Source organism: Sphaeramia orbicularis, chromosome 14, assembly GCF_902148855.1.
Source record: "Sphaeramia orbicularis chromosome 14, fSphaOr1.1, whole genome shotgun sequence".
NCBI lineage: Eukaryota > Metazoa > Chordata > Actinopteri > Kurtiformes > Apogonidae > Sphaeramia > Sphaeramia orbicularis.
This window is the reverse complement of record NC_043970.1, coordinates 37347348-37594984: the sequence shown is the minus strand read 5'-3', so window position 1 is coordinate 37594984 and position 247637 is coordinate 37347348. Positions and strand designations below refer to the sequence as shown.

The 247637-nt window shown below is 37.2% G+C and overlaps 1 protein-coding gene across 4 annotated transcripts; it reads right to left on the bottom strand.

Moving 5' to 3' along the window:
* Positions 1 to 33262: 33262 nt before the first annotated feature.
* Positions 33263 to 194671, bottom strand: robo3 (roundabout, axon guidance receptor, homolog 3 (Drosophila)). Of its 4 annotated transcripts, none has more exons than XM_030154745.1 (28): positions 194081 to 194671; positions 172916 to 173242; positions 132018 to 132175; positions 130506 to 130626; positions 127455 to 127593; positions 123829 to 123956; positions 119288 to 119299; positions 100874 to 100998; positions 95218 to 95389; positions 87323 to 87528; positions 76137 to 76218; positions 72147 to 72315; positions 70247 to 70413; positions 70031 to 70152; positions 68842 to 69058; positions 68182 to 68306; positions 66089 to 66272; positions 62336 to 62584; positions 59071 to 59110; positions 58721 to 58860; positions 56759 to 57040; positions 53560 to 53707; positions 50988 to 51200; positions 46058 to 46257; positions 45810 to 45914; positions 42971 to 43138; positions 41527 to 41669; positions 33263 to 34164 (listed from the first exon to the last, which is right to left on the bottom strand). In XM_030154745.1, the coding sequence occupies exons 1-28, from the start codon at positions 194145 to 194147 to the stop codon at positions 34153 to 34155; spliced, it is 4221 nt and encodes a 1406-aa protein (XP_030010605.1). In that variant the 5' UTR covers positions 194148 to 194671; the 3' UTR covers positions 33263 to 34152. The 4 variants fall into 4 exon arrangements, with proteins under 4 accessions (XP_030010605.1, XP_030010606.1, XP_030010607.1 ...); XM_030154746.1 differs by having other exon boundaries at positions 46058 to 46254; XM_030154747.1 differs by lacking the exon at positions 119288 to 119299.
* Positions 194672 to 247637: the final 52966 nt, after the last annotated feature.

The window sequence follows — 247637 nt, the reverse complement described above, 5'->3', positions numbered from 1 at the left end:
TAAATCAACTTAAATGTGTACAGCATCAAGCCTTCACACCAGTAAAAAAAAAAAAAAAAATCAACAAAAACATTGTTTTTGTTATGTTATTTGTTTATTGTTTGATGAAGATTTGATGATGATGCTAAATATCCAACTTCATATGAGCTATCTACATTCCCTTTTTTGCATCTGTGGTTGCAGACTAATAACTACTGCAGTGTAAGAGGAGGAAGTAAAGTGAGGAAGTATATGTCCAGATGCAGGCCTTCCCCCTGTGGCCCGTGGGCAGGAATGGAATCGACCCCTGCTGTTCTTAATGGCTGTGCGGGGCAGGAAGGTAACGCTTAGAACTCATCTGTTTGAGTTGATTAACCAAGGTAAACAATGCCGTTTCACCTGATAATGGCTTCTAATTACAAACCTGTAGGAGAGAATAATTAGGGGCTGAATCTGTTTGTGTTTATACAGAGACAGGAAAAGTGTAATTCTAGCCGCGTGTAAACAATGTGAGAATCTTGTAGCTCATAAAGAAGATGTACGATTGGATGTGTTGGTTTGTTCTTCCCTTTTTAAAGCTGCTTTGATATTCAAGCAGATCCTTGTCAGAGTTGTATTGATATTAGGAAGTAAAACACGCTGAAGGCCTCAATGGTTTTCTGTTCATATTAAGATATTTTCATTTTTGTAGATATAATCGGTCTTGTATTTAGCTGCAGGGGTCAAATAAGAGCACTGTCTTGTTTCTTTCATTTATAAACTGCACAGAGGCAACTGTAAATCATGTGTGGAGTATTTAAAGGGGTTCTGTGTAGTATTAATATCCTAAACTCTCATTTACAGTGGGAACTCTGACACCAGAACACACTTAGGACCAAAACCACCAATGAATCAATGCTTTGTATCCACACTCACTCACTGAATAAAGTATGAAGCTCATTATATGCACACATCTGTATTATCATCAAGTTTTCATCTTCAAAATAACACTGTCTTGTGATCTTCATGTGCTGCATCAGCTAATAGTTTACATCACAGGTGTCAAACATGCGGCCCGGGGACCAAATCCGGCCCGCCAAAGGGTCCAGTCCAGCCCTTGGGATGAATTTGTGAAATACAAAAATTTCACTGACGATATTAACAATCCTTTTAGTTCAGGTTCCGCATTCAAACTAATTCAATCTCAGGTGGGCAGGATTTAGTAAAATACTATCATAATTACATAAAAATAATGACAACTCCAAATGTTTCTCTTTCATTCATTCATTCATTATCTGAACCCACTTTATCCTCACTAGGGTCACGGGGGTCGCTTGGAGCCTATCCCAGCTACTTACAGGTGAAGGCGGGGTACACCCTGGACATTTCGCCAGTTCATCGCAGGGCTGTTTCTCTTTGTAAATGTAAATATTTTCACATATTTACATTTAAACAAAGTATAATTTTGCAAAAAATGTGAATAACCTGAAATGTCTTAAAAGAAGTAAGTGCAATTTTAACAATATTCTGCCTGTTACTAAATTTTTTGTGTGTTTGTAGATCCACTGTGATCTGTAAGTAATAATGTACATGTGTAAATGATAAACATAAATATATAATATTAGAATATTGTTAAAATTACACTTATTTTTTCAGTTTGTTCATGTTATTCACATCTTTTGAAAGGATAGTTTGTATATGTAAACCTTTTCATAATGTCAATTTAGTTTTTTCACTCTAAAACATAGAGAAAAGTTTGGAGTTGACATTATTTATATATTATTATGTTATTATTTTACTGGTCTGGCCCACTGCAGATCTAATTTAGCTGACTGTGGCCCCTGAACTAAAATGAGTTTGACACCCCTGGTTTGCATTATAGCTCTGTTAGCTTAGCTCTGTTTTTAGGCAGAAAACAGCCACAGCAGGTAAATGCATGTCTTCCTTGACTTTTCCTAGTTGTGGGGGCAGCAGCCACCAGCTCTTCTGGGGGGATCCCAAGGTGTTCCCAGGCCAGCCGAGAGATATAATCCCTCCAGTGTGTCATGGGTCGGCCCTGAGGACTCCTCCCAGACAAGGTTATCATCGTTAACTAAAACTAACAAAATCACGAAAACTAGAATTGAAAAAACATTTTCGTTAACTGAAATAAATAAAAACTATAATTAAATTGAAAAAAACATAACTAACTGAAACTGTATTGTGTGCTTACAAAACTAACTAAAACGTATAAAAATTATGGATAAAATTCCCTTAGTTTTCATCTTTGTCAATGTCGGATTGATACGAAATCGATTTATTTCGTTCTAGCAATTTTAGCTAGCAGCACCATACGGAACTTCACAGTCACTTGTGGTTTAGAGTCGTCTTCTGGTCCCCACTCTACCTGAAAACATGGAGACTAAAGTAGGGAGAAAGCAGCAGAGTCCTGTCTGGGATTTATTTGAATACGACGGAGAAGAAGAGAAAAGATACGACAAAGGTAAAACTAATACTAAAACTAAACTAAAACTAAGCATTTACAAAAAAATGAAAACTACTAAAAACTAGCAAACCTGCTCCAAAAAACGAATTAAAACTAACTGAATTAGAGAAAAAAAAAAGTCAAAACTAAATAAAACTAAACTATAATAAAAAATCCAACACTATTATAACCTTGCTCCAGGATGGACATGCCTGAAACACCTCCCCAGGGACGCATCCCGGAGGCATCCTCACTAGAAACCCAAAGCACCTCAGCTGGCTCCTCTTGACATAGAGGAGCAGCAGCTCTAGTCCCGAGTTCCTCCTGGATGTCTGAGCTCCTCACCATATCTCTAAGGCTGAGCCCGGCCAACCTGACAAGGAAACTCATTTCAGCCGCTTGTACTCGCGACCTCATTCTTTCGGTCATTACTCAGAGCAACACAGTAAAACCACAAATCACCTCCATTTTCTGTCCAGTTTGTGTTGTCAGTAGCTGCACTAAAAATCCCATATGATCTCATGAAATTGCATTGTCTATCACACCAGTTCTTATGGCATTTGGCGTGCTATACATATACATTTTCATCCTTTTCGTGTGTTATTCAACGCATTTGATTGCTTGTCAATGTACGCCAAAATCTCCAGTTTACATATCCGTAACCGCTAACCCTATCCCTAACCCTAACCCCTACCCGCTAATCGCACGGTATTTGACCCGGCGTGAACATACATGGGAAAGGCTTATAATGCATACAGATAACACACAAATTAAAAGTGTTATCTGTACGCAATTTATGATATCACGTTGAAAAATCCAAAAAGGGCCACAACTGTCCGTTTAGTCCACAGGTGTCAAACATGTGGCCCAGGGGCCAAAACCGGCCCGCCAAAGGTTCCAATCTGGCCCGCAGGATGAATTTGCAAAGTGCAAGTTAGGGCATTGAACTCGAAAATAATACCATAAAAATATGTAAATAATGACAACAGCATTTTTTTCTCTTTGATTTAGAGCAAAAAACATTAAATTATGAAAATGTTTACATGAACAAACTATCCTTTAACGATAAAATGTGAATAACCTAAAATATCTCAAGTAAATTAAGTGCAATTTTAACAATATCCTGCCTGTTACTGAATGTTTTATGCCTTTGTAAAATCGGATCTGTAATGCATATTGTACTGATATTTCTTAAATTTAATTTTTTTCAGGTTATTCACATCCTTTTTGTTTGGATAGTTTGTAAATGTAAATATTGGCAGAATTGAATGTTATTTTTTGCGCTAAAACACTGTGGAGTTCTCATTATTTATTGGCTATCACGCTATTATTGGACAGGTCCGGCCCACTTCAGATTAAATTGGGCTCAATGTGGCCCCAGAAGAAAATGAGTTTGACACCCCTGGTTTAGTTTGAACTGCAGATCAACAAACAGCAATTTAGTAAAGATAATAACATTACTTAATAACGTTATACCTTCATAAGACTTAGAATCAAACTCATCTGTGTTGAAGAAACGCTGCCATTTCAGCATCAAACTACAGTATTATTTTCATTTAAAGGTGTGTCCAGTGGGGAAAACAACAAGCAATGCTTTGAGATTTTAATCACCGAATCTAAAATTTGTTCCTTGGTGATTCTCATCCCAGTGAATAACTGTCTTTCAGAGTGACTCACTACTCCCTCTAGTGGTCAGAAAATCCCCCAGCCCGTTGGTGGTTATAAATTCTGTTCACATCTCTACAATCCAATAAAGTGGCATATTTGGCAGAACTTCAGAGCATTTCATTTCTAAAAACTCATGATATTTTTAGGTTATTTCTTAATATTTCGAAGTAGAAATACATATAGCACTGTTAAGTAGAACTGATCCATCGGAGAGTAATAAGAGTATGAGGTACAACAGTTGTTTTGTTTTTTTTAGAGCTGGAACCGATTAATCGACTCAAAGTGATCCAAAAAAATCATGAAACCACAATTCTCCTGAATCAGAGCTTTGTTTCCTTCATTTCTCTGCTGTAAAACATTGGTTCCACTGTTGTGGAACCATGGATGCTTACTGTAACACACAAAGAAGCTTCAGTTCAGGAAAACTGCAACAGAATATTTCCCTTCAATCAATTCAAGTCGATTAATCAAATTGTGAGTTTTTGCATTCGCTTCAAGCACCTAATCGATTGATTGGTTGCAGCTCTAGACTTATTTTTTTCCCCTCTTATTTTAAAAACAGCTTTGTGTCTTTGCAAAAAACAAACAAGTAAAAAAAACTATCCTCTTTTTCCTTTTCAGACACTTAACTTCTTTGTTTTTATTGCTATAAAGATAAGCTAAGGACAGTTAACCCATAAAGACCCAGTGTTACTTTGGTGGCAGTTTTCAAATTATATTTTCTCTGTTTAATCATTAAGTGATTTATCACTATTTATTATCATATTATCCTCTGTATTTATCTTTTTTTTTCAGTGTAAATTAGGTATTTTTCTAAATTTAATCAGCTGATCATGTTGATGTTCATTAAAGCTCAGAGTAAATTCAAAGGCTATTAAATCAGAAACAGAGAAAACTGAAGAAAGTGACTTTTGCAACAAATCTATCGATAACTTAGCATAAAACAAATGTCTCCATCCACTGTCATTGATCCAACTCCATGGGTTTTACTGCTGAATCAATGTTGTAGAAGATGACGGTGTTTCCACGTTAACTACGGAGTCTCTGAGCATCCAAATGGGTCATATCTGATGACCATGAAAAGATGACAAACTGCCTTTTACACCAATTTTTTACATGGATTGATAGAATTATGTCGATGAACAGGTATTAAACATTTTATACTTGTGGATGGTTTGTGACACTGGTGGCTGTTTGGCTCTATATGGGTTAACTGATAAAGAGTCAGTGCTACTTTTATGTTAGTTCCCAAATGAATTTTCTCAATCCAACCTCCCTTAAGTGATTTATCACCATTTCTTTATAATATTATCCTCTGTATTTTGTATTTTATCAGTATAAATCAGGTATTTTCCTGTATTTAATTCACTGATCATATAGATGTTCATAAAAGCTCAGATTAAAGTCAAAGGTTATTATATAGCAAAACAGAGAAAACTGATGAAAAAGTGACTTTCAGTAAAAAATATATAATTAACTGAACATAAACCAAGTGTCTCCATCCACTGTCATTGATCCAACTCCGTGGGTTTTACTGGTGAATCAATGTTGTAGAAAATGACGGCGTTTCTATGGTAACTACAGAGCCTCTGAATGTCCAAATGGGTCATATCTGATGACCATGAAAGATGACAAACTGTATTTTACACCAATTATTTACATGTATTGATAGGATTAGTCAATGAACAGGTATTAAACAGTTCATATCAGTAGATGGTTTGTGTCGCTGGTGGCTGTTTGGCTCTTTATGGGTTAAAGTCAAAAAACAGCTAAAAACATATTTCAGGATTAAACAGCCTCTTTTGCCCAGCACCAAGATTAACACAGAGTTTGAACTATTCTGAATTGTCATGTTTGCAGTCCATATGCAGAGCTGGAAGTAGTGGATTACATGTATGTGTGTTCTGAACAGCCGAAGGGATTATCCTTCGTCTGTCTCCGCCACCATATGTTTCTACATAAAGCCTCCAGCTCCACTGAAACACAAACTCACTGACAGCAGACCACACACACCAGACAGCCTCAGATAGGAAGACAGACTGAATCACTGTACTTAGGCTTCTATTAGTTCATATGGACATGTACTGTACGTGTACATCTCCACACACACGGACCTGCCCATGAGATTTGCACATCACAGACTTTGGTTGAAGCCAAAACACCAGCTTTATATAGCATGTCAGCAAACCAGTGACCCACATTAGACATGGCCTGAAACCACACACGCTCTGACTACACGCATGTACATTTACAGCAGAGTTTCTCCCGCAGTCTGTTATTTTACCAAATGCATAATAACCAGTTTATAAGCAAAATGTAGGCAGCAGGATGTATGTGTGTGTGAGTATTATTAGCTGGGGTTGTGACTTTATGATACAATCAGGACCAGACGTATTTAGACAGTGACAGATTTTGTATGTTTTGTACAGTACCACAGTGAATTAGAAACGAAACAATGAATACAGGATTGAAATGTGGAGTTTTTGCTTAAATTCAAGGGGTTTGAAATAAAGAGCATGAATTGCATTAATCATTTAGGAATTACAGCCATTTTAAAAGTACTCTTTCCATTTCCAGAGGCTCAAAAGCAGCTTCATGTCCAGATGTGTCATGTTCCCTGGTTATTCTATGACAGAAGTTCCCAAAATGGGATACTTGGAAGAAGCTCAGGGGGTACTTGCAATTTATTTTTGGTAAAATGCATTAAATAAGTCTTCATGTACCGAATACAAAAGAAATAATGAGAATTAATGCTGAAATATAAAACACAATAAATACGTTAGTTTAAACTTTGGTAACATTTTAGGAACATTTCTAATTAGTATCATTCAAAATGAGTTTGAGTAGCCAAGTAATTATTTTTTGTTGATGAAAGGTTTGTTTATTAATTAACGACCAATTCATTTATTTTTCTTATCAATGAAAGAGGGCACTTCTCAGTTTATTTTTTGCACACAAAAATTTACTTTAAAAAAATTTGTAATTTTTTATATATTAAAGTTAAATAAATGTTGTTTGTTTACAAAGTTTTGTAAACATAAACAGACACCTTTGGCACAGGAAGATTTCTTTCCTTTCTTTTGAAATTATACATGAACAGGAAGAAATTTTGCCAAATTTTTTTCAATCAAAAATACTGAAGCGAGAGTTGGGGGTACTTGGCTAAAAAAAAGTATTTATTTATTTATTTATTTATTTGGGACAGTGCATATTAATGAACATCTACAACAATTGCAGCTGTAAATATGCCAGACTGTAGCAGCAGTGCTAATTTCCATCTGTTGTCCCTAGGCAGAAAAAAATATATTTCATGGGGTTCTCCACTGTAAAAAGTTTAAGAACCACTGTTCTACAACAAATGAAACAGATAAAAGGGCTGGAGTTGATTCCAGTTGTTGAATTTGCACAGTCTTACTTTGTCCAACAAATTTGAGCTTCTGAAAATGGAGGGACTATGGTTAAAATGATTGTAACAATTAAACTGTTAATGCAATATTGAATTCAAGCTCATTGTCCACACTTCGGTTACATTTTGATTGTTTTATTTCAGATCCACTGTGGTGATGTACAGAGGAAAAATGATCACATTTGTGTCACTGTCCAAATGTTTACGGCCCTGACTGTACATGCATCATAGAATATGACCCTGGTCATGAAACCGAAGTCATTTAAGCACATTTTTACACCCAACTTATCTGTGCTAAATCATTTCGGAGGATTACTGTCTAATCTCCAGACTGTCACAGTGTTTGGTTCTGGCGGTGATGATATGATATGATGATGATGCTTTATTGATTTGTCTTGAGGTTAGATCCTCAGCAAGAGAATTTAACAGGGTTTAACCAGGAAATAAGGTAAATACAGCTCAAGTGCACTGGAAAATTAAAAATAAGAGACACTGACAACAGTAATCACAGAATTTACAAACAAATCACTTAAATAAACTGTAATTAAAGATGTGACAATGCCCTCTCCTCACATACACCCACCAATTTATAATGATGAAAATGTCATCAGTATCTGTTTTTGTCTTGTCCCACTGTCTTGTCTCGTCCTGTCTCTGTACACTATAGGCTGTATGAGCCCTCCCTCTTTGTATATGTATACAAGCAAGGAATGGATGAACATGTGAATAGGAAGTTGGAGATTGTTACTTAAACACAAGCTGTAATTAAAAATAAAGTTGTCCTCCAAAGAGGGGTGGTAGCCCTATCAGCTGGCCCGCGGGCCGAAAAAATTATATTAATATTCATCTAGTATAAAAATATAATAAATCAGGACAATGAATGTTTTTTTTAACTTTTGCTCAAAGTTTAGACCCTAATGTTAATAAAAGTACATCAAAAGTGTATTTTAGTGCAAACTTTAATGTTCAAACATGATTTTTAATCTTTGTGGGGTGAAATGTACGCTATTAAAAATCTCCGACACAAACAATTAATTTATGCATATCATCGTCAATCCAGCCGAAAAAAAACAGGCGAGGATAAAAAAATTCCAATTTCTCTTTTAGTTTGTTACAGTTTACTCAGGCATAGTAATAGATACAATATTTTGGACAATGGGAATAGATTCTGTGAGGTCTCTAAATGTCCATAGACACCAAGAACATCCATATGAACCTTATTATTGTGAAGCAATTCTTCATTTACTTTGGGTATGTCTTTTTAGGCATTTTCCCCTGAAAATATGGTCAGGGTTTAACAGGTTAAGAAAAAAAAAAAAAAAAGATGTGACAATGTAAGATGACTACTATCTGTAGGTAACCTTGTAGTTTGTACAACTCATTTGTGCAACACCGTGTCTCCTATGTATGTACAGTTGCAGAAAAAAATATTAGACCGTCAAAAGTAATCAAAAACAATGGTTATCCAATCTATTTATTTTATCGGTTTATTTAATTGAGAAAATGCACATTTATGAACGTTGTATAAAAGATACACCCATGTAAATATGCCAGAATTATTAAAAAATACCTACTTTTCATCTGCAGTCCCTAATCAAGTACTAACTCCAGTGTGTATCATGTGACTAAAACAGACATTGAATGCCTAAAAGCACTGTTTTTGTCAGTACAATGCCATAGCTTTTGATATAAGAACTGAAGTGATTTTGGTTATTATCAAGAAAACATGGAAAATGGATAGATATCAGCTCTGAAATTAAACTACTATGAGCTATTTTTGTTGTTATCATTATATATTCATCCAAACAAATGTACCTTTAGTTGTACAAGGCATTAAAATGAACAAGAAATTGAAGAAAACAAGGGGTGGTTTAATAATTTTTTCTGCGACTGTATGTATGTATGTATGCAAGTAAGACAGATTTATTATTATGACAGCTACAACATTCACCATTGTGACCTTTATTCTACAGCTGAATGGCCCTCTCTATCCAACAGGCGTGATAGGCATTGGATTTTATTTGTTTTTAAAGCCCTCAGTGGTCTTTTACCATCTTATATTAATTTTTTAGTATCTTTGAATGTAAGTCAATATCACACTCGCTCAAAGGACTGGCTCACACTGCAGGTTCCGTCTGTTTCATACTGAACTGGGAAAGTCCAGTTTTTCCTACTGTGCACCTGAAACCTAAAACTATCTGAAACTCACCACTTTGATCGTTAGGACAATTTAAATCCTTAATCACTTATTATTTTGCCTCCAGCTGATCCTGTTTTTAAGTAGATGTCTTTGTTTTTTATTTATTTATTTTATTTATTTTTTAGGGACAATGCATATTAATGAAAATCTACAACAATTGCAGCTGTAAATATGTCAGATTGTAGCAGCAGTGCTAATTTCCATCTGTAGTCCCTTGGCAGGTAACAAGAAAGACCGTTGACAAAAAGGCAAAATATTGTAAAAGGCATCATAAAAAGACAGTAAACAGAAATGCAAAACATCCTAAAAACACACAGAACATCCTAAAAACACACAGAAGTTTTTAGTTCATCTTTTCTGACTTTTACTTTTTGGTACTTCTAATAGTGTTTTAAATCCAAAATTCCATCTTATTTTACCTCCAACTGCTTTCTTTCTTTCTTTCTTTCTTTTTTTTTTTTAAGTAGAGTTCTCCGTTTTTAATTCGTTTGTCACTTATACTTTTCGGTATTTCTGGTGCGTCCATTGGATGTTTCAAATGTCTTGTCTCGGCTATATTGTAAATAAGGTTTCGTCCTAAATATATCTCAGAGTTTAAATAAAGGTTATGAAGATGATAAGTATAAACCCATTTCTAACACGATGTATGCAGCACCTCAGATGACAGTGCTGCCTTATCGACTGACAGTGCTGGTTAACTGTGGCGCTGCATGCTAAAATGGTAATTATTCAATTAACTGGAAATCAATAGCCCCCATATGGGTGATCTGTTTCAATACTGCCTTGTCAGTCATGCAGGACTAGTCGACTGGTTTCAAACACACACACGCACACACACACACAGGACCTACAAATTTGCACATTAATTGGTAAACTGAATTTCTGGTCAATTTAGCCACAGAGCAAAGAAGAAAAAGACAAGATTTAGTCGTGTGTGTCAGGTTGTGTATAGTTGACACAGTGGTGGTAGGTACTGTACTTCAACCTGACAAGCACTTATTAATGTGTAAATGTAGTGAACCTTTAAACACAAGAGTCTACAAAATTAAATACTTTTTAGCTACACAGATTGATTTATTGATCTACTGATCCTTTATTGTCATGCACACCCATGCCTCATGGGTTTAGGCATCAGAAACAACACTAATCTGGCATTAGCAGGTGTTTTTTTTTGGGATCTGACAACAAGTGGACAGCTGTAAACCAACCCTGGAACTGACAATGTATTTAGTTCTCATCACTCCATCTACTTCTCAGAACTCTACATTTCTGTGTCTTTTATAGCTTGGCCTCAAATTAAGTCCTCTGTTTTATCTCCCAATCAAACAAAATGCACAAACAAAGCTGCCTCACTGAAGCGCTGCAGAAGTCTTTCATTACTATCCATAAAAAAGAAAACAAATAACTGCAAAATGGAAGTATGCTGATTAAAACTCAAATATCCAGCCATTTCCATCAGTAATGCATTTCCTTTCATTCAAGCGGTCAAACATTAACAAAAAAAAAAAAAAAAAAAAAAAGGAAAATGAGCCCCTCAAAAACCTGTAATAGATCAGGGGTGTCAAACTCATTTTAGTTCAGGGGCCACATTAAGCCAAATTTGATCTGCAGTGGGTGGGGCCAGTGAAATAACAATATAATATATAAACAATGTCAACTCCAAATGTTCCTCTATGTTTTAGAGCAAAAAAAAAATTAAAATTATACGATGAAGATGTTTACATCTACCAACTATCCTTTAAAACAATGTGAATAACATGAACAAACTGAAATTTCTTAAGAAAACTAAGTGCAATTTAACAAATATTATGTCTCAGTTTATCATTTACACACATAAATTACAACTTATAGATCACAGTGGACCTGCAAATACACAAAACATTTAGTAACAGGCAGAATATTGGTAAAGTTGCACTTCAGACATTTCAAAATGTTCATATTTGTTCAGGTTATTTGCGTTTTTGTGAAATGATACTTTGTCTTAGTGTAAATACAGTAAAATTACATGAAAAGGTTTACATTCACAAAGAGAAAAAATTGGAGTTGTGAGTATCTATAGGTTATTATGATAGTATTTTACTGATCTGACCCACTTGAGATTTAATTGGTCTGTATGTAGAACCTGAACTAAAATGATTATTAATATCTTCAGTGTAATTTTTGCATTTCACAAATTCATCCCACGGGCCAGGTTGGACCCTTTGGCAGGCCGGATTTGGCCCCCGGGCCGCATGTTTGACACCTGTGTATTAGATGTATATACCCAAAGACCCTATAGAAGACAGTGTTACAGCATACAGTGACCCACTGCTGTAACAGTGCATGACTAATTAAGAACAAGTTACTGCTTAACTCTAACTTTTGGTTGTGTGTGTTTAATGAAAAGTTAGAGTTACTTACTGATTTACTGTAAGCTCGCTGTCATTTCTACATGGATGTATAAGATGCAGCTGTAGAAACTCAGACTCACTCAGTTTTATTGTCATTCGATCAATGGTACATGATAGGAGGAAATGTAGTTACCCAGGTCTTGGTTTTAGCATAAGAAAATAAAGAATAAAATGTAAAATAGAATATATAAACAGTAAGTAGGGTAGAATAAAACTACAATAAAAAAAATATGCAAGGAAAAAAAATTGAAAAGGATAAAAAAATGTATAATAAATTCTTAATATGTACAAAATTGACAGTATGCAGCAACAGTGGTGCATATAACGTATTTATTATTTAACTTGTTAGACATTAGCTGCATTTAGTGAAATGTAGACAGTGATAATACTATCAAAAATGTTACCAAAAAAGCTGAAGAATAACGATTTTTACTGGCCTGTCTTTGATTTCAGTATTAGTAGTTGCTTTTCCATTGGACATTTGCGCAAAACTTTACCGATATTTACTAAATGTTGAAAAAACAGAAATGTGTACTGATGGTTTTTCCCATTAAAGCACAAATGTGATGATTTGTTTATTTATTATCGTGAGATGACACGAGAAGTCATTCCATCAACATGGCAACGAACATAAATTTCGCGTTGATTTACAGATATATTCATTATTATATATTACCACTCTATCTCGTACTAAATTAATAAATAAATAATAAAAATAAATAATAATAATAATACATTAATAAATGATTCGGTTTCCTGGTGTGTCCACACATACCGCGCGATGTTTCTTTTAAAACTCTTCTTTGCTTGTTGTAGCGTCTGTCAACATCTTTTTTTTTAATTCACGTGACTCTAGTTGCAGAAAAAGGTCTTTCTATTGCAGTTTTGTGTGATATACCAATTGCGCTATGCCTGAAAAACCACCTCTTGCCAGCGCAAAAACTTAATTGAAAAACCAGAGTTTTGGCAAAATTGTCATTTTCCCATTAGGCAAATTTTTATGTGCAAGTTATATTCTTGCAATTTGAGAGTCAGTGGAAAAGCGACAAGTATTGTTCAGGTCTCCATTCCCCACAAAATCTGATATTCTATGATCTATCTGTGCTAAAAAGAAGTATATATATTTAACTAATAAAACAGGTGTAAATATGAAAAACGACTTCGATATTGACCATTGTAAGATCACTTCCACGTCAAAGGTTTTGTTCCCCTACAAGACACTAAATGATTTACTTTCTATTCAGCGACCCTCCCGCCTACATAATGGCTTCATTTTACCTTTCTATGTATGCATCACATCAGCCAAAAAGTCACAAACATCCATCTCCCCTGTCACCGGACAAATTAACATGGAAATTGGTGTGTTGCATTTTGGAACGAGGGAACGTAGGCTTTAAACGGCGCCCTCCCCTCCCCTTCCTTTCATGCTTCCTTTTCTGCCTGTGTCTCCTTTCTCCTCTCCCAGGCCATCAGCCCTCTTCCTTCAGCCCCGGTGGGCGTTTCAGCCCTGACACCGGCCTAATGAATGAGCGAGGTGATTTATAGTCGAGGGAGAGCGAAAAGAAAGGAGCGTCCGAGGGATAGTGGGAAGTTGAGGGGGTGGGGGTGGGGGTGTGAAAGGCTAAGGGGTGTCAGGTCATGTTCTAGAAGGTCAGCAATGTAAATCTTATCGTCTTATCTTCTGTCCTTTGCTCTTGTTTGTTTTTTAATTCCGCCAGCTCATTGGCGGTGTAGCTCATGAAAGCAAACTGCCTGATAATGTAAGCTGCATTATAATCTCTGTAAGGGTACATAAGGACACAAACGACTGCCCTGCAAAGAAAGAAAGTCCATAGAAAGATGGATCCAACTGCAATAAACCTGCATTTAAGGAACATTTGGAACCAAATAGGAGCCATTTATACCATTTTCAACTTTAAAATGTTCAAAAATGACCCAAGAGTATCATTAAAATGTGAAGGAATATGTTTTATGTGGATTTTACTGCACAGATCTCCACAGCAGTAGGAGGGATTTTAGTGAGTAAAATGGGAGAATTTAAGTTGTTTGACCATTTATTGTTGAGAAAAAAAGCTCTAAGTGGGATTTCACATGAGCAACTTTTGTCCATGTGAAGAAGCAATAAAAGATTTAGTGGTTCAGATTCTGGAACATCTGTGCCTTTATTTAATAGCAGTTAGCATGCTAACCAGCTAACTCTGTTCTATCCTAGTCATGCTATATCACTTTGTAGCACTAGAGGGAGTAATGAGTCACTATTTAAACCAGGGGTCTCAAACATGCAGCCCAGGGGCCAAATGCAGCCCGCCAAAGGTTCTAATCTGGCCGTGGGATGAATGTGACAAGTGCAAGAATTCCACAGTCAAGGTTATTGAACTCATTTTAGTTTAGGTTCCGCATACAGACCAATATGATCTCAAGTAACACAATAGCATAATAACCTACAAAAACTGATGACTCCATATTTTCTTCTCTTTCTGGTGTGAAAAAAAATAATATTACATTATGCCTATAAATAATGACAACTTAAAATTTTTGGTCTTTCTTTTAGTGCAAAAAATAACATTGAATTATGAAAATATTTATATCCACAAACTTCCTGTGACAATAAATTGTGAATGATCTGAACAAATATGAACAACCTGAAATGTCTGAAGAGAATTAAGCACAATTTTAACAATTTTCTGCCTGTTACTAAGTGTCCAGTGTCTTTGTAGATCCGAACCATAATGCTCATGTATAAATGATAAAATGAGGCATAATATTGTTGAAATTGCACTTATTTTGCTTAAGAAATTTTAGTTTTTTCAGGTTATTCATATCTTTTTTGTTTGGATAGTTTATAAAAGTTAAGTATTTTCATAATTTAATGGGGGGTTTTTGCACTAAAACAAAGACGAAAATTTGGAGTTGTCATTATTTATATATTATGCTATTTTCCTGGTCTGGCCCACTTGAGATCAAATTGAGCTGAATGTGGCCCATGAAAGAAAATGAGCTTGAGACTCCTGATTTAAACTAAATGGTGCAGTTTGAGTAGGTATGGTACACCTTCATGTGTCTTTGTTGTAAGAGGGGCCCAAATAACCGACCCATATAATTTCTTGGTGCCTTTTTGTTGGAAGTCAATAGGAAATGGTGCAGTATGTAGAGGGTGGAGCTAGACCGGCATCACTAAATACAGCCCATTGATTGGGTGACAGAAAAACTTCCCTCCTTGCTACTGGATGTCCTCCATTGTTGCTGTTATTTATGTCTCATTTGTTGTTGTGCAACGCTATGATGTTATGCTAGGCATTAGGGCTAAACCCTGCCTACCAAATGAGGGCTAGGGCACCAATACCAGGGGGGGGGGGGGTGAACGTGACAAATTCATGGGGCCCAGCATTTTTGGGGGGCCCATAAAATAGTGGAGGGGGGTCCAGTGGATACAGGCTACAAGTTGTGAAATTTTTGTGTAGGATCCGCTGTATAAGAGAGGCGTAGATGTCTGGAGTCGGACGTTGAAAGTACGCTAAGTTTCAGTTTTGTTTTCATGCCAGCGTAAGTGATGTTATGCAACACCCCCCTGCTACAACAGATCGACAAGATACAATTTTATGAAAGGGTCCACAACGTTTTCTTTTCATGGGGCCCACAATTGGTAGCAGTGCCCCTGAATGAGGGTATGGCTAGCAGTGCAAACACTAGCTGTTTCTCAATACGCATTCTTGTCTGTTCTTCCATTCTCATGATACGTCATCAGTCGCAGCCCAAGGACTGTTCCAAATGAAAGTTCGTATTAAACCAAGAATGCATGGAATACCCGGATGTTGTTCTTGTGTGCTAGCTTAAACCAAGGATACACTGGTTGGTGACTCATGGCAAAATATCCCAAGATGCACTTCATACTACTCTGGAATGCAACGGCGGCTTCTGTGAAAACTAAATTCGGAAGTGTTTCATTGACGACATGACTGTGACGAGATGGTGTGATACAATGTGGTAACACGCGTCAGAGGCAGAAAAGCAAGAAATACATCTTTATTATCATATGGGATTCAACAGAATTTGTTCCAGTTTTGAAAAATCTACAAAATGTATAAAAAAATAAATTAGCAACATGTAAATAGTAGTATAAATGTATTGAAATCAAACTGAGTGACTAATTGTGGTGGTTTGAGGGACATACGTTAGGGAGCTGATGCTAGAAATGCAGCAGAGGTGGAGAGGAAAGTTCACAAGTACGCAGCTGTTCCATTTACAGAGATACTTGTGTTCTTGGGAAGTCCATTCTTACCAAGACCGTACTCGCCAAGTTCGCGCCACTATACCCTGCGAACTTGGTATTGAGAAACGGCTACTCATCTGGCCAGGCCTTAACCCAGTGTTTTTCAACCGTGGAGTTGCCTGGAATTCAAATGGGGTTGCCTGAAATTTCTAGTAATTGATTAAAAAAAAAAAAAAAAAAAAAATTACTAATAAAAACATTTTTAATGATTCAATATACTGTATATTTCATCATAATTAAAACACCACAAACTTTTATAATAAAAATCCAGTTCAAATAAAATGCAGGATATAATATCTGAGAGGGCATATCTTGATTGACCTGATCATGTGACTGCGTGCATTACTATGCTTCAACCTGCCTGGACATAGTTGCAGTCAGAAAACCGGACTGAACAGAGTACAGGGTGGGGAAGCAAAATTTACAATGAACATTTAGTTGTTTTTTCTCAGCAGGCACTACGTCAATTGTTTTGAAACCAAACATATATTGATGTCATAATCAGACCTAACACTATTATCCATACCTTTTCAGAAACTTTTGCCCATATGAGTAATCAGGAAAGCAAACGTCAAAGAGTGTGTGATTTGCTGAATGCACTCGTCACACCAAAGGAGATTTCAAAAATAGTTGGAGTGTCCATAAAGACTGTTTATAATGTAAAGAAGAGAATGACTATGAGCAAAACTATTACAAGAAAGTCTGGAAGATACTATTAAAGAAGAATGGGAGAAGTTGTCACCCGAATATTTGAGGAACACTTGCGCAAGTTTCAGGAAGCATGTGAAGGCAGTTATTGAGAAAGAAGGAGGACACATAAAATAAAAACATTTTCTATTATGTAAATTTTCTTGTGGCAAATAAATTCTCATGACTTTCAATAAACTAATTGGTCATACACTGTCTTTCAATCCCTGCCTCAAAATATTGTAAATTTTGCTTCCCCGCCCTGTATATGTATGTATATAATACATTATATACCCTAAATGTTGCCTAAAATTAACTTTTATTTGCAATATAACAAATTATTACAAGATCAAAAACAAATTAATTTTTAGCAAAAGAATGTCTCCATTTTGAATGTCTGAGATGGCCAAAAATTTGCAATGTTAAAATGGGGTCACAAGCCAAAAAAGGTTGGGAACCACTGCCTTAACCATTCTAAACTGTATTGTACTGACGCCACATAGCATAAGAAGATTAGGAGTCTTTATTCGTCGGTATATTTTACATGCAGATGTGCAAAAAACATTGAAATTCACCCTCTGGATTTATCCCATCACTATCTGAAACATGCAGGAACACCACACACTGAAGACTAGGAGCAGTGGGCTGTCATATCAGGCACCCAGGAGCAAATGAGGGGTTAAGTGCCTTGCTCGAGGGTACATCAGCCAAAAATGTCTCTGTCTGTCCAGGGAATCTAACCAGCGATCCTTAGGCCACAAGCTGATCATCCAAACCTTCTAGGCTCCGGATACCCAAGGAAGTGTCCAAGTGCCAAGTTTGGCCCAGCTCTCCATTAAAGTGCACAGTGAAGGTCATGTAAAGTAATGAAAAAAGAAAATAAAGTTTTAGTGGGAGGGACTTCATGGATGGCTTATACTGAATTCTTGAGATAATTGCTGCTGCACTCCCGAAACATTTATTCTGGGTGTTTCTGATAAGCAGTTATATTCCTTTCAGAAAATAAATTGGTGTGTCTGAAGAACCATCCAAGTTCGAACTTTTGGTTGAAAATCAATTAAATGAACAGAAAAGCGATTAGATAGTCATCACTTCGAGGAATGCTTTATCCATGCGGTGAATTGCTGAATTGAACATTTGTCAGGTGTTCCTGGATGACTGAGGTGATTTACTACAGAAACTCCCAATTATTTCTTAAACCCAAACATTAAAACATTTAATTATCATTTGGCAGTAATACATCTTTTTCAATGTGCCGTTGCACCCACTGAAACATGAAGCAATTCCTCAAACAGTAAGTTATGAGATTCCACAACTTTTCTGTGATTTCTCCTGCTTTAATTACCAGAGGCAGGAGAATCAGACTTTTGTTATTTATTTAGCAAAGATTTAATATCTTATCATGCAATAAGTTTAACCCTCTGTACTGTCGTATCTAATAAATTCTGAGGTTAGACTGTTATGAGAATTTGCTAATGCACAAGAAATTTCATGACATTTTAAATGGATCTAGTGTCAAATAATAATAAAAAAAAAACCCTGATGGGACTTGTTTTTTGTGAGATGATAAAACGCGCAAGAAAAAATGTCACTCAATTAAACCGCCACGAATAACACTTCATATTAGACTTCTAAAATGAAAAATAATAATTTAAGGGAAAACAATTGCTTGGAAATTAAAGTTTGAAGTTCAGCTGCATATATACAGGGTGTCCCAAAAAATTTGACATCATTTCATCACCTAATAATTTGTTTAAAATTTGTCTGCTCTTTTTGCTCAAAAAAGTGTAATCATTTTTATTGTTCTGCTTTCAGGAATAGACATGCCGTTTACTGCAACAGAAAAGGCGTTCTGGGTTACTGAAGTATGCCCAAACTCAGTCAAATGTGAATGTGCAATGTGAATTTGTTTGAAAATTTCATAAACAAGCGCCAACAGGAAAGCAGATTTGGACATGGCATAGGAAGTTTAAAGAGGAAGGCTGTTTGTGTTGGAAAAAAGGATCTGGACGCGCACATTGAACATTTGTAATAACTTTGGAACATTATAAAATAACCAGCCCCCAGAACTTTTCATTTGAAGTTTGTAGAATAAAACATTTTAAGTCCAAAATAAATCCTATTAAGTATCATTTCTCCTGACCATGTAGTCGCTCTGATATGGACATCTCAAATTATGTACATATTTTTGGGACACCCTGTATTCATAGATGTATTTATTTAGGCATTTATTACTTTTACATGGATGTCCAGCCCAGTGTGTGTATAGTTTATTATAAAATTTAGCTGAGATAGTCTATTTCAGAGATATGTGAAGTTTTTTTAGTCTGGAAATGTTGGCCAGTTAATCCACGACTATAGAAAGACTACAGACTAAGAACTCTCCATCATTAATACAAGATCTGGACAAGAATTAATACAGTTATGGATGGAAATTAATGCTGTAACATTGCATAAGTTTATATAAGCAATGTCATTATTAATGTAGGTTGTACTCTACAATATTTACAGTCCAATGAAGTATTAGAATGGGACTTTTTTGCTACTATCTATCTATCTATCTATCTATCTATCTATCTAGAATAAAAATATAAAAGGAATACTTTTGTTTTTGCTCCCATTTTTCATGAGCTGAACTCGAAGGTCTAAGACTTTTTGTATACACACAAAAGGCCTATTTCTCTCAAATATCGTTCACAAATCTATGTTAGTGAGCACTTCTCCTTTGCCCAGATAATCCTTGTGGTGTGGCATATCAAGATGCTGATTAGACAGTATGATTATTGCACAGGTGTGCCTTAGGCTGGCCACAATAAAAGGCCACTCTATTTATTTTATTTTATCTTTATTTAACCAGAAAAACCTCACTGAGATTAAAAATCTCTTTTCCAAGAGTGTCCTGGTCAAGACGGGCAGCAGTACATTAAATAGTTAGACACAAATTTTCATACATAAAATGAAAACAAGTTTTCAGTTCATAAAAACACATAGTCAAGTCAAACCTTCCAAAGTCAACTTTGCAAAAAATGCCCACGAGATGAAGATAAAGTGTCAGGCAAAACATCTGCAGCCCGATGTCTCTCTCTCCAAGTCACACAACATCCTCTTAAAAGTATCCAACAAAACCAGATCTTTAAGTTTCAGGTCTTTTTGTAGTTCGTTCCAGGTGAATGGGGCCGCAAACCTGAAGGCCTTTTTCCCTGTTCAGTTCTAGCTTTAGGAACAGACAAAAAGAAAAGATCCTGAGAACAAAGATTCTAAGTGTCTGTGGTTCTCCGACTGATATAGGTCAGAAGGTAGGATGGGAACAGACCTAGAATAGACTTATAAATTAAAATACGCCAATGACCAAGTCTGCGAGCTGACAAAGAACTCTAAAATGACTCTAAATGTGCAGTTCTATCACAAAGGAGAAGTGGTCACTAACAAAGATTTAGACTGATTTGAACAATATACGAGAGAAATCGACCTTTTGTGAACATAGAAAAAGTCTTAGGGTGCTTTCACACTGCGTACCCGAGTCCATTTGACCCCAAAGTCCACTTAATTTACGAATACAAACAGTCTGTGCTTGAGTACCGTACCCAAGTCCAGCTGAGAAGGAAGTCCTGGGTACGGACTATGCGGACTCAAGTACAGTACGTTGCAGTGTGAAAGTGAACCGTGCCCAAGACTGGACGTGACCAAATCACCATGAGACTATAGATGGCACTCCTGTTAACTCCTGAAAAAGCCTCAGATCCGTGCGGCAAAGGCTCGCCTTATCGACAGAACCACTCTGTGATACATCTGGGACAACGAAGGCCGCTCTTCTTCACTTTGTCTCAAACAGGTTAAAAGTATTGCCACTACTGTAGACAAATGAACAGAACAGTTGATGACGTAAGCGTTTGTCTTCTGACTTCTGCGTTTGTTGGATCGTGACAGAATTCCCTCCACACCGCCACCTACTGTTTCGGCCCTGGAACACCCATTCGTACTCGGGCAGGGGTTGCAATATGTGCTTGTGAATGCAACATCTGCGGGAAGGGTGTGAACGTATCCAAGTACGGTATGGACTCAGGTATGCTGTCTGAAAACTAGGGATGGGAATCGAGAACCGGTTCTTTTTGAGAACCGGATCCCAGTAGCTCGATTCCTTGGAATCGTTTGCCTGCCTGCTTAACGATTCTGCTTATCGATTCTGCCTTCATTGTGCATGCACGATGTTGTCACACGTACGTTGCATTGTTTTGGTCAGAACGTAGCCAACATGGCGTTGAGGCAGAAACGGACTAAAAAGACGACACCAGGTCCACTTGTCAAACTGTCAGAGCTTCCATGTCTTCAAAAGACTGGAATCCCTCCATTATGTTCAAACATTTGTCCACAGCATGTGATTCATTTACAGGAATGTCACGTATTTGATTTGCTACTTAGCGGCGCTTGTGGATCTAGCGACAGAGTGAACACCAGGCCGTCATCTGGGCCCAGTTCCGGTTCCGGTATGGGCAACATACAAGTTTCCGAAGGTAGGGGAAAGGAAATGAGGTGCATAAAAACAGGAGACGGACAGAGTCGAGCTGGTTCCACGTAGTGGAAATGCAGCAATAGAGGAATTAGTAAAGTGTCTTTAGTTTCACTTTCACTGAACATGCCCCCCCCCTCCCCTCCCCTCCCAAACCGGTCCCGGCATCATCTGTTGTTATTATCTGTACATACTGTATATGTTACATTTTCTGTGCAGAGATGGAAATATAAAGACAGTTAATGCAAACACACCCGTTTGTACTCTTTTATTCCCTCACCCAATGAGAATCAGACTGATAAGCAAAATCGATAATGGAATCGGAATCGTTAAATTCTTATCGATTCCCATCCCTAGTGAAAACGCCCTTAGATCTTTTGTTTTTGCTCCCATTTTTGATGAGCTGAACTCAAAGTGTTGCGTGTTATATTTTTGTTCAGTGTATCTATCACCTTAAAAATCCACTCTTAGTCAACCTCTAAACTCTGCCTTCTTACCAGGTCTTTGCAGAACAACGCTACACCACCATCATCCACAAAACCTTTAGAGGAATTGTGTTCATCCCTCCAGCTGAGTTCACTAACTTGTAGAATCAATGACAAGGACGGTGGACAAAAGATCCATTAACACCTGGCTTTTGTCCTCAGTGGGAAAGGGTAAATCACCGTTCATTTCTGGGTCAAAGGAGTCTGCAGCAGTGACACTAGTACCTACAATTATCAGCCCTTTTCCAACACTGGTGAGAAAATAAAAGGAAACCTACTGCTGGCTCAGGAAGGCACACTTGTTAATCATCTATTTTTGTGAAATTACTCATATAAAGAACATGTATTAGCGCTCATCAAAAACATCCCAGCAGTGATGGGACGATCCACTGATTTGACCTAATTGGAAATGTCATCAAATATTATTTCAGATTAAATTAAAATGCATCTTTTCCAATGTATTTGCATGAGTAGAAAACCATTTACATATAATTATTAGAAGACAGTGTATTGCATAGCTAATTTGGCAGTTGTATTATGTTGGATGACCTTTCTGATGCAATCTTCTCCATTTATCCAGGCTTAAAATCAGCACTAGAAACCAGAACTAGAACGAGCACTAGGCCTAAAACTACAACCAGTAGCACTTTTTCAATAAATAGCTCTAAATCCAGGTTAAAAACTTTCCTCTTTTCATGTACTTATGAGTAAACTCTTCAATTTTGTCTTTTAAATGCATTTTTTAAATAACTATAATGTCTTGCTTTACTCTATTTTAATTTTAATGTTCATTTTAATGTATGATTTTAATATCCTTAATGTCTTTCTTTTATTCTGCATTTTGAAATCATGTTTGATCTCTGATGATTTTAATGTCTTTTTTCCCCTTTTTTAAAATTTTAATGTAATTTCAATGCCTTGCTTTTGCTTTTGTCGTGATTTTTTTATTCCTTTGTAAAGCACTTTGAGTTACCCTGTGCATGAATAGAGCTATACAAATAAACTTGCCTTGCCTAGAACTAGCACTAGGCCTAAAACTGGAACCAGTGCCTGGATTATTAGAAGAGGATGAATGCCTTTATTATTTAGAAATCTAATCAATATTTTAACAAATAAAGACCCAGAGGTACTTTGGTGGCAGCTCCCAAATTATTCTTTCTCTCTATTTAACCTTTCTTAATTTTTTAATCACTATTTTTTGTAATATTATCATCTATATTATCATTTTTTCAGTGTAAATGAGGCATTTTCCTAAATTTAAATCAGATGATCATGTTGTTCATTAAAGCTCAGAGTAAATTCAAGGGTTATTATATCAGAAAGAGGCAAACATTTTCAACAAATATAGAAATAACTGAATTTAAAACAAGTGTGTCCATCCACTGTCATTGATGGGTTTTACTGGTGGATCAATGTTGTACAGGATGACAGTGTTTCCACGTTCACTACAGAGCCTCTGAGCCTCCAAATGGGTCATATCTGATGACCATGAAAAGATGACAAACTGCATTTTACACCAATTATTTGCATGCATTGATAGGATTATTGAATCAGCAGGAATTAAACAGTTTACATCAGTAGATGGTTTTCGTCACCAGTGGCTGTTATGGGTTAAAAATTCATAAAAAAATTGAACTTTGACCTACTGTTCCCAAAATGTAATCAGATCTATTGTGGGTCACTGGCAATCTATACACCCAATTTGGTATGGATTCAACCAATTCTTTGCTGCTACAGTGTTAGCAAACAAAGAAACAAACAAAAGTACACTCACAGTCAATGAAAACTTTGAGACCATATTTTTCGACATAATTTTTATTTTGAAACCCTAAACTGAAATTTTTTCATATGAATCATTTGTTTAGAATTTTGGCATACAGAAACAAAAATCTAAAGTTTCAAGAATAATTTCAAAACAACAAACTTAAGAAAAGAAAATGGCACCTGCCAAACACAAAGTCACAACAGTCAATACCGGGTATGGCCTGGACGTGGTCTATCAACAGATCCTGTCGTGTTGTGTTGTGGCGTTCAACCAGGTTTCTGATTGTGCGTTGGGAACAGCCCATACATAGGCCTGGCTATATCACTGTAGCTCAAACCGGCCTCCACCGTACCCAGTGCCCGGAGACGTTGTTCACGTGATAGACATGGTATGATGCCGTTGACTGGACTAACAATGGTGGCCTTTTTTGGGCCTTTATATAGGCCTTCAAAACTAATCCTCAAATTGTGCAGATACCCACTGAGTATTGCTCAATGTGTATAGGGGTTGGACAAAATAATGGAAACACCTTAAAACATCAACAAAATATAATTTAATATGGTGTAGGTCCGCCTTTTGCGGCAATTACAGCCTCAATTCTCCGAGGTATTGATTCATATAACTTGTGAATTGTTTCCAAAGGAATTTTAAGCCATTCTTCAGTTAGAATACCCTCCAACTCTTTTAGAGACGATGGCGGTGGAAATTGACGTCTTACTTGAATCTCTAAAACTGACCATAAATGCTCAATAATGTTGAGGTCTGGGGACTGTGCCGGCCATACGAGATGCTCAACTTCATTAGAATGTTCCTCATGCCATTCTTTAACAATTCTAGCTGTATGGATTGGGGCATTATCATCTTGAGGTGAAGGTGTTTCCATTATTTTGTCCAACCCCTGTATTTGGTCCACTTTTGCAAAGAGACCAACCCATGTGCAATGAACCGTGCCAACATGACAACTCATCATTATCTCAACTACCCGAGCACTAAGTCATCAGTAAACCCATAATGAATAATTACAACCCCCCTACAAGTAGAAGTATGCAGACATTTCTACCTCAAAGTTTCTACTGACTGTCAGTATAGAAAAGCACTCAGAGAGTGCCCCCCCTCCCCACTGATCACCACCAAATTGTAATCATTTGTTCCTTGTGCCAGTATCAACATTTCCTGAATATTTCATCCAAATCTGTCCATAACTTTTTGCGTTATCTTGCTAACAGACAAACAAACAAACAAACCCCGATGAAAACATAATGTCCTTGGCGGAGGTAACAAACAAACCAAACCAAAAACAGTACCCCTTGCCTCCCCTTTGGGGGAGGGGGAGGGGGCTGTCTCATGTTCTCATGTCACCAGGACGACTGTTCCAGATTTTAACTGCATGGAACTGAAACGCAGCTTCACTGTGTTTAGTCCTGACTCTGGGCACCAGCAAAAGACCTGTCCCTGAGGTTCTCCAAGTCCTAGATGGTTCATATGGGACCACCATGTCAGATATTCCTTTATGCCTGTGGCTGTTAGGAATCTGAATTCACTTAGCTGATATCTAAACATTTTTTGTGTCCATTTTTTTAGTTTTTGTATGTGATTATTTATTTTTTAATGCTCATGGCTATTATGGGAGTTAAGTTGTGTACTGCCCTATTGGACTTTTTTTTACTTGTGTTGGGAAGGGAGTAGCTCCATTGTGTGTTGTCCTGTATTGTGTAATTTTATTGGGGTGGCATCTGGTGGTGCTGTTTCTGTGTGTGTGCTTATGTGTTTATGATCCCTGCTGCACACCGAATTTCCTTTCCTAAGGATAAATAAAGTTGACATGTACTTTGGTGTTGGACTATGGCAGGGGTCTGCAGCCTGGGGCTCCTGGGCCAAACATGGCTCTGAGGCTCTCTTTATGGCTCCCATTGTCAAAAAACATAGGGAACATTTTGAAATGAACTGAATGAGTCATTACTTTTTAACATTATTAATGGCCTAAATCTATTATAACTTTGTCCATCTGCAAAAATGCACAGGCTATACATGGAATAAAATAATTTTTTGACAGCATATAAGCCAAAATATTTTATTTTCTTGCCAAATTCAAGATACAACACAAGATAATCAATTTGCAATTATTTGGAGTTTGTTTAAAAGTCAGCCTCTAAACATGAAAGTTGAGCTTTTTCTCTATTACGCTATGTAATTATGTTTTGGAAATAGTGTCCATCATTTTTTTTAAAATCATACAAATTCTGAATATATTCTTTATCATAGTTGTATAATTTCATAAACACACCACTCATTGCTTTATTGTAATGGATATACAAAGTTAAATAGCAAACTTATCACAAATAGGCTACAAGGTTCTAATAGTTTTGGATTTTTCATTATAGTTTAGTTTTATTTAGTTTTGACTTTTTTTTTCTCTAATTCAGTTAGTTTTAATTAGTTTTTAGAGCAGGTTTGCTAGTTTTTGTTAGTTTTCATCATTTTCTAAATGCTTAGTTTTAGTTTAGTTTTTTCATATCTTTTATCTTCTTCGCCGTCATATTCAAATAAATCCCATCCAGGACTCTGCTACTTTCTCCCAACTTTAGTCTCCGTGTTTCCAGGTAGAGTGGGGAGCAGAAGACGACTGTAAACGACAAGAGACGACAAATGACAGACTGTTAACTGTCATATGATGCTGCCAGCTGAAATTGCTCGAAGGAAAAAAATTGATTTCGTGTCAAGCCGACATTGACAAAGACAAAAACAAAGGGAATTTTATCCATAATTTTTTATACGTTTTAGTTAGTTTTGTAAGCACACAATACAGTTTCAGTTAGTTATCGTTTCTTTCGTTTAATTATAGTTTTTCTTCATTTCAGTTAACGAAAATGTTTTAACAATTCTAGTTTTCGTCATTTCGTTAGCTTTCGTTAACGATAACCTTGCAGCAGAGCAGCCACCTCATGATAAAATGTAGATGGGTTTTAATATTTTTTTTCATGGCTCCCGTCAGATTTCTTTCTTCTTTTACGAGATTAAAATGGTTCTTTAGGTTGTAAAGCTCACCGACCCCTGGACTATGGAGACACTATTAAAGCTGTACTTCCTCCCATCAACACTGGTTAATATAAGACGGAATAGTCTCTAAACCTCCTTGACCTATTTGTGTATGCATCTGTATAGTAAGATGATCAAAGCCTTTCCAGGAACACATACCAACACGTCTCTGAAAAGCAATAGAAACATGGTTGTGTGAATTATAGTCTACGCATTTCAAAGAGATTGTGAAAAGCTCTCATTTTTTCTCCAAACACTTCACACCGTACATTTAATGGATGTAATCACAGTTGCATTTACCTCCGTGGATATTTTTTTTTACGTTTTTTCACTCAGCTGTCACCTCCATCTGTGGACTGCAGTGAGCCTGTGTGCAGGAGCATCTTATCAGACTCCTTTCAGCAGATCAGAGTACACTAAAAAAAAAAAAAAACATCCACCCTAGGCTACTTATGTACATGTGTGTTGGGAGCCTGTGTGTGAGTACGTTTGTGTATGCCAAGACACGGCGAGCATCTGTAGAGCACCGGAGGGTAATGCATGGCTCGTCTCAGGTGGACAGCAGGGGGGAGTGTATGTTGCGCTTCCAGACTAGAAAAACCGGGCAATTTCATGCTCCTCAGTGCGTACAGCGTTCACCCAAGTGCAATGCACTGTGAAGGTGGAGGAAGAATGAGGCATTAGGAGAATAAGAAGCAAACAGAACTCAAGCAATAGTTCTTTTTCCCCCCCTTTCAGGTCTGGGTTGAAAGAGTGACAGGGGGTTTGAAAGTTTGAAGAAGTTTAGATGCCCAACGTATTAGGCTTCGCTTCAGGAAGTTTTCCAAGCACGTATGGAGTTTTCAGCTTTTATCTTAAGGTTCACTTTGATGGCAACACCTGATTGTGTTGGATATTCTACTAAATCCAGTGGTGTAGTGGTCCCTGGAGAAATGGGTATACTCTCAATTTTCTCAATTGTCGCTTTTCCATTGGACATCTGCGCAAAACTTTACTGATATTTGCTAAATGTCGAAAAAACAGAAGTGCCTAGTGTCGGTTTTTCCATTAATTGTTTATTTATTATCGCGAGATGACACGAGAAGTCATTCCATAAACATGACGACGAACATAAATATGGTGTTGATTTACAGATATATTCATTATTATTATTATTACTATTATTATTATTATTACCCTTTATCTCGTACTAAATTAAAAAATGATTGGGTTTCCTGGTGTGTCCACACATAAAGTGACATGTTTCTTCTTCTTTGCTTGTTGTAAGGTCCATCAACATCTGGTTTTTTAATTCACCTGACTCTAGTTGTGAATAAACGTCTTACCATTGCAGTTTTGCGTGATATACCATTTGAACTACGCCCGAAAAACCACCTCTTGCAGCTCAAAAACTTTTAATCAAAAAATGAGACTTTTGGCGAAATTGTTGTTTTTTCATCATGTAAATTTTTATGCGCAAGTTATATTTGCATAATTTGAGGGTCAATGGAAAAGCGATTAGTGACATGTCAGACTACTCTATTTAGTTTACCCAAAAATCCATCAGTAGTATTTGCTCACTATTATGAAATGATCATGACTTGATCAGGAGCAGTTTGTCGGTTTTACTGGTCACTCAAGTCATTCAAGCAGCTGCATGAATGGAAATGTATTCAACATGAGGCAAACATAGGATAACGTTAGCCTTTCATAACGTTAGCCTTTCATAACGTTGGCCTACTCACACAGTTTAACTATTGGCGACCAAATCTCTTCTCTAAATGTTCAGTCGTATGATCAGTAGTTTAAAACAGTGACTCATTCTGAAACCACCTTAAAACTCATCTCAGAATTATGTATTCCGTGAAAGTAGGTTCTCTCAATATGCGTCACTCATCTGAAAGACGTTTATTCTGCCTTTCTCGTTTGCATTTCCAATAATCACACATCTTTCAACGAGACATGCAGTGACCTGTCAATCAACTGGGATGGCACTGGCACCTGAGGTGTCCAATCAGGTTCCAGAGACAGCCAGCGCTAAGCAGAGCCCTAATATTAACATTATACTCAAATGTATTTTGCATAGAAAATGCATTTATTAATTTTTAATACTGTGTGCTTAGAATATGACATAAATGATATAATAGTCAAATATCAATGTATTTGGAATAAATGTAGTTTATTTATGAGACTTTATAAAATGAGCCCAGAATGGCGGCAGAAAACTTTCCAAACATTCACACTCATAAAACTCCTCAAATTTCTCCTTTCAAAATACATTTTCCTGAAAATATAAGTAATTACCTACCCAGAAATATAAGTTTGGCGCAGATTATTCTCACTAAATTTTTTTGACCAAATGTTAACCTTCCCTTGACTTCACCCATTTATTTCCCTCTTCCACTACGAGTCCTCTGATTCAGCTTTACTTTTACACCGTAATGATTATTTATAAACCTCAAAGCATGAAAAGATTGCAGATGGCAGAATGAATCCCTACTCAGAGCTTTTACCTGAATCCCTAAAACCACTCACGGATCTGTGTCCCTTTACTCAGATCAGTTGAGTCCTACCACATTTCAGTACCAAACAGCGTCACCCACAAACCTGCCAACTTTTACAGCCTAACAATAACACATACTCTTATAGATGCTTCCAAAAGTGCCATAGTTTACAACAAGGAGTGATATCTCTTACCCAAGATCCACTAAAACAGATGAACCATTCACACACAAATCCATTTACTCACAGAATCAATTGTGTTGCAGATGCTTTTCTTCCGACATAGGTGATCCACTACACTGTGAGTCCTCTGATTCAGCTTTATCCTTTCAGGTGTGACTGGGCAGTCGTGGCTCAATCGACTCCAGTGATTCATAACCCAGATCCTATCAATGAGTGATTCAGAAAGATTAAGATTTGACATTTTTTCCAGGTCATTTTAAAATTTTAATTAACCCATAAAGAGCCAGTGGTAATTTTGTGGCAGTTCCCGAATGATTTTTTTTCTCTAGATTTAACCTTTCTTAAAAGACTTATCACCATTTATTACAATAATATCCTCTGTGTTTTGCATTTTTTCAGTGAAAATCATACATTTTCCCATATTTAAATTCACTGATCATGTAAATGTTTATTAAAGCTTGAGGGTTATTATATCAAAAACAAAAAAAAACTGTAGAAAAAATGACTTTTTCAGTAAAATCTATCATTAACTGAACATCAACCAAGTGTCTCCATCCACTGTCATTGATCCAACTCCATTGGTTTTACTGGTGAATCAATGTTTTAGAAGATGACGGTGTTTCATGTTCACTACAGAGCCTCTGAACATCCAAATGGGTCATATGTGATTGATGACCATGAAAAGATCACAAACTGTATTTTACACCAATTATATAAATGACTTGACAGGTATAATAGATCAGAACTTATTAAACATTTTATATTGGTAGATGATTTTGGTCACTGGTGGCTGTTTGGATCTTTATGAGTTAAATTTGACACTTACACACTTTGTGACTTCGGTCATCTTTATACATTGAGGTGCATGGTTTCAAGCGGTAATGCAGTTATATATATATGTCAGGGTAGAGACTGCGATCTGGTAGGATCGGCAATTCTACCAGTAGAGACTCCGATCGTAGTCTCTACCATTAGAAACTCCGATCAGAGTCTCTGACCCTAACCCTAACCCGATCGGAGTTTCTACCGGCAGGATCGGAGTTTCTACCAGTAGAAACTCTGATCGGAGTTTCTACTGGTAGAATCGCTGATCCTACCAGATCACAGTCTCTACCCTGATATATATATATATATATATATATATATATATATATATATATATATATATATATATGTTTTATGCAACACATGCCTGTAGAGGTGTGACAACTATATCCCAGGTCATTCAGAGTCATCACAACATCTGATGTTGCCTTCACGTGCCATCGGGAAGATGATCCTTTCCACTTGTGAATTTTATATTACAAGTGCTTTTGTTGTCATAGCAAAAAGACAATTTATCATGACCTGCTATTTGGGTGATACAATTTTGGACGTGTTAATTTATCTGCTACAGCATTTAATTTTTTTTGTGTAATTTTGTTTTGTGCAAATTGTGTATACTATAAATGTGCAAAATGATCAGCTAACAGCAGCAGAACATTAACCCTTTCATGCTTGAATTGTGAGAACCTTAGTCAAGATTTATTTTTTTTAAGTATTTTTGTTCCTCCTTAGCCATGAAAAAAACAATGCAATAGTTTTTTTTCTATGGAGTTACAAAAATATCCATGCATTTAATTTTTGAAGTAAAGAAACATGTGTTTAAAACCCAATATCAGGAAGTGATATGAAAACAATGAAATAAAAACATTTTTAATGCTGCTAATCTGACGTCTTCTCACATTTTAACATATTCTAATGCTAGTAATTACTCACTTCATGGAGATAACATGCAAAAAAACCCTTTTTGTCTAACAAATAACAATTGATTTACACTCAAACATGTCACTGCAGATCAGGTTTATCCAGAACAGTACAGTTACAGTAATGGTATGAATGTCAGTGTATGGAATGATGCATAAGTGTCCACTGTGTTGGTTGATATGGAACTAAAACAACAAAACCCATTCATATTCAAGAGAACGGCTGTAGAATAACTGTCCACTGTAGTGACCTATGCATGAAAGGGTTAATAAAAGCATTGTTTGTCATGAGCAGTGAATCCCTTGTTCCTCTCCACCATGTTGAAAAGTTCAAAGGTGATTTTCATCCCGGCAGTTCATGTATCAAATTTTTCCTAGTTCTTCAGTGGAAAATACAACACGAGAGACTGTTCATGTGCAATTTTTGAGTTCATAACTAGTATTTACCATAAATCCCACAGCACGTGAAGGCAGAATGAGTTCCACAAAACACACTTCTAGTGGTAAATAAGGCCGATTCTTACCTTTTCAGGTTTGGTTTGGTTTCCACAGTGACATGAACCTGGACCTGTGGTTGACCTACATGTGCAGACCTACACACCTGTACGTCAGTGTTCCCATGTGCTCATCATCAATGAAAGTAATGTTGGTTCTGTGCACCTGCATGAATCTGATTGGATGTTTAACCAATCAGCTTGAGCCAATCAGGCTGAGTCAGACAGGTAACAAACACACTACGGTTCTCTGTCTTCAGCAGTTGGGAATTAAGTGTTTCCTTCTCTTTTAATGTTTAACACTGATAAATGTTCAAGTAAAATTATGCAACTGTGGGCATTTGGAAGCAAAGATAACAGTTTGAACAAAACTAACCAATACAATGATATTTATCACAATATAAAACTATATCATAATGTTTGTCATTATTGTTTTGTATCCCCAACCCCTGTTAGAAAAGAAAGGCCTGAATTTAATGTGTCCCAATACTTTTGTCCATGTATTGTACCTGTGGTTACATCTATCAGCAGCTCAATTAACATGATACTGTATGATCTGACAGAATAACATAGAAAACACTGATGATAAAGGCAACTTCTGGGTCAGTATATAATTGAGGGACTTTTGAAGTCCATGGGATATATCTTGCATGCATTTACATTAAAAGTAAAAAAAAAAAATAATAATAATAATAATAATAATAATAATAATGTTTTTCATGTTCATTATGATCATGTCTTTAAAAATGCCATAATTAATTAATTAATTACGGAAACAGTCACATATTAATAAATGATTGATAAATAATGACTAGACATACAAAAATGTCAACTAAATAACTGTCCAAATTTAATATCAACCACCTCCTAATTAGTTAAACAATAATAAAATGAGCTAATTCAAAAGTGTTTTGATTGTTTTTTTTTGTTTGTTTGTTTTTTTTATCAAGTTGAGATAATCATGACAGATATTTCTTTTTTGGCAATATATCAAATTTTATATGGAAAATAACAAATTATATCCGTGTCCAAGAAATCACTTTCATCTAACGTACCCATTACAAAAACACCTCTGAAGGAAGGGTGTTAATTCCAAATCACATGACCTGCTCCAGATGATGTTATTTCCTCCTGAAGAAAACACTGGCAAGACTCCAAGGGATGTTCTTTCTCCTTTTTCTTAGTTATTTAATATAAAGTAATGTAGAATCAAGTAGTGTGTGAGTCAAATGTGTATTTATTGCACTTTTATCTCAACAGTGTTACTACAATATCTTTATAAATAACTTTCAATTTCAATTTTATTCAGTTGTAGATATGATATTTAGAAGAATCTTGCTGTAAAATGCCACATGGTGTTATGGTTATGTTGATTTTAGGCCTGAAAACAGCAAAAATGTCAACTATACCTGTCAACTACTGTATGTTACCCTGTAAAGGAAACTCCAAAAGTCCCTCAATTATATTTGACCCTTCACATTAACACACACACACAAAAAAAAAAAAAATTAAGCAGTCCAGGCTTCATTCAGCAAATGTATTTTATTTTACTTTTACAAAACAACAAGAGTACAAAAAGTCAGTCCACAGACACTTTTTTTGTTTGTTTTGGAAGGAGTATATGTAAATTTTCATCGCACGACTGCAGCAAATGGTCCCTCAGACGAACAAGGGCGGGGTACAGGATGGGAGCAGGGAACGGGGGTGGGGGGTTACAATCAAACTTTTATAAAGCCTGTCATGTCTGCTGGCACATCGGAACATTTCGCTGCAGAAACTGAAGGAAACATAGAAAAGTATGACATTCTTAGCGGACTACATGGGTGCAGGGAGTCCTGGTGGGGGGAGCGCTCCGGCCGAGGCGTCCTTCCAGGAGCGAGAACCTGCTCGTTTTGGCTTTTCCGACCGCCCCTCTCATCCCGACAAACACACTTTGTGCTTCATATTTTCTGTTGTTTTGCCATTACAACAAGAGTGCAACAGTAGTTAATGCTTCTCCAAAAAAGTATACATTTTGACAAAAAAAGTTGGCACATTCAAGAAGAAGACATGAGCTTTTTATAAGTAACAGACTGTTTTTTTTTGTTTTTTTTGTTTACATTTGTGATTTTTCTTTTTTAATCATCATAAATACAATATACGTCTCTTTCCCTGTATCCAGAGCCCACAAAAGAACAGTACAGACACAGGTATTTACAAATCAAGGGAGAGGAGTGAACTTGAGAGCTCATAAATAATCATAGTATAATACCTAAAACTGAGATGTGAAGTCCATTGGTGTGTCGTTCACAACAATGACACAGTGTGGAATCCCAAAACCGGAAACTAGCCTCATGTTCAGCGTGTTGCGTCCACATGCGACGATGGTGGATGATGGAGGCGTCGACGGTCCACTGGCAGAAGCACTCTGACCTTATCTCATCTCCTGAAAAGAGAAAGACGACATTTTAATTAGTGTTTTAATTCACTCGTATTAAATCTCTGAACTGCCTTTACATTATTTAATCAATGTCTCCTCTAATCCTTAGAAGAATTAGAGTGTGACTGCATTCTAATGGATTAATAGAGTGTTTAAAATGTATATTCGGTACAAATATATGTGTATATTTTTCCTGTTACTTTAACTATACTTGCACGGATCAACTGTAACACACAACAAGTGGTGCCAGGCACAATAAACCCCACCCCTCACACATATTCCACCCATTATAAGTAAATGGGAAGATTTTAAAAATTCATTAAAAAATTAAACTTTGATCTACTGTTCCCAAAATGTAATGAGATACATTTTGGGTCACTGGCAATCTATAAACCCAATTTAGTATGAATTCAACCAATAGTTTTGCTGCTACAGACATGGGAAATTTTGCCCATTATAAGTAAATGGGGGAAAAAAAGATTTTAAAAATTCATAAAAAATTTAATCTTTGACTTACTTTTCCAAAATGTAATGACATCTATTCTGGGTCACTGGCAATCTACAAACCAAATTTGGTGTGAATTCAACCAATAGTTTTGTTGCTAGAGCGTTAACAAAGAAACAAACAAACTGAACCAAACACAATACCCCTTGCCTTCCCCTTTAGGGGAGCGGGGTCATAATTTCCCCCTGGGATTAAAAAAATATTCGGACGATGATATAAAATGTTTAATAACTTCTGATCCATTAATCTTGTCAATGCATGTAAATAATTCCGGTCAAATGCAGCACATACAGAGGTTCCCGAGTTAACATGGAAACACATTCTCATGTAGTTTGACAAATGAAAAGTGACTGTAGAGGCTTGTTTTATATTCAGTTAATGATATATTTTGCTGGAAAAGACACCTTTTCTTCAGTTTTGTCCAGTTTTGATTTGATAATAACCTTTGAATTGACACTGAGCTTTTATGATCAGTGAATTAAATATAGAAAAATACCTGATTTTCAATAAAAAATGCAAAATTCAGAGGATCATATTATAAGAAATGGTGATAAATCACTTACTAAAGGTAGATAAAAATTCATTTCCAAGCCACAAAAGTAGTTCAAGGTCTTTAAGGGTTAAAGTCACTACTAAACATGTTTCTTTACTAATATGTAAATGTAATCGTTCAGTAAGTGGATACATGTTGTACACACGTCAGAGCATCCAAACATTACGTTATTATATGATCGTGGATGCCATTTCTTTAAAAATGAAGGTGACTCTTCAGTTTCAGAAGCATCATTCATCTAATCTGAATGGATCTTCATTTTCTATTTGATCTGATTAGAAATCTACTAAGACCTGTGAGAATAAAATGCTTCATGTGACAGACACTGGGTTTTAACTGTTTTATAAGGCCGTTGCTATTTTTCAACCCAATTACATTATTTCGTGCTGTTGGCTCTTATCCAACTCAAACAAATTATTGCATTATGTAACAGGGGGTGGCTGTTTTTACACAGATTAGAAAACAACAGTCACTTCCAGTTGTCAGTACTACTATTTTCTTATTTTAAGTTCTTCAGTTACTCTTATTTTTTTTTTGTTTTACTACATTTGTCTACAATTTTCCTAGAAATTATCTGCTTCAGGGATTAAATGTGCAAAATCTCATATACTTTAATAAGATAAACTGAAAAACAAATGACCAAAGTGCTGGTTATCTGATGTTTTCAATGTATGTGATAAAGTTATTGCACATACTGTATATATTGACTTATGTACATTTATACAATAGATTTATAAATCATCCAGTAGACAGGACCTGTAAAGTGACTGTATGTAATAAATCTGGTAGCTTCATTCACAGAATTTCACATTTTGACCAAAAACTATCTTGGAAACTACAGACAACCAACATTTTTGACCTCATTTTTCTTTATTAGTGACTCAAACTCTGTAAAGTTTCACTATTTTCATTCTGGAGGCATTATACTCATGGACCAGTGTTACCTCTAACTATTTTTTTAATCACTGTTCTTTATTTTGTTATGATTTTCTTGTGATGATTTATCGATATTGACAATAAAACCTTAAACTCAATATGTTTTCTGAATGAAAATCGTCCATCTTCATTTTAGATATAGTCTCTCAAACAACAAAAATGGGGAAAATATGGACAAAATGAGCACTAATGAATTAAAAATGAATAGAATAATGAACAAAATGAAGAAGAATATCAATAAAATGAACAATAATTAAGTAAATATGAATACAATTGAGCAAAATATAAAGAAAAGAGCAAATGTTAACAGAACAGTAAAAAATGAGCAAAAATAAGAAAAACCTGAACAAAAGTAACAATAAAAATTAAAAAAAGAACAAATAATTAAGAAAATGAACTAAACAAATCAAAGTGATCACAAAAATAAAAAAGAATTAAGAAAATATTAAAAAAACAAGCACCTACTCTTAAAAAATCCATCATCCATCCATCCACCCATACACCCCCTCCCTCCTCTTCTTACTGACTACTGGGGTCAAAGGTCAAAAGATAGCAGTGTGAGCCCCAGCACAGGAAGGAGAGGTAACCTAATCCAGATTTCCTGGATTCCTACACCCTTAAACTTTACTGCGAAGGAGGTCGCGCTTTCATGTCTCGCCAAGGCGTGAAAAGGCCAATAAGGGTCATTTGGGGCCAGATCCAGGGGGGGTTGAGGTGGTCCTCTCCGCTCCACGGGGAGTGACCTGAGGAGCACGAGATACAAGGAAACTCCCTGTGCCGGCGTGTTTGCACCGAGTCAAAAGAGCGATTGTACGGCCGGGTGTCACTTTTACTGGTTCCTTTGCTACATTCCCATGTCAGATGTGTTTGGGGGTCAGCGTGGACTGACCTGTGACAGGGACATCCTTTTTCTTTCCCAATAAATAAGACACTTTACGGCTACGCTTTAGGTTACAGCGTTAAACTTAACAACTGAAGACCTTAATAGAAAACATCAAAGTGGCTGCTCTATGTGTTTCCATCCAGCTGTTGGAGAATAAAGCAAAAAAGTTGGGAAAAATGGGAACGTTTTAAGCATATTAAAAAAAATGTAAATGTGAATAAGAGCAATAGGAATTGATTAAGTGAATAAATGATGAATAGAGCTGATTAAATGTGTGTCTGCGTGTGTGGACCGATAATGTTCTTAAAATTAATACATAAGAAATACAATGAAATGTGTCTCGAAAATGTAAAGAAGAAAAAACTTACAAAAAAGTGGAAATTAAAGAAAATAAATTCAATATTTTACATTTTGAGTAAAAGAAACTGTGGATCCAAAGGAGTGGAATTATGTTCAGAATGTATCTAGTCTTCATTTATTTCCCCTTCAGAAGGATTTCATTACAATCCATCTTCATTATTAACTTGAAATAAATATAATAAATAAAGATTTTGACATCCACGCTTTTAAAAAGTTGTGTCACCCAGCAGTTCAGAAACTAAACCCAACAACACTTTTTTTTGTTTTCTTTTTTTGAAAATGGACAAAATTGTGTTACATCTGTCAGTTTCTCAACCAGCAGCAGTTATTGTATGAAATGAAAATTCTAAATCCCTCTGATGGAAAGTATAATTTTGCTCCATATTACTATATATTATATTACATTGTACTCAGAAATATAGGCAGTCCAATTAAGTATTAGTATTGGACTTCTTTGCTTCTATCTATCTATCTATCTATCTATCTATCTATCTATCTATCTATCTATCTATCTATCTATCTATCTATCTATCTATCTATCTATCTATCTATCTATCTATCTATCTATCTATCTATCTATCTATCCATCCATCCATCCATCCATCCATCCATCCATCCATCCATCCATCCATCCATCCATCCATCCATCCATCCATCCATCCATCCATCCATCCATCCACTGATCTATAATATTTAATACCTGTTGATCCACTAAACCTATCAATCCATGTAAATAATTGGCATAAAATACAGTTTGTCATCTTTTCATGGTCATCAGATATGACCCATTTGGACGTATAGAGGCTCTGTTGTTACCGTGGAAACACCGTCATCTTCTACAACACTGATTCACCAGTAAAATCCATGGAGTTGGATCAACGACGGTGGATGGAGACACTTGGTTTATGTTCAGTTGATAGATTTTACTGAAAAATTCTCAGTTCTTCAGTTTTTTCTCTTATGTTATAATAACCTTTGAATTTACTCTGATTTCTCATGAATATCTACATCAACTGTAAGGAATTAAATATAGAAAATACAAGATTTACAGTAAAAAAAAAAAAAGCAAAATATAGAGGATAATATTATAATAAATGCTGATAAATCACTTAAGAAAGGTTACATAGAGAGAAAAAACAGTTTCCCACTGTGGAACCAACAGTAATCCTCATTCTGTTTGGGTTGAAGCACCTTGGTATGTGGTTTCCATTTCAGAAATATCCGAACAAGACCATTCAACTGTTCATCACTTATACCACACAAACGGAAACTGGAGGGAAAATAAAGTTAAGTGGAGGGAATTGATTTCAAGTTACATTCTGCTGCACATCTGCCAAAAGGCTTTTAGCATAAACTCAACTAGATCATGATTTGTGGCTCTACGGTTATACAGCAAATTAAATCCTAGCTATTAAATCTAGAGCTGTGCTTTGATTGGATAAGGGATCACCAATGAGTTTTCCAATCTGGATCCAATGAAAATACCACCACACTGCAAAAAGCAAAATCTTACCAAGTGTATTTTTCTCATTTCTAGTCAAAATATCTCATCACACTTAAAATAAGACATAATCACCTAAAGAGTAACTTCAGTGAGATATAAGAACCTATTTTTAGACAAATAGATCTTGAAAATGTTATTTAAAGACATCTCACCAAGATCATTTTCACTTGTTCCATTGGCAGATTTTTTTTTGCTTAATTCAAGATTTTTTCGCTTAATTCAAGCAAAAAAAAAAAAAAAAAAAATCTGCCAATGAAACAAGTGAAAATTATCTTGGTAAGATGTCTTTAAATAAGATTTTCAAGATCTACTGTCTAAAAATAAGTTCTTATATCTTACTGAAAAGTTACTCTTTAGGTGATTATGTTTTATTACCTCAGCCAAGGAACGGCGGAGGTTATGTTTTCATCGGGGTTTGTCTGTTTGTTTGTCTGTTAGCAGGATAACTTAAAAAGTTATGGACGGATTTTGATGAAATTTTCAGGAAATGTTGCTTGTGGCACAAGGATGGTGGTGATTGGGGTCAAAGGGGGGGCTGATCTGCCTTGGTGGAGGTCAGCGCTCTCCAAGTGCTTTTCTAGTTTGAAGTGTGATGAGATATTTTGACTCGAAATGACAAAAATACACTTGTTAAGATTTGGATTTTTTCCAGCGTGGGAACTGCCACAAAAGTAGGACTGGGTCTTTATGGGTTAGAACTGGACACACACTCAATCTATAAACATGTCCTGCGTTCACATAAATAACCCTCTGCCTCTGCTGACTGCCTTATTTCTATTCTTAATCGCCTCTTTTATTCAATTATAACCTGCCCATTTGTGACTCTTTCAACCCTCTGCCTGTCAGCGTGCTTCTGTCTCCTGCTGACTAACTGTATACCTGCAGTATTGTTCGGGGACGTGTCAAACAATGTTTGCGACTGTTGCCTCACTCTCATGAAATCCCGCAGAGCCTTCCGTTCAGCTGGCACAGCTTGCTCTGCCATAAAAGGCACCGGCTTGTCACCAGGGAGCCTGCGGGGGGTGCATTTAAAGAAGCGCTCGCACAGTGAACGGCGCTCTCTCAAGTGCACTCCAGACAGAGCGGTGGGCGTGCACGTTTAACTATGTTTGTTACTGCAAAAGCCTCCCCTCACTAGACCATAATAGTAGATCTGGGTGTGGGAGCGCCAGAGAATGTTGGCGTGTGCGGAGATGTTTTTTTTTTCAGGTACTCGTGCGTAGAATACTGTATGTGTTTTATGGAGCGCGAGTAATGATATGTAGATAAAATGAAGCCAAGTGAACCTTTTTACAGCGGGGTTAGTTTTTGTCCTCGTGCTTGTAAATGTCATGAAGCGTCGGTTACACTGGTGGGTGGATGGATAGAGAGGGATGGATTTACAGGCATTTTCTTTGGATTTGGTACTCATTTTGTTCATGTTTCCATACTTCCTATTTAGTTGATGTCTTTAGTTTATTTCTCATTCATTTTTTCATTATTATCATCAATACCGTCATTCATTCAGTCATTTTTCTTTAGATCTACTGTTTATTTTGTTCATGTTTTTCTTTTTTTTGCTCATTTTTTTAATTTGGTGCCAATTTTGTTCATGTTTTGTAATTTCCTATTTATTTTATTGATTAATTTGATGACTTTTGCTTTATTTCTCATTCATTTTTTCATTATTATCATCAATACCGTCATTCATTCATTCATTTTTCTTTAGATTTACTTTTTATTTAGTTCAAGTTTTCCTAATTTTTGCTCATTTGGTGCACATTTTGTTCATGGTTTCTTAATTCTCATTTATTTTATTGATTAATTTGATCTCTGGTTTATTTTTCATTCATTCTTTCATCATCCTCATCCTCCTCCTCCTCCTCATCATCATCATCATCATCATCAATACCATCATTCATTCAGTCATTTTTCTTTAGATGTACTTTTTATTTTGTTCAAGTTTTCCTTATTTTTGCTCATTTCTTTTATTTGGTGCTCATTTTGTTCATTTTTTTGACATTGTTCTGTATTTTGTCAATTGTTCTATTTATTTTTATTTGTCATCTTTGACAAATATTGTATCAATAAAATAAGACAGACTGTATCTAAAATGGACAGCTAGACAGTCAGACAGAGAATTCATCACAAGAAAATCATAATTAAATAATTAAAAAATAGTTAAAGGTAAAACTGGTCTAAAAGTAAAATGCCTTCAGAATAAAAGTAGTGAAACTTTACAAAGTTTAAGTCATTAATAAAAAAGCAATAAGTGAATAATACTGGTTGGCTGTAGTTTTTAACACAGTTTTGGGTCAAAATGTGAAATTCTGAGAATGAATCTACCAGATCCACTTCAAAATACAGTCTCACATTACAATATATTCCCTTTTTTGGTTCTTTCTAGTGGAAAATTTATAAATCTGTTGTACAAATTGTACATAATCCAATATAAACGTAAAGTACTTTATCATGTGCATTGAAAACATCAGCTAAATAACACTTTGGTCATTTGTTTTCCACTTGATCTTATTAAAACATGTAAGATTTAGTGCATTTAATTGTAGACCAGTGTTATTAAACCCAGGTGAGGTGAGTAGAAGAGCACATTTCTCTACTGAATCCTAAAACTGGACACTGTTTCCCACCTCGTTGTGTTTCCTGGCGGAGCTGAGCCCCCGGGACCCCGTGGAGCCTCTGGACGAAGAACTTCCGGTCGTCGAGCAGTTACTAGACATCTGATTCCGAGAAAGGTAGCCAGTCTTACTGCCATATGGCATTATCTCATCATCTGGAGAAACACGGACCAAGAGGACAGAAGAAGGGGTTAACAGTGGAATCAACAGGTCTGGGTTTGCTGTAATGACGATAAGTAAGAAGTACAATATTTGTCTCTGAGGCGTAGGAGTATGATCAAGCAGAAATACTCAAAGAATCTACAATTTGTCATAAGGTAAAAATACTTTTGGTCAGGTAGTAAAGTGTAGTACAGCTGTAAGACACGACAACTGATGCAGCATTAACCCTCCAGGTGAGTACATTATGCACACTTTGAAATTCATGTGACATAAGGTCATATTATTTTTCACAATTTGTATTAGGTTAAAATTCAAAAGTTGTTCATTTTTGCACGATTTTTAAAATTCTGAAACATCTACTGCAATCACCACATCATAAACTAGAGAAAATTACACATTAGCACTGTTCTCTGAAGTGAGTAAAAAATGTGCATTGACAAGTTTTAGATAATTTGACTTTACACAAAAAATAATACATATTAACCAGTGTTGCCGTTAATCATTGACATATGCCAGGCTGCAAAAATTTAAAAATAAGTAATCCCATTACTATGTAGTATATAAAAAACTGAAATGTTTTTGTCTTTTTTTTATTATGTATCAAAAAATTTTGGTTTGTTACATTACAAACACGGCATTTAAAGGGTTAAAAAAATGATAAGACAACTGCAAAAATAAAAAAAATACACAGTCCAATTTTTATGTAGTATATTGGAGAAAACAATGTTTTTTGTTTTTGTTGCATCAAAAAATATAATTTGTTTACATTACAAACATGGCACTTAAAGGGTTAAAAAATATGACACGACTGCAAAAATGAAACAAATAAGTAATCCAATTTTTTTGTAGTACATTGGACAAAAAAAACAGTTTTTTTTGGGGGGGAGGGGGGTAGTTGAAAAAATATGACAATTATTGAGTATTTGGTATTTTTGCATATGGCTCAAGTTGATGAAATACAAAACAAACAAACAAGCACAAGTTAAAAAAAGACTGTGTGTGAAAAAGACTGACATTACTACTGTGTAGATTCTGTATTTTCTGTGATTAGGCGGGGCCTCTGTGGGTGTATACCAGAGGGTTAAAGTGAGACAAAAGCTACAACAGCAAACATGAATACATTTTCAAGGTGAATTACTCAGTGTTGTTGTTGTGTTTCATTCTGTTTCTCATTCCTGCGCAGAGTGAAATACTTCATAGGTCGCACACAAACCCTCTCTGCTGAATCTCATTCCGGCCTCTAGAAACTGAATTACAACACGACGACTACACACTGCAGGAAACTTCATCTTACTGTCGGCGGGTCTTTGTCCTGAGCCTTTCCTTTGGTGGCTGCTGCTGCTGTGTTCGCTTCTCTCCAGGGACGACACGGCCCCGTTGGCCATGTTCCCGCTCTCCGCACACCCTGATGGGCCCTGCAACCGGTCCTCATCTGGGGGGGGCTCAGGGGGTGGGGGCAGGTCTAGAAGGAGGGGAGGATCTTTGATGAATCCACAAAGAAACTATAGATTTGTTATCCTAACCTATTTGTCTCTCGAAAAAGAGATTTGTGATCTCAATGCGGCTTTTTTACCTGGTTAAATAAAGGATCTATATGTGTCCCAATATTTTTGTCCATATACTTTATAAACATCAATATTTCCTTAAAGTTTAATGGGAGATTTTTCTTAAGTGAGATGTGAAGAAAGTAGATGTATTACACTGTTTCTTGGTTCATAAAATTATCTGTAAAACTGGCAAACATCATAAATAGTGTAAATAAATGGTGACACATTCGTAATAGAATATTCATTTCATCAGTTATTTCTCACCATATTTTTTCCAAAGTTACATCCCATGTGGCACAGTTCTCTCCTCACATTCACTGTATATGTTGATATTTAGTCTTTTGATTTGTGTTGAGAAACGAGAGCTACACAGGGACGGTTTTTATTTTTCAAATTTTAATGTTTTCTCCTCTGATTTAATCTCCTGCAGCTCCATATATTAAGAAAAACCAGCCTCTCATGACGCCTGGTACTGGACTGGACAGTAACAGATGGAGCTGCAGAATATTCATGTGCGCATGCTGGATTTGCATGATGTGTTTATTTCTTTTTCTTCACTGTTTTAGAATAAAGTCACATGTTTATCATTACAACCACTGATAAATATCTGTCCATCATAAAAGTGGTAAAGTTGAGGCTTTAATTCTAATAGGTCAAGGTCAAGGTCAAGGTTACTTCATTTGTACCCGTAGGTAGATTTGTTTTGCAGTCTCGGTGATTGCTTTGGTATTACAACAGTACATACGTTGAACATGTAAGACAGGTACTTGATCACGCTTACGAACAGGACAAAAAGACAAAAAGTGCTCAGTGTTCCACCATTCATCAGTATAGCAGCATGGATAAGTTAAAGAATAAAATAAGTAAATAAGATCAAATAAATAAAAACAAGATGCAATAAAACACAATAAAAACCAGAGAAGACAACAACAATCTGGGATAAAAACCAGCATAAGAACATAAAATTAAAAAATTTTAAAAATTGAAGTCACAATAATAGTAAATTGAGCAAAGAAATGGGATAAATAACTAAAATAAGTTAGTAAAGTGCAATGTCACTATTTCTTATTGAGCTCAGTGACGGCGACAGGAACAAAGCTGTTTTTATAACGCTGTGTCCTGCACCTTGGGACTAAGAACCTCCGTCCAGAGGAAAGGAGCTGAAATTCGCCTCATAAAGGATGGGAGTCATTGTTAAGAACTGATAAAGTGTTCTTGAAATGGGTATCAAACATAAAACTGATCTATTGTATTGATACACTGATTACAACAATGTTATAACATGGTATATGTTACACTTACAGTTAGGAAGCAGCTAATACCAGGCAACATATGACTATGGAATGGGGGTGAATGTTAATAAACTGTACCCCGCCCCTCCATATCACACCGTGTGTACCTGCAAATATATTGTAATTATGTATATAATATGGCGATGGCTACTGCCACAGCACTGTAGCACGGAATATGGGTTTGTCTATTGCCACAGAGCCAATCAAATGTTAGCATTTGTTCTAGAGCCAGTTATAGATACTGCTCCATGACCTCAGTTGCCCCTTGTTGCCACAGTACTGTAGTGATATATGGCATATACTTCAGTGCATTCTTTTGTGCATTTTGTTACCACAGTACTGTGGCAACTGATGGAAGAAACAACAAATTAGTGATAGAATATAGTACAGAATAGGAATTATTGTTCTAAATACTCTATATGTTGTTTTATGGTGTTCTGTGCAGTCAGTGAGGCCGGAGAAGGTGGGCGGAGCTACCTGGTAGATGCAGTAGTGTGCTGTGGGACTTCAGTTCTGTGTCAGTTCAGTGTATTGACTGCTATGGTCTGAATTCTGCACTCTGAATGTTGTCTTAGTGGCCGATTTATAACAAAGTCAGATTTACCTACTGGTGCTCTTGCCCTCCCCCTTGTTTGAAAATCTTCAGGGAAAAAAACCCAAAAAAAACAATGCTACTCCAACTGGGAATTGAACCCGAGCCTTCTGCACTGCAGTCCAATACATTACCAAATGAGCTTAATTTCCACTGTTAAGACTGACCTATTTGCCATCTGACTGCCTTGGTACTTTTCGGGATGTGGAAAGAGACATACTGATATTTTGTGCCACAGTACTGTGTCAGTAGCCACTTTGATATAATATTTACATTTAAACCTAAATGTACATAAATATTTTTTCTGATAATTTCCTGTCTTTCCTGCACTTCATTTTTGTATTTGGTGCTGTCAACTGAGAAATTTCCCCATGGTGGGATCAGTAAAGTCTATCTTATCTTATCTTATCTTATCTTATCTTATCTTATCTTATCTTATCTTATCTTATCTTATCTTATCTTATCTTATCTTATCTTATCTTATCTTATCTTATCCTTTTTGGGTTAATATATGTAGGATATATGTTTACGCATGTATATATATGAATATGTGTAGAAGTATATGTATCTATTTTCACTTGTAGATGTTTATGTTCATTTTGTTATTTTTTCTTTTTTCACAATTAAAATAAATGATCCTCCCTCATCCTTAACTTCTTTTTTTCTATATTCACATATTCTATTGTCTTTTCTAATACTCACCTCCTTGTATTTCTCGTCTGTATCCTGAACTTTTTGAGATCTTTTTCTTCACTCTGGATTTTTGGCTGGGGGGAGTGCACGTATCTGCAGGAGAACGACTATGCACTGCAGAAGAAACAAACACAATCAAACAGAGCAATTTTCAGTGTATTCTCTACTCAGCGTTTGCAGCTTATCTGGCTCGCTAATGAGTATGTTTGTGTTTGTTTTTTTTTCTGCATGAGGTAATGGCATCGGCTGTAATTTACCGGGTGTAGTGGAGCTGACGGTGTCTTCATTCAGCGCTGCCCCCTGGCCGTGGAGGCAGCGATGGGCAGGACTTTGGCACGGCAGCGTTCCAGCCTCTGATGAGCCGTGATGCTGTTGGCCGGAGAGGCAGGGGTTGGACTGGGTGAGCGATGGGCTCGGCGCCTGGGGAACTGGCACCGGACCGCAGGGTAACCGTCTGCTATGGGGAGGAAGGGCAGCGTGTTACTGAAGGGAACAAATCGCTGGAATCACAGGGATAATATATGGACAAAAGTATTGGGACATGTTGAATTCAGGTGTTTCTTTCCTAACAGGGGTCTGGCATACAAAATAATAATGACAAATGTCATAATGTAGTTTTATATTGTGAATATTATCATTGTATTACATTGGTTAGTTTTGTTTAGATTGTTAACTTTGCTTCCAAAATGCCTCAGAGATGGTTTTTATTTAATTTCTCTCAACATTGATTAGTTTTTTTTAATCCACTACTATGATTTTAAGTGTTCTACTTCTAAATTTCTAAAATATTTTTCATGCTCTGACTGTAAATAATAATTTTCTACCACAATTAACCATCTACTTTCTTCACATCTCACTTAGGAAGAAAAATCTCCCAATAAACTTTAAACAAATATTAATGTTTATATGTCAAATCAGCATGAACAGGACATCTTACAGCTATAGACATGATGTGTCCCAATATTTTTGTCCATATACTTTATTACCATCAATATTCCTTTAAAGTTTAATAGGAGACTTTTCTTCTTAAGTGAGTTGCGAAGAAAGTAGATGCTTCACACTGTAACTTTCTTGGTTCATAAAAATACTGGAGGGAACAAATTGCTGGAATCACAGGGATAATATATGGGCAAAAGTATTGGGACACATTGAATTCAGGTGTTTCTTTTCTAACAGGGGTCTGGGATACAAAACAATAATGACAAATGTTGTAACATAGTTTTATATTGTGAATTTTATCATTGGGTTACATTGGTTAGTTTTGTTTAAATTGTTATCTTTGCTTCCAAAATGCCTCAGAGATGTTTTTTATTTAATTTCTCTCAACACTCATTAGTTTTGTTTTGTTTTGTTTTTTTTAATCTATGACTATGATTTTAAATGTTCTACCTCTAAATTTCTCAACATTTTCATGCTCTAACTGTTGATAATAATTTTCTACCACAATTAACCATCTATTTTCTTCAGAAAAATCTCCAATTAAACTTAAGAAAATATTGATGTTTATATCTTAAATCAGCACGAACAGGACATCTTACAGCTGTAGACTTGATGTGTCCCAATATTTTTGTCCATATAGTTTATCCTCCTAAGACCCAGGAAATGTCAGCAAAGTCCAAGCTTTTTTTGTTTTTTATTAAATAGGTGCCTATATTGGAAACATCATGATAGAACAGTTTTTTCAGATGCAGTTTTTAAATTTTTATGGAATGTCCTTTGTGGTGGACAGTTTTCTTTACGTTTTTTTTTTTTTATATATATACAGGGTGGGGAAGCAAAATTTACAATATTTTGAGGCAGGGATTGAAAGACAGTGTATGACCAAAAGAAAGTCATGAGAATTTATTTGCCACAAGAAAATTTACATAATAGAAAATGTTTTTATTCTGTGTGTCCTCCTTCTTTCTCAATAACTGCCTTCACACGCTTCCTGAAACTTGCGCAAGTGTTCCTCAAATATTCGGGTGACAACTTCTCCCATTCTTCTTTAATAGTATCTTCCAGACTTTCTCGTAATAGTTTTGCTCATAGTCATTCTCTTCTTTCCATTATAAACAGTCTTTATGGACACTCCAACTATTTTTGAAATCTCCTTTGGTGTGACGAGTGCATTCAGCAAATCACACACTCTTTGATGTCTGCTTTCCTGATTACTCATATGGGCAAAAGTTTGTGAAAAGGTATGGATAATAGTGTTAGGTATGATTATGACATCAATATATGTTTGGTTTCAAAACAATTGACGTAGTGCCTGCTGAGAAAAAACAACTAAATGTTCATTGTAAATTTTGCTTCCCCACCCTGTGTATATATAAAGTTGAGAAACTCTTGTCCACAAATGTGGACAGAAAACCCATAGCTGGGTCTTGGGAGGTTAAAGACATCAATATTTCCTTGGGAGATTTTTCTTCCTAAATGAAATGTGAAGAAAGTAGATGGTTAGTTATGATAAAAAAATATTATTTATAGTCCGAGCACAAAAATATTTAAAAAATTTAGAGGTAGAACAGTTAAAACCATAGTCATGGGGGACAAAAATCAATGTACATACTTTAATAAGATGAATTGGCAAACAAATGACCAAAGTGCTGGTTATCTGATGTTTTTAGTGTATATGACAAAGTGTTATTGCACATATATATTAGTTTATGTACATTTATATAATTGATTTATAAATCATCCAGTAGAAAGGACCTGGAAAATGAATGCATTCTAATGTGCAGACAGTGTTTTGAAGTAGATCTAGTAGCTTCATTCTCAGAATTTCACATTTTGACCCCAGATTGTATGTTGGAAACTACAGCCAACCATCACTTTTGACTTAATTTTTCTTTATTAATGATTCAAACTTGGTAAAATTTCATTCCTTTTACTCTGAAGGCATTACATTCATAGACCTGTGTTATAATATGGAACGCTAATGGGAGTGTGTTCTTCCAGGACATAAAGGGTCACATTTTGATGTGTATGAAAGTGCAATGAATCATATGTGGTGATGATGAACACCGATGGTATGTGTGAGACTACAAAACACCACATAATGGAATACGTTTAATCATAATGGAGTTCATACCTTCAGTAAAGTTCATAGAATTGCAGCATCAATGCACAGTATAGTGAAGATGTACCGAAGACACTTTGTATGAGTTTTTCCCTTTATTTTCTATATATTACAGTATGTGGTACAAATTGAATCATAACATTTATTGAATTTATTACATATGATTATAGTTGACTTCACCTTTTACTCCTCAGGCTTGATCAATGCAAATTATGTACAAAACAAAATGAGGTCTTAAGTCTGGGCAAAGACTAGGTAAAAGCCTTAAGGAAGGGTTTTTTTTTTTTGGTGTCTATGGTATTGAAGAAATAACATTTACACAAGAAAAATAAGTGGATTAGCAGAGGTGTGATATGGTCCTTGATCTTTAATGAAGAAAAGTATACAGTCAAGACTTAGAAAGGTGTGTTTGGTTGACGTGAGTCATATGTTATAGTCGCTGCAGATTCCAGTTCAATCGAACACCTATAGCGGTTCACGTTCGCCCAAACGCCGCTAAGACTGTTTGATGTTTCCCTTTCATTTCCATCCTGTCTGTACTTCATTATTCTTAACCACTTGTAGACTATTGTTGAGAATTTACCTCAATATTATTCCACTGTTTTTGTAATGAGGCGCTGCTCAATGCTCTTTGTGAAGGTACATATGTTACCTAGTTATGTCTGATCCCTGACGTTATGGATCAGTCCTGTTTCTATAACGATTATTAACTCTTTCATGCATGTTATACAGTTATTCCAGATTCAATTAAAACCACAATATTTGCAATAATTAGTCCAAAATAAAAGTGTTAACCTTTTATTGAGCAAGTGACTATTTTTGGTTATTTTCACATACATTGCAAGTATCAGCAACAGTTGCAGACCCAGTGAGCACAGTGAATCAACAAGCTCAGGTCCAATGTGGTCTACAGGGTCTGTAAGGTCCACCTCTGCATGAACAGTGAGTGTACCTGCTTTGTTAGGTACCATGAAGTAATGGTACTAATGTAAGGAATGATGTTCAAAGGGATAATGTGGATGAGGACAGGTGTCTGGATCAGCACTTCTGTTGGTTTAGTGTTCTAAAAGTGACGTTCTAATGTTCTAAAATACATGGCCCTATCACATTACATGTTTTTTTTTCTTATATTTTTTGTATATACTTCTTGCATTTTTTTTTTTGCCACTTATGGGTAAGGAATCAAATGTGGTAACTTCCTTAATCTTGATTTTCTACATAACAATAAATGTTTTTAAAAATATTTTACAAAAGTAATTAAGTCGTGTTATCTCCGCCAATATGTGTTTTTCTTGTTTTTTTGTTTTTTTTATAAATACTTCTTGGATATATTTATTTATTTATTTGCCACTCGTGGACAAGGAACCAAATATGGTAACTTCATTGACCTTCCTTTTCTACATAACAACATTTTTGAAAAATTTCACAAAAGTAATAAAGTCTTATGTCCTCCAATAACACACTGAGATGGAAATTTTGAATTTCAGAGTATTTCTATGAGTGCCCTATAAAGGGTTAATAGGAATGTGCAGCACTGCAATACCATAATTAGCCCATGGATTATCTGATATTTAATACTACTGCTATTTTAATATATTATCCAGTCATTAATGTGGCTCCTGATGAGCCAAATCAGTCATAAATCCACTGTATTTATGAGCATGTTCATGCAAAATATGGTATTTACCATTAAATTACATTCAAACTCTCAGTATACTGTTGTGTATTTCACTCAAAATAAGAACTGAATCTAATTGGACATATGCGATTGTCTCTGTTTTTCCACACTTCATGCATGAAAGGGTTAATTTCATAATATTCTACTGATTTTTGGATCATTTTTGTTGGCTTGGATTATTGACTAGATGAACTGATCAATGGCAGCATCAGTAAAATAATCTACTTACCTGAGACTGGAAAATTTGTTTAATTACTAATATGACAATCATGCCTAATGTCACTCATTTGCATCATGGTTATTGTCGGTGCTACATTCAAATGAACAATTTCCACTTTGTTTCTTTTTTTCTGGAATTGTAGATACATTTAGGCAGTCAGGGTTCATACAGTATGTTCATTGTAGTGACTGACGTCTGAACCAGTGCTCGTCGTGTCTGCCCACATACCGCTGCTGGCCGTCTTGCTGGTTGAATCGCGGCAGGTCGTGGGGGGCTCTCGTCTCCTCGTGGGGTGACGGGGTGAGCGTGGCGGTGGACTGGTGACTGTAGGAGGTGGCAGGAGAGGAGGCGTTGTTCCTATGAGTGGGACAGGGGCCGTCCTCACATCCTTCCATCAGGTAGGTCCTCTCTGGGAGTGGGGGGCACCACTCCTCATCCGACCTATGGATGGACGATGGAGATGAATGAATGAATGAATAAAGGAATGAAGGAAGGAAGGAAGGAAGGAAGGACGGAAGGATTTTTTTATATATACAGGGTGGGGAAGCAAAATTTACAATATTTTGAGGCAGGGATTGAAAGACAGTGTATGACCAATTAGTTTATTGAAAGTCATGAGAATTTATTTGCCACAAGAAAATGTACATAATAGAAAATGTTTTTATTCTATGTGTCCTCCTTCTTTCTCAATAACTGCCTTCACACACTTCCTGAAACTTGCGCAAGTGTTCCTCAAATATTCGGGTGACAACTTCTCCCATTCTTCTTTAATAGTATCTTCCAGACTTTCTCGTAATAGTTTTCTCATAGTCATTCTCTTCTTTACATTATAAACAGTCTTTATGGACACTCCAACTATTTTTGAAATCTCCTTTGGTGTGACGAGTGCATTCAGCAAATCACACACTCTTTGACATTTGCTTTCCTGATTACTCATATGGACAAAAGTTTCTGAAAAGGTATGGATAATAGTGTTAGGTATGATTATGACATCAATATATGTTTGGTTTCAAAACAATTGACGTAGTGCCTGCTGAGAAAAAACAACTAAATGTTCATTGTAAATTTTGCTTCCCCACCCTGGATATAACCCACAACTGTATTATCGTCTATAAATATAATGTAGAAAATGTATATACATGTATGCATGTATGTAATATATACATCCACACTAAAAATGTCAATAAAACAGAAAATAAAACCATACATAAAACACTAAACTAAAAACATACATATAAAACACCATCAATAATTTAAAAGGTACTAAAATTATGCTCATCAATACTAAAAGTATACAAAAACTCACTTTTTCCAAATTTTTTTGTGATTTGATCTGATAACCTTTAAATTTACTCGGAGCTTTTATGAACGTCTACATGATCAGTAAATTAAATACAGGAAAATACCTGATTTTCACTGAAAAATCCAAAATGCAGAAGATAATGTAATAATAAATAGTGACAAATCACTTGGGAAGGACAAAAAAAATCATCTGGAAATTGTGACAAAAATAGTTGTGGGTTTTTATGGGTTAACCTGCTGCCCCGATATTGACCAGTGTCATCAGAGTTAACTCCTTACTCTTTAAATTTATTTACAATTATTAAAAAAAAACAAACCCAATTATTTGTGTTGTTGCTGTGACACAGATGCTAAATTAGGTGGAGATTGTTAATTTGAACAAAGTACATACAATAACTATCACAAATAAGTGACATTAGGCATAATAGTCATAATCATCATAATAGTAATTAAACAAATGTTCCAGTATGATGTAAGTAGATTATTTTACCGATGCTGCTATTGATCAGTCCCTCCAGTCAACAATACAAACAAAACAAAAATGATCCAAAAAAAATCAATAGAATATCATAAAATTAATAACACCGTAATTGAAACACGCCATTGAAATTCATCCATGAACCTAAGGGATCATAGACAAGCAGGTAACGTGTACATTCACAAAGCCCTTTAAAATAGTGGATTTGTGTGACCTCAGTAGCCCGACCTTCTTAACTAACCTTATTGCTCTTTTTTGCAATGTGCATAATAGAAGTAGGGTGTTTTTTTGTGTGTTTCCCCAAACCTCCACCCAGTCATCCATATACATTAATACCAGAGAACAATACAGAGTGTGCAGTGGTTTGCTTCTTTTTCCCAGCGTTGCCATGTTCTTTGATGTCCTTGCTTTTATGTAGCATAGCATATATATGAGGTTTCCAGCAGATTCTGTCATCTACGATCACACCAGGAAATGTATTTTCATGCACCCTTTCTATCCACATATTGTCTCATCTCATCACTTGTACATCCATATTTTGTTTTCTTTTTCCAAACAGCATATGATGAGGATGATGATAAGGAAACAGCTGGTGAAATACTGTTTAGGGCGGCCCGTTTGCTCACTGCTACCTTCAAGTCTCGCTAGCAGTTAGGCTACTTAAAGATTAATACTATTCTTTCAAGCTCTACTTTAGTAAAGAGGGCCTCGCCGTCGGCAAAACTGCAGGAGGCTAAGCTTCTACTTGGGTGGGATTGGTGCTTTGAGCGTGATGCTGAATAATAGTTTTGTTTTAAGATTGCACAGAGTAAGTGCTGAGGAGCAACACAGCTAATTGTGTTTTAAGGATTGGGAAAACAGTTAAATCACTAAAGCAATTGACCAAGGCCAAGGTAATTGAGTTGTTACACCCAGAGGCTTAAGAGTCACGGTGAGTTCGATATTTGATGAGACTGTTAGAGGTGATGCTTAAGTCTAAATGATGGTGTAGTGCTGTAATACTAATTTATGGAGACTCACCCGATGTCCATGTCCTCGTGTTCTGAATGCGCTTCGTCCTGATCACACTGTTCCAGCTCTCCGAGTGGAGGGGGTGGGGGTAACGCCTCCATCCATGTCAAAGATGGGGTTTTGACCGCCTTACCCATCGCCTTCTGCTTGGGCTTCCCTATAAAACAACAAATATCACCTATAAATACACTGAGCACAAATATAAATGCCTAATGTGACGCTGGTGTAGGTGTTGCGCAATATATTAAATCACAGGTGTCAAACATGCAACCTGGGGGCCAAATCTGGCCCGCCAAAGGTTCCATTCTGGCCCCCGGGATGAAAGTGCAACAATTAACCTGAACAGTAAAGGTTGTCCAAATCATTTTGATTCAGGTTCCACATACAGACCAATGTGATCTACAGTAAAAATAACAACACAATAACCCATAAATAATGACAACTACAAGTTTTCTTTGTGAAAAATTATGTGGAAAAAATTCAAGTGACAAAAATAACATTACACTGTGAAAATATTTACATTTACAAAACTATTCTTTCACGATAAAATGCAAATAAATACATAAATAAAAACAAAGATGAACAACCCGAAATGTGCAGTTTTAACAATATTCTGCCTGTTACTAAATGTTTTGTGCATTTATGGACCCACTGTGATCTGTAGTTGTGTTAATAATAATAAGAGATGTAATATTGTAGAAATTGTTCAAATTTTAGTTCCAAACTCCAAAATTTTAACAATATTCTGCCTGTTACGAAATGTTTATGTAACATTGTGTGAAATGCACATGTACAAATAACAAGTCGAGGCATAATATTGTTAAAATTGCCCTAATTTTTAAAATGAAATTTCAGTTTTTTCAGGTTATTGACATCTTTTTTGAAAAATGTAAACATTTTCATAATTTAATAGGTTTTTTTTTTTTAACTAAAACAAAAAGAAAAATTTGAAGTTGTCATTATTTATAGGTTATTAAGTTATTATTTTACTGGTCTGGCCCACTTGAGATCAAATTGGGCTAAATATGGCCCCTGAACTAAAATGAGTTTGACACCCCTGTATTAAATCATACAGTTTATTTTGTTGATCAATGTGGTACAGATCACTCTACGTTAGAACATGATAGTGGTGTCTGGCATTCAGGGACCACCAATCTCTTGTGTGTCCATTGTGGTGGAAATTCGACCGGATAAGGGAGACCAACAAAAAGAAAAAGAAAGACCAAAACCAGCAAGGGAGTGCCGCGGAAATGATGCAGAGTACATCATCACCAGAGTTTAATATGCACAGAAACAAAAAAAATCAATAGTTACATTCAATGATTAATTAGGGTTCTTTCCCAGTGAAGGCACACTTCAATTAAGGAACGAAGACTCTTCAATATTAATTAAAGCCTATGACGACACATGTTTAACAGATGGTGAAGGCCCAATGCGTCGGCCAAACCACACATACAGAACAGACCAAGCATCGTTATTGTTCAGTGGCTCCTACAAAACAGTAGTGAAGTTCAGCTGAGTATTAATAGTAGCTGTGGGATGTGCACTGAAGAACAACTGCAGTTTAGCTGTATACTGTGCATAGAACTGATGATTTTCCATTTTTCCTCTACATCAGGGGTGGGCAGTCCTGGTCCTCGAGGGCTGGTATCCTGCATGTTTTAGAGGTATCCCTCTGTTCTGTTATCTTCTCTTCTTCTCTGTTATCACACCTGTTTCACATGATAAGCCTACCACAGTGCCTACCTTGGGGTCGCCTGGAATTCAAATGGGGTCGCCTGAAATTTCTAGTAATTGATAAAAAAAACAAAAAAACAGCAACTTACTAATAAAAATATATGTTGAGTTGAGAGACACAATCCCAATACATAAAAGACATGACAAACTGTGAAGCTGAAACTGAAGCACTGTGGTACTGTTTATCTTTCAAATGTTCTTTGTGGTCGGTTTCAGATGCTGCAGCTCTTTCATAATTCATAGTTTGAGTTATTGTTTGTTCAGTATCCGTTCATAATAATATACATTATATAGCCTAAATGTCGTCTAAAATTAATGCTTATTTGCAACATAATATAGCAAACTATTACATGACCAAAAACAAATTAATTTGAGGAAAAAAATGTCTGTTTTGAATGTCTGGGGTCACCAGAAATTTGTGATGTTAAAATGGGGTCATGAGCCAAAAAAGGTTGGGAACCACTGACCAATCATCAAGCTCTGCAGAAGCCTGATAATGACCTTCAGGTGTGCTGGAAGAGGGAAACATCTAAAACATGCAGGATACCGGCCCTCGAGGACCAGGACTGCCCACCCCTGCTCTACATGATCCACTGGCTTTCCGTAGAGCGACACCGTGCCACATTGGGCGACACACTGGTGCAGTGGTTAGCACCGTTGCCTCACAGCAAGAAGGTCCTGAGTTCACTTCTGGTGTGGGTTCTCTCTGAGTACTCCATCTAAAGACATGCACTAGTAGGTTAATCGGTTAATCTAAATTGCCCATAGATGTGAGAGTGATTGGTTGTTTGTCTCTATATGTTCAGGTCGTTATTGAAAATGAGAATCAGTTCTCAACTAACTTACCTGGTTAAATAAAGAAAACCCCATCATTTTCTCATTGAGTCGACAAGGATGTCAATTGTTGCCTTTGAATGTTATTCCACATCCCTGCATGATTTCCGACGTCTGATGAAATTAGACAGTTTGAGGTGTCCTGTTATTGTCCCCAGTATAAGGAGTGGCAGCAACTGTTAGTGCTGTTTGAGCTCTGGTCTGGATCAGCACTTATGTTGTTCTAATATTCTAAAATACATGTTACTCTCACTTTACATGTGTTTTTCTTGTATTTTTTTTTATATTTACTTCCTGGATTTTTTTCATTTACAGGCAAGGAACCAAATATGGTAACTTCAATGACCTTGATTTTCTACATAATAATAAAATATTTTGAAAAATTCCACAAAAGTAATAAAATTATGTCCTCCAATAAGACACTAAGGTTGACATTTTGAATTTCAAAGTATCTCTATGAGTACCCTATAAAGGGTTAACCATGCTTTACAATTATAAGACATCATGGCTCATTCTGGGGGTCTTATGTTACACAATTACTGTACATGTGGCATTTCTATTTTTGCTCAGTGTACATGAAGCTACATTAAATTTAGATCTTAAGCAGACTTGAGATGGTCCTTGGTGCTGTCTTTACCATTGCAGCGGTCCGGTTGGGCGTACTGGGCTCCAGAGGGTCCGGGCTGGGCGATCCAGTGTCCTTCACCCTGTTGTTCTCCACCGTGAGCTGGAGCTTGAGCCTGGTTGGTGAAAGGCATGATGGAGGTGGAGGCGTAGGGGGTGGTGGAGTTGTGCTGGGCGTAGGTGAAGCTGTGCAGGTCTTCACTGGTGGCGTCGATGGTGCTGTAGATGGGACCCTCGGTTGAACCCCCCATGCTGTACTTCTCAGTTTGATTCAGGTAGTTGGAGATTCCTGCTTCTACAACAGGACAAATGACAGATATTTAACCCTTTAAACCCTTAACCTAAAACGATCCGTCTGGACTTTTTTTCTTATTTTGACTATAAAAGGGTTAGAAAATATGTTGTGAGTGAGTCCTTTTGCCTATTTTTCCAGAGCACTTAAAAGTTTCAAAATCTAGCAGTCATTTACAATTTACTAGCATTGTTATAATCCTGTTAAAATGGCTTTTTCTCCAGCTTCTAGTACAGGCGTGAGTAGAATTACTGTAATGACTCAATAAAACCTATAAAGTGCAACGTCTCAGGTTTCAGGAACCGTTGGAATTGTTCCAATTGCACAAACAGTGAAAGAATTACAGCCATCCAAACTGCATGTGCACAGGGTGTGTCTGCAGTGACGCGTCAGGTTTTAAAGAGTTAAGTAAATTGTCCAAGTTTTGCCAAATTAAAGCGAATATCTGTGTTTGTATGTAGTTCACTTTACCACAATAATGTCATAATCTCTTTGGTTGTGTTCGCTCTACAAATCCATTAGATGAGCATGTAAATGAACATGAAAACATCTCAAAATCCATTTTTACAGACTTGTCTACCCTGTGATGGCATGGGAATATGTGTATTTCTCTATATTTGTATCCTATGTAGACTTTTCAACTTTTGTTTTACAAGATACTATATAAATTAGGGTGGGAATGAAACTAATAGACTAATAATATAATACTATAAAAACTATTATTTGATTTATTATTATTATTATTATTATTATTATTATTAATAATAATAATAATAATAATAATAATAATAATAATAATAATAATAATAATAATAATAATAATAATAATAATAATAATAATAATGATGATGATGATGATGATGATAATAATAATAATAATAATAATAATAATAATAATAATAATAATAATAATGATGATGATGATGATAATAATGATAATAATACATTTTATTTGTAGGCGTCTTTCAGGACACTCAAGGTCACCGTACAAAGTTGCTAAAATAAATAAAACACAACTAAAATTACACACATTTAATAATTTTGACGACAGCAGCATCATAATACAGGGATTTTGTGATGTCTGTATAAAAATAACCCCTGAAAAGGCCAAATTTGTATGTGAAATTCTGCATTTATTCAATTCACTGTAGCGTCAGTTTCATATAAAACGATGTCAGTTCATTGAGGCTTAACATAAATACACCTTGGCTGCAACTTCAATGGCCATGTGTGCTGTTAGAAGCAGAAGTCAAATAGGCTGGGGAATCTTTTTAGAGTGCCTGAATGCTATTACAGCCTTTATTTAATCTGGGAATATATAAAAGTTAAGGTCTCATTTATAATATAACTGAGAGAACAGTGGAGTTAATGGTAGCTAAAGCAGTTCATTGTGAAAACAGTAAAAACCTAATGGCTTGTGGTGATAAAAGCAGAAACAATCAAGTTAAAAAGTCAAATAGGAACTATTATTATTTTAAAAAATGGTGAAATTAAGAATTAGAACTGATATTTGGCAAAAGTCCATCAATAATAAGTAAAAAAATCTATTCCCTTATTGATGTTTTGTCCCATTCTTTAAATAAATACAATATAAATATAACACAAAAACTCCAGTGCATATGCGTATTTACTAATAAACTCTGCTTTATGAGGTTAATGTGCTACGTTTGTGTCGTGTCGTACCGTTGTAGTATCTCTCGGCCGTGTTGTGGTTGGTGGTGCAGCAGTTGACGGCTTCTTTCCCACTGTGGACCAGGTTGGTGGTGGGCCAGGAATCGGCCAACCACGGGTAGTTTCCCATGCTGCCTCCCAACACGCCGGGCCTGCACAGACGTTTTGTCGTTAATTTTAGATGACAAAACAACCCCGACTGTGACCACCCAGATGGAAAAGCAGTTTGCGAAGATATTTTCAGACATCACACAAAACTCCATTTAGGTGAAATCATCAACGTAGTGTTAAAAAAAAAAGAACAAAAAACAAACAAAAAAAAACAGGTTATGTAACAGAATATGAATATAAGATGTAATTACCTTCCATTAAGTCCTGATCCTTCTCCATGAGGAAACCCAACTGCAGAAGAAATACAGACAAAGGGGAAAGTAGATGAGAAGAGGGTGTGTGTGTGTGTGGGGGGGGTGACTAATGCATGTTACATTTTCTTGCCCTACTTAGCTTTCATTTTCTCTTTTTGCTCAATCTAAACAGCATTATCCACCATCAGCGCTTTTGTTTTTCACAGAAATGGGTTCAGTTGTCCCTGAAAAGAGTCATCATGTTTAATGTCTTTTCATGTGCGCAATAAAGTCGTTATGAAGGCAGAAGTACGCAAGATGCAGTGAACGTTACGTAATGTATATGGTTAGAACAGAGATATAAGTAGACTCAGGGTCAAATAAATACTTCATATTCTTCTTATATTGTGATTTTATTTGTGTTATATGTAATCACAGTTTTTATAGTTTGGTTGCAAAATGTTGCCCAGAAAGTCGGAATGAAATATTTCTACCTCTTCTCATGAAATGATTGTGACAATGTGGTTTATTCTCGGTAGATACAGTGTAAATGTAATTCAGTATGTAATCATTACAACTGGTCAAAGGTGATTCAATAGGAATAAAAAAAGGAATGTGTCTGAAAACAACATCATTCCAATTTTATATAACTTTTATTTGAAGGAATTGACTCGTTTTTGTTAATCTTCATTTTGTAACAGTGTTAGTGTTAGTTTTTCGGCTTCTGTAAATCAAAGCTGATTTGTAGAGTAAGATAAAAGAATGCCTGACATCAAAATCAGCTCCGCATTGTGCACAACCACCATGAATCATTGATATTGGGAGAAAAATGAAGCTGATTCAACCAGCAACTGTGTTCCATTTAGTTAACCCTCCAGAGATCAGAGATGCACTAAAAATAAATACTGTTGAATTGGTGTTGAATTATAGCTGTGCAGATGCTGATACAATGACAAAGCTGCTTCCATATACATAAATGAATGAAGATATAACTAAATTATAATGCGACTTAAACATGCTGATAGTGCAGATCTGTAGACCAGAATATTTTCCTTAAATTATGACTGACTCCTGGACTAAAGGAACATGAATAATCCTTGACATATCTTGAATATTTGATGAACTGTTCTTCAGTGCTTATGATTTCCATAAAAACACCCAAATAGTAAAAATAAGGAGAATCTAAGCCCTTTAATGTTACATAGCATGTCTATAATGCCACAAGTTATATACACTTTATGGACAAAAGTATTTAGACATGTTAAATTCAGGTGTTTTTTTTTGTAACAGGGGTCTGGGATACAAAACAATGAAGACAAATGCCATAATATAGTTTTATATTGTGATAAATATCATTATATTGCATTGGTTAGTTTTGTTTAAATTGTTATCTTTGCTTCTAAAATGCCTCAGAGATGGTTTTTACTTAATTTCTCCCAGCATTTTATTTATTTATTTTTTTATCTATGACTATGATTTTAAATGGTCTACCTCTAAATTTCTAAAACATTTTTCATGCTCTGACTGTAAAATATAATTTTCTTCCACAACTAACCATCTACTTTCTTCACATCTCACTGAGGAAGAAAAATCTCCCATTAAACTTCAAGGAAATATTGATGTTTATATCTCTAATCAGCATGAACAGGACATCTTACAGCTGTAGCTATGATGTGTCCCAATATTTATGTCCATATAGTTTATAAACATCAATATTTCCTTATGGTTTAATGGGAGATTTTTCTTCCTCAGTGAGATGTGAAGAATGAAGATGGTTAGTTGTGGGAGACAATTATCAGACCATAAATAATATTTTAGAAAATTTAGAGGTAGAATATTGTTAGCCTCATTAGTATAATTGCTTAAGTCATATTTTTGGCCAAATTGTGATATCTGCATAAAATGAAGCAGCAGTATAAGGAGAGTAAAGGGATAAAATATGACTTTGGCAATTATGGTATGAGGCTAACGACATTTAAAATCATAGTCATATCACTGCAGGACATTTATGACAATATAAAACTATATTATGACCTTTATCATTACCCAACCCCAAAAGGTGAGGAAATGGGTATTGTTTTTGGTTCCATTTGTTTGTTTGTTTGTTTGTTAACACTTTAGCAGCAAAACTATTGGTTGAATTCATACTAAATTGGGCTTATAGATTACCAGTGACCCAGAATAGATCTCATTACATTTTGGGAAAAGTAGGTCAAAGTTTACATTTTTTATGAATTTTTCAAATCTTTTTTCTCCCATTTACTTACAATGGCTGAAATTTCACATGTCTATCAAAACATACATTTGGTTTCAATTTACTTCAAACTTGGCACATGTATAGAGGCAATTGTTATACATCACTCTGACATAAAGCTAAGTATATGGTATATAACTGAAACAACACAAAATCGTTCTTAACCCTTTCATGTATACTGGTCACTCCAGTGGACAGCTATTCTACAGCTGTTCTCTTGTATATTCATGGATTTTGTTGTTCTTTTCATTGTATTTTTGTTTTTTTTTTTTTACACATATCTTTAATAAAGTTTTAAGACACTACATATCTTTTCTGACATGAATTGGTCACATTATGTAGATCTCTCCTGAGCATAAACCCCCAGAATCACAAGCCCTCCCCATAGTTTTCACACAATTTATCAGTAAATACATGTTTCTGTGCGTCAAAAATTAAATATGTGGTGTCCAGCTGAGTGGACATTTTTGCAACTTCATGAAAAATAGGTTCATACGATTTTTTTTATTATTATTATTTTTTTTTATGTATTATTTTTTTTACATTTTTTAAAATTATTTTAATAATTTTTTTTTTTTCAGAAGAAAATTTTCAATCACATTGTTTTTTTCATGCCTAAAGAGGAATAAAAACTCTCAGGAAAAAAATTTGATTAAGGTTCTCATAATTCGTGCATGAAAGGGTTAAAGCAATCTCAATGTTTACACTTTTTTGGTTCAAAGGCTGACATCACCATACAGACATGATTATATCAGGACACGCCCAGATATGCTGACATCAGCACATGCATAGACATGATGACATCAGCTGGATCGATGCTAAAATAAGCTACAATAGGTGCGAGGGGCGGGGTTTGTTGTGCATTTGTTTATTTACCTTCCGTGTTGTCATCCATTTACACACTGAAGATTTTCTTTGCTAGTGTTAGGCTTAGTCTTAAATCACTAACTGCAAAATGAATATTGAACACTTTGGCCTGCCAGCGGTCAGCGGTACATATCCGAGGTCATAACCCCTCCTCCCCCTCACCTGCTGGCGTGTAAGCAAAGGAGGCCGTGTAGTGGCTCAGCTCTTTTCTCTTTTTGCGCCGGCAGTAGATCCAGACGCTGAATCCCATGAGGATGACCCAGCAGGCTCCGCCGATGCCCGCGATGAACGCCGGCTGCTTGACCACGTCTGTAATCTGTTCGGCCAGACTCACACTGCTCTCCTCGCCGCCGTCGCTGGTGCCGCTACCGCCTCCGTCGCCTGGCGTGGAGGGCTGTTCAGCTGGCAGTTCTGCAGGAAGGAAACAGGAGGGAAAGCAGTAGAATAAGAGGACAAATAGAGGAGATACAAGAGCAAATAGAAGCAACACATCAGAGGTGTCAAAGTCATTTTATTTCAGGGGCCACATTTAGCCCAATATGAACTCAAACGGGCCACAGCAGTAAAATAATAACAGTGGAAAAATAAAACTACATAATGAAAATGTTTACATCTGCAAACTATCCTTTAAAAATGTGAACAACCTGAAATTTGTTAAGAAAAATAAGTGTAATTTTAACAATATTATGAATCCATTTATCACTTACACATGTGCATTACAACTTACAGATCACGCTGGATCTATAAATGCACAAACATTTCATTAAAAACATAATATTACTTCTAAAACAGGGGTCTCAAACATGCAGCCTGGGGACCAAATGCGGCCCGCCAAAGGTTCCAATCCGGCCCGCGGGATGAATTTGCAAAGTGCAAAAATTCCACAGTCAAGGCTGTCAAAGTCATTTTAGTTTATTCCACATACAGACCAATATGAGTAAAATAATAGCTTAAAAACCTACAACAAATAATGACTCCATATTTTCTTCTTGGTTTGATGTGGAAAAAATAGTATTACATTATGCCTATAAATAATGACAACTTCAAAGTGCACAAAAATAACATGAAATTATGAAAATATTTACATTTACAAACTATCCTGTAACAATAAAATGTGAATAACCTGAAAAAATATGAACAACCTGAAATGTCTAAAGAAAATTGAGCACAATTTTAACAATTTTCTGCCTGTTACTAAGTGTTTAGTGTCTTTGTAGAGCTGATCCATAATGCACATGTAGAAATGATGAGCTGAGGCATATTATTGATAAACTTGCACTTATATTTCTTGAGAAATTTTAGTTTTTTCAAGTTACAGGGTGGGGAAGCAAAATTTACAATGAACATTTAGTTGTTTTTTCTCAGCAGGCACTACGTCAATTGTTTTGAAACCAAACATATATTGATGTCATAATCATACCTAACACTATTATCCATACCTTTTCACAAACTTTTGCCCATATGGGTAATCAGGAAAGCAAACGTCAAAGAGTGTGTGATTTGCTGAATGCACTCGTCACACCAAAGGAGATTTCAAAAATAGTTGGAGTGTCCATAAAGACTGTTTATAATGGAAAGAAGAGAATGACTATGAGCAAAACTATTACGAGAAAGTCTGGAAGTGGAGAAAGCAACAAAAAACGCACCAAAGCTTTTATTAAAGCTCTCAAATCCAAAATCCTAAAGGATCCAGCCAAATCCATGAGAAAAATGGCAATTGAACTTGAGGTAGACAACAACACCGTTAGAAATGCAGTAAAATATGATTTGAAGATTTAAATTCTCATGACTTTCAATAAACTAATTGGTCATACACTGTCTTTCAATCCCTGCCTCAAAATATTGTAAATTTTGCTTCCCCACCCTGTATTCACATCTTTTTTGCTTGGATGGTTTATAAAAGTAATTATTTTCATAATATAATGTTTTTTGTTTTTTTTTTTACACTTCAACAAAGACAAAAATTTGGAATTGTCATTATTTATAGGCTATACGTTATTATTTTACTGGTCCGGCCCACATGACATCAAATCAGGCTGAATGTGGCACCTGAAAGAAAATGAGCTTGAGACCCCTGCTCTAAAATGTCTTATTTCTCTAAAGACATTTAAAGTTGTTCATATTTTTTCAGGTTATTCAAATTTTTTGTGAAAGGATAGTTTGTAAATGTAAACATGTTCATGTAATTTTACTTTTTTTACACTAAAACAAAGGGAAAAATTTGGAGACGCCATTATTTATAGGTTATTATGATAGTATCTTATCAGTTCAACCTACTTGAAACCAAAATAAAGTTGAATGATTGTTAATATCTTCAGTGGAATTTCACAAATTCATCCCACAGGCTGAATTGGACCTTTTGGCGGGCCTGTTTTGGGCCATGGGCCATATGTTTGACACCCCTGCTATATATAGTGTAGTTGTTGACTCAAGGTTTGGTACTATAACACTTAAAAATATGCATTTATAAACTGAAGGTGGGATCAAAACAGTAGTTACAAGTACTAGTACAATGACAAATAAAGATAGAGGCTTTATTTATCCCTGTGGGGAAACTGATTTTCTGCATATTCATAAGGTTTTTCATCACAGTACCACACTTCAACAACAGATGCACTGTTTCATATTCACAATACTCACACAACATTTCACCAGTGGACATTTTTATACTCATTTTCATTTCCACACATCAGCCTGAGCCAGACCAGCTGGACATCCTGGATGCATTACATGTTAAATTACTTAATGGCTTGTGGAACGAATGGAAATTTGGATCTCTTTTCAATGAATAGAGGGGGGAAATATTCCCCCAGATGGCAACAATACAATTAAAGTAACAAGAGGCTGCCACTTGACCCTCACAGTGTTGTTTTGCCTTATTTATGTTTTTGCCCTGGTAGATGCCAGCTACCACATACTGGCTTTTTCTGAGCCTCTGTAGATTTGTCAAATAGATGATAAGGTAAGGTAAGGTAAGGTAAGGTAAGGTAAGGTAAGGTAAGGTAAGGTAAGGTAAGGTAAGGTAAGGTAAGGTAAGGTAAGGTAAGATAAGATAAGATAAGATAAGATAAGATAAGATAAGATAAGATAAGATAAGATAAGATAAGATAAGATAAGATAAGATAAGATAAGATAAGATAAGACAAGATAAGATAAAATAGGATACTATACGATAATATAAGACAGGATAAGATACAATTAGATACAATAAGATAAGACACTATAAGATAAGAAGATAAAATAAAATAAGATCAGATAAGATAAGATAAAATAAGATAAGGTAAGATACTATAAGATAAGATAATATCAGACAAGATAAGATAAGATACTATAAGATAAGATAAAATTAGATACAATAAAATAAGATAAGATAAAATAAGATCAGATACTATAAGATAAGGTAAGATAAAATAAGATAAGATACTATAAAATAAGGTAAGATAAGATAAAATAAAATAAGATAGTATATTATAAGACAAGATAAGATAAGATAAAAAAAGATAATGTAAGATACTATAAGATAAGATAATATAAGACAAGATAAGATACTATAAGATAAGATAAAATTAGATACAATAAGATTAGATAAGACAAGACACTATAAGATAAGACAAGATAAGATAAAATAAGATAAGGTAAAATACTATAAGATAAGATAATATAAGACAAGATAAAATAAGATAAGATACTATAAGATAAGACAAGATAAGATAATAACAACAACAAGCAAGTGCAGAGAAAAAGGCAGGTAGAAAAACCCACAAACGAGTGAAAAAAATAAAAATATAAAGGAAAAAATAACAAACTGACAATATGGTCAAACATCTACAACTTTACTCCAGAAAACAAACTTTATTATAAGCAAGTATGTGACCTTTTTGTGGGTCATTCTCTTTAGATCCGTTGTGGACTTACTGATAAGGACCGACACTGGTTGACTTCGCGTGCCGATGCCGGCGCTGGTCACCGCTGCCACCTCCACCTGGTAGAGGATGCCGGGCATGAGACCCTTCAACATGGTGGACAGTGTGTTGCCGTCCACAGTCCTGTTGATGTAGTAGCGCGTCTGGTTGTCGGTGCCGCTGCCCACGCACCAAACCTGTTCGGATACGCAGAGTTAGCATCTGGACCGCAATGCGTCTGTAAAACTCTGAGATATCTGCATGTCTGTATTTCTAAGTCGTGACTATATTTGCATTTTCACTGATGAAACAGCCGAGTTTGGGGCTGAAATATCTTATATGTTTAAAACTACATCAAAGCTGCGCCAGACATTCTCGGCTTTAAATTTACAGAAGTCGCTGAGCTTGACCAATAACCAATGCAGTCTCTTCTCCATCTGAAGTCATAAAAACACAGCCCTAAGACCTTTTTTCTCCTTTGACAAGACTCTATCTCTGTATGTGTACTGAGTGAACAGAATGTAAGGTCATCATGCTGGAGATGCAGTCTTTTTTTAGCAGTTTGCAACTTCGTTTTGTGAAAAATCCTCCAGCACTTTGGGAACTATAGCATGACTTTTCTCTGCAGCTAAAATACTACAGATCTGCTACAGTAAATCTTATTTGCATGGACATTTTGTGCATTGAATCCTTCTTGCAAATTTTGCTAAAAGGCACACTGATGCGGCGAGTTTGTTCAACATGTTTTTTTGGTTTTTTTTTCGCTTTAACCCATAAAGACCCTTTGCTACTTTTGTGGCAGTTCCGAAATGAATTTTTCTCTTAAGTGATTTATCACCATATGTCATAATATTATCCTGTATATTTTGCGTTTTTTCAGTGAAAATCAGGTATTTTCCTATATTTAATTTACTAATAATATACTTTATTTGTCATGATGAGATTACATTTGAGGGTTATTATATCAAAAACAGAGAAAACTTAAGAAAAACATGACTTTTTCAGTCAAATCTATCAATAACTGAACATAAATCAAATGTCTCCATGATCCAACTCCATGGGTTTTACTGGTGAATCAATGTTGTAGAAGATGACGGTGTTTCTACGCCCACTACAGAGCCTCTGAACGTTCAAATGTGTCATATCTGATGACCATGAAAAGATGACAAACTGCATTTTACACCAATTATTTACATGTATTAAAGGGTTCATATTTTCCTAACCCCACTTTTATTAGTCTTTGGTTCATTTATTTGTGTATTTGGACCCTAATAGTTCATAAAGTTTGAATTTGAACCCTCCAGGTGCTGCAAAGCTATCTTTAAATTCATTCCGGCAAAAATCAAGTGGATTTCTACAACCTGTTTTAATTCCTGCTGAATTTGTTACATCTATAAATAGTTACGTCACGACATTTGCACATATAAGGTCAAGATTTCTGAAGAACATTTCTCTGAGTAGCAGCAATTGTAGACCATACTGAAAATATGTCTTAACTTCGAGCTGATTACCTAAAATGTTCAGTTGTTGGCTGAACGAGACAGAGTAGCACAGCCAACAACCTGGAGAGGGTGGGGTCATGTGCATTTAAACGGCCAGCGCTCAAAACGACCTTTCTGGTGTCATTACTCAGAAATAGGGTTGAAGATGGATCTGTGGAGTTGAATTAATGAAGAATTCCAACCCAAGCATAGTATTTACAGTTTATGTAGACCACAGGGAAATGTTTTAAAATGCATAATTCCGTTTAAAAAAGCAAAATATCACTCCTTTAATAGGATTAGTGGTTCAGAAGTTATTAACCATTTTAGTTCAGTAGATAGTTTTGGTCGTAGGTGGCTGGTTAAATAGTTACGTAAAATTATCTCTAATAATTTACTTTGATATGTATAAGGCTCAAAAAACTACTTTTTGTCTGTTTATGTGAAATAGGTTCTAACATATTGATAGGAGTAGTGGTTTTTAAGTTATTAAACATTTTAGATCAGTAGATGGTTTCGGTCACCGGTGGATATTTGGGTCTTTATGGGTTAAGATGAAACATAGACGTCGCTCTCAAGTGCTTGACATTCTGTTTCTGACTTAACTCCAGTGAAGTGTCTTTACCCTGTACTCCTGGATGATGCCGTTCTGCATCTCGCTGGGTGGAGGCTCCCAGGAGACACTGATGCTGGAGCTGTTGCTCAGCTTTACCGTTGCCACTGTAACAGCTCTCGGCGGGGCACTGGGGACTTAAGGGTTGGAGAAAATATGCGTCCTTTCATCAGCATACTCATCGTGAAAACACTGAACAATAAATAACTGTGAGTAAAAATAAAACTGTAGAGAAAAAAAAAGATAAAGAGAAGCAGGGAAGGGAAGTTTTGTCAAGTGATTTAAAGAGTAATAATGTTTATTTCCAGGTAGCTGCTCAGGCGGGTCGACGGAAAGTCTCGACAGTGAGCGCTGAAGGCAAAAATGACAGCTCCCTTGTTTTTAATCTACACTTAGATCAACCAATATAAATCCGCTGACACCCTCAGGTGATGCATAATGTGAGGCTGAGTTTAATGAAAATGACGATCAATATGAATGAACCTAAATTGAGGAGGATATAAAATTAACCCCGAAATGAGATGAAGTTACTGATATTCACACGGTGTCAAACAGGCTAATGAATAGCAATTTTAAAGGCCAAAAAAAAATCAAGAAGTTCACGATTCTTTATTAAGTTTCCCAGTGTCCATACACGTCTCAGACTGAATGTCGTTTTTACACATTCATTACCTTCCTCTGGCGTCCGAACCAGTAACGTTCGACTGTCCTTGCCCTGGAATTCGTCGAAATAGGGTCGGATTTTTATTTCATACTCCGTCCCTTTGAGCAGGCTGGTGAGGACGGTGCTGCGCTCAGAGGGGGCGTTGATGTCCTGGAGGAGCCAGTTTCCCCCGCTGGGTCGGTAGAAGAGGCGATATCCCTGAACGTACTGAGACTGACGATCAACCTTGACGAATTGAGGGCAGCGTTAGGGGAGAATGGGAGAAAAAAGAAGGGAGAGAGGAGAGGGAGTTGAATTGAAAGAGGTACATTTTCCCTTTTCTTCACCCTCGCTGAACCTTCAAACGCTCCACTGGAGCCTCTGTAGAGGTGCTATCGAACTCTGAATTTTGCAGGTGTAAATGCAAAGTTGGGTTTCCACAGAAAAGATGCTCAGTCCAGGCTCGTCTTACTCTAAATCAGGGGTGTCAAACATTCGGCCCGCGGGATGAACTTGGATAGTGTAAAAATTACACTGAAGATATACCCTACCAAGAGTGTTGAGCTAGTTTTGGTTCAGGTTCCACATACAGACTATTGTGATCTCAAGTAAAATAATAACTTAATAACTTATAAATAATGACTCCAAATTTTCTTCTTGGTTTAATGTGGAAAAAATATGTTATGCCTATGAATAATGCCAGCTTAAAAATTTTCTCCTTGTTGTAGTGCAAAAACTAACAAATTATGAAAATGTTTACATTAACAAATTATCCTTTAACAATAAAATGAGAATAACCTAAAATGTCTCAAGAAAATCGAGTGCAATTTTAACAATATTCTGCTTGTTACTAAATGTTTTGTGCCTTTATAGAACTGATCCGTAATGCACACATATAAGTTGAGGCATAATATTGTTAAAATTGCACTTAATTTTCTTAAGAAACTTCAGTCTTGTCAGATAATTCTCATCTTTTTTGTTTGGATAGTTTGTAAATGTAAATATTTTCATAATTTAATGTTTTTGATTTTTTTTTCGTTTTGTTTCTTTTGCACTAAAACAAAGTGAAAAAATAGGAGTTGTCATTATTTATGAGTTGTTATGCTACTATTTTTTTGGTCCGGCCCACTTGAGATTAAACTGGGCTGAATATGGCCCCTGAACTAAAATGAATTTGACACCCCTGCTCTAAATAAAACAAAAGTTGGAGCTACTCACAGTCCAGGAAACACGAATGGATGCCGGTGATAATGTGACGGGCTCCTGGAGCTGAACCGCCACCTCCCCCAGCTCCCTCTGCACCTGCCTGTGGTCGACCCCCTGACCGGTGGGGCTCACATCTGACGGGAACACGGATATTCACTTCCCTTTAGAGAACTGCTGATGGGTATTTTATGATTCCGAACACAAATCATGTTTTATTCAGAGACTGACCTTGCGTGCGGACGGGCTCGGAGATGGGGCTGGGGTCGCTCAGGCCGTAAGCGTTGACGGCTCGGACGATGAACAGGTAGATGGTGTTCGGGAGGAGGCCCGTTATTGTGTGCGTCTCCATCTTGACCATGTCGGCTACAGTCTGCCAGGTGCTGCCGGCTGATTGGCTATTGAAGAAAAATGCAGATTGAACAAGACAAGTCAACACCGCTGTTTCGCTTTTACTTTCATTTTGCTTGACACAGCTTGCTTGCCGTTCTATCGACATTTCTTCAACATCAAAACATTCCTGTGCATGAGATGTACTTCATCTGATGTATCAGTCCACAGGGGAATTGAAAAATCAAACATATTTCTTTGTGTCACCGTGGAGAGGCAGCATATAAAAGGCTGTGTGAGTTTCATACCGCATACAAAAGTGCTTTGCAATGCTGATCTGATGTGCAGCCACACAATTAACCAACACATAAGAAGCTCCCCAGGCAAGAGCAAGTTCTATTTTTGGCTTCCTCAAATATTCTTATCTGGTAAACAATAGCAGATGCGAACAAAGTTGCCCAGTTCAGAGACATTTGTACAGGTTACAGGATCTCCTCCAAATGATACAATTTGCTATCCTGATGAATAATGTAATGAAGCTTGTACGAATACGCAGCTGCCAACAGGAAATGAGGGCATGTTCTCAGCCTTGTGGCACTCCCATAGATGCATTATCCTGCCAACCCTCAACCCCATTTTCTCTTGCTCCCTTCCCTCTTGTTTTCTCTGTGAATTTATTGTCACCTTGGCGGAGCAGCAGTCACAAAGGCCTCTCTAGCCATTTGTTTGACACTTTTAGATTTTTTTCCCAAGGGTAACATGGGGGTTTTGGGTGAAGTAGCTTCAGTACCCATCTGCACACTCAGACTAGACGAGGACGTACAAACAATGTATAAACGCAGGTCGCCTTGAGCTGCATTCAAGGTAACTTTTTTGGAATAAATGGCTCCAAAAAAGACTCCAGCTTCTCAAGTAGAATACAGATTATACCATCATACACTAAATAAACAGCAAAGCTATTACATATTGCATATGCACACAAGCCCCAACCTTTTCTCTTCCACCGTGATCCTCCAAACAAACCTTAGCACCTCAGGCAAGAAAATGTTATTGCAAACATCCCAGCGGCCCTCTCCAGCTGCTTTATAAAGAATCAGTTTGCGTTACTTGGAAACGCTCTGCTGCCGCCATGGGCCACGGTGGACGTCTGGATCTGATTAAGCTCTGCCGGTGTTCCCCTCTTTATTGAATTGGAAGGACACATTTCCCCATAACGCTGCCTATCTTCATCTGGAGGCCCGTTTCCTCTTTCCACCCATCGAGCCACCCACCCTTGCTGAACAAAATCAACTTTTCCCCTAATTAATTCAAGGCGGCCTTGCTCTCAGGTGACATTACCTGAAGGTTTCTCAGGTTCATGAGGAGAGCAAAGGGGCAAAAGAGAACAAAAGGATGAAGAATTGCTGGTAACTGAACTTTCCTGTTCGGGAGGGGTTTGGACATTTTCTTTGCCCGTTATCCATTTTATTCACTTAAATGTTCATTTACAGTCAGCACCAGTTTCTGCAAACTGTGAAAAATGGCACTTTTCAGATTTCTGTGGAGGAAGGTCTCTCTAAATGAGAAATATTCAGACAGCTTTTAGCGTTACAAAGGTTTTAAACTGTCTGGATTTCTATGAGGAATTTGGCAAATTTATTCTGAAAAATCAGGATGTGGCCTTAACTATTCAATAACGACGACATATTTCTGATGAAAATTGTCCCTGACTAGGAAATATGACTGCTCTGATAAGCAAATATAAATAGAGTGGAATTCTGTTTCAGTCTGCAGATTTTCACATGTTCCTTTTGGAGCTCACCTGAAAGCCTCGATGATGTAGGAGGTGACGGCCGCTCCTCCCTCGTGGGCGTTGGGTTGCCAGGTCAGTGTGACACTGTTCTTTGATACATCTGTGACTATGGGTTTATGTGGTGGACCTGGCAACTGAAACGGCTCCGTGGCCTGAGCTACCGATGCCTCTGCACTCTCTGGATGTTCAGGGTAAAGGGAGGACACAAAAATGAGGAAGAGAAAGTTAGAACAAGAAGTAAAAGTGGAGAGGGGGTGTTCAAGCACATTTGATTAACTGGTAAAGTCTGCTCACACAGTTTCAGAAGCTACTTTGTGTAATGCAGCCAATACCGGTGGTACATTTGCATCACAGTAGCTGCAGGCTAAACTCCTCACTTCTAACAGAGTCAAGGATTTTGCTTTTCATGGCAACTATTAGATCTCAGCGAAGAATTACGCCGCTAATAGTCAAATAACAAACTTAAGTGGCCTTAGAGCAGCTTATTAAGTCGTTACGTCTTCATTTAATGTCACTAATGAAACCTTTACAGCTTGACATATTTTATGAGGTAATGTGCGTTAATGTGTGATGGTTTGTGGAGAAAATAAAAAGGCCACAGCTTTTGATTCAATTTATTATGCTTTGAGCTACAGGGTCGTCTGACACTGCTCCGTGATTATATGTGGAGCTTGACCTCAGCATCCTACTATATAATGCACGTTCTGTGTCCGACCGTCTGATCGATGTCCCGATGTTGCAGCACAGGAGGGTATTTGTACGGGTTTTCCTCAGCCTTCACAGGCCCGATCGCCGCCAAACTCGCCAAATGAATAGAAACATTACCTGACTATCTACTAGGCACAATTTTATGTCCGTATTCAAATGTTGTGAGGTATGCTGGGCGATTTTAACAGGGTCCCAGCTCACAAAAGACCGGGTCCCTGCTAACCTCGGAACAAGTCCGAGCTCACCACAGACAGGGTCCCTGCTAACCTCGGAACAGGTCCGAGCTCACCACAGACAGGGTCCCAGCTCACCACAGACTGGGTCTCAGCTCACCTCAGACCGGGTCCCAGATCTCCTCGGACCAAGTACGAGCTCACCACACACCTTCAACTCGCCAAATGAATAGAAACATTATCTTACTGTCTACTAGGCGCAATTTCATGTCTGTATTCAAATGTTCTGAAGTATGGTGGGCAATTTTAGCCTCTCATGCTATCGTACAATGGCACCAGTGTTTTTAATCTGCATTTATGAAAAGACCTGGGGCCTCATGTATAAAGCGGGCATATGCACAAAAACCTCGCGTACGCCCCTTTCCACACTCACGTTCAGATGTATAAAGAGTGAAATGACCATGGGAATGTGCGGTCCTCCACGCCAACTCCATAGCTGGCATACGCACGTTTCTAGTGCTTTTGAACCATTGGCGACACTTAGCGGTGATACTGGGAAACTGTTAATAATGTGAAAAAGGTCATTCCTCTGATTGATGGGCACATCGGAGATACACAGATGAACAATGAACGCACTGGCATGTCATCCTACTGCCAGAGCAGCACATCCACCACCAGAACCAGACCCTGGACCAATCAATGCCCATCCTAGACATTAAGCAACAACCATATAAAGAGACAAGGACACAAAATTCACTGGTTGATAAATACATTTAATGTAGTGTTAACGTCTGTGAGAACATTTGTAAGTCGGTCCAGTCGCTCACTGACGCAGCCGATTGTTCTCACGATGTCCTCTAGTGACTCGGGTGACCCATGCTGGTCTGATTGGCATCAGCAGCTGGCTGTTGGTGGACCGGAGGATCAGCTAATGCTGGGGAGGCAACAGGAAGCCTCTGTGACAGGAGGTTGATACTGCATTTCACCATCTTCTGTCTCATTGTTGGAAAATAATAATTTGAGTTAGGGATGCAAATTATCGATCTATTAATTAATTGTTAGTTGGTTGCCATTATTGATTGATTAATGATTCATTGATAAGCGGCGATTTTCCTGAGAACCTGAATTTCTTTTTCGATACAGTCTATAAAAATTAAAGCTAAATATTGTTTATATACTTCATGAAAAAAACATGTCATATTCCTTAATGATTGATTTACTGAACCACTGGATACAGTCAGTGTTTCCTGTGGAATGCATCTGTTGATGTGGCGCTATGTAATGTTGGGTGCACATGCGTGCGTTTTGCCGGGGGACCACAGTACGGCCGGGGGATGCGTGCGTGTTGGTTGGTAACCGCGTGCGTGCGTCACTTTCCGTCCTACTTCTAATACTATGGGGGCACGGTGCAGTCCGCGCCCCCACAGAAGTGAAAGTGAAACTTTTCGCTCGTTTATCTTTTTCTCACCTCCTGAAGCTTCACAAATTCATTACATACCTGTGGCCCGAATCAGGAGCCTAGAGGATGTTTTCAACTTCTGTCTCACTGACCGTGGACTAGACCAACCTCCAGGGAAAACGCTCCGATACGACCCCACATTTGTGTGTGTATTTATTCGAGGGTGCACCACTCCCACAAACCGGCCGGTCTGTGTTTGGCTCCATCATGTCCATAAAAGCGATTCTAACTCATTAACACCATGATCTAATTCAATGACTGGCAATCCCAGCTGCAGCATTGCCGCGCAGATAAACCTGCAGCCTTTGGACAGGTGGACAAGGGCAATTAACCGGCAATTAATAATTTAATCGAGCAAATTCTTATCGACAATTAATCGTTAGTCGATTAATTGTTTACATCCCTAATTTGAGTGATTAAAATGAGTCAGAGTCTTTGTTTTTCTCTTTGATATCCTGACATGACTATGCATGAGTCTTTATCTAGTTTGGCTGTGATCAGACTGTTGTATGACCTGTAGAATGAACTAATGTGTGAGTTACACAAATACTAAATAGATATTTATCTTGGGGGTGATCCGAGTCAGCCCTGTCAGACCAGTGTCACCCACAATAGCGCTGACTCTCTGCTCAAATGGGCTGAGTTCGTCTCTTTTCTCTTTCCGCCTGTTTTGGCCTCCACTTCGCGTCCACCTTGACATCATCATCGGATCATGCAGAGCGATGAATCCCAGAGTGAATCCCACCTGCAGGCCCAGTTTATACTGATTTGCATATTTAAATGTGGGTGTGTAGAGGGAGGAGTCAGGTACTCCAACATATCTGGTCAATTCCACGCTGATTGGGATGTATAAAGGAAATGTACTTGGAATCGGGTGTACACTTAGTTTTATTCATCTCGATTTTTTTGTGCGTACAGACTTTTCTGGATTTAAGCGTACGCCAGGTTTCAGTATGAAATCCATGCAAGTCTTTATACATGAGGCCCTGATCTTCCATTTCATCACAGCTTTACAAGAAATCACATTCAATCTGCCCGGCAACAGAAATTAGAGCAGCAGGTTATAAAAGCTCTGATGAGACTTTGACACTGATTTCATTTGTGCAGTTAAATGTAATTCACAGAGAAATTTTTTTAATGTTTTTTTCTTCTTTTGTGTGTTTTTCATGTAATTAAGTGCACAGCTGGAATACATGTAGAAGTAAAGGCTTCACGTATAATATAACTGACTCAAAGAGAAACACGATAAATGTACAAAAGTGATAAATGTATTAAAAAAAAAAAAAATTCAATCAAACATTGAAGCTAATGAAACAATTTAAACAAGAACAATTACAACTCAAACACAATGGAATTAAAGATGGAAATGCCCTGAGGATTAAAATGAAGTGATTTTTTTGTAGTTGCAAAAACACAGTGACTAACACCCCACGGTAAAAGCAGTCGTAACAGACAGAAAAACGGATAATTAAATTAGCGTAAATTGAAACGGGAAAAAAAGTGCGAAAGTTAATCTCAAATATATGGTGTTATAATTAATAAAGTTGCAGAAGTGATAACAAGGTTTTTGGTTTTAGACATTTCATTTCTATGTGATGCACGTTGCAGCTTCATACATGTGTCATTTGCATATATTTAACTCATGCAGAGACAACCTACCTTTGACGGTGAGCACTCCACTCCAACTCGTCTCTCCGCTGGAGCTGGAAGCCACGCAGGTGTAAACCCCGGAGTCGGTTTCCTGGCAACAGTGAAATGCGTATCATTAGCTTTAGTGCGTGTATGTGCGATGCTGAGACAGTGGTAATATGTTAATGTACCCATTACCAGTGACTGAGACTAAATGTCATATCTCTCAAACCAGAATGTTTGTACTCAGAGTAGTGAGTGGAGGGAGATGGAGTGGGTGAAAACCCGGTGGAGCAGAGAGCTGTCATTTACACAAAGCTAACCAGGTGACTGTTTCCACCCTCACATAAAAGTACGATTGTGTTTGGAGTATCGCTTCATAGTAGCGCATAACAGCCAAAAACACAAAAAAAGAGGCTCAAAACAATAGAAAGAGCTTCCACCTTTGGTTCGTTGCATCTTTTTGAAAAATTTTTAAGCTTTTAAAAGTCATCAGACACCATATGGTGCTGCTGTCAAAAGGTGCTGGTGGTTACTCATGCATGAACACATATAATAACCTAAAGATGGAAAAATTTTGCTCCTTTGACAAGTGACTTTCAAAGCACATGGGGCTTATGGTATGTTATGCAGATGAATCTCATTTAGCAGAGCCGGGATGGAAAATGACAGACACATTTACATATCTATACAGCACTTCAATGCCAAGGATTGTACAGAAATGATTCAATATTTTAAGAAATTCACAAGTTAGCTGCCATTACTGCTGTTCACTGTAAAAATCTAAATCTTACCAAGTGTGTTTTTCTCATTTCTTGTCAAAATATCTCATCACACTTAAAATAAGACATAATCACCTAAAGAGTAACTTGTAAGTGAGATATTAGAACTTATTTTTCGACAATAGATCTTGAAAATCTTATTTCAGGACATCTTACCACGATAATTTTCACTTGTTCCACTGGCAGATTTTTTATTGCTTGAATTAAGCAAAAAAATCTTGAATTAAACAAAAAATCTGCCAATGGAACAAGTGAAAATTATCTTGGTAAGATTTCTTGAAATAGGATTTTCAAGATCTATTGTCTAAAAATAAGTTCTTATACCTCACTGAAAAGTTACTCTTTAGGTGATTATGTCTTATTTTAAGTGTGATGAGATATTTTGACTAGAAATGAGAAAAATACACTTGGAAAGATTTAGATTTTTGCAGTGCTGCTACTGCTGTGTTTGTATCATCTAAATACAAAAGCTGGATCTGCTAAGCCAGGGGTGTCAAACTCATTTTCTTCCAGGGGCCACATCAGCCTAATTTAATCTGAAGTGGGCTGGACCAGTAAAACAATAGCATGATAGCCAATAAATAATGACAACTCCAAATTATTTTAGCGCAAAAAATAACATTCATTTATGCCAATATTTACATTTACAAACTATCCAAACAAAAAGGATGTGAATAACCTGAAAAAAATGAAATTTGTTAAGAAACGTGATTACAATTTTATCACTATTCTGCCTCAACTTATCATTTCTACATATGCATTACAGATCAGATTTTACAAAGGCACAAAACATTCAGTAACAGGCAGAAAACTGTTAAAATTGCACTTAATTTACTTCAGACATTTTAGGTTATTCACATTTTATTGTTAAAGGGCAGTTTGTTAATATAAACATTTTCATAATTTAATGTTTTTTGCACTAAATCAAAGAGAAAAAAATTGGTGTTGTCATTATTTATAGGTTATTATGATATTATTTTTGAGTTTGATGCCCTAACTTACACTTTGCAAATTCATCCCGCAGGCCAGATTGGACCCTTTGGTGGGCCGGTTTTGGCCCCTAGGCCGCATGTTTGACACCTGTGTGCTAAACTATGCTAGCATAAAGCTTGGTTGCAGGGGAAAACAGTCGGTCTGGTTGAGACAAAAACAAAATCTGTCCATAAGCACCTTTTAAGTTTATTAATAAAATGAGAACTGTGACATCCTGGGGTCTAGAAAAACCACTGGAGACTCCAGGAAAACACTTCTACACTACCAGTGTCAAGTCATATAACCCTCATAAAACCAACACATTTAGCATTTTAGAACTTTAACTTATTTATGTAACAAAACAGTGAATTTTAATGGCGATATTCACTTTGAATGTGGCTGTTTATCGCTTGTAGCTTCACACATCAGTGTTAAATAAATAATTAAGCAATTCATTTAACTAAAATACAAGATTAGGACTTATCTCTTTTTCAAAGCCAAACTTTCTCTTGCAGGCTTCATTGGTAATTGCATAATATTTGCATTCTCATTAAAAACGTCTCAACATGAAACACCTCCTTCAATTAACTGCTTCGACTTTGGACATTTTGTCAATTGAAGTTATTTCTATTTTTTCTGAATAAATGATATATTCTCAGCGGAGCTATTTGAAGTCAAAACTGAAGTCAAGCTGGTGTCTTTTATGTTCCTTGTCTGATTCCTACATGGCAGAGGAGGAGAGTTAAAGGAAGGATCAAAGGGCAGAATTTTAATGACCAGCTAGAGGTCTAGAAATTTCTGAGGCGCCAGTCTTTATTCTCAACAGCTACTTAGCATTCTGGACAGGCTATGAGCAGATGTAATTAAGAGGTGTGTGATAAATGTGCCTGGGTGTGTATGTGTATGTGTGTGTGTGTGCACATGTGAACACTGGCTATTAAACTTTTGGGGAGGCAAGCCAAAAGCTAGACGGGCTGTGAAATTGCTTACAACAGTGTGAGATGTTGGGGGTCTCTACACAGGGGAATCCAGGGACGTGACAGTGAAGTAGTAACGCCGCCGCAGAGAATTTTACAGCACCGTGTCTCTCCACCTGCGTGTTTTTCTTTTTACTGTCATGCATTTATGAAGAGTAAATAAATGTCCATTTTAAAGTTTCCTCCGTTTAACAAAAAAAAGATGAACCAAGATGCAGAATACAGGTTCTAGAAGTGTGACCTTATGGATCTTTAGGTGTTTCTGTATAATTTGCATGGAAAGCATGTCTTTTCTAAGGGTAGGGGTCACATAAATAATAAAAGACACACTGGTAGAGTCCACTGCACAGTAGAATTGAACCATTTGAGTTGTTTTTGATTAGAGCTGCTCATAACTAATATCAGCCTGGGAAAATTTCAGTGAAAATGCAGATTGAGACTGATTTAGGGTAGAAACGGGGGGAAAAAGATGGTAAAACCTTTATTTAATGTTGATATTTTGACTTTAGTGACACTGAGCAGAGTGAGGTTCTGCATTTTTGTTTTTTTTTTGAATTCTCGGCTTCTGTAGGTTTGATTTTAACATTACAACCAAAGGCTGCAACTAATTATACCTCTGATAAGGGATTATTCTAGTCAATGAATCCATTACTTGTCTGATCTGTTAAAAGTCCAAATATCAGTGTTTCTAAAAAGCCCAAGAAAACATAACTTTATTGATGCCCAAGAGGAAATTCACTTTATCCATCGGCTGGAAAGAAAGAAAAAAAGAAAGAAAGAAAGAAAGAAAGACAGACAGAAAGACAGAAAGACAGACAGAAAGACAGAAAGAAAGAAAGAAAGAAAGAAAGAAAGAAAGAAAGAAAGAAAGAAAGAAAGACAGACATAAAGGCAGAAAGACAGACAGAAAGAAAGAAAGACAGAAAAACATGAAGACAGAAAGAAAGACAGAAAGAGAAAGACAGACAGACAGACAGAAAGACAGAAAGATGGAATGAAAGACAGAAAGACAGAAAGAAAGACAGACATAAACAGAAAGAAAGACAGAAAGACGGAAAGAAAGACAGACAGACAGAAAGACAGAAAGAAAGATGGAAAGAAAGAAAGACAAAGAAAGACAGAAAGAAAGAAAGGCAGACAAAGACAGAAAGAAAGAAAGAAAGAAAGAAAGAAAGAAAGAAAGAAAGAAAGAAAGAAAGAAAGAAAGAAAGAAAGAAAGAAAGAAAGAAAGAAAGAAAGACAATGTGTTGTCCGTTGAGCTCCAGAAGCAAATTTCAAATTTCAGAAGCAACTTCATTTGTGGAAGTTGAAGAAGCTGGAATCAAAACATTTTGACTTTTTTTTTTGTTAAAAATGACTTAATTCATTTAATCAATTATAAAAATAGCTGGTGACTGATTTAATAGTTGACAAATAAACAGTTAATCGAACAGTTGTGGCGACTCTATGGATAATGACGAGGTACTGTAGTTGAATTCATTCAAATATATGCAGTTGTAAGTCCACAGTTCACCCAAACACACGACATAAACCTCGCCGCTTCGTCTTAAATGTGGAAACGTTACGTATTAGAGCATTAAGAGCTAAATAAACGTCAGTAGGAAGTCTTTCCGAGTGGCACCTCAGCTCCATTTAACATCCAAATGAGGACAAAGGGACTGTTTTAAATGTTAACTGCACCTGTGAGGGATGCTGGCGCTGCAAATACTCCTGATGCGCCTCGTCTGCGCAGATGCACAGGTGTGAGAGCGAGCGATTGGCGGAATTTCAATGACTTTTTCATCTGTTTTGCTTCAAGATGTTTCTGTGGTTCTTCAATTTACATGCATACCCAACCTGCTGCAAAAAAAACAAAACGCAATCATCTTTCTCTTTCTCACTCATTCGGCGAACACAGGCGGCGTTGCTACGATTGAAAACCTTATACATTATGCAGAGGACGTCCACCGCCAAAGCGAGTAATCGTAACTAATGCCTCACTAAGCGACGGCCATTTTCCTTTGGAGCGTCTGAGGGCCGGCTCATCAGTAACACTGACAGAGGAATTACTCAACCCTAAGTGGCTTGTCAGAGCGTCCTGCAGGACACGAGGCAGGTGACTCACACGTCCCATACAACATCCCTCCTCTCTTTCTATAGGCCGTGACCTTGAGCTGAACTGTGGGCCGGCTGATGGCGCGTCTGTCTGCGGGGGTAAAAAGCGGGTCCCCAGATGGTGGCGTTTGATCGGCGGTTGGGGAATGGGCGCGCGGGGCGGGTGGGGTAAACAGCCGGGACACCTGACTATTAATCAAGGCCGGCAGCTCTGAGCGCTGCGCGAAACAGATTGCTGAAAAATGAATGAGGCGAGAGAAAGAGAGAACAGAAGGGAGGGAAGGAGCAGAGACGCGCTAGCAACTTAAAGAGACAATCTGTGAATATTTAGTCCATTCTTTCACACTTTCAATACATTTTTAACTTTTGGGGAAATTTTGGAGGAAGCATTTGTATCTAAATATCTGCCAATCATTCAGATGGATGTGAATTTTTCTATAAAAAGCTTCGGCGTGGGATTAGGTCTGTCACACCAGTTCGATCACCGATTATCTAAAACCATGTCTTATGTCCATTTCACCCTTTTTTTTTTTTCTTTTTACATTATCTTTTAGTGAAAGATTTTATTTCTTTTATGAAATTTTTCAAACTTTGTAGAAAATCAAGGTCAATGAAGTTACCATATTTGGTTCCTTACCCGTTAAGTGGCAAAAAACTAACAAAAAAAAAAGAATAATCCAAGAAGTAAATATAAAAAACACAAGAAAAACACATGAAAAAAACTATGTCTTATGTCCATTTCATTCCTTTTTTTCCTGTTACATTATCTTTTAGTGAAAGATTTTACTACTTTTCTGAAATTTAAAAAAAAAAAAAAAAAAATGTAGAAAATCAAGGTCAACGAAGTTACCACATTTGGTTCCTTACCCATTAAGTGGCACAAAAAAAAAGAAAGAATAATCCAAGAAGTAAATATAAAAAACACAAGAAAAACACATGAAAAAACCATGTCTTATGTCCATTTCGTCCCTTTTTTTCTTTTTACATTATCTTTTAGTGAAAGATTTTATTACTTTTATGAAATTTTTCAAAATTTGTAAAAAATCAAAGTCAATGAAGTTACCACATTTGGTTCCTTAACCGTTAAGTGGCAATAAATAAATAAATAAATACATAAATAAACAAATAATCCAAGAAGTAAATATAAAAAACACAACAAAAACACATGTAAGGTGAAAGGAACATGTATTTTAGAACATTACAATAACGTAAGTGCTGATACCTGTCAAATATCTGCCAGTCATTCAGCTGGATGGGAATTTTTCTTTAAAAAGCTTCGGTGAGGGATTAGGTATGTCACACCAATTCATCCATCGTTTATCTAAAACCATGTCTTATGTCCATTTCACCCCTTTTTTTCCCTTTTAAACCTTTTTGTATCAACTTTTTTTTTTTTTTTTTTTTTTTTAATTTACATATTGCAAATGTGCATCCCAGCATTCCTATTCTAGGGAGTTTAGTTCATAATTTTATATTGTAAAAATTACTTCTTTGGTATTGCTGAAGGAGGACCAGTCATCCTTATTTGTATTGTCTGAGGAGACACGAACATATCGCTGTGTTCAATTGTAATTTTCAGATGAATGGATGAGAATGGTGAATTGCTATGTGAATAATAATAATGTGAACCATGGAAAATACCAGCAAAAAGAGAATTGAAAAAAGAAAAAAAAAAAAAGCTTCGGTGTGAAGCTTTTTTCTGTCTTTAACCCTTAATTCAAAATTTCCACCTTAGTGTGTTATTGGAGGACATCACAAGATTCTATGACTTTTTTAAAAAATTATTTTTTATTGAAATTAGAACAGTGACAATATAAATACGTCACATACAATATCCAATATATGTGATGTCAGAACAAAAACACTAAAAAAAAAAAAAAAGGGGGGGGGGGGGGGGGGGTCCTGCGTACTTACTTAATATTAAAGTCATCTATAAAGAGCTGCCAAATTGAATATAATTACTTATTGACATTATCTTTAAGCTAATTTTTTTTATAACTTTTATGAAAATTTTCAGTTTTTTTATTATGCAGAAAATCTGGGTCAATGAAGTTACCATATTTAATTACTTACCTGTTAAGTGGCAAAAAAAAAAAAAAAATCCAAGAAGTAAATATAAAAAACACATGTAAGGTGAAAGGAACATGTATTTTAGAACACTGCAACATAAATGCTGTTACAGACACCTGTCAACATCCACATTATCCCTTTGAACAGGGGTTCCCAAACTTTTAAACTTGTGACCCCCAGAATAACGGTGCCAGAGATTGGCAACCCCCACTATCCCTGAAAAGACTACAACATGAAAAAAAAAACATGTATTGCATTGTGGGTACTTGACATTATACTAACTGTGTTTTGTTTTATGTGCAGGGGTTCAAGGGGGGGGTTTATGTTAATGTTTATTTAGGTGAATACGTGTGTTTAACAGCATTTATTGACCTTTTTAAGTTTATTTTTGTGAATGTGACACCATTAGTCAAACCTGTAGGCCCAACAATGACTTACCTTTTATTTGTTATACATTATACATTTATCTGACTTGTTTCTTTATATTCTATTATATCCTTCCAACAATTTTCATTTTAAGTAGAGTTGAAATTTAACAAATTTTCATCACTAATGACGGTGAAAATTCCAATGATACTTCATAGTGTGGGTTCATGGGAAGCTGACATCATCAAACTTTGTCTTTTGCAAAAGTTTTTATAAAGAGAATACAAGCAGCATTTAAAGAAGCAATATGAGCAATACAGTCGTGGAAAAAATGATTAAACCACCCCTTGTTTTTTTCAATTTCTTGTTCATTTTAATGCCTTGTACAACCAAAGGTACATTTGTTTGGACACATATAACAAAAATAGCTCATAAGAGTTTAATTTCAGAGCTGATACGTAGGCATTTTCCATGGTTTTCTTGATAATAACCAAAATCACTTCAGTTCTTACATTAATATCTATGACATTGCACTGACAAAAACAGTGCTTTTAGGCATTCCATGTTTTCTTTTCTGTCTGTTTTAGTCACATGATACACACAGGAGTTAGTACTTGATTGCATAACTATTGTTTTTGATGTCTTTTGATGGTCTAATCATTTTTTTGCAATTGTATGTGAATATTTTGTCTTTTTTTCATTATTCAATCAGTTTTTTCTTGCTCATTTAGGACATTTCTATAGTCCAACAATATGTTTTTTCTTCAAATGTTTCAGTGTTGGGGTCTTTTCTTTTGTTCTCTACTTACTTTTGTGTGTTTTTTCTGAAAGTGCAGAGGGGAAATCTGGTGAAAATGCGAACATCGTGGTTTTAGGCAACAAATTTTATCGTTCCAGCGATCTGGTATTGTGTCAGCACAGTTTTAGTCCTCGGGCTTTGTTTGTTTCCTCTGTTTACCAACTGTCCATTTTTTTTTTTTTTTTTTAAACGTAACTACACCCCACGTCAACCGTTTAGCAACAGGCCCCACCCCCCTCCTCAACCTGCCATTACCACCACACATGAACACACTTCCCGTCTGTCCGGGGCGTCTTGGCAGCGACTGGAGACAGTGGTAGTGTGTGTTTGGCACCGATCCCGGGGTAATGGCATCTCCTCATTGCCAGGGTATGAGGAACAAACAGACCATCTGTCCTCCTCCAGGCGCGCAGATGAAATCAACTTATTTATACTGATTATCTCAGGGCTAAATGTGCTTCATGATTTCATCTTTCCCCCCATCACGCAAAAAGGGAAAATGTGCTTAATGATTTGTGTTTAATGTGCCTGACGCTCACATTTGATCGAAACTTTGAAATCGCGACATAACGGAGCATGAATGACGGGATTTTGAGAGAAGTTTATACACACGAAACAACTTAGGACAATAACTGACAGTGGTGGATGTAAAAAAGACTGGCTACATGCTCATTATTACTGCTATGTACTAACATAATGAGTCAATTAATTAGTCCATTCTTGCCAATTCTGTAGGGAATTATTTGTATAACGCGCTGAGGTAAATCATAAAATCTTCTGGCAGCTGCTCTGTGACTTGATACTGATTTATTTCACATAGCTGTACGGCATCTGCATGTGTAGCTGCTGTTATTGTCAATTCTGTTACTGTTTTTTTTTCCATTAATATAAGAAAATTCAATGAATATCTTTGAATAGCTTTTAACTGTACTGACCACTAAGCATGAAAGGGTTAAGTAGTAATTATGAGCAAAGCATGAAGAAAAAACATTCTGTTTGTGTTTTGAGATGAACTGAAGCACGATTAGGGCGATGGACACTAGTTTGATATCACAAACAGACCTCAAATGAATGAAACAAGTGTTTTTTTTTTTGTACAATCTCACCTCTGAAATCCAAACGCATAAGAACCCAGTGTTTACATCTATAAAACATTGAAATCAAAGACATCGGCATCACTAAGGGCATGTGTGTTCAATGTGAAAGTGGTTTTAAAGAACTTACTAGCAAACATTTTCAATTTCTATGTCATTAATTTTGATTTTTCATTGTTTTAACGTACATATGTAGATACCTATTTATAGAGCTTTTCTTATTTTGCTTTTTCTTACATTTTGTTTATATCTACACTAGAGACACAACAATTGCAGGCAAATAATTTCTTGCATGTGTTTTTGATCAGTGTGTTCCAGTGACGGCTGCTCGTCTTTCAGAAGGAGAAGCTCATTGTCGGCTTACATAAAAAAAAAAGTCAAGTTATTTAAACATAAATTCATCCCTCCGTTCCTTTTTAAGAAAATGGTCAGTGACCTTATTGTACCAAGTAAACAAGAAAACACTGAAATTATGTTAAATTGAAACTAGGAAGTACAATGAGTGTGTTTTATTTACAGTGCAAGAAATGAGCGAGTAATTTCGTAGTGGTTTCTCTTGATTTCACAGCAGAATGCAGTCCAGTCCAGTTTCGAGGCAATGAAATAACTGTTCCACTCAGTCCCATTGAAGTTCATAGATGCTGAGCGTCTATGAGCAAATGCACTGAGCAGAGATCGTAGGAGAAAACTGCACAACGGGAATGTATGAGAAGTGAACAACATTGAGTCTGCTGATTTGTGATAAAGCTGATTCTGAACGAACTCGTCTTTGAGATGAACGTGTTCTAACATATTTGTACTCAATGAAATGTCAACTCAACCGAACATATTTGACCATTTAATTTTCGTAATTTTAGGGGAAGCCGGGCTTCCCTTGCAGTCTTTGAGAAATTGCCACTGGTGTGTTCGTATGGCCAGGGTTAAGTAGTAATTATGAGCAAAGCATGAAGAAAAAAAAAAAAGTTTTGAGATGAAGTGATGCACGTTTGGGGCGATGGACACTAGTCTGATATCACAAACAGGCCTCAAATGAAAGGAACAACTGTTTTTTTTTCCTACAATCTCACCCCTGAAGTCCAAACACATAAGAACCCAGTGTTTACGTCTGTTAAATATTAAAATCAAAGGTGTCGGCATCACTAAGGGCATGTGTGTTCCATGTGAAGAATGCGATCAAACTGAACCAAACTCTACAGAGAGCTTCAACGTGGTGTTTGACAGCTTCACACGGGCTCTAAAGCACCAGCACTTCCAAGCCTCCTCTTCTCGGCTGTCATGTCATTGGCTTTTATTCCCATATGACGTGAATGCAGTATAAGATCTGTTTTAGGCTTCTGGCTCTGGTCTGTTCCATCATCTCCTCCCTGCTCTCACTCAGCTCTTCCTCCATCTCTATCACTCTCTCATTCATCCAGTCCTCACTTACAGTGATGTATCGAGGATTTAATTACAAGTCTCTGCGATCGTTAATCATTGAGAACCCACAATCAATTAATGTGTGAGCCTCCTCGAGTCTCCCTGACGCTGCGGTGACCTCAGGTGCTGCTTCCTACCCAGGGGGGAATTCTGGGCAGAATGAATTTCATTAGCATGGAGTAAGATGCCGCTAACGACTGCTAATGGCCTGGCGTGCTCATTATCATGACGATCACGCCTCACCATTGCGGTTTTTTGCTACATTCCCCGCCTCGCCCTCTCACATAAAAGCTCATCATTTGAGTCAACCGTAAAAATGTCCTCTGTTTAAGTGCTTCATTCTCTCCCAGTAATTAAGAATGAGGTGTTTTATCATGTGGAATATGTTTATTTTGCGTGAACTGTATCACGTTTGATGTGTAAATACCGATACTTGAGTGAATTAATACATTTTAATAAATCCACCAGTTTGATGGAATGAGCAGATGGGATGAACGTGGAGGGAAAAAAAAAAAAAAAAAGGGAATTAAACCATGCCGAAGGTCAGCGGGGACGGCCGTAATTACCCAGGTGTCATTGAAAACTTTTGCATTAGTGTGAATTTTTACATACCAACAACATGGGTAGCAATGTTTTATTCAAATACCTGGAGGTTGGTGATTTGGAACGTGCCGTTTTCCATCAAACTGACTCGTCCGTCGTTTCCCAGGATCCTCTGTCCATCCTTCTCCCATTGGATGCTGGGAATGGGGTTGCCCATGATGTGACAGTGTAACTGGGCAGTGGAACCGGGCGCTAAGGTGTGATTGGCCGGGCCCTGGCGGATGATGGGTGGGACGCGGTCAGAGGGCGCTGCAGGGGAAAAAAAAAAGGTGTGATGATGATTGACATTTGGGAATTAACAACTTAACTGTCCTGACAAACACAAAAAATATAATCTCTGACTAATGACAGGATTTGTGCTGGTTTCAACAGGTTAAATGTAAGAATTTAAGACCTTTTAGGATGATTATTGGCAGTGACACACATTTTCAGTTTTTTTTTAGATTCTCCACGAGTTTCTGAGGTACACTGGAGAACAATCATAAGCATTTTATAGGGTTCCAAGTCTTTTATTAGGAAATAAATCACATTCATACAAAGATTCAATTCCTGTCACTGCTACGACTGTGATTTAGGACCTTTTTCACATAAACAGGCAAAAAGTAGTTTTCTGAGCCTTACACATACCAGATGAAATTACCAGAGATAATTTTAGATCATATGTGAGGAGTCATTGACATTGTGACACACTGATAGCAGAGATTGTGTTGCAGTTATTAGTTTCATGCTGCTTTTGTTTAATAGCTTTCCTATGCAGCAATTAAAACACATTTTCTCCCAAAACACAATTAAATGCAAGACGGAAGTTAAAGCAACCTAATACAATAACAATATCTACATGATCCAAAAGTAGACTTTACATATTTCCATAACTCCGTGTGTTTCTGGACACCTTTTGCAGACTCAAATATTTTCAGATAAACCACACGTCCCATGTAAGAGTTTAACCCTGTAAAGCCTGAACCATTAAATCACTGACAGAAAATTCCAGCTCTTTGAAACTGGAGCCTTTATTGGTCCTTCTGAACAACCTGCAATTATTTTTTTTCAAATATCAATTTCCACATATGAATTTCAAATTTGTATCATATTTGATACATCGGGCCTCAATGCTCAAATTTTATTATTTTTGAACAAACAAAAACATAATATAACACAAACATGTTTTAACAAATTGGTAATTCCTTTTCAAAATTGGTGAAGTTCTGCCTCCTTCCTCATAAATGACAATCTTGTAGCATCATTGGAAAGGCCGTTGGTGAAAAAATTCCTCCCCCTGGTGGATTATCTGTCTATTGCAAGTATCTAATTGTATACATCAGGTTTTTCAAGAAAAAAAAAATATCACACTGATCATGTAGAGGGCTTTAAAACTCATGTATCAAATATGATACATTTGTCGTTATAGGGTTAAGACCTTTATGGATGATTATGAATGCACACTTATGGCTACGTTTTGGGAGTGACACAAATTTTCTTTTTTTTTAGAGTCTTCACAAGTTTCTGAGGTACACTGGAGAACAATCATAAGCATTTTATAAGTTTCCAAATATTTTACTGGCAAATAATTCACATTCATACAAAGAATCAGTTTCTGTCACTGCTACGACTGTGATTTAGAACCTGTTCCACATAAACAGGCAAAAAGGACTTTTCTGAACCTTATACATATCCGAGTAAATTACCAGAGATCATTTTAGATCAAAACTATTTAAGTTTTTTTTGTTTGTTTTTTTATGTTGACACACTGGTAGCAGAGTTTGGGTTTCATGTTGCTTTTTTTTTGTAGTTTTCAAATGCAGCAATTAAAACACATTTTCTCCTAAAACACAAATGCAAGAACAGAAGTTAAAGCAACCTAATACAATAACAATAACTTCATGATCCAAAAGGAGACTTTACATATTTCTACAACTCCATGTATTTCAGGACACCTTTTGCAAATATTTGCAGATAAGCATAACTGGTGTAATGACAATAAAGCCTATTCTATTCTATTCTATTCTATTCTATTCTATTCTATTCTATTCTATTCTATTCTATTCTATTCTATTCTATTCTATTCTATTCACTCCACATCCCAGAATGTCAATGTTATCTTACTAAACTTAGACTAGGATATCAACTTGGCTGCTTTTGTCCAATTTGGACCTTTTCACTATCTCTAACCTTAAGTATGCTGCTCTAATACAGTGCTGACATTTCAGAGCAAATCTACAAAATCTTATCCAGTGTCTGTACACCACATCATCCATCAAAACAGTAAAAAGCTACAGGGCTTTAACTAAGTCACTCAACACTTTAGAATCCTCCTTTTCTCTGCAAAACACAGCTAAATGTAAACATCAGATCCCCTGCCAGACCACTACGCTGCCGTTTGCCGTTTCTAACAAGAAATATTTACTTTTTTTTTTTGCCACTTTTGCCTCTGCTTATAATTTCCACTACAGTCAACTGTGTCTGGTCTGTGGGTCAAAACGCTCCACGTTCGCTTGTAAAGACACACTACATCTTGCAACGTGAAATGTAGGATGTCACTGTAAGAATGTCTCAAGTCCACGTCTCTGTGGTCCTGACCCAGTTCAGCATGCAAATCGATGACATAGATTTTTCTTTTTTTTTCTTTAGAGCAGAATATGTTGATAAAGTTGCTTCCTGTCAGAGCGGTCATAGGGAAGTGTGAGTCCGTTTAGATAGATAGATAGATGGATAGATGGATAGATAGATAGATAGATAGATAGATAGATAGATAGATAGATAGATAGATAGATAGATAGATAGATAGATAGATAGATAGATAGATAGATAGATAGATAGATAGATAGATAGATAGATAGATAGCGAAGCAAAAAAGTCCAATACTAATACTTCATTGGACTGCCTATATTTTTGAGTACAATATAGTATAGTATATAGTAATATGGAGCAAAATCCTACTTTCCACCAGATGGATTTAGAATTTTCATTTCATACAATAACTGCTGCTGGTTGAAGAACTGACAGATGTAACACAATTTTGTCCATTTTCCAAAAAAAAAAAAAAAGTTGTTGGGTTTAGTTTCTCAACTGCTGGGTGACTAATTTTAAAAGCATGGATGTCAAAACCTTTATTTATTATATTTATTTCAAGTTAATAATGAAGCTGGATTGTAATGAAATCCTTCTGGAGAGGAAATAAATGAAGACTAGATACATTCTGAACATAATTCCACTCCTTTGGATCCATAGTTTCTTTTATTCAAATATAGAATTTTGGATTTATTCTCTTTAATTTCCACTTTTTTGTAAGTTTTTTCTTCTTCTTTACATTTTCAAGATAAATTTCATTCTACTTCTGCAGCTCTTCATACATGTTAGCATCTTTCGACTCTTTCTCCTCATTTATGTTTGATTCTTGTATTAATTTCAAGAACATTATCGGTCCACACACGTAGACATACATATAATCAGATCTAATCATCATTTCTTCACTTAATCTGTTCTTATTACTCTTATTCAGATTTACATTTTATTAATATGCTTAAAACTTTCCCATTTTTCCCGACTTTTTGACTTTATTCTCCAACAACTGGATGGATTTATTGTCATTGCACAATCATACACAGTATAAAATGCAATGAAATTAGGGCTCAATACTTTTTGGTGCAGAGGAAGATAAGAAAAAATATTATTAGTATAAATGGAAGAAAACACCTATGTAAATGAATGCTTTTATTTCAAATATTTGAGTATAGTTTTAATTAATTACAAATTTAATTTTACATACCTAACATGTGGAACCAATATTCACTTTTAAAGTCTTTAAAAAGGTTCGTTAAGCATCTTTGTGTCATTTATGCAATAAATTATATCTATTTTTCAAATCGGATTGTATACATTTTGTGTTTTTTGGCCTTTTGTGTTGATATAGTAGGTTAAAGTGAAAAAATAATAGGCAGATGAGATAAAAAGATACCAAACATGGGTATAGTAAACATTTTTTTATATAGTATATAAAGGCAAAATCGAAAGTACTCAAAAACGGCCAAAAAATGCTCAGACCCCTAAGGGTTAAACAGGTACTAAAAAGTGCAAGAGCGATCAAGTATCAAATGTAAAAATAAATGAATAAATGCTCCATTTGTTTAAAATGGTTGCAAAACTGGGCTGTGCATCACATGAGTGGAGTCAACACTTCATTTTTTTCCTCATGCACCATCCATTTTTGATGTTTAGCTAAGGCTGTAACCATTACAATAAAGTCTATGTGTTGAACAAATGTACTAAACAGTAAGGATGCCTTCCCTTAACCTTTGTGCACCCGCCGCCAGACAGTCATCACAAAAAAATGCATGGACTTATATGGCCGTACTCCATGTCTGTAGGTCCCTGAATATAAACACTGTGGTACGAGTGTTGCCAGCTTGCAGATTAATGCTCAGTTTGGATGTCAAGTCAAATAAATCCCTGCACGTTCAGGGACGGTTGTGGAAAAAGGGCTGAAATCGCGCCCGTTTTGCTGCTTTCCTTACAGCACAATGACAGAGTAAAACGAAAGAATTTGCACTCAGACACAGAACACGCCTTCATTTGCATCTACGATATAGTCAGAAAACTGAAAATGGGATAACTCAACACAGGAGTTACTACACAGCACACCGGGCTAAAACAAAATCCCTGTTTTTTCTCCACGAATGGGGGGATGCAGCGAGGGAAGCATATGTTACGGCCGGGTTATTTGCATAGAACTATCACTAGTTGTCCCTTTTGATTACATCAGATAAGAACTCCTGCTGTTTGCTCATTTGGGGGAAGGATATTTTAATTTGAGGAGGATTTGAAGGGTTTTCACACGTATTTGGGTGCACATGTGGGAGACAGCGTTTAGCAGATTGAGAAACGTGATTAATGAAATATGAGGCTGTTGAAATTATATGTAAAGATTAGTGGAGGAGTTGGAGATGGATTGTGGAAGGTGTTACATTTAGATTAAAGCTGTGTTCTAAATTAATTATTTCTATTTCTTTTTTCTTTTTTTTTTTTTTTTTTTACCTTGGGAAGACAAGATAGCAATAATAGAACAGTAGCGAGTTTAGAAATGCTTTTATTCTGATTCTATCAAGCCATATTTGGAATCATTTAAATGCATTTTTACTTGTCTTTCTTACTTACTCTTTTTACCATTTAGCCTCTTTGCATGAAGTGGGTAAAGCTAGCAAACTAAGTGCTTTTTTTGGTGACCAATGGCAAAAATGCATATATTCAATTAATTAATTTGTTGCTATAATGCTGTAAAACTCATTTTTGGAGGCAAACGGATCCTTTATGTTAATTTATTATAACTTCTTTCTTAAATGAGGCACCAGTTAGTGTTCAAAAGGGTCTAAATTCATTTATTTAAAGGGGTCATATTTTGCTAAACCCACTTTTATTAGTATTTGGTTCATTTATTTGTGTATTTGGGGACCTGAATAGTCCAAAAAGTTTGAATTTGAACCCTCCAGGTGCTGAAAAGGTATCTTTATAGTAATTTTGGCAAAAATCGAGTGGATTTCTACAACCTGTTTTAATTCCCTCTTAATTTGTTACGTCTGTAACTAGTTACATCATGACATTTGTACATATAAGGTCAAGACTTCCAACAAACATTTCTCAGAGTACAACATAAATGTTTATCAGCAGCAGTGGTTGTAGTCCATACTGAAAATATGTCCAAACTTCGAGCCAGTTACCTAAAATGTTCAGTTATTGGTTGAATAGGACAGAGCGGCACAGCCAACAACGTGGAGGGGGTGGGGCTTGAAGTGGCTCATTTGCATTTAAAGGGCCAGCGCTCAAAACAACCTTTCTGGTGTCATTACTTAGAAATAGCGTTGAAGATGGATCTGTGGAGTTGAATTAATGAAGAATTCAGACCCAAGCAAAGCATTTACAGTTTATGTAGACCACAGGGAAATGTTTTAAAATGCATTATTCCAATTTTAAAAAGGTAGAATATCACTCCTTTAACTCAAATACAGTTATCTTTGCAGCCTTTTATTGTCAGGTAGTGTTTTATCTGCAGTAAATTGATTGATTTCTTAACCTTTTATCGGGCAAGTGACTATTTTTGGTAATTTCCGAAAACATTAAATACAGGGCCAATCCCATGCCTCAGTGACATTGAAAAGAATGTTGGTTTTTATAATTATACAGTAATTCAGAGAGATTTTATAGAAATGCTGAAGCTGTAAATAGTGAATATGAGTGATTTTTGTCAGTTTATGACCTTATAACAGTTGTTTAATTGCATGTGTTTACTTCTTAACAAGTGCTGCTCGGATGTTTTATGGCAAGAGGAGCGAGACTGTTGTCACGGCAACTGACGAGGAAGTAGATGATGATGTCCAATAACACACAAAGGTTGAAATTTTGAATTTCAGAGTATTTCAATGAGTGCCCTTTAAGGAGTTAAACACTGTTAATTTCCTGTTTTGTTTTTTTTTACTGCAGTGCAATGCTTTATGCTCAGCTGTGTTTGTTGGCAGAAATAATGTCTTTGTTTTGCCTTCTCCTGAACTGGATAACACAGATAGGGAGCTGACAAATGGAACATGAAGTATGAGGATTTTAAACACTTTGTAAACGCTTCATTGTATATCAGAGGAATGTGTAAACATCCACTTTGGAAGATACAAAGGTAATTAACTAATGCACCATTCGTTTCAGACTTGTAATGTTATTTAGCTTCATCCTCTTCTTCCACTCTTTATCATCACATATAAAGTGACAGATGTGGGCTGGATGTGTTTTATAGATTCAGGGACACAGAACTAGAGTAGTCTGAACCCAGAATTGAACCCAGAAACAGGAAGTGACGTCAGATTAAAGAAAGCAGAATCAAATATAATATTCTTTAGTTTCGTGTCTATAAGAACTCTACTGGAGTGCATCTTCTTTCTGTTAGCTCTAGTAGTTTTCATTTATGTGGTTGCTTTTGACTGTTCCCCGAGTTCTGACAGACCTTGGAAAAACAGCATTTTTCTACCATGCACCATGGTCATGGAATAATCTCCAAAAAACTGTAAAACTACATACATTCATTTCTATTAATGATTTTAAAAGTATTGCGGAGAATGCAGTGAAGGAGTAATGTCACTGTTTTTCATGATGCCATTTTGGTTGAATAGTTATTGTGTTTTATTGTTAACTAGCGGTATTGTACCCGTGGTGCCATTTTACAATAGCATGATAAGTAGAACTTGTCTGCCACCACTATCCATTTGTAAACTACCATTTAATCATGCATTGTGCAGGTAATAATTTGAGCCAACATATGAGGCATGAAGGGAAGAGCATGTATTTGTTTGGCCTGTCAATCATGATTAAATTCATGCAGTGGTAGTGAACTGCAGCCTTCACATTGTAGCATCGACTGCTAGCAGTAGAAATTTCATGAACGGCAGGAGTATGGTGGCAGGGATGAAGAATTCAAAGTAGAGAGAGGCTAAAATCACCCAGCATACCTCACAACATTTGAATACGGACATAAAATTGTGCCTAGTAGATAGTCAGGTAATGTTTCTATTCATTTGGCGAGTTTTTCGGCGATCGGGCCTGTGAAGGCTGAGGAAAACCCGTACAAACGCCCTCCTGTGCTGCAACATCGATGGGACACAGAACATGTATTATATAGTAGGATTGTGTATCATGTATGTGTTTTATGTTTTTTGGACTTTGTGTGGCTGCTTCCTCGGCCAGGTCTACCTTGTTAAAGAGATTCCTAATCTCAATGGGACTTCCAAAGGTTAAATAATATTAAAAATAAAATGTACGAGCAGAAACATGCATCCATTAAATATGAACACAGTAAAGGAAATTATTCCACACATAAATAGGTTTTCACTGCTATTTCAGTCTTATTTGTGATCCTGTAATCCCACGCATTTCCTGCCTCTTTTCCTGTGTTTATCCACTCACCACTTTCCACCTCCAGCAGGGCTTTGGTCAGGATGCTGCCGGCCACGCTGATGGCCTGGCAGATGTAGTAGCCAGAGTCTTCAACGTGGACGTCGGCGATGGTCAGCTCGCCGCTTAGAGACACAGAAAACCGACCCGACTGTGTTGGTTCCTGAATGGGGAAGAGCAAGATCTGGAAAAAGAAAAACACAGATACAGATTAGTCTTTCTGTTTAGATGCATCATTCTGCACCATTAACCCATAAAGACCCAAACATCTACCACCGAACAAAACCATCTACTGATCTAAAATGTTTAATACCTGTTGATCCATTAATCCTATCAATACGTGTAAATAATTGGTGTAAAATGCAATTTGTCATCTTTTCATGGTCATCAGACATGACGCATTTGGACGTTAAGAGGCTCCGTAGTGAGAATGGAAACATCATCTTCTACAACCTTGATTCACCAGTAAAACCCATGGAGTTTAGTAAATGACAGTGGATGGAGACATTTGATTCATGTTCAGTTAATGATAGATTTGACTGAAAAAGTCACATTTTTCTCATGTTTTCTCTGTTTTAGATATGATAACCCTCAAATGTAATCTCATCATGACAATTAAAGTACATGATCAGTAAATTGAATACAAGAAAATGCCTGATTTTCACTGAAAAAACACAAAATATAGAGGATAATATTAAGATATATGGCGATAAACCACTTAAGAGAAAAATTCTTCTGGGAACTGCCACAAAATTAACACTGGGTCTTTATGGGTTAAAGCGCAAAAAACAAACAAACAAACAAAAAAAAAAAACATGTAGAACAAACTAGCCACATCAGTGTTAATGTTCAATTAATGATATATTTTATTGAAAAAGTCACATTTTTTTTCATTTTTCTCTGTTTCTGAAATAATAACCCTCAACTTTAATGAACATCTACATGATCAGTGAATTAAATATGGGAAAACACCTGATTTTCATTGAAAAAATGCAAAAATACAGAGAATAATATGCAATAAATGGTGTTAAAGAGCTTAAAAAAGGTTAAATAGAGAGAAAATTTCATTTGGGAAGTGCCACAAAAGTAGCACTGGGTCTTTACGGGTTAAAGAACGACTTGAACTTCTGCCATTACTTAGCAGCAGTAAAATATGTTGGTTTCAGTTAATTCTTCTCCATCAGTTAGGTAATTAACTCGCTATATCTGTTTAAGCTGATTTATTTCTTAATTTTTTTGTATATTTTTAAACAGATTTTCATTAAACTTGGTGGACGGATAAGGTATAAGCCACGGTCAAATCTATTCCATTTTGAAGCAGAACAGAAAATGAAGTGAAAATAGAAAAGCAATAGTATTTTCAGTATATCTCGTATTAAAAGACAAAGTGTGAAAGTGTGAAGAGTCAAAACTAAACAAGCTATGTCAGTGACATCTCATAGCTTTTCCACAGTCGGTTTTTATATGATTTTTTTTTTTTTTTGCAGACATACACAATACCAAATCACAGCGCTCAAGGTAAGAGCTTTTGTGAGCCGGAGTTATCATGTCTGATTATCAAGAGCAGATCCTTCAGCTCAATGGGGAATACAGATATAATAGATGGCTGTTTGGATAAGTGTGTGAATGCAGCGCGAAAAAAAAAAAAAAAAAAAGAGAGACACAGGAGAGCAGTGACTGGCCTTAGAAATACAGATAAACCACAATATTCAATGTCACGTCGGCTTGAACTTGGAGCTCAGGTTTATCTCTTTGTCCGTGTGAAAGAGCAAACGCTATTAAATGAGGGATACATGCAGCAGCAGAAAGGACGAACCGATGCAAACAGTTGTCTCCAATTTAAACATAAGTGCCGCTTTGCTGCCAAAGGTCTATATTGCACGGAGCTACATTGAATTATTGTAGACAAAAACTCATTTCTAGTATCGTTCCTTAGTGAGCTCTCAATATTAAAAACCAAGAACAAATGTGTGTGTCGCGCCGATAGTTTATCTCTTTCATTACACATGCTGTACTTTATTGTAGCTGTTGCATTTGCCCACACAGACACAGAAATGTTCACTGTTCACTTCAGCACAACAAATGTATACCAAAGGGATCAAGGCTAAACCGTTACCCATCATCAAAATGGCTGAAATGTCAAAAGGACATAGGAGACAGCAGGACACTCTTATTGACAGTAGAAAAAAAGGATTCCATTGTTGATAAAAGTAATTAATTTGTCCCTGAACAAAAAATGTAACCTTTTCCAACTTTAAAAAAAGTAAATTATGCACCCATTGCACAAACGTTTCTCCTATGTCCTTTTGACGGAGAAATGTGTTATTACTATACATTAGAGGAGTTGATAATATTATTTTTGTTGTGTTTTTTTTCTCTCTTTTTTGGGGTTTAAAAGGTTTGTAGGTTTGTTGTATATTTTAAAAAAATAAAATAAATTTATTGTGTGTGTGTGGTTCCTTATGTCTAAGTACATGTTTATGTAAATGTGTAATTTAAAAATGAAAAAAAAAAATGGCTGAAATGAACTTGTGCGTTACGATTGTACGCCGGAAGGTCAGCAGATTGCATGACCAAGGATATTATCGTTAATGAAAACTAACGAAATGACGAAAACTAGAATTGAAACAACACTTTCATTGACTGAAATAAATAAAAACTATAATCAAAAGAAAAAACAATAACTAACTGAAACTGTATTGTGTGTTTACAACACTAAGTAAAACGTATGAAAATTATAGATCAAATTCCCTTTCGTTAACGAAAACTAACGAAATGACGAAAACTAGAATTGAAACAATGCTTTCGCTAACTGAAAAAAACAAAAAAACAAAAAAAACGTTAATTAAAAGAAAAAACAATAACTAACTGGAACTGTATTGTGTGCTTACAAAACTAACTAAAACATTTGGAAATTATGGATGAAATTCCCTTCATTTTTGTCTTTGTCAATGTCGGATTGATATGAAATTGATTTATTTCGCTCCAGCAATTTTAGCTGGCGACCCCATCTGTCACTTCTCATCACTTGTCGTTTAGAGTCATCTTGTCTCTTGTCTCTACTGGCAACATGGACACTAGGAAGATAAAAGATATGAAAAAAACTAAAACTAATACCAAAACTAAACTAAAACTAAGCATTTAGAAAAAAAAAGAAAACTAATAAAATTTTTGCAAACCTGCTCTAAAAACTAATTAAAACTAACTGAATTAGAGAAAAAAAAAGTCAAAACTCAATAAAAGTAAACTATAATGAAAAATCCAAAAATATTATAACCTTGCTTATAACCCACGAATATTCAGCATCACCACTTTTTTTTCTCCCTGACCTTTAGCTCTGAATGTGCCCACTTTCATTTTTCATTTCTCCCTGTTAGAGATAGAGAAATAAATCAGTGCTGATAGGATGTGAATTGAATACAATTTCAAGGTAACTATTATATTATAGTATAAAGCTCTGGACAATTTTTTTTTTAAACAATATATCCCACAATGCAATGCAGTTGTGACCACAAACAATGTCAGAGGGTGAACAAAGCCCAGTAGTGTTACAAAGATGCCTGTAGAATGAAGAATATAATAGATACCGACACTAAGTTGTGCTGAGTTGTGTGTGTGCATGTGTGAGTTTAAGTGTGTACATATGATTGTTTACTTGCACTTACACTCTATTATGATTGTTTTTCATTGTAACTATATTATATACCTGTTGTGAAGCACATTGAGTCTGCCTTGTGCATTATCAATAAAACTGAATTGAATTGAACTAAATCCCTATTGTCACACAAGGGATGCAAATTATCGATTAATCCATTAATCATTAGTTGGTTGACCTTATCAATATACTATGTTGCAAATAAATGTTAATTTTAGACGACATTTAGTCTATATAATGTATATAATTATGGATGGAGGCAGAAAAGCCAGGTGTAGATTACCACACAAAGTGAGATTTTTTTTTTTTTTTTCCTTTTAAGTCCAAGGCTGTAAATTAATACTGAACAAACAATAACTCAAACTACGAATTATGAAAGAGCTGCAGCATCTGAAACCGACCACAATGAACATTTGAAAGATAAACAGTACCACAGTGCTTCAGTTTCAGCTTCACAGTTTGTCATGTCTTTTATGTTTGTGATTGTCTCTGTCAAAGTTATTATCGTTAACGAAAACTAACAAAATCACAAAACTAAAACTGTAAAAACATTTTCGTTAACTAAAATAAATAAAAACTATAACTGAAAGAAAAAACAATAACCAACTGAAGCTGTATTGTGTGCTTACAAAACTAACTAAAACGTATACAAATTATGGATAAAATTCCCTTCGTTTTCGTCTTTGTTAATGTCGGATTGATATGAAATCGATTTATGTTGCTCGAGCAATTTTAGCTGGCGGCACCATACAGCGCTTCACGGTCCGTCACTTGTCGTTTACAGTTGTCTTTTCATTCCCACTCTGCCTGCAACATGGAGACTAAAGTTGGGAGAAAGCAGCAGAGTCCTGTATGGGATTTATTTGAGTACTACAGCGAGGAAGATAATAGATATGAAAAAAATAAAACTAATACTAAACCTAAACTAATACTAAGCATTTAGAAAAAACTAAAACTCATAAAAACTAGCAAACCTGCTCTAAAAACTAATTAAAACTGACTGAATAAGAGAAAAAACCTCAAAACTAAATAAAACTAAACTATAATGAAAAATCTGTCAACTCATCTTATATTTTTTATTAGTAAGTTATTATTTTTATCAATTATTAGAAATTTCAGGCGACCCCATTTGAATTCCAGGCGTCCCCACATGAGGTCCCGACCCCAAGGTTGAAAAACACTGGGGTAATATTTGTTGATCTAAGGTTCAATACGTAACATCGGAGTCTTTCTGCTCGTACATGTTGAACCTTTCATCTGTTATTAGCTTTCTCCTTCTCCATATTAATGCTATTATATCATCCTGTAAAACTCGACCTCTAGTTACTGTGAAATAGCCGGAGGGTTCCTGGTATTATACTAAAAATGGCAGCTCCGGTATTATTCCCCCAACATGCTACCCACATACTTCCCTCCCACCCTCCTCCACTTCCTCCATTCTTTCCCATCTTTATCTTTTCCCTCCACTCTTGTTCTCCCTCTCCCACTCACATTCTCCAGGCCTCCTCCAACCTCACTCTCCCTCTTCTAATCTGTACCTGGGAGCCATGCTACAGGCACCCACGCACACTCATCAGGCCTTTCAGCGCATTCCAACAGGCCGCGGTGCTTATGACGCGCACACTTATGCATGCACAGACCCACACACACACATATACTTATATATACACAACAGACCTGTGCAGACTCATGCTTTGGTGAATAATACTCTGCGTGCACGATGGGAAAATTAGGTGTGCATGAATGTGGCTGGATGTGTCACTATGGTGCTAAACTGGTGCACACAGTGATAAAAGCTAATGATGACAGCTGCTAATGCCTGCAGAGTCAAGAACATGGCAGCAAGAGGAGACGCAGATGTCTTTACAGCACATATGTGGTGGTAGCGTTTAAAGAAAATAGACCAGTACGATGTTAAAAAGGCACCAAGGTTTTTTTTTCTCTTTTATAAGTATGAGTATAGAGGATTTTTGTGCCTTCTTTTGATAGTCGAGGACAGAAAAATCGACTTGCCTGGCTGCCTTCTTTCTGCCAGAACACAGCAGGTGGAGGGTTTCCTTTCGTGCCGCAGAGGAAGGTTACGGTGCGACCCGGAGCTGTGATCTGGTCCCGTGGACGGACAACGATCTGAGGGGGCACTGCAGCAAAGAGAAGAAAGAGAAATTAGATCAGAGCCAAGAGCAAGGACCTCGGATCAAAAAAATAAAGCCAGTGCAGAAGAAATTTGATGTTGTAATACCACTGACGGCCACCGGGCTTCAAAAAGAACTGAACTTGCACCGACCTGCCCGAGAACAATATTACTCTTTTTTTGTTTTGTTTTTTTTCCCCAAGAATCAGTCTAGTTAAATGTGTTTTATTTGGACTTTTCAAATAGAAGCTTTTGCTATGTTGCACTATGATTAGCAGGTCTGTAGGAGAAGTTCAGCTTATGTTAATAAATAAAAAGCATTTTTTCCTTCACAACTTGATTGTAGTTGTGGTAAATACACTATTTACCATAATATTAGATAAAATATTTTAACGTCTTCTCATGGCATGTATTATAGTCATGTAATGTATTCTTGTTAGATATAGTGTAACTGACTCAGTATGTAGTCACTGAACCAGGTCAAAGGTGATTATTCATGTGTATTAATAGGAATAAAAAAGATGAATGTGTGTAAAAACAAAATGATTCCAACTTCATGGACAACAGTTTAGGTTCCATTAACAAGCCTGAAAAATTACTTCATTATACAGTACTTTACAGCATACAAAGTTTACAGAGTCAGTAAGATAGCATTTCCAATCTAATCCAATCCAACTTTACTTATGAAGCACTTTAAAACAACCACAGTGGACCAAAAAGCACAATAAAAAATTTATGAAAGCATTAAATAACATTAAAATCAAATAAAAATAGATAAATACAACGAGTTAAAGTATAAAAACAGAAACAAAATATCAACATTGCACGAGTGTTAAAAGGCCAAGGAGAACAGGTGGGTTTAAAGAAGAGATTTAAAAACAGGCAAGGAGAAGCATTTGGCATGAGCTAACCCCTAACCCCTAAAATATGGCTCTGACTCATTGTGTTCCTGTAGCCCCACCCCTTTTGTCCAAATATGTTCACTTTTAGCTCAAAAAAGCTATTTCTTCAAGCGCAACTTTTTCCTTTTTTGCACTTGGGTCAAGGTTATAACAGTTTTGTGGTCAACATTAGCTTTGTTTTCAGGTTTAATTAATTCTTCTTGATAGTTTTCTTAAGTGTGTTTATTACTGTTATGGTTAATTTGAGAGTTTTTTGCTATCTGGGGTTTTCGTCTGGAGAGATATTCAACTTTTAGCTTTCCTCCAAATTTCTCTGCCACGATAACAGATATGTCATGTGTTTTGTCATCTGCTACAGCTAAAAACTGAACAGACTCTTCAAAATACTGAGCTTATGTATGACATAATTCAACAAAGACGTCGTTTTACTTTACTCCAGATAGTTGTGCAAACACACAACACAATGCAGTTTCAATTAGTGTTCGTGCTTTAAATTGTTTCCACTCCAAGTTTCCATGATAAATTTGAGTGTGTTGGTGGTCAGTGCATTGAGTTTAATACAGTGAGAGCAGCAGAGGTGACACTAAGTGCATTAAACTCAGCTCCTGTAGTAACTTCTAAGTGACAGCTCTGCTTTTCATCCACTATTTCCCCACACACATACAGTAAATGTGCCCGGACCAAGACACAGACTCACACACAAACTTGTTTTATTATAGTTGAACATAAAACAAAGCTTTGCACTCGGGCACCGCTGCCACCTCTACACATTATTCACATCATTTGCTGCGTCCTCTCCCCGGCAGACGATGGAGTAACAACATTAGTCGACTGCATCAGCACTTCAAACACTTACAGTTAGGTTACAACTTCAACCGTAAATCAACACTTCTTGATTTTGAAGTCCAGAAAGTCGAGAGAGGTTTTTTTTTCCCTTTGCAAGCAAAGTCAATTTATATTTCTCAATTAACAGAGTTAATGAACACAGTTCATAGAAGAAAATGCAATTCAGCAGGCTCGTGGCAGCTGATAACTCCTGATAAATCACCCAGCTGTTATTCCATTATAAGCTGCCACTTGCTTTTAACCCTCGGTTAACTATGTTCAAATATTCATTATGTCCACACATGCAGCCTAAGACAATAACCGATCATTTATACCTGATGCTACATTTTGTAAGAGTTTCAGGTCTGTCGCGGCCACGGAGAAGAAAAATGCAAAGGCAAAAAGATGATTTTCAATTAATTAATTTACTTAAAAGAAAGAGACAAAATGAGGTCAGGTTATTTTGTTTATACCCATAGGTACATTTCTAAAAACATAAAACCAAGACATGAGCTAACTGTATGATTATTAGCTAAACTCTAACCCCTAAAATATGGCTCTGACCTATTGCGTTCCTCTAGCTCCACCCCTTTTGTCCAAATATGGTCACTTCCACCTCCAACTAGCTAACTATTCCCTCAAGTGCCATTTTTTCCTTCTGTGCACTCGAGTCGAGGTTGTAACAGTTTTGTAGTCAACACTAGTTTTGTTTTCAGCTTTAATTAATTATTCTTAGTAGTTTTCTTAAGTGTATTTATTACTGTTATGGTTATTTTAGAGCTTTTTTTTTTTTTTTTTTTTTTTTTTTTTTTTTTTTTTAAATCTGGGGTATTTGTCAGGGGAGATATTCAACTTTCATGGCTAAAAAAAGAGCTTTTCTCCAACTTTCTTTGCCAGACTTGTCATGTGTTTTGCCATCTGTCGACTATATGATAATAGGATACTATACAATATGATGCAATAAATGTTGAAATTGAAATGCAGATGAGATGCTGTCATCGAAAGGATTTTGATGAGGCACAAAATGAAGACGACATCATAGGTGGGAGATTCTGTAGAAATTAATGAACACATCATGTCAGACCAATAGGGAAATTAAGTTGAGAGAAAGAAAATAAAAAACAGGTGCAAACACCATTATTGATTCTATATAATGGTTCAATTCTTTATCTGTTCCTTCAATTTTCTTGGTGAAAGTATTCGTAGCAAGTCCGTACATCAGTCATTTTTATTTCTGTTTTCTTACTCAAAGGAAATCTGTATGCCGTGCCCATGTGTCATTAACGGAAATAAGGTATTTATCTTCTGTAACAGGCACGTCGCACAATTGTATACTGTATATTCACAGAACTTAAACCAGACACAAAACTAACACCACTGTCATCTCTATGGACGGTTTCCTCTCCACCGTGACCATGTCTTCAAATTCTACATCAATGTTTTGGGTTGCACAACTGTCTTAAACACACACCAGTATCCATAAAAAGAATTGACAGGATTTGATTGAAAAAGATCAGACAATCTGGACGATAATTTGTCAGGGGTTTGGATCTGAGAACGTCCATAAACAATTACATTCTTCTCTAACAGTGCTTTTTTTGGTTGTTTTTTTTTTTACAAAAGTTAGAATTCAGGTCATGTTCTTTGTGGATTAGATATCATTTCAAACATGAACTTGGACCAGAAAAAAGCAAGACCATACATTAAAAGAAAAAAAAGGTAGTATTCTTTACCGTCACTATCGCATTTGTCTCAAAAAGATGTATTCTGTAACCCTATTTCTTTGGCTTTAGTTAATTGAGCTTGCTATAGATCCTATTGGTTCAGCTTCAGGCCACAATAATCAATCTTTTACATTCAGAAAGGCCAGCTGAAAACCCACAGGAGCCTGAATCCAGGTTTGTGGGTCACCTTTCTGATCCGGAGCACCAGGCTAATCACGTCTTTGAGCAGAGTTGGATGGCAGAAGGAAAGAGCTCTGCAAATAAACGGTAGGCAGTCTGCTTTCTCTTTGCTGACGCCACACCATAACCCTCTATGTGTGTGTGCTTTCACACAAACCTCTTTGATTTCTATTGATTTTGCAGCAAGTGACAGGCCTTCCTCCACAGAGGGGGGCTTGAATGCATAATGATGCCCTCCACCAGTCCTAATTGATTTCTCATCTTCCCACCTGATCTCCTGCTTCTCTTTCTTTCTCCGTCTCAATTAGCATCGAAAGACACAAAAGAAAGAGGAAGACAGGGAGGTAGGGAACCTTTCTCCAAAACAGAAAGACAACTAATGGAAGAAAGACGCAAGAGGTGAGACACAGCCAAAGTGATGGGATACTGTGATTTAGCAAGTTTGAACCCAGATTTTCTTTTGATACATTTTAATTTGCACATAGGAAACGCTAACGACACCAACAGAAAAACACACAGCCATGCACATTTCCCTTAACATTACTAACCCCATAAAAACACATCAATGTGGCATCAAATCACAAATGCTGCCTCTTTAAATCTAAGCGCTTTGCTTTCAGTTCCCTGGCTGCAAGTGTTCAAATGCAATCCAACTTCGCTTCAATTTGTCAACCCATAGTAATTACACTTTGAGAAGGGCTTGCTGACATAGCTGCTTTAGCGGAGAGCGATTTCTCTTAGGTTTTGTTAAGAGGGTTATATGAGGAGAAAAATAGCCTATAAATAAACTAATAAAAGGAGAATCGTTGATGGGTCGAGTCAGAAAAATGGGTCAGCACTTTCAGCAGGTGAGTGTCCTGAAAAATCTGACATGAGAGGATTGAGAGTCAGCTCGCCAATCTGCGGAGCTCCCTCTTCGCCACTTGCCGGTCCCCCTTAATCACTCACCTCAGACTAGAGTGCAAGTTTAATTTCATGCCCTGCATACACAGTTTATACCCCGCCTTGGGAATTGCCCAGCTTGTTCTGATCCTAAAGACTGCTTCCACCAAAGGGGCCTTGACACAGCGGGAGGGGATTCACACGTCAACGGCAGAATGAATCACAGCCGTGGGGGCCTTGGCTGAGGGTGGAGGGGTCATGCGTTCTGATCAAACATGTTCAGAATAATAAAGGTCAAAGTGGTTTGGATTTGAACCCCGATGCAAAATTCGGGTCAGTGGCACTGATTGCGGGCAACCTAAAGGACAGGCTTCTTGTCAAGGCTGATGCAAGGCCTGAAATATTTAAGAAATGCAATGCAACACCCATCTCTTATGTAATGCCACTCCACGCTTGCGCTCATGTGATGAGAAAAAACATGTCACAACACCGTGCTAAGCAGGCCACTTGGCGAAAAACCTTGTCAACACCTGAACGCCGCCCCCCCACGCGACTGCCAAAACACCGTAACTTTGACCCAAATACAATGACAGCTAGGAATATTCGCTCCATTAAAATGCCGTTTTTGGTGTTCTACACAGGCCTATCTGGAGAATAACAATGTTTGATTTGAAGAGGGAAGCCGGCACATTGCCTCGGGCTGTAATAAATAATTAGCAATAATGGGTGCACGCGGCGCGACACTGAGCTTTAGATTTAGGGCAGGGAGAAACATTAACATCCTCACATGGGATGGAAACGCGGAGATGGATTGTAACAGAGATGCTGAAATATACATGACAAGAATCTGCAAACAATGGCTGTATGTCATGGAACCATTTGCCAAGCATAATAAGCGCACAGTCGCGGTATGTTTAGTTTTCTGGGCTGCTGGTTTTTAGGTGTAAGAGCCTTAAAATGGACCAGTGATATAAGATTATCAACGCTTTAATGAAATGCAGAACTAGTTTTACAAAACTGAGCCACATAATCTGATAATCAGAGGAGGCATTGTCAGAGAAGTAAATTGGGGGATGTCTAAATAAAGAATGAAACACTTGAGATAGGAATTCAAAGGAGTCTGGAGACTTCTTTCATATGCTTGATATTGCCAGAGCTGGAGAACACACTACAGGGCTAACATGCCAAGAAGGAAGCAAAAATAGATGAGCACTGCGAGTTGAATTTCCATGGCTTTTACGATAAGACTAGTCAAAGTCAAAGGAGGAAAAAGCTGGTGAGTAAGTGTGAAGCGCTCGGTCTCTGTAGATTTTTGTGTCTCGGAGATAAATTTTGCTTCTCAATGCAAACGTTTAAGGTCTTTGGTTTTGGATGAAGATTAGAATAAAAGTTGGATTTGTGGTAGCGATACATGACAGAACATGATACATGACAGAACATGTTCAAGAGCAACTGACCATTCCTTGTAGTGAAAATGTGTCTTAATATTAGAAATAGTCAAATGTAACAGCAATGATAATCGCCTTACTGACACCAGATATTTTGTTAAAGCTTCAGTTTTTCTTTAGAATTTGTATGAACTACATTATAATCCAAGCATTACAAATGTTAGCTGGATGTATACATATTGAGAAAGACAGGCTTATCACAACATAATTTCAACCCACAAATGAAAGATGGACTCATTTACCAGAATTAGAAATTACTCTTGTATGTCTCTTCAAACCACAGAAATATAATTCAATAGTTCTCAGCCAAACATGTTTCATATCATTTGCTTCTGAACCAAAAAATGCAATCACTTCTGTAGTAAAATGAAACTTATGTCAAAGTAATTAAATGTTGTTAATGTTGTTTCTAAGAGCTCCACAGCACAAGTATAAATTGCTTAAGCATTTTGTTTTGACTCAGTAAGCTAGCATTTAGCATTAGCTCACCTCGAAACCCTTGGACTCCTGTAGTTCAGCCCTTTTGTCCAAATATGGTCACTTCAGGCTCCAAAAACCCAATCAGGTGGCAGCCTGATCGCAAACCACTAGCTTAAAAAAAACCTGTCAACTTCTATCGAAATATCTGCTGGTTGTTAAAATGTCTTAAATTAAGCTCTTTATGGTTGAGTTTAGGCACCGAAACACTTGGTTAGGTTTAAAAACAGACACCAGGGCTTGGTTTATTCCAGAAAAAGTCTGTAAAGATGTAATAACAGGAGACTCACAATGTATTCAGTGGTATTCAATTCGTGCCACGGTCTTTTCTGAACCCTAACAATAGTATTTTTAGACTCAGGATGTAAACTTCAGTCTCTTGGGGCCTGGGTTTTTTATATTTACCATCCAAGTCATACCAACTGAGCTAAGAGATTCTTTAATGCATTATGTTGAGAAGATATGTTCATGGAGTTTACTGCTTTATCTGCAAGTCAGGTGTCAGGACTCAAACTTTCACCGACAAGCTCAACAGTGTCATCCAGCACATTAAAGATGTCTCCAAGCTTTTTGACATACGCAACATATTGTGAAATGTTTGCATCTTGGCTGAAGCCTCATACACTACAAACAAAAACTTAAGGATATTTCTTTATTTTTTTGTCATTTTTACCTCCGCCAGGAAGTGTTGTGATCGCTTTGCTTTGTGTGCATGCATGCGTGTTTGTTTGCTTGTTTGTTAGCAAGATAACTCAAAAAGTTATGGACGGATTTTCATGAAATTTTCAGGAAATGTTGATACTGGCACAAGGAAGAAATGATTAAATTTTGGTGGTGATCGGAGGTTGGAGGGGTTTGCCTTCCTTGTGCCGGTATCAACATTTCCTGAAAATTTCATGAAAATCCATCCATAACTTTTTGAGTTATCTTGCTAACAAACAAACAAACAAACACGCATGGGAGGCAGATCTGTCTTGGCGGAGGTCTGCGCTCTCCGAGTGCTTTTCTTGTTGCCATTTGTGAATAAAACTATTGCTGAGTTCCAGGCAACCTGTAACTCGTGTTTTTCCAGCCTTCTACTGGAGAAAAGGCACTGGAATGGCTGTCAAACCTGTGACTTCCCACCTGTGAACTCGTACTAGATCAATGTACTCCAAGTTCCAACGTCATATAGCAATGGCGGCCCCCGTGGATACGGTGTTTATGCAAATTGTTTATGAAAATAAGGTATTGTTCTGACATTATTTATCTGCAAATGTTCTGCATAATCAGCAGCTACTCTAGTTTGTAGTCCATTGAGTGCCAGAATAAACAAGAAAAGTACTTGGAGAGCGCAGACCTCTGCCAAGACAGACCTGCCCCCCCCCCCCCCCCCCCCCCCCATCACCACCAAAATGTAATCATTTCTTCCTTGTGCCGGTATCAACATTTCATGAAAATTTCATGAAAATCCGTCCATAACTTTTTGAGTTATCTTGCTAACAATCAAACAAACATGCACGCACACAAAGCAAAGCAATCACAATACCTCCTGGCGGAAGTAATTAATACCAAATACGTATCCAAATATACAAATAACATAACATAAAAAGTATAACAGCTTCTCTTGCCTTATGCACCATTTTCCTCCTCTGTTTCCCTCAAATAAGCAAAGAACAAACACCTTCAGTAACAGAAATGATTGTAAATGAGCATAACATACGGTCCACCATGCTGGTTTGTTTACATCTAACTACCACAATTCCTTGCACTCACGCAGTTTGGCGTGATTTGCCTGAAACATTACAAAGTCATGAGTCGTGGTTTGAAGTTGTGACTTACAGTACAGGCCCAAAAAATGGCCTGGAATGCAGCATTTGTCTGGTCATTAAAAGAAATGTGTTTCAATTCAGTTCACACAAAAAAAGTAAAAAGCGCTATGCAAGAATCCCAACTGAAAAAACAGCCCAAAAATTACAAATATCCTTAACTTTTTCTTTGTAGTGTATATCTGTTGTCTGCCTTTGTCATGCAGTGCACAGGATAAAATGGCTTATATCTGGTCCAGTACAATGTCATCTAATCCCTGCTTTAGTGGGGCTTTCCTGGAGGAACGTCGTCAAATGAAAGATCATCACAAATAAAGTAAAGCAGACAAATGTTCGGACCGGCTCAGCTAACCACATGCTGTGCTCCTACTTACAAAGATCAGAGTGTGCGATTTGTTCCGCCGCTCTTGTCTATGAACGCAGCGTGTTGCTCAATCACGTCACAGAGGCAGACAAAATGCTTTACAACCAAAGCATCTTACCTCCCCGTCTCCCACTGCCTGCTCTCTTGACGTGTGATTTGCACCAACATACTGAAGCTATCAAACACTGCGAACAGAATTGTATACAAACACACAAATGCGCACACACACAATCCCAGCAGGAGTTCCTCAGGGGCTTGGATGTGACAGGCAGCTGTCACAGTCCCACGCTGATGCAGACGCTACGTTTCGCACACGTACGCTTGAGTAAACACATTCTCACGCCGCCGCCGCTGCTATTCCTACATGAATCTACTTTGCCTTGTCTTATATATAACACCCCCCCCACTCTCTCACACTCAAAATATAAACACACACACTTTTTTTTTTCCCTTCCCGACACTGTTTCTATGCTTAAATGAAGATTGAGGATGAGGGTATTTCCTATGCATAATATATTACAGCTTGATCATAATTGATCTATGCTTTTATTAAATTTGAAGTTACACTCTATGCCCAGAACTCCAGCCTATTTAGTGAACATCAATATGTATCAACTGAAATGCTGGGATGACTTTAAATGCACCAAAACAGAGTCCTGAAACACTTTTCTTGTGTGATTCGGAGACACCCACCCTCAGGCAAGTTCCCCTCTTACAGGATACATAAAAGAAAAAATTCAATCTGTATGAAATGCAAAACAGAAATCTCCATTCTGTCTGTCCATATAATACTTAAAACAAAATGTGCCATCGACACTAGTGTCAACTTGAACCATAAAACTATTTTGTCTGCATATATTTGCAAGGAAGACGCCAAACGCATCTGAGCATTTTGTCTGTATCCGAAGCGCTCATTATCTTCAAGGTTTCTGCACTGAATGATAAACATTTTCTAAGGACTGTACTGTTTGTTTCATGTTGTCTAATAGCACCTTACACTCCTTCTCTTTGCACCTTATCAACATATTACAAATGGGCCGCAACACTTTCTCCATCTGCCAAAAACTGAACTGTGTCATCTTTTAAACAAAAAAATACTTATTTCATGCAACATTTGGGAATGTCTGTTAAGGTTAGAGAGGATTAAAGTAATGAACTCAACAGGAGGCAGTTCCAGTGTGTGTTATTCACTGTTATCTGCAGTTGTAGCATGCATCAAAGACAAAAAAAAAAAAGACTTCTGGAAAAAAGTCAGGGAGGCAGCGAGACCTAGCACACAGCATGGTAACATTTCAAGTATTTAGCTGAAATTCAACAATTCAGTTGTTTCACTTGGTAAAATACCGTCACATTAGACTCAACAGATAATCTGTTGAACATCACTGACTTTTTCACCCTTTTGTCTTTTCTCTGCAATTTTACAAACGCTTTGTAAAGTTTTTGCAAGTAGACTGTCCAAATAAAGTGTTACTGAAGGCTTTGGTCATCTTGCATACTGTATTTCATCAATGGGGAAAAGTGCCAACATTTTTGGCAATAAATGCTGAAGTATACGTTGAGGAAAACATGCAACTTTCAAGCACACAGGACTCTTTGCCTTAGTGACAAAAATCCTAAAATGGTAACAGTCAGAGGTGTCAAGTAACGGAGTACAAATACTTCATTACCTTACTTAAGTAGAAATTTTGGTTACCTATACTTTACTGGAATAATTATTTTTTAGCCAACTTTTTACTTCTACTCTTACTTTTTAAAAATAGCCTTCTTAATCGTATTTCATTCTGACTTGTCATCATTCAAAGAAAAAAAAAAAAACTGTCCAGATAAATGGCGCCATCCGGATAAAGTGAATTTGATTGTTGTTGGATGAGAAGTATAAATATATACCATTCCGACACCCTCTTGGTTTGCACGCGATCCATCACATCTGACATTTTTGCACCATTCCAATACTTATATTCAACTAGTCATCATATCTTCCGCTCCATGAAACACGTTAATGCTCAGAAGTAAACATATATGGTTCTTTAATACATTTGCATTGGACTAAAATGCATTCATTTTCAATGGGCATATATGTGGCTGAAACAGGTTGACTAGTGCATCCTAAATTTTTCAACATTAACATTTTAGATGCATAAAAACATGCACCACACAATTCCTGAACAGTTTTTACCCCACAGCCATAACCACACTGAACAATGGACTCAACCACTGAAGTATAGACATTTTTAATTGCACTATTTTGCACATTGCACTGCATACATTGGCACTGATGTGTGTGTGATGTATTGCTGTGTGATAAATGAATGGATGTTGATATGTGAGTGATGCATATTTTGTTTTTATTATCTATTTTTATAGTTATTATCACTATTTATTACTCTTACTATTTATGAGTCCGCATCCTACGTATATTTCATTGTGCATTTTGTAGAATGACAATAAAATATCTTATCTTTATAATAACATTATAGTCATTATGGCCTTTAGAAAAATGTTTTTGGGGAGGTGGGATAGTGCACTATAGGCCCCTCCCCTGTGGCACCGCCTAAGCTTTTGTCCTAATTTTTTCCCTTACATTTACTTTTATACTTAAAGTCGTTTTGAAACCTGTACTTTTACAAAAAGCTTGAGTTGATACTTTAACTTCTACAGAAGTCTTTTTAAACTCTAGTATCTATACTTCTCCCTGAGTAACGAATGTGAATACTATTGACACCTCTGGTAACAGTAGAGAGCAGCAACAAAATTTGCTGCTAGAGGAAAACTGAATCATTCATGCTAATTTCTAATCTGAAATCAGAATTTCTCCTGCATATCCCGAATTTGAGACAATAAAATGTTAAAAAAAACACACTTTCCTGTCTTTCCTTTTATGCTATATTCACCAATCTGATGGTAATCCATGCCAAATAGGTCAAATTTACTTGTAGATAGAATAAACTGAAGTATCAGAGCCCATCATCCCATCATCTCTGCCTCTTGTTCTTATGGTTGTCACAGTTTCCCACTGTGAAACCAACAGTAATCCTCATTATGTTTGGGCTGAAGCACCTTGGTATGCGGTTTCCATTTCAGAAATATCCGAACGAGACCATTCAACTGTTCATCACTTACATCGCACAAACTGAAACTGGAGGGAAAATAAAGTTGAGTGGAGGGAATTGATTTCAAGTTACATTCTGTTGCACATCTGCCAAAAGGCTTTCAGCATAAACTCAACTAGATCATGATTTGTGGCTCTACGGTTATACAGAAAATTAAATCCTAGCTGTTAAATCTAGGGCTGTGCTTTGATTGGATAAGGGATCACCAATGAGTTCTCCAATCTGGATCCAATGAAAATACCACCACACTGCAAAAAGCAAAATCTTACCAAGTGCATTTTTCTCATTTCTAGTCAAAATATCTCATCACCCCTAAAATAAGACATAACATAACTGGCAGATTTTTTTGCTTGAATTAAGCAAAAAAAAAAAAAAAAAAACAACTAGAAAAAAGCAAAAAAAAAAAATCTGCCATGGGAACAAGTGAAAATTATCTTGGTAAGATTTCTTTAAATAAGATTTTCAAGATCTATTGTCAAAAAATAAGTTCTTATATCTCACTGACAAGTTACTCTTTAGGTGATTATGTCTTATTTTAAGTGTGAGGAGATATTTTCACTAGAAATGACAAAAATACACTTGGTAAGATTTAGATTTTTGCAGTGCATTCAGTTTTGCATGACTTTGGACTGAACCAAATTGTTCTTACAGGCATTGAAAGTGTCTGTATTTTGATAATTTAGAGTTTATAGAAGTGAAACACTGATGTGATAACCTGGACATAATATGGGTAAATTCTGATTTCAGATTTAGAATCAGCCAACCTGATTTAGTCAAAAATCTGGTATTTTCTCTGGAAAGACTAAGATTTTATATTAACTATCAGAAGGACATCTTTACAGCATAGTTCGGAAAAGTGTTGGAATATCTGGGAACTCAGACTGCAACGACCTGAAATAGATTTATTATGGACTTTTGAGATCATCGCTGTGGACATATTTTGGATCTGCTATATATTTCATATAACCTGTATGCACTGTGCTGGACTGTATAATTTTGAAAATGTTCAATAAAAACAATGTTAAAAAAAAAAAAAAACAAAATCAGGTTTTTTTCTCCCAGTAGCAAAATCCTTGTTGACTACTGTTATCACTGATTTGTAGCTTTGGAAATAATTACCAGAACAAAATTCAATATAACAACATGACCTTTAGATATTCTGTTTTTAGAGGATTACTTGTTTCTGGATTGCTTTTTAGCATCCGATGTTCTTCATTTATATGCTGAATGTTATTGAGAAAATGTTTTTACTATCATTTCAATGCAGACAATTTCAAGTGTTTATTAAATTTGTGAAGAAAACTTTTCAAGCGTGGTTTTGCCAGATTTGGCGTCACATTTACAGAACAGAAATCGCCAATGGCTTTCTAAGTCACATTTAAGACTAACATTGACTTTTTGTCACAGTCGTCTAATAATTATTCCCAAAGCTGTGAATGTGGGGTAAGAGGATAAGCAGAAAGAGCTCATGCAACATCAACTTTACACATGCTCATTGAATTAGAATGAGAATGAACATACAGACCTACAGTATCTGATAAAGCACCTGTTTCCTGGTCGCAATACTGTACCTTCTGTTTGATCATTTTACTCACTGATCCATTTACCACTGAAAATGTAAAAAAATTGTATTTGGCTTCAAACAAGACCAGATGGGTTTTCAAGAGTGAGCAAGGTCACTTTAGAGCCTTGCCCCCCCTGTAGAGACAGGATTGGCGTGACCCAGTTTAATCACCATCTTTGGCTTTTGTCTACCCTTTTCCTCTCAGGTTGTGCTGATCATCATCAAATATGTTTAATATGCAGGTGGAGAAGCAGGTTGAGCATTCGAATCGGCCGGTTTGTTATCCTGACTTATGTCATGATAGGAAACGAGTAACGCGAGCTGTTTTCAAATGTGCATTCAACTGAGTCCGCGCTTAAAATAAAAAGCAGCTCCATTGGATGAAAATAAAAATGTTTAGATGTTTTTGGCCTGAAGATTGTTTTGCGGCATTCAGTGGAACATTTTTCACCAACAGATTGCCAATTAATTTTGGTAACTGGGCACTTCACAGCCAACTACCTATCCTAATAAACTGTGTGGAAAAAGATTAATTCATTTCACAGTGAGTGAACAGCAAAACAAGTCGCTTTGTGTTGTGCCGTATCGTGTATGCGAACCTTGAAATTCTTGTTTTTTTCCTAAAAGTTCTGCGAGTAAAGTTCTGCTCATAACTCAACGGTCACCTCTTTGATGCCTGCACAGGCTAATAACAATAAAAGACTCCATACTGAAGTTAATAAGTAGCTATAATTACGTCTAGTGTGTAGATTGGATGCATTTTCCCAGCTTTTATTCCATCCTCTGCTGCGGAGAACTGTATCTCTAATGGTGCTGAATGTGCTGATGCCCTCTGTAAATGTGTGTCAAAGCTTAAAAGGGTTTTCCATCACATTCTATTGTCCCTGCCCACGCACATGTGAAGCAACTAAAAAGCAAAATGCGTTGAAATGTTGCAACAAAAGCATGAAGCTCAATATATGAAAGACTGGAAACAACGACCATAGTTTGTTCAACGGCCTGATCACAATCAAGGTGTACAAGTATATTTGCATCAGTTATTAATCAGTATTGCAAAAAGATACCCCCAAAACCATTCCTAAAATTTTTCTTTGGCCATCTTATTACTAGATCTTGCAATCCTCCAAATGTGAAGAAAATCGGATCAAAACTGATAAAATGGCGACCCAATGAGCGTGAAAACGTGCACGATTTTATTGTTATGAGAGAGCAAAATTGTTGTACATAATGTTTTGTAACACAATAAATAATTACTACTCAACTCCTGTGTCTTTTTTATTACAAAATATACCCATCACATTGTTTTTTATTTATTGATCATTTTTGTTGAACAGCTGTTTGATTATCAATTCTTATTTTCAGTATGAAGACAATCAACCATTTTGTTCTGAAAACCCTTCTTTTACAGCCCTTTAACTGTAATAATAGAATAGGAACCTGTTATTTAAGTATTATTATGACTACATATGCACAACTAGACAGATTTTGGTCTGCTCCCTGGCTGCAAAAAATTTGGTAACAATGTGTCAAACGGATGTTTACGTCGAACCGCATGTTTTCAATGGCACGTTGTTCACCAAAATTCATGTAGTGTCTATACATCAATATACTTCCATCAATAATATGGCGTATATGCCTTATAGATATATTGTTATAACTTGTTCATGAATGTTTATTTCCTCCTGTACCAGGAAGACTTAGTTACAGATCTAACAGAGATGTGATCATGTGGTAAGCCAGATTTCCATTCTAATCTTGTAGAGTCCGTACACCAAGTAGTGTCCGTACACCATATCAAAATATGTGGGTCTACTTTTATTGTTTCTGTCAATATATGGAATTTTTCAGCACGCATGCTTTGGACATGACATCTATGCAATAAACAATGCATGATTATCCTGAGTGCTGAAACATTTGTATATCTTTGTAGGTATTAAATATGGAGGCTATTAGGCTGGAATGTCCGTACACCCAATAATTTCTGATTTGACAGGGGTGCAAGCCTGTGAAATTTTTAGTAGACACTATAATACAAAAATATTTTGGACTTTAAAAGTGAAATATCAGACAAATAAAATGGCCTGTCTGATTTTCTGATAGAGCATTATTATTTTTTATCTATAAGTGCACCCTTTCTGGTACCCTTGATTGTGATCAGGCCGAAGACCATACTTTGTCCAAACACACACACACACACAAACTTCTATTTGCTGTGTTATATTCAATCCTCTGGAAACCCTTCATTTACGCTGCTTCTACTCAATTTTTTTGGGCTAAAACAAACAGTCCGGCAGCTGATTTATTGGACACCTGTGAGGAATTTCCACTCCTTTCCTCAATTACACGTTTGTCTTCCAGGAACGCCGATGAAAAGCCCTCGCACTGTAATATGCAGCTCTGAAAAAACAATATTTTTCCTTCCACAGCAGAAGGTCTATTTTTGTGACTTTATTTTTCTTTGGCACGACAAAAACACGCATCCAGCACTGCCGTTTCATTCCCAGCCACCCCTGATTCTAACACAAATAGGTTCATCATCACACGTGAGGAGAAACATCTCATACCAAAGTAGATCGGCGTTACATGAGCGAGGTGCTTTTACTCGGTTTTAGCTGAGACGCCTTTCTGTCGAAGCAGAGGCGTTAAAACTGCTATTTTTCAAAGTGCAGAGGCAGTTTTTTAAAACAGAAAATTAAATTGTCACAACATGTGTGAGCAATCGCCATATGAGTGAAGCTCTATTATGTTGTGTCAATTCATTTTCCAGTCTGAGGGAAATGCAGGCTTTTATCCACTCTACTTCTCTTTCATTGCAGGCTAGGAGTGTTTCCACATTAAGACTGCGAAAAGTGTTTGAGGTATTTACAAAGAATTTCTCACCAAAGAGGTCGTTCATTCTCAGACAAACACACACACATACACACACATATATAACTATATGAAAAAAAAAGATGTGGACATGTTGAATTCAGGTATTTCTTTTCTAACAGGAGTTATAAAGAAATATTGATGTTTATAAACTAAATGGACAAAAATATTGGGACACATCCTGTCTACAGCTGTAAAATGTCCTGGTCATGCTGATTTAAGACATAAACATCAATATTTCCTTAAAGTTTAATGGGAGATTTTTCTTCCTAAGTGAGATGTGAAGAACGTAGATTGTTAATTGTGGTAGAAAATTATTATTTATAGTCAGAGCATGAAAAACATTTTAGAAGTTTAGAGGTAGAACATTAAAAATCATAGTCATGGATATAAAAAAACAAAAAAAACACAATGATGAGAGAAATTAAGTAAAAACCATCTTTGAAGCATTATTACATAGCTTATCATGTTTATAAACAATATAGACAAAAATATTGGGACACATCCTGTCTACAGCTGTAAAATGTCCTGGTCATGCTGATTTAAGACATAAACATCAATATTTCCTTAAAGTTTAATGGGAGATTTTTCTTCCTAAGTGAGATGTGAAGAACGTAGATTGTTAATTGTGGTAGAAAACTATTATTTATAGTCAGAGCATGAAAAATATTTTAGAAGTTTAGAGGTAGAACATTAAAAATCATAGTCACGGACATACAAAAAAAAAAAAAACAATGATGAGAGAAATTAAGTAGAAACCATATCTGGGGCATTTTGGAAGCAAAGATAATTTAAATAAAACTAACCACTTCAATGCAATGATATTTATCACAAAATAAAACTATATTATGACATTTGTCATTGCTTTGTCTCCCAGACCACTGTTAGAAAAGAAACACCTGAATTCAATGTGTCCCAATACTTTTGTCCATATATTATCCCTGTGATTTCAGCAATTTGTTCCCTCTGGTATTTTTATGAACCAAGAAAGTTACCGTGCGGAACATTTACTTTCTTCACACCTCACTTAGGAAGAAAAATCTCCTGTTAAACTTTAAGGAAACATTGAAGTTTCTAAAGCATATGGACAAAAATATTGGGACACATCATGACTACAGCTGTAAGATGTCCTGTTCATGCTGATTTGATGTAAAAACATTAATATTTCCTTAAAGTTTAATGGGACAGTTTTCATCCTAAGTGAAATGTGAAGAAAGTAGATGGTTAGATATGGTAGAAAATTATTATTTACAGTCAGAGCATGAAAAATATTTTAGAAATTTAGATGTAGAACATTAAAAATCATAGTTATGGATGAAAAAAAAATCAATTATGAGAGAAATTAAGTAAAAACCATCTATGAGGCATTTTGGAAGCAAAAATAACAATTTTTAAAGAAAACAAACCAATGCAATTCGATTATATTTATCACAATATAAAAGTATACCATTACATTTGTCATTGTTTTGTGTCCCAGGCCCCCTGAATTCAACGTGTCCCAATACTTTTTTCCATATATTATCCCTGTGATTCCAGCGATTTGTTCCCTCTGGTATTTTTATGAACCAAGAAAGTTACAGTGTGAAACATTTACTTTTTTCACATCTCACTTAAGAAGAAAAATCTCCCATTAAACTTTAAGGAAATAATGACGTTTCTAAAGTATATGGACAAAAATATTGGGACACATCATGACCACAGCTGTAAAATATCCTGTTCATGCTGATTTGAGATATAAACATCAATATTTTCTTAAAGTTTAATGGGAGATTTTTCATCCTAAGTGAAATGTGAAGAAAGTAGATGGTTAGTTGCGGTAGAAAATTATTATTTACAGTCAGAGCATGAAAAATATTTTCGGAATTTAAAGGTGGAATATTTCAAATCATTGTCATGGATAAAAAAGAAAAAAAATCAATGTTGAGAGGAAATAAGTAAAAAGCATATCTGAGGCCTTTTGGAAGCAAAGATAACTATTTAAACCAAACTAAACAATGCAATACAATGATATTTATCACAATATAAAACTATATTAAAATATTTGTCATTATTGAACTGATGAAACACCTATACTCAACATGTCCCAATAGTTTTGTCCATATAGTGTATATGCATGCAAAGATGGGATGAAATGGTATACTTACTAAATGGACCGACTGCGATGGGGTGATGCAGAAAAGCGATGGCAAAAGGAAAAGAGGAAAAGAAAAGATGAATGAGGATGAGATGACGATGAATGGATGATATATTTGGACAGGTCGGAGTGAAACTCACAGGAAAACCGCAAACACTCGTCTGTATTTCAAATGAATACTCAGACAAATTGGAGCGCCTGAATGTGAAAGGACTGAGCTCAAAGTGGAAGCTATGGAAATGAAACGGTCCCGGAGGAGAGGTTAGCAGTAGGAGGTGGAATAATGAACCCGACGTGTGTAGAAAGGTCCAGACTGATCCGAGGGTTTTAGAAATAAACATCTCCCCTCATGTTTGTGCACTGGGTCTGCATTAAAATACAATCTGCTAATGGAAATAACCTTTTCAACCTTATTTTACATGAGTTAAACTTGTCTATATGAATTATAATAAATGGATTAGAATGGATTTATTTTTCTTGTCTTTCACTTTGGCTTTTCACTTGAATTTAGTTTTAGTGTATTCTACCCATGTGTTTTGTTTTTTTTTGTTTGTTTGTTTTTAAGTTTTACGTATTATGAATCAGCTAATATTTATGGAAAGTCCCATTTTATGAAAATCCTTCAACACTGAGGAAAATAAAGCTGTTTTTTCTTGCTAAACCTCTTTCATTTTAGCCCGTGTTTCATTGTTTTTGGAGGTTTTACTTATATTTTGGTGTTGGTTTTTCTTATTTTAATAACCCAGCTAATTGGATGTAACACATATATAATGGAAATAAGGCTCCTCAAAAAAACACTGTCAAATATAATAATCTTCTCTTATGTTTGTGCAGTGTGTCCACATTAAAATATACTCTGCTAGTGGAAATAACCTTTATTAACCTTACTTTAGATTGGTTAATTGATGGATTGATGTATTTATTTTGAATATGAATATCAAAACAGAAGAAAAATAAATAAACAAAACACTTAAACATAAGACATAAGATATATAAAACAATAATATTAAATGTGTATATAGGTAGAAACTTTATTTTACTTGTCTTTCACTTTAGTTTTTGACTTAAGTTTAGTTTTTGCTCATTCTCCCAATGAGAATTTTCTTAAATTTTATGTATTTATGAGCCTTGATTTACAGAAGCTGAAATAAATAGGTAATTATAGGTACATAATAACCCAGCAAATTGGATGTAACACATATACAGTATATATAACGGTTACGGTTATAAGGTTTCTCAAATAAACATCACCACATTTAACTAAACCTCTAATATTTGTGCAGCGTGTCTGCATTAAAATACAATCTGCCAATGGAAGAAACCTTTGAACCATATTTTACGTTAGTTAAACATGTATATATAGATTACTACAAATATAGGCTTTTATAATACATTTTTACTTGTTTTGTCTTTGGTTTTTGACTTGAGTTTAGTTTTAGTTTATTCCACCAATGTGAATATTTTTTGTTTTTATTTAGGTTTTGGTATTATGAGTCTTTATTTAAAGAAGCTGTAATAGATAGGATGTAAGAATGCAAGCTATTTTTCATTAAAAGTCCCCCTTTGTGGTAGAAAATAAACCTGATTTCTCTTGTAACTCTTATTTATTTTAGTCTGTTTTCCATTGGTCTCAATAGTTTTATTTACTTTTAGTCTAGTTTTTGTTAATTTTAAGAACCCAGACAATTGAACGTAGCTCAAATATATAATGGATATAAGACACAAGTATGTTGACAGATGTCAGAAGTGTCAGTTCAGACTTCCAGAGCCCGCTCACAGAATCAAGTGTTACAGAACAAAACTCTAAATATTCCCTTTTATCATCACAAATGACAGATTTCTCATCCAAGTGCTTCTCTTCAAGGGACTGACTTTATTCTAATGCAATTTCCCTGCTTTTTGATCTTAGCTCTCTCTCAAGAGGGATGATGAGTCGAGGCTTGAAAGGCGCTTAAAATCCATTTTTTCACTTTTTCCTCTCATATATTTTCAGTTAACAGTGTGTTATCAGTGGAGCAGACTAGTACCCGGCCACGGTGTCCGCCTTTTGTGCACCTATTTATCTTTGGATTCTCTGTTGGTGAAATCTGACATTTTTGCATGACATTTAACATGCTCTTTGAGCTGAGTATTTTCTTTAAAGTAAAGAGGCAGCATGTTGTGTAGGTGGGATTTGGGCATTTTGTGGCACATCACAACAGAACTGTCCATCTGTAGAAATAATTTAGTCATTTATTCAGCGCTAAAAAATGTACAAGTGAAATATTCAGCTCGCGTGGAATAGATTCTGCATAAGATAAATGAAAATGATCAGTTTGTGAGTATTTTTCTGCTGTTCTTTGGTTATTATTAGGCTTTGTGTTGTCAGATACGATAAGATAAGATAAGATAAGATAAGATAAGATAAGATAAGATAAGATAAGATAAGATAAGATAAGATAGAATTTTAACCTTTAGGGGTCCACGGTCATGGCCCTGTGACTGCCTATGTAAAGATATGCTTTTATGTCACTGATCTTGTGGAGTTCAAAACTATTCAAATAATGTATAAAGCAAAGAATAACTTACTGTCGAGCAATATTCAAGAAATGTTTTGTGAAAGAGAGGGAGTGTGTGATTTACGGGGAAAATTTAATTTAAAGATTCATAAAGTACGCACCATGTTAAAAAGTTTCTCTGTCACCATCTGTGGAGTAAAATTGTGGAACAAATTGTGTGGAGATAAAACAAATATCAAACATAATTCAGTTTTAAAAAAAGATATAAAGAATGGATTCTTGAGAGGCACAGTATTTAATAATGACAATGAGGCCTGTTTGTTCATGGATTATGTTGTATTGATAAATCTGCTGTAATTATTGAAGAAAATTGTTGAATTATTGAGTCTTTTTATATGAAAGTACAGCCATGAACATATTGTTGTATATAATTCAGTTACAGCATTATGTATTGGTTGTAGTTCGATGCTAAAATTAGGAAAATTGTATTATTTGAGTCTTGTATTAAGTTAGTGATAAAGGTGTAAAAGCACTGAGGAGTAGGATTAAATAAGTTTATACTTCTTCCTACTCCTTTTCGACCATGCAGAATTCAGACTTGTACGTGCTTGAAGACAGATTCTGTTCATGTAAATGTTATTTTGTTTTTGTCTTAATTTGCTTTGTTCTGTTTTATTTTGTTTCTTTGCATGTGCTAAATAAATAAATAAATAAATGAATGTCAAAAATTAGAGTATAGTTTTCATTTATTACCATTTTAATTTTATGTACCTAATATTTGGAACCAATATTCACCTTTAAAGTCTTTGAAAAGGTTCATTAAGCATCTTTGTGTTATTTATGCAATAAATTCTACAAATTTTTCAAATCAAATTTTATATTTTTTTGTGTTGTTTGTACTTTTGTGTTGATATAGTAGGTTAAAGTAAAAAAATAATAATAATAAGCTGATGATATAGATGAAGGTGTGCTGAAAAAAAGGATGCCAAACATGGGTATAATAAACATTTCTTTATATAGTATATAAAGGCAAAATCAAAAGTACTCAAAATAGGCTCAGACCAACTGGACAGATGACAGCTAAAAGACTGATAATAATGAAGTGGAAGGATGCTGATCAGCTGATCTCTATGGAAGGAGCTCTGTCTAATCTTTCAGAAATGGGTAATAAGGAACAACAGCTGTGGAAGGACATAATGGACATTATTCGTAGAATACCTACGTTCCCCAGAGACTTGAGACAAACTGGAGCAACATGAATGGCCTGTGTTTCCTTTGGCCCATGTTAGATAGATGGTCCCAGTGGCCTCGACTGTGTTAATTCTATCCTCTGCACACTCACAGAGCTTCACCATTCCCTCTCTTGTTATAAGTTTCTTTTTTGTGTTTAAATCTACCCACCTGCTTTGTCTTTTACTTTAAAATTTCGCTTTATGCAGGCATCTATATTGATATGTAAGTCCAAGCACTGCCCTTTTTTTCCCCTTTTTGTCTGTTTGTTGGAAAACCGATAAAAGTAAAGAAAAGATAAGACTTTATTCATCCCACTGTGGGGAAACTTCACAGTTAACAGCAGCAACATACAACAAACCAGTGTAAACAAAGACAGGTAGAAAACCCACAAATGAGTGAAAATGAAAATATAAGGAGAAAAATAGGAAATTTGGTATTTATATAAATTTTTATATTTATACTTTAGTAGCACATGTGTATTAATATTTTATTCTGAAGCCCTTGCACAGTTCACTTTTCTTAACTCTGTGATATTTGTACTTTATTTTATTTTCTTATGCAGTCCTTGTGCACTAAGTGTTTTGCTGCTAAATTGAACTGAGCTGCTACTGATTTTCATTGCTCCTGTGACAGTGACAATAAATGTCTATTCTATTCTATACAAATAAAGGATTTGAATGAAAAATTGTATATTATTTACATATTTACACCATCATGGCTGTCGATGTAGTGGCTAAGATTGTCAGTATGTTCCCTACGTGACAACCATGACTATATTTGTGTGTTTGTATAGAGTAGGATGGAGCATTTCATGTCTTACCATGCACTTGCAAACTCCCAGAAGCCTCGGCTTTGCCCACGCTGTTCTCTGACACACAAGTGTAAGTGCCTTCGTCTTCAGCTCGCACCTGAGTCAGACGCAAACTGTTGTCGCTGCGGATCTCAAACCTGAAAAGACGCAAACGGCAAAACAAATTTCAAAACCTTTCACCATATACGTCGGAAAAACAGCTGCTTCGAGTCAGTGCATTCAGTTAAAAGCTGCAGTACTTGAAAAGTTCCATAATTACATTTCAGCATATTGTAATTCAAGTGGTCTGAGAGGAAAAGGAGGCTTATGCATCATCTCTATGTCTATGTTTTCAGGTGGTGGAAAATCTACCCCATGATGTGCAGATCTGAGGAAATCATGAGTGTTTTCAGGCACATAGGGGTTAAATACATGACTGAGAGCTGTAATTACCAATCAGGGTTGAGATTCTGACACAGAAGCTTGGAAATGTAGCTTAATATGGCATTAGACATTGTTAATATTTAGTCTTTCACTTTGGACGAAAAGGAGAGGTGAATTTTTGCTAATTATGGCGTTTTTATCCTTAACCCATAAGGACCCAGTGTGACATCTGTGTCAGTTCCCAAATACATTTTTCTCTATATTTAACTGTCCTTAAGTGATTTATCACCATTTATTGTAATATGATCTTCTGTATTTTGTGGGGGGGCAGTTTCCGTGAAAATCATGTATTTTCCTACATTTAATTCACTGTTCATGTAGATCAGGGGTGTCCAGTCCTGGTCCTTAAGAGCTACTATCCGGCATATTTTAGATGTATCCCTCTTCCAACACACCTGATTCAAATGATAAGCCTCATATGTGTGAGTGGATTAAAGTGAGGACAAATGTGAAGTCTAGATGAACTGGGACTGTGGGTGTGAAATTATGGAATGGACCTTATGATGCATTTAAGTTATACACTCCTTTGGCAAAGTTAAAAAAAAAAAGTACCTTAAGGTTAAATTTATTCAGAAATATTGAATTGAGATGGTAGATATGTTTTTGTTGTTTTTTTTTTTTGTTTTTTTTTTGGTTTTTTTTATTATTATTATGGTGTGAATGCTCGATGCTGTACGCATTTAAGTTGATGCAAGCAGCGTATTAGCTGAAAAGGATAGGCAAAAAAATGAGCTTTTGCTTCTAGCCTATTCCTTTTTTGGTTTTTATGTTTATTACAATTAATGTACTGAGTACAATGATTGATGTAAAACCAAAAATAAATAAATAAATAAATAAATTCATTCATTCATTCATTCATTCATTCATTCTATCATCAAGCTCTGCAGAAGCCTGATAATGATCGTCAGGTATGTTGAAAGAGGGAAACATCTAAAACATGCAGGACAGTAGCTCTCGAGGACCAGGATTGGACACCCCCCATGCAGATGTTCATTAAAGCTCAGAGTAAAGTTGAGGGTCATTATATCAAAAATAGAGAAAACTGAAGAAAACGTGACTTTTTCACTTGAATCTATCATGAACTAATCATAAACCAAGTGTCTCCATCCACTCTCATTGTTCCAACTCCATGGGTTTTACTGGTGAATCAGTGTTGTAGAAGATGACGTGGTTTTCATGTTCTCTATGGACTGGGGGGCCTTAAAGGGGGGGGTAAACGTGACAAATTCATGGGGCCCAGCATTTCTGGGGGTCCAGGGGATACAGGTTAGAAGTTGTGAAAATTTCGTGTAAGGTCCGCTGTATAATACAGGCGAAGAAGCTGGGAGTCGGACGTTGAAAGCATGTTAAGTTTCACTTTCGCTTCACGCCAGTGTTAGTAACATTAGTTGTGGACCGCATCCCCACATATATAACTGCTGCCCCTACCCCCCTGAGTCCGACAAATCAACAAAATACTGAATTTTATAAAGGGTCCACAACGTTTAGCTTTCATGGGCCCCACAATTGCTAGGGTGCCCCAGACTACGGAGCCTCTGAACGTCCAAATGGGTCATATCTGATGACCATACACCAATTATTTACATGGATTAGCAGATCAACAGGGATTAAACAGTTTATATCAGTAGATGATGTTCGTAGCAAGGTTATTATTGTTAACGAAAACTAACGAAATGACGAAAACTAGAATTGTAAAAACATTTTCGTTAACTGAAATAATTAAAAACTATTAATTAAAAGAAAAAAACAATAATTAACTAAAACTGTATTGTGTGCTTACAAAACTAACTAAAACGTATAAAAATTATGGATAAAATTCGCTTCGTTTTTGTCTTTGTCAATGTCGGATTGATATGAAATCGATTTATTTCCCTCAAGCAATTTTAGCTAGCGGCACCATATAATATTTAACTGTCCGTTACTTCTCGTCACTTGTGGTTTCCAGTCGTTTTCTGGTCCTCGCTCTACCTGGAAACATGAAGACTAAAGTTGGGAGAAAGCAGCAGAGTCCTGTCTGAGATTTATTTGAATTCGACGGCGAAGAAGATAAAAGATCTAAAAAAAAACTAAAATTAAACTAAAACTAAGCATTTAGAAAATAACGAAAACTAATAAAAACTAGCAAACCTGCTCTAAAAATTAATTAAAACTAACTGAATTAGAGAAAAAAAAATCAAAACTAAATAAAACTAAACTATAATGAAAAATCCAAAACTGTTATAACCTTGGTTGGTAGATGGTGGATGTTTGAGTCTTTATGGGTGAATTTCAGCTCTTACAGAAGCAAAATCCAACTTCGGTAAATCTTATTAAATACTGTCTACATATCAAGTGAGGTCAAATAGATGACTGTAAGGTATTTTAGAAGAAAAACGGTGATAACGCAGGTCTTTAAACACACAGCTACCGCGTTGGATGCACATATCCACACATCCTCATAGAGATGGAGTGAGTTGTCCTGTGTAGCTTTAGGCAACGGACAAAAAAATCCATCCGAGTCTCCCTGTGCAGATCTAAATCCTGCTGACAACAAGGGAACATTTTACCCTATTTCCCCTGAGGGATCATTAAAGTTTCATCCAATAAAATCCACAAAGTGTCTGCGAGAAAGACTAGCTGAGAGGGACTGAGAGAGTGTGGCTTTCAGTGTAGTGACAGTGTTGCCCTTCAGTAGTATCATGGCTCTTATCAAATACTATCACAGTGTAACACTACAAGATACTCAAATGTCCATTTTGGTGACAGATCGAGTACAGACACTTTAAATGCTCATAGTGATATGCGCAATGGTTTATTATTTACATATTTTTGTCTGTACTTGTCATGTTTTCTATATTCAGAGATGAATTTTAATTCTTTTTAATAGATATGACAATAAACACAACCCGTTCTCCCATCTACCTTAGCTTAAATCAAAGCAGCGGAAATGTATCCACCTACAGAAAATTACTCCTTCAGTCAATCACACGCTAAGCCTTATTTATAATACAATAACAACTGAGCATATGGGAAAAACATACTGAATGAAGCCAGAGCCAATTACGGTACTCTCTGGCTGGTTGATTTGTTATTATTAGAGGGATTAAAGTGTTAATACGTGACAGTACTTGTTACTGGAAAAGTAATATGTTGCTAAGTAACATCCTGGCACTCAGTTCTGCTTATACCGATGCATGATGTGTCGTGTTTTTCTGTATTTTTTTTTTTTTTACCTGCCCCGGGGCAATTCTCCCTCCTCTCTACGCCAGCGAATGGTTGGAGTCGGGTCTCCGTGGACCTCGCAGAAAAAGTCCACCGTATCATCTGCTAACACCACCTGGTTCACCGGCTGCTTGGTGAAAACGGGCCTCTCTGAAATTAAACAGGGAATGAGAGAGCGTGTTAGAATGTGGATTGGAATTTTTTGGAACTTTTTCAGAAGTAACACTTGAGGACAGGGGTGTTAAACATAAGGCCCGAACTGCAAAAATTAGACTGAAAATCTTATTAAGGGGATTCAGGGACAACATACAACTCAATGTAATATCAAGTTAAATAATAATATCACAAACCATAAATAATGACAACTTTGGTTCAATTACATTATGAATTTTTTTTTTACAAATTCTATCACAATAAAATGTAACTAACCTTGAACAAATGAGAAACTTAACATTTCTTACAAAAAATAAGCGCAATTTTGACAATATAATACCTGTTACAAATGTTTTGTGCATTTGTAGATCGACACTAATCTGTAAATTGTGTTAATTATAAGGTCCGACATAATATTGGTGAAACTGCATTTATTTTTACCCCACCCCCGAAGGAGAGGCAAGGGGTATTGTTTTTGGTTCTGAATGTTTCTTAACACTCTAGCAGCAAAACTATTGGTTGAATTCATACCAGATTTGGTTTATATATTGCCAGTGATTCAGAATAGATCTCATTATATTTTGGGAACAGTAGGTCAAAGTTATAATTATTTTTTAAATTTTTTAATTCTTTTTTTCCCATTTACTTATAATTGGCAAAATTTCAAATGTCTGTAGCAGCAAAATTATTTGTTGAATTCATACCAAATTGGGTTTATAGATTGCCAGTGACCCAGAATAGATGTCATTACATTTTGGGAAAGGTAGGTCAAAGTTAAATTTTTTAAATGAATTTTTAATATCTTTTTTCTTCTTCCATTTACTTATAACGGGTGAAATTTCCCATGTCTATAAAAACATCAATTTTGTTTGAATTTACTTCAAACTTGGCACATATATACAGGCAGTTGATATGCTGACATCAGCACACGCATAGACATGATGACATCAGCTGGATCGATGCCAAAATAAGCTACAATACGTTAAGGGGCGGGGTTTGTTGTGCCTGGCACCACTTGTTTTAAAAGATATTTGAGGGTGCACATGGTTGTTAAGGTTATTCACATTTTCATAAAGGAATTTAACACTAAAACAAAGAGAAATTTTTTGATTATTTATAGGATATTATGCATAATATTGTATTAGTCCGGCCCAGTTGAGATCACATTGGGCTGAAAGTGGAACCAGAACTAAAATCAGTTTGACTTTAGGATAATTCAAGAGCAGTGAGATGTATGGTTTCTTGGAAAAATTAAGACAAGACTTTTAGATGAAATGCAACTATTTTGTCTAAAGTATATGTGTTACACAACGCATAAGTTATGGGGTTTCAAGACAGAAGCAAAAAACACAGATTGGATGTGAGAGAAAAACAAATAAGGGAATGATGCAAGTAAAGATAAAGGGAAGAGGGATGAGAGAGTAAAGCCTAGAGTGGGAAACTATGCAACAAAGTGGACCTCCACTGTAAAGCTCCAATCCACCAGAGCTCACTTCAATCTGAAAATGTGTTCTAAGCTTTAACTGAGAGATTAATTACCAAACTTTAAATGTAAACAAACTTAGCAAATGATGGTGCATCTCTATTGACTCAGTATTATTAGCAGTATTTATCAGAAATTGGATTAAACTTTAATGAGCTCCCCGGGTAACTGCAGCAGCAGGAACCAGGAGATAAGAATAAGACAAATAGTACTGACAGATACATACATTTTCAGTCCCTAAACCAGATCATCACAGACAAATGTGTTAAAAACACAAATGAAGGATTAGGAGAATAAATCATATCTGCATATGAGGGTTTTTCAGACAGAATGACAGAGGAGGGGGGTCTTAATCTATGTGCGGAAAGACAAATGTTCATAGTAAACTAGTATCATTAGTCTAATCAGTTTCACAAATGAAAGCCTAGAGAAATTAGCACAGATGTGGACTTGCTTCCACTTTGCAAATTTCACACAATGGCAATACCATGCAAAATTGTCAGGTCATGGACACAGGAGGGGCTTTCAATCTATGTGCAGAGATACAAATGCACATAGTCAACTGGTATCATTAGTCTAATCAGTTTCACAAATGGTGAAAGCCCAGAGAAATTAGTGCAGATGCGCACTCGCTACCACTTTGCAAATTTCACAGATGGTGGCAATATCATGCAAAAACCATCAGGTCATGTATTTTCAGAAACCATAAATTAATCAAAGTGTTGCACATGGGTTTTTGCGTGTCGTGAATGCGCAGGATATGAAGTTGATGAGGGTTGGTAGTGGGTAAGGGGGGGGGGGGGGGGGGGGGGTGAGTCTGAGACTAAAATATCAATTTTTTATCTATTTCCTGGAATCAATACAAGCTTTCAGAACACTTATGCTAGAGAGGCAGAGAGAAGCAGAGAATCATAGAGAGGCAGAGGATCAGACGGGTCAGGAGACCAAGCAAAGGGCAGCAAGGAGGAAGGCATTTATCTTCTGCTTCAATAACATAAGCTGAGGAAAGAAACTGCACCCCAAGAGAAATAAATCACCAGAACAGAGAAGAGGCTTGTGTTCTGCAAAGCTTGTAATAATAATAAAAAAGGTCATTATGAGTGCAGTTTAAAGGCCTATTTCATGCCAATAAAGGCAAACAAGCATGAAAGATGTGAAGAACATTTGGAGTCTGAGAAGTATTAGTGAAGTTAATTAATTTATTCACGTCAACATAGTCCATACATCTTTTCTGCAAATCACATTTAGAACAAGGCTGAAACTAATGCCGATTCATGAAAGGAATGTCAACTTTTAATAAGTGTCAGCATCATATTTAAGTCATTTTAAGGTGTTGAGGGCCTGAAAACTGAGACTTTTTTTAGAACTTGTTCAGGACATTCCACGTTATCTACATATAGTTGCAAAATGCTGCAAAATGACTCACCAAACACCACTAATTCTGCCGGATCGCTGTCTTTTTCTCCCACCATGTTGGTTCCAACACATACGTACATGCCAGCATCACTTTTCCTTGTGTTGGAAATCATTAACTTTCCTCCTCGGATCTGGAAAAAAAAAAGAAAAACAGTAATAAAGGAAATGAGTGTGGAAGAAAACAATGAAAAAGTAAAGATGGGGGAGACAACGTGGAGGAGGAAAGAAAAAGAAGACAAATGAGAGGAGCTTGGAAACGGGATATTGAGGTATGATAGTGAGGACAGAAGACACTCTGTCTCTCTCAGTCTTTGTCATGACAGATGGCTCATCCACTCGTTCTTACGCTGTTTGACGATGGCTCTAGCTCCAGGCCAATCGCCACAGAAACATCTTCCACTCGGTTTGTAATAAGTATCTGCACTGATTCATCATTTTTTGAAGGCGGGACATTGTGTACACCGACTCTTCCATAAAAACAGACGTAAATGACGGTGACTTCACTATGTTTTGACAGTATTCACACTCGAAGCCACTTGAAAGATTCAATTTAACAGCAATCAGTGCAATTCAATCAGTGGAGTTGCCTTTCAATGACCAGCAGTGATGGAATAGTATTGATCCCCAATCGGGAGATACTAATCAATAGCCAACTGTGCAACAAATTAAATCTATAAAGTAGCCCTGCAATGGACTGGTGGCACATCCGGGGTGTATCCCGTCTTCGCTCAGGTATTTCCACAGCCTTCTCAAGGATTAAGCGGTTAAGAAAATGATGAATGGATCAATGAAGTCCATAAAGTGAAGAAATATTCCTGACAAGATATTGGATTTAGCCAAATAATACACATCTCACAGAGGGAATAAATTCTGCAAATGTTAAACATTTCTCTCTTTTCAGGTCAGTTCAGTTTAACCCATAAAGACCCAGTGCTACTTTAGTGGTAGTTTGCAAATATTTTCATTATAATCATTCATAATATTCATTCATTATAATATTATCCTCTGTATTTAGCGTTTTTTTCAGTGAAAATCAGGTATTTTCCTATATTTATTTTACTGATCATGTAGATGTTCATAAAAGCTCAGATTAAAGTTGAAGGTTTTTATATCAAAAACAAAAAAAACTGAAGAAAAAGGGAGTTTTTTTAGTGAAATCCATGGATTTTATTGGTGAATCAATGTTGTAGGAGATGACAGTGTTTCCACGGTAACTACGAAGCCTCTGAACATCCAAATGGGTCACATCTGATGACCATGAAATGATGACAATCTGCATTTTACACCAATTATTGACATGTATTGATAGGATTATTGGATCAACAGTTATTAGACATTTTAGATCAGTTGATGCTTTTGGTTGACAGTGGCTGTTTGGGTCTTTATGGGTTAATGACTTGTCAATGTAAGTTTACCGTATTCACAAAAATACTTAAACCAAACTCTTCCAACTAGTTTCATAATAAAAAATTGATTTCCACATATTGTTCCCAGTGTGAGTTAAAATCTGTGGCCAACTTACAGTGATCCTCTCATCCCGGTCGTTGACTCGGATGTTGTTCCTCTTCCAGGAGATGGTCGGTTCGGGATGTCCTCGGGGTGGGATACACTCCATGACGGCTGGTTCACCTGCTGCCACAACCACATCACTGGGAGTTTGACGGAAGTCGTCTCTCAGAACTGGAAAAAAGAGCAAAAAGTGAAACGTTAAGGCGGAGGATTAACATGTTTGCAGATGACGCTATCTTTTATCTAACTGTCGGTTCAGATTTTCTACCGACATCTCATTTTCAGAGCATAACAGCATTACTGCCAAATAACAGGTGCACATTAAAAATGATGCCGCATGATGTGTGACTTAAATGAATAATAATGTACGGTGTGATGACACTGCAAGTCGTACTACATAAATAAGAAAATTTAACATGGTGCGTCTCTAAGGGTCTTCATTGACTTGATGTCTTGTGTGCAGCATCTCACTGCATCAATAATATAGACTCTTGTAGCTGACAAGCACAAAGGAGATGAATTATTCAGACCGGCTCATACACAAACACACACACACAGGCTAACTCCCTTGGCAAATGCACACACATAAATCCACTTGTATATGTGGTCAAGAAAACAAGACGCTATTGAAACAATTGCATAAATCAACAATATCTACTGCAGGAAGCCACACCGCGTTAGAATTCCAGGAAATAACCCTCTACTTTACTCTCTCAGTGTCTATATATAACGCATCTGAGATTTTTATTCGTGAATCCAGCCAGTTTTACTTCTAAATTCTGTATTCTTCTGTAGTCAACATATTGTGGCTGATACCTGAAGGCATTTCCCGTCTTATTCTGGTCTCTAGAGCTCTGTGACCTCTCAGATTACATGTGTGGAGGATGGTTTTGTACTTTAGGATGATGTACTGACAACACCAGTCTACCAGGAGAGGCCAAAGCCATGCAGGCCTTGAGGCAAGAAGTCTGGCCTAAGCCACTCCCGGGATTTACAAAGAGGCTCCAATGAGATGGTTTTGGTGGCATCTGCACCAAATGTTCTTCTTGAAATATATATGTATCAGGTGCTCCCAAATTTCCCTTTCACCTCATGATCTTTCCAAGGTAGTTACAAAGAAAATTCCAAAAGTTGAGAACACTCTGCATAGCATTTGGGGGTATTAAATTTCTACCATTCAAAGAATCTACAGTTCTCTTTGAAGCTATGGGCAGATGTGAGATTTGGACATCAAGGAGCTACTGAATGATTAATTGATGCAAGGAGATAGCATGGCTGATTTGCATACATTATGGCGATCTCACTGATGACATTAATAAGTCATATTTTACTGACGTTCTACCGATGTCCCGAGTCAAGTCTCTCCTGAGTGTGCAAAAAAAACTGTCGAGATAGACTGTCATAACACTGAGCGGGGGGACATAAGTCCTTTATACCTTAGAAAACGCAAGTCAAGTTAGAAACTGGTGTCCTAATTTACACTGACAGCTCTTCACAGGATTAATAAAGAAGCTATTGAGTGTATCACTACTTAGTCAAATCACAAGATATTTCAGATGTTCTTTGAAGGGTCGATGTGTAGTAATTCTACTTTCAATATTAATAAATGACCTAAAATCATCAGCAGTGTTTAGAATAAAGAGCTCTGAAGTTCTGCCAAAGACACCAAACTATTGGATTGTAGAGATATGAAATGAATTTATTTCAAGCAACAGACCAGGGGATTTATGTGACCACTAGAGGGAGTAGTGAGTCACTTTGCCGGTCTCCAATGGTGAGGAAAACTAACATTGCACGGCCTTTGACCAAAGCATCAGAACGTGACCAGAATGGATGAGAACCACAAAGAAACAACTTTTAGAGTCAGTGAAAGTGATTCTGTGATAAAAGTTTGAAGCACTGATGCTGTTTTCTCCACTGGACACAGCTCAAAATGAAAAGAAGAATGAATGGAGTTTGATGCTGAAAGGGCAGCATTTCTTCGACACGGATGAGTTTGATTCAGAGACTTATTATATTTGCTAAGTTGCTCTTTGTTGATCCACGGTTCAGACTAAACTGTGACAGTTCTAACCTCATTTGAACGATTTCAAACAGATCTTTCATGCAGCTATTGACAACACAAACCGTACATAAAATGGAAGTGATTTGTGGTTTTACTGTGGTTGTTTTCTATCTAAAAACAGAGCTAAGCTAACAGAGCTATAAAAAAACTATCAGCTGATGCAGCATGTGAAGATTATAAGACGCAATGTTATTTTGAGTGACTGTTGAAATAAGTATCTGTAATGTTTTAGTTTGAAGAAGAAAACTTGGAAAAATGTGTGGAAACACTGACTTTTATACTTTACTCAGTAAGTGACACAGTCTGAGGTTACATAGTATTGATTTGCTGGTGGTTTTAGTCGTCCCAAGTGTGTTCTGGTATTAGACTCCCCCTGCTGGTGAGCATTTGGAATATAATACTACATAGAACACCTTTAAAAGCTATAAACAGACAAATAGGTTTGGTATGTTTGGAATATCACATATATGAATGTGCTGTCTATAAAGTGCACAGCAGATGCAATAAGACAGATTTGAAGGAAAAGAAGAAAATTTATTATTATTTTTAAACCAGACCAGTTGGAAATGGCTTAATTATGTTCTGCTAAATAACTGCATCATTTACTGTAATTGCATAACTTTTACCCACATTTGTGCAACCATTAGTAGGTACCTTTCTAATTAAAGATTGTACTGAGCCTGTTAGGGACAAAAAATAAAGTGTAGCTTGCAGTTGCTACTCATTATGCTGTTCTATTAATTTCAAGATCAGATGAAATCTTTGAGAAAAGAAATAACCCTCATCAAGTGAGATGCATGCCATGACTGCACTGGCTTCTAAAAAGGTGTCAAGTCTGGGAACAGTAACCACTGTACGTCATGGGCAACTACTTCAAGAGCGTGTTGGTTACTCTTCTCCAACAATTCATCCCCAGAAAAATACAAATGCCTCTCTAATTCCCAGTAAACTGTGAATTGTTGGCAGGCATTCAATTCAATATGTCTTTTTAAAATGTGCCTCACTGCGGTGCCCTGGTCTTATGTGAACTGAAGTTTAATAAAGCACAGAACTGTTTTCAAAGGACCTGCTAGAAAAAAAACCCCAAAACAAACATCTTCACTCGCTTTATAAGTGAAGCCTTAAGGACTAAACAAGCAAATAGAATGTACAGAATGTAGCTTGTTATTGCAGTCGAACATGAAAGTAACATACTGTCCATTGAGTGCTGGGGATAAAAATGAAGAGAAATCCATGTTTACCCCTTTCTGTATTGTGTACCTTTCTATTGTGATGTTTTAAATGCGTATTAATATGAATACGTGCACAATTGCAACTCCATATAAGTTCAAAAAATAAATAAATAAATAAATACGATCGCACCAATGTCGCTGTAATGTCACAGGCCAGCAGGGGAGGGTCACAGCCTCATCTGATTAATGACACGCCTTCCATAATGACGGCACCAACAGGCCAGCAAAGCCCCAGGACATTACCATTATCATCAGCACCCATATATCTATCTCCTCATCCAGACTGCCACCCATATGAATCCACCTACCGACTTTTGAGAACATTTCTTTATCTGAAGTACCTTGGCTTGAGTGGAAAATTCATTGTATCTCAGTGTCAGGGTGTACGCCAGAGGGCTCATTCCTCTTGTTGTCAAGATAGTGTGGCGTCCTTTCTGAATGAGACTGCATGTGGGTGTATGTGAGAAGATAAATCTGCCTGTTTTGTTTGTAATCAAGGTCATGGGAGACAGCCGCATCAGTGTTTAAGGAGGGAAGAGGATATTTTTCATTTCCTCATTAGCTAACAGAGCCTGTGCTTCCCTTTGGCCTGATAAAATACAGGTCTACACAATTCATCGCTAGCTTTTGAACCACTATGTTGCTGTCTCTTTTATCTGTATCTCCTGGAGGGATGAGGCCGCCGCTTATGGCTGTACTCAGACTCATATCCTGATGGCCAATTACTTAGCCACAGTGCATTTGGGGCGCTCCAAATCCCATTGGCCCTTCAATCCTGCAATGATATTCTGAGCCACACCCCTGACCTTAGCCGTACCTGCTGCTGACATCCTCCCAAATCACTATTCACAGAATAATAGCAACCCCAGACTAAATTGTTCAGGAGCCTGTCCTGTCACGCAAACCGAGAAGGGAAATATGACGGTTCGCTGCACCCCAGGTCCGAATTACCATGCTACAGGGTTAAAGTAGCACGGCGATGACCTGTCACACACTACTCTGAGATCATGGCTCCAGGGGCCCCTGATCTTTCCCATTCTGTCCTCTCACCAGATCTGAGCAAAAGAGGGTCTCTGGAAGTTTATTAGGCACTGGCAATTACCCATGCGGCCCTTGGGGGCCCATATTAAGTGGGTGCACTTTGACCCTTTCTTAAAACCCCTTCAACAAAGCCGGAGTAATCCCCACCACTGGGCCTGAAAGGTGCGCTTTAATCAGAGCACATGCACACAGTAACACACACAGGATAAGCGATAAGGCCTGCAAACGCATACATTTGAAATATGGATCTGTTTGGAAGTCAAACACAGAAACCATGAAGCCAGGCTTTGTAATGTGCATCCTTTGAAGCGTCAGTTGAGTACATAGAGACAAAAAAACTACACGTGCAGATACTGTGGTAGAATTTACCTACATTCTGTGGGATTTTAGAAGGATGATTTCTGCAGGATAAAGGCACTCCGACACAAAATGATTACAGTTTGTGAATCATGATAATAACAGTGAAAGGGTGCTGCTGGTTTTTTATATTAATGTTTTTGTTGCTGTCAGAACCTTAAGAAATTTTAGAAACATGGGCATATAAATCAAAGCAATTTAACTACACTTTTACTTCAGAATAACAATACACATAGAGATATGGTTTTAGGGAAAACCTGAATATAAAAGAAACACTCAAATAAATGCCAACCACCAATGTAGATAGTATTTTCATGACAGACTTTCTATGTCATTATACAGCTAAAGGTTTCATTATGCTATATTAACAGTACGACAAAAGTTCATCTCAAGGCTAAAATGTAACACCCTTGAAATATTACCCCACTGAACTCATCCTTTAACCTTGATACAAGCAAACAAATTAAAGTCTTGACAATAATATCAGAAAATCAGATCTCTTAAAGCTTTTAGCGTCCCTGTTTGTGCCAGATTGCGGTCAACAGTGACAAACACATCAGTCACACAAGAAACAAATGACAACCAGCTGGACCAAACATTTATCAGTTTGTGGTCTGCAATGATGGATGTGGGAGTTGCAAATTACACTGAATCATTACAAAAATTAAAAACACCAGAGAACATAATCTGTTTATCAGCACACACAAAAAAAGCCCATTATTATGTGAAAGTAATATATATTTTTCCACTGGACATGTGTGATTTACCACATGTGCAGAGTATCAGGACCCTGCTGTACATCAGGGCATCATTTTAGCATTTAATTGGACATAAAAAACACCTTTGGGGCGAGCTGGGGCTCACTTTTAATTAAATGGCTTTATCGCTGTCATTAATGTTCCAAGCGCTGTGTATATGTGTGACAGCCCCCCCTCCACCCCACTCCTAAGAATAAATATTCAGATGGCAAAAGACAGAATGACGGATAGTCCCTTGGCTGCAGTGCAAAGACAGAGATGGAGGGAGGGGAATGAAAAGAAAGGGGGCCTAGGGTTCAATTCAAGCTCTGTTGTGGAGGATTGAGCTGGTCATCTGTCAGTCCATCGTCAGTCCTACACCTTATCCTGACTAGGGGTGTGTATTGGCAAGAATCTGGCAATACGACACAAATCACAATACTAGGATCATGATACGATATATCACAATACTATTAAAAAGGCAATTTTTTTGTTTGTTTCTTTTTTTTTAAATGATTACTTCCTTGAAGAACTGAACTACACCAAAAATATGCACAAATACTGAACACATTTTTATTTGGCCAGAACAGGATCTAATGCATGGGTCTCAAACATGCGGCCCGGGGGCCAAATGTGGCCCACCAAAGGTTCCAATGCGGTTCATGGGATGAATTTGCAAAGTGCATAAATTCTACAGTCAAGGCAGTCGAACTCATTTTAGTTCAGGTTCCACAGACCAATATGATCTCAAGTAAAATAACAGCATACAAAAAACAATGACTCCATATTTCTTCTTGGTTTGATGTGAAAAAATAATATTACACTATGCCTATAAATAATGACAACGTCAAATATTTGTCTTTGTTTTAGTGCAAAAAATAACATTAAATTATGAAAATAGTTAATTTTTCAAACTATTCGATAACAATAAAATGTGAATAACCTGAACAAATATGAACAACCTGAAATGACTCAAGAAAATTAAGCACAATTTTTACTATTTTCTGCCTCTTACTAAGTGTTTAGTGTCTTTGTAGATCCGATCCATAATGGTCGTGTATAAATGAAAAGTTGAGGCATAATATTGTTAAAATTACACTTATTTTTCTAAAGAAATTTCAGTTTTTTCAGGTTATTCACATCTTTTATGTTTGGATAGTTTATAAAAGTTAGTATTTTCATAATTTAATGGGTTTTTTGCACTAAAACAAAGACAAAAATTTGGAGTTGTCATTATTTATAGGTTATTATGTTATTATTTTACTGGTCTGGCCCACTTGAGATCAAATCGGGCTGAATGTGGTGGCCCCTGACAGAAAATGAGTTTGAGACCCCTGATCTAATGCTATATCACAAAATTTTCCTGTGTTACAACTTAAATTATGTTTTACAGACATTACAGTTGAAGATCCTGTTCAAATGTTCATATTCAATTAGTTCATAACAAACATCATAACAATATTTTTGTGCAATCCCAACAGAGGAACTAACATTATTTGATAAAAGAGTGTTAAAAAAAAGAAAAACAAAGAAACAAAAATGAACCTCCACAATATCTGCATTTGAAGAAATACCTAAAATATCGATACTGTACTTTTTAATATCGATACAGTATTGTGAAATGAAATATCACGATATATTGCGGAACCGATATTTTCTTACACCCCTAGTCCTGACATCAGACCACGTGTTCTGATGTGCGCACTTATGTAAAAGCACACAGGTTTGAGCTCTTTAAACCATATACCCCTTGTTTTTAAACTCTTTATCAAGAATATTTACAAGGTTTCCTTGTGTTCTCTCTATAGGTGTAGTCTGTTCCCCAGGCAATATTTGGCCAGGCCCCTGGGCCCAACGGGGGCCTCCATCAGAAGCCCCCCTCCATCAGCCACTCTCATTATCCAGAGTGGACCCCCTCCGATCCCTATCAGCCATTACACCATGATGAAACAGCCCACACAGGATATTGGTGTGTGTGTGTGTTTTTAGAGGAGATGGGAGGGTGTGAAGAGGACAGGATGACGAGGAGGAGGCGGGGGTCTCGCAGTTAGAGACAGATGTCCGTGTTGCTTCTAAGCACTCACGGCTTCCCCCACCCCACCCAAATACAAACACAGACAGTCGCGCAGATACGTTGTGCAGCAGCTGTAGCAGCAAATACTGCACAACGCTGTCTGCCTCCGATACGAGCGGCTCAGTTCAACATCCAAGCTGACTGAAGATTGGAAACCCCCTGCGGTGCGCTCACACTTATAAGCCCCTTTCACACATGCAACCGCCAGCCTGAAATTCTCCAGACATTACCTGGAGGTGCTGTATGTGAGAATGCAAGTGTTCAGCGAATCAACCCGACTGGACATTAAATTGGCTTCACCCATACTGCCGCAAAGTCTATTCAATGTCCATTTGATTTTGAACTATTTCCTTTTGCATGCTGTACTGAGGTGCCAGCCCTCAACTAAAACAAACAGAGTATTTCCTCGATTTCAGTTGCAACTGACATGAACAATCTCCTGTTATGGGCTACACGTGTCAAAGGAAACTGCGGACCTGTTTCTGCAGTTGTTGTCCGGCCTTCGTATGTGGAAACAGCTTTAAGGTCGAGAAGCCCTTCCCATTTCTTTATCAGCACTTTCTGACAGCTGACCTGAACCATCCCCCTTCTCTTAAAAAATGACTTTGTTTAAGGTGTAATTCCGTTTTTTTAATGGTGCTGTCACTTGGCTTTTTGGCCTGAGTGTATTTTATGGCCTTGAGTAAATGACATAACAGGGTTTAGTTCTCAGGAAATGCTCATATGGCCAACAGCGAAATACAGCCTGTGTTCAAACTAAATGAATGGGAATCACGGTGACAGGGCATTTCAATTACTCCTTCCATGAGCCCAGAAGGGTCACCTTCTCGGCCCGAGCTGCGTAGGCCGCCTTTACCCTTCATCCACACAATCACAGGAACATAACCTGTTCATCAATGTCCGATACATTTTGCCCCTCAAATTTACTCCCTCCATTTTCCTCTCTCCCCTAGCGCGTTAGTTGTGGTGGCAATACTCATTTAGGCCGCTGTCGCTGCTGCTTAGTCTTGTCAGCTGAGTCCATTTAGCAGCCGCAACAGCTGCCCCAACCCCACCCACCAAATCCCCATCACCCTCACTCAGAACCCTCCCTCCCATGCTGCCACCAAACCCGAGTTGATGGCAGGTGGTCCCACTGGCCACGCTGACAAGAACATGAAAAATTATTTCTTTGCATAGCCAGGAAAAAAAATGGAAAGACCCTACAGGTTGAGGCCAACGCTCTTACCATTACCATGTTAATTCTTCACCACTAATCCTCATGAAATCAATAGGAAATCTTCTCTTTGTGTCTGACTGGCGAGGAGATCAAACATTCACAATAAATAAGCCCAAATATTCTGGTTGATAAAGTGCTTTATTGTTTGTAAAATTGATCCTGAGCAGAACTTGACAGAAAATCTCTCCAGAACAAATTACCATTATGTCAAAGCACTGGCATTTCTCACAGCAAACCTCTGGAAAACCAATTATTAAACAGCGGGCTCAGATAAAGCCAAAATGAAATCCACAAGTCATTGCGATGCATTACAAGCAGATTACAAGACTGTTATTAGCATAGATAAACCACATTTTACAACCTAATCACCAGGCCAACCTCAGAAAATTACATTACTTTAATATTCACGTCATGCTCTAATGCTGTGTACAATGCCTTAAATATGTTATCAGCATCATTACAAATTAAATAAATACGAGATACCACCATCATCCACCCACCCCGCTGATGAGAAAAAAAAAAAGATGAGGTTATCTGTCAAGGTGTGAGGTTTCACGGCCAAGCTGGGGCCCTCTGGAGTGTCTTGTCACTCGCAGACGTGCTGCAGCAGGGTGGGGGGAAGGCTGCACGAGGGGCAGGGGATTGTGGGAATGGGAGGGTAACACTTGGCAGTCACTATGACCATGGGCCCCACATGCAGGAGTCATAATCAGCCACACAGAAACAGGAGTGGGGGGGGGGGGGTGATCGCAGTGTTATGTGTGTGCATGTGGGCAGGTTACAATAAAGCACATGGTCCATAAACATGTTGGGGTGCAGGGGTTGATGATAATCAGGCCAACTCGGGGGCAACCCTGTCAGCATGGAACTCCGCTCATGTGACTACAAGATTATGTATTTAAGCTGGTTCACGCTTTACATTCTACCACACCAAACATGTGGTAGAAATTATGTAACTCTTATAAATATCACTGGCAGCGAGGGAGGCGTAGGAAGCTGTGTAGTACATTACATATGAAACGAAAAGGACAATACATGTGGGATTCACTGTGGTACCACCGGTATATGATCCATCAGACGTGCACTTGGACTGAGAAATGTAAAATTCATAAAACACCATGGACATGGAACGTATTCCGCTCAAGCGCCTGTTGCTGTGAAAAACTCTGATGCATGAATTTCCCTTGCACCAGAAATAAGCAATAAAGCCTGCGAGGACAATATAACCCTGACACTTTTGTCCAATAAATATCAGATTAAAGTTGAATTGCAAAACTATTGTTGCAACCGTAGAGTGAAATCCACCCTACCAGCTCTACTACCATACAGAAGACAACAATAATAGATAATTCTACAAGATATAGGTAATTTTTTTGTAGATTCTAAGCCATATAGGCATATATCTTGAATTCATATATCAGCTAAAATTTGCTTAGAGGTCTTATTTATGTCTTTGTGCATAAGAAATCAATATAAGTGAATCCCCAAAGGAACTTTGTGTTGGTAAATGCAAGTTATGCAAATTTACAGGATTTCAGTTCTGTTGCAACATGTTGACGGTCATATGAACTATGTTTTCAGGTCAAAAATGTCCAATTTCATCACAATTAATGCTACATTTTCATGTCACAAATGGCCAAGTTATATTTTAACTGAATGTACCTGAAAAACAAATATTCTATTTTTTTAGATTCCCCAATTTTTCTTATAAGATTTTATACTGCATATCACGTTTTATTTTCACAGGTTGCAACATGGAGTATGGTGCTGATCCATCCTGCTTATGTTACGTGAATACATACATTAAGAATGTCACACGTCACTTTTTAAATCAACAGTTTTCTAATACAAGCATTTTTATAAAGAAATAACAATTCTATATTGTTATTTACTCTTTAGTATGATGATAAACTATACAATAAATAATTCTGATCCTAGTTTTTACACAGGGATCATTAGTGTAAATGGTGACATGGCTGCTGAGCATCAGTATGATGGGATCTGTAACAACCATGTCACATCCGTCCACTGACACATTTTGTGTTTTGTGTCAGCTGTTATTGTTTTAGATCCACAATACTAACATTTATGAATAAGAGGAGAATTAGCAATAGTAAGTATAGAAGTTTATTACTAATAAAGTACTGGTACTGACCAGATCATCATGGGTAATGTCACGTCCGTCCACCAGCAGAAGTTTTCACATACACGTGCTATTCAAAATCCAATATTTCTGAAAATATAGCTTCCGCTGTCAAATAATATCAGTAGTCTGTGCACAAATGTATTATCATTATTTCAACACAGTTCTATGCATTTCTTACAACTTTTTTTTTTTGACAAAAATGGCCACTCATTTGACCCCCTAAGTAAATTTTAGCCGATATGCATATACTGATGTGTTCATAGGTTTGCTGCAATACATGATCCACTGATTCAGCCCAGATATTAATGGACATGAGCAAACTGTGCACAAAAAAAAACAAGCTTGACCATGTAGAATACGTTTCTTCTTACACTGGCATCAGATGCACAGATGGATGATGAGTCAAAAGAAAAACTGATGGGAATGGTCTCTTCAATGTCAATGTCCATCCACAGGGTACAAGGGTTCACTGAATGATTTGATAAAAATATTATGAATCATATGCTGGGGTGTTTGCAGCCACCACATCTGAACTCAACTGAACACCTCGGGGAGATTTCTGAGTGATGTGTTATAAAAAAAAAACAAAAAAACTCTCCAGCTCTATCATCAAAACTCTAAATGAGTGAATATATTTTGGAAGAATGGTGTTCATCCCTCCCAGTCTTATGGAGTCAATGCCAAGAATTATTGTGGTGGACCAACGCCTCAGTAAGACACATTATGTTAGCTGTTCCCTTAATTTTTCACTTTTCTTTATATTATTGCCGACAGTTGGGCTGTAGAACATGATACTGGACACCATCCAGATTTCTTAAAGATGAAAATATTCTGCTAATGTGGCTGTAAAAAAGAAAATTGTTTCTCCTTATACACAATCAGTCATTCTATTACATAAATTAATGTATGTTCACCCAGGTATTCCTGTCCAGACAAAGATAAAGTAGGTCTAAGATAAAATACCAAAGCTAATTGTACAATGATTGATGGCCAGTGATGACTTTTTCGAGAAATGACTGTATTTTGTACTTTATTTCTTCGCCTAAAGGACTATTAAATGCCTTAGCTAACACTCCCTCCCTCTTGCTGGATCGTCGTCTCCCCCGTATCTTCCCCCATCGCACATATAAACATACTCACATACACACAAACAGAGCAGAACAAGCCTGAGGCATGCCAAACCCAGTTGATTGAAATAGCCATATTTCAAGTCAAGAGGGGGGTCGTATTAAAATACTACTTGGCAGGCGAAAGCATCTCACATTGACTCCACCCCTCCCTCCCTCACTCCCTCACTCAACTCAACCTGCTGCTACAGAAACCAGCCCAAGACTGAGCAGAGCTGTGGGTAAAGCCAGTTTTTCTTATGCACATACATGCCTGTGCATCGACGTCCATATAAACATTCCCACAGTCACACGCCTCTCCTCATTCAAGTGCAAATCCGTCCAGTCTTCGACCATGGGAAGTGCTCACCTATGTGTAGCTCAGCAGCAGGTTCCCATCCCAATTCCGAGCTGGTGCTGCTGCTCTGGCTGTGCTCACCCACCCAGCAACCTTGAGGTTAATCCACCGCAAACCTTCCCTGGCATGCCATGCAGGCCCCGAGTGTGTCTGTGTGTGTCCGTGTGTTTTTCTGCCAATATTTCATCTGTGTGTTTCATCTTTGCAATTCCTGATGGGATACACACATGGTTCCCCCAAGCCCTTACAGCGAGGAAACTAAACTCAGCAGAGTATGGACTCAGTAATTCCCTAGGAATTGAAGTTGTGGCTCACAGGCTCTTAGATTTTTCCTCCAAAAGAATAAAAAAATAAAAAGTCCAAGTATCTCAGACTAGTTTTAAGAGAGACATCCTTCAATCAGCAGCACCAAGGTTCTTGTACTTCACTGTATGTGCATCCTTTGGGTAAATTCAGAGGAAAAACAATGATTTTGTTTTGACAGTGAATGATATCTTGAGCAATCTAAAACTTGACCACAGTAATGCAGATATTTTGCAAGACAGATTTTCCTCTGTGTTTGTTTCCGTTGTCCACACATAAACAGCATTTTAGGCTTCAAAAACTGAGGTTTAAAAAAAAAAAAAAAATTCCAAAATCTGTTCATGGACAACAGAGAGACTGGAAAACAAGGTCATACCTCATTTTGCTCATGTTAATTATTGCTTTGTGTAATGTAGCTGCACCTGAAACATCAAATCCAGTATAAATCTGTGTATGAACTGTGGTAAGTCAAGGTCAGCATGGATATCTTAACATGATGTGAACAAATCCACATCATGTTAAGAATACACTTACACAACCACAACCAACACTTAAAGGGGTCATATTTTGCTACACCCACTTTTATTAGTCTTTGGTACATTAATTTGTGTATTTGGACCCTAATAGTTCATAAAATTTGAATTTGAACCCTCCAGGTGCTGCAAAGCTATGTTTATATTAATTTTGGCAAAAATTGAGCAGATTTCAACAACCTGTTTTAATTCCTGCTTAATTTGTTACGTCTATAACTAGTTAAATCATGACATTTGCACATATAAGGTCAAGACCTCCGACGAACATTTTTCCAAGTACGACATAATTGTTTATCTGCAAACGTTGAGCCGATTACCTAAAATGTTTAGTCGTTGGTTTTATTAACGAACACAACTGGCTGAACAGGACAGAGTGCACAGTCAACAACCAGGAAGGGGGCGGGGTCATGTGTATTTAAAGGGCCAGCACTCAAAACAACTTTTTTTGTGTCATTACTCAAAAATAGGGTTGAAGATGGACCTGTGGAGTTGAATTAATGAAGAACTCAGACCCAAGCACAGCATTTACAGTTTATGTAGACCACAGGGAAATGTTTTAAAATGTATAATTCAATTTTAAAAAGCAAAGTATCACACCTTTAAGGTAACACAAGTTTACAACTGAACTTGTCGCTGCTTCACCTTCATGACAGATTAAAGGATCTATGTCTACTGCGTCCAGTGTTATCCACAGTGTCCACAGGTTGGACAACAACTATAGTTTGAGTGTTTGAACCAGTCATTTTTGCATCATTGCGTGAACAGAAATATTTTATAAAACTTAGCTCATGTGGACCAGATTTTTCTTTTAGACTAAGGAAAAATACCAGTGCTAGTATGGACATGGAATTAAATGTGCATACGAGCCACATCTCAGCACTGTCCAAACTCTACTAAAATTAATGCTAAATGGACCAAATACCAAAGTAAATGCAATATTATACAGAGCACATTCATTAATGTTATGTCTATCTACTTTTTTAGATTCTGGCTTTACTCTAACTCTTTGCCAAAGCAACGTAACACAACATAAGACATTTTTCTTGTGATTAAAAAGTCTTAATATGATCTTTTGGCCAAGTCGTCCAGGTCTATTTGCTGATCTCCTTCAGGGTAGTAGTATCTGACCCTGACTCCTGACCTCCTGTGGCGACGGGCTAAAAAAAAAACAATTTCCAGGCAAGGATCAATAATCTCACATTATCAAAAAGCTGTATGTAAGATTTATTCCTCTCGTTTTTTTTAGTCTTCTAATGGAAACTGATGATAAACAGTGAAAGCTTACGACCTCGAAAGAAGAAAGATATCTTAAATGAGTACAGTCAAGGTGAATGGCTGTTCAGTGTTCGCTCTGTGTCACATCAATCAAACTAATGAAGCTGTGTATTTATTGGCGTATTTTTTTTGCAACTGGAGACTTTCCATCCAAAATGTTATACATTGGATCATATAAGTAAAGGACTTTTAAGTTTATCTTGCACTGAAATGACATATTCCATGATGCAAATGCTTTGAACCCTGCAGGAATTTTTTTTTTTTTTTTTTTCTGAACCTGGCATCCTTCCTGTGGTGAGCCTGCAGAGATGTATCTCCTAGCTCTGCGACTGTGCTGAAAAAAGCAAACGCATACCTCTCTAATGGACACTATAATGGAAATGACAGAGACAGAAACATGTCGTGTCTCTTCAAATTACCCTAGATATTCATGAAATATTCAGACTGTTTCACAATACTTAATTCAGCTTGAGTGGCACTCGCTCCTTTTAAAGCTGAATACATAATCAGGTGGAGCTGTTTATGTCTGATTGACAGAAGCAGCTTATGTCCCTTTGACAAAATACATATCTGTCAGCAAAAACACAGATTTTTTTTGGAGAGATTTTAAAGGGTTTTTGTTTCTCTCTCTCTCTCTTTTTTTTGGATTTTGTGGGAAGCGAGCCATACCTTCAGAAACTGAGGCAAAGATGAGATGAAACAGCATTTTGATGGGAGTTGTTTGGCAAAAACAAGCAGTGGAGATTCAGGGGGGAAAAAATCTGGACCTCATGCTAGGAAGGGAGGAGGAATGGGATTTGCAAACATGCACATCCTTACATGCACTTAATCTGATTGTAATTCCAGCAATATGTTCCCTGGTATGTGATTAGGAATATGAAGTGTGGAAGGTGGTGTGAACCCAAAAAAATATGGCCGGTGTGCAGTGTTTTCAGACTTATTTCAATAATTTACGTCTGCATACTTTAGATTCCTTCAATACGAGTCCTTTAAGTACATTACTGAATGTGACTCTACAGTGAACCCACGAATCCACTCTGAATGTATAAAACCACGTAATGTACAGATGCACGTTATAACTATATGTAAACAGAAAATCAATGTGACTTTTTGCCCGCAAAAAGGATGAAAATTCAATTTTACCTTGACCTTTTGTTTTCTGCAGCATAAAGATAAGAGTGAATACTACAAATATAAAACTCTGTGAATTCACTGTTCCATTGCAAAACATTCTGTTTCCATTTATTTTCTGAATTCCCTTTTCCCCCTTTGCAACTAATACTTGTCAAATAAAAAGGCAACAGCGGTTTTTACCTTGTTTATTTTCCCACAGCACCAAACGGATGGAAAAGATAGAACATAAATAACAATAACGTGGATTACCGGCATTTTTTGATTAAACATGCAGCCTGATTTGTCATTGTAAGTCCATACTTCTGTTTTGTGAGCAGATAGGAAGGCAAAGCATGCATAGTCTCACATGGTGCAGACTAATCCGTTTAAGTAACCTATTGATTTTAAAGACATAACCGATTACCACCTGCTTAAAATGAAACTGTAACTAAATACGATGAATTCCCAATATATGTATTCCATTTCTCCCCAGTGCGGGAAGTTTCAAAGAGGAGATGTAGTGTAGAAGTAATGTATGCATGGTATTGCTAAGGAACCAAAACGACGTCAACCCTCCACCCTTCACCAATAACACCTACCCCGAGGACCCCCAGGGCCCCCCACAACAATACCATTACAGAGGTGGTCGAAGCTCCTGTGTGTGGTCAGCTAATAAAGCAATTGTCTGGCCCTGAAAAGAGGATTACTTTAATCTAGTAATGGCCGACGTCGTGCAGCCCATAGAGGCGGGGTAAGAGGGTCACTGGGAATTGCTAAGAAGCTCCATTGTAAAGTGAACGAAGCCCCTCCCCGCCCCTCGGCGTTCCTGCCCCACAATGCCCTCGGCTGACCCTGCGGCGCAATCAAGGCTACTGTAGATCACCCATCTGGAAGAACAGAAACACTCTGTAACTCGACCTCAAGGGTACAAGAGGCTACAGAGGCGACCGGAGACAATGGCGACCCCCCGACCACGACACCCTCAAACACAACCATTAATTATTGACAACAGAAGTAGGATGGTGGCAATGAGCATCTCCAAGAATTGCACTTCAACAATGAGGCAGTTCACGTGAAATTTGAACAGCCTCTGATCAGAATAACAATAGCGTTGGGTCAAACAGAAAACATAGCCTCTTGTTCAGTTCAATCAGACCACACAATGCCAGTTAAAAAGAAAATTTGTGTTCTCCATCCCCGTAATTATAGCTCACACCACTGATAAAGAAAAGATAACATGGTGGCTGTTATTGTGATATTGCATCATAGTTTTATTAAAACTCAAAACTTAACTTCCTGAACTGTGCTATATTCAGACCTTTCACTTAAATACTTTTACCAAAATATATTAAAAAGAGGATTTTAAATGGGCTATTAATAGTAATTCTACTTTCAAGTATTAATAAATGACCTAAATTGTCATGAATGTTTTGAATAAAGAGCTCTGAAGTTCTGCCAAAGATGCCAATATATTGGATTGTAGAGATATGAACTGAATTTATGTCACTGTGAGGAAAGGTGAGAAAAGTTAATATCATAGCCGAGATGAGGAGGAGAACTGCTACGAAACAACTTTAAGTGTCAAAGAAAAGCGATAAAAATAGAAGTGTTGGCATTGCTTCCACTGGACGCAGCTCCAAATGAAATGAATGGGGTTTGATGCTTAAATGGCAGCGTTTCTTCTGCACGGGTGAGTTTGATTATGAGTTCTTAAGTGATGTTATTATATTCGCTAAGTTGGACTTTTGATTGAGTCACACTTCAGACACACATGGATCGGACACCATCAAGTCCAGACCTGAACCACATTGAGAATATTTGGGATATAATGGAGAAGACATTAAACAGCGGCCCGACTTTCCATCATCAAAACAAAGTCTTGATGAATATTAGTGCAAATATGGATGGAATTATATATAAAATGATTATAAGATTGGAGAAGCATTGCATGGCATAAATGATACCATGGTCAGTGTCACGTAATTGAAGCAAAAGGTTGGGTTTCTCTACAAAGATAATAAAGTGATTTCATCTTAACCTCATGTGACCCTTTTTTGGGTAAACAATATTCTTAGGTATAAATGTGTAACTATGTATAAATACATAAATGTAAAATGCATAAATGTATACTATGAGCTTGGATAACCAGCTTTTTTCACTTTTGTGAAAATGCATTTTCCAACAAATCCTACAAGGTTTTTCAAGAGTTTATTTTGCTTAAGAAGTAAAGTGAGTTCATGAACTTGCTAAGCAACTTTTAATCCTTCAATTTGTAACAAGTATTCAACATCAATAGAACAAGAAATGTATTGGTTTCACTACACAAGAAGTGGATGAAAAATGGGCATCTGAAAAGAAACTAAAGTTGTCAGACAAATGTAGTGGAAGGAAAAGGACAAAAATTGCCTTTGAGATGTAGTGGTAGAAGGATAAAGCTGCATAAAATGGAAACATCTCCAAAAATAGTACTTGAGTAACAATACGGCAGATTATACTGTCTTTCTTTCTTTCTTTCTTTAGGATCCCCATTAGCTGTTCCATAGCTACACCTATTCTTCCTGGGGTCCTTACAATAATCTTTAAAACTAGTCAATGCAAATAACATGCAAAACAATTTTTCACATAAAACATGAAAGAAAATAAATGACTGACAAAATACAGATACGACAGCTCCTTTAGGTCAGCAGCTGTATAGTATATACAGTACATATATTCAATTAACCCAAGTATCAATCATTTATGGTCAATAGATGCTTCTTGACTAACTTCTTGAATTTTGTTTTACAGTTTTCTTGTGTGATGTGTTCTGGTAGTTGATTCCATTCTTGCATAGCTCTGTATATTACCATTCGTTTCATTGTGTTAGTTCTTCGTTTGGGTACTGCACTGCATGTATATAATGCATTTTCTACACCTTCATGGTGCCCAAAGCGCTTTACGAAGCCTCACATTTATCCATTCACGCACACATTCATACACCAGTGGGCGACTGCTGCCATACAAAGCGCTGCCAGGGCCTGTTGGGAACAATGTAGGGTTCAGTGTCTTGCCCAAGGACACTTCAACAAGTGGACAGTCAGAGCCAGGATTCAAACCACCAACCCTTTGGTCATTGGACGACCAGTAGTTGGGTAGTGTAAAATTACCTCTGGTCGCCTGCCTGGTTGCATAGCTATATCTGTCTGAACTAAAACAAACATTTTTGTACAAGATGGATGTTTTTTTTGTTTTGATAATATTTCTAAAGAAAACCAGGAGTGAATAAAGTCATCTTTTTTTAACAGAGAGCCAGTTTAAGTGGTTATGCATCACAGTAACATTTGTTCTGTAGCCAGAGCTATAACTGTAGATAGTCTGAGTTTGCGTTTCTTCGACACAACCCTTTACTTGGCTGAATGCTCACACAGTGTGATCGCGACAGTTGCTTGGATGTGTTGCAGGTCCGAGCCCCCCCGCCTCACCTTCCCCTAGGCCCTGACAGTTTCCTCAGCTGTGCATCTTGTTGCCTGCACGCATAACGCTGTCATTTCCTGCATGTGTGCTGTTTCACGCTGAGGTCAGGGCGAATGACACCATCCACTTTCCCTTCCACTTGCTGCGTCCGCCGCCGAGGTGAAAGAGGTGAAGCGTCTCTCTGACATCAGCGTCTTCCTGTTGGAGGTGATACAGTCTGCTTGTGTCAGCTGACCCCCCCCCCCAACCTCTTTCTCTCTGTCAGCTGTCTCCGTCCGCTAAATAAACTTATGGCCGCCCTCGATGTCAGTCGTGCACGAATGTGTTCACATAGCTGGAGCAGATGGTCAGACCTTGCATCCTGCCTCGTGCCCAGCACACTTTTTACCCTACGCCGATTACTGTGCCATGCGTAGTCCATATCTCCATGGGGTCGCGACGCCAGCGACGGCGGTGTTGGTGCGACTGAGGGGGAGGGAAGAGCAACAGTTCCAATTTTCCACCCTGTCAACAAACTCCAAAAACAGATGGATCTTGAAGCAGAAATCCATTTAGCTCCACTTGAATGACTTAAGCCCCTGTTCGCTGACCTTTTCTAACTTCGAGGTGGGAGCACGTCTTAAGGAGAAATGAATCTTGTACAAATACGCACGAGTAGAAATCAATAAGCTTTTTTTCACAGCTGTTCGCCTGTGTTTACCATTTGCAGACAGGTCAAATATGCCTAAATCCCCATTAATAAAATATCTTTTTTTCCCATTAAAAAGGTCTGGCAAAGGGTAATATTTCAGCCCTGACACGAAAGTATAACTGTCAGTTAAATGCTTAGAGTTACTTTTACATAAGAAAGTCTTTTAGAAATGTTTAAGTTTCAGTTCTTTGGAAAGGTGAAGCAACTTAAACTCATAAACAAATGTACAACCTCGAATGCAGTATAAAGATGACTGACTTCAAAAGATCAAGCAATCTCTACTGTTGAACATCCTCACGCTGCAGCAGCGAGAGTCATCAGCTTAAGCCCCTTATTTATATTCAGAGAAGAACTGTGTCAATTAACAAAATGCTAATTTAACATTTTACATAAGTGAATGAGAACAGGCAGATATTTTCTCCCACTCAGATAGATATTAATTTCATTTAAAGTGCTGAGAGATGCTTCATCAGAGTTGAAAACATAAATTGAAACACTGCTTAATGAAAAAAAGAACTATATCTTTAGAATTAAGAACTTCCAAGATTTTGCTTCATTCAGAGGCTGACCGTGAATCAGGCAGCGTTGAGGAGGAGACGTTCAATTACAAGATTTTTCCTGTGCCTAGAATGAATTGCCAAACAAGCAGAATGACTTTCCAATTTAGAAAGACTTGTCCAGCAGCTAGCCTATAACAAATTATCCAATAATTAAAATGGGATGTCAGGGTGCAGAATTAGTAACACAACAATTAGAATGAGTTTTTCACCAATTAGAATCTGCTGTATAGTCACTAAACTATGTTTTCCAATTAGTATGAGCTAGCAAATACAGTTTTATTGGACAATCCTGGAAGTAAATTGTATCGTCCTCTGAGAGAATGTCCACTTGCATCTGAAATATGTCCCGCCCTGATTATCCATTTTTTGCATACATGACCTCCTAAATAACCACAACGGTGCATTCAATAAACACAATGATTTTTCCAATACCAGCGCTGATTGTGTCGATAAATTTGACTGTAAGAAGTTGAGTCGAAGCGGGACTGTTTAGAACCTAAAAATGCTCTGTTTTTTATGTTGGTTCACTGATATACAACACAGACAGATATTTCTCACCATGTTGCTTTAATGTTCGTCCTTTTCATCTGCTTTGTAATGATGCTCTGATTGCGTTTGATTGATTCGTTTGAACCGTGTATTGATCGCGTTGGCCTCTTGCGTTCACTGTCTGTCGTGACTGATGCCTGAAATTCCCCAGATGTACCCTGCTTCTCGTGTCACTTGTGATGAACTGACAGATTTGTTTTGAGTCGGTCCTGTTTGCGTGTCTCCACATGTTTGTGCCTCTCATGCATCTGTATTCTCCCGCTGAATCTCGTATTCGCTCAGTCTTCTTTCATGTTACATCTATCTATCACTTTTTGACTCTCTGACATTTTCTACTGAATCTGCTTCGACTATGTTTCACTCTCACACCCCCGCCATCACCCCCTAAGGCCACATTGAGATCGACATTAGCATTGCATTATAGAAGCACAGCGTTGTCATTAATTTCAGTGAAATCGCTTCAATCCCTGCAGCAGGGGGGCCGCTAGAGAGGGCCCCGACTAACAATAAACAAAAACCAGTCCAGTAGGGAGTTGATTCTGCCTCAGCTTTTGTTATGATGACTACAGAATGTATAATTTGCAACACTTCCACCCTGAGTAGACCTGTGTCATGAACTTAGCTGATTAATCCACGTACATTAAAGGAAATGTCCCCAACAATGCTCACACTTAAAGAAATCCATTTTTTCATTTACTGTACTGTCAATGACCTCTTATCCCATTGACTAACACTGTTAAACATGCAGCTATTTCTTTAAAGTGAACTGAAATAACTATTATATCACTAGTCGCTTTTCCATTGACCCTCAAATTGTGTAAATATAACTTGCACATAAAAATCTACCTAATGGAAAAAACGACAATTTTACCAAAAGTCTCATTTTTTGATTAAAAGTTTTTGCGCTGGCAAGGGGTGGTTTTTCGGGCATAGCGCAAATAGTATATCACACAAATACTGCAAAGCAAAGACCTTTTTTCGCAACTAGAGTCAGGTGAATCAAAAAAATGGATGTTGATGGACGTTACAACAAGTGAAGAAGAAGAACAAACATGTGGCGGTATGTGTGGACACACCAGGAAACCCAATCATTTTTTAATTTAGTACGAGATAGAGGGGTAATATATAATAATAATTAATATATCTGTAAATTAACACCATATTTACATTCATCGCCATGTTTATGGAATGACTTCTCATGTCATCTCACAATAATAAATAAAGAAATCAATATTTAATGGAAAAACCGACATTACACACTTCTGTTTTTTCGACATTTAGTAAATATCGGTAAAGTTTTGCGCAGATGTCCGATGGAAAAGCAGCTACTAATTTCATACATCACCTCGTCTTTGCACATGATTTCGTCTCGAGTCATGTTCAATACATTTTTATTACCAACACTGGTTAAAACTCCCATAATCCCATTACACTTCACAATAAACCCCTTTATTCTTGTTTGGATTGAGGGACCCCAGGTAGCAGAAATGACATACTACACATTTAATATGCTAATTTAAGTGCAAACTAATGCTGTAATGCTTATTGTTTATCTTCCAAAGATAAAAGACTGAGGAGTAAATTAGCACAGCTCTCATCATGGGCTTTATAAAGCTGTGTCATCTTGCCAAACAGGACTGAAGAGCTGCTTTGTGCTTCTTCAGTGTGAATCTGACTTCCTGCTTTGTATGTCATCTTCTTATTGGTACCCTGTAGCACGACGCCCACACCACACAGCCCCTTATGTTGTTTTGCCAGAGGGCTATTGTCGGCCTCAATGCGCCCAACGGGGAGTCATTTGCATCCTGTAAGACCATGACTAATGACTCTCAATTAATTACAATGCAATCAAAACACTTTAGTGGAAATTCATACAAATATTTGAAAGAAATACATACATCAGCTGAGTCGCATTTGGCTTCCTCTGCCTTTTCTTACAGCAGGCAGAAAACAAATCAACTAATCTGCAACAATATTAAGTCAAGCTATGACAAACAGAGGCAATGACTAATGAAATATAGGTCAAACCCATGCACAAATATGGGCACCCTTTGACAAATAACATAATTTGGGGATTTTATAATTGAAAAGCCATAACAGTCTCTGCAGCTTATGGAAAAGGGGTAATATTACGAGCAACATTAATGCATACTTGCTTTTTTATATCATAAATTCAACAAAAATAAAAATAGATAAATACATGCAATTCTGGCATGTGCAAATGCAAATCCCTTACATAGAGAGTATGCAAACACTAACATCCAGCTCATGCTATTTGCAAATCATGTTATTTTTCAAGGGTTGCCCATATTTTTGCATACAACTATATAACATAATTGCATTTATATGCAAGGGGAGCACATAAAAAATAGCAAACTGCAGCCTTAAACGTGTAACTATAGACGTAAATCCTAACATTAATATGATAATAAATATTTAGTGAGAAGTCCAAAGTATTTATAAAACCCAATGCTACAATATATAATTGTAGAGTGCTTAATAATAAGGGATGACACGAATACATATTCATGAAGTTCTTGGGAAGAAACCAAGGAAACGACCAACTATGTCGAACATTTAGCATGGAGGTCCTGCTGCGCCTGGCCTGTGATCAGCAGCCCCGAGAGATAATGGGGCGTGATTGGACACAACGGTTGGAGTAAGGAGCCTTTATTGTTCTATGCAACCCCTGTGGCCCCTGTGCTCCACCGTCATTAAAAAGGGGGGAAGGAGGTTAAAGCTCTTCCTCACACCACCTGTTGTCAACGCCTCCTACCCCCACCCCCTCACCCTCACCCCTCGTCCTTCTGCTATTGTCCCACTGACCCTTTACGACACCAGAAACACACACATACACACATGCTGCTCGGTGGTCTCACTTGCCTTGACTATGGTCTAATTAATTCATGGATATCCTCTGGAGGAGGTTTTGGCTGGTGGGTCTGGCTCGGTGACGGGCAGACGGCCGGATCATACAGAGGGGGTTAAGCCAGAGGGCCGTGGCCTCACTCCGGCCATCTGATCCCCCCCCTTTTTTAACACCAGAACGGCCAGTGGCTCTGTCCTCCCCACCCCTGGACCCTACAATCCCATTAGTAAAGCATGAGCACCCCTCAAACCACAGACAAGCATAAACATAGAACATTCTCAGTTACTGTAAAAATGATGTTGTTTTTGCTGGGGTCTGTACTAAACAAACACATTCCCTTTGAGTATGATTTGTAGGCTGGTTGTGTGTAGCACCACCATGCGTCATTTATAATGGTATTAGGTGACACACATTGCCTTTATCAAAAAAAAAAAAAAAATAGCAGCGATGTGGATATTACACTTGCCCATACTGTGAATATTTTGATTAAGTGCTCAGGCCTATTAAGCAGCCGAGAGCATCACCGCTGAACAGGGTTGTTATCAGTCCCCGTTTGCTCAATTTGTTGAATGCAAATACATGCAAACACTTTCATGAATTCAATGAATGCTGATATCTTCATATCCACATGATTTTCTGACAAACCGAACAGCACACACGTACAAAGTGTGAGAAAGTACGAGTGGGAGAAAAATTGGGAAACGAGAGCTGACAGTAGCTTTCCTGACAAACGATCTGAGTGGACAAAGTGTTTTAGACAGCTGGTGGAAAACACTGTCATGCTCCTGTGAATGCGCAGGATGATGCAGGGAGAAGCTGAAAGCGGAAATTATACCAGTGGGATATGCACTCATGCTTTACTCACAGATTCCCACTAAAAAACGTTCACGTTTACGGTATTCAGCCTGTTATGGTGTTAACAAGGCCAGTTCTGTTATATTCATTTGGCAGCTCGCTTATGTAAAGGACATAAACATAACATTTATGCTTAAGGAAATCATTAGCAGTATTTTACTAACACATTACCAACATCACAACATGGATGAATGCAGATTCCAAATCACAGGAGATGACATTTATTGACAAACCATTATAAATTGGGGTTGCAATGATTGAGTCGATCTGGATACCAATACCATTATTACCTCCGCCAAGGAGGTTATGTTTTTGCCAGCGCTGGTTTGTCTGTCTGTCTGTCCGTGTGCACGATAACTGAAAAAGTTCTGGATGGATTTGGATCAAAATTTCAGGAAATGTTGATACTGGCACAAGGAACAAATTAAATTTTGGTGGTGATCGGGGGGGCGGGCACTGATCTGCCTTGGCAGAGGTCTGCGCTCTCCGAGTGCTTTTCTAGTTTAAAATGACATCAAGACTATTTTTGTTTGGTTGATTATCCCTCTCAACAAAGAAATCTTCATTATACATCCACAAATAGTTATTGCTTTCTGTTTTTTTCAGTCCTATATCACATTATCTTCACATGAAAACAGACTCAAATATATATAGTTATGAAAAAAACTTTAATATAACACAACAGTCTCATATCTGCCACTGCCATCAATGAAAACACACCTTATATGCCAATATATTGTTGCATCCCTGTTATAAATGAGACACAGGGGTGCTGCAGAGATTCCCCAGCATTAAAATCATATGCAACATACTTATTTAGTATAGATCCCAGTAACAAACACATCAACAATCTTATAATATAAATTTTGTTTTGCAACTATTGATTGTAAGTTTTTTTTACTTTGTGTTGATTATGTCTTGTCTTGTCAGAAACTGTGTGTTATGCTGCTTTTCTTGCTTTGCAATCTGAATGAGGCTTTTTTTTTTTACCTAGTTAAATAAAGGATTTATCTAAATTAAGTCCAAATGGAATGCAGGAATAACCATTCTTACTAAAATCATCCCTTATATGTGCACCAGTGTACACTAGTAGGCTTATAGGTGTATTAGTCAGTAAGCAGTTAATTTATTCCATTAAAAACACACCGCGCAGGAGGTAATTTCATGACATATGTAACTCTGGAGATTTCAGTTGATTCCAGCCTGTGGTGCGGGTCAACAGCCTCACTCCTTAAATACCTGATTGACAGGCTCTCAAAAACAGATTATCCTTAATAAGCTAAAAGACAAACAGATAAAATCAGCTCTCTCATAATGGCTTAACAGATAATATCAGCTCATTCAAAGCATGTTAACACCTCAAAGAGCTTATTCTGAATAGGTGAACTGATAAAAATGTTAACGGTTCAGAATACCACCTTCATAAATGGTATAAAGATTGGAAAAAAAAAAAAAAAAAAGGCTCATTCTCTACTGGTAGGAACAGCTTGTATTTACGGTGCACAAAATGACATTTAGCCTTGGGAGCAACAGCTTCCAGCAACTTCAGTCTGAGATAAAAAGCCTTTTTCCACTCATACTGTGACATTAAGGCACTGATATGTGGACAACTTTATAACCTGCCGCGTAGAAAAGCGCTGACCTTCATACTGCTGCGATCTGAATGCTAACAGGCGTAAATTGAGACTGATAGCGGCTCAGCGGCCGGCGAGCTGGAACCCGCAGGTACTGTGTGTACAGGTCAGTAGTGACTGGTTTTCCGTGTTTGACAGAATGTGCCGCAGAGCTCTGATCACTACCCATATGGCCTCACATCACTGGGGTTAATGACAGGGACAGAGGGCAGATGGAGTGGAGATAAAGGAGGAGGGGTCACTTTATCAATTTGATCAGCATTCTGCACTTGTACTCCTCCCATATACCTGCCTCCAAACCCCAAATTCTTAACCTATTTCCACACCACAAACCCCGAAATCCATTTCTCTGAACTGGGCTTCGTAGTAATACATCACGTGTGAGTGTGAAGCCCATTTCAGACCACAGATTAATACAGAACAGTAACAGTAGGTTATTTATACACATACACAGTCCACCTAATGAAGATGAACATTCAGTACTGTGCAGATACATACAACTTCAATTCACAGGACATATGTAAACAACATTAACCCATAAAGACCCAGTGCTACTATTGTGGTAGTGCCCAAATCAATTTTACTGTTTATTTAACCTTTCTTAAGTGACTTTTCACTATTTATTATAATATCATCCTCTGTATTTTGCTTTTTTTCTGTGAGAATCAGGTATTTTTCCTGATATTTAATTCACTGATCATGTAGATGTTCATTAAAGCCCAGATTAAAGTGGAGGGTTATTATATCAGAAACAGAGAAAACTGATGAAAAAGGGATTTTTACAACAAAATATATCAATTTAATATGATATATATCAAATTATATCATAAAGCAAGTGTCTCCATCCACTGTCATTTATTATTTATCAACGTTGTAGTAGATGACAGTGTCTCCACATTCACTGAGGAGCCTCTGAACGTCCAAAGGGGTCATATGTGATGACCAGGAAAAGATGACAAACTGCATTTTACAGCAATTATTTACATGGATTAGTGCAGGGGTGTCAAACTCATGTTGGTTCAGGGGCCACATACAGTCTAATATGATATAAAGTGGGCCAGACCAGTAAAATAATATAAATAATAGGGTAAGAAGAACTTATAAATAATAGCAACTCCATAGTTTTCTCTGTGATTTTGAGTGAAAAAAAAGTCAAATTCCATAATGAAAATGATTACATCTACAAACTGTACTTGAACAAACACAAACAAACATGAACCTCAAAATTCTTTTAAAAAATAAGCGCAATTTTAACAATATTACATCTCAGTTTATAATTTATACATATGCATCACAACTTACAGATCACAGTGAATCAACAAATACACAAAACTTTCAGTAATATTTAGAATATTCTTAAAATTAGACGAACTACTCTTAAGACACTTCAGGTTCTTCATGTTTGCTCTGGTTATTCACATTTTTTGTAAAGGGCTAGTCTGTAAATGTAAAAAGTGTGTAATTTTCCTTTTTTTTCTTAAACTAAAATAGAGTAAAATTAGCAGTTTTCATTATTTATAGGTTATTATGACAGTATTTTACTGCTCTGACCCACTTTAAATTGAACTGACCTAAAATTTCTTTAACATCCTTGATTGTAAATATCTTTAGTGTCATTTTTGCATTTCCCAAATTCATCCCACGGGCCACATTGGACCCTTTGGAGGGCCGGTTTTGGGCCCCGGGCCACATGTTTTGACACCTGTGGATTAGTGGATCAACAAGGAATAAACAGTCTATATCAAGTAGATGATTTGGCAGATGGTGGATGTTTGAGTCTTTATGAGTTCATTTCAGCTCTTGCGGTCGCAAAATCCAAATTTGGTAAACCTTACTAATTACTGTCCACATATCAATTGAAGTCAAATAAATGACTGTAAGGCATTTTACAAGATAATACAGGTCTTTAAACACACAGCTCCCCAATTTTTTTACATGTTTTGGTAGGATTAGCGGATCAGAAGATATTAAACATTTTGCATCAGTGGATGATTTTGGTAGATGGTGGATGTTTGGGTCTTAATTGATTAAAAACAATTATAGTAAGAAACCTGTATGATATGTATGACCTGCAAAAAGAAGAGGGATAAAAGACAGATGTTCTGAAGGAAGCATGGCATAATAAACCACAAGATGATTTAGGAAAACATCCAGTGTCAACATGTACAAAATCCAAACAGAAGTCACACCTGTGGAAGACATTTACATCAGATTTTTATGTGTGTGTTTCAATAAAGTGCACATATTTCCTGCATTTTTTTTTTTGCAGAGACTGAGAAATAAACAAGTAAATTCATGAAAATCCTGAAAATAATAGAGCTATAGGTGACCTGAGACTTTTGCACAGTACTGTACAGCGTGGGGAAGCAAAATTTACAATATTTGAGGCAAGGGTTGAAAGACAGTGTATGACCAATTAGTTTATTGAAAGTCATGAGAATTTATTTACCACAAGAAAATGTACATAATAGAAAATGTTTTTATTGTGTATGTATGTTTTTATTGTATGTGTCCTCCTTCTTTCTCAATAACTGCCTTCACACGCTTCCTGAAACTTGTGCAAGTGTTCCTCAGATATTCGGGTGACAACTTCTCCCATTCTTCTTTAATAGTATCTTCCAGACTTTCTGGTAATAGTTTTGCTCATAGTCATTCTCTTCTTTCCATTATAAACAGTCTTTATGGACACTCCAAGTATTTTTGAAATCTCCTTTGGTGTGACGAGTGCATTCAGCAAATCACACACTCTTTGACATTTGCTTTCCTGATTACTCATATGGGCAAAAGTTTGTGAAAAGGTATGGATAATAGTGTTAGGTATGATTATGACATCAATATGTGTTTGGTTTCTAAACAATTGACATAGTGCCTGCTGAGAAAAAAAAACTAAATGTTCATTGTAAATTTTGCTTCCCCACCCTGTATATTGAAAATGATGCTGGTTTTTTCTACTCATATATGCAAATCCTGTTACTGAAGCCAATATAACAGGCACCAGAACAACACTTAAAGGTCAAAACCCTATTATCACGTCATCTATCAAAAAGTGATGATGAATAGATGTTGAAGAAAAAAACCCCGCTAATGTCTTCTTGATTACATAAAAAGATATTATTACAAAAAGACCAGCATCAGAACAGGTACCATGAAACACCTGGTGGACACTTGAGCCAAATATGTGTCCCCTGAACTATTGTGTCACTTTCTTAAATAGGTTGTTTGTTTTCGTGAAATGTCCTGCTAAAGGGGTACATTCAAGTTTACCTAAAGTTAATGATTCTTCACAATGTAAACAAACTCTGTAACATAGAACCCTTTCGCTCACAATGTCTGAAATGTCATAGAACTCAGTCGGGTTGTTGACCCAGGTTACCTAAGGTAGGTAGCAAGGAAGGAAGGAAGGAAGGTAGGAAGGTAGGTAGGTAGGTAGGTAGGTAGGTATCTATCTATCTATCTATCTATCTATCTATCTATCTATCTATCTATCTATCTATCTATCTATCTATCTATCTATCTATCTATCTATCTATCTATCTATCATAATATAATAATAATAAAAATATAATAATAATCTACAGATATAATCAATAGTTGCTTTTCCATTGTCCCTCAAATTGCGCGAATATAACTTGAGCACAGAAATTTACCGAATGGAAAAACGAATATTTTGCCAAAAGTCTAATTTTTTTATTACAATTTTTTGCGCTGGCAAGAGGTGGTTTTTCGGGGGAAGCGCAAATGGTATATTATGCAAAACTGCAATGGAAAGACCTTTTTGCGCAAATAGAGTCAGGGGAATTAAAAAAACGGATATTGACATTAGGGCTGTGCAATTAATCGAAATTCGATTACAATTTCGATTATTACACGCAACGATTACAAAAATTATGTAATCGAGAAAAAAACGATTATTAATTTTGAGTTGTTTTAATTCACGCGCACGCAAGCTCCCATGAGCTGCTCTGCCCCACCCCCCTCTAAGCTACTGCTGCCTGCTAGCCGACAGGTCCACCCAAAGAGGAAAGTTGTACTTAGCGACCTGGAAAAACGGCAAGAGAATCCCAGCAGAAGTGCTTGGTAAACAAAAAAGGCAAGTCCAATTCAATTGTATGGAATCACTTTGGGTTTGATGAAGAAGACGAAGAGCAAAAACCCATTACGTGCAAAAAGTGTTTCGTAGTTGTGTCCGCACCGACCGGTAACACAACAAACCTTTAAACCATCTAAAGTTTAACCACCGCCACCGTTATCATAATCTTATGAAAAACTAAAACACATAAAAACAACTCCGTTTACAACTTCGCCCGCAATGCAATCTTCAGTCTCCGAATCTCTTTACGCTGCAACTCCCGTATTAACCTAACCTGACCTAACCCGTATAACCCTAACGTACGTATTCTAGATGGCTGATGTATACAGAAGGCCTGAACTGAAACCTCATGGCACGCCACTGAATTTACTGTTTCATACTACATTGAACATACTTGAATTTATAATTTGCACTTAACGTGAGTTTTTTTTTTTATTGCTACAGTTCTATGGCAAGTCTATAGCAGTTTAATTACAGTGCACTGTTTATTTACAAAAGGAAACATACTTGAATTTACAGTACACTTATTTGCATTCAAAGATTTTTTTGTTTTGTACAAAAGTGAACATACTTTGTTTTAGTGATTAAAAGCTTTATTTATGTTTAAAGAGTATATTTTACATTGTTTTGCAAGAAAAAAATAAACAACTTTAAGGTTAACAAATAATCATTTTTAATAATCGTGATTTCAATTATTGCTAAAATAATTGTGATTTTTTTTTTCCTATAATCGAGCAGCCCTAATTTACATACATTACAATAAGCAAAGAAGAAGAAACATGTCACGGTATGTGTGGACACACCAGGAAACCCAATCATTTTTTAATTTAGTACGAGATAGAGGGGTAATATATAATAATAATGAATATATCTGTAAATCAAAACCATATTTATGTTCGTTGCCATGTTTATGGAATGACTTCTCGTGTCATAATAAATAAACAAATCATCGCATTTGTGATTTAATGGAAAAATTTAAGATGTGTCAAATGGGAATAGTTTACATTTATTACTGTGGAACATGACGACACTAAAGTTGGCTATAATTTAATCAACAGGCAAAAATTAAACTGAGAAACTGTGAAACTGAATATAACCTACATATAACCTGTGAATGAATGAATGCTGCATGTTTGGATTTTCTCTGCTGTATCATGTAAATGAATGAAGAAATAAAACCTGTCAGACAGCTGCAGACGCATAAACTCAGGGTTTATTTAGGAAAAGCTGACATTAAGTACGTTAAGACCTTCAGCTTCACAGACTGATCTGAGGTTAAGTGATATATTTGCAAAACAGAAAAGCCAGAAAAAAAGTTTACATGTTGATTTTTCACAAATCATGGTTTAAAACAGGGCTAAAGATGTCAGAGTTAAGATCTTAATTTTACCAGATTTCACTCACAAAACTACAAGAACAGCACAAAGAACAATTACAATCATTCTCTAACTGGAAGACAGAGAAAATTACTAGAGCAGCTTAACGTTAATACAAAGAAACTACAGATAATTACAGGTACTAATATGGGTTAACTGTCTGAAGATGAAGTCAATAAAAGGCTCCAGAAGTTGATATATGAATGAAACATGACAATTCTGCTTGTTTCACCCAGATATTTTCATGCAGCCAAATGCATATGATTATCATGATTAAACCGAATATTCGCAGTTTACTGATATAACTGTGATATAGTAGTTATGTAATGTTATGTATGATTTAACCTGGTGCAAACTTCTCTAAACAGCTCAAGACGAACAACCCCCTTTTTTTCACATTCTCTTCATTTATTTGCATTTTCTCATGCTGTGTCTGCATTTTGGAGCAAGATTCAACTGATATGTAATGTAATGAAGATACGTTTTACATTAGATGTGTTTCTCCGTCATATAGAGACAAACAGATATACTGGTAATTTAAGAATTTTTCAAGGAAAAAGCTTTATTTAAGGCTGCTGGCAAAAATTATGTGAATATTATTTCAAAAGGGTTGTTAAACATCAGGATATTTTGCAAAAACAAATGATTATGTTTAAAAATACTCATAGAGGAAAGGTTTATTGAAGTAGATGTCCGGATATTATCAGTGTCTTTTGTTGGTTTTTCAGAAAAATGAGTTTGTATTTGGGTACTAGGCATGCTAATATCAGTTAAAAATGATATAAGGCTTATGTATACAGTATGTTTTATTATTTTACTGAACTTCTGAGTCTGAGTTGTGTTTCTGTGTTGTGTATTACGTTTATTCTGAACAACTGTAAATGAATGAATATTTTATATAGATGAAGTTACAGAATTTTTTTTTTTTTTTTTTTTAACTTTTTTTGGTATGTTTTAGTTTGTATTAAAGTCTGTTGTTTTTTTTTTTTTTAATGATAATATCAGCCTGCCCAGGGACTGCAGATGGAAATTAGCACAACCTGGCACACTACATCTCTCCTTTTTAAGGTTAATCTATATTGTGCATTGTCCCTGTCTAAATATATTAAAAAATAAAAAAAATAAATTAAAAAAACTAGAAAAGCACTCGGAGAGCGCAGACCCCCCCCTCCCCCAATCACCACCAAAATTTAACCATTTGTTCCTTGTGCCAGTATCAGCATTTCCTGAAACTTTCATCCAAATCCGTCCAAAACTTTTTGAGTTATCTTGCAGACAGACAGACAGACAGACAGACAGACAGACAGACAAACCAACACCGGCAAAAACATAACCTCATTGGTGGAGGTAAAAAGCTCTTCACTATTTCATCAGTACTATAAATATAACCGTAGTGAGTAATGCATTATAACAATCATAATCCTATTTTACGACACTAGAAATGATATGCTGCTTTAAAACAGCCTGAAAAGAAGGTAGTTAGAATAGATACAAGGAGAGTAATTGTTATAGAAAATATGCACAGTGATATCTAGCTGCATTAGTGTAAACTGGACAGTTTTAGGGACATATAAGACCAAATAGCTTCCGGTTTTCAGCTCGACTCATCATGAATTTTTAGTCTGAACAAACTTAAAAAGAGAAAGGATGATCCAACCGGTGACAGTGCTGTTCAGCTGTTTCTCCCACGCTGGCGTCTAGGATTACAGCGGGTGAGAAAGTTGGCGCTGCCTGTCGTTACAAAGACTTAGGGATGTGCACACAAACACACACACACAACGCAGCAGAGGAAGACAGGAGTTTCATCACATCTTCACCTGTTCATTCCCCAAATTCCACTAGGCAGCTGCCATCTTCAACCTTGCAGGCCTGACCTCCAAACAACCTTAAAAAAAAAAAAAAAAAAAAAAGAAGAAGAAGAGGGGTGGCTGGGTGGAAGGGGGGTGGTGGTGGTGGTGCTGTGTTGAGCCCTTAGAGGTTGCCCCCAGTCGGCCTGGCTTTGACTCCGCCCACAGCACCTTAGAAAAAGCACCTCTTCTCCTCCCCTGTCGGCGTGAATATTCATGAGCCATAAAGTCTGGCAGTAGACGTAGCAGGCATAATAAAAACGTCAGAGGTATAAAACACTCAAAGAAAAAGCCGCCAGGAGCTCGGGCGAGTCACTCTGAATGTCAAATCCCCACCCAGGGGTGTCTGGCCCGTTAGGTCTATTGTGCTTCACTGACTTTTATGCATCTGACATGAATTGGCCTCTGCTCCCGGCACGTAACTTTGTAGGCCGCATTTTCAGGATCAAAGAATCTCTTTCAATGCGTGAAATCGACTAGGATTGGGGCACACAACAGAAATTTTGGGAGAAAGTGGTGAAAGATCCCCCGCTTTTAAACCACAACAGGTGAAAAAAAGCAAAAGAAGGGATTTTTCTTTTTTTTTCACTGCAGGATGAGTCTTTCTTTCGGTGTGTTTTTCGTTTAATCCTATATTTGTGACAGCCGTTCAGCCTCAGTTTTTCTTTAATATTCAGCCCTGTAGAAAAAATTACTGATGCAATGTTAGTTTTAAAAATGCACAAGCACTTTAACCTGTCAGCTGCGTCATATCGGAAGTTGAGCTACAGCTACTGAGGCTTGAAAACCTCTCACAGTCCACGCATCAAACATCCATTCGTCAAATATGTCATCAATAATAAGTGGAAAGTGTTACTGGGGTAACTAAGCAGAACTCTCACTAATGGATTATTGAGTGCCTAATTGTGGGTGTATGAATGCTTGCATGGGGAAAATGATCTGCAGCCACTTGAGAACTACAAGTAAGAGTTATCGCACCTGTTCTCATGAATATTCGACATAAATATTCCATCTGGAGACTAAAGTCGACAGGGTTTCTGACGGCTTCTCTAAATACTTTATATTATTCTTTCATGCTTTATTTTTAGATCCAACAGCCGTGAGATCTGTCTTTTGCATTTGTCTCAAACATTTCAAGCTCTCACGATCATGTTTACCCACTAAATTATTTCCCTGGACAATTAGCTTGTGCAGAGATTCTTAAGAGAACAGCCAAACCACAGTGAAATATCTCAGCAGCCATTTAATAGCTGGGAATTCTGGCACAAACACTCAAGTTCCCAAAAGAATAAATCATAACGACCAACTTATTCCTAGAATTTCAATCAAGCGCTCACCACCACATCGGCATTTCATAACAAAATGCAGAATACTTGTCTGAGACTAAACAAATGTAGAGTAAATAAGTAGATGTATATGTTTCAATGAGTATTAGTCGGAAGTTTATCATTAGGGTAAACTTCATGCCAACTACAGCAGATGTTCTCTGTCAGTAAAGAACATGCAAACATCTCGCAGCTACACTTTTAAGGCTGAGCAGGATGTTTGATGTTAAATGGATAGATTTAGGATGGAGCATCACCTAAAAAGCTGAAAAACTGCCAACATCCAAACTCCAGCTAAGACGATGAGACCTCAGTCGCCACTTCAAATACTCATGAGTTCTACACAAGCTGTTTTTACTACACAGTGTCTAAACAAGTTTGCCTCTGGCTCGTCTTGTTCGTGCACAAAGACTACTTAAGAGTTTGGGCATAAAACACTCAAAAAATTAAAGCACTTTCAGGCAAACTCTCAGTCAGGTGTTTGTTTTTTTTTTTTTTGTCGACACATTTCGCCAGTTTACCCAGACTGCAGCTCAGTGGCTTTCACCGCCCTGCCTCGCCTCTCCGCCTGCAGCAGATGGATTGTGAGGGGTTAAAACTCCTGAACCTTCCACACTTCCCACTGCTCTGGCTCTCACCCCGATACCAAAATATACACGCCAATACACAATGCATCTCTCTCTCAGTTTGCCCCCAGTGCTTCCAAGTCACAGGCTAGGGAGCAAAGTGACACCATGCCATAAAGTGCCATCTTGCGCCTCCTCTGGTGCCATGCTGAGCCCCTTGGCAGCTCCGGGCAGGCTTATGTGCCTGTGGCCTTATCTCCGGCCCCATTGGCGCCATGCAGTGGGGGCTGGCATCGGACCGGCTCTGGCGCTCGCTGCTGTTTGTTCTATATAACCTCTCTTTCTAGAGGCAAAGCTCCAAAAAGTGTATTAAAGAGGTTTGTGCGGGTGTGCATGCAGGAGTGCACACAAGTACACACAAGCAAAAGACATACTTGCACTTTTTTAGCACCGCGGATTAAGGATTCTTATCTGAGGAAGAGACTGCTGTGCACTTTGTCATTTGTGTGAGCACACAGCTGCAGAGAATGTCACCTCCCAAAGGACCGCTGCACCAGCAAGGAAAGCAGCAGAAAGCCGGACATACAGCGAAATATATGGGCTGATCAGTTGCTTGGTAAAATATAAGGCAGCATTATCACAGACAAGAGTCTCATAGAAGAGAACAAACCCCTCGGACAGCAAACATGACCCTGAGCAACCTCACAGAGCTGTGTATGAGATCCTGTCGATGCTGGCGTACGAGGCAGCTTAGATTCCCTCGTTATCTTCAGCAGCTGCCAGGAATACAATATCCCCGGGGTGCTGGTAATATTGACGATAACATGTCCTTGGTTCGGGCAAGAAAACCCAATCTGAATGTTATGAATTAGGAAAAGGCAAAAAGGCTTATTTGGGATTCTAAAAAAGAGCTTAAAACTAGTACAAAGCTACGAAAGCATTGAGATAAACATAGGGATTATTCATGGGGAGTGAGACATTTCCAGCATCACTATCTGTTGTGTTCTCTTCCTCATATCCAGCTCTGTGAAAAGTGATTCACAACACCTCCACCTATTCTCCATGCTTAGTTTCCATACGGCTTATATCACAAATACCCTGCGGCTTCTGATGTTGATACCCAAACAGAGCTGGAGCGAGGTGAAAGGTAATTCTTCATGCTGTTGGAGGAAGGCTTTCAGGTAAGGTGACGGACACATTGCGCAGATCCCAGCTGTTTAAAGAGGATAGAGAATGATTCATGGACTGTTTTTCCGCAGAAAGAGTCGAGGGAATTTCAGCCTGATTATTAAGTTAGGAGCCAGAGTCACTCAGGAGGGAAAAAAAAAAAAGATATTCGAGCGTAAGGTGTCTGACAGGAGTCTCAACTTTCACAGTTTTTCACTGGGAGAGGAGTTTGTTTTTACCGCTTTCAGCTGGTTTGTGTTAACACGATGAGAAATTCCTGGGATGTTTCAGTTTTTAAGGGTTGGACGATATTAGAAGAGGCCAGAGTGAAGAGATTAGAGGAAATGTTTAAATCTTCGCTGGCTGTTCCTGTAAAAGCCGACGGCAGCTGTTGCCAGGAGTTGTTTTTATCTCCATTAGTAGATAAGCTAGAATAACTTCTGGAAAAGCTGATTTTGTATGTACATTGTGGTCAAAACCGATCCATAGTACACTTGTTTCACTGATATTAAATTGTCTCACAGCATCTGATTTGTAGTTCATATTAAAATCACATTTTCCTTACAGGGTAACATATTAAGAAACACCCACAGGAGCATCTCTAATGCATTTCTATTCATGCAAAAAGCTTTTAAATGAGCCGAAGCTGCTGTCAGCACAAGTTATAGGTATGGCAAAAACAGCAAAACTTTAATTGGGCTCATCCGCATTTCATTAAAGCTGTGGAGTAAAAGGAAGTGTCGTTTGGAAACCCATATGACAGGAGTTTGCTGTATTTCAAAATGCCTAACATCTGCTAGTGAGTAGCTGCCAACTTCCACTGGCCTTTCGTCCCTGCCTGCACAAAAAAAAAAAAAAAAACACTTTGTGCTTTCCTGTCCAGTGGCGACAACTGTTATCTTTTTTCTGCTGGAGCTAGCTGTCATCCATCTACATTAAGAGGCCCAGTCGCAGAGGGCCTGGTCACAACACGACAGGGGCCGGGCTCTCTGGAGCAGCAGAAGATAGGCGATGCGGTGTCAGAGGCTGGCCAGGACGGTGATGATCGGTGCGGGGGTGGCGGGCCTCGGGGTGCCAGCTGCCAGGAGATCTGACACCGAGGTCAGGGGTGGCGTCTTGGACTAACTCAGCCGAGTGATGGCGATGATAAGAGAACAGAAAGTCTGTCAAAGCTGCCTGTGCACGTCTCTGGTCTGTTAGATGAAGCTAATGGTATTACCTCTGAAATCTGTCTGTGGTGTAATTCGTTTTATTACCTGAACTCTGTAATACACAACATGATGTTTGACACCTGATATTTAGGCAAGTCCTGACTTATCATTGCTAGACTTCAGCTTGTATATCAAGCCTCTTAGTCTTATTTGTGGAAAAATAGATGTTATGTTATTAACCCTTAGGGGTCCACGGTCGCGGCCCTTTGACTCAATCACATGACATTTTCAACATGTTGTAGCGTCGTAAGTTTATCACATTGACCAGGGTTGTCAAACTCATTTTAGTTCAGGGGCCACATTCACCCCAATATGATCTCAAGTAGGCCAGACCAGTAAAATAATACAAGTGAAAAAAGTAAAATTACATTATGATAATGTTTATATCTTATATCCTTAAAAATCTGAATAACGTAAACAACTTGAAATGTCTTAAGAAAAACAAGTGCAGTTTTAACAATATTCTGCCTCAGTTTATCAGTTTATCATTTACACATGTGCATTAAAACTTACATTACAATTACAAATACACAAAACATGTAGTAACAGGTATAATATTGAGGAAACTGTATTGACTTTTCTGAAGACACTTCATGTTGTTCGTATTTCTTCAGGTTATTCGCATTTTTTTGAAAAAGGATAGTTTGTTGATGTAAACATTTTCCTGGAATTGTCCTTTTTTACACCAAAAAAAAAAGGATCAAATCTGCAGTTGTCATCATTTATATGTTATTATGACAGTATTTTTCTGGTCTGACCCAAATGAGATCTAATTGGTTTATATGTGTATGTATGGAACCTGAAATAACATGATTTTTACACTACTGATTAATATCTTCATTGTAATTTTTGCATTTCACAAATTCATCCTACGGGCCAGATTGGACCTTTTGGCGGGCTGGATTTGGCCCCCGGGCCGCATGTTTGACACCTGTGACATAGACAATTGGGACAATTGCATTCGAAAGTGTGGACATGAAACACTCTTCTCACTTTTTATTTGATGTTGATAGTGCAAATACAACCAAAGATAAGACGTTTTGAACCCGGAGCAAACAAACGTGAGTAAAAGTATGAAAATGACGAGGGGTGGGTGTTATATTTCTGACCATATCTTCGTCATTTTTTGTCCTTTTTCAAAATGGAAAAAAAAAAAACTGAATCTGTGGATTCTGCTCCACAGACTGCATTAGCATAACAGGTAAGGGCGAGAATGACCCCCACCTGAACCGGATGTGGAAAGTGGGAATGACCGGGGGTGGGCCGGTCGGGGAATCGGAGAAAACACCTAAGTAAAGATATGCTTCTTTGTCAAATATTTAAGTACAGTTTTAATTTATTACAATTTTAATTTTATATACCTGGTATTTGGAATCAATATTCACTTTTAACGTCTCTGAAAAGGCTTGTTAAGCATCTTTGTGTTATTTATGCAATAAATTATGTAAATTTTTCAAATCAGGTTTTATATTTTTTGTGTGTTTGTTGGCCTTTTGTGTTGATATAGTAGGTTAAAGTAAAAAAAAATAATAGGCAGATGAGATAGATGAAGTTGTGCTGAAAAAAAAAAAAAAGATGCCAAACATGGGTATAGTAAACATTTCTTTATATAGTGTATAAAGGCAAAATCAAAAGTTCTGAAAAATGGCCAAAATAGGCTCAGACACCTAAGGGTTAAATTATAACATATTTTTACTTAATTTCAGACAGGTAACATCCATTTTTTCTGTAAACTGCTAACCTTATTTATAATGCTTTGCAACTTTTCACCATGCAGGAATGCCTTATTTTGGTACATTTCTGAACAATACAGGTCTGCAAAGCTTTTAGATGAATTAGAAACAAGTGTAGAATGGCTTACAAGGATCATTTCTCTTGCTTAATACCTACCTACCAATCACATAAATGCCCACCATTGCTCTAAACAACATAACTCTTCCATGCTTGAAGTCTCCTTTCACTGCAGAATTTGTTGTTTGTGATCTACAAACTCATGATTTGTTTTTGTGATAGTACCTCTTGGGATTTTCAGGTCCCCTGCAGTAAGAATTGCATTTCTTATCACTGCTATGCTTAATGTTGTATATAAAGCCTCTAGATGTGATGCTATTACATTAAAATATACTTTTGCTTAATTCACAGGAGGTACATCCATGTTTTTCTCCTGTAAACAGCTAATACGTAAAATATAGTATTCTTTATGCCGCTTTGCAGAAATGCCTTCTTTTGTCTTCTTTTATTTCATTTGTGGACAATTCTTAACTTTCAGATAAATTGGAAACCAACATCATCAAATGTAGAGTTGTAGTTCTCTTTGTTAACTTGCTTTTCCTCTCACCTACCAATCAAATAAAAGCTTGCTTCTCAGTCATCTTTCACTGTAGTTTATTTTTGTCATCTACAAACATGTGATTTGTTTTTGTGATTGTACTTTCTGCAATTTTCAGCTTTACTGCATTAAGAATTGCATTTCTTATCACTGCTATGCATAATGTTGTATATAAAGCCTCTTGGTACAATTTGTGGAAAAACTGATGTTATGCTATTAAATTAAAGTATACTTTTACTTAATTCACAGGAGGTACATCAATGTTTTCTCCTGTAAACAGCTAATATGTAAAATATAGTATGTTTTATGCCACTTTGCAGAAATGCCTTCTTTTTTCTTCTTTTATTACATTTCTGGACAATACTGAGCTTTCAGATAAATTGGAACCCAAAATCATCAAATGTGGAATTGTAGTTCTCTGTTAATTTGCCTGTCCTCTCACCTACCAATCAAATAAATGTTTGCCTCTCAGTCTCCTTTCACTGCAGAGTTTATTTCTATCATCTACAAACATGTGATTTGTTTTTGTGATTGTACTTTTGAGGATTTTCAGCTTTACTGCATTAAGAATTGCATTTCTTATTGCATATTTGACAAGCTAACTGGTGATCTGTGACCTCTTATATTGGAAAACTTACTTCCAAGACTGCATGTATGGTAGCAGACTTCACCACTATTAAATTATCGCCATGGAAACAGGATTATAATTCCATTTTGCATATCCTTGCAGTGTCATTTCTCATAGAAAAACTGTCCAATACCGGTGCACACAGTGTTCACTCACACACCCGACTATCAACCCCAAACAGCAGTACATTTCAGCCACTTACTTGCCACCTCCAGCGACGCATTGCGACTAACGGCCTCACCCAGGTAGTTCCGAGCCACACACACATAGACACCTTCGTCGGGTTTGCTCCTCCTCCCGTGTACGATTCGCAGAAAGAAGAGGGAGCCGGAGGGTAAGAGCATCCGGTGGGATCGAGGATCTTCTCGATCCGTCTCCACGCGCTCGCCGTCCTTGTACCATTCCACCATCGGAGTCGGCCTTCCCTCCGCTTTGCAGTTAAGGGTGGCCGGCTCGCCCTTCGACACAATCAGATCGGACGGGTGCTCCAAGATCCGAGGGGGTGCATCCTCTAATCGGGGTCGGGAACCTGGTGAAAAGACAAATTAGAAAAGATTAGGAAGAGTTTAACCTGAAATATCTCTGTTCGATTTAATTTGTTTAATGAAAATGAAAATGAAAATTTGATTACAAAAAAAAAAAAAGATTAGGAAGAGTTTGCTTAGTTGAAACTTTGTGGAAGCTAACTTTTTTTTGCTAAGTGAAGGTGGTATAATTATAAACAACTCTCTAAACTGCAGTAATTTAATGTTTCACAACAAAAGCAAGGATACAGAATAAACAAGCTTTGTTAATGAGAGAGTTGAAAAAAAGCAAGTTTCCTAATTAATGCTAAATGAAGCAACATATTCATTCAGGCGGCGTTAAAATTCAGAGCCAACAGTGACAATGAGATGCATTTAGACTGGAAATTCCAGATGACATGTAAACAAAGAGTGGTTGCACTTGTGTAGGAAGAGTAAGGATTATAATAGAAACAGCTCACAATCCAGCTTTTTCTTTTACATTCTGGCCACAGCCCACAAGAGGAGTGGGTGGCACAACTTCTTAAAAACCTCCTCAGTTGCCCTCGCTCAGAACCTCTCGAGTCGGGTGCACGAAACAAACACGCGCATTTTTATCACCAACAACATGGCGGTGTGAAATGAGCATGTAATGTAATTGCTCGACAGTTGAATTCAAAGTATAAATCAGGAGGACGTGTGAAATTACATGCTCTAAATTCTATATCTATCAAACCTAAACAAAATTCTCCTGCAGTGGAGGGGAGGCAAATGTGGCAGAACCGTGCTTATCAGACGTTCACGAGGAAACGAGGTTGTCTGCTATTGAAATACTCCAACAGAAAAAAACAAACTGAAAACAAATAGCCACTTGCCACGTTGGAATTTTTTTTTCCCCCCATGAAGCTCAAATGCTGTTTTGCAGACATTTTAAAAAAGTGTTCTTCCCCCTCCATCTCTTTTTTTAAAAATTTTTATACATAGCACTCCATGGTTCAAGGTTGAGTCAATTAATTACACAAATAAATTAACTGTGTTGGACAATGTTTTTCCGTGCTCTCAGTATGCCTGTAGAGCTTCAACCTCTTTATTTTTAAGGTCTGATTGAAAGAAATAAATGAAGACAGAGACCGAAGCAGACAGAGATGGAGGCGAAGTAATTCCCACAGGTTTTTGCCGAGCTTTGAAATTGCTTTTACCCCCTCCCTTCTACCCTCTATCTTTCCTCTTCTTCCTTCACTTTGAATGACAGCGTGTTGGCGGTACAATTATGTATGAATAGCAATAACATAAACTCAAGCACCATGAGGCACAAGTGAAATTTGCCCCTGGAGAGTCTATGAAACGATGACAACACTAGGTGTGTCTTCGTGTATTTCTGAATAGCCTGTTTTTGTTGCAGCATTCGACACTTTGCAACGCCGTCCTTCTACTTTTGTCAAGCTACGCTGTTTTTAAACTAAACAATTTTTCACTGTCAGGGTATACGGCGTGCTTTAGCCACGCCATAGAGAGGTACATTATGCAACCTTCACAGCAGGAAACTGCCTTCACACAAGACAACACAAAACACTTAAAAGAACTGCTCTGTTCTGCGTTTTTTAGTTACTACATAACGGAAAGTTGAGGCTTTGTTTCGGCGCTCAGACCCTGCTCCAGTGGGTTGACTTATTCTTTCGGAAAAGATTAACCACACATGGAATAAAACATAAAACAGAGCGACAGCCATGATTATATTATGTGAGAGCAAAGAAGTTTTGCTGCTGAGTTTCGGTTTCTGAGCACAGAACTTGAAAAAAGGACTTTTTTTTTTCGTCTATTGTTGTGAGGTTTTGCAGTACACAAGTCGCTCTAGGCACAACCTGAGCCAGGGGTCTGTGGCTTTGTCTAAAAACATAAGCAACATATAGAAAAGAATAGCTATTGTGAACATTTGTATTTTACTTTTGTTGTAAGCCTAAAGCCATTACATTGCTCAACTGTAAAAAAAAAAAAAAAAAAAGAAAAAAAAAAAAGTGCAGCCTATGAACAAAATAATCTTGTTTTTTTAGCATTTCATGAACCAAAATGTCTGCTACATGCCAAACTTCATTTGCATTTGTTCATATTTAGCATAAGTCGACGGATGCTAGTGTATAAAACAAATTTCAACTGTTTTCTTTACTGAAGCTGCGCCAAACATTGCATTATAGTTAAAGTACCAAGTCAGTCGGTAAATTGTGGTGAAACACAGCGTGTAGTTTCTCATGGATCCAGACTGAATTTTTCATTTCCTCTTCGGTTTTAAATTGTTTCTATAGATTGAAAAAGCTGCTGACCTGTGACCTAAGACAAATTAAAGTCAAATTAATGTGTACAACCAACAACTGAACATTTTAGGTTACTGACTTGAAGTTTGGACATATTTTCAGTATGGACTACAACCGCTGCTGCTGACAAACAATTATGGCATACTCAGAGAAATGCTCATCGGAAGTCTTGACCTTATATGTGCAAGTGTCGTGACGCAACTAGTTGTAAACTTAACAAATTAAGAAGAAATTAAAACGGGTTGTAGAAATCCATTTTATTTTTGCCAAAATGAATAGAAAGATAACTTTGCAGCACCTTTAACTTCACACTTTTTGAACTATTAGGGTCCCCAAATGCACAAATAAATGTAACAAAGACTAATAAAAGTGGGTTTAGCCAAATATGACCCCTTTAAGGAAGATGCTAAGATGAAAGGTGAGAGTAAAAAGGTAAAAGGTAAGAAGGTTGTCAAGATAAGATCTCACTTCCAGGAGAGATAGGCAACAATGAGCTGACAGTGAAGGTATTGTACAGACAGTGGGATGCAGGCCCAGCATAAGAAAGGGGGTCGTAAAACTCCTTTTCTTCCCACAGGTGCATGAATGAGAAAGAGCTCAAAGGTTCGGACTCTCTTGATAATGTCTGATAAGGAAAGCAGTCCAAATTCCAGCCCCTAAAGTGACGAATCCTCTGTAAGGTTTGAGGGGGATTAAAAACTTCACGAAAGCGCTCCTCGCTGATGGGAATATAGAGTACCGTCTGACGGACTTGCGCTCAATGCAATTACATTCACAAGGATGGAGGAATAGGAAGCTCTGAAGGGGAGGAAATGGTATTGAGGCTTTGAAGTTACTTCTAGTTAGAATCTAATAGCAGCTGGGCAGCATTTCAATGCACCCAGCTAAGGCTCACATTTACTTCCAGGCACTAAAAGCACACAAAATATGATCAAATACGCTTTTTACATTTTATCAAGATTTTATTTCACTGCTTTTTATGGCGAGAAGACATTACAGATATAGTCATATACGTATTCATTCTCAAAATAACATACAGTATGTTGCTTTGGTTTTAGGTTTGTATGAATCTCTTGGTTTCAGAATCAAACAAAAGGCTGCAAAGTGTCAAATTTAGCTGGAGGTGCATAATGTGCACACTAATGGTTTGCCAAGCCCGGCTTATGTAGCACTTGCAGGTGCAGAACAGATGCCTTTTTTTCTTTTAAGACAAATGTGCTTCTGTATAACAACGATTTGTAGAATAATTAACATTCTGGAATGATTAAAAAAAATAAATAAAAGTAAAGTACACACAGATAGACTGATCAATACTAAGAACTTTTAACAAGCAGCAGACAATCAATAGGCTAAAATCAGGCTTCTCAAATGGAATTAAAGACTCTCAACTAAAAAACAAACTCTTTTTACAGTCAGTTTAACGTTCGGTGATTAAAAGGGATTTATTCAGGTATTTTTCACTACTTTTACTGTTGACTTCATGTTTTATTCAACAGTTTTCCAGTTAGAGGAAGGTCATTGATATCAGCTTTTTCTTGCTCTAAATTATTCTCATTATGCCGATCTTTCAGAATCCACAATGCATCGACCTCTAATATACTTGTTTGTATTGGTGCATGATGTGTACTCATATCTTTTAGTTGTTCTTCCACATTAATTATAAACCTGCTATAACATCTCATGCTGCACGTGGTTTTTGACAAACAAATGCTCACCTGTTGCTAAAAGAACAGGGTTTATTAATGTGCTAAACACTTTTCATATCTTTCCTCTGAAATACAAAATAGGATATATGATTCGAATAACGCACTTTACAATATTATGACACTATTCTGCACAGACACTGCAAACACTCATCACTTTGCCTCATGCTTGTCCCTCAAGGCCTCTGAGCAGCAGATAGAGATCGTTCCTTTAATAGCTTTTAGGTAGTGTACTGTATGTATCATAGCTGAACTGTCTGGTTGGAGTAGGGGGGGTTTGGAGGGAAGGGGGGGGGGTGTCTGTGGTGAGAGCCCAGCAGGACAGAGCCTTTAAGAGCTGACTCATAAATTTTACAGTCTGAGCTGATGGAGCAAGCCATGTGGAAATGTAAAGGAAAAGCTTTTAAAGGGAAGGACCACCGTGTGAGGCTGAGCTAAATATCATCAAGAGGACGACCGAGTGGAAACCACTGAACATTAGCTTTTAAAGATGATATGGCTATCATCTCAGGCAGTTCCAACACGATGAAACAATGTCTCGCTAGTGTATTTTACAAAAAGATTGTCTGCCCTGTTAACATGTGAATTTACACGGAAGCACTACACCATAAACAAAAAGGTGGTGTTTATGGAGCACAGGGATGACACGGCACCAAAATGAAATACTCTCGACACCAAATTTTCATGCATTTTATCGTTATCAATCGAATATATTTCAGTTGTGACGTTTGATATACCTAGCTTAATGTAAACTGACAATTTCAAGGTGATTTATGATAAATAGTTTTTTTTTTTTATGTTGCAAAACTTATTTGAATAATAAAATGACAAGCTGCTGCAACGAAACACTTAAAAACTCCATAAAACACACCATGTATGATGGTAACATACTGTATGTGTGCAGCCACGTTCACAGTTTATACCCCTTTTCTAGCTGTTAGCATTAGCCGTTAGCATGTACACTGCAGCTGCTAAACATGAGACAAATAATTACCAACACTGGCCAAATCATCACATATTTGCCACTCAAAATGACTAATAATAAAAATATTAACCCTTATGTTATAACTTTAACTAAACTAACAGGACATGGTTTCATACAAATTCACACAGCTAGCTTTGCTAACCGTTAGCATCACAATGATCAACTCACTACTGTTCTGTTTATACGCAGAAAGACTCAAAATATGTTGAAATGAATCTCAATTAGTAAAATCCATCCACCGGTTTCTAATATTTCTTTCATTTGGAGGTTGTTCAGTCATTGGTGACACATTTCAGGGTTAGCTTTCCTAACATAAGCACTGTTTTATCATTAGAATTAGAAAAGGTGCTAGGCTAACACATTTTATCTCATATACGATTGGTTCATCCTTAATAAATCACAAGATAAGGGTTTTCTTATTGACATGTTTTTCTGGAGGCCATGTTGTGGGGTACTGAGCAAGTCCATATTTTCACACTGCAGAATAATATAAACCTCAAAAAACACATTAAAAATGGATTTAAATTATACAAAATTTCGGTTAACAGGTTAAAATTTTTGTTATGAGGGAATCAAACAATGTACATTACAGCTCAGTAATAACATGGAACCACAATGGAGATTAATTGGTATTAATCCAATAATATCATGTAATAACTCCAGTAATGTAACCAATTAGATGGCAGTTCCCTTATTATGAAGCTAAAATTCAACTTAAGTCATATTTCCAAAATTTCAAGTTAAAACTGTACTAATGATATGCCTGGTTTGATGATTGGTTATTACCTTGAAATAAAAGAAACATTTATATCATAAGGACATTTTAAGTATTAAAATATGGTAAATACCATTATAATTCACATTAGCTATGATTAAAGTTACCACAATGGTAATTACATGTATTATCTCTTTATCTAACTACTACCATGGTATTATTGAGCTGTGTGCGAAGTGTCACCAAAGTGGTGACCCTTTATTGTGTAAGAGTGTTTTTGTTAAAATCATAAATTGGTATCGAAGTGACTGGAATGAAATCAAAGCCAAGGTGTCACTATTGGAAATGGCATTAAGAAATGTTCCAATGACACCACGTCCGGCTCCACAGCTCCACACTGTCTAGTACAACACTGACAGCACAACTATGAATATTTTATTAGAATGCATACGCCAAGTTTAATTCCCCAGATGTCTATCCCAAACTGAGGGCAAATCTATATAGCAGATAAGAGTAAGGCTGGGAAAGATGAAGTCAAATCAAGTTAAATGGACAGCTGCAGCCCTGAAAACATCACCGCTTGTCTTGAGAAGAGTGTCTAATAGGAAAGCCCGGACCCTCTAAGGACCTATTAGCTTCTGCCTGCGGTGCACTGCAATGGGATGGCAGCAACTCTCAAAGCAACATGTGAGCTAATGAAACCACAGGGATGTTATGCTGTAGGAGTCCGGCCTGGGGTCTGTTTGACATGCATGTTGAATGGGAGGGAAACGAGGAACAACAAGAAGTGAGTCTTCTGGATGGATTTAAGTGTAGATCCTATAGCTGTCAGCCATCAGTGGTAGTAACACTGTTATCACACTGTATCTCTATTAATAAAAATGAATGTAGGGGGGGAAACAACAAGGACAACACATGGCTCTGAACACAAAATGAAAATGATGAGTCATAATGCTACAGCCGTCAAGAAACTACATAATTAAACAACAATCTCATCATCTCTCTTGAGTAAAATCCAACTATACCATCTTGTGTATAAGTCCTACTCCGACAATATGTTTGTTGGTTTAGTTAAGTTCAGTTCAGTCTCTGTATTAAGATCCAATCTGGATATATGGGAAGTATGTACAACAGCAAAAACCAAAGTTTCAGAGAAAAAACAGCTTCTATAAACTAAAGTGGGAGTAGTTTAGTGTGACCTCATTTGACCAACATGTCTTTAACCTTTTTGTTCAGACAATGTGAGATTAATGATGTTTATTTTCTGATATTTTATACCAGTTTCTTTCAAGACACGTTAGATGTTTCTAAATATTTGTGCTGCTTCTTGTCATGGGGTCAGAGGTCATACTAAATAGTGACTTAAATCATTACAAAACATTTAGCTCAGGTGTTTTTGTGTCTTTGTGCACATAATGTCTGTATTTTCTTGTTGGATCTGAAGAAAAGAGAAAGAAATATGTGTTCATTTCAATCCTGCAAAAGCAATGAAGATAAAGGTGGAATAAGACTTTTGCATTGTACTGACATATCAGTTCCATGTGTAGATCTTCAGAAAACAACTTCAGCACTAGAACATGAGCAGTGAATATAATCAGATATAGCTGGATCACATACTATATTGATTCTACCTTGCTTTTAAATAGAGATAGACTGATCTAATAGTTTGGCTGATTAATTAGTGCAGATAGACTTTTGATGGAAAATAACACAGTTCAAATGATAAAACCACTCTGACATTATTATCGCAGTTACTTTTATGTCTATTCTCACATTTTTGATTGTGAGTTTGTCCAATGATCCAGATGATCCCTGTCTTTTAATAAAGTGAATGCATAATGTGTTTTCAGAGTCTGTTTATTTGGGTGTAGTGTGGGATGGTATCGACAATCTATTTGGGTATTGGCTTTTGCCGCTGCAAACTATCATTATTATATTGTCATTTTAAAAAAAGGCAACTCGCACTTTTAAAAACAGGGTTGTAATAGTTAATCCTTAAAGACCTACATGATTTTTCTTCTACATGTGACCTTTTCCAAAGTGATTTATGCTCAGCGTTTTGCATTTTTCAGTGAAAATTAGGTATTTTCTTATATTTAATCAGTTGATCATGTAGATCTTCATAAAAGCTCAGAGTAAATTCAAAGGTTATTATATCAAAACAGAAAAAATTCAAGTAAAAGTGACCTTTTTGATCAAATTAACATTAAAACATCCGCTGTCATGTATAGGTAAATACGTGGGGGTGCAATCCATAACTAATGTAACTTGCGCTGGTGAAAAACGAAAGTGAAACTTTACATTCTTTCAACGTCCAACTCCCAACTTCTATGCCTCTATTATACAGCGGACCTTGCATGAAATTTTCACCACTAACTAACCTGTATCAATCAATGCTCTATGGGCCCCCCACAAATGCTGGGCCCCATGAATTTGTCAAGTTTACCCCCCCTCCCTTAACAGCGCCCCAGCCATGAAAAGATGACAAACTGCATTTTATCTCAATTATTTCCATGCATTGATAGGATTAGCGGTGTAATAATTCATAAACATTTTAGATCAGTAGATGCTTTTGGTTGTGACTGTTAACGTCACTGTGAAACGGAAATGAAAGTCAACAAATATGAATCGCAAATATGAAATAAAAGGTACAATGAGCAATGTTTTCCATCTCATTTCCCAGTGATGCTTTGCACTGATGCCTCTATCAGCTTCTATCAAGGCTTTCCTTATTATAAAGTATAAAATAAATAATGAAAATAATACATTTATTTAAATGGAAATACAACAAAAACTATGTATGCACTTGTAAAACTAATTAAAGCTAAGCAGGAATCAAAAACTATACTGAAAATCTAAATAAAAATGAAAACCTTGAAATTATAATTTGGCTTTAAAGTCATTCATTATACCCACTGTGTTAAAAACATGTCTATGCATACAGGAGGAGATTCATGCAGGTGGAAAAACACTGATGATCTGTTCATGCTGGTGGCAAACATGTTTAATTTTTAGAAGTGCTGTGTCACAAATCTCCCAGTGTAAAACTATATTTTGATCAAACCACTTAAACTCATCTTGTGGTGTAATTATATACTGTGTGTTATAGAAAAGCAGCAGTGTTTATTTTAATTATTCCGCTCAGCAGGAGCTTTTTCCCTGCATACCTGGTGAGTCCAAACTGACAGATGGTGAGGTGTACTCTGTATGTGGATTGTGTTTAACCATCAGGACAAAATGCATCCACTGTGAATTACTGTCCAACAACTTCAAAGTCATTTTAACTCGGAACAAAAAGGGAACAGAAAAAGCCTGAAAGGGTGACAGAAAAATAAGTGTGCCAAGCAAAAGAGCAGAAGAACAAATGAGAAAAATGGGTGGGAAAAAAAAAAACAGCCACGGGGTGCACAAACTCCTGCTGCAATGTCCTCTCTGTAATGGAGGATGGCAAAGTGCTGAGGCTGAACTTTTCCTCATCTATTGCAAGAACAAGTGGCTCGGTGTGTCCTGCTGATATAAAACAAGAATGGAGAAGCACTGCCAAAGATCTACAGTAGATCCCCGGCCCTCATACCCCCTCCATCAGCCCCCACCCCAGCCTTATTTCACCACCAACAAAAGTGGGCTTTCATCCCTAAGCAGATTTACTTCCTCTGTAAAGGCAAGAACATCAGACCAACACCCAGTGACTCTTACAAAATCAGTCCCTCTGCTCTGGAGTTAGATGTTGCAAGAACGAGGCTCAATCCTTTATTAGCAAGAGAAGTGACGCTAATGCAAAAAGACCCATGATTAAGATAATATAATTACAATGCAACACTATAATCTGATCCCAACGTCAGCAGACAAGCACATTAGCCTCTCCATTCCCATGATCAGGTTGCCATTTTGTATTTAATACATTAAAGTTTCTACAACAAAACTTTTGTCAATATAGGCATGCTATACCACGTTACAATGCTTAGATTCTCTGCAATTGAGTCGCTAAGTTAATGTTATAATATTCATGAACACCAAAACATAATTAGTCAAAGAATCACCTGGATAGTGATTGGAGTTAATGGGACATCCTACCATCATTAGGCCTATTATGCATCAATAATATTCCGATTAAAAAATGGGTAAAAAAGAAAGAAAAAAAATGTTTCAGTTAAACCTGATGTCTGGTTATATTTTCGCCACATACTGAAAGAAGAAAATTTTTGTAATTACGTTTCAAATGAGGTGTCACTGTTTAATTTTGGCCTGGTGGTTCTTCAGTTATAAACTATGGAATTTGGAATGGTAAATAGGAGAAAATTAATACAAATTAGATGGGAAGGAACAGGTTCAAGACAGAACACCAGACTAGACACTTATCAATACCTCATATACTCATAAGACGATAAAGATGAGACGGGGTGAAAAGAAAACCTAAACCAGTTGCGTTTGTGTTTACTGGCTTTGAAATGTTTATCTGAGGGTAATAGTTCATACTCATGGTGTAACATGGAGTATTTTTGGATGGATTGTTTATCTTTAATCAATATCTTTGCCAGACTGTCAACCTTGATGTTTAGCTCTACTGAGGTGAGAGTGACAAACTGCCATGCAATATCTAATAATACTTTTTACACTGGAGTTACAAAAAGCTAATATGATTGTTCTGCTTAACCAACAAGCTAATGCCCTGTTCACACTAACACACATCATATTCTTCCTCTGTTTTAAAAAGAAATTCTGTCCACACGACAATGCAAAACAACTCCAAACTGGTCCAAAGACAAACCAAAGTTGTTGTCCAACTGTTGTTGTGGACACCGTGGATAATACTGGACGTAGCACAGCAGGCGCAGAGGCTTCAATATTTCATGAAGGTGAAGCAACAAGTTCAGTTATAAATTTGCATTACCTTAAGTGTCAGTTGTGGTTGTGGAAGTGAAGACCCTGGTGTTAAAAGTTGAAAAAATTTATAGGGTGGACCTAGCTTAACAAATACATGTTTATTTGCTCAACTTGAATTGTCCAAAAATGTGACTTCAGTACTTCTAGCACTAGGGTATTCATAGGGTTTTCTTTACATGGTATGCATTTGTCAATAGCACCAGTCCAGCTAGATTTGATGTTTCAGGCCATAATACACATGAGTAAAATGGGGTGTGACGCCATCAAGTTTCTAAAATCTACACTTTGGAAAGAGTTTTTAAAAATCCCAATTTTAAAAACCATTTATATGGGGACGAAATGGTCAAATGAGAGGAAAAATACCCATTTTGCTGAATATCTGCATTAGTGTGAACAGGTTAGAATATTCTTCTGCTAATTTATAACACAAATACTCAATGTGCTTTGAACTTCACAATCCATTATAACACCCAAGTACTTACACAAATGTTCAATTTCACAATTTTCACTAGGTACTGGTTAATGGACTCTTACCTCTCTCAGATAATGCAACTTTTTTACTTTTTTTTTAACTTAATAATAGCTTGGCTCTCACAAAGGCAATTTGGTGGAAAATATGGCCATTATTCTGGGAAATATTGCAATTTAAGATAACCGGTTTGATTATGCTAAGGAAAGTGCAAAGATTATTCACTGAAAAATGTCAAGTAAAACATTACAAATGTTAAACTAGCACTTAAAAAAACTTGTATCCTGCTAAATCTGCAGCCTTCCCCTTTTATAATTGATAATGAGGTTTGGCTTTGACAACTTAAAATGCCTCTCGCAGGTCAGATGAGTTGACTGTCAGCTTCCCTCACATGTATGATTAGACGTAAGCTGCTGGAGACAAAATGCTTTGACAGGTCATTTGTAAAACTTAGGCTTAAAATATAAAGTAGCAGTAAAAAGTAAGATAGCAGAGAATGTTATCTCACAGATGTGCAGATTTAGCACACAAAAAGCTATGAAAAGTCATTTTACTTGACAGGCTGTTTGCTTTATAGGCGACAGACCTTTCTCTGCCTGAAAATGCCTTCACTCCACCAAGTCTGACACTATTTTCCAAACACAGAGAGTGTGATCCTACAATGATGGTCTGACTCACACAACAAAACTATGAGGGGTACTCATACTGCCTGATATTTGTACAAGGCTCAATCACAAGGTCAATATAAATAAATACTTACACCTACTTGCCAACTGTTTCACCGCTACAACTCCAGCCTGTTCCCCCACCCTCGAGTCCCCTCTGGTTCACAGAATGTATATGTGTCATGACGCGTAGCATTACAGATACTCAGTTCACTACAGACAGCTCTGCAGGGAAAAGGACATAAAACACGCGTGGCACTTCGGCTCTATCAAGTCTTCCACACGGACAGGGTGAGAAATGTCTTTCATTTCACCATGAAGGACCTGAAAATAAATCAGAATACTGCTCTGTATCAAGAGTCTGCCCTCCCTAGCATTCTGTTGTAAAAAAGAAAGATTAAACCATGCTAAGGCTTAGCAACTAAAATTAAGGCTAAGATGAGCTAACCCTCTGCCAGCACTCCAGATAACCACCTTCTCCACCCAGTTCTACTTAAAAAGGCCGCTCTGTTAATATTATGACAAGTCTTTCTAAGCTGGAATTTCAGTATAGATGCTATGAAAGTAAATGCAACTGCTATTGAAGAGGCTTTATATGAAGAGGACAGTGGAGAGAAGTGAGGGGGAAGGGCTTCAGATGTTGATCAAAGGGAATTCGGCGTTTTTCCTATACCTATCCCTCCCTCATCTGCAATTCTTTGGCTTTCCTTCGAAGGGAATTTGTTGTTTTACAGCTTTGTTGCCTCCTATACTGAAGCTTTCGATTCGCACCAAAGCCAGGGAATTGATTTGCAAATGTGCATTCAAAGTTAAATTGGCAGTGGTGAAGGAGGAAGGCTAGAGTGCTTTCTCTGCAGCCTCCCACTCTTTGACCCTGTGGGGACAACAAAATGAGGCACTTGCATGAGAATACAAAGTGCCGGCCATAAAGAGACAACCTCCTTAATTGAGCCTGTGTCAGTGCTAAGCATCTAAATGGGGCAGGGTCAACGTTTCCAAAAGGAAATTGGGTGTTTTTATCATGACTCTCTTGTGGCTATGTGTGTAGGGGCTAGAGCTGGTTCTTTCGGCGTTCTTTTTTGAAAAGCAGGGATCATGGAAATTGGGAGCAAAAAGATCCAGCATCCCCCGGCGGTTCCAAAAAAATGCCCTTTCCACTAACAACTCTGTTTCATGCTCCCTGTGAGCCTGGCCCCTTCCCTCTTGCGAAGCAGCAGAAATGAGTTCTGGCTAGATGTTTGGGCAGCTTGTCAAGGCAGAAGCAGCTTGCTTTAGATAGAGAGAAAACAGTTGTGTCTTTTCTGGTCCAACAGGAACAGACAGTCGAGCCTCAAAGACCATTTTTACGCAAAAGTTCCTTATGGTGCAACATGGCTGAGAGGCTTGGGATGCGATTAGGCTTTGATTTAGCCTCTGGGAGGGCGACAAACAGTGCTTTTGCATAAATACTACGTTTATTTACTCTGACATTGGAATACACTTCCGCAGAAACACAAGTATTGGCTTCTGCAAAACATCAAATGTCGATCATGTGGAGACTCTTCTAAAATTAACAATTAGGAAACTTCAAATGCAACTTACCAAAGAATTCACAGCCCTCAAGGCTTACAACCAGTCCAACAATCTTCAAATTATTGTGAATTCTGCCAAGAGTTGTCAGTTTGAGTTCCAGTAGGCCACCATTAACAAGCATCGATTTTCTCCACTGACTACACAGAGGGGATTTTGGATGGGGATTTGAAAGCATGGGGAGCAGAAACTGTACTGTATGTGGTGAATAGACTCTGCCTCTTCACTCTATTTTGCTGAAAGTGTTCTGTTTGATGAGAGCAGGAAGAGACAAGTGGAAATTGAGGAGAAAATATAAGAGGGAGGCAAGCAGCGGTAGATACTACATATAGGCTTAGGTGATTCATAAAAGAAGAGCAACTTCAGTAGAAACTCTTTAATCCTAGAAAGTTTTTGTGGAAAGAAGGAGAGTTTAGATCCTTTACGTATCAATGCAGCAGTGAAATCCTGTATGGAAAGTGTATTCATTTTAGTTGCACAATGTATGCACGTTTTTAAACCAAAGTAATGGTATTTAATACTGAAGCACCAGCATCGCGTTCTTGAAGACTGGACCTTTTCTTTCCATTAATTAACATTTCATTAGTGTATGTTTCCTCGCCCACTCCTATCAGAGAGGAAATCCTCGAGGGGCTCCAGGACGGGTCATGCCACATGGTTGCGGGTGGGCTGAACACAGCTGGGGGGAAACGCCATGGGTTTCCTGTCCCATAGCAGCATATTTCAGGATTAACAGGCTCCTATTAGATCTGCACTCAGGCTGCTATCTACCGACATCTGTCTGACCACATACCTCAGGCATGTCACTTTAAGCAAGGAAAGGGTCGCGACAGAAACTTCCTGAACTGAGACCATTTACCCAGAAGTAAAATCACTTCACATGTATATAACCGCGAGGGGATGTTTTGCATATCTGCACTGACTGACGGATAATTAGATTTAAGCTGTAGCAACGTGATCTGGATTTTAAACTCCCTTTCCATTCCAACTCTTAATAATCTAAATGAGGAGACCTATAATTTAGACTTTAGGATTCAGAGTAATTAATGACGGGGCACTTTAAGACATCAGAAACTATTCAGCCCATTGACAAGCTGCATAGTCATTTTGGCTTGGTTGAATGATTCAGCACAGCGCTCATAATAAATATAAAGTTTCCTTTCCCTGATGATACAGTGCTGACAGAGTAAAGAGAATGGGTTATGATAAGGTAAAATGAATGAGTTCTAATCATATACAAAATTGTCAGAATGTGTAATTGTAGTAATGACGAATCCTTTATTTAAATGTGATAGCATCACCCTCAATGGAAGAAGTGGATAAATGTACCCTTCACTTACTGTTGAAAAGATTTCAAGGAGCATGGGTCCTGACATATAATTAAGAAACTGTAGAAACGGATACAAGGGAGGAGGAAAAAGGACCAAGAGAGATGTTTTCAGATCCGGCTGCCTATCATACTCTAAATGCCACCACAGCGTTTGATTTTGGCAGTGAGTTGCACTTAAGAGATAACAAGTAGAAGAGGACGTCTAATTGCCTCGTCACCTCAGCTACATTCTTTTAATGAGCATTTCCTTTTGGAGCATCAAGCGCAGGCATCAGTTATCGAACAAGGCTGCCTCAAAGAACAAATAGCCAAAGCCACTCTTCCCGTCTTATATCCCCTAGTCACTATTTGTGTATCAAAACTCCCATCTCAAAAATAACAGGTATCTAGCGACTGCCACTTTTCGAAAAGAGCTGTCACTGCCAGTTCTGAAGCCGGCCATTAAATCATTGACAGCGGCTGTCAAAATCCCTCCAACACAGCGTCACCTTGATACACGGCTGCTGAAAATGATCCATTATCAGTTCGCTCTTTCCCACACTGAGCTTTCAAGTGCCAGGCTCTCACGGATGCATCCAACTTACCAGCAAAGTCAAGGCGGTGACAGCTCCGGCTGTACCCGTGGGCTTTGCTTTTGACTCAAAAGAATCTTGTCGTGCAAACCGGAAAAGTTTGCAGACAATAAAACGGCGGGTAAACATGAAGATCTGACTGAGTGTCTCAGTGGTGAAACTTAATGAAAACCATGCAGCCTTGTTAGACGGGTGGTCAGACACTGAAGAGACAAAAAGGAGGGGGTGTTTGGTAAAAACACTGCTGGAAAATCATTATTGTACTTGTGCATGTCACTTCAGCTATATTACTTTAGCTTTATTGCACAGAAAGCCCTAAAATGGCCAAATATTCACTGATTTCATTTTAATTACCACTAATTAAGTTTACATGAAACTAAATGGTAATAGTGAGTAGAAAATCCTACCTGCAGCAACTGTGTAGGCCTTGTCTATCTTATGGATTGTGTTAATACTGTATAACACCTGTATGGAAAGCCCACCTGGTTAGACATCTGGGCCTGACAGCACATGGATTACATTTTAATGTCTCTGACAAACCCAAATTTTGTTTCAGCCTGACTGAAATACTTGTTGATGATGCTTAATTACTTTCAGAAAAGCACATTTGCCGTGATCTGTAGCTTAAAGTACAGAATCATTGGATGCAAATGCGTGAGTGATCATACCTACATCACAACAAACACATTCGCAAATGTTTTTTCCTTTCATTCAGACACACAGAGTTGCATACAAAGGCCTCTTTGAAAGTATTCTGTCAACATTTCGGATGCGTCCCAATTTTTTTAGGGGAAAGAGGATACGGGGAAGGGGAAACGCTTCTCTGGAGGTGAAGTTGGCAGTTGCTGTCGTCAAGGCTGCGAGGATGTTTGATGGGGACATTTTGACACCGACTGAATTTATGCACATCACATCTTCTTTTTTTTTTTATTCACTTACTTTAATCTTCCGCCAATGACAGCACAGGAAAATCCTGCACATGAAAAACAAAGCAATAACGAATTTGGATCCTGCGCTTCATCTGTAGGGCATATATGAGTTTTTCATTTAAAATGCAAAAAACACCCACAAGAGAAAAGAGCTGCTGTGCATTTTACAGCTCAGACGGCAGCGACTCGTGGTTTTGCCTCACTATGTCTGTCTATTTCAGTGTTATGACCAGCAAAAAAAGAGGTCAACGTTCCTAAAACCACTGGAACTAATGTTGGGGGCCATCCATCTGTCTACAGCCCGAGGTGGGAGCTTGAGCGGTATTGTGCCGGGCCCCTCAGGCGGTCACACTTGAGACCTTTAAGGAGAGGGGATAGCTGACTTGTCCTGTCAGCACCCGCTGCTAAATAGAGTTCCTGCTCGGTTTAGTCCCGTTTTTCTTTGATGCCCCAATGTAGGAGTCCCTGGTGCCCCATGGTGTGTTTTTTTTTGGCCCTTAGTGGTAAGAATGTGCAGACTAGATAATATTATTAACCATTGCCATTAAGAGCGTGAGAGCAGAGTTTAGTTTTGTAGATGGCTGCGAAAACACCATACAGTTACATTAAGAAAAGTAAAAGTGACAGGGCATATTTTTTTTAATTTACCACAGCTGAATGCACAAATAACTTAATACTTCATCAAGAGGTGTCGTCAAAAATGGTTATGTAATGAATCTTCGGGACTGTGAAATTCTCTTATCAAATGCATGACTGTTCTGTGACAAGCAGGAATTCAGCCGCCACTTTTTTTTTGATTACTTATTACCGCTATTGCTAATTTTAGCAAAAAGGGGAGCCATGAAAAAAAAAAAAGAAAAAAAGATGCCGGAAATAGGCGACTAAGCTTCAAACGGCAATTTCAGCCTATGATTGCTGCCTCTGTGATGACAGGAAGAGGATGTTTAGGCCCACTGCTCACCCCTTTGAGTGCTACTTCTGTCAGTATAAATTAGGATTCACTCATAATTTGATGATTTCTTCTGCGTATAGATAATTTTAATGAAACACAGCGAAGCTTGCCGAGGTATTGACAACCCTAATTGATGTGTAAAGAACAGATGGGTAGGCAGGTGGAGGACGCGAGCTGGTTTGTTCTCCAAAGTGACTACAAAGCTTCCTCTGTTTCCTTTTTTCTCTGCTGAAAAAGGAGGCATGTTGTCAATATGCCAATAGCAAAACCTGTGCAACTGTATGATGCCCTACTGTGCTGCTATGAGTCATCCTTTTAGAAGCAGTAGCATGTCTGTCACGTCTACAATGTGGTAAAGACACAGCTTCTAAGCCCAACTATGGTATGTGGTATATTATCATGTGTTTGTTATTGTCACATTACATTTTCTAAACTAGATTACCCCTTTGCCGTGCGAATAATTGGTTCACATTTAGGGCTTGAGTAAGACTGAACTCGATGTGTTATAAAATCTGGGCATAAATACCGAAGGGTCAGTTCGACCTGAAGGAGTGAAGACATTTTATTTGCCTTTCTCAGATAACTCTAATCTCTTTCCAGAAACAATGTCCCAATTTCTGTGGATAACCTACAAAACTTGTGCCTTCACAGGAACTATTTTCTACAGAAAGACTGAAAAATAACAGATATTCACCTCTCCAAGTCTTATTCTGTTTGACCGATTTCTATCTAAACCAATAACACAGGCAGTTTCCAGTAATCTGAGTGATTAACAGGCTAATATTTAATTAGTATAAACAATAAAGCCATTTGTAAGACATAGATTCCTGTCAAATTGTCCATGACCGATCCTGTAAAGCGCTAAAACCCACTCCACCGTAACTCATTATGGATGACGGCATCATCTGAACGCCTCATGAGAAATGGCACGACCACAAGTAACCAAAGACAAGACTTTGAACAATGAGAGAGTTTGGTAATTGTGCTATTTCAGCCGACTTACACCCCACCGCACTTCCCTCCCTGCAGGAAATGGAGTTGTAAGCTCAGACTGTAATTACAGTGTGGGTATCCAGGTTTTGGCGCGGGCTATTTGATCTGGTTTCTGGCCTGTTTGGAGACATTTAGGAGACAACAAGGCAGCTGTTTGCAAGCCTCGCCTTCCACTCACTTCAATAAAGTGCATGGCAAACACATGGCCCTGCCGACGGTCGTTGGAGAGAGCGATGTGTTGACTGATGGTGACAGAGATGACTGGCAATAAGAGTGGAGACTCCAGTGTCACCTTACTGACCAAACAGTCTGAGGACCAGACCACTGAAACGCGACTCTGGCTCCACAGGAAGGGGGCCCTTCAGATGTGAAAAGGAAAGCGGAGAAAGGCAACTGGGATTATGACACTCTAGTCTAGTTAATCGTCTTTATGTGTATACCTCAAATCCATCCGTGCTTGTGCAGATCAACAGCTCGGTTTTCCAGATACCTCATCTATACAGTCGTGGAAAAAATTATTAGACCACGCTTGTTTTCTTCAATTTCTTGTTCATTTTAATGCCTGAAACAACTAAAGGGACATTGGTTTGGACAAGTATAATGATAATAACAAAAATAGCTCATAAGAGTTTAATTTAAGAACTGATATCTATCCATTTTCTATGTTTTTTTGATAATAATCAAAATCACTTCAGTTCTTACATCAATATCTATGGCATTGTACCGCCAAAAACAGCGCTTTTAGGCATTCCATGTTTTCTTTTCTGTCTATTTTAGTCACATGATACACACAGGAGTTAGTACTTGATTGCATAACCATTGTTTTTGATGACTTTGATGGTCTAATCATTTTTTCCGCGACTGTATTTGCACCTATCCTGGATCACACTGTTGTTCTTTCATACTGCACTATTAGTTTTTATACTTGCACTGTTGTTCTGTTCACTGTTTAGTTTCACAATACTTGTACAGTTTTGTTAAAAAACAAAAGTCTTATTCTTTATTTGATATTTCTATATTTATTCTATAATATGTCAGAGCTCAGGTTAAGGCCGAGTCAGCTTCCTTGTTTGTGTGCACAAACTTAGCCAATAAAGCTGATACTAATACCTCTGTCAAAAGTGTGAAATTCAACAAATGAATTTAAAAAATTATCTCATGGCTAAAAACAGTACATACTCTTTTTAAAGTCACTGTGTGCTTTGCTAAAGTGAAAATAAGTAGCTTTAATCCAGCCTTTGTAGTCCCAGAGGAGCATCTGGAGTCACTGAAGGAGCACTTTCACAGATGCTGAGTTCATATGCTCTGGGTTCGTAGCCAATGTTTACAGCCTTGTAAAAGACAGTCTCAGCAGTAGGGCAGGGCCCAAAGACACCACGCTGTCACAAACTATAACATCCCACTTGCGTCGAAAAAAAAGTTGCCTTTGTACATCACAGGCGGGGATGTTTCTGTGTGAAACACAAAGACATCGGTATGTTGACAGAGAACCTGTGGCCTACTGGTAGCAATTTACCTCCTATAAATCCGTGACTGATGGCTGACGTGTGGATCCGGCATCCAACCTGATAGAAGCATGTTTTCGTCATTGCGGCGGTGACTCAGTTTATAAGCAGGAGTCATACTCTGCGTTTGAAGTGTCTGTGGTGATGGCTTTCTCTACACATAGTTCAACACAAAATTAAAGAAACTGCATGTGTGTCTTTGCTGGAGGCATGAATCCCTGGCCTTGTGATTAAGATTGACTGTCAATGATTTCACAGCACTATGATTATTATTTCCTATATTACCGTGTATGGCTACTTAAATATATCAGCAGTGATTTATTTAGAGACTGCATCCATAAACACTCCATAATACATGCATCTCCTCAATATCAGTATCTTAATGCATAAACATTACAAAAAACACAAGATCTTGAGGCAAAAACACACACATCTGATTATAATACCATGGAAAAGTCACATTGATGCTTTGGTTATGGAAATATATGGATTTTATGTAAACTAAACTCAACAAAATAATGGTCTGTATGCTCTGCAGAATACATTTTATCCATCAAGTGCAGCAAAAAAAAAAAAAAAAAAATCACATAACAAAACTACACAATGCAACACGAGAGTGCAATCAGACTGTAATGGCACAACTGTGTGACACACTGCATCTGCTGGAGGCTTTTATTCAAAAATGCATTACAGCACAGAGAATGCATGCATTTTTAAGCAATGTGGGAATCAAACCCTCAACCCAGCACCACTTAAACTGCGGAAATGTAACAGAAACTGAACTCATCCCGCTGTTTATGCTTTGCAATTGCACTCTGCAGAGGATGTATATCACTAATGGGCCTAATAATAGAGATAAATGAGCGGGCTAGAATCACAACAAAGTCAGATTTCTGTGGGGAGCAGATGCTGGTGTGAAGCCCCGGTCCCTTGGGCAAGACACGCAGTGAAGCTGCATATGGGCTGCTCTGTTGTCTGCTGGTTTAAGTAGCCTTTTAAATGACATCATTCAGGAGGATTACTCCGATTTTGCGCATTAATTTAAGGGTTGTTGCATGTGTGATGGATAGAGGAACCCAAAATTGAGATTGTGGTGTTAGTCGGATGTACAGATAAATAATGGGGTTGCAAAAAAATGGAGCAATAAATGAGTGAAATGTGAGGGGAATGACTTTTAGAACCCCTGGGAGTTTGAGAGACCTAGTTTGGTGGTCACTGATATGAAGCATATAGGCTCCATCTGTGCAAACATCATCCAAACCAGCCATGCCAGATCAAACTTACCATATGCCAAAGTTCTGAGCACAAATAAAACCAGCAGGACAGCCACAGTCGGACGGTGCTCCATCATATAGTCAGATCTTTCATAGGTAAATGAGGTTGATCACAGTTTGTTTTTATTGTTAAATCAGTTTGTCAAACGAGGCTGTCCAGCAGCGCCGATATATCCAAAACAGAGACGCACGGTCCCAGAGAGCAGCCTACGGGATGAAACCTCCACGAACAGCATCCAACTCCACAGGCAGCATTTTCAGAAGCTGCAGACTCAAAACCCACGGTCAAACATCCCACGCAGTAACTTTTCCACCGAGTCTAAATCCTGCGGGACGTGCGTAAAATGCGAGCCGCAGGTGATGAGCGAAGAAGCGGCTGTGAGTGTCAGGCAGCGTCCGCTCAGCCGGTCCCGTTCTTTATTGTTATTTTTTATATTTTAACTTAATATTTCACACAGGAAAGAAAAAGAAATACTCAAAGCGGATTCTCCTGATCGTGGATTAGTCCTAAAGTGAACCAAGTGAGAGGAAACTTGGTTGTTTTTGCTGTTACGCACTGCGCTCCACTCCTCCTTTTTGTGCGTCAGGATGAATCCGCTCCTCTGCTCCGATACTACCAATGAATTACTACAGCCTCAATGCACCCACACGGCCCCGGAGCCACAACACGGACCAGCAAACACAGCCACAGTCCCACGAAGGGCTTCCGGATGACACTTCAGAATAAGACTACGGCTCATTCAACCGTACTGAGATAAAACCCAACTGTGCCATTTAGATTTCCTTCAGAGATATTTATTTTATTTTATTCAATTTTCCCCATTAGATACTTTAGCTATATTCCCTAAGATAATTCAGTTCTTGATATTTTATACACTGCTGTCATCAACAATAACACCATAATCTATCAGATTAACTACAAACATATGATGCTTTCCAACAGGTTAAAAGCAAAGCAGGGTTGTGGTCATTTTAGTTTGTTCTGTATAATTCACTATATCTTTGTGGGTGAATACAACAAAATGCATGATTTCATTGTGGATTTATGTGGTTTTATTCTGATTCTTATTATTATTATTATAGATAAGTAGTTGCATTTGTAGAAATCCAAAAGGTTCAGATGTTAAGAAATAGCAAAAAGAAAAAAAAAAAAAAAACTTTCATGTGACACCTAAAGTATCATTGGATTTATGATCTATATGCATTATTTATCAAATAAATAAATACATAGATATGTTAAGATTATCATGTTGTAGCCTTAATTTTCACGAAAAGCATTTGCTGTAATATCAGGATATGTGTAGCTTTTTATTAAGTATACAGACCAAATAATAATCATATTTCACCATAATATGCTCCTAACAGTGACACAGACCTTCTGCTTCACTTATTTAGATTTTTTCCCCTCATGCTTGTGGAGTTATAATTCAATTGTGATCATTTTCCGGGAGCAATAAATCACATATATACAAAGAATCAATGTATGTCACAGCTAAACCCTGTGGCCAGGCCTTATTCTGTCCATTCAATATTCAGTTATTGCTTGTGCAAGTGTGACTGTTGAGTGTTTCTATGACATGAGTTGTATTTTGAAGGCAAAAGACACACACTTCCGGTTTAGCAACAGTTCATTTCCTCTAACTTCATCGTCCCAGTACTGCTCTCTTAAAGGGGCAGTAGGTTATAAACAATGCACTATATGTGTGTCCCACAGACTGAATATAAAAATATATTTACAGCTTTTTAAATAGTTTTTAGATCACCTGTGAATTCAGTATAGCAGCCCTTTACAACGACATACATTAGTTGGCTCTCGAGTATTTCCAGTGTCCTAGTTTTTTTTTATTGCTATTCTTTCAAATACAGCTCATTTCCTTATTAAATCCGTAAAGTATATATTTATTGAGTCTTTTTCCAGATATTTGCTTCATGTTTGCTTTAAAAGTCACATTTATAATAAACGTTTTACCTCTTTTTCACATAGGTCCAATATTTTCTTTCTATTTCCACCAGTCCTGGACTTGCTCTGTATTTATTCATTCAGCATTTACATGATAATAAAGCAAAGGTACACAGATTAAAATGCACTGAGTATTTATTCATTTGTTTTCATTACACATTAATTAGTATATTATTAAGACATGCCTATAGAGACAAATGTTGAGCCTCAGTAAATAGGCTTAAGAAAAGGAAAACAAAAACAAAAACAAAAAAACAACGACTTACTTGGATGTTTAATATGGGCTAAGATTCTCTAAAATGGTAAATAGATGCTTTTCTTTTTCAGCTTTGACTTAAATCTATCACAGTTTAGGTTTACTTTCCTATTTCTTGTTTTATCTTTAACAACCAACGTCTTATAACAACATGAGTGACTAAATAAAATCATCATGGGTTAAGGCAGATAACTGGTGCATCTGGAGCGTGACTGTAAGTATTTTCATTAGATTATTCTGTTCTATAGTTGAGCACAGTTTAACCCATAAAGACCCAGTGCTACTTTTGTGGCAATTCCAACATGGCTTTTTCTTCATATTTAACTTTTCTCAAGTGATTTATCGCCATTTACTCTAATATTATGCTGTGTGTTTTGCATTTTTAAGTAAATATCAAACATTTTCCTGAGTGTAATTTACTGATTATGTAGCTGTTCATTGAAGCTCAAATTAAAGCTGAGGGTTATTATATCAGAAACACAGAAAACTGAAGAAAATGTGACTTTTTCATTAAAATCTATCATTAACTGAACATAAACCTAGTGTCTCCACCCACTGTCATTGATCAAACTCTATGGATTTTACTGGTGAGTCAATGTTGCAGAAGATGATGATGTTTCCATGGTAACTACAGAGCCTCTGAACGTCCAAATGGGTCATATCTGATGATAAACTACATTTTACACATTATTTGTATTGATAGGATTAGTAGATCAAAAGGTATTAAACAGTTGCTATCAGTAGATGGGTTTTGGTCGACAGTGGATGTTTGGGTCTTTATGGGTTAAGATGTTAAAGGTGAGTAACGGCGTCCAAGTCTCTTCTTAATCCGTGAGATTCTACCAGGATTAAATCCATTTATAAACAACCTTTCCTCATTGAAGTCACAATATTCAATGTGTTGCAAATGCCAACATTTATCTTATAACCTGTATCTCACCACAGAGCCATGACTTATTTTGGCAGCAGTATGAATCCAAATGCAAATTTGTCTTACATGTGAAAGACCTTTGATCGTGCCGACCGTGGTGCTATGTATACAAATCAGGCAATGGAAGACTCAGGCACAAACAGATACAAACAAACCACGCACACCACTGCAAAATGTCACTATTTATCTGAGCGCAGGCTTCCCCTGCACTTGATGGAAAGCGAAAAGCAATATTACTTGTGCCAGGAGATATGGCAACCTGCAGCCAATGAAACCTGACATACCAAGAACCACAATTCTGCAATGGAGCAATAAGGAATGATTGGGTAGAGTGCTGTTGAGCTGAATAAATATTAGGGGTCAGACAGACCTAGTAAACACAGAGCTCTTGACATTTATAGAAATGCATTGCATGGTGGTATGCATCGAGCAGTGCATACTAAGATGAGATTTAACTTGGGCCACCACCTTGTTTTCAGCATCAGACAGAAAAAGAAATAATTTCACAATCACAAAAGTAACAGACCCTGTTGTGCAATAAATACTCTCATTTTGGGTTAACAGAAGCCCTGAAAACCAAGCAGCCCTAAACACCCCTGATATTTCTTTCATGTTTTATGCATGTACATGTTTAATTTAATTGCAGAAACTGATTAATTGAGCATCGCTCTGTGATTGAATAAAACATGATGAGGCCCTCCACTAAATGCATTTCCGTTCGCCTGTGACTGATGCTGCTACTTTGGTGCCTTCGTCAAACATTTGGCGTAGCTGTCAGTGGAATCAAGCACTCCATGAATTTAGACTAATTATCCACATTAGGTACTGAATTACAATGACAGCCCATCAGTGCGACGTGGCGCTGTGCAGCACACTTGCAGCTGAGCTATAGATCATAGAATTACACCCTCTCACACACAAAGGGCTAGTTTTTATGAGGTGATTTTTGCAATTCATTTGGATCTATTGTATAGGCTTTCAGAGTTGGCTTTTGGGAAATGTCAGAGTTAAAAACATTTCCTGGCAGCACTATGAAAAGCCATCCTCTATGATCGAAAGAATCCAATTAATCGGAAAGGTTTGAGCGGTCAGTGAGTTTTCCTTTCTTTCACTCAAGGTTCATTTATTATACACCGGTATATGAACAGTATTCTTAAAACCAGTGGTGTAGTCCAGGGTATACGGCAGTATACAGCGTATACCTACTTATTTTTAAGTCAGCATTGCATATATACCCACATCTGAATCCCCCCGATGCTCACCATTCAGATGTATCTGAGCCAAATTGCTCATTTTTTCTCCTAGGATGGTAAAGCCATGACCTCTGCCTCTAACTGGCTAGTACTCGCTGCCTTCACTGATTAGATTGGTTAACTTTAGGCATGAGAACTTGATGAGCCAATCAGAGGCAGAGTAGGGCGGGTCTCAGGTGGCACAGGTGGCAGTGCCACCCCAGTTGATTGACAGGTCACTGCACATCTTGTTGAAAGATGTGAGATTATTGGAAATGCAAACAAGAAAGGCAGAATAAACGTATTTCAAATGAGTGGCACGTATTGAGAGAACCTACTTTCATGGAATACATAATTATCAGGTAAGTTTTAAGGTGGTTTCAGAATGAGTCACTGTTTTAAACTACTGGTCATATGATTGCACATTGAGAGGAAGAGATTTTGTCGCCAATAGTTAAACTGTGTGAGTAGGCTAATGTTATGAAAGGCTAATGTTATCCTATGTTTGCCTCATGTTGAATACATTTGACATTCAGTAAGGCCAGTAAAACCTACAAACTGCTCCTGATCAAGTAATGTTAATTTTATAATAATGAGCAAATACTACTGCCAGATTTTTGGGTAAACTAAATAGAGTAGTTTTATATGGCACTGTTTCTAAAACAGGACATTTTTTTCTGCACTATTTAAAAAAAAAATTTTTAGAATATAGCCACTTCTCCAGGGACCACTACACCACTGCCTAAAACATACAAATAATAAACCTGGCATCACTATTTCACATCAGTGGTAGCTTAACAGAGCAACAGGAGATCATGTTGATGCAGAAACAATCACACACTACTCTAACATTATTAATTACAGCAGATCTATCGCAACATCTTAAACCGAACATGAAATGAGCAAAGTCAGACACACATTCAATTAAAAAATCCCTGTTCTTTATGTAATGCACTTACCAAGTGGGTTTTTGCTTCATAAATAAACTAATGACTTTAAGTGAATTGAGACTATGATGTATAGTGGACCTTTAGGCTGCTTTTTTTTTTTTTTTTTTTTTTTTTTTGAGGCCTTGCTGCCACAACAAGCAATTCCATTATTCCACAGTGTTTAAAGATGATTAAATGACTTCATAGAAAAGAGACTGATGTTAAATGTTCACTTTTTCCCTTAGAAATAAAGCCAGACTTGCAGAAGGACACTAAATGTACAGCTTGCGATGATATTTGGACTTACAACATTTCATGTTGTATGCAAGCCCTGAAAATTATTACAAAAGCAGCATATTGCTCAGTTTGGAGATACAGCCGTTCCATATTATTCTGCTTGAAGCACACTGTGATTTTAACCTAGAAAGACCCAAACAACCGCCATCAACCTAAACCACCTTCTGATCTAAACTGTTTAATTCCCGTTGATCCACAAATCCTATCAATACATGTTAATAATTGGTGTAAAATACAGTTTGTCGTCTTTTCATGGTCATCAGATATGACCCATTTGGACATTCGGAGGCTCCATAGTTACCGTGGAAACATCGTCATCTTCAACAACGTTGACTCACCAGTAAAACTCATGAAGTTGGATCAATGACAGTGAATGGAGACACTTGGCTTATGTTCTGTTAATGACAGATTTTACTGTAAAAGCAAATTTTTCTTCCGTGTTCTGTGTTTCTGATATTATAACCTTCAACTTTAATCTGAGCTTTAATGAACATCTACACAATCAGTGAATTAAATATAGAAAAATACCTGATTTTCACTGAAAAAAATGCAAAATAAAGATAATAATAATATAATAAATGGTGATATATCACTTAAGAAAGGTTAAAATAGAGAGGAAAATTCATTTGGGAAGTGCCACAAAAGTAGCACTGGGTCTTCGTGGGTTAAGGTCAGTGCATATCTAACACTCAACAGCATAAAGAATTTCGAAGAAAAAACTTGCGTATTTACTAGATTCAACACACAAAGCAGCCATTTAATGCTGAGATGTGAACCACGTGTAGGTCAAACCTGTAGCACTGTGATTCATGGACTGTCAAATAACAATATTTCCGGTCCAGGGACACCTATAGATATGATTCACCTCGGTGGTTGAAATAATACGTGACCTTGGAGGTATTCATTAAATGAAAAAGGACACAGTTCAGTTGTTCAGACTTTATTTCTTTTGCGGATTATAAAAACCAGCCTCTGTGATTAGTGGTGCATCTGTGCCCTCCCAGAGGACAAGCACTGACCGTCCAAGCACAGACGACGACAATAATTGCTTCTACTTGGTGTGTTCTCAGTTTGATATTTGACAACAAGTTTTAAGTACTGCAAAGACTGAAGGAATGTGGATGGGGCTGCGCCTATAGAACAAAAACTTGCAATAAAATAGACACAGACTCCAAAAAACAGTGGCAGTTTTGTTCACTGCAAGAAGGCAGACAGGACTCTTTTGTCTTTAGAAATCCATATGAAATTATATACTGTTCTGCCGACTACATAAATGACCAACATCCTCCAGGAGACACATTTCCATTCTGGAAATAAGTCACCACAAACCATGTACAAGCAACAGTGATTGCAGCTCTGATATAGCTGGGAGTATTCAAGAGGCAATTTTGCACACTTACAATTAGAGCTGATAAAGTTGAGGGATATGTACGCCCACAGCTGTCGATGTTTAAGATTAGCTTTCGGTGAATTCATTCGATTTGGGTGCACAATAAAATGTGCAAATATGGCACCATCACAATAAAAGATTGCAGTTTGGAAGCACCGACCTCAAGTTTACCCTGTAACACTGCTGGCTAGACAGCGAATGTTCTTGTTTTTAGTACTTTTACAACACCCGCATGGCTGACCGTGATGGAATGTTTATTATGTGGATATAGCCGCTACCATATTGCAAAAGCTTGAAGCAGAAAATAACATTGTATTAAGATAGCATCAATAGCATACTGTGCAACAAGCAGCCTGGATAGCTTAGGAGTCACATGCAGCCTTGTGCACTTGTATCCTGTATCTGATGTTGCAGCAGAGCATGAATAATAACTCATTAGCTTGTAATCTTGGTAGGTTTGGCCCATTTTTGGTGAAAATATAAGCAGTGTTTCCTTGAAATGCCATTAAATGCATATCACCTGTATCTACAGCCAGGCTCTTGAAACGATGCCAGTTTTTTTTCCCCCCATTACTCGTAATGAGAGTCCTATATGTCTGCACCTTTCTGTGACCCATAGCTGGTAATGGGAGGACGGGCCCTTTAAGACGCTCCACTGAAAGGATTCTATTATAGATTAATTGATTAAGAGGGTGGCGCTCCGAGATGACAATATATCTCTTTATTGATCTGCCTTTCAATGAGATTGGCTGTTACCCAACCTCCCCGAGGGATGGAGAGAGGGGGAATAAAAGGCCGAAAATAAGAGGGGGGAGAAGGTAAAGCGGGGCTGCTATTAAGAGGGCAACTAATTTCCTGTTTCTCTCACGGGCTGGATTGGATCCTGCAGTCTGAGTTCAAGAAAACACAAGCAATCCAGTGGACGGCGCTCAGCCCGGAGTTCTTTTTCTACCATACATATATCATCTCCTCTCTCCTGCTTTCCTTCATCTCATTATAGAAAGATCCACCTCTCTAGCCACCCTTCCTCTCCGAGACCTCTTTGTCTTTGCTGTTTCTCCATAATGAGGGGCCCCCTATTAATTTTGGGGCTGTGAAGCGAGACGCGCCCTCTGTTCCCCCCTACGCTCGCTCTGCAAATTGAGGAATTGATATGGGTGTATGAAGACAGAGTGGGCTGGGGCGTCCCTGTCTATTTGCCACCACACGTCATGATGAGAAGGGCAGATTGGGGCGTCACAGGAGACATTAACCTCTTGTCTATCTACTGGGCTTTAACCATTCAACTGGTTTCATGTACTGATTGTATTTTGTAATGAGTCAGGATTAGCTTTGGCATGCACACCGTTGGCTCTGGTGATGACTCTCTGAAGACAGCGCCTCGCCAATACCAGAGGTCGGGTATGAGAACTGGGCGATAAAATGCTTATTTTAGTTGTTTCACCACTATTTAGGGTTTTATGGCTTGGCTGTCTGTTGCTTTTAAAAGATGATGAGGACATGGAGGAACCCTTAATGTGCTTTCATTGGCATGTTGTACTGTACATCCAAGCATATTAAACTGTAGTGAGAAGATCAAATCTCACTCGTGGGTTATAGTAATTGTCTTAAAACAGATGTCATGTGCTTTACATGGTTTTTATGCTCAGATGCTACTTTCTGGACCAGTGGTGCTCAGCAGGTGGACGTGAGCTCCCAGCAGCCAGAAAAATGATCCTATTACGCACCTCTGCAAACCACAGACATATGTATAGTCATTTCAAGGCTTCTGCACCAAAAAGCCTATTCTTATGTGCATTTCAACTGATCTGAACATGGTTAAAGTGTTGTAAAAGCTTACAGCAATTCAACTGCAGGGTTTATGAAAGATACAATGAATCAGTTAAACCCATTTAACCTTGATCAAAATATTCTCCTCTGCATTTTTTCAGGGAAACTCACATCTTCCAATTTAATTCACTGATAATGTAGATGTTCATAAGAGCTCAGAGTGAATTCAAAGGTCATTGTATCAGAACTGTGAAAACTGAAGGAAAAAGTGACTTTTTTTGGCAAAACGTATCATTAACGGAATGTAAAAACAAGTGTCAACAACCATTGTCATTAGTCAGACTTCATGGGTTTTACCGATAAATCAATGATGCAGAAGATGATGTGTTTTCGCGTTCGCTACAGAGCCTCTGAACGTCCAAATGGGTCATATCTGATCACCATGAAAATCTGATAAACTGCATTTTACCTAAATTATTTGCATGCACTGATAGAATTAACAGATCAACAGTTATTAACCATTTTAGATCAGTAGGTCTTTGAGGGTTAATACCGAAAAAGTAGACATAAAATATGACAAAAACTGACTCTTAACCCATAAAGACTCAAAAATCAGCCTTTAACCAAAAACATCTACTGATCTAAACTGTTTAATACCTGTTGATTCATTAATCCTATCAATACATGTAAATAATTGCTGTAAAATAGAGTTTGTTGTCTTTTCATGGTCATCAGATACGACCCATCTGGATGCTCAGAGGCTTCGCAGTTACTGTGGAAACACCGTCATCTTCTACAACATTAATTCACCAGTAAAAGCCATGGAGTTGGATCAATGACAGTGAATGGACACACTTTATGTTCAGTTAATGACAGATTTGCTCAAAAAAGCCACTTTTTCTCCAGTTTTCTGTTTTGATAGAATAACCTTTGAATTCATTGAGTTTTCATTAACATCTAAATTCAATATCGGAAATTAAACACAGGAAAATACATGATTTACTGGGGGAGAATACTGGGGGTAATTTTATAATAAATGAGTGATAAATCACTATAGTAAGGTTAAATAGAGAGAAAAATTAATTTGGGAACTGACACAAAAGTAACACTGGGTCTTTATGGGTTAATGTATTTATCAAACTAAGTAATGATATTTTTCTAACCCACTGTGGACAGGAAAATATATTTTGGTTATTTTTCCATGTATTGATAAATATAAATGAAATGTTGTAATTACACATATCGACGGTTATAGAAATTAACAGTGATAACAGTCTTTCCATCTGCATTTTAAGATCTGTAGAGAATTAAATAAGACTAAAAATCTGTATCTAATCTTTTCTGTATTGTCTAGTTTGTTTTTGAAGCATCTCAGTCACACACTTGAACCTGCTTTATCCAAAAACAGAACATGAACTCAGAGAAATTAAGTTCACAACACCATCTGTATTATAGTTGATGAATGCTGCTGTAATTTGACCAGATAATTGTGGTTTGGTGCCTGTTGGGATATTTTTCCTTCAAACTCTTGACCACAATATTGCAGTCACCTTTACCAAATTAGAGCTCCTGTAGAGGGACACTTTTAGTTATTATTATTATTATTATTATTATTTTTTTTTAATTTGTCATGTATTTTCAACCTTAATATTAATTTTAATTTCAGAATTGAATGCATTTTGCTTGGTCTTGTTAAGTACTTCATGACTTTTTTTCTGTGAAAAGTAGTTTATAGTGCTGTTGTTGGAATGCAACGAGAAAAAAAACTAATCTGAAATTCAATTTGAGGACCTCCTCAGTTTTAGAGCCTGATATCACACATAACTGACAGATAGTGGGATGGATTCCACTGGTAATTTATGAGCAATGTCCTTTTTCGCAAATGTCATTCTACAACACCACTATACGTAAACAGAAAAAAAGCATCACTATGATCAACAACAAGGTTAATGCTGTCCAGTGAACATTATGGTCTACAAAACATCTAAAAAAACCCACTTGGAACACAAAATTGCAGCAAAATGATGTCTGTTCTTTGACACATTCAGGCCACTAGACAATATAATCATGATGAAGGTTTTATTTATTGCATGATTGTTGCTCTGGATCGTATGAGACTATTCAGGACGCTATGTTATTGTCTCCACCCCCCTGTAGATTCTGGTCATAGATGCATCTTCTTCAAAATAGCCTCCTCTCCAGGTTCCAAGTGGTGGACAGACTGAGGGTCAGAGTACACAACCGGCTGCCACACAGCGCTGCTCTGTAATTTAGCCTTCGCTGCTTTCCCACCCCACCGAGCTTCCATCCGTTCGGTTTCCTCACAGATGAAATGACTCTTCCAATTCTCCCAGTGTGCACTAGGGTTCTGTGGAGAAGCAGGAGGAGGAGGAGGAGGAGGGGGGGGGGGGGGTGCAGCAGCAATTATGGCCCTCCCCACCAACTCACATACTGACAAAGCTGCCTGAACAAAATTGTCTCTGCTCCAGACAAGCTCCTCCAACTCCATTCCTGCTCTCACCTGGTGTTAACAGGCAGCTCTGGCCTTTCATACAAGCTATTATGGTGTGTGACAGGAGCCATTCAAGCCTAGCGGTTAGTTGCTGTGCCCTAGGTGCCTTATTTTGAGCAAGAATACGTGGTATGTGGCTAGAAAGAAGCAAAGAAAAAGCAGAGATCAGCTGACATGCATGTTTTTCTCGCTTCGTTAGCATGAATATGCAACATGCAAGAACTTTATTCACCTCAGGAATATAAAAAAACAACGTCCTTTTAAAGATATACGAGACCTGTTTTCCCCTTTACTCATTCTCCTTCAGATGGATTTTGTCAGGGTATGATGAGAAAGCCATACGAAATTAAAAGAAAAAAAAAGAACAGACACTAAAACCTAACGGGAGATTTCAGCATGACATAATTTGCTATTTCATACTGTTGTTTCATCATGTCCGCTTCCAGGGAGCAATTATCACACACATACGCAGATCAGACAATGCTGTGTTTCACACATTGATTGTTAAAAGAAACAGGGACACACAATGCTAGAAGCTTTGTCTCCTGCATTGAGTTTGACCCCATCTCATCAGACTCCTGCTGAGAGGTAAGCTAATATTCTGTTATTACTTTAGCTGCATTTGATGCAAAATAGCCCATTATATTTCCAGCACAGAGCTGTTGTGTCTGGCAAATTGGAAAGAAAAAGTAATTATACTATGAATATATGCAGCCAGCTCATTTGTAAGTATTGAAAATGGATCTAATAAAGCAAAATAACACTCACAGCAGAGATGTTCTCATTTTAATAGGAGGTGGCAATAAATAGTGATATACACTCTCTGCTTACAATATAGCAGTCTCTGTCCGAAAATGGGGATTTTCACATATTTTATCAGTGGCTCTTCTGATTTAAATGAGGCTTTCAGCCACACATATATGTAACAAGGGCCATAGCGGCATAAAGGAAGATAAAATTAATTGAGTATATCTCTAATCTGGAGTAAAGAGTGGTGCACTTAAAGCCACTCTGAGTATAGACTGCAGTTTTTAGCAGCTGCTGAACATGCTGGTCTGAGCTCTTTCTTTTTTTTTTTCTTTTTAACATTTCCTTGGGTAATTATGTAATTTAAACCAAGATGCATCTAACTTGTTTATTTGTTACGTGATGCCTGTGGTACATTTATTCAGCAGAATTCATTTTTTGTTCATTTAGCATCTTTTGGAAATGTTGCACTTTATATTCAGTCCTCCAAATCTCTTATGAAGACTGAACTTCTTAAAGCAAAGGAAGTTAAAATGTAAAATATGTACAAGTTTGACTGCACTTGTGTAGTACTGTGAAATTGATAGAAATAACTTTGTTAACCCTATAAAACCATTTGTATCATATTTGCTACGCCAGGTTCTGAGAACTCTATCTTATCAACAAGATGAGTACTTTACTTAAAAACCTGTTGTATGTGACCTGATATGTGTTGTTGTCCCCTGGTGGGTTATCATCCCACTACAGCCAGTGGAAGGGCTTTTCTTTGTTTTGTTTTGTTTTTTTGCCTTTTTTCAATATGGCCGCTATGGTTAAATCATATATACAGTTTTTGCAGGAAAGTCTTTGGTAGTTTTCAAAAAACTTATGTTAAGAAGAACATTTCTATTGTTTTTCTTTTTAATTAAATTTTTTTGAAATATGTACTCCATGTACTGAAACAATGCATAGTTACTTGATAATTGATTCTTTACAGTACATGTAAATTGTGTTAAAAACGTGTATCGCATACTTGGAGGAAGTTAAATTAGACTAAGGATTATATCTGTGTACCAGTCACTGTCCTCTGCCCCTCTTTCTTTCTTTAAATAAGGACTGGCTAGCTACTTAATTAATTAGTTGTTACACACATCTGAGCCTTTGTTTTTGTGTTTTACATAACTGAAAACTGCAAAATAAAACATAAAAAAACAAAACACGTGTGTATCAAATTTGATACTGCAGGAATATAAGGTGTTTTATAAAAAACACCCCATGTATCAAATGTGATACAAAAATATATATCAAACAAAATAACATGGGAAAATACTTTGGATATTAAAAGGTCTAATAAACATCTTAATTCCAAAAAATTTGAATTTTGTGAGTAGTTTTTGATGTGGCACCCACAAAAGAAATGGTTGTTTTGTAATGAATCAGATTTACAGACTGTTATATGTTGATACATTCTGACTAAAGTACCCGTTGCCTTGATTTATTTCTAATATGCATTGGAGAGAACCCATTTCTCCTTTAACCAACTCCTTTTGCAGCTAAAAGCCGCATAGACATACAGTGCCTACAGAGAAACACAACAACAATGATTTGCAGCTTGTTATCTGTCTTCTCTTGACATTTTTAAGGACACCTTTCTAGCTGTCCTGCATTCAAGAACAACATTCAAAGCGCATTAAAAGATAGCAGAAGCATGTGACATCTATTTCAGCCATTTCCTGTTGAAAAGCCAATGGTGCAGATGTAGGAAATATCTTGGCAACTGAAAGTAGCAATGGTTCAGTATTTGATTCCTCTTCCGCTTGGTTGGCCGGCAGCCACAAATTTGACACATGAGAGTTTCACCTTAGCTCTCGGCACAAAGGTTCAAAGACATTAGAAATAATGGCTTTTACACTGTAGGGGAGGAGTTATTCAGTTTTGTTTGACAACTCCTTTACACATTGTTTTGACTACATCCTTAAAGTCACTGTCATCAGAATTTCTTACGAAGTACAGATTAATATATTACCTTGCACTGTTCTCTTGCAATATTTTGGGTCACATCCTATTGATTCCAATGCAAAACCCAGGAAATTTGACTTGCAGATGTCGATACACCTTAATCTGATTACAGATGAGGGTTTTCATCCCTGCAGGATAGTCAACACAACATGTGTTCTGAAAGCATTCACTGAAAAATGAAGCAACAACCCTGAACAACAATCAATTATGGATACTTTGTTCTGCCCTGATTTGCTTTTGTCTCTGCTAATTGCAGTGCAGTTTCTCTCCACTTTTTATGGTAGGAAATCACGCAGTAATGAAGAGAGACTTTGTTAACTAATTAGCCGAAACCTGGAAAACCTTGAGCTCCGTGCGCTCCTTCAATAACAAAAGTCGAACAAACAATGCCAAAAAAAAAACACTACCTTTCTCAATGTTCCTACAGTATCGAGGTTTCTCTACAGCGCCAATTTGAATAACCCCTAAAGGTCCCTTAAGGAGCTTTCTCTTTTTACAGCAAGCTCGATTCCATGCCTCTCGGCGCTCTCCTTCATGACTCTCCTCCCTTTTCTGGAGAGCAATGTAAAGAGTCCAGAGAAAAGTGGCGCTGGCTTTCCTTTCCTTTCCTTTCCAGCTCAACCCTCTTCACAGACTGTCAGGGTTAAGCCTCACTACCTCAAGGGGAAAATGTGAGATGATAGGTGAGAGCCGCGTCCAAACACTCACAGGGGTCAGGGAGTGGGGCACAGAGCATTCCACAAGGCTTAGTTACCTCTAAGATAGAGATACCTGGGCCTAGAGGGACGGTGATCAATGTCAAGTCAGCAGGAGATGGCTATAACTAAGTAAACCTACCTTGACAGCTTACATAAACAGTCGACAAATAGGGAGGACATAAATTAACCTCCGAATTTCTACAACGTGGCTGCGGTGAAGATGTATTGATTTTTCTATTTATTTATTTATTTATTCTTTCGCTACCAAGGGGCGACAACCACGTCTTCAAATTGAAGCCGGTGTGGATTTTGTGACTTGCAGCTGTGAGATGCTGGGTCCTACTCTGACTGACTGAATATTAAGTCAATATATTTTTTCTAGGAGTCTCATTTGGAGCTGCTAATAAGGGCACTGGTGGTGCTATAGAAAATTAATCCTCTGTTAATGCAATTTTAAGGATAATAGAGCGCTTTGTGGGTGATTTTTCAGGAGAAATACAGTTCTACGTTTCGTTACCCAGCCTGTTATCCCAGTTTAGTTTGACTACATTAGATAATATTAGATTTCAATCAGTATTGTGCTACTGTCTGTCAGCTAGCAGACTAATAAGTGCACAGACATCAGTTGCAAAATTAAACCAACGCAGAAATAGGTGTAATACTGGTGATAGCCACTAGCTGCAAAACGTCTTCCATAGTCTTACACTAAATTTATTTCTTAAAATACCAAGTAATTTTTTTCAGGAGTCATCTGGTTTCTGAAAATTATTTGCTTGTAAAGTGAACTGAATGTTAGTTTATATATTTATTCATTTATTTATAGTGGATAGTTCTGCACAAAGAGAATATACCATTTAGCTAATTCGCAAGTCTGGCCCCTGGTTGTACTTTTCAAGCAAGAAATACATTTGTTAAAAGAAAAAAAATATCTGACAGACCAAACAACTTGAGTTAAATGTACTTTAATTACACTAACAGGACTCTAAAATGACTTGTCTTCATTGAAGTTTACCGATTTACCACGTCAGTAAGCTGGGATTTGGAATTAGCTCACCATGACACTTGCGTTCCTGCAACTCTGCCCCTTTTGTCCAAATATGATCACCTATGGCTCAAAGCAGTGAACATTTTAGTGACCACATGGCCACTTGGTTTACACATTATGCAGAAATGATATTTATGAAATCACAAAACACTTTATCACATTTCTCAACTCGTTCTAACTACCTATTTAACATAAACGTGTTACTTTGAAACATAGTCACTGTTTTTACTAAACTAACTTTAGCTCGTTTTTTTGTTGAGTTTCATCCATCCCTCTTTGCTCTTCCCCAGCTCCACCGTGTTGTTTACACATGGTCTCATCTTGCTCCACAAAACTAAAGCCACTTTTCCAGTTTGGGATCAATGCCATGCCTTTCGCCTATATGTATCATCTACCAGTCTACCTCAGTGTGTCTGGTCGTCATAGCAACACAACATAAACATATTGTGATACTGATACATCTGAAAGTGAGGCAGCAATGTCAGAGGAGGAAACATAAAACTCCAAACTGTAATTTCAGAAATAAAAGGTTATTCTAACTTATTTCATCAATCATCAGGTGAGAATATAGTTGTTAAGACTTCAAATCTTGGGGCAGAGGTACCTGATGATACACGTGTACATGCAGGAGGTTTAACACCAACAATTCTGGAAGCACCAATCTGCAATCTGCATGATTTTTTGTCAAATACATAATCACTTTGGCTCACTTGGAACCTGAACCAGGGTGATGCTTAAATTATATCTGATAATAGTCGGCGGTCCCTGCTCTCCCCTGCATCCACTTGAACTGATAGCATCGGTGGAAAGCAGCACAAGGTACCAAGGGCCAAATGAAAACCAAAGGATAATATCACGGTGGTGACGTCCACTTCTTTTGTATGGTCTCTGTTTTGTTTTCTCCTCTTTTGTTAATTATATTGAGGTGGCACATCCAGGTCTCTGCAGGTTCTATTAAAGGTAAAAGAAATGAGCAAATAATTACAATCATTAAATTTCTAGAAGGTTTTTCTTGCTGTTACTGCATCATTTTGTGACTGTGGTTGGTATGGCAATGGGTGCTTGGTGAGTCACAAAGAAGTAGACACAAAGGTGCAACCATTCAGCCATCGCACTCACTCCCATACACTGCCTTATCCCTTTCATCACTGCCTCTCTCAAGCCTCTTCCTTCTCCATCAGCAATTCTTTTTTTTTTTTCCACCATTGTCAGAGATGGCTTTATCCCCACGAATACAAGGACATAGCTTGGCTGTAGGCTCGGCAGCACTGTGCTGGAAGAAAGCCCTTTGCAGATGATTTTGGCTCTCTCCCCCCTGACAAGGTAGAAATCAAAATCCCTTGTTCGGGGAAAATTATTGCTGGATTACCTTTGTCCCTGTGCAGCAGCGCTGTCAGAACTAAACCTATACCCAACCTAGATTTATGACCTGCTCGAGTGACTACAATTGACGGAAAAGGCACAAGAGGGACTATATGTGGATTTCTGTTTGCTTATATACTGTATGTCCATCTTTAAGCATGCCCCCCCTTACTCTATCGCAAGCCTCATCATCATCTCTTCCTCCCTTTGTCTCCCACGCTCCCTAATGATGACAGGAATGGCCAGAGAGCCAGGTTCCCACTTTTATGTCTCCTTGCCTTACTCTCTTGCTCTCGGCTCAGGTTTCTCCCCACCCCTGCCCTCCTCTGATTTACAACATCTCCAGTGGCTGACGGGGAGGAGAGACAGACCTGGAAGCAGGGAGAGGAGAGGGGGGGGATTCATTGTTCTCCTCTCTCCACTGTCTCTCTTTATTTATGGTATTTCCACCATGACCAGGGACGTGGCGTGACCCCAGGGAGAATGTGCAGCACGCAAAAACACTGGTGACTGCGACTCCCGAGGCAGACCGAGCCGAGTGTCGAGGCTTTCTTGCCGATCACAAGACAATAGCCCTGCTGCCCATCACTCTGAGGGAGTCAGCTGGGTTGAAGTTTGGGTGAATGGGGGGCTATCACGGGATTGCACGCAAGGTTGGACCATGAGGGGTGAATAATGGTTATATTTGGGGGAGCGGAGGGGAGTGGGAGGTTTAACGCATTAAGTGTAACAATGACTGTTGCAGGCATCATCTGACATCGTCCCTCGGGGAGGTGTCATATGTTTTGTGTTGTTGTCAAATGTTGCTGATGGAAAACATCAACCATGATGCCGCTATAGTGCAAACCTGGCAATTTCATGGACAGGAAAAGGATGGGATTTTTTTAACAGCTGTTTTGTTTTGGCAGGACTGGTTTCTCCTTTCCATCGATGAAGGCTGTATCGCATATTTTCATTTCCTCACGGCTCCTTTTGATTTCCTATAGAAGTACATCTCGGTTATTTTCAAGGTTGTTCTTTCTGTTTGTGGGTATTTGTCCTTGTGAAAATCTATGTCACCATTAGCATGTCTAAGATGTTGGATTGTAGGCTTATGCTGTGAACAACTGAAGTGGGTTGTAAGTAGAGAAGATTAGTTATACTTTATGTTGTACGAAAATACTATTCAGATGTCCACATAAATGCTGAATCAATGGTCTGGTTTGGATGTTAGTTAAATAGCTAGAGCCTCAAAGTGATTTCAGTTGAACTTTGTTGAAAAAGCCAGTATCAGACATTGTACATATTAAAGAAGAGCAGGGTCAAACATTTTATTTAATGTTTTTTGAACATCTCCCCATACAGCAAACAGGCAATGTCTGACAGAAGTCTATTCATGCATGTCTGAATTTATAATAAACCCTCTTTTTTTGTGTCTGCTCTGACATTAGATCAAGATCAAGTTAACACAACCTCACACATATTCCGAGGAGGCAAAAGCACACATTCTTAACTGAAAGAGAAGTAGAGATACTGAAAGACTGTGGCACAAGTGCAAATACTATATTAGAGCTTCTTTTCTTGGTGTTTCCTCTTGATAGGTTTTTACTTGTTAGGTCACTGTGGTCTCATTGCATTTGTAATGTGTGCACCAAGGGAACATGTTTTTCAAGCAGCATATGATGTTCATCACCAATTTTTCATCAAACCTGTAAAACCAGTTATAGTCTAAGTATCACGATTCTGTTAGTCTTTCTGTGATTACGCACCGCAATCATTTTTAAGTTGACTCCATCACAAGCAGCCCGTTTCTTTACATACCAAACCAAAACCAAATCGTCACTTGGGCCTTTTTGAAATTCCACGCAGCCACAGTATGGCTACAGCAGCAACAAAGACGGAGACGGCTTCATTGCCTCTTGCTGCTGTGGCTGCGTGGAATTCCAAAAAGGCCAGAGCGACAATTTGGTTTCGGTTTGGCAAGTAAGCAAACAGATTGCTTGTGATGGAGTCAACATCGAAGTTGTTCACTGTGAGGGAAGTGATTCAGATGCGTAATCTCAGAAAGACTAACGGATTCATGATAAAGGTTTTACAGTTTTGATGAAAAATTGGTGACGAATATCATATGCTGCTTTAAGGGTGTTATCGTTCATCAGTTCAGGTTGAAATGAAGTCTTGTTGCAAAAGTGTGCAATGATGCAAAATAATAATAATATTAATTCCCATCAAATATTTTGCCTGTTTTGAGACAGGAAGTGGAAATGTTTACATTACAACACAGGGATTAAAAGGACAAATACTTAAGTCAACTACAGCTCCCTGAAAGCCAACTTTAGACAAGAAACAATATGCACTCCTCCAACCTCCGGTCATATTTGCACTGACTTTAAACAGTGCACTCTTGTCATGAACAACTGCCTTTAGATTGGTAGACCTACCATGAACTGCAGAACTGAGTCAGCAGCTCATGTCAAGACATGAGTGTTCAAAGAACTTATGCAGGTAATGAGCTATTTGCAGTTGTTAAACAGGCTGTGGGTAATGGGTTGTTGGAGCGCTAAGTGGTCGGCACACCTGTTTCTCGCAGCTTTAGAGCAGGTGGACAGGCCAAAGAGCAGAGGCCCGAGTCTGTCAGGAAGGAGTCGGCGGAGGTTGTTGTGTGCAACGCGGTGAGTGGGCTGGGAATAGCATCCTCAATAAACACAACAACTGATATGAATCAACCTTACAGCTGTTCATGCAACTGTTCACGCACATTATTTACACTCCATTACCGCTTCCTGTGTCCTGCGGCTATGGTCATGACATCGTAAGCACATTTAAGCTGTCGTCTTCAGGCAAAGCCGGGTCCGCCAGAAACAATTCACACACATATTATAAGTTCACTAACTTTTTTCAACTGATACACAGAGCATAATATAGTTACCTCTTAATTTAATCACTATTCTCTGAAGCCAACCTGAACTGACCCTTTGTAACAACCTTGTACCGTCCATACATTAAATCCCTTATTTAGTTTAGTTAACATTTATGAGGCAGGCTATGCCGAGCTCAAAAATTTGCATGTTCTTTCCTATAAATTGGACTTCTAGGGTAATGGAAATATATCGCAGATCATTTAGGGAACAAAATGAATGCAGAGAAGATGGTACAGAGTGGGATAAGAATATTGATGAGGACCTTCCAATTAAATCTTACCTCATTCTGATGCGTTCAGAATGAGGATTTCATAAGATGAGTTTAAAACTTAACTTCAGAAAGTTTTTGCGACTCATTTATTTAATATTTAGCGGTAAAGGTTTTAGGAATGATGCTTAAATGACACTTAAACCTTCTCTACCACGCTCAAACACACCATGCCCTTTTATATTATCATACCACATAAAACCACATACACTTATAACAGTACAAAGTATAGCGTTCTTGCACCGTATCCACTTGAAAGCTAATTATTGCACTTGAAATGCCGAAGTCCATTCTCAAACTCACATAAAACAGGAATGTAGAGTGGATGTGTATCTGCTAATGGGAAGGAAATCAGCCCTCAGCATGAAATGTTCCTGCAAAGTAAGCAACAGCAGGGTCAGTGTCAATAACAGTATACACCGCTACTGACAAATGGATGCACATAAATGCATAGTCGAAGAGATGAGTGGATCAGCATTAAGCATAAGTAGGAATAAGTTTTGAATGCCAGCGCGTGCATGCTGCAATTCCCATCCTTATCATTCCGAGTTCACACTGAAGCGGGCTGGAAGCCTAAAAAAAAAAAAGGTTGGGCAAATTGTGAACAAGTCATGAGAGCAATGGTTGCAAAGAGGCCAAGTTGTGTGGGCGCAGAAAAGTGTAAATGAATCTTCAATATCTGTTTGCTTCATTGGATGGCCTCTGCTGAGAGGAGATGCGTCTGGAGAGTTGTTTTTCCGCTCTAGAACTAAAAAGGCACCAAGCTGTGGGAGTTTCAAAAGACGACCTGATGCAGGGGAACATGGATTGGTGGGAAATGATTCCATGAATGTTTTGTTGCTATGTGTAATATCCTCACTGTTTTTCTTCCAATACTTATACTTGGAGACAGTGTGCTTTTAGATGGACAGAAAAGCATTTAATAAACAACTACAGTAGACATGGAACTACATAACATGGCAAAATTATTAAATAAATGTAACTGTAATGTGAGACATATAATAAATCCCAGCAAAGAATCAAAACATTGGTGGATGCAAAGGGTTAAAGCTGAATTTTCCATGGTGACATTCTTATAAATAGAATACAACAACGTTTCTGTTGCTTTGCATCTTTTCATCCTCCAGCAAATGTAGTCAGGTCGACCGCTGAGACATGGATTGCTTATAAATAGTGGACAAAGCCTTCACGATTCCACCCACTGGTTTGTTCTGTGGCGTTCTGGAGCCTCGACATGGCCACTGTCATATTGTTTCTTTTTTGGAAACAACAGCCCCTACTTGGATTAAGGTGGAGATGGAGCAACTGAAACTTACTGTAAACCCCAACCACATCGACTAATACTGTCATATTAAACACAAGTAATTTTAGCCACTTAATAAAAGTTAACACATAGAGCTGTCATGATAACAGCAATGTAAAAGCTGTGAAATGTGTTAACACTAATTATGATCCCCTGGGCTAATTAGCCGGCTAGCTGACACACCATATAATTCAATATTAATTAATGCTAAAATTGGCTCATGCAACTAAAGCTACTTTTACACAGAGAGATCCCGGAAAAAAGGCGAGATCGTGATTCCACCTTTTTTCCACAATTGACCGATTTCCACAGCTATGCAAAGGCGTAACAGAGTTGAGACAGCCTGGACTTTTACATAGTGGACCTGTGTTCTGGAACTTAAGGGGTGGTGACGCAGCACTCATTTTTAACCCTTTCATGCATAAATTATGAGAACGTTAGTCCAGATTTTTTTCCTGAGTGTTCTCATTCCTCTTTAGGCATGAAAAAACAGTGCGACTGAATTTTTTTTTGTTTTGTTTTTTGAACCTATTTTTTATAAAGGTAGATTTGTTTCTTTATTGCTCTAATCATAAAAAAATATTTTCAATCAAAAAAAAAAAATTGCAATAAAATAAAACCTTTTTCAATCAAAGAAAAAGTGTTGAATGCAAAAAAAATAATATTTAAGATCCAAAAAAAATTGTATTTGAACACTTTTTTCTTTGATTGAAAAGTTGTTGTTTTTTTTTGAGTGAAGTGAAACTTTTTTTTTTTTGATTGAAAATATTTGTTTTTGGTTTGTACTTGTAGTATAGTAAATGTACTATGATTCATTCAACTACTAGAAAACAAAGTCAAATAAAGCAAGTTTGGGTGATTTAACTGGTAAAATATTCAATAAAATAATCAGAAATATAATTAAAAGTAACAAAATAAGACGAATGCAAAAAATATTTAAGATAAAAAAAATTGCATTTGAACACTTTTTTTCTTTGACTGAGTAAGGTTTTTTTTTCTTGAAGTGAAATTTTTATTTATTTATTTTTTTTATTGAAAATATTTATGTTTATTTGTTTATTTATTTTGGTTAAAGCAATAAAGAAACAAATCTACCTTCATAGTTCCTCACAGTTCCAAAAATGTCCATTCTGCTGGACACCGTGTGTTTAATTTTTGAAGCAAAGAATGCAATATCAGATAGTGATATACTGTGTGAAAACTATAAAATCAAAACATTTTTAACGCAGCTAATCTGATGTTTTCTCACATTTTATCATATTCCCAATTTTTATTAGCAACACTCAAACATGTTAGTGCAGATCAGGTTTATCAAGAACAGCAAAGTTACAGTAATGGTATGAATGTCAGTGTATTATTATGGGATGGTGCAAAAGTGTCTACTGTGTTGGCTGATATGGAACTAAAACAACAAATCCCATGAATATACAAGAGAACAGATGTAGAATAGATGTCCACTGTGGTGACCACTATGCATGAAAGGGTTAAATACCCTCGGCGCAGGAGAGACAGCAGGCGCATTTGGAGGCACTGGCATGGATTCCACGGCAACCGCCCTGTGCCACCACGGCCGGCTTCGTGCCCGGCATCGTGCCTGCCCCTGCTACATGCCACTGGTGCCGTAGCTGAATCATGCCAGTACCTCCATATGCACCCGCTGTCTCTCCCGTGCCGGGGTCACCATCATCAAAACATCACACCTTGGTTGCGGAACGAGAGGTGTTCCTTTTACATAGCGTTCCTCAATCATGACCCCACCTTTATCACGGATCTGTTGCTACCTCCTGAGGCGTTACAGAGCTGCAATAAAAGTGGGACCAAATGATCCCACCATTGCATTTACAGGGTGGGGAAGCAAAATTTACAATGAACATTTAGTTGTTTTTTCTCAGCAGGCACTAGGTCAATTGTTTTGAAACCAAACATATATTGATGTCATAATCATACCTAACACTATTATCCATACCTTTTCAGAAACTTTTGCTCATATGAGTAATCAGGAAAGCAAACGTCAAAGAGTGTGTGATTTGCTGAATGCACTCGTCACACCAAAGGAGATTTCAAAAATAGTTGGAGTGTCCATAAAGACTGTTTATAATGGAAAGAAGAGAATGACTATGAGCAAAACTATTACGAGAAAGTCTGGAAGATACTATTAAAGAAGAATGGGAGAAGTTGTCACCCGAATATCTGAGGAACACTTGTGCAAGTTTCAGGAAGCGTGTGAAGGCAGTTATTGAGAAAGAAGGAGGACACATAGAATAAAAACATTTTCTATTATATAAATTTTCTTGTGGCAAATACATTCTCATGATTTTCAATAAACTAATTGGTCATACACTGTCTTTCAATCCCTGCCTCAAAATATTGTAAATTTTGCTTCCCCACCCTGTACACCGACATGATTCCGGAGTAAAGGTGAAATATTCCCGCAACAGAAGTGCAGTGGAAAAGGGGCTTAAGTTATGCTCAGTATGGTAGTTAAGTACCAGTAAACTTAGAGAGAATCATCTGATGGCCTTTAAACACAACTAAGATGCGGAGGAAAATCAGTTTTAGTCCGTAAACAGAGCTTGTAGTGTCATACATGTGGAGACCAACAATGATTTTTGCACAGGGATGTTAACATATTTATTCCTGCTGTAAAAATGGCCCTTGTTTGCAGTGGATTTTCAGATTCATTCATTCATTCACTCATTATCTGAACCTGCTTTATCCTCACTAGGGTCACGGGAGTCGCTTGGAGCCTATCCCAGCTACAGGTTACTGAAGTGTTTTTAGCATTGGCCATTGCGGCTTGGTTCGGATAAATTTGCTTATCTGATAATGTTTGCTTATATTTTAAGTGTCATTTGATATTAAAGGTTAGTTTTAACTCATTTTATTAACCCCATGGGGAAATGTCTGCATCTTACCCATCCTAATACACACAGCACCGAGTATTAGTATTTAGCACATTAGGAGCAGTGAGCTGTCATTGACGGCACTCGGAGACCAACTCCAGATTTCCACCAGTACCTTGGTCAAGAGGACTGATGGGAGAATTAACATATATACCTGTGTTTGATAGGAAGGAAAACCAGAGGGGACACTGAGAAAAGAACAGGCAAACTCAACACAGAAAGGCCTGGTCCAACTAGGAATCGAATGCAGAACCTTTTAGCTGTGAGGTGGAAGTGCAAACCATTAATTTGGATCATCTCTAGTCTGCCAGTTACATTACACAGTAATGTAAAACATCACTTTTAAAGAAGTTATCAAAAAGTAATCCAATTAAATATAATAAATTCCATTACTTTGCTGGAGTAAATCAAATTGTTGCATATACAGAACAATCTATAACCTCCTACATTCCAAAAGCAGTCTTCCCGACATTGCGATTAAATATAGGCATGGACACTGTAACCTAATTTTATATCATGTTTTTTGTGAGTCTGCAAACTAGACCTGAGGGATGGATAAAGTGGTTAAATGTAACAGTAGATGAGTGAAAAACAGGCTTGTCTGGGGATTTGCCGCGTGAGGGACTATAACACTCAGCTGGCTGATCTCTGTGACCTCACATTGTTTGTGCTGAAGCCTCAAGTCCACTTAGTCCACGTTCTGCACAGACCAGCTGCCCAGGGGCCATCACATGTGATTTCATACTCACACTAACACCCCCCAAAAAGTATAAAACATTCTAAGCACACTGCAGGGAGAGCTACTATGACAAAACTCACACAAAAGACCTGAAATTATCACCAATGAAGTGAAACACAAAAGTGCAATAACCATAACCAACAATGTGCAATAATGAAAACCTAAACCTGTGCAATAACTACTACTACTTACCTCTCATGGTCCTCTGCACTTTAACTATGTATGAATGTGCGACTTGACAAAAAAGGAGAGGGGTGGAGTGTGTGTGTCTTTTTTAATACTGTTTTTTACTGCTTTTTACTATTTACATTTTTGTATTGTATATTTCCCTTTTTTTTTTTTTTTTTTTACTCTAGTAGTACCATCTTTTACAAGCGCATCAGAATTTTGTTATGCTATGCTCTGTGTATACAATGCCAACTAGAAAAGCACTCGGACAGCCTAGACCTCTGCCAAGACAGATCAGTCAGCAGCACCCCACCCCCACCCCAACACCACCAAAATGTAATCATTTCAATCATATCAGTATTTCCTGAAAATGTCATCAAAATCTGCCCATAACTTTTTGAGTTATCTTGCTAACAGACAGACAAACAAAAAATCTCCCCCCCAATCACTACCAAAATTTTATCATTTGTTCCTTATGCCAGTATCAATATTTCCAAACAAATCTGTCCATAACTTTTTGAGTTATTTTGCTAACAGACAAACAGACAAACAAACCCCGATGACGACATAACCTAACCATAACAGAGGTAAAAAAAAAAAAAAAAAAAAAAAAAAAAGCAATTTTTTTTTTATAATTCAAGTTTTTATAAGAATTTTCACTTGGTACATGATAATCATACAATGTTGCTTATTGTTAACAAAGAGGGCTTCTATACATATATGAAAAGTATCAAAAACGCTACAAAACATGAAAGTTCCCAAGAAGAAAAAATAAGATAAAGATAGATAGATAGATAGATAGATAGATAGATAGATAGATAGATAGATAGATAGATAGATAGATAGATAGATAGATAGATAGATAGATAGATAGATAGATAGATAGATAGATAGATAGATAGATAGATAGATAGATAGATAGATAGACAGACAGACAGACAGACAGACAGACAGACAGACAGACAGACAGACAGACAGACAGACAGACAGACGGATGTAATTCAGCTGTCATCCTGCTGTTTCGGTCCCATCCCTATTGTTAAACTTATGAAGCACACATTTACATGAAGCAACCTTTATCATCATGTTGACCCATTCTTTCAACTGTGGGGGCTTTAGGGGTTTTCCAGTGTTACAAATAATCCTAACTGCCACTGACACCCCAACCATGATAACAGAAAATTTCCCGTTTGATAAGTTGGCTATCTGTCCTTTTTCACCCAGTAAACACAGCCTTGGACAGAGTGGCACGATTCTGTCCAACCAGTTACTTAGAGTATGTCCAACAACCATCCAGAAACGTCTGATGATTGGACATTCTCACAAACAGTGGATCAGAGTACCATTATTATTTTGACATTTCCAACACTGTGAGTTATTCATCAGACCTAATCTATTCAGTCTTACAGGATAAATTAGGGATAAAAGCAATTCTGAATCTTGAAATTAAACTGTGACACATTTTATGAACGTTTCTGACCAACAGGAATGAGTGTGAATATGAACACTAAATATGTATCCAAAAACAGACATCACAAACTATGAAACTCCCTGTCATGTCTCAGGATATAATAGTGTCGTTCTCTGCTGCAGCTCAATGATTTATACCAGAGTCTCCACTCATTCGACACTCACTGTCAGCCGTCAGCTCTTCCATGAAACAGAACAGACACAGCTGCACGGCAGTGGAAGTAACCACCAAACCAAATAGTTTCTATAAACACACAAAGAGTAACTGTGACAATTTCTTGAATGGTAAATACTTTCTATCCTGTGCTGAAATTAGTGACAAAAACTGTCTTGTCTTGCCAGAACTGTGCAGCTAAAGACAGATGCTATGTGCTGACACTGAGCCCGTTTACATGCACATTAATACTGCAATCATTATCTGATTTCTGGAGTTATCAGATTATTCTAGTGATCTATAAACAGTATAATCTGATATGTTTTATCAGATAACAGCCGTAATCTGATTATGAGAAATCGGATTAATGAACCTGGGTTTCTCCCCAATATTCTGATGTCTTCATGCAGGTACACAGGTTAATTGGATTTAGGCTGATTTTTACATGTGCAAATCTGTAAAAAATGAAATTATAGAAAATGGAAGTGACATAGTCAAACGACAACACTTGGAAGTTTTAGTCCATTATCACTTTAATGGACTAAAACATCTAAAACAGGGTTTTTTGTTTATCATATTTCTGAAGTGCATGTAAACACTTCAGATTCAATTATTCCAATTATCTGACTACTCCCATTCATCAGATTTTTATGGTCATGTAAACAGGTTTGTTGTGTTTGAGAACTGCTAATGTCAGTCAGAATAGAAACACAGTCTGAATTAGGGATGTCATGAGAACCAATACTCATGATACCATTCGATACTATGATGAAAAAAGAACTGTCGATACTACTAATTTTTTTTAATAAACAGAAAAACCGATGCCTGCGTAAGAATCGATACCATCAGAAGGCTACAACTCTTCCGGAAATGATGGGGGCAGTGTGGGTTAGGGTTAGTAGTATATACTAACAAATAGTATAATAGATGGTAGTAAGTACCGCATGTATTTAGAACCATCCCACATGATACCACTCAACCAATCATGTCTGTGTATTCAAAGCAGTAAACTGTGACTGACAGTGTAACATATGAGAGAGTTAGAGGCAACAGCAATATTCATTTATAGGCAAATACTTAAAGTATTTATTGTTTAAGTTTATGGGTTCTTCGATTTTTATTTATTTATTTATTTATTTATTTATTTATTTTTTACTGTGGTATCAATTTGGTATGGAGAATCATGTACTTTTAGTGGTATCAGTATTGATTCCTGAATTTTTGGTATCATGACATACCTAGTCTGAATTATTACAACTTACAGAAGGAGTTTAAACTGAAGGAACTGGTCTCTTTAAATACATTCAGTCATTTTACATGAATGGAAAACAAATAAATGTGCATGTTTTTCTAACTGATTGAATCAGGTTGTGCTTTATGCTTTTAAGAAACACTGTTGTTATACTTTTAGTACCTTTTAAATTATTGATGGTGTTTTATTTGTAAGTTCTTAGTTTAGTGTTTTATGTGCGTACTATAACAAATGTCCTGTAGAATTTACAGTAAATACCAGGCAAAAAAGTTGCCAATAAAATGCTGTAAAATTGTTTGCTAATTACTGTAAAAAATAATTACAGCGTATTACTGGATACTTTTTTTTTTAGATTTTTGCTGTATATAAATGACAAGACGTATTATTGTTTTATATTAGAACAATTAACTGTAGTTTAGTTTTTTTTAGTTTTGACAGCTTCAGTTTGAATGTAGCCGTGCTAACGACGCTAACGGAGCTAACGGAGCCTGTACTATCAGAGGCATTTCCGAATGGGGCTAATGCACACAGCTAGCATTAGCTTAGCTTAACCAGTTTTTCGCTAGCAAACATTTGCAAAAAATAGTGCATTCTGAGTCCCAGACCTCGTATATTCCGTATGAAACATGACTAAGATAAACAAAATAATGTGAAATACAGTCACTCATGCAAATACAGAAACATTATTCTAACTAAAATGCTGGTTTTGACATGTCTACATTACACGCCGAGTTAAAATAGACGTCTATGTCAAATTATATTGCATAAAGTTACTACTTGAATCACATTTTAATTTTGTGGACTGATATCTTCCACTTCACTCCCCTGTGTCCGCCTTCATCTCTAATATTAACAGTGTGTAATTGTTATTTGTATTGTTTACAGTCAGGATCAAGTGAAAACACAACCATCCTATGATTTTACATTAGGATACTGTGAACAAATGCTTGAAGTTACGAAAATATTTTTTACCCATTGCAATATACATTTACACCTTGCAAATTGTTAGACCAAGAAGCTACTGTAATATTTTATTGTAGAAATTATAGAAATGTGTTACAGTGTGGTTTTAGAACTGACTTTTATTGTGTTTTATGTATATTTTTGGTGTGGATGTATGGCTGTGATTTCTATTTTGTGTAACTTCTGCTGCTGCCGTTGTCTTGGGAAGGACACTATTGAAAAAGATTTTTAATCTCAACGAGCTTTTTCCTGGTTAAATAATGGTTAAATAAAAAATAAAAATGTGTCACTGCTTTGCTGAGACTGTATTCATACGTTTAAGACATGCTACAAGCTGCTCACCTGCTCACCCTGTTCATGGATAATTCAGCTGCGATGTCCACAACACAGCCGGTGTAGCTCCTGTCAAATCATATTACAGCTGACTGTGACAATGCAGAGTCCCTACTGTTAATGGCAGGCATCATTAGCTTTGTTGAGCATCATCAGTTTTTGTCTCGTTTTTTTTTTTTATTATTATTATTATTTTTTTTTTATACCTGACCCATTGTGATGGTCAGCTCGTTAATTCACAGAGACTCAATCCAGAGAAAACATCCCGGCTATGAAACCGGCCAATTATCTGCAAGGGTTTTCTTTCTGGACAGACACGGTGTGGACTCGCTTGCCAACAACTCGTTAGGAAATGACTGGCTGTGTCTCCTGAGCTGGGATCCATTTTGTTTTCCAAAATGAGGCTGGATGTGCAAACTCCAAACACTGCAGCTGAATGTGGCATTTCAGATTGCACACAATGCCTTCTTCCCTTTATTAAGTGAAGCCATTGACATTGAAACTAAGCGATGTTAAAGGTGAATTGGGAATGAGCTGGGCCAGATGTTCTTAATCTGTACCTCTGGGCTGTGGTCCATCTGAGGGCCCCGACATAAATCTTAGGGGTCACTATGATTAATAGCATAGCAAATGAGCAGGAAAACTTTTCTGTGCGGGTCAGTGTGATACTGTCCACATGGCAACACAAAAACAATGACAATTTTGGCAAATGAGCTCATTTTTATGTTAAATGGATATTGTTTTAGATACAATGACTTGGATCACAGCTGAAAAATTTGAAAAAAAAAAAAAAAAAATCAGCTGGAAACCATTAGGGCTCGATGGTATATCTTTATCTACTGTGGAAATACCTCATTAATGCTTTACAGTAAGCTTCATTCACTCATTTGCACATAAAATCATAGTCAGATGCCAGTAGAAGCTGCCTTCAGGGAGCAACCTGTGGTTCAGTGTCCTGCCTGAAGACACTTCAACATGCTGAAAGGAGAAACAGAGGATTAAACAGCCAACCTTCAGACTTCCTGAGCCAAAGCTGCATGATTTACTGTTGTGAAAAAACTTAACTATGGCGGCGTTGCAGGCATCTGTAGCGAGTGTGACATACAACCTACAGGTGATCTGGTCTTCTCCTCTGAGTTTAAGAAGCTCCCAGACTTCAGATTTTCCTAAACGCACACACATTTTCATTTGTACCATTTTGGTTTCTGTGGGTTAGCTGCTAACGGTTAAATCCCCTGGTGGAGGTTTCCTAAATTGAAATTGCTTCAACATGAAAAAGTAAATTTGCACACATGATTTATGAAGTGGGCTCATTTTTTAGCTAAAGATCTCTAATTTATGGAACTGTTATCCTTTTTAAAACACCACTTGTAGAAAATAAGTTACAACTGATTTTATCAATTGCACTTTTTACACCATAGCTCAAATTTGACGCTAAAATTATATCTAAAAGATTTGAAAATGTATTCAGTCTGTTGATTATATAGATGATTGTTAAGATTCAAGTGTTGGATTTTCATTATTTTGTGAATATTATTGGTATTTATAAGTTTGAACATTTGTGAGTTACTTAAAAGGCCCTGTCCATGTGTTACCACAAAAATACCAATTTTTAATTTTCAAGTTACTTATAATTCAGATATTTGAATGAAACTTTTGGAAAGTAATGATCTTTTGATACATTTTGGGTTATGCATACAATGGTAAAGAGTCATCCACGTGTTACTATGGCAACCTGTCCACGTGTTACCACATTCTCATGTCAATAAAACAGAGACTTTTCAATATTTTACTCCACACTTTATTTTCAGCATAGTTGATCATAATATCTAAAAGGTTTTGTCCTCCTTGACATCAATTTCTGTCGAGAACCGCATGTTTTGAATGTTTGCGTAAACCTTAAAAAATTGATGTCCATTTCAAGTCCACGTGTTACCGAGCAGTAATTTGACATTTTTCCCCTAAAAATTTTCTCTCCAAATTTTATTATACATAATGTTAAAGTGCTTATAAATACCTACTCAAATATGTGTAACACATGCATATAAGTTACTCTGCTTACATGACAGAGACTGTTGAACACGAAATATGTCCATGTGTTACCGCTTGATCGATTAAAAAAAAACATTAATAAAGGAACAATTGAATGCTTCGTCATTATAAAAGGTTAAAGGGACCACTACCATAGGCTAAAACGTTAGCTTATATAATGCTAATTGTTGTCGCTGGGATAGTTAACCTTCATCATGGCATCAGATATAAGATAAGATAAGATAAGATAAGATAAGATAAGATAAGATAAGATAAGATAAGATAAGATAAGATGAGATAAGATAAGATAAGATAAGCAACAGGAGAATTTGCAGTGCTATACATATAAAAATGTATAAGTAGGATTCAGTAAAAACAGTAACAAATATGTGCCAAAAAAAATTTGTAAGAGCAAAGTATGAACACTATTATCTTATTGAATGTTTTTCTTCATTTCTGTGCAGAAAAAAGTAGGATTTCAGCTTAAGTTTGCCTGCAAACAGTCAATGTGTCGACTCACATGACAAAGATTCAATCAAACACCATGTTCAGGCGGTGCTATTATTCTGTATAAAGCCAGTTGAGAAGACTTAGAAAATGAAAACCTATTGTAAATGATCATTTAAGTTCAGGGAGCACATCTCCAATGTCAAACTGTAGAAATGTTTTATTTGTATTCGACTATAGCTGCTTTCTCTCCAAGGACACACTTATTGATCTGGTATTTTCTCGAACAGCTGCTAAAAATGGTAAAATACTGGAAGAAAGAAACAGTAACTGTCTGCAGGGACAATGATGCATCTGGTAAAAACTACTGGGCACTACTGTACCTCGCATTGACATTAAATTACAGCAAGTAGCAACAAATGTGCTTTTGTGGAGTGGAAGATCTGAAATATCGACGCAGGCTCTTTTAGCAAACTTCACCTACTATTATCGTAGAATGATTGCAGTATGAACACTGTATTTATTGTAAATACCACCGGGTGGATACGCTGTGACAGGTGTAGAGGTGGTCTGGGTTGTAGCAGAAGGTCAAGACAGTACTTGTAAAGGTCACATTGTGCATGGGTGTACTGTTAAGTGATCGTAAAAAAAGAAAAGTTCAAAGTATTTAAGCATATAACAGTCCTGTCAGACAGACCCCTGCAGCTGTGAGGATAAGGAGGCTGATGTAACTAACTCATTGGAGTTTGGCAAGTTCACCCTTCATCATTATAATCTTGTCATGTTATATTTTACTCCATCCAGTGGTTCCCAACCTTTTTTGACCTGTGACCTCATTTTAACATCACAAATTTCTGGTGACCCCAAACATTCGAAACGGAGACATTGGTTTTGCTAAAATTAATTTGTTTTTGATCATGTAATACACAGGTGTCAAACATGCGGCCCGGGGGCCAAATCTGGCCCGCCAAAGGGTCCAGTCCGGTCCCTGGGACGAATTTGTAAAATGGAAAAATTACACTGAAGATATTAATCATTTTAGTTCAGGTTCCACATACAGACCAATTTAATCTCAAATGGGTCTGATCAGTAAAATACTATCATAATAACCCATGAATACTCACAACTCTGAATTTTTCTCTTTGTAAATGTAAAAATTTTCATGTCATTTTACTGTATTTACATTAAAACAAACTAACATTTCACAAAACACAAATAACCTCAACAAATATAAACATTTTGAAATGTCTGAAGTGTAATTTAAACAATATTCTGCCTGTTATCAAATATTTTGTGTATTTGTAAATCCACTGTGATCTGTAAGTTGTAATGTACATGTTTAAATGATAAACTGAGACAGAATATTATTAAAATTGCACTTAGTTTTCTTCATAAATGTCAGTTTTTTTCATATTATTCACATTGTTTTGAAGGATAGTTGGTAGATGGAAACATTTTCATCACATAATTTTTTTTTTTTTTTGCTCGAAAACATAGATGAAAGTTTGAAGTTGACATCATTTATATATTATTATGTTATTATTTCACTGGTCCGGCCCACTTCAGATCAAATTTGGCTTAATGTGGCCCCTGAACTAAAATGAGTTTGACACCCCTGATGTAATAGTTTGCCATACTATGTTGCAAATAAACGCTAATTTTAGATGCCATTTATGCTATATAATGTATATAATACACCTTTTTGGTGTCTGCTTCTTTGTTTCTCTTGGAGATGTCTTAGCGGGGCCAGGCAGGCGAGGAAATCTTTCCATTCTCTGTTCGGTCCAGTTTTCTGACAACTGTGTCCAGGTTGAAGCGTAGTAATGCACATGGTCACATGATCGAGTCAATCCAGATCTGCCCTCTCAGATATTATATCCTGCATTTCATTTGAACCCAAATTTTATTGGGAAAAGTGTGTGGTGATTTAATTATAATGAAATATATACTGAATCAATAAAAATTTTTTTTAGTAGTCTTTTTTTTGTATCAACTAATAGAAATTTCGCAACTCCATTTGAATTCCAGGCAACCACATGTGGGGTTGCAATGCCAAGGTTGAAAAACACTGCTTTACTCTATTTCTCTCCTAAAAACCAATAATTGATCATTATATGAGCATTAAGACTGAAAAACAACCAAAAACCAGAAAAACAAACTTTTTTTCACAGTAATAAAAGCCTTTTGATTGTTTCTCAACTTCTTAATGCTCATAATACCAACTCACTGGAGCAAATATTTCCTAAGTATTGCTGAGTTGTTTTAGTTAGATATTCCTGTCATGCTGCAGAGTTTAGAGGCTTTATAATATTAATTTCCCTTGTGATCTGCAACACAAAAGGAATGCGGAATGAGACCCGGGCTCCAAATGTCTAAATTAACTGAGATACTGGTATTTATTCATTCATTGGTATTGATTCAGGGCACGTTGGTGGCCAAGGTAATGCCTCGTGCATGTCCCTTTTCTTAATAGAGACATCCAGGCTCGCAATCATCAAGCCAGTGGAAGGAGTGAATGATTTACTAAACAATGTCCGATGTAAAATGAGCTGCAAAGGTGCAAAAAACGGGTTCATGTGCAGCAGTGAAGTGATCCATCTGAACTTCCACATCATGCATCTACAACGCGCAGGAATAAATTCCATTAATTACAGTCTCACCTTTAAGATAGCCTCCAGTACTGTGTTTAAGCCAACAGTAGCACAGCTCTGACTGAGTCTCGCTACTCTCAGCCCAATTAAATGAAGCTCATAAATAACATAAACAATGGGGTACTCCCTTTAGGGGCCATAGTAATCAGCCTAAAGACGCCAGGGCAGAGAGCTACACACATGCAAACACACATTTACACCGCAGACAGGTAGGACACACAAAGGAATTCACGTGAAAACCTGATGGAGATAAAAGCAGCGTAATATGATAAAAAATTGCAATTATCTCTGCACACATGCAGGCATGCGAGGGCTCGCAACCACTTCATGTGAAGCCAGAACATTTTCCTGTTTTATCAGACGATGCGCTGTCGTATCCAGTCTCAAGTGACCGACTAATAGATAAATTACAACATATAAAGAAGACACCTGCACACAAGTAAACACGCAACATATAATCCTTGTAGGGCTGTGAAATATGATGATATATGCTGCATGGTGACAGCAAAACAATTGGTTTTATTATCTGTGAGTCACACTCTTTGCGGCAATACTTTTTGTCATATGGGAGCTTTGCATTCCTTTAAGATGCAGATGAAAAATTGCATGAATGCAACACAAAACAAACCCATAGAAGACTGAATATGTCACAAAACAACACCATTCTAGATAGGAAATGTTCATAAGGTGATGGTGGGCTCAAAATAAAAGACGCAGCACAGTATAGATTTTGGCTATAATGTGTAATATCCAATATAAATATAACATATCTGTTGAGAGGAAACCTCATAAGTCCATTTTTGGTCTTTTTTTGTCATTAAAGTATTCTGTTGGTCAGTCTTCACGTTAGATGGACACGGTTTTATAAATATTTAACCAATGAAAAGTGTTGAAAATGGCTTGTGACTACATCTCTTAACTCATTCATTTATTTAGAATATACATTGTTTTTTACGTTTCCTGAAAAATAACCCTTTTGGACAAAAGATGTTTCCACCTGACAGTGACCATATATTGCTAAGTAACATAATATTTCCAAAATTGTGAAAAACGCTTAAATTGGAGACTTGAGATTGTTACTTTGGAAAACTTCATTTTACGGAAATGCTTAAATTAGAGACTCAAGCTCATTCCTGAGGAGACCGTCCTGCTTGATATAAATTAAAAACATAACATAATTGGCTCTTGTAATATATTAATTCTAAATGTATGTCTTTATTTCTTTCTCATGCTTGGTGTGAAAACACTTTTTGGATAGTTTGACCTTTCAATTCAACACATATCATGTAAAATACAGATATATACTGTGTAACGACAGGAAAACAAGTGGTGATATCGTCCTGTGAATCACACTCGATACAAGAATACTTTTTGCCATATGGGAGCTTTATGTTCTTCTAAGCTGCAGATGGGAAATTGCATGAAAACAACTCAGAAAAATAAACAAAAAGTGAACGTGACACAAAACAGCACAGTTCTAGACAAGAAGTGCTTATATGGTGATGGTAGGTTCCAAATAAAAGACGCAGCCCAGTATAGATTTTGACTGTAATGGGTAATATCCAGTACAAATATAATGCTATAATAATGCTAAGTAACAAAATATTACTCCAAATTACGAAAAAAAAATGCTGAAATTGGAGACTCAAGCTCGTTCCTGCTCGATATGAATTAAAAAATGTAATATATTTGGTTCTCGTAATATATTAATTCTAAATATATTTCTTTTTTTCTTTCTCAGGCTTGGTGTGAAAACACTTTTTGGATAGTTTGATCTTTCAATTCAACACATAACATGTAAAATATAGCTATATACTGTGTAATGACAGGAAAACAATTGGTTATATCATATTGTGCACCACACTCTTCGCAGGAATACTTTTTGCCATATGGGAGCTTTATGTTCTTCTAAGCTGCAGATGGAAAATTGCATGAAAACAACTCAGAAAAAATAAACAAAAAGTGAACGTGACACAAAACAGCACAGTTCTAGACAGGAAATGCCCATATGATGATGGTAGGTTCCAAATAAAAGATGCATCACAGTATAGATTTTGGCTATAATGTGTAATATCCAGTACAAATATAAAACATAAGGCTAAGTAACGAAATATTACTCCAAATTACAAAAAAATGCTTAAATTAGATTCTTGAGCTCGTTCCTGCTCAATATAAATTAAAAACATAACATATTTGGCTCTTGTAATATTTTAATTGTAAATATATTTCTTTATTTCTTTCTCATGCTCAGTGTGAAAACACTTTTTGGATAGTTTGACCTTTCAACTCAACACATAACATGTAAAACTAGAAAAGCACTCGGAAAGTCCAGACCTCTGCCAAGGCAGCTCAGTACCCCCCCACCCACCCCTGATCACCATCAAAATTTAATCATTTGTTCCTTGTGCCAATATCAATATTTCCTGAAATTTTCATCCAAATCCATCCATAACTTTTTGAGTTATCTTGCACACGGACAGACAGACAGAAAGACAGGCAAACCAACGCTGGCAAAAACATAACCTCCTTGGCAGAAATAATAAAAATATATACTGTGTAATGACAGGAAAACAATTGGTTATATCATATTGTGCACCACACTCTTTGCAGGAATACTTTTTGCCATATGGGAGCTTTATGTTCTTCTAAGCTGCAGATGGACAATTGCATGAAAACAACTCAGAAAAAACAAACAAAAGTGAACGGGACACAAAACAGCACAATTCTAGACAAGAAATACTCATATGGTGATGGTTCTAAATAAAAGACGCATCACAGTATAGATTTTGGCTATAATGTATCCAGTAAAATTATAGAATATGATGCTAAGTAACGAATTAATGTAATTTTTTTTTAAAAATGCTTAAATTGGAGACTCAAGCTCGTTCCTGCTCAATATAAATTAAAAATGCAACATATTTGGTTCTTGTAATATATTAATTCTAAATGTATTTCTTTATTACTTTCTCATGCTCAGTGTGAAAACACTTTTTGAATAGTTTGACCTTTCAACTCAACACATATCGTGTAAAATACAGATATATACTGTGTAATGACAGGAAAACAAGTGGTGATATCGTACTGTGAATCACACTCTATACAGGATTACTTTTTGCCATATGGGAGCTTTATGTTCTTCTAAGTTGCAGATGGAAAATCGCATGAAAACAACTCAGAAAAATAAACAAAAAGTGAACGTGACACAAAACACCACAATTCTAGACAGGAAATGCCCATATGATGATGGTAGGTTCCAAATAAAAGATGCATCACAGTATAGATTTTGGCTATAATGTGTAATATCCAGTACAATTATAAAACATATTGCTAAGTAACAAAATATTATCCAAAATTATGAAAAAATGCTTAAATTGGAGAGTCAAGCACATTTTTTAGGAGACCTTCCTACTTGATATAAATTAAAAACATCACATATTTGGCTCTTGTAATATGCTAATCTAAAACGTCTTTATTTCTTTCTCATGCTCTGTGTGAAAATACTTTTTGAATAGTTTGATATTTCAATTCAACACATAATGTGTAAAATAAAGATATATAAATTTATGAACATATAAAACAATAAATATATAAAACATATTGCTAAGTAACAAAATATTACCTAAAATTTAAAACAAAAAGAAAAAAAAAAAAGAAGCTTCAATTGCGGACTCAAGCTCATTCCTGCTTGATATGAATTAAAAACATAACAAATTTGCTTCTTGTAATATACACTGAACAAAAATATAAACGCACCACTTTTGTTTTTGCTCCCATTTTTCATGAGCTGAACTCAAAGATCTAAAACTTTTTCTGTGTACACAAAAGGTTTATTTCTCTCAAATATTGTTCACAAATCTGTCTAAATTTGTGTTAGTGAACACTTCTTCTTTGCTGAGATAATCCATCCACCTCACAGGTGTGGCATATCAAGATGCTGATTAGACAGCATGATTATTGCACAGGTGTGCCTTAGGCTGGCCACAATAAAAGGCCACTCCAAAATGTGCAGTTTTATCACACAGCACAATACCACAGATGTCACAAGTTTTGAGGGAATATGCAATTGGCATGCTGACTTCAGGAATCTCCACCAGAGCTTTTGCCTGTGAATTGAATGTTCATTTCTCTACCATAAGCCATCTCCAAAGGTGTTTCAGAGAATTGATGAAGAAGACTGTGCGAGGAAAATGGTGGTCACACCAAATACTGACTGGTTTTCTTACCCCCCTGGACCACCCAATACAGTAAAAGTGCACATTTTAGAGTGGCCTTTTATTGTGGCCAGCCTAAGTCACACCTGTGCAATAATCCTGCTGTCTAATCAGCATCTTGATCTGCCACACCTGTGAGGTGGATGGATTATCTCAGCAAAAGGACAAAGGAGAAGTGCTCACTAACACAGATTTAGACAAATTTATGAACAATATTTGAGAGAAATAGGCCTTTTGTGTCCATAGAAAAAGTTTTAGATCTTTGAGTTCAGCTCATGAAAAATGGGAGCAAAAACAAAAGTGGTGCGTTTATATTTTTGTTCAGTGTATTAATTCTAAATGTATTTCTTTATTTCTGTCTCATGCTCAGTGTGAAAACACTTTTTGGATAGTTTGACCTTTCAATTCAACACATAACATGTAAAATAGATATATACTGCGTAATGACAGGAAAACAAGTGGTGATATCGTACTGTGTATCACACTCTATACAGGATTACTTTTTGCCATATGGGAGCTTTATGTTCTTCTCAGCTGCAGATGGAAAATTCCATGAAAACAACTCAGAAAAACAAACAAAAAGTGAACGTGACACAAAACAGCACAATTCTCATATGGTGATGGTAGGCTCCAAATAAAAGACGCAGCACAGTATAGATTTTGGCTCTAATGTATCCGGTATAATTATAAAATATGATGCTAAGTAACTAAATATTATCCAACTGCACTCATTAAGTGGGTGCTAAATGTATTCTTCTCCTTGAATAGCTAATGAGCCGTCTGGGAGTGAAGATCTCCAGAGCCTGTGCTGAGTATCTACTTTCTGTAGCTTTGTTTGACTCCAAAACACTGGAACACGTGCATAGCTAATGCTTACTCACAGCCAAGCCCAAACACATTGCATGCTAAAACCTTACACTTTCTGAAGCCTCCCTGGGTAAATTGGCTCAGGCTTATGCATACAGATTGCAGTTATTTTAATTGGCTGTTGTTCTCCGGCAAGATTATAAGGGATTTCAATGAAAACAGACGACAAGAAATTGTGTGTGTCGCGCAGGAACACACACATTCTTTGACAGCAGAAAAGGGAATGCGCCCGTGGCCACAGTACTCAGTGTAATTGTCAAATACAGAGCCCCAGATGGCTCTCGGCGGCCCCGGGCCCTCTGCTCCCACATCAGTGGCACGTAAACACATTCACATCATTCACTCCTGACTCATTAGATACAACCTCCTCTTTTATGATTTTCCTTGCTGCTTAATTCCCCGCGCTGTGCACTTTAAATCTGTGTAGGACCGCAATTAAATTTTAATATAGTGCCTGTGCTGTGACCTTGAGGCAAAGTCTGTCCCTCGTCAGCTTAAAAAAGGGAAATTAGCAGAACTGTATTGTTAATTATGGACAGAGAGATGCAGGCTTTGTTGTGGAACCCAAAAATACATTTCATTTGATTACACTTAGATAACAAATGTAGTCGGTGCTTAAACTTTTAATGTACACATAGCAATTAATGATAAGAGTTATTATGGTTTGCCTTTTGACCTTAGTTTTACTTTTAATTTTATTTTCAGGATCTGGCTAGTTTTAGTTTGGTTTTTATTTTGTTTCTACACAATATCTGCAGATGTGAAGCCTCCCTTAGGATCACGATGCAGTCTGTCCAACAGACGTGAGGTTATTCTGGATCAAACTTAACTAGAGCTCAACATATATTGAAGTCATTCAATTAATTGAGGTTTTGCATTCTGAAAATCATGAAAAATGCTTAAAAAACAACATTAATATTGTTCCTATGAAGACCTTCAAGCTCAACATACATTAAACCATAAAGACCCAAACAGCCACTGGTGACTCAAACCATCTACTCACGCAAACTGTTTAATACATATTGATCCATTAATCTTATCAATCCGTGCAAATAATTGGAGTAAAATGCAGTCTGTCGTCTTTTCATGGTCATCAGATATGACCCATTTGGACGTTCAGAAGCTCCGTAGTGAACATGGAAACACCATCATCTTCTACAACACTGATTTACCAGTAAAACCCATGTACTTCGATAAATGACAGTTGTTGGAGATGCTTATTTTTATGCTTAGTTACCTCCGCCAAGGAGGTTATGTTTTTGCCAGGGTTTGTTTGTTTGTTTGTTTGTTTGTTTGTTTGTTTGTCTGTCCGTTAGTGTGCAACATAACTCAAAAAGTTATGGACAGATTTGGATGAAATTTTCAGGGTTTGTTGGAAATGGGATAAGGAAGAAATGATTAAATTTTGGTGGTGATCGGGGGTGGGGGGGCCCACAGGGGGGGCCACTGATCAGCCTTGGCGGAGGTCTGCGCTCTCCGAGTGCTTCTAGTTGATAATATATTTTACTGGAAAAGTAACTTTTTCTTGAGTTTTCTCTGTTTTTGATAATAAATGTAATATCAGAATGGTGATTAAAGTACATGATTCGTAAATTAAATATAGAAAAATACCTGATTTTCACTGAAAAAGTGCAAAATGCAGAGGATAAAATAATAAATGGTGATGAATCACTTAATAAAGACTAAATACAAAGAAAACTTTTGTTGAGAACTGCCATAAAAGTAGCACTGGATCTTTATGGGTTAAAAATACACTGTTTTCGCACTTCTTGTAATATGTTATTAGTAAATGTAATTCTCCAAACACATATTTTTAGTAAGATAAAGTTTTGTCTTTTAACCAGGAAGTCAATTAGAATCACAAATCAACCATTAAAAAAAAAAAAAAGATATAATATTTTGGTCATTTCCTCCAGTTTTAAGCTGAATTGTGGTTTGGTTAATTTTCAGCGTGAAAATACTTTTTGTAGTTGAAACTTTAGTTGCAAGAAGTTATGTAGAGTCATAGTAAAAAGATTTTACAGTGACACAATTTTTACTTTTGCAAACTTTGTTACTTTACTTTTTTTCCCCTACATACTTCTGATGATGCATTAAATAACAACTATATGACTTTTATAAGTGGTAAATAAATTACATTCATGTCATGATCAGTTTGTGTTGATGCCAAAACGTGTTGGATTTTTGCTTTTCAAGCACCCTACTTTACATTATTGATCCATTATTCATTCACTCACACATTCACCCACTGGTGGTGGTAAACTATATCTGCAGCCACAGCTGCCCTGGGGAGTGGCTGCCAAACCATGCCAAACAGCAGCCACCCCCCCCCCCCCCAAACCACCACCAAACATTCATACACCAGTGTGAGTGACACTGGAGGCAAGGTAGGTGAAGTCACTTGCCCAAGGACACAACGGCACGTATGACTATGGGTTGAAACTGTCAACCCTCTGGTTATTGGATGACCCACAGCCATCCTATTAGACAATCTTCAAAAAAACAAAGAAAAAAAAAAACAAAACACACATACACACACACACAGACAAAGAAAAAGAAATGGAAGAAGGTAAAAATGGGATTAATTAAATTTTGTTTTTTCAGATACTATTTTTTTTAATGGAATGTCCTTTGCAGCGGACAGTGTTTTTTTTGGGGTTTTTTTTTTTCATTTTAAGTGAAGCTGTGAAATTCTTCTCCCCTGTAGAGGTCAAAAATGCATTGCAGGGTCTCAGGAGGTTAAATAAATAAATAAATAAATAAATAAGCATAATGCTGTTTCCAATCAAGGCAATTATTTGATGTAAAAAAAAATCTTACTTTCTTGGGTCTCAGGAGGATATATATGTATATAAGGAGACGAGGGGTGCATTGGAAGAAAACTGAGCCGATGAAATGTATAATGTGACAAAAACATGACAAAACTTGTGAGTTTCCCTCTTGTCTTAATTTTTCTATATATTATGAAAGTCTTGATTTACAGAAACTCAAAAAAGATACATTTCTACATAAATACATGATGTTACCAATGATTTCTAAAATCATTGCTCCTTAAATGTCCCGTACGCTTCACCATTAACACCATGAACCATTAATATCCACTGTTGCCCATAAAGTTGACACATTTTTCTTTTTTTCCTTTTAATGCACATCAGTGAACACCTTTGACCGCATGCAATGATCATATACTGAGTCCAAGTTACACTTTATCTATCAAGAAAAAAATCAGATTGTCACAATCATTTCATGAGAAGAGGTAAAAATGTTTTATTCCAACTATATGGGCAACAGTGCAGTTATTGTGAGAGGCAAAAATGAAGCATTTCACCTGGAATTCTATTTCATTTTATCCTGTGTTGCATTGTCCAGTGTAAGTTTTATTCAGATGGAGTTTTTATTTTTATCCGTTAGTATCTCAGTATTACCCATTTCTGACAATGTGCAGTTTACTCTTGTGTGAACATCGAACAGAAATACAGATGTGAGTGGCATTAAAACTGTAATATTTGTGGAGAACAAAGGTGTGTGTGCACGCATACGGGATGTGTTTGCTAAGCAGGCTGTGCATTAAACCCCCTCGACTCCCTCTCGACATGCATGTGCACACAGACACACACGTGGCATCATTCTGGGCTGTTGCCTCTCCAGTTCCCATGAGGAGGGTCTATTGATCAGAGAGGAATCTCCCTAATTAGGCCTGAACTGAGTACGGAGAGAAAGAACTGAAGGGGGGGAGGAAACACAGGCAGCAAAAGACAAAAAAAGAAATACAAAGAGGAGAATGTGAAGAGGCAGTCTGACTTGTTGCTCTTCGATGGATTAGGACGTGAAGGTGCAGGAGAATCAACAACAAAGGGATGCAAACGTGTGGAGACTAGAGGAGGAGAAGAAGAAATGACAGCTGAGCCGACAACAAAGTGCAACCGAGAGGTCGAAGCAGGGAATAAGACGAGTAAGAAGCATCTGAATCCAACACACAAACTCGTATATGATCTTATCTTAGAATTCATTGCTCTCATTTACCAAAGCAAGAAGAAACAAAGCCTGTGTTATGTGATTTGATTCCAATCACCCTCCGAGCATTTCAATGCTCCGGGGATTTAATTAAAAGACACAATTATCTGTTTTCACAAACTCCCTCACCTCCCCTTTGTTCTTCTGCCTCTAACTACATCTACCAGACCTTTCAGAGAAACTACCACAGCTGGAGTTGGGAGGTTTGGTTGCCCTGACTCGTCTTCTTGTTGGTATTAACATCATGTATATTAACCCATAAAAACCCAAATATCCACTGGTGAACAAAACCATCTCCTGATTTAAAATGTTTAATAACTTTAAAACCACTAATCCTGTCAATATATTGAAATAATTGGTGTAAAATGCAGTTTGTCATCTTTTCATGGTCATCAGATATGACCCATTTGGATGTTCAGAGGCTCCATAGTTACCATGGAAACACCGTCATCTTCTACAACATTGATTCACCAGTAAAACCTATGGAGTTGGATCAATGACAGTGGATGGAGATACTTGATTCATGTTCAATTAATGAAAGATTTGACCGAAAAAGCCACTTTTTCTGCAGTTTTCTCTGTTTTTGATATAATAAACCTCAATTTTAATCCGAACTTTCATGAACATTTTCATGGTCAGTAAATTAAATACAGGAAAATATCTGATTTATTTTGATAAAATGCAAAATACAGAGGATAATATTAGAATAAATGGTGATAAATATCTTAATAAAGGTTAAATATAGAGAACATTTTATTTGGGAACTGACACAAATGTTGCACTGGGGTTAAACCCACTAATCCTATCAATATGTTGAAATAATCGGTGTAAAATGTGGTTTGTCATCTTTTCACGGTCATCAGATATGACCCATTTGGACGTTCAGAGGCTCTGTAGTTACCGTGGAGATTCTGTCATCTTCTACAACATTGATTCACCAGTCTTACCCATGGAGTTGGATCAATGACAGTGGATGGACACACTTGATTTATGTTCAGTTAATGAAATGATTTGACTGAAAAAGTCACTTTTTCTGCGGTTTTCTCTGTTTTTGATATAATAACCCTTAAATGTAATATCCTCATGATGATTAAAGCACATGCTCAGTAAATTAAATATAGGAAAATACCTGATTTTCAATGAAAAAATGCAAAATATAGAGGATAATATTATGATATATGGTAATAAATCATTTGGGAACTGACACAAAAGTAGCACTGGGTCTTTATGGGTTAAACCACTGGTGACTGAGAAAGACACTGATGAATCTATGGATGTTACTCACATAACATTTATCAGAGTGAGCTTGTGGGAGAGAGAATGAGAATGGCATTGACGAATCCAGCTTAAATACTACAATTTCCCTAGAGTTTCATTACGGAATGGAATGAGAGCATTTTTCAATAATCGGTTGAATTCAGTAAATATGCCTGTAGCCTGGTAATATGTCAATACTAGGGAAAACACAGAAGTAAAGACATAATTTGGGTATTATACCAAAAGAGAGAAGGAAGACAGTTGCACAAAGTTAATTTTCAAGCTGCAAAAATGTATAATAAACATGATCCAGGCTGGATGGATACATCAGAGCATGTGGAGGATAACACCTAAACCGAAAAACACAAGCTCCAATTGTGAAAAAAAGAGAAAAAAGTAGGAATTCTTTAAATTGACACTAAAAAAACTGGTGTTCCACTGACTTTTTAATGCAAACTATTAAAAACCCTAACCCTTGTGGTGATTTCTTGCAGATGCTTTAATTCTTAGTTGTATAGATGTTACTCACGTAACATTTATCGGAATGAGCTTGTGGGAAAGAGGATGAGAATGCCGTTAATAACGTGAATAATGTGATAACATGTCAATACTAGGGAAAACAAAGAAGCAAAGACATAATTTGGGTATTACATCAGAACAGAGATGGGACACAGTTGCACAAAGTTAATTTTCAAGCTGCAAAAATGTTTAATAAACATGATTCAGGCTGGATGGATGCATCAGAGCATGTTGAGAATAAGACTTTAACTCCAAAAATTCTTTAAACAGAGACATAAAAACTGGTGTACAGTGGACTTTTTGGTGCAAATCTTAACTTTTGTGGTGATTTCTCGCAGGTATCTACACTGACAGATGCTTTAGTTCTTAAATATTGTACAGTCATGGCCAAAAGTTGCACAATAGTTGTTTTCATAAGCTGCTGTGTTTCTCTCTCTCTCTTTTTTTTTTTTTACATTTTAATTTCCATGATTCCCATGAAGAACAATTACAAGCATTTTATAAGCTTAAAAGACTTTTATAGGCAAATAAATCCCATTTATGTAAAGAGTCGATTTGTTTCACTGCCATAACTTTTGCCCATGATTGTACATCAAGTATTATGAAAGAAACTACTGAATAAAATTTAAAGAGATTGATGGTAGAAGTTATGGGTAATCATATTGGTATATTTGATTAGCTCGAAAATGATCATGAGATTAAAATGTTAAAAAAACAGAAAAGAAAAAGTTCTGAAAGTCATTGCCCAGAAAAATCAGGCAAGTCATCTTTTATTACATTGTTGTTGTTTTTTTAACAATTTAATCAGATATTTTATAATGATTTAACTATGTTTTATGTAATTCCATTGTTTTTTTTATTTCTGGATTTAAGAAAGTCTTCAATTTTTCAGCATAAAATCTAAGTCTTGTTATTTATTTCATGTGTTGCACTTTGTTTTAAAGAGTGTCATATAAATAACTACTTAGTTACTTCATTTTAATGGATCAGAATCCACTGAAAAACATCCAAATCACTTATTTCATTACCTCCATCAATAAGATTCTGTGATCGCGTTTATGTGTCCGTCTGCACAAACGTTAAACCCCTTCATTTTTCTTTCATCCTAAGACCCGCAGTACCACAGTAACAGGGAAACCAGTTGAAAACAGCTCATAATTTGTGGGTTTCTTGTAGTTTAATAATACTGTGGAACATAACGCCTCTTCTGTTGTGAAGCCTGGAGCTGCTGCTGCTGCTGCTGCGACGATAACGAAATCACACATCTGACATTATGAGGGGAGCACGCAGAGGTCTAGTGGTTAAAGAGGTCATCGTCTAACCTGATAACCTGTGTTCAACTGTCGTGTCAGCAAACACCCGGTCCGCTAAAGTGACCTTGAACAAGTCACTGAATCCTAACCAGCTCCTGAACTACAGTACGCTTTTACTACATTTTACAGCTTCAGATCTGATCTTAATCTCTTAATATCTGCAGATTTCAGGAGATTAATGCTCTCAGATGGATGAATAGTTCTGTCATTTTGGAGTAATTATTAATTGCATGAGCTTCTAAGTTTAACCCCTAAAAACCTAAACAGCTGCTAGCAACTGAAAGCATCTACTAATCTAAAATATTTAATAACTTTTGATGCACTAATCCTACCAACGCCAACCAAATAATTGGGGTAAAATGCAGTTGTTTTTTTTTTGTCTTTTTATTGTCATCAGAACACTGTCATCTTCTGCAATATTGATTCACCAATAAAATCAGTGTAGTTTGATGAATGATAATGGTTGTAGATGCTCCTTTTTATGTTGAGTTAATGATATATTTTCCATTTTTCTACAGATTTCTCAGTTCTGATAGAATAACCTTTAATTTACTACGAGCTTCAATGAACATCTACATGGTCCTTGAATTCAATATTGTACCTATTATTGTGCATATACCAGCTTTTCACTGAAATTATAATACATGCTTATAAATCACTTGGGAAAGGTTAGATGTAGTCACAATAAAAATAGTTCTAGGTCGATAAGGGTTAACAGATGCTTGAACCTTAATTTTGCGTCTGAATTTTCTTCTATCACATAAGTTTTAACATTCATATAAGCAGTGTTGGGAGTAATGTGTTACAAAAGTAATGCATTACAGTAACAGATTACTTTTTGCTGTAATGCAGTAGAGTAAGGCATTACTAATCAATTTTCAGCAATGTTTTACTCGGTACATGTTCAATTGTGCTTGCATTACAGCACACTTTTTGCCCAGAATTTAATTCCTCAAAAAAAACCCAGCAAGACGGCGAGACCTTAAGGAATCAAAAATGCGTTAGTAAAGTTATATTTCCTGTTGGTGTTCAGCCAATGGGTAAAGATGGCAGAGGACAGTCCATTGTCCGCATGGACATATGCTCATTACTAACCCTAACCCTGGCTTTACACAAGCTAGTTAGCATTTGCATGATCCCTGTGATCAGCAATGACAAGGTAAGCTAACGTTTCTATGACTAGTTAGAATTCTTCATCAATTGCGGCTTTATCTACCAGCATCCTCAGCGCCACACCTCCTTTTTGAACATGAAAAATGTTGAAAAAAATCCAAAGTTCCTGCTGGGATTCGAACATTGTAGACCATAGAGTTACTTACTGAGCTATCCGTCCACATGTACTATGGGACACAAATTTATGCGTCCCAAGGCTCTCCTACAACGTTGCCAGATGTACAATAATTATCGTATTTGTATGAAAATACCACACTCTGTATGATCAATCAATCAATCAAATTTAACTTATATAGCGCCAAATCATAACAAAAGTTATCTCATGACACTACATATTGAGTTGGTCGAAACCAGACACTAGAAGTTATGACGTATGATCAATAATTCCAAAAATCCCATAATGTATGACAATTTGACCCCTTCAATACAAGGCTATTATCAAACACAAACAGGATACATGCTGCACTGCACCTGATGTTTCGCAGTGCCTCTTTACAGCCAATCAACACACAACGTAGCACGAGTGACGCAAGACGTAGCACGGCAACATGGATCGTAAACAATAGTTTCTTAAGGTTTCAGCAGCTCAGGTGAAATTTTATTTGAAGTGACACTTGATCGTGATTGAAATTTTTGATTCTAAAAGTTTAAAGTTTCAGCAACTCAAGTAAAGTGTTGTTTGAAGAGACTGAAGCAGATGGTCGTGAGCAACATCAAATCGGATATGTATGATAATTTTCCTCAAAATACGATAATTTTAAGCTTCTGGTACGACAATTTGTCAATTCCATTCTGGCAACACTGCTCTCCTATCTCTTGTATTCAAGGGGGTTCTACTGCAAAAATAATAGAGTCATGTAATACAGTACAACTCTGAGACACTAATATTGTAAAATAAGGAATTACCTTTAAATAACGGTAACAAGTAATCGGTAATGCATTACAGTTTGGAAGTGACTTGCACAACACTGGATATGAGTGAAATATGTGTCTTTATGCTGCCTTAAACATCTGAAAGCACTCTTCGTTACTGCCTAATTATAAATTCTTAGGAAACACCTCTCACAACTAACGTAAGTTCGTAACTTCTTCTGTCGAATAAACTACAGCATCATTTTCCATTTTCACGTCAGTCACCACATTCCCTGCATGCATCTGACTGTTGAACAAATTTGCAGCAAACGGCGATAATTAATAAGATCTAACAAAATAAATGTCAATTACTGTGAGGGATCGATTGCTGAGACAGGACTGTGACATTGCAAGACGAAGTGTGTGTCATGCTAGCTGGCATTGACGTTAGCCTCAAAGAGCGTCCCATTTTCACACAGTTGTACACTCCCGATAAATCTAATAAAGCTCTGCAAAACGCTCGGCACTGACATCAGAGAGCTGCCTCACAAAGCTCTTTGCCGCGCCGCCTCCGCTCATGTCGGTCTAAAATTGCACGGGCACATTGCCTGAAGTGGTTTGTAATGTTGAAGGCTGGTGCGGTGAAAATGTGTTAATTACGTGGGAGTCGAAGTAAGCTTTTGAGTATCATTCGTCTGGAAATGTGGAAAACTGAAGAGCGCGGTGGCATGAAAGGCCGCCGATGTGATTGTAAACGAGAGCAAAAAAAAACACTTGTCACTTCATCTGATGTTCAGAGACTCATTTTGCTGAAATGAACTCAATCTAAACTTTAATTCATGCACTGAAAGAAACTCTGGAAAGACCGGCGCGCAGTGATCTCCAAACGTATTTGAGCGACGCCATCACAGGGAGTCGTTTATTGTTTCATCACACCCAAATATGCTTTTCTATATGTGTTAAAAGTAATATACTGTAGCTCAAACAGTGTGGTGCTCTTCCAAAACAGAACTCTCGCTTTCATCTTTTGATCTAAATGAGTCTTGCGGTCGATAGCAGCTTTCAAAGTCTCCAGTTGTGAATTATTAAAGCTGGCGGGCAAAGGTGCCTCATCACATTTTAAATTTTCATTTCTCAAACTGCCTCCGCTTCTTCTTCTCAACATTAACTGGATAAACACTTGGAGAGGACGGCGTCTTGTTGTCATGACATGTTTTTTCATTGAACATGCTCATCTGTCTCCTCCACATCATCCCCCTGCTGTTTACATCCTATTTCCATGTTGACGGTTGCTGTTGTTGTCATGTGTTTACTGCTCGACTCCGCTGTGCGCACGCTGCCGCAACTCAGGCACGTATCTGAAGGCCAGTTTAGATTAATGACTCCAGTGAAACAGACTCAGAATATTAAGGAGAAGTGTTGTGCCATTATGAACTACCCTGACAGGAGTCTTGAATGTCTAAATTACCATATGATTTCACTAAACATGATGAGCTGCTGGAGAATATTTCTAATTTCGCCTTAAACCCTAATTGTCTAGTCTAACTTTAATGCGGGGCTCATGTTTTTATTGTCCCGTTTATCAGCAGGATATTAAAAAATGATATTTGTGGAAATATGAAGAAAGTTTTGAGTAGACATTTCCTTCCTCAACGACTAAAACTTTTATGTGAGGTTTATTTCTCTATAATCTGTAATTTCAAGCAATTATACGACACATAATGCTATAATATCCAACATTTCTGCATTGAAATATCTAGAAAGGTCTATATTTTGTTGACTTACAGCAGTGTTTTTCAACCTTGGGGTCGGGACCCCACATGGGGTTGCCTGGAATTCAAATGGGGTCACCTGAAATTTCTAGTAATTGATAAAAATAAATTAAAGAAAACTTACTAATAAAAATATATGGTGAGTTGACAGAGACTATTATAATCCATAAAAGACATGACAAACTCTGAAGCTGAAACTGAAGCACTGTGGTATTGTTTATCTTTCAAATGTTCATTGTGGTCGGTTTCAGATGTTGCAGCTCTTTCATAATTCATAGTTTGAGTTCTTGTTTGTTCAGTATTAATTGTCAGCCTCGTAATTCCAAGATGGACTGACTGTACATATCCTGACCAAGGGAAAAAAAATTCTCACTTTGTGCAGTAATCTACACCTGGCTTTTCTGTCTCCGTCCAGAATAATATACATTATATAGACTAAATGTCATCTAAAATTAACGTTTATTTGCAACATAGTACAGCACACTATTACATGATCCAAAACAAATTAATTTTCCCGAATCCAGAACCCCGCTCTGTCCTAGTCATGAGCTGTTGACACTTCACCCTCCTTTCCTCCAGAGCCACTCACACTGATGTATGAATACATATGAATGTTCGATGGTGGTCAGAGGGGCCGTAGGCATGAATTGGCAGCCATGCTTCCATCAGTCTGCCCCAGGGCAGCTGTGGCTACATGTAGTTTACCAACACCAGAGTGTGAATGTGTGAGTGAATGAATAATGAATCCACTGTACGTGCTTTGAGTATGCATTCATAGAAAATCACTATATAAATGTAATTCATAATTATTATTATTATTATTATTATTACCACCTATTGTTGACCTGAGATAAATGCACAAAAAATTAGACTCTTGCTCTGAGCCATCCCAAAATTAATGATTTTTTTCATAAAATATTGGAGCCACAAATATGACCAAATTTTGGACATGAAAAGCTACCTAGGTGTCAGTGCATTTTATCTGGAAAACATTGCTTGAAATGGTCTTATATAGCGCTATAAATAAAGACACTGTGCTAAATTTGTCGATCCTAGTGGTTTTTCTAATCCAGACATGTGGGTTTTTCATGAATCTCATTCCAGGTTTTGTATGCAACCCATCGTGTCCACCTGTGTTACATACAGAACCTGCCCAGTTAAACGCACATAAATCGCAAATGATTTTGCAACAGCGGTCATTTTTGTGAAACACTCTGCCTTGCATAATTAGTTCAATTCCCAAAATGTAGCTGTGACAGAATAAAGAGATATTAACCATGACCATGTTACATGCAGATTTTTGTATAAAATATAATTGAAATGATATAAAAATGTGTTTTATCTGAAAAATAGTTTGTCTTTTATCTCAGTAAGTATTTATTTTTTAAAATAGACCCAAAGTGCTTCCAAACTTGCTTCATAACATTAGTCTACATCTGGTTTGAATTTTTAGCCTCCATGTCCTGTTTTTAGGCACCAGTTTCACAGAAGCCCCACCTGCAAAACACTGCATAACATCTTACTTTCCACTGCCATTGCCATGGTCTTGTTCTGAAACATACTCAACTCCAGACTTCTAATGTAAACCATTAGTCACGTTTAGTTTCACAAGACATCTCAGGAATCACTGATTTACATCTTTCCCCAAAAACCTGCTCTTACAATGAAGTATTACACATTTCCAGTCCATAGGAAGTGTATTGACAAAAATGTGGCAAGAGTCTCTAAGATAAACGCTTGTTAGTGAGTTTTTTTTCAGACTCTTCGCCGTGTGCATTTGATCAGTGTTGAGCCAGCAATGCAAAGCAGCTCACCGACGACCAGCGGGACAGCGGGCGGCGTTTTCCTCCACTTTCAGTTTTGAGTTATCTTTGTGTGAGCTCACAGGTGGGGGAGATAAAAGGCTTTGTGGAAGAAAAATGACAGAAAATGGTTAGATGTGAAGGCGAATGCATGCAAACCAAAGACATACGGTGGCAGATGTGCATGACAAACAGCCGTCTTTGTGTACACAGCCGCCGCTAGCTGAACCGCTTTGAACCGCCGGATATGTTACTGTAAATGTGTGTAGTACAGCACACAAAAATAGGGGCACCTGAGGAACTGTCTTCCCTCCAGCCTTCATACAACATTGATTGCTTCTATTGATTGTGTCTGTCCTTCAACGTGAGGGAGACGACTCACATAAAACACTCCAACACACAGAACGCCTCCATTCCGCACACACTCCTCATAACAAAACAGCCTTGTATGACAGCCAGCACGTCGCAGGCGAACACGAGCAAATAAATGAAGGTAAAGCTCTCCTCTGTCTCGTAAGCCCAGCTCTACAGAGGTGTCCATTCCTTTCTCTACCCCTTTCCTTCCTTCCTCCAGGTAACAATGCTCACCGAGGTCACACAACAAAGAGTCATGGCTCCTTTGGTTTAATTTGTGTGAGGACGAGGTGGAAATCTCTTCAGTTTCAATTGCCTCAGCCGTCAGCCTGTTTCCCAACAATGCAACGCGAGCAGATGACCTTGTAAGGCCAGCGACCAAGAGCGAAGGCATTAATATTTCATTCTAGCGGGGGCCGCCTCTTCTCCTTGTCGGTATCTGTCTGTCTTTCCATCTGTCTGTCTGTCTCTCCTGGAGGGATGTTTAGTGACTGTGGCTCAGAGCAGACCTCAGGCTGCTCAGACTCCATCAAGGCTAAACCGGTGCCGTGCATGTGTCCTTTTGCTAGTTTGTGGGGTTTAGATTAAAAAGATATGAGTGCGCTCTGCTGTTTGGACAGCGTGAGTCCATACGGTTGCAGAGTTAACATTCTATAGAACTATCTGCAAGGAAACATCGGGCAAAAATCAACATGCGTAGTGTAAACAGCATAAAATATATTTG

Bases quoted from the DNA above. Each gene is read 5' to 3' on its own strand.
- robo3 (XM_030154745.1), bottom strand. From the start codon at position 194,147: ATGATGGAGCACCGTCCGACTGTGGCTGTCCTGCTGGTTTTATTTGTG. The intron at 70,153-70,246 runs GTCAGTCTCTGA...TGTTCCCGTCAG, and splicing joins CGAGCCCGTCCGCACGCAAG to ATGTGAGCCCCACCGGTCAG. The intron at 46,258-50,987 runs GTATGTGGGCAG...TCCTCCCCATAG, and splicing joins CAGCAAGACGGCCAGCAGCG to CAGACGGTTACCCTGCGGTC.